This window comes from Papio anubis, chromosome 2 (assembly GCF_008728515.1).
Source record: "Papio anubis isolate 15944 chromosome 2, Panubis1.0, whole genome shotgun sequence".
Classification (NCBI taxonomy): Eukaryota; Metazoa; Chordata; class Mammalia; order Primates; family Cercopithecidae; genus Papio; species Papio anubis.
The window spans coordinates 123,489,892-123,730,633 of record NC_044977.1 but is presented as its reverse complement, the minus strand read 5'-3'; the positions used below and the strand labels follow the sequence as shown (position 1 = coordinate 123,730,633).

The 240,742-nt window shown below is 36.9% G+C and overlaps 2 protein-coding genes across 11 annotated transcripts in view; both read right to left on the bottom strand.

Annotated features, from left to right (window-relative positions):
- Positions 1-2,641: 2,641 nt before the first annotated feature.
- Positions 2,642-196,705, bottom strand: WDR49 (WD repeat domain 49). Of its 5 annotated transcripts, none has more exons than XM_031663599.1 (19): positions 195,695-196,705; positions 191,239-191,476; positions 164,852-165,292; positions 158,176-158,352; positions 157,138-157,312; positions 139,696-139,863; positions 137,517-137,665; positions 100,833-101,066; positions 84,617-84,781; positions 79,372-79,487; positions 64,613-64,743; positions 60,710-60,808; positions 58,953-59,117; positions 56,598-56,785; positions 55,372-55,569; positions 49,868-50,037; positions 28,814-28,923; positions 24,383-24,529; positions 2,642-2,949 (listed from the first exon to the last, which is right to left on the bottom strand). In XM_031663599.1, the coding sequence occupies exons 2-19, from the start codon at positions 191,401-191,403 to the stop codon at positions 2,831-2,833; spliced, it is 3,117 nt and encodes a 1,038-aa protein (XP_031519459.1). In that variant the 5' UTR covers positions 191,404-191,476; positions 195,695-196,705; the 3' UTR covers positions 2,642-2,830. The 5 variants fall into 5 exon arrangements, with proteins under 5 accessions (XP_031519459.1, XP_031519460.1, XP_031519458.1 ...); XM_031663600.1 differs by lacking the exon at positions 195,695-196,705 and adding an exon at positions 191,778-192,105; XM_031663598.1 differs by lacking the exon at positions 195,695-196,705 and adding an exon at positions 191,803-192,105.
- A 24,975-nt stretch (positions 196,706-221,680) lies between these two features.
- Positions 221,681-240,742, bottom strand: part of PDCD10 (programmed cell death 10) — a 51,824-nt gene continuing 32,762 nt past the window's right edge. For 5 of the 6 annotated variants that reach the window (XM_031663593.1, XM_031663594.1, XM_031663592.1 and 2 more), the window contains 5 exons: positions 235,227-235,344; positions 233,827-233,953; positions 225,623-225,701; positions 225,241-225,323; positions 221,681-222,335 (listed from right to left, as the gene is read on the bottom strand). In XM_031663593.1, coding sequence (XP_031519453.1) covers positions 222,254-222,335; positions 225,241-225,323; positions 225,623-225,701; positions 233,827-233,953; positions 235,227-235,344 — 489 coding nt within the window. In that variant the 3' untranslated portion in view covers positions 221,681-222,253. The remainder of the gene's footprint in view (positions 222,336-225,240; positions 225,324-225,622; positions 225,702-233,826; positions 233,954-235,226; positions 235,345-240,742) is intronic. The other variant, XM_031663597.1, reaches the window with a different exon arrangement.

The following is a 240,742-nucleotide window of genomic DNA, read 5'->3' as shown; positions in this document are numbered from 1 at the left end:
GTTGAAGATTATGACATATCCTATTTTAATGTGACCAATTCCTTTTACCATAGAAAAATGGATCATAAGTAATTGAATCTGAATGTTAATTTGAGAAACAGCTTATAATGCCTTCAGTTCTGTTAAGAGTTGATAGGTGAGATCCTGCTACCTGCCTAGAAAATTAGATGCTGTGAGTTACAAAGAAGAGTAAGACATATAAAAAAGATATTGTCTTTTTTCTTCTTTTTGTGTTTTTTCTCCAAATTATTAGAAACAGTTACATTAAAAGAAACTCTCATACCTTTAAAAGTTCCCTTCTCATTGAATATATTTATGAGACAACTCTTCTTAATTCCTTTTACAGAAGCAGCCCTGATGTCAATTAAGGGTGGAATTAGAGTTACAGCATAATACCATGCACATGTAGTAGGCTATAGAAAGAAGGTCTGTCTATATGAACCGCACTATCTCAGGCTATCACATCAAACAAAGCTATCTTCAAGGGTAAAAAGTAACATATGTTGAGCAAAAGAATGTCCAAATTATGCCAGAAAAAAATATGCCAAATGATGAATTTCCAACTTATGCCAGTGGGCTCATTCAGTGTTGGTTTAATAAACCACTATGTTTTATATAGCTTCACTTCAGAACGCTGAGGGTAGAAAAGATGCATTCTATTTATATGTGAATATCTGGTACCTAAAATAGTCTCTTGTACATGCCTTCAATACTTACATGAGGGATGGCTGGATCAGTGGGGAAAAGAGCCTTTGCAAATTATCTGGTACCCGCATTCTACTTCTATAACATCTTAACATTCCATTAAATTTCTGGGAATTGGCTCAGATTTCACTCCATTGTACTATCACCAACCTATGATTCATAAATCATATGCTCTGAGTTTGAAATGATGGATTATCCAATCAAACCTCCTACCCAGTGCAAGAAGTCTTTGCAATATTCCTTTTGAGACAGTTACCCAGTGTCTGCTTGAACATCTCAAATAATCTTTTTGTCCAAAAGCAACTTTTCATATTTTAAAAAAAATTTACCTTGAAATACTTTCAAATTTACATAAAAGTTGCAGATATAGTTCAAAGAACTGCTATCTCCATCTCCACCTCCTCCTGTTTCCCCAATTGTTAGCATTTACTGCATGTGTGTGTTTCATCTATATATCTATCCTCCCAATCAACAAACAGATGTAAATATAGATATGTATATGTGTTACCTGTGTGTGTATATATATACATTTTATATATACATATAATTAGTATTTTCTGAATCATTTTATAGCAAGCTGAAAACATAATTTCTATCATACGTAAACATTCTATTATTATATTTTTCTAAAACAAGGACACTCTCCTACATCATCACACCACCCAACAGACAAACAAACACACATGCACACACACACAGAGACAAATATACTTTTCTCCTACAGTCTTTCCTGTATGTAATTTTCATTCCATGAGGAGGGAAGGTGATATGAATAGCAGTCGTAATGCCTAACTCAGAATGCACTTCAATGTAGTTAGAATAGGCAGCTGTCTTCTGAAAATCTTTCCGTCACTGCCTTCTCCACCAAACAAAAATATTTGTTCCACTGGTGCTGGAAAGTCTATTGTTAGAATTCATTCCAATGGCTTTATACTATTAAGAAGCAAGTGAACCAAATGATAAATGACAAATACCACGGTTTGGGAGTAAAACAGACCTGGGCTCCGATCTCAACTCTGCCATTGATAATTGAGCTCTCTCCAAATAGATTCATATCTCATATTTTAGCTCTAAGCTAATATATTCATATGATTATTGTGTGGTTTAAACACAATGGACATTTGCAGTTGCTATACCAAGTGGTCCCCTACATATTGCAAATTATTTTCCTTTACTACATGTATTATTGAAAAATTCTTCTTAGACTACAGCTTGTTTTGAAAGGACTCTTTAAAATATAAATATACAGTAAGTCATTATAGTTATGTAAATGAATTTACCAATTCTTTCTATAGGACACAATAAATAAAGCAGAATAATAATATTAGTTGCCTGGAACATGATTATATTTATAAATAAAAATGGGTCAACAAACAGAGGCAGTAAGTTGCAGAACCAAATATTTCCCACTTGACTTTCCACATAAAGTGGGTCATTTATATAACCCCAGGCCCTTTGATTTTTTTTCAAGACTATTACCTCTTTGATGTGCTATGATATTCAATTTTTTTTATTATACTTTAAGTTCTAGGGTACATGTGCACAATGTGCAGACATTCAATTTTAAAGTACAGTATAATGAACTATTGAAGTAGATCATATGCAGTAATTTCCCAATAAGCTTATAGAATGAATAAAAGCCAATAGGAACTAACAAGAAGTGGTGCTATTGACAAGGTCTGATTACCATTATGAGAATTATTTAAAAAGCACTAGAAAGTGTAAAAAAGTGGAAACAGTTTTCTTATTCACATTTGTAGATATTTACTGTATCAGTACTTTTCATATATTTCAATGCAGGTTTTACAATGAAAATTGATAAAAAATATTTGTCTATAGGAACAACCAGAAGGGCAACTCGTTAGAACTTTGTTCTGCAATCGTAAATTTTTTATATAAAAATTCTTGAGAATAAATACCAAGATGATGCTCCAACTTTAGCTCAATATTTATTTTATTAAGAATACAGAGAAATTGAAAGATGATGGATAAGAGCAGTACTAAATTATCCCATGAAGACAAAACTTCCTGAAGTTCAAATATAAAATAAAAGGCAGAATTCTTGATGCTTTTTCTGCATTTTATATATGTACTTTACGTGACGATGAAGTTTTTTCTATTATAATTACTTCTTATTTTTCTTCACTTCACAACTTTTTTCTTGGCGTAATTGCTTGGCTTTTCGTTCATGATCCAGAATTTCCTTGGGAAACAGGTTTTTCTCATCAAATACAGCTTTCAAAGCTATAGAATGATGAGGAAAATTAAAAGTAAATTATATTTGTTAAGAGACCTATTTAAATGAAATAGTGGGAAGAAAATTCTCAAATTTTGCTTTTTCTAAAAATCTTTGTAAAACACAGTGTATTTGGGGAAATTTTCTCTAAGCTTCTGCTATACTGTTTACTTCAATTTACATCTAAAAGTTAAATTTTAGTAGAGTTTGTTCTTTTAATGCATATATCTTAATAGAAATCCACCATTCTAAGGGTAGAGGATTATAGAAGTTTGTGTTTTCCGTTTTTGTTTTTTAATCTACTTAACAGCTATCAAGACATAAAGAGCCAGGAAAAAATTATTCTGTATTGAAATAAGACAATTAAAATAATCAAAACACAGTTTTACTGTCTGCATGAATAAAGAAGTGCATCTACAATCACATCCATAGGGGTTGCAGTTTTAGGAAAAAAAAGAACCAAATTATTTCCATGAGTGGTTATATTGTGCATCAGTGAGAAGTAGGAAGAAACTGCGCCATGCATTCTAGAAATATAATTTTGGCATTTTGCATAATTTTATTATTTAAACAAATGCTTATTGAATGTCTATTATACACAATGTTCTATGCTTAGACATAAATGAGGCACAAATACGACTAAGTCATGACCTTTCTTCCAATTGGTGGAAACTAGAAGCAGTAACCAAATAACCAAAATATCATATATAATAAGATATCATTCCAAGAGAATATAAGCAATGCAAATTGTGTATAAATATGTAAGAGATATTATAACAATATATAAAGATTTTTAAAAAAGCTTTAAGAATTAGGTACTTATTTGAGGTAGGTCTTGAATTCCAGATAGGATTTTAATTGATAATAAGAAACATGGAGGTGGGGAAGAATTGGCAAGGGTTGGATAGGAAGTGTCAACTAGAGAAAAAATGGTGAATAAAGAATGGAAAAATAGGCCGGGCATGGTGGCTCATGCCTGTAATCCCAGCACTTTGGGAGGCCAAGGCAGGTGAATCGCCTGAGGTTGGGAGTTCAAGCCCCGTCTGGCCAACTTAGTGAAACCCCATCTCTACTAAAAATACAAACAATTAGCCAGGCGTGGTGTCAGGTGGCTGTAATCCCAGCTACTTGGGAGACTGAGGTAGGAGAATCGCTTGAACCCCAGTGGCAGAGGTTGCAGTGAGCCGAGATCACACTATCACACTCCAGCCTGAGCAACAGAGCGAGACTCTGTCTCAAAAATAAATAAATAAACAAACAGAATGGAAAAATAATAACTACTATTGGAATAACTCTAAATAATTCAGTACAATTTAAAAGAAGCATAAAATATATGAAAGAAAGTAAAGTGGAATAAAGTTGGAGCTGGACCTAGGAACTTTTTAAACACCAACCAAAAAATATGAAGTTTAAAAAGTAAACATCGAATGACTTTACAGTATAGTGGCATCTTTATATATTTGGATTAAACACAAAATAAAACAAAAACTTTCCCCTTCCAGTATACACTATACTGTATATAGGAAGTATATGTAGACCTTGGCTACAGAAGTCAAGATCTTCCCTCTTCTTCTCATGGAAATCATATAAAAGCAACCAAGAAAATGAGAGATAATAACTTTGCAAATAAATTGTACTTTAACAAAACTCAAAGACAGATGTAATCTGTAGCTCACAAAATATAAAGAAGCAAAACAGCTGAGACAGGACAAAAGTTGCTCAAGAAAAAGTGAAAAGTATAGAGAGTATAAGAAGGCCAGCAGCAGCATCTTAGCATGTGCTGGGAAAAGATAGTCACTGTGAGTGACAGGCTCACCGGGAAATACAAATGCTTTATTCCTTATATACATAGATGCTAAAAAGAGGTGAAGGTAGCTGGAAGCAGAAGTTCTCTGGGATCTGGTTTGGATCGGTGAAATAGATGAGGTAGGGCTACCTGTATCACACACATGAGTCATTTTTCACTAAAGCACTCTGTCCCCATGGGATGTAAAACCTGAAGGATACCCTGTTCTCACATCCCAGCCTCTTACTCAAGGATTTACCACGTATTTCAAGTTAAAAAAAAAAAAGAAAAAAATCCACCTCATTCAAGCTAATTAATTAAAAGAGGAAACTTTTAAAACTAACACAGCATGAACACAAACTTATATAAGGAAAAACTAAAACCAATCAAATTGAAAAAAGAGCAGCAAAACTAATCAATACATGAGTTACCACCAGAAAAATCTTGCACAAACATTGTTACCAAGCATTTTGACAAAATTAAATTTTAAAAATTAAAAAACAGTAGTTGCCTCCATGAAGGAAGATCACAGAGCAGAAGTGAAAAAACTCAGGGAAGAGATGAAGACACGAGAGGAAATGATTAAATATGAGGTAGCAAAACTCAGAAATAGAGGCAAAAAAAATCACCAGGGAAAACAGAGTTCCTGGAACACAGTAGGAAACCTAGAATATAGAAATGAGAAAAAATATATAATAAAAGGAAAATTATAAAAAGAATGAATTAGAAAAATAATAAATGTTGAAGACACACAAATAAATAGATCTACAAACATATAATTAGAGTAGGTACTTATATTAGTTCGCCTTCACACTGCTGATAAAGACGTACCCAAAAATGGGAACAAAAAAAGCTTTAATTGGCCTTACAGTTTCACGTGGCTGGGGAGGTCTCAGAATCATGGCAGAAGGCAAAAAGCACTTCTTATATGGCAGCAACAAGACAGAAATGAGGAAGAAACAAAAGTGGAAACCTTTGATAAACCCATCAGATCTCATCAAAGTTATTCACTATCACGAGAATAGCACGAGAAAGACTGGCCCCCATGATTCAATTACCTCCCCCGAGGTCCCTCCTACAGCACGTGGGAATTCTGGGAGATACAATTCAAATTGAGATTCGAATGGGAACACAGCCAAACCGTATCAGTACTTAAGAAAGAAAACCAAAATATAACAAATATTTAAAGGCATCATTTAATAAAGGTTTCTTCAAATAAAAGTCAATCTGACATATGTCGAAAGGACACATTGTGCACTAGGAATAATTGACTTAGAATACTCAAAACCAAGTCATATCCCAGTAATGTTATTAGACTTTAAAGATAAAGAGGAAATCCTCTGGCAACTATACAAAATAATCAAGTGACCTAAAAAGGAGGAAAGTATCTTGCATTAGATATTTTATAGGAATGACCAACACCAGAAAAGAGTAGAGCAATGCCTACAAGATAATCAGGGAAAGAATATGTGAGCTAAGAATATTACATACATTCAAGTTGTCCTTCAAATCCCAAAACTATCAATGGTGTCAATATGTAAGAAATTTAGGGATCATTGTTCTGCAGAGTCCTCTTTGAGGAAATTTCAAAAAGCTAAACTGAGTCCGGGCACGGTGACTCATGCCTGTAATCCCAGCACTTTGGGAGGCTGAGGCAGGTGGATCAAGAGGTCAGGAGATGGAGACCATCCTGGCTAACACAGTAAAACCCGGTCTCTAACAAATACAAAAAAACCCAAAAAAACTAGCCGGGCGTGGTGGCGGGCACCTGTGGTCCCAGCTACTTGGGAGGCTGAGGCAGGATAATGGTTTGAACCCGTGAGGCAGAGGTTGCAGTGAGCCAAGATTGTGCCACTGCACTCCAGTCTGGGTGACAGAAGGAGACTCTATCTTAAAAAAAAGAAAAAAAAAAAAAAAAAAAAAAAAAAGCTAAACTGAGAAATGACTGAGAAATTTTTGAAAAAAATAACTTGGTGGTGATCACTGAATATATTTAAGTGTAGAAGTAAAATTAAAACAATGTGGAGTTAAGGATGACAAAAATAGAAGGTAAAGTCCATGTGCCTGACAATGTATGAATGATACAATTGACAAAAATTATGAGGATAAAGGAGAAAGAAATCTTGTTTATGATAAATCAGAGACAAAGAATAACATTGAAAACTGAAAAATCAACTAATAGCATAGGCAAATTTAACAAAATAAAAGTAAGCATAAAGAAAATCATGTTATGGAATGAAATTGTGTGGTAGAAGGGAGGCAGGAGAATGAGAAAACAAGTTTATTCTATCATCACTGAGCATAGATCTAACAGTGTCTAAGAGAAATGAAGAACTAGAGGAATTACATAATTCCTATGATTATAAAGTTAACCACTAGACTAAACATACACACAAACATAAACAAATAAAAAGCTACAGATGCAGTGAAAAATTTAAAAATATATAAATAGCATAAAACAGTCTGAGAAACAAAGTGTTTAATATATAAATATACAGATACTCTATTTCCCAATTTTTTTAAAAAAATGATTTTTAAAAAATGGATTAAAAGCGAAACAACACATCTGAAATAAAATGATTCAGGAATTTATTAATAAAAGAATGGAAAAAATATATAGACAAATGAAAGAAGTTTCACCCTTGACTGACATACTTGCCAAAGAAAGCAGGGATCATGTTCAAAATCATAAATACATATAGAAACCCTAAAAGTTTACACAGAAACTTGTAATAGCGGCTGCAAGAAATAGATGACAGTGGGAACAATACAGAACATCATCATAGGAGGGAGGGAAACTTCTCAATGAATAATTTTTTGTATGTTCTAATATTTGAATTCTGTGAATATGTTTTTTTTAAGCAATAAGATGAAAATGAATAAATCTGGAACTAGCATTAAGCAGAGATAAAATGAAAGACAATACTTTCTATTTGCCTAATACCAGTGATATGAGATAATGTGGATATCTGTACATCAGCAGCTGGTCCTGTCCCATATGACTGCAGATTAGCACTTTAGAAGCACAAGCAATTCTGACGCCTTTGAGCCCTTCTGAGATATATTGTAAAAGCCAGAATGTTACTTCTGAAATAAATTCTGTTTTACTGAGATTTGTCTCTCAACTAGATGACAAATTTTCATTGTAATTGACTGGGTTTTAAGACCATTAACCCAATAACTGATAAGTCTTTGTAAGATATTGAAAGAGACAAACTCACTTGGATGGTTCATTTTTAATTTTTTTTCTTTTTAGTTAACAAACAGATTATAAAAAGTACATATGCAGGGGTGGATCCCTGTTTCTTGGGCCTGAAAGTTACAATTTTGGGAGCTCTCTTTAGAAAAAAATAATATAAAATTACAAATATAAATTTATTTATAAAAGTGGCTTTTTAGGATAAAATAAATTTCAACAGATTTCTAGTAATTTTTAGAGTTAGGTCCTTTTCTCCTGAGATCTCTTTTTAAAAAGATACCTGAAATGCTTACCTGGAAATGATTGTTGCTTGTAACCTTGCTTCTACTTTTCACCTAGAACACTCTCAAACTCCTAGCAATTTCTAATACTCAAAGGGTCTTTGTAGATGAGGCCCAGAAAACTTAACCTTCATTAGCTTCATTTGTAAATCTATATGTGGCAAAAATGATGTCATTAACTTAACATCTTTTAAATGCATAATGGTAATCAATTCCTCTCACTATTCGCAGTAACGTCTGCTAGGTTAATGGCATAATGATTTTTTATGATGATGTGTTGAGTATGTAGTAGATCATAATACATGTAAGAAATAATCATTTATTGAACTTGCTTACAATAATTTTAAAAATGTTTTTAACCTTACTGTGATGACTTTCTTGATGTATTAAGTTGCGTAGGGTAAAGTTCACAGCTATGAAGTCAAATATTAATATAAGTGTTGCTTTGAAGGGATTTTGCAAATGTAGTTCAAGTCCCTGATCAACGAACTTTAGATAAGGGAGATTATCCTGGAAAATCTGGCAAGCCAGACTTAAACAGATAAAAGGCCTTAAAAGAAGACTGGAGGTTCCCTAAAAGAGTGAAGAAATTCTACCAATGAACGTTTCTGCCTGTGCCTAGCCTGCCCATGATCTTTCCTTCTTGACTTAGTGCTACATATTTTGAACTTGCTCAGCCAACCCAACAAACCCGTAAGTCAACTTCTTGTAATAAATCTCAATATGGAGTCCTGCTGATTTTACTTCCCTGTTTCCCCTCTGACTGATACACTTTCCATGAAGTACACTATCACAGGATGATGGCAACAACAACAACAACAAAAAAGTGATGTGTTCTTATTATAGCAAACAGGCTGATTTGTCAAATTTCCTGTGGTTTGTGTCTGGAGATGGTTGAATACCACTTGTAAAAAAAAAAAAAAATATGAACCAGAAATACCATTTGACCCAACAATCCCATTACTGGGTATATAAAGAATTATAAATCATTCTACCATAAAGACACATGCACACGTATGTTTATTGCAGCACTGTTCACAATAGCAAAGACTTGGAACCAACCAAAATGACCATCAATAATAGACTGGATAAAGAAAATGCAGCACATATACACCATGGAAAGCTATGCAGCCATAAAAAAGAATGAGTTCATGTTCTTAGCAGGAACATGGATGAAGCTGGAGGCCATCATTCTCAGCAAACTAACACAGGAACAGAAAACCAAACACCATATGTTCTCACTCATAAGTGGGAGTTGAACGATGAGAACACATGGACACAGGGAGAACATCACACACCGGGGTCTGTCGGGTGATGGGGGCCAAGGGGAGGGATAGCATTAGGATAAATACCTAATGCATGTGGGGCTTAAAACCTAGATGATAGGTTGATAGGTGCAGCAAACCACCATGGCACATGGATACCTATGTAAAAAACCTTCACGTTCTACACATGTATCCTAGAACTCAAAGTAAAATAAAAATAAAAACAAATAAATAAAAATAAAAGTTGAGAAAACAAGAAAATTTATGTCTACTTGAATACACAACTTAGACATAGAATTCAGCATCTGGATGGCAAGGAAGCACAACAAGATTTAGGACACAGCTGAAACCCAATGTAAGGAACCCAAGGAATCCAGTAAAATGATCCAAGAGCTGAAATATTAAATAGCTATTTTAAGAAAGAACCAAACTGAACTTCTAGAACTTAAAAATTTACTACAAGGATTTTATAATACAACTAGAAGTTTTAACAGCTGAATAGACCAGGCTGAGGAAAAACTTCAGCACTCAAAGACTGGTTCTTCAAATCAACTCAGTCAGACAAAAATAGAATTTATAAAAAATGAACTAAACCTCTGAAAACTATGAGATTATGTAAAGAGACCAAATCTAGGATGCACTGATAATCCTAAGAGGAGACAGAATAAGCAACTTGGAAAATATATTTGAGGATATAGTCCACAAATATTTCCCCAATGTTGCTAGAGTGGTTGACACACAAATACAAGAAATACAAAGAACCCTGGCAAGATACTATACAAGAGGGCCATCCCCAAGGCACATAGTTAGCAGATTCACCAAAGTCAATGCAAAAGAAAAAAAATATCTTAAAGGCAGTTAGTCAAGTCACATACAGAAAGACCACATCAGGCTAGCAGTAGACTTCTCAGAAGAAACCTCACAAGCCAAAAGGGATTGGAGACCTATTTTCAACATACTTAAAGAAAAAAGATTCCATGCAATAATTTCATATCCCTCCATACTAAGCTTCATAAGTAAAAGAGAAATAAAATCTTTCTCAGACAAGCAAATGTTGAGGGAATTTATCTCAATGGGATCAGCCATAATTACAAGAGTCTCTTAAGGGCATCTTAAATACAGAACCAAAAGAACAGCACCTGCTACCACAAAAACACACTTAAGTGCATAGCCCACAGTTCACTATAAAGCAACTATATGATCAAGTCTACATAACAACCAGCTAAGAACATAATGACAGGATCAAAATCTCACATACAAATACTAACCCTGAATGTAAATGGGCTATAAACCTAACTTAAAAGACATAGTGTGGCACACTGGTTACAAAAACAAGACCCAATCATCTGCTATTTTCAAGAGACCCATCTCACATGTAAAAATGCCTACAGGCTCACGGTAAAGAAACAGACAAACTTCTCCCATTAAAACAGAAAACAAAAAAGAGCAGGAGTCCCTATTCTTAAGCCAGATAAAACAGATTTTAAACAAATAAAAATTAAGAAGGGCATATGCATATAATCCAACAAGAAGATTTAACTATCCTAAATATACACATACCCAGCATTGGAACATCTAGATTCATAAAACATGTTCTTGGCCTATGAAAAAACTTAGACAACCACACAATAATACTGAGAGACTTCAACACCCCACTGACAACATTAAACAGGTCATCAAGGCAGAAAACTAACAAAGAAACTCTAGGCTTAAACTCTACACTTTATCAGTTGGACCTAATTGACACCTACAGAACACCCCACCGAACAATCAACAGAATATATATTCTTCTCATCTGCACACAGAACATATTCTAAGATCAACCACATGCTTCCTCACAAAACAATAAATGTCATTCATTTAAGAATTGGAAAAAAACTATTCTACAATTCAAATTGGACCAAAAATAAAGAGCCCAAATAGCTGAAGGAATCATAAGCAAAAAGAACAAAGCTAGAGGCATCATATTACCTGACTTCAAACTATACTATAAGGCCACAGTAACCAAAACAGCATGCTACTGACACAAAAACAAACACATAGACTAATGGAAAAGAATAAAATAACTCAAAAATAACGCTGCCTACCTACAACCATCTGATCTTCAACAAGGCCTACAGAAACAACCAATGGAAAAAGGACTCTCTGTTCAATAAATGGTGCTGAGATAACTGGCTAACCATATGCAGACAATTGAAACTGGACCCTTACCTTTCAACATATATACAAAAATTAACTAAGGATGAATTAAAGATTTAAATATAAGACCCAAAACTAGAAATTTTCTGGAAGAAAATCTAGGATATACCCTTATTGACATCAGTCTCAGCAAAGAATTTTTGGCTAAGCTCCAAAAAGCAATGGTAGCAAGAACAAAAGTTGATAAGTGGAACCTAAATAAATAAAAAAAGCTTCTTCACAGCAAAAGAAACCATCAGCAGAGTAAACAGACAACATACAGAATGGGAGAAAATATTCACAAACTATTCATCTGACAAAGATTCAACGTCCAATTTCTATTAAAAGAAAAACTTAAATCAACAAGCATAAAACAACACTATCAAAAAATGGGCAAAGGACATGAATGGACACTTCTCAAAAGAAGACACACAAGTGGCCAAAAAACATAGGAAAAATATTCATCAGCACTAATTATCAGAGAAATGCAAATCAAAACCACAATAAAATACCTTCTCACACCAGCCAAAATGGCTACTATGAAGTCAAAAAACAACAGATTCTTTCAAGGCTGTGGAGAAAAGGGAAGGCTTATACACCATTGGTAGGAATGTAAATTAGTTCGGCCACTGCAGAAAGCTGTTTGGAGATTTCTAAAATAACTTAAAACAGAGCTACCACTTGACTCAGAAATCTCACTACTGGAAATACACCAAAAGGAAAATAGATCATTATACCAAAAACACACATGCATTCATGTGTTATCACCATGCTATTCACAATAGCAAAGACGTGTCATCAACTTAGGTACTCATCAATGGTGGATTGGATAAAGAAAATGCGAGATACACACACACAGATACATACACACACCACACACACACACACACCATGGAATACTATGCAAGCATAAAAAAGATGAAATCATGTCTTTTGCAGCAATACTGATGAAGCTGGAAGATATAATCTTAAGCAAATTAATGCAGGAACAGAAAGCCAAATACCACATGTTCTCACTTATAAGTAAGAGTTAAACATTGAGCACAAATGGGCATAAATATGATAAAAATAGTCACTATGGACTACTAGGACAGGGATGGAGTAAGGGACATGGTTTGAAAAACTACCTATTGGGTACTATGCTCGTTACCTGGGTGCAATATACCTATATACCAGACCTGCATGTGTGTTCCCTGTATCTAAAATAAAAGCTGACATTTTTAAAAAGTAATAAATAAATAAATATACAGCTTATCTTAAAGCACCCTCAAGTTCCCATATGATCACAAGCTTAGGAACCTCAAGCCTCCAACTTCTTGCCTCCCAGGCCATATAACTTATTTAGAATCCTGGACAGTAGTTTGCTTAGAATAGTGAGCAACAGACACTGTGTCTAGATTCATCAGGTCACATTCCTCTTTAAATCTTCTGAAGGCTTCCCTTTATACTTAAATCAAATTTTTTTCCCAGGCAACATGGTCCCACATGACAAGACCCCTGATCGCCCTCTAATCTCATCTGATACCTGTCTCCTCACTCCATTCTAGCAACAGTGACCGCTTTTCTGTCCCTGGAACATGTCAATTTTGTTCTCAGTGGCTTCATACTTGTTTCCTGTGCTTGGGACATTCTGGCCCAACATCTTTGCAGAACTTTCTATCTAAGGATTTAGCTTAAATGTCAGAGAGACCTTCACTGATGTTCTTCCTAATGTCACCTTATTATATTATCTTGTTTTATTTTCTTCTTAGCTCTTATCAATATCACTCTCCAAACTTATCATCTTTATTTATTTACTTACTTATTACCTATCTCTATTCCTAGACAATAAATTCAGCAGCAGTAGACTTTGTTTGCCTTTGTATACCATATATCTCTAGTATCCAGCATTGTATCTGGTTCATGGAAAGGGATTCAAAAAGTATATTTGTTGAATATATGAGCACATGAATGAAGGAACTTTCAGGCATGCAAAGGCTTTGGCTCACTCCTCACCCTTTGGAATCCCTGCATTCCAGAGACTTGGGGACCCTATAATATTGATAAAAGGGTGATTCTCCACATCATATATATACATATACATCCATTTAACCACAACCAAGTTCTTAAAAATTAACATCTAGTGTTATCAGTAACCACTTACATTCACTATTCCCTTCCTGGGAAAATATGACATTTATATACTCATCACTTCTCTTTATACTTGGCTGCCTGACAAGGTTTGTTATAATGATAGCCAAAAGCTGTTTTCACAGTGATGAAAAGGAAAGATGTGGTGGTCAGGAAAGTATCCAAAACATTTTCTCTATAATAAAATGATTCAAGGATCTCAACACAGAAGAATTGGTTTATATATTATCTTCTGGTCTTTCCCTTGCCTGCTAATTGGCAACTAACTATATCAGCTGAACAACAGCGGCAAAACTCACAAGATACCCTGGCAACAAGGGACTTGGCAGCTATGTAATGTAGTATGCAATGACTACCTGTCTATGAGTGTACGGCATTCTGAAAACTCCTTCCTAATTCACATTCTTCCTCCTGTTCTGTGTCCTATTTTGTGTCTTCTAGACAAATCATCCTTATTTATCAAACTTTTATGTGCATAAGAATCACCTGGGGATCTCGTTAAAATACAAATTCTCATGCAACAGATCTGGGGTAGGTCCTGAGATGCTGCATTTCTAAGGAGCTCCCAGGTGATGCCCATGCTGCTATCCACTGCCCGCATTTGATGTCAAGGTTCTGATTTCTAAATCTAAGCTCTAGGTCAGTATTGTCAAATGTCCTTTTATTTCAGCCACCATCCAGTAACAACCAGGCAACAAAGCAACTGGTTGGTGAGAAAGAGTGGTGATGATTAATCAAAATACTTCAATAGTTTTCATATGACTCTCGAATAATGGTTGCTTGGGACCTGTTGAACCTTTTAAATATGTTGTTCACATATTAATGACTTCTGTTTTATAGACCCCAACTTTTGGTATGTGTGTATTGTATTGGTGAATTTTGAGATAATTTAGTGTTATGTAAACAAAAAGGTAGAGCAATAGGAAGGATTTCTACTTTTAAAATGCCCCTGAGTTTTCTGTTCATTCTAGATGTTCACTATCTAAAAGGTTCTGAGGTAAGCCATGTGTAGCAATCTCTCGTTTATCATATAGTCAATGTATATATCTATGAATGCTTTCTTCCTGCATTTTAATTATTTGTTCAAGTAAGAACTTTTATATAATATCAAAGATTATTTTTCTTTACTGGTGCTAGATTTAAAATAATATTCTAAAAGAAAGATACATTAAACTAGATTTTACTAAAAGCTTACGTGTATATTTTTCACCTGTAGTTTAAGGGGTAATGTGAAACATTGTGTGTTCCAGTGAAACCCTATGTATTATCTCCAGCACACTCTTCTGGGTTGTTAGATTCTGGTTGAGTTCACTGTTTTTGAATTATTTTTGTCCCTCTTTTCAAGTTGCAAGTCTCTGATGGATATGCAAACTTTTCTTATCTACCAGAGATTTGATTTCCTCTTCTCCTTGGAAACACCACTTTTGGGATTTACTTCAAATTGGACTGGAGTCTGTTACCTTGCACAAATTGTCAACTCTCCAAACTTTTCAATCTTATGTGTTTTTTTCCCACATTTAACTACTACTTTCCGAACTAATATTTTCAGTTTTTCTCCCTCCCACCTAAGGACATTACCAAGAACTAAAACCTGACATCCCAGATCCGTATACAGACTTTCGGTTGCCTTGCAGCTATCCCTTTCTCCCAGGATCTTCAGGACTTCAAAACAGCTGACCTTTGCCTCCACCTGGCAATATAAATTCAAGTGGTTTTGTAGGAGCAACACCAACAAGAACCCCTGAGAGACTATTTCTGAGACTCTGCTTTGCCCCACCCAGGAGCTTTAGGATCACTTCTAGGTTGTTCAGCAATGAGTGATACTCATTTTTCTTAAACAAAAGGTGGATGAGACTGACAATGCTGAACTTTACCTCAGTCCAGTGCTCCTGGAAAGTGAAGCCATTTAAGAAATCTCTCTACCCTTTCATGTTCTAGAAACAGCTAACCACAAAGGACTCCTCTCCTCTCATATATTCTAAGACCCTCTCTTTCCTTCCTCATGAGTCCTATAAGAAACATAGATGACTTTCTCATCTACCTATCTCTACAAAAGCTCAGACCTCCTTTCTTGTCTTTGAGATGTTCCTGTTTAATGAACTTTCTCCATACTGCAGTAGGCTGAATAAAACCATCTCTTTGTTTCATACACTTTGTCTTTCACAGAACAACAACAGCTACAACAAAACAATTCACCTGAAGTATCACTCATAGAGCATTTTCTCCACACTGTTTCAAGTTTTAAAGATTTTACAGATACAATGTGAATAGGTCCTGGGGAATTTACTGGCAAAACCTGACCCAGAGCCAGTTCTAAGTAGCTTCCAGGATTTTGAATAAGGCATATCAAAGAGGGGTTTCAAGCTGTTTAACAACCAACTGGGAACAACTTGAAAGCTAAAAGGAAAGTGCGAAGAAAGATGTTTCAAGTTGAAAGGGAAAGAAAGAGAATACCAAAGGACATAAAAAACCCAGCAGGTATGGCTAAAACATCACCTGGGGATTTTAAAGTGTTTGAAAACCGTCCCAAGTTCCAAAGTGATAGTTTAGGACATTGAAAGTGAGACTGGCAAAATGCCTCTCATTGTACAATTGCCAAATAACTTATGCATGAGGTAATTATGGAGATTGCAGCAAGGTGGGTAAAATGCAGTACAAAGACATAAGGTAGATTCTGTAATGATAGTGTGCAGGAGAAATATATTGGTAATTGAGGTTTTTTGAAGTGTTGTTTTATAATAACGATTTTTTAATTCAGCATTATCCTTCTGAAAAGATGAACAATTTTAAATGAAAATAATAAAACGAGGTAATACAGTAAAATGGCTGGTTTTAGAAATAAGAGCACGAATAAGCAACTAGGGAATTTGATTTGAATACTATTTGAACAGGGGAGGCTGCATTTAGAAATATTAATAGCACAAACACCTGAGTCAGTTTTTTAGCATTCCCATCTAGGCTCTAGCTTTACTATCTATGTGAACTTAGGTCAGTTATTTGAATTCTTTATGCCACAATTCTTCATATAAAAAATGTGGGGAATAGTAATTCCTACACTGTAGAACTATTTAGTTGAATAATAATACAGGACATTACCAGTAAATAAAATGTATACAAGTCTTACTAGGTATCAGGCACTTGCTAAGGGCTTCACATGGGTTACATCATTTAATGTTTACAGAAACATTATGATGATAACTAAGATGAAGCCTACCTTCAGTTGAGGAAACTAAGGCACACAGTGTTTACTTGAATTGCTTAAGTTTACAAAGCTAGCAAGTAGTAGAACTTTGTTTTGAAACCAGTCTTACACTTAAAATTTTGTCTTTATACCTTTATCGTTTCCATGGTTTATTCTCTTTATAAATTGCAACTCCCACCCCCACCCCCAAAGACAACCGTTACACCTTATAACTTACTGGGGATAAAACTGTAATTTTAAAGGTCCTAACATGATGTAGAAGGACCAGGAGTGGAGAACAAGCATGAAGGGGCAGATAAGATGAGAATATGCCCAAATGTATTGCCCAAACTTTTTGATGCCTGCTCTGTGATGACAGACTCAAGCCTACAATGTCTCCTTTGCTAGCTGGCATGTTGTTGGCTAAGGGGCAATGGAGAGACACTGGAGGAGAAATGGATTTGTCTTCCAAGTTCCAGTTTCTCTGTGCTCCTCTCCCAAGAATCCTGCCCTGCAGTTTCTCCAGCACTAGGCTCTTATAGGATGACTTCTCCAGTACCAAGCTCTTGCAGTAGCTTTTCCAGCACCAGACTCCGGCAACGCAGGTAAGGCTTCTCCAGAACCCAGAGCTAGCAGTTTCCCCTGTCAGCAAGATGCCACCTATCTGGTACCACTCCATGAATGGTTTTCCATAATATCCTTGACAAGCAAGAGGCCAACTGTGTGACTCTTCCGTGTGAACAGCCTCCCCTGTACCCTCTTAATGGGTTTACAGTAAGTTCTGAGAAACAGCACCTTCCTATGGATAGTTTCTCCTGAAACCCTGGTGGTAGATTTCTGGTAAGTTCCACATACAGCATCTCTGTGGGTTTGCCATTCAGTGAGGCAGCCCTGGGATGGGTGGGACTCTTCCTTGGTCAATATATCTCAGGCCTGGGAAGTAGTGGCTGCTCTTTCATTTTCCTATTCCTATATTCCTTAGAGTTCTGCTTACTTCTTACTAGTCAATTTTCTATAATATGCATGCATCAAATCTAAAATCAGAAGAAAAATATTGAACTTAATTCTAAAAGAGGCCTATCAACTATAGTTTCTTTTCAGTTATCACTTCTTTTTCCTTTCTATGATGGCTAGCTTCTTGGAAAAGTGTCAGCTTTCTTTAGTAAGTGTCCCATAGTCACCTCCATCTCAACATATCTTAGAAACTAATGTCATTTTCTAACTCTATATCATCTTCTTCTGTATTTCCTCTCTCAGTGATAGTCTTTTTACTTCAACATAGTTACTCAAACTAGAAGACTGATCGACATACATGTATTCATCTCTTATTGGGTACATAATCCTTTAAATTCAACCTCCTTAATGTCTCTCAAGCTAGTTATTTCCTTTCTAGGTTTTCCTCATCTTCAAAATCATAATAGATATCATCTAGCGAATGGTTAGTGTGCTAGCTATCGCGCTATAATCAACCCACATAACTCCAAGAGGCAGGCATCATTATCCCAATTTTACAGATGAAAAATAAACTGAGACTTAATAGGGTGAATAATTTATTCAGATATAAACGAATAGTAGAAGGCGAAGTGATGACTCAAAAGCAGAGAGCTGACTGCACACAAGTTCCCATTACTATAATATTGCTGCCTTCAGTCTAGCCCCATTAGACTAATGTATCTACCACAGTTTTCAGAACGCTTTCTAAAATGCAGATCTGGTCATGACACTTTGTTTTAAACATTTCAACAGGAATTTTGTTTCTGGATAGGATTTAATAGGTAGTTGCAGGTTATCTTTCTTACCGCACCAGATAGAAAAAAAAAAAAAAAGATAAATTACAAATGATATGTTTAAAGCCATCAGAAGGCTGTGGAAGCAATAATGACCAAAATAACTAATTCCAGAGATGGTAGGGCCCTTCCTAGATGAGCTAAAATTGCAAGTATTTTCTTCTTTCTGAGGATTTATTATGTTTGGGCATTGCTAAGAAACAGACCTGCATTCGACTGAGAGACTCTATCATGGGAAAGTAAATTTGGAAGTGTTTTGATGGCTATGTGGGTTGGTGTGATGTATTGGAATCTAGAGAAATGTCAGAGTTTGGCCCATCTTTCCCATAGGACATTCTCTGAGCCCTGGGGTGGTGTGCGAGACTGTGGATTGGACTGAAAATGCAGAGTAATGTTTTCTGCAGTTTTGCAGTACGTGGGAGACAATACCCCATTAAAAGGAGAAACCTAAAACAGACATTTGAAATCAGAATTGGACTAAGCCTAACTAAACCTGTACCTCAGCACTGACCCGGCTCAAGTCCTAATTGGATTAAGGTCATCAGCATCTTATTCTCTCTGCTGAATTAAGGAAAGAGTGAACCATTGCTGAGAGAAAATATTAATTTTGGTGTCTATAGATCTTTTAAATTTTCTGTCATGTAATAAAAATTACAGGACTTGCAGAGAAGCAGGAAAAATGAGACTAAAAACCAAGAGGACAAAAACATGTATTAGAAGCAATCCAAGGATTATCCAGATATTGGAGTTAGTCAACCAGGATTTTAAAAATTACCATTATAAACATGTTTCAAAAACAGAGAGAAAAGATGAACAAAATGGATGAAAAAAATTTAACTGAGAACTATAATCTGTATAAAAGAGATTCAAGTGGCATTCCAAAACTGAAAGTATATAAATATGTGTGTATATATATAATTTCAGATATACATAAATGTATAATCTGAAACTGGGAACTGATTAGATGGGTTTAAAAGCAGACTGGTCAATATAAAATATAGAAACTGAAGCCTACCTAAAGAAATAAAATGTTTTTCCATTTTATTTATTCCATTATTTAATTCCACTTATTAAAAGAGCATCAAAAACATTTGTGATATAATTAAACAGTCTAGCATATGTGTAATTGCTATTCCATCACAGAAGAGAGCAGGAATAGAATAAAACATAATTTGGATAAAGATGATGGCTGAGAATTATTCAAAATTGAAGAAAGATGCATTCGATAACTTTCTATGAACCCCAAGTAGCATAAATACACACACACACATACACAAAACAGTACTTAGACTCATCACAGTAAAACATCTGAAAACCAAGGCTAAAGAAAAAGATTTTAAAAGCAGCCAGAATAAGATGATTCAATAATATTAAGAGCAGGATTTTAAACAGAAACTATGGATGCAGGGAAATATGTTAACTTTAAAAAGTTGAAACAACAACAATAACAACAACCCTGACATCTAGAGTTTTAAATCCAATGAAAATATCCTTCTAAAGTCAAAATGAAATAAATGCATTTTTCAGACATCTAAAAGCTGGGAAAATTATTCACAAGCAGGCCCATATTTTAAGAAATTCTGTAGAAGATTCTTCAGACTGAAGGAAAATGGTCTCAGATGAAAGCCTAGTGTCACAAGAAGGAATAAAGAGCACAGGAAAAAGCATTGTAACTTCTAGAACAATCACTTTAAGAATAATACAAATAAATATAAACATTGAAGAGGTAATATAGGATATAAAATGGTAAAATTCAGAATGCTTAAAATATTTCAATAGCTCCCTACTTCTGATTAAATAAATGTCAAAGTCCTTAGTATAGTTTACTAAATGCTCCATTGCCCCCCACCTACCTGTCTAGCCTCATTTTCTTCAAGCTCCTTCTAGAACCCAGCCAGTGGCAACTACATGTAATTCCCTTAGCACACCATATTATTTATACCACCTTAGAGCTGCCTATACCACTCCTCTACCAGAGTATCATCCCTCGCTTTTTTTTTTTTTTTTCAACCTGGCTCATAGCAACTTAACTTTTAACATTTAGTTCGGGTATACTCTGGTTTTCCTGAAAAGTCATCTCTGGATTTTCATGTGTTCCCATAGTATGCAGTATGTATCTCTATCATAGCCCTTGTTGTAGAATATAATTATTTGTCTATTTATCTATTTCTCCACTCCACTTCGATGTCAAGATCTCTGAAGGCTGGGTATCTACATATTATCTCTGCATCTTCAGCATCCAGCACAAATGCTATTATATGCAATGTAGCCTAGGAAAAGCTAAATACAAAAATGAACAAACATTATTTCAGTATCTGCTTGTGAAAGACTATGATATCACAGAGTGTATATACAATCTGCTTCAATCCTCCAGAACTTTATTTGTAAATGGCACACCAGTACCTCTAACTTAACACCTTCCAAACACATTTTACTTTACCTCTACTAACACGTGTAAAACTCAGTTAATGTCTCAATGCCTGAAGTCACTCATTGTAGCCAACTTGGATTCATTTTGACTTCTGCTCTTTCCACAACCTTGATATGTCCTTCCTCACTATTTCCTTGTTTTCTCCCTCATCTTTGACCTACTCATCCTTTAAGTCCCAGCTTGAATGTGACTGAATTCTTTCCCATGCTCCAGCCAGAATGAGTCAAACTTTTTTCCTGGCTTTTTCGTGGAACCTCATTGGTGGTGTCCTATGTCATCAATAATCCGCATCTGTTTCTCTCACAAGTTGGTGAAGCTTTTAAAAGAAAATTATTTTCACTTGCAGAAAAGGCAAGTAAGAGGAAACACTTTCAAAACAGGGAAGTAAAAGAAGAAAAACTGAAGAAAGAAAATAAAAAACCAAAAGGAAGAAAACATATTTTAAAAACCGTGGGGAAGTTACAGGAAATTTTAATAAGAAATCCAGGGAAAAAAATTCTCTTTGAAAATTTATTAGAGTCTTTTAGGTATTTTGGTTATTTCTGCCCAGTCATTAACCCCACCTCTTCACCCACACATCTTCCCTGCCCATATGAAGAATTCATGTGTGGCTTCCTTCTGCCACAGATTACATAAAAGATTCTTCATAGAAGCAGGAACTCTCACCCACTGAAGACAGGTCTTTTCTGCTTTCATTACATGTCTCTCTCGCTTCTTTCCTCCAGCTTTTGCATATTCTCTGTCACCTATTCATCTTACCTCAATTCTGACTCCATTTTCTGTCTTGGTTTCCTCCTGTATGTATACCTGTATCTGGACTATCTTTACAACCTTGTCCTATGTCCGGATCTTTTTTAGTGGTCGTTCCTGTTTCATGTCTATTTGTGGCTCACAAGGACAAGATAAGTACTTCCCATATTCATTATTTTTCCTTCCCCCCCTCCCCGACAGGCTAGTGCAGTGGTGCAATTTTGGCCTCCACCTTCCGAGTTCAAGAGATTCCCGTGCCTCAGCCTCCTGTGTAGCTGGGACAACAGGCGTGCACTACCATGCCCAGCTAATTTTTTGTGTTTTAGTAGAGACAGAGTTTCAACATGTTGGCCAGGATGGCCTCAATCTCCTGACCTCATGATCCGCCCGCCTTGGCCTCCCAGTGTGCTGGGATTACAGGCATAGCCACCATGCCCAGCCCCCATTTCATTCTTAAAAGTGAGTCATCCTGGTGAAAAATGATGGGATGACAGACTGAAATCCTTATCAGCCACACTAAGAGTTATTTAGAGCTGTAGGGGAGTTTCAACCTTCCCTCTGGAGGTTGGGCAATTGAGCTTATTGAAGTAAATTGAAAACACGAAGATTAACAGGTAATAATATACAAATTTATTAATGTACACATGTGCATGAAAACCCCACAAAATATGAGACTCAAAGAAGGGCCAGAGGGTTGAAGTTTAAATACACTATTCACAGAGAAGAGGGAAATGGCAAATGGCAGGGTGGAGGAGGGAGGGTGAGAGGGGTAGCCAATTTTACAGGAAGAGTAAATACTTTTTAGGGGAAATGAATGAGCCCAAGGAACAGAAAATAGCCCAGGACAAAGTTTCTTTGTGCTCTGGCGGAGCTGATGACAAGTTTTAAAAGGTGAGGGGTAGAACTGCACTGTGAACAAAGGTTGTCTTATTATGCAGGTAGTCTTTTAGGTTAAAAAAGAGTTATTTTAGAGCACCCTCCAGAAAAGTAGGCAATAGCCTGTTTGGATGTGGTGATGACTTTTAATTTCTCCTCTGATAAATAACATTAACTGGTTGTTTGATGAGATTCCTAGATAGGGGGTTCAATACAGTTGCATTTCTTTAGGAAGAACCCTCCTCAGTCAGATAGGGGAATTTCAGAGAGAAACCCTCCCTGAACTTTGAAAGGAAAAGCAGGGTAGACAGCAGGAGAAGGTAAGAGAGACTGGTTCTGAGGCCTTTCAATCTACTTCATTCAAAGCACTTAACATGCCAAAGTGGCATATTTTGGGGTATCATTTTCTGAGCCCGCAAAAAAGCCCTAAAGTTCTGGGTTCGTTTTTAAGAGAAATGAGCAGAAACCATAGATTACCCACACAAGAGCAAGCAAAGAGAAATTCTAAGAAAATGTTTTTTTTTTAAAGACAAAGAAAAAAAATACCTGATAATAATTAGACTGTAAACTATGGTAATGAAGTATGACAGCTGTACCTTGCCTATAAGTAGAATTTCAACAACAAAAAAAATGTTGACCAGCTGTTCTCCCTTTCCATAGGCACAAAGCAAAGAGGAGACTCTTAAACTTCCCTAACTGTGGATATAAGGAAACACCTTTCTACTGCAAACATTATTTCTCAAGGATGATGTTGAATCCCAGCTCAGAGGATTTTAACAGTTTTGAAACCACAGATCTCAGATGGCTTAGTTTAATTCTGATTTTTTCTGATTCTTACAAGCTGAAAACTTGAACTTTTTATTAATTATTTTAAATGAGCTTCCCTGCAGTGTCCATATGCTTTCTGAGTGCTTCACTGAGAATCAGGTTGTGTTACCTATTCTCCCACAGGACCCTTCTTTGCTGGAAGAATTTTTCTACAGAATTATTCCTCAAACTTTTAAGAATTCAGAAGACTATAATAGTCCGAAAAATAAAGAATTATTTTGTACATCTTGTTTCTATATCTTTAGACATCATTCACTTATAGTTTCCAACTTAAGCTTTCTTGTCTTCTCATCTCATTAGCCTAGCTCTGCAGCTGGAAGACTTTAAGACAATACATTTTAAGTCGTCTCTATTTAGAGTGTTTCACATGAAAATAAACAAGATTGCCAGACACTGTGTTCTAAAGTGGTCTTATGATGGCTTCCTCCAGCATCGGTTTTGAAAATTAAGGTTATTTGGGGAGAGAGATTCTCATCCATGGAAGATTCATGGATACGTGTTCGTGGCATTCTAACTTCAGAAAAGGAACAAAATAAAAATATTCATTTCATATATCCCAGCCTGTTGGCTGTCCTATCTGAGAGCACAGATCAGCAGCTGAACTATAAATCTTAACAGTCAAACCACACTTTGTTTCACGGCAACCTACAAGGCAAACACTTGTTATTTTCATGCTTTTCTACTCTATTTTTAAATGATTAAGTTTCATGAAAAGGGATAGTAGAGGTGTATGATGGCTGAGAATTTACTTTCAAAAAGTGACGGGGCCTCTGGAATTTGGGGATGCTCCTCCTCTGGCTCTTTCCTAAAGTATTTCTCAGGGTCTAGAAGGAAAGCAGGTTTATTCACTTCCGGCAGCTCTTCCAGGACTCCAATGCTTAATGACCTAAATGCACCTTCACAACAGCAGGTTTTAGAGGTAGACAGGGAGAAAAAGAGTACAATATCATTAATTCCTTGGAAAGAGCTAGCACATTTCCAAGTTAACGTTTATAAATTTAACCTTCCTATTACTCAGCTGGTACAGCTGCAGTGATCTGCAAACCCTATAAACACAGCTGTTCAAAATAAATCCATAGTGCTTTTTATTCAAAGGAACCAAAGGGAACTCAAGGCTTCCCATTCATTTTTTTTTATTTTGTATTTTTCTGCTATTTTCCCTTGAAAATGAATATTCTGCAGTTTTGGAAAAGCTCCAGTTTTTCTTTTATCTACAAGAAAATTGTATCCTTTGTGAAATGGAATCTATTTTTTTCAGTGTTTAGTTTAACAAAACATCTAAAATTTTGAATTGGCAGGTACTTTTTAAATAATGTTATCAAATAAACCAGAGCTGTGTTACTGTATTTATTATGCACACAATGAGATGATAGAAATCTATTTTAATCATGCTCTTAAAAGCAAAGTCTTGAACAAAGTGAAAAGAAATTCTCTGTGCTTTATGTAATAATTGGATAATAGAATGGAAATCTATAAAAGCTCAATTTGAGACATAATTTTATGTTTCTTTGTTAGTTCTGTGAAGGTAGGAACTGGGTTTTTGTCATGATGATGGCTCAGTACCTAAGAAAAGGAAACTAATCCATATTCAGCAGCTGATATGGAACAAGTCTTGTTTTATGTTAGTGGATTTCAAACTATAACAGGCATCAGAATTACCTGGAGGGCTTACTAAAACATAGACTGCTGTGTGACCCCCTTGGCTTCTGACTAATGGAGGAAAGCAGGGATGAGGGTCCCATAATTTACATTTCTAGTAAGTTCCAGTTGATGCTTATGGTGCTAGGCCAGGGACCACTCCTTGAAAACTTAATGTGCTAGGTCAAATTAAAGAAGAAATCTTTACAACATGTAAGGTATCATTGTGCCCTTAAGACAGATGAGGAAACTGAGGCTTATGATGCTTTAGTAGTTTGTCTCAGTTCACGTAACTGTTAAATAGCAGACCATGGACTTAAGCTGAAATATGTTTAATCCCAAAGGTTATGCTCCGAGGTATAACAATAACAACATTACTAATAAGATTGTATTGGTTGCTGTAATATGCCAGGCAGTAGTCAAAGTGCTTTACATATCTATCTCATGTAAACCTAACAAAAATTCTGTGGAGATTACTTGATAAATGGGCATTGAATGTTAACAAATAATTAGGCAGCTTTTTACAGCAAAATTTCATCAGAAATTTAGAAATCAACATATCTGCTCTATGAAAGTGTGACATTCCCTTGGACATAAGTTGAAAAGATTATTTTGTAGTAAGTAACATATTTTTAATATAAAATAAAGCTTCAGGAAGGATTTTCATCTATGTTTCTAAACAATATACCTTAGTATAATAATGATTCATTTGTTTCAGGTTACTGGTCTTATAATTCTTTTCTGGTCAGTCAACAACTAGACTAATGCATTGTTCTGTGTGGCTTCAGGATTTCTGAGAGCAAAAATAGTTTTTATTCATCTTCATTTCTTAAACACTTAAGGGAAAGAATAAAAATTCTGGTGCCATCTCTTTTTTTAGAACTGTATTAGGTACTTCACACATATTTTCTGACTAATACAGTTAGGATATTTGTTCCCTTTAAATCTCACATTGAATTGTAATCCCCAGTGTTGGAGATGGGGCCTGGTAGAAGATGACTGGATCATGGGGATATATTTTTTCATGAATTGTTTAGTGCCATTCCCTTGGTGCTGTCTTTGCAATAGTGAGGGAGTTCTCACAAGATCTGGTGGTTTAACTGTGTGTGGCACTACCCCCAACTTGCTCCTACTTTCACCATGTGATATTGCCTGCTTCCCCTTCACCTTCCACCATCATTGTAAGGTTTCTGAGGCCCTCACCAGAAGGTGGGCAAATGTTGGTGCCATACCTGTACAGCCTGCAGAACGGTGACCCAATTAAATCCCTTTTCTTTATAAATTACCTAGTCTCAGATATTTCTTTACAGCAATGCAAAAATGGCCTGACACAGAAAATTGGTACCAAGAGTGGGGCATTGCTAAAAAGATACCTAAAAATGTGCAAGTGGCTTTGGATCTGGCTAATCGGCAGAGCTTGGAAGAGTCTGGAGAACTCAGAAGACAGGAAGATGAGGGGAATTTTGGAAATTCTTAGAGACTGGTTAAATGGTAGTAGCCAAAATGCTGACAGTGATGTGAGCAGTGAAGTACAGGCCGACAAGGTCTCAGATGGAAATGAAGAACGTACTGGGAACTGGAGCAAAGGTCACCCATATTATGCCTTACCAAAGACTTCAGCTGCATTGTGTTCATGGCCTAGGCATCTGTGGAAGCTTGAACTTAACATTGATAATTTAGGGTATCTAGCAGAAGAAATTTCTACACAGCAGAGCATCAAGATATTCCCTGGCTGCTTCTAATAGCCTAGCTTAGACGTAGGAGCAAAGAAATGATTAAAAGTTGGAAGTTATATTTAAAGAAAAAGCAGAGTATAAATGTTTAGGAAATTTGAAGCCCTGTCATGTGGCAAACAAACAAACAAAAAGCATTATCAGGACAGGAATTCAAGCAGGCTCTGGAGCAACCATTTGCCAAAGAGATCTGTATAACTAAAAGAGAGCCAAGAGCTAATATCCAAGACAACAGGAAAAAGGCCTTGAAGGCCTTCTAGACAGCCCCTCCCATCACAGGCCCACAGGCCTACAAGGACTATAGCACTGTTCTCCTTATCCCTGCTGCTCCAGCTCCAGCTGTGGCTCAAAGAGCCCGATACAACTCAGGCAGCCACTCCAGAGTGAGTAAGCCACAAGCTTTGGTGGCTTCCATGTGATGCTAAGCCTGCAGGTAAATAGAGTGCAAGAGAGAAGGAGGCTTGGCAGCCTCATCTAGATTTCAGAGAATATAAAAAAAAATCCTGGGTGCCCAGCAAGAAACCTGCTGCAGGGCAGACTCCTCACAGAGAACGTCTACTAGCACAGTGCAGATGGGAAATGTAGGGTTGGAGGTCTCATGCAGAGTCCCCACTGGGGCACTGCCTAGTGGAGCTCTGTAAAGAGGGCCACTGTTCTCCGCACTTGAGAATGGTAGATTCACTGGCAGCTGCATCCTATGCCTGAAAAAGCTGCAGGCACTCAACTCTAACCCATGAGAACAACCACAGGGGCTGTACCCTGCAGAGACACAGTGGCAGACCTGTGCAAGACCTTGGGAGCCTACCCTTGGTGCCATTGTGCCCTGGATGTGGGCATGGAATCAAAGGAGATTATTTTGGAGCTTTAAGATGTAATGACTGCCCTGCTGAATTTCAGACTTGCCTGGAGCCTATAGCCCCTGTCTTTTGGCCAATTTCTCCTTTTGGAATGAAAATGTTTACCCAATGCCTATCTCACCCGCCCCGCCCCCCACCACCCCCCCACCACCCATTTTATCTTGGAAGTAAATGACTTGTTTTTTATTTTACAGGCTTGTAGGTGGAAGAAGCTTACCTTGTTTCAAATGAGACTTTGAACGTTGTACTTTTAAGTTATTGCTGGAATGAGTTAAGACTTTGGAGGACTATTGGGAAGGAATGGTTTTATTTTGCAATGGGAGAAGGACATGAGATTTGGAGGTGCCAGGGATGGAATGATATACCCTGGATACTTGTCCCTGCCCAAATCTCATGCTGAAATGTAATCCCTAGTGTTGGAGATGAGGCCAGTTGAGAGGTGTTCGGGTAATGAGGGTGATTCCCTCACGGCTTAGTGCTGTCCTCATGGTAGTGAGTCCTCAGAGATCTGGCTGTTTAAAGTGTGTAGCACCTCCCCCACTCCCTCTTGCTCCTGCTCCCACCCTGTGACGTGCCTGCTATTGCTTCACCTTCCACCAAGCAGATGCCAACATTATGGTTCTTGTACAGTCTGCAGAATGTGAGCCAATTAAACCTCTTTTTTAAAAAATAAATTATATAGTTTCTGGCATTTTTTTATAGCAATACAAGAGTGGTCCAACACACTGACTTCGACCTTACACTTTTTCCGCTAGTATTCTGTGAGGCCTTGGACAGGTGACTTAATGTCTCTGTACCTCAATTTTCTCCTTTGTTAAATGGGGTTCACAGGACATTACGTTCATGTTTATTAAGGAATAGGTACATTCCCAACACACAGAGTAGCCATTTGTATTCACACTAATCTATTAAATAACATTATAAAAATACATTAACAACAGAGACTACTTACTGAATGATTTTTTTATAACTTCACCATAATAAGGTTTTTGTGTTTCTTTCATGCAGGTACTTCTTTCCTTATATTTTATGCCTAAATTTATATCTTCTGATGGTCTGACACTGGAAGAAAATAATTCATGATGAAATACATTATTAACCACTGGGATGAAGAGACTCTTTCTGGCTAGATGTATCTTTGACCGAAAAAAAAACCAATCTATTCCTGTGAACAGAAGTAGTGATATTTGTTTACACTAATCAAGCCATATCTTTTAACAAAATGCCTGCTAGCCAGGTGATAATAGAAAAGAGTGAGAGCCAGAGTGTCCAAGAGTCTAATCAAACAAAGGCCCTGTCCCCATAGCAACAAGGTTAGAGAAAAAATTATTCAGAAGAAAATTTTACAGAAACACATACATTATCCTTGCCTTATTAATAAATTACATAATGAGAAGTAAGCATCAATGCTTTGTGTCAAAGCTTATCTATTCAGTGTTAAGCATGTATCTTTAGTTATGGTTATGGCATCCAAAATGTAAAATAGTTCAGTATTTTTGAGGCTTTCTCATATGAATTTATAAGAAAACTTTAGTGTAACTTGAATCCATAGAAAGAATTTTTATCAATAAAACATGGGAAATAAAATCATTACATAGCTGTATATAATCTTGTGAGAAAACAGAAAATGATCTCAAATCTATTTAAAATTCACTGTCATAGACTTCAACCTTAACAGCTATAAGTTATGTTGCCAAAAATTATTAGTCTCTTCAGAGCACCATGCCAGAAAACACACCCATCATCACAAAATCGTGGAGAGTCCTGGGGATCTTGACTCACCCTCTTCCTTCTGCCTCCCTTCCCCGCATCCCTCAGCCCTTTATAGTTCCTTTCCATTCTTCCACTCCCTGACTTTTATTCTTATATCTTCTATGGATTTTGTAGCTATAAGACCCTGAGTTGTTTCCCATACTTTCAGCCTCAATTTTCTCCTCAATGTAATGGGACTCTTGCTGTAGATTTAAAGGAGATAAGATGGATGAAAGTTCAGAAATGTGCCTAATAAATAATAGCATTCAAGTAATGTTCATTTCCAGCTTTCTTTTTCCTTCACCCTATTCTTACTGTATCTTCCAATTTTAAAAGATTTTAAAATATCAATACAAGTAAAAAGTCTATATATCTCTCTTAAATTTAATATCAGATGCTATTTGCATGACTTTAAGTAGTAATGTATTAATTGCTTTCTCATAAATAAACTTTTCATTTTAGAGGTTTTAGATTTGCAGAAAAGTTAGTAGAGCTCCAGTATACCCCTCAACCAATTTTCCCTATTATAACATCTTACACTACCATTTGTCACAATAAAGAGATCAATATTGGTACATTACTATTCCCAAAAAATGTTATTAGTCTCTTCAGAGCACCATTACTATTAACTGAATTCCATATTTTATTAGAGTTTTACTAGTTTTTTCTTAATGTCATTTTTCTGTAATGTCAACATTATATTTTGTTGTCTAACTCCTTAGTCTCTGGCCTGTGACAATTTTTGAGGCTTTTCTTGTTTATTATGATCTTGACAGTTTTAAGAAATACTTGTCAGATTTTTTTGGTAGAATATCCCTCAGTTTGGGTTTGTCTGATATTCTTCTCACAGTGAGACTGGGGTTATGAGTTGTTGAGAGGAAAGCAACAAAGGTGAACTGCTGCTCTGATCCCATCAAACCAAGTGTGCATGCTACCAACCTGACTTCCATGGTTGATGTTAACTTCAAATACCTGGCCAACATTGTATTTGCCAAGTTTTTAGTAATGTTTACAATAGCTACTATACAGTTATTTTTTCCCTTTTTCCATATACTACTCTTTGGAAGCAAGTTTTCAAGCACAACACACATTTAAGAGGGGATGGGGGGAGGTACTTAATCATGATTTCCTTGAATCAGGAGAGTATCAACATAAATTACTTGGAATTATAGATTTTTTTTTTTCCTTTTAGGAGAGCTTTGTGATTGGGTAAGTGGGCAGTTTTTCCCCAATTGCACTGGAATGGCATCCCTCGCCATATGCCATCTCATGTGAGTAAGAATTAGTATTTAGCCACTATTTAGGCTTTCAAGACAAGAAATAATGATATCCTTAGAGAGGCATTTTGAGATAGTAAGGGGATCTACAAAAATAAGAAGTTGGTATTGGATACTGAAAGCATGGAGTGTAGTACAGTTAGGCCCTGCAGTTATTGGATTAAGAATATACCTTTTTCTAGAAAAGAATTATTCATGTAAACATGTGCAAAAGATTGGGGGAGCACAAGTAAAGAGGTTCCCCTTTAGAGTAGTTAACGACATACCTCGATTTTTTTTCCAAAATACACTAAACTCTTCCCTGTTTTCAGACCATTTGCTTTCTGACTATCTCATCCTGTGGAATCTAAATCAAAGCAAAACATTTTGCTCATTTTCACTAAAGAGTTTTATCCACAGAGGGAGAAAAGTAGGCAGAGGGTAGGAAAGCATCTCTTGGAAATCACAACAAATAAAGTCAACAATCTATTGCTTTCTTTTCACAGGTAGACATCTGACATTTGCAGGAGTGGTTACTCTGAAAATGCACAAGGGACTGGAACAAGGCAAATATTCTCAAGAGGAGAAGTGATGGATGAAGATAAAGCAGAAGAGGGGTGGAGCAAGATGGCCGAATAGGAACAGCTCCAGTCTCCAGCTCCCAGCGCGAGCGACACAGAAGACGGGTGATTTCTGCATTTTCAACTGAGGTACTGGGTTCATCTCACTAGAGAGTGCCAGACAATCGGTGCTGGTCAGCTGCTGCAGCCCAACCAGCGAGGGCTGAAGCAGGGTGAGGCATCACCTCACCTGGGAATCACAAGGGGGAATAGTACCTTTTCTAGCCAGGGGAACTGAGACACACAACACATGGAAAATCGGGTAACTCCCACCCCAATACTGCACTTTACCAAGGATCTTAGCAAACGGGCACACCAGAAGACTATATCCCACACCTGGCCAAGAGGGTCCCACACCCACGGAGCCTCCCTCATTGCTAGCACAGCAGTCTACGATCTAACTGCAAGGCAGCAGCGAGGCTGGGGGAGGGGCACCTGCCATTGCTGAGGCTTAAGTAGATAAGAAAAGCCTCTGGGAAGCTCGAACTGGGTGGAGCCCACAGCAGCTCAAGGAGGCCTGCCTGTGTCTGTAGACTCCACCTCTGGGGATAGGGCACAGCTGAACAAAAAGCAGCAGAAACCTCTGCAGATGCAAATGACCCTGTCTGACAGCTTTGAAGAGAGCAGTGGATCTCCCAACACGGAGGTTGAGATCTGAGAAGGGACAGACTGACTGCTCAAGTGGATCCCTGACCCCTGAGTAGCCTAACTGGGAGACATCCCCCACTAGGTGCAGACCAACACCCCACACCTTACATGGTGGGGTACACCCTGAGACGAAGCTTCCAAAGCAAGAATCAGACAGGTACACTGGCTCTTTAGCAATATTCTATCTTCTGCAGCCTCTGCTGCTGATACCCAGGCAAACACGGTCTGGAGTGGACCTCAAGCAATTTCCAAAAGACCTACAGCTGATGGTCCTGACTGTTAGAAGGAAAACTAACAAACAGGAAGGACACCTACACCAAAACCCCATCAGTACATCACCATCATCAAAGACCAAAGGCAGATAAAACCACAAAGATGGGAAAAAAGCAGGGCAGAAAAGCTGGAAATTCAAAAAATAAGAGCGCATCTCCCCCTCCAAAGGAACGCAGCTCATTGCCAGCAATGGATCAAAGCTGAACGGAGAATGACTTTGATGAGTTGAGAGAAGAAGGCTTCAGTCCATCAAACTTCTCAGAGCTACAGGAGGAATTATGTACCCAGCACAAAGAAACTAAAAATCTTGAAAATGAATGGAAGAATGGACAACTAGAATAATCAATGCAGAGAAGGCCATAAACGAACTGACAGAGATAAAAACCATGACACGAGAAATACATGACAAATGCACAAGCTTCAGTAACCGACTCGATCAACTGGAAGAAAGAGTATCAGTGATTGACGATCAAATGAATGAAATGAAGTGAGAAGAGAAGTCTAAAGAAAAAAGAGGAAAAAGAAATGAACAAAGCCTGCAAGAAGTATGGGATTATGTGAAAAGACCAAATCTACGTCTGATTCGGGTGCCTGAAAGTGAGGGGCAAAATGGAACCAAGTTGGAAAACACTCTTCAGGATATCATCCAGGAGGACTTCCCCAACCTAGTAAGGCAGGCCAACATTCAAATTCAGGAAATACAGAGAACACCACAAAGATACTCCTCAAGAAGAGCAACTCCAAGACACATAATTGTCAGATTCACCAAAGTTGAAATGAAAGAAAAACTCTTAAGGGCAGCCAGAGAGAAAGGTCAGGTTACCCACAAAGGGAAGCTCATCAGACTAACAGCAGATCTCTCAGCAGAAACTCTACAAGCCAGAAGAGAGTGGGGGCCAATATTCAATATTCTTAAAGAAAAGAATTTTCAACCCAGAATTTCATATCTAGCCAAACTAAGTTTCATAAGTGAAGGAGAAATAAAATCCTTTACAGACAAGCAAATGCTTAGAGATTTTGTCACCACCAGGCCTGCCTTACAAGAGACCCTGAAGGAAGCACTAAACATGGAAAGGAACAACCAGTACCAGCCATTGCAAAAACACGCCAAAATATAAAGATCATCGATGCTAGGAAGAAACTGCTTCAACTAACGAGCAAAATAACCAGCTAATATCATAATGACAGGATCAAGTTCACACATAACAATATTGACCTTAAATGTAAATGGACTAAATGCTCCAATTAAAAGACACAGACTGGCAAATTGGATAAAGAGTCAAGACTCATCAGTTTGCTGTATTCAGGAGACCCATCTCACATGCAGAGACACACATAGGCTCAAAATAAAGGGATGGAGGAAGATCTACCAAGCAAATGGAAAACAAAAAAAAGCAGGGGTTGCAATACTAGTCTCTGATAAAACAGACTTTAAACCATCAAAGATCAAAAGAGACAAAGAAGGCCATTACATAGTAGTAAAAGGATCAATTCAACAGGAAGAGCTAACTATCCTAAATATATATGCACCCAATAGAGGAGCACCCAGATTCATAAAGCAAGTCCTTAGAGACTTACAAAGTGACTTAGACTCCCGCACAGTAATAATGGGAGACTTCAACACCCCACTGTCAACATTAGACAGATCAACGAGACAGAAAGTTAACAAGGATATCCAGGGATTGAACTCAGCTCTGCACCAAGCAGACCTAATAGGCATCTATGGAACTCTCCACCCCAAATCAACAGAATATACATTCTTCTCAGCACCACATCGTACTTACTCCAAAATTGACCACATAATTGGAAGTAAAGCACTCCTCAGCAAATGTACAAGAACAGAAATTATAATACACTGTCTCTCAGACCACAGTGCAGAACTCAGGACTAAGAAACTCAAACAAAACCACTCAACTACATGGAAACTGAACAACCTGCTCCTGAATGACTACTGGGTCCATAACAAAATGAAGGCAGAAATAAAGATGTTCTTTGAAACCAATGAGAACAAAGATACGACATACCAGAATCTCTGGGACACATTTAAAGCAGTGTGTAGAGGGAAATTTATAGCACTAAATGCCCACAAGAGAAAGCTGGAAAGATCTAAAATTGACACTCTAACATTACAATTAAAAGAACTAGAGAAGCAAGAGCAAACATATTCAAAAGCTAGCAGAAGGCAAGAAATAACTAAGATCAGAGCAGAACTGAAGGAGATAGAGACACAAAAACCCTCCAAAAAATCAATGAATCCAGGAGTTGCTTTTTTGAAAAGATCAACAAAATTGACAGACTGCTAGCAAGACTAATAAAGAAGAAAAGAGAGAAGAATTAAATAGATGCAATAAAAAATGATAAAGGGGATATCAACACCAACCCCACAGAAATACAAACTACCATCAGAATACTATAAACACCTCTATGCAAATAAACTAGAAAATCTAGAAGAAATGGGTAATTTCCTGGACACTTACACTCTCCCAAGACTAAACCAGGAAGAAGTTGAATCCATGAATAGACCAATAGCAGGCTCTGAAATTGAGGCAATAATTAATAGCCTACCAACCAAAAAAAGTCCAGGACCAGATGAATTCACAGCCAAATTCTACCAGAGGTACAAGGAGGAGCTGGTACCATTCCTTCTGAAACTATTCCAATCAATAGAAAAAGATGGAATCTTTCCTAACTCATTTTGTGAGGCCAACATCATCCTGATACCAAAGCCTGGCAGAGACACAACAAAAAAAGAGAATTTTAGACCAATATCCCTGATGAACATCGATGCAAAAATCCTCAATAAAATACTGGCAAACCGAATCCAGCAGCACATCAAAAAGGTTATCCACCATGATCAAGTGGGCTTCATCCCTGGGATGCAAGGCTGGTTCAACATACACAAATCAATAAATGTAATCCAGCATATAAACAGAACCAAAGACAAAAACCACATGATTATCTCAATAGACGCAGAAAAGGCCTTTGATAAAATTCAACAGCCCTTCATGCTAAAAACTCTCAATAAATTCGGTATTGATGGAACGTATCTCAAAATAATAAGGGCTATTTCTGACAAACCCATAGCCAATATCATACTGAACGGGGAAAAACTGGAAGCATTTCCTTTGAAAACTGGCACAAGACAGGGATGTCCTCTCTCACCACTCCTATTCAACATAGTGTTGGAAGTTCTGGCTAGGGCAATCAGGCAAGAGAAAGAAATCAAGGGTCTTCAGTTAGGAAAAGAAGAATTCAATTGTCCCTGTTTGCAGATGACATGATTGTATATTTAAAAAACCACATCATCTCAGCCCAAAATCTCCTCAAGCTGATAAGCAACTTCAGCAAAGTCTCAGGATACAAAATTAATATGCAAAAATCACAAGCATTCTTATACACCAGTAACAGACAAACAGAGAGCCAAATCATGAATGAAATTCCATTCACAATTGCTTCAAAGAGAATAAAATACCTAGGAATCCAACTTACAAGGGATGTAAGGGACCTCTTCAAGGAGAACTACAAACCACTGCTCAGTGAAATAAAAGAGGACACAAACAAATGGAAGAACATACCATGCTCATGGATAGGAAGAATCAATATCGTGAAAATGGCCATACTGCCCAAGGTAATTTATAGATTCAATGCCATCCCCATCAAGCTACCAATGAGTTTCTTCACAGAATTGGAAAAAACTGCTTTAAAGTTCATATGGAACCAAAAAAGAGCCCATAGTGCCAAGACAATCCTAAGTTAAAAGAACAAAGCTGGAGACATCACACTACCTGACTTCAAACTATACTACAAGGCTACAGTAACCAAAACAGCATGGTACTGGTACCAAAACAAAGGTATAGACCAGTGGAACAGAACAGAGTCCTCAGATACAATGCCACACATCTACAGCCACACATCTATATGACAAACCTGACAAAACATGACAAACCTGAGAAAAACAAAAATGGGGAAAGGATTCCCTATTTAATAAATGGTGCTGGGAAAATTGGCTAGCCATAAGTAGAAAGCTGAAACTGGATCCTTTCCTTACTCCTTATACGAAAGTTAATTCAAGATGGATTAGAGACTTAAATGTTAGACCTAATATCATAAAAACCCTAGAAGAAAACCTAGGGAATACCATTCAGGACATAGGCATGGGCAAGGGCTTCATGTCTAAAACACCAAAAGCAACAGCAACAAAAGCCAAAATTGACGAATGGGATCTAATTAAACTAAAGAGCTTTTGCACAGCAAAAGAAACTACCATCACAGTGAACAGGCAACCTATAGAATGGGAGAAAATTTTTGCAATCTACTCATCTGACAAAGGGCTAATATCCAGAACCTACAAAGAACTCAAACAAATTTACAAGAAAAAAACAAACAACCCCATCAAAAAGTGGGGAAAGGATATGAATAGACATTTCTCAAAAGAAGACATGCATACAGCCAACAGACACATGAAAAAATGCTCATCATCACTGGCCACCAGAGAAATGCAAATCAAAACCACTGTGAGATACCATCTCATACCAGTTAGAATGGCAATCATTAAAAAGTCAGGATACAACAGGTGCTGGAGAGGATGTGGAGAAATAGGAACACTTTTACACTGTTGGTGGGATTGTAAACTCGTTCAACCATAATGGAAAACAGTATGGCGATTCCTCAAGGATCCAGAACTAGAAGTACCATATGACCCAGTCATCCCATTACTGGGTATATACCCAAAGGATTATAAATCATGCTGCTATAAAGACACATGCACACATATGTTTATTGCAGCACTATTCACAATAGCAAAGACTTGGAATCAACCCAAATGTCCATCAGTGACAGACTGGATTAAGAAAATGTGGCACATATACACCATGGAATACTATGCAGCCATAAAAAAGGATGAGTTTGTGTCCTTTGTAGGGACATGGATGCAGCTGGAAACTATCATTCTTAGCAAACTATCACAAGAACAGAAAACCAAACACTGCATGTTCTCACTCATAGGTGGGAACTGAACAATGAGATCACTTGGACTCAGGAAGGGGAACGTCACACACCAGGGCCTATTATGGGGAGAGGGGAGGGATTGCATTGGGAGTTATACCTGATGTAAATGACAAGTTGATGGGTGCTGACAAGTTGATGGGTGCAGCACACCAACATGGCACAATTATACATATGTAAGAAACCTACATGTTGTGCACATGTACCCTAGACCTTAAAGTATAATAATAAAAAAGAAAAAAAAAAAAAGAAGAAGAAGCAGAAGACTGTAGTTCCAGGCTTAAATAGAGTTTTAAAACATTTTGCAAAAATGCCTTAGTAGGTGATGCAGGAAGGTGATCTACTATGGGATCCACTAGCCTTGGCATAAATACTATGAGAAGGAAAGGCTGTAACTGATCTCCCTTCTCTTGGCTCTGGCTGTGGAAGGGAGGTATGACTGTGACAATCACTCGAGTACCCTCCTAGGCATAAAAAAGGGAGTGAAAAATGCTTAGAGTAGTGGCTTATACATAGCAGGTACTTGATAAAATATTTGATGGCTTGACTCACAAACCAATAATTTGTCAGTATTTTCACATGATGCTTGTTAGGTAAAGTACTGACTCTGGAGCCTGAATGCCTGCATTTGTATCCCCGGTTCACCTCTTGGTTGGTTGACCTTGTGCAAATCACTAAATTTCTCCACCTGTTTTTCAAGTTGTGAAACGGGGATGATAATAGTAGCTATCTCCAAGGATTACAGTGAGAATTAAATTAGGTAAACACATAAAGACCTTAGAACGGGCCCTGAAATATAGTCAGGGCTCAGATGGTGTTGGCTACTATCACTTTAAGCAAGAACGAGACAATATTTTTCACTCCAAGCAGGGAGTTCTAACATCCCCCTACAGCAGCTCTAATATTCTTGAGAACTATCAGAAAGATCAGACAAAAAGTAAAAAGATGTGGCACTCCCCCAAATAATAATTTATTGCTCTAGTATTTTTAAAGTTCAAATTTCAAAAATTGAATAGAGCATCGCATGCTTTCATTTGTCATACATGGACATAGGATAGTTATTGCCAGATTGTTGGCGAAAGTAGACTGCCAATTTTTCAAGTATTTACACCACATAAAGCCTAATTTAAAATGGGATTTTAATATTTTGTGTTTTTCTTATAGCTATTTATCTATTTTATAATTTAATTTCTCATGTGAAATCTACTGACAGAATAACTAGGTAATCAAAAGCATGTAAATAATATTAAATATCAGTTCCCTCCTAACAATAACATGGAATTTAAAATATCATAATTATTTTCCATGTTTAAGAAACATTAATTTGAGGTGTGCCTTCTTCCTTATATAAAATTACTGGGAAACTAGCAGAATTTTTGTTTCATTTCTCATCTGACTCTTTATACTCGTTTCTAATAATGAATCCCTTCCAGACAAGCAATTTTTTAAATGGTAACCAGAGAAAAATATGTCAGATAATAAAAATGGAGTAGTTTATGCTCTTTGTTGCTCTAGAATAAGAATGAAGATCTTGATAAGTGAGAGTTCTACAGATGGATTTTACTTAACGTTAGAGACATTAAGAATAGTCCAATAATAGAGAAACGTATCTGTGAGATGTGAGTGTGTCATACAGGAACTATTCAAAAAGGCTGGGATGTGTTTCTCTTAAGGATACCATAGGAGTTAGTCTAGTAGACTTCGAGTATCCCTTTCAAATTTATTATTGAATTACTGAATTACATTTTTCAGGTTTATTCAATAAATTACTTTCACAAATAATCAAAAACTGTAGTTTAAAACAATAAGATATCATAGCAACACTTTTAAGACAGCAATAACATCCATTCTTGGTTCAAAGGCAGGAAAGCAACCATTTGTATTGCTGCTGCAGGGAGAGCTGATATGTCCAGACAGCAAGATGACCTTCAGCAAGATGACCCAAAGGCCTTTATGCCTTTTGACTCAGCAATTCCTCTTCAAAAAATTTATTCTAATTATGAATTCAATAAAATATTCTAATATGTACACATGAAAGTATTTAAAGAAGTGTTTTCCCAGTTAAAATTTGTAAACAATCTATGTATTTGAAATAAAGAAAATGGTTAAAAAGCTACAAGTCATTATAAATGTTGTTGTCCATGGATACTCATATTAACTAATATGAAAATGTGCTTACTGTATATTTTTGAGTGATAAAACAGGTTATAAACTGAGTCTACTAAGCTCCCATTTTTATAAAATGTACATTTTTTCATTGTGGTAAGTATGCCTAAAACAAGGTCTTAAAAGTGAAATGCCTAAAGTTAACAATAGCTTTACCACAGATATTTTCACCTTTTGCTCATTTGTACTTCCAAATTTTCCCATAATAAAAATGTATTATTTTTGGCCAGGCACAGCAGCTCACGCCTATAATCCCAGAACTTTGGGAGGCCAAGGCAGGTGGATCACGAGGTCAGGAGTTCAAGACCAGCCTGGCCAACATGATGTAACCCGTCTCTATTAAAAATACAAAAATGAGCTGGACATAGTGGCACATGCCTGTAATCCCAATATTAATTTTATAATAAGAAATATTCTGAAACTGTATTTTCTAAATTATTCATTTTATCTATAATTTTCCTATTTTAGATAATTTTATGAGTCCAGAAAACAAATATTCCTATAAACTAGGAAAAATATATGTCCACTGTAGTTTTTTTTATGATTTTATCCCTTCCCTTATTTGTTTATTTATTTTTAAAGTTTTTTAAAGCTAGTTTGACTTTTGCAGAATCTAGGAAAAGGATAAATCTATTTCTCCATATCAATTGTTAACTTAGAATTAGGCCTTTCTATTAATCTCTTAAATTCTATATTCATCTCCCCAGGACATAAATTGAAGATAATTCTTTACCATCTACCTACTTCTCACAAATAGTATTATAAAATACTTTCAGCCCTGCAAAAACCCAGGTATGTTTGTATAAGCCAGAAGATAATATACACCCCAATTTTTTAATCTGCAAAGAGACTCTTAGGTGTTAAAATGAGAAAATAGCTTTAAAACACTTAATTTTTTCTTCATGTTTCTTGTTTCTCCCATTTTCTTTAGACTTTTTCTTTTTTCCTTCATCTTTCTTCCTGCGCACACCCCACTCTGTAAACATACCCCCACCTGCATATATACACCAAATGTACTTTTTGCCCTGTAGTCTAAATTCTTTCACACATTTATTTTCCTCTCATATTTTTTCATATGGTTGAGAGCTAGCATGATTCTCTCCTTGAATTTGCCAATCTGATTAGGTAAAGAGGCAGATTCTTCAGAACAATATTTCTTCAAAATAAAATGATTTATAATATTTTCTGTATTAGATGGAAAGCACAAAGGACATTCTACAGCTGATAATTTTATTGTGTTTGTCTGATTTCTGCAAAGGATTCCTGATCATATTCCTGGGAGAACTGAAGGATGTACATGATAATCAATTCTGAGGATATGTTTTTAACCCTTTTTTTATTAGTTTAATTCCTAAATGACATTTTTCTATAATATCTGATTATTACAAAGTCTTAAAATTATATCAATGCAGTCTCATCTGAATTAGATTAAGACAGAAACTTTAAAGATCACAAGTACTTTTTGATGTATTATTTTTCATTTTACAAACTGCTGTACAGTAGAAATAACTTTGCCTCTCACCCCCAGAAGTCTACCAATGCCTGTATAATCTTATAATCAACCTGAGAAGACCTGTTTGCTGTACTCCTATTTAATCTGATAGACAGCAAAGCTCCAGTTTTAAGAGAAATCTGTGAACTACAAAACCTATATATTGGTGAGTGATTGAGCTACCCCCCAGGGAAACCATGCTTTTTCCACGGATCTGTGCAACCCATGAATCAGATCACCTCGTGAGCCCACACCACCAGGGCCTTGGGTTCCAAGCACAGAACTGTGCAGATTCTTGGTGACCGCTTGGGTTGCAGCCAGTGGCAGCATGCTGGAGACTGCCTAAGACAACCAACTACCCAGTGGGAGGGGCGGTCACCATCACTGTGGCTCCAATCAGCCGTTTTCCCCTGCCAGTGCTGGGGAGACTGGGCAGTTTGGCCTGGGAGGAATACCTCACAGGGCAGCACAGTGGCTGTGGCAGATCGTGGCCAACTGCTTCTTTAGATGGGACCTGGATCCATCCCTCCTCTTTGGGTGGGCCCTCCCTGTGGGAACTTCAGTGATTCCAGCCAGGGGTTTACAGACAGAACTCTGATCTCCCTGGAATGGAGCCCCTGGGGGAAAGAGTAGCCATGGTCTCTGGTTTGGTGGACTTAGTCTTTCCTTCTGTTGGCTCTGAGGAATCAGGGCAGTCGAAACAAGTGGAATTCCTGCCAGTGCAGCACACCCATTCCACCAAGGGACAGATAGAGTGCTTCATTAAGAGGGTCCCTGATCCCATGCCTCCTGAGTAGGTGAGACCTCCAAACAGGGGTCACCAGACACCTCATTCAGGAGAGTTCCCAGTGGCGTCAGGTCAGTGCCCCTCTGGGATGGAGCTCCCAGGAGAAAGAGCAGGCAGTCATCTTTGCTCTTCTGCAGCCTCCACTGGTGATACCTCTAGGTGCAGGAGGGACCCAGGTAAATCGAGTCTAGAATGGACCCCCAGCAAACTGCAGAAGAAGGGTCTTACTGTTAAAAAGAAAAACAAACAGAAAGCAACAACAGCATCAACAAAAAAGACCCCACAAAACCTCATCCAAAGGTCAGGAGCCTCAAAGATTGAAGGTAGATAAACCCACAAAGTTGAGAAAAAAATCAACACACAAATGCTGAAAATTCAAAAAGCCAGGGTGCCTCTTCTACTCCAAAAGATTGTAACACCTCTCCAGAAAGGGCACAGAACTGGGCTGAAGCTGGGATGGATGAATTGACAGAAGTAGGCTTTAGAAGGTGGGTAATAACAAACTTCACTGAGGTAAAAGAGTATGTACTAACACAATGCAAAGAAGTTAAGAACCACGATAAAACATTACAGGAGCTGTTAACCAGAATAACCAGTTTAGAAAGGAACAAAGATGACCTGAAAGAGCTGAAAAACACAACAAGAGAACTTCACAATGCAATCACAAGTGTCAATAGCTGAATAGTCCATGCGGAGGACAGAATCTCAGAGCTTGATGACTATCTCATTGAAATAAGACAGACAGAAAAGATTAGAGAAAGAAGAATGAAAAAGAACAAATGAAGCCTCCGAGAACTATGAGATTATATAAACAAACCTATTACTGATGAGGGTACCTGCAAGAGATGGAGAAAATGGAAACGAGTTGGAAAACATACTTCAGGATATCATCCAGGAGAACTTTCTCAACCTAGCAAGACAGGCCAACATTCAAATTCAAGAAATCCAGAGAACCCCAGTAAGATACTACATTAAAAGATCAATCCCAAGACACATAATCATCAGACTTTCCAAGGTTGACATGAAGGAAAAAATTTAAAGGGAAGCCAGAGAGAAAGGCCAGGTCACTTACAAAGGAAGCCCATCAGACTGACAGCAGACCTCTCAGCAGAAACCCTACAAACCAGAAAAGATTGGGGGGGCCAATATTCAACATTCTTAAAAAAAGAATTTCCAATCCAGAATTCCATATCCAGCCAAACTAAGCTTCATAAGCAAAGGAGAAATAAGATTGTTTTCAGACAAGCAAATGCTGAGGGAATTCTTCACCACCAGGCCTGCCTTGCAAGAGCTCCTGAAGGGAGCACTGAATATCAAAAGGAAAAACCATTATCAGTCAATACAAAAACACACTGAAGTACACAGACCAATGACACTATGAAGAAACTACACTAACAAGTCTGCAAAATAACCATCCAGCATCATGGTGACAGAATCAAATTCGCATTTAACAATATGAACCTTAAATATAAATGGGCTAAATGCCCCAGTTAAAAGACACAGAATGGCAAACTGCATAAAGAGTAAAGACCCACTGGTGTGCTGTAGTCAAAAGATGCATCTCACATGCCAAGACACACATAGGCTCAAAATAGAGGAATGGAGGAAATTTTACCAAGCAAATGGAAAGTAGAAAAAATGCAGGAGTTACAATCCTAGTTTCTGACAGAACAGACCTTAAACCAACAAAGATAAAAAAAAAAAAAAAAAGACAAAGAAGGGCATTACATAATGATAAAGTGTTCAATTCAACAAGAAGAGCTAACTCTCCTAAATATATATACACCCAATACAGGAGAACTCAGATTCGTAAAACAAGTTCTTAGAGTCCTACAAAGAGACTTAGCCTCCCACACAATAATAGGGAGACTTTAACATCCCACTGTCAACATTAGACAGATCATCGAGACAGAAAGTGTAAAAGATATTCAGGGATTAAACTCAGCTATAGATCAAGTGGACCTGATAGAGATCTACAGAAATCTCCACTCAAAAACAACAGAATATACATTCTTCTTGGTGCCACATGGCACTTACTCTAAAATTGATTACATAATTGGAAGTAAAACACTCCTCAGCAAATGCAAAAGAACTGAAATCATAACAGTCTCTCAGACCACAGCACAATTAAATTAGAACTCAATATTAAGAAACTCACTAAACACCACACAGCTATATAGAAGTTGAACATCGTGCTCTTGAATGACTCCTGGGTAAGTAATGAAATTAAGACAGAAATTAAGAAGTTCCTTGAAACTAATGAAAACAAAGAGACCACGTGCCAAAATCTCTGGGACACAGTTAAAAAGTGTTAAGAGGGAAATTTACAGCACTAAATGCACATATCAAAAAGCTAGAAAGATCTCAAATCAACATCCTAACATCACAACTAATGAACTAGAGAACCAAGAGCAAACAAATCCCTAACTTAGCAAAAAACAAGAAATAAGCAAGGTCAGAGCAGAACTGAAGGAGATATAGACACACACACAAAAAAAACCCGTCAAAATATCAACAAATCCAGAAACTGGCTTTTTAAAAAATATTAATAAAATAGATTGCTAGCTAAGTTAATAAAGAAGAAAAGACAGAAGAATCAAATAGACACAACAAAAAAAGATAAAGGGGATATCACCACTTGCCCCACAGAAATACAAACAACCATCAAAAAATACTATAAACACCTCTATACAAATAAACTAAAAAATCTAGAAGAAATGGATAAATTCCTGGACACAAACACCCTCTCAAGACTGAAGTTGAATCCCTGAATAGGCCAGTAATGAGTTCTGAAATTGAGGTGGTAATAAATAGCTTACCAACCAAAAAAGCTCAGGACCAGAGTGATTCACAGCTGATTCTACTAGAGATACAAAGAGGAGCTGGTACCATTTCTTCTGAAACTATTACAAACAATTGAAAAGGAGTGACCCTTCCCTAACTCATTTTATGAGCTCAGTATCATCCTGATACAGAAATCAGGCCGAGATAAAACAAAACAACAACAAAAAAAGAACTTCAGGCCGATATCCCTGATGAACATCAATGCAAAAATCCTCAATAAAATACTTGCAAAACAAATCTTGCAGCACATCAAAAAGCGTATCCACCACAATCAAGTTGGCTTCATCCCCAGGATTCAAGGCTGACTCAACGTAGGTAAATCAATAAACGTAATTTATCCCATAAACAAAACTAAGGACAAAAACCACATGATTACCACAATAGGTACAGAAAATGCTTGCGATACAATTCAACATTTCTTCATGTTAAAAATTCTCAATAAAGTAGGTATTGAAGGTACATATCTCAAAATAATGAGTCACTTATGACAAACCCATAGCCAATATCATACTGAATGGGCAAAAGCTGGAGGCATTCCCCTTGAAAACCGGCACAAGACAAGGATGCCCTTTCTCACCACTCCTATTCAGTGTGTAGTATGGGAAGTTCTGGCCAGGGCAATCAGGCAAGAGAAAGAAATAAAGGGTATTCAAATAGGAAGAAAGGAAATCAAATTCTGTTTGCAGATGACATGATACTATATCTAGAAAACCATATCGACTCAGCCCAAAAGCTTCTTAAGCTGATAAACAACTTCAGCAAAGTCTCAGGATACAAAAACAAAGTGCAAAAATCACAAGCACTCCTATACACAAATAACAGATAAGCAGAGAGCCAAATCATAGATGGATTCCCATTCACAATTGCTACAGAGAATAAAATATCTAGGAATACAGCTATCAAGGAAAGTGAAGAACGGTCTTCAAGGAGAACTACAAACCATTGCTCAAGGAAATCAGAGAGGACACAAACAATGGAAAAACTTTTCATGATCATGAACAGAAAGAATCAATATCATGAAAATGGCCATACTGCCCAAAGTTATTTATAGATTCAGTGCTGTTCCCATCAAACTACTCTTGACATTCTTCACAGAATTAGAAAAAAAAAAAAAAACTATTTAAAAACTCATATGGAACCAAAAAAGAGCCTACATAGCCAAAACAATGCTAAGCAAAAAGAACAAAGCTGGAGGCATCATGCTGCCCAACTTCAAACTATACTACAGGGCTACAGTAACCAAAACAGCCCGGTACTGGTACAAAAACAGACACATAGACCCATGGAACAGAATACAGAGCTAAGAAATAAGACCACACATCTACAACCATCTAATCTTCAACAAACCTGATGAAAACAAGCAATGAAGAAAGGATTCCTATTTAATAAATGGTGCCAGGAGAACTGAATAGCCATATGCAGAAAATTGAAACTGGGCCCCTTCCTTACATCTTATACAAAAATTAACTCAAAATGGATTAAAGACTTAAATGTAAAACCCAAAACTATAAAAACTCTAGAAGAAAATCTAGGCAATATAGTTCAGAACATAGGCACAGGCAAAGATTTCATGATGAAAACATCAAAAGTAATTGCAATTAAAGTAAAAATTGACAAATGAGATATTAAACTAAAAAGTTTCTGCACAGCAAAAGAAAGTGTCATCAGAGTGAACAGAAAACCTACAGAATGGGTGAAAATTTTTGCAATCTATCCATCTGACAAAGAGCTAGTATTCAGAGTCCACAAGGAACTTAAATAAATTTACAAGAAAAAAAAACCATTAAAAAGCAGTCAAAGACATAAACCGACACTTCTCAAAATAAGACATTTATGCAACCAACAAACAGATGAAAAAAGGCTTAACATCACTGATCATTAAAGAAATGCAAATCAAATCCACAGTGAGATACCATCTCATGCCAGTCAGAATGGCAATTATTAAAAAGTCAGGAAACAACAGATGCTGGTGAGTCTGCAGAGAGATTCAAATGCTTTTGCACTGCTGGTGGGTATGTAAATTAGTTCACTCATGGTGGAAGACAGTATGGTGATTCCTCAAAGACCTAGAACCAGAAATAGTATTTAAACTACCATTTGACCCAGCAATCTCATTACTGGGTGTATACCCAAAGGAATATAAATCATTCTATTATAAAGATACAAGCACACATATGTTCATTACAGCACTATTCACAATAGCCAATAAATGGAATCAACCCAAATGCCCATCAATGATAGACTGAATAAAGAAAATGGTGGTACACATACACCATGGAATACTATACAGCCACAAAAAGGAATGAGATAATGTCCTCTGCAGGGACATGGATGGAGCTGGAAGCCATTATCCTCTGCAGACTAACTCAGGAACAGAAAACCAAACACCACATATTCACATGTTCTCACTCAAAAGTGGGAGCTGACCAATGAAAACACATGGACACAAGGAGGGGAACAACACACACTGGAACCTGTCCAGGGGTAGGGGATGGGGAGGGAGAGCATCATGAAAAATTGCTAATGCATGCTGGGTTTAATACTCAGGTTATAGGTATATGGGTGCAGCAAACCTCCATGGCATACATTTACCTATGTAACAAACCTGTACATCCTACACATGTACCCCAGAAATTAAAATAATTTTTTTAATAACTGTATATATCAGCACTGATTTGCATAACAAAAAGTTTTCAGGAACAATAGAAAACAAAATTAACTGAAAATGAAGTCAGGAAAGAAGTAAAGAGTTCAAATTGCCAATGTTTGAATCTAGGAAAAGAATGGTTTAAAAAAGTGTTTAGGACGGGAGTGATGGCTCACATCTGTAATCCCAGCACTTTGGGAGGGTGAAGTGGGAGGATCACTTGAACCTAGGAGTTCGAGACCAGCCTGAGCAACATGATGAAACCCCATCTGTACAGAAAAAAAGTGTGCGCGTGTGTGTGTGTGTGTGTGTGTGTGCGCGCAAACTGGGTGTGGTGGCATGCCTGTAGTCCCAGCTACTTGGGAGGCTGAGGTGGGAGGATTGCTTGAGCCAGGGAGGTTGCTGCTGCAGTGAGCTGTGGTTGCACCACTGCATTTCAGCTGGGCGATAAAGCAAGACAGCCTCAAAAAAAAAAATGTTTAAAGGATAACTGAGTTTGTCATAAGGAATGGGAAAGTATTATATTGGCTGAAATACTCTTAAACAGGAATCTGTAACACTTGCCTTCACTCTTCTATGCATGTGATGGAAAGAGAAAAAAAAATGATCTATCTGTGTTATCCTAAGGTAACTTTATTTCTTCATCTGTAAGATTGAGTAGGATAGGTAGGCGGGGACATTTTATCCTATGTAAAGTCTTTCCATTCCCAGCATTCTATGATTGTACAGGATTGCTCATGCTAGATTTCTAAATTGAAAATATCCTTCTGCCTAAATGTAAAATGCCACTTGACATTTCTGCAAGCCATAATTCAAGGAAATGGAAGAACAAATACCAAAGTAATTTAGCATAACAGAATGCTAAAGGGGAATTTTTTTCTTCTATCTATCTGTCAGTAGAGGTTCAAAAAGTTTGAAAGCAAAGTAATCTATTGAGATGTTTAATACAAAAGTATTTCTACATGCCAACATGAGGTGGTTTGACTCCTTATGTGCAGGGTCACTTTGCCAAGAAGGTAGCTCCAAAACTGATCTTGTGACACTTAAGCCAACATCACTGTAAGATATAAACAAAGGATGCGGAAACTATAAGAGATGATTGCATCAGAGAGAGTCTTATGTGCGAATTGTGACCCACTCCCATTGGAGGGGAGGAAAGTTTTTCTCTTTTTCATTTCTAGCCTCTATTCACATAGCCCAAATAGCTTAATGTAGTCTTCTAGGGTAACAATGAGAGGGACACAGCAGACCTTTGTCTCGCTAACATCTGAAGAAGTCTACAGGCAAAAAGCTGTACCTGGAGTTGCAGGGAGCAGTGGGGAAACAGTGGAAAAGTTGGTGTTGCAAAATGTGTTTCCTATAGGCCAAGCAGAAGTTAAACCAGCAGTTGTGCAAGAGAGGAGGCTTGGCAATGTGCAGGACTGTAATAGAAAATACTGTGATGTGTATTACAAGGGGCATGAGCTGGAGGAGGTGAGCCATAAGAAACTAGCCAAAGAGTTTATGAGTTTGGAAATGTGCAATGCAGAGGTCCCTGAGTGGGGTCATCAAAGAACCCTCAACTATATCGCCAGGAAGAAGAGTATGCTGTGCACATCTGCCAAGCCTCAAGAACAGCAATGCTACCTTTTTCCTGCCTCCCAACCCACCTGTAGAGGCTCAATGAAAGGAAAACTGTGACTAGTGAGTTAAAGGGAAGAAGGAAAGACAGTCCTCTCTGGTGTTTCACCTGTTTAACATAGAATGTTACAAAAGCATTGAATTAAAACATGGTGGGAGTTTTATAGAAGAACTATTTTCTTGTCAGCTCTGAGTAAGCTCCATTTCTTTTCTTACATGGAACAGATAATAAATCAAAGGCACCAAAATATTTTTATTATTCTCCAAGTAATAAGCTTGGATATCTATCTCTACAAGAATAAAATAGCCATTTAGCATGAAAGTTAAGTTATGAGAGCATGGTTTGGCAAAAGCATAGAAAACAAAAGAACTAAACTCCTTGACATGAGAGCATAAATGATAAAAATGAACGGGACCCAGCAGATGACATGAAGAGGCTGAAAAGATCTGACAACCTAGAGGCAGCAAGGGTCTCTAAAGAAAATGATGCCCAACTCAAAGCCAAGCCTGGAACTACAAACCCCGTGCACTCTATCAAACCAGGAGTAAAATCTGATACACATTCTAAGATAGATAGATAGATGATAGATAGATAGATAGATAGATAGATAGATAGGATAGATGGGAAGGGAGGAAGTAGGGATGGACAGACAGTAGATAGGTAGGGTAGATAGATAGCTAATGAGAAGGAGATGGAGGATGGACGAGAGACCATTAGAAGAATGACATATAATATAAGTCACTCATCCATACATACCTACCAACACCTCAAATTTTGGAAAAATCTTAAGGTAGTCACTGAACATTCCACAGAGGACAGAAGGAAGTTTGGACCAGTCTTATCTATGTCTTACCTAGACTCCAGTTGACATCTGGCTAATGTTCAAAATTACTTACTTGTATGTTGAGTCATCTTTGTTTTTCTTGTTAAGTAGAGAATGTTCTGTTGGGTCTAAACAAGATTCCTCCTTAGAAAATAAAGAAATTTCCTTTTGAATATCACTTTCCACTAAATTAGTATCTCTTTTAGGAAGGAAAAGGTAGTTTTCAATATGCCAGTGCTTTGCCTGAAAAAAACGAAAACATCTTTTATTTTTATGAAATTTATTTTCTTCAAACATTTACGTGTGTTTACCATGTGCTAGATTACTAATTAAAGTCCTGGGGTGGGACACACAAGAAGATGAAAAAGACGTGACTCTTCTCCACAAGAAGTTTACAGTTTTACAGGGGAAATGAAAGAGATTCATGTACCTTTAATAAAGGTAGAAAATGAGATGTGTCATAAGAAACAATGAAAAGATAATAATGAACTACAAGAAATTTTTTACCATTCCTATTTTAAAATTCTGAATAGCCAGATGTATATTTACTAAAAACAAAACAAAGCTTTTGTTAAAGAATTGCCACAGTTATTTTTTCCCTCAACTACTTTATTTGCATGTTACCTCCTTAAAATGTTTTCAAAAGCTAGTTCAGTTATTAAATATTATTTTCTAAAAATTATGTGTGTTATATAATAATTTTCACAGATTTTGGCTACCCTTCTTAAAATGCATTCATCTAACAAAAGTTTCCCGTTAACAATCTATTTTATGTTTTAAATACAGAGCCGATTTTCTCGTCTTATATTAATTCGCTTCATGCACACAGAATATTCCAAAGAATGCAGCCTGTGAGATACGAGGGGAACCGTAGGCATCCTGCAGATATTTGGCTGGTCTGCAAATTGATCAGCCTTGTCATAAGTGTTTGCAGAATAAAATGCCTACAGGGCCAGTCAAATAATATCAATGAATGAATTGAACCTAATACAAGAAAATAAATGGGTAATAAATAGTAAATAAAACTCACCCTCAGTATTTAAGGCAATAAAAAAATTCAAGGACTACACTGCTACACTGAATTAAAGAGAACTCATTTTACATAAAGGCTATAGTTACTCTTAAGGAATGATGTATGTTCTTTTTTTGTATTTTTTTTTTTTCCACTGTAAGTTCTGGGATACATGTGCTGAATATGCAGGTTTGTTACATAGGTATACATGTGCCATGGTGGTTTGCTGCACCTATCAACCCATCATCTAAGTTTGAAGCCCCACATGCATTAGTTATTCATCCTAATGCTCTACCTCCCCTTTCCCCTCACCCCCCGACAGGCCACAATGAGTGATGTTCCTCTCCCTGTGTCCATGTGTTCTAATTGTTCAACTCCCACTTATGAGTGAGAACATGCGGTGTTCGCTTTTACGTTCCTGTGTTAGTTTGCTAAGGATGATGGTTTCCAGCTTCCTCCATGTCCTTGCAAAGACATGAACTCATCCTGTTTTATGGCTGCATAGTATTCCATGTTGTATGTGCCATATTTTGTTTTTCCAGTCTATCATTGATGGGTATTTGGATTGGTTCCAAGTTTTTGCTATTGTAAATAGTGCTGCAAAAAACATACATGTGCATGTGTCTTTATAGTAGAATGATTTATAACCCTTTGAGTATATACTCAGTAATGGGATTCCTGGGTCAAATGGTATTTCTGGTTCTAGATCCTTGACGAGTTGCTACACTGTCTTCTACAATGATTGAACTAATTTGCACTCCCACCAACAGTGTAAAAGCATTCCTATTTCTCCACATCCTTGCCAACATCTGTTGTTTCCAGACTTTTTAATGATTGCCATTCTAACTAGTGTGGGATGGTATCTCATTATGGTTTTGATATGCATTTCTCTAATGACCAGTGATGATGAGGTTTTTTTCATATGTTTATTGGCCACATAAATGTCTTGTTTTGAGAAGTGTCTGCTCATATCCTTCACACACGTTTCAATGGGGTTGTTTGGTTTCTTTCTCGTAAATTTGTTTAAGTTCCTCGTAGATTCTGCATATTAGACCTTTGGCAGATAGATAGATAGATTGAAAAATTTTTCTCTCATTCTGTAGGGTGCCTGTTCACTCTGATATTTTCTTTTGCTGTGCAGAAGCTTTTTAGTTTAATTAGATTGCATTTGTCAATTTCAGCTTTTGCTGCAATTGCTTTTGGTGTTTTAGTCTTGATATCTTTGCCCATTCCTATGTCCTGTATGGTTTTGAAAGGTTTTCTTCCAGAGTTTTTATTGTTTTAGGATTTACATTTAAGTCTTTAATCCATTTTGAGTTAATTTTTGTATAAGGTGTAAAAAAAGGGTTCAGTTTCTATATTCTGCATAAGGCTAGCCAGTTTTCCCAGCACCATTTATTAAATAGGGAATGATTTCCCCATTGTTTGTTTCTGTAAGGTTTTTCAGAGGTCAGATGGTTGTAGGTGTGTGGTGTTATTTCTGAGGCCTCTGTTCTATTCCATTAGTCTATATATCTGTTTTGGTACCAGTACCATGCTGTTTTGGTTACTGTAGCCTTGTAGTATAGTTTGAAGTCAGGTAGCATGATGTCTCCAGCTTTGTTCTTTTTGCTTAGGATTGTCTTGGCTATAAAGGCTCTTTTTTGGTTCCATATAAAATTTAAAGTAGATTTTTCTAGTTCTGTGAAGAAAGCCAATGGTAGCTTCATGGGAATAGCATTGAATCTATAAATTACCTTGGGCAGTATGGCCATTTTCATGATATTGATTCTTCCTGTTCATGAGCATGGAATGTTTTTCCATTTGTTTGTGTCCTCTCTGATTTTCTTGACCAATGACTTGTAGTTCTCCTTGAAGACGTCCTTCATGTCCCTTGTAAGTTGTATTCCTAGGTATTTTATTTTCTTTGTAGCAATTGTGAATGGGAATTCACTCATGATTCGGCTCTCTGCTTGTCTATTATTGGGGTATAGGAATGCTTGTGATTTTTGCACATTAATTTTGTATCCTGAGACTTTGCTGAATTTGTTTTTCAGCTTAAGGATTTTTTGGGCTGAGACGATGGGGTTTTCTAAATATACAATCATGTCATCTGCAAACAGAGACAATTTGACTTCCTCTCTGCCTATTTGAATACCTTTTGTTTCTTTCTCTTGCCTGATTGCTTTTTTTTAAGAGAAATTAGAAACATGAATCTTTACATGAAATCTATTATTGTTTAAATGTGGGCAACTAAATCAAATTTTAATTATTCACTGGATGAAGAGACACAATCAAAGTCACTGGACATCAAATCAATCAGATGAGGAGAGTTGCCAGTACATAAACTCTGCCTAGCATAACAGTAGTTAGTGCACAAAGAGGGGCACTGAAGAATTTCAAGCATCATTTGAATTTCTTCTTATCCGACAATCACCTGACAGCTTCGTGGGATAAACATGCATTCATGAATAAATCCTCTTCACTCCTATTTCTCCAACTCTAGAAATAGACATACCACACAACTTACTTTTAAAAATCTAACCTGAAAACCAGCCTAAGCCCAATAGCTATGTTATAAAAGGGATTCTAAGTTTTGTTTTGTTTTAAAAAAAAAAAAAAATCCCTTCTCTCCTCTCTCTTTCCTTTCCCTCTTTTCCTTTCCCCTTCCTCTCCTTTCCGTTTCCTCTTCCCCACACTCTTTGCTCTACATCTTGGGACTAATGGCACCTATATTCAAGACAGCTTGGTAAAAGCAAATCCTTTAAAAAAAAAAAAAAGAAGAAGAAGAAGAAGAAGAAGTAGCACAAACAGAAGGAACTAGGAAACCGTTTTCCCCAGCTTTGCTAGCCTTCAATTTTTAAAACTGACCCAGGTCTGATGACTCTTCTCCTGTCTTGAACAGAAAGGAAAAAATAAAATTATTCTCATGAGGGCTTTTTGGGTCTGAAGTCCTTAAACAACGCAAGATTTCACAGAAACAATAAATAATATCAATAACATAAAAATAAGTAGTTTTATAAGCACCCATTTCTGCATTAAAATAAAATTTAGCTACAGATTATGTTTGGTGGGTGAACTTTATATGGCACCTACACCTAGAATGGTGTTATTTCTTGGTTCAACCCCAGATGTCTAAGGAACTTCTTAGGTCACCCACTTGATGATGTTTCGTTTCTTTACCATTGTTCAAACCTCCACCTCATCTTGCCACAGCCTCCGTCAGCAATGCATTGGCTTCTTCAGTGGCCCGAGGCAGGCTTCCACCTTCTTTCCTGTCCAGACTGCCAGCCATGTCACACTCTGTCTCACTCATCACACACCCATATGAGTTCCCACTTAGCCGCTTTTTTTCCTGACTGAGAAAAATCTAGTGCTCGTCTTGTTTACAAAAATACAAGAGATTGATACAGCTCCTGAGTGTTACATTGACACTCTCATTGTCCAGCCAATGTGGGTCCACCTCCTAGATGATTTTCTGATTTGCCAACACCCTCTGCATCCTAAAGGGTTGCTTAGAATTCTTTCCACACAGGTTGGCCTCATCAAACTGACTTTACAAATACAGCAACAACAAACGTTGTCTTCCAACACTAAAAGAATTGCCTACTCTCCAGAGTAAGATTGGCACCTGAGGCTCCTAAATAGAACCAAATCAGCTGGCTGAACAGAAATTGAGGCTTCACCTTAAACTTACACCAGGTTTGAATAGTACTGGTTGAAACCAGTCAAACATATTTTGTCCCCAAAAGCATAAATGGAACACGAAAAGTTCCCAAGAAGGCAAAAGGATAAAAGAACAGAAAATATGAGACTAAATATTTCCTTTATTTCATGCCCCCTACTTCCATTTCATTGCATAGGCAGGGACAAGTCAGATCTTGAGAAAGGGGTTAAAAATATGAGCTCTAAAGTGACCCAACTTGAGTTAAAAACAAAACTCTACCACGATTAGCTTCTGCGAGCTCAGGCGATTAATTCAAACTCTCTGTGCCTCTGTTTGCTCGTTTGTAAAATGGGAATTGTGAGAGCTGCCCCCTCCTGAATTGAGCAATTGTGAAGATTAAATGAGTTAATTCTTGAAAAAAATCTTAGAACAGTGCCCCAGGTACACAAGAAAAACTCAGCAAATATTAACTATTATTATTTGCGGCAATAAACCAGAGAATGAATAGGATGATTGGTTTTTTCCTAAAATTTTCTACATTTGATTATTACGTTCTTAGTTAACAGTCATAATCACCTGTCTTTTTAGTAACACGATCATTTTATCCACGTTGAACTTTTACTAAATTTTGAAATTGAAGGAATTTATTTTAGAGGAGAATTTTTTCTTAGAAATCTTGGAATATTTTGAGCTGCACAGAGCTCCCATCTTTCCGTGTCTCTGGTATCTTCCGCTTGATGAAACTGTCTTGGTTAATGGAAAACAGGACAAAGTTGCCTGGAGCTACTGCTTCAGAAATGTTGTCAGTTCTTTCATGACTAATGAACACTAAACAGCTGATGAGATTCAAATAGAAATCAGCCCAAGTTAATACTAAATGTCAAGTAAATACTAGAATAATAAAGAGCAATATTTCTACCTGACCAAAGATCCAAACAGGAGCATTGCAGACACCAGTCACACAAATGCTGCAGTCTGCAGAGGAGGAGATAATCAGTAACTGACCACCCGGCTCACACATCTCTAAGGAACTTATCCGGTCCTCATGAGGTTGGAATGATCTTATCAGAGTTGGGGCCTTTGTGATTTTGTTCTTACTGGAATTAAGACAGTACTCCTGAATGAAAAGAAATACCAGACCTCTAAAAAATTCAAATATAAAACGATTACAATGACATAACACTTTTTTAAAAAGGCCGATTTTCAAACTTGGGAACAATAACCTGTGATCCAAATGCGAAAGCAAAGTTCATGATAAAAGAGGCTAGAAAATGAAATTACATTAAGAAAAAAAGGTTTCTAACTTATCTGACTACTTGGGAAATACAAAAAGGAACCAGTGGGGAAGGAGGAAGGAAAGAAAAATCTAAATAGTATAGCCAATTATTTGATAGAGATGAACTTTACCACATATATGTGGTCACATATACAACTTTTAAATATTATTGGAAAATCGAGGAGGTGATCAGTGATAAAAAAGAAAAAAATCCCAAACTAACTCAGGGCAACAATAATGTTAGATGAGGGAATAGTCCTCTAGTATTTAAATTACATTTACAGTCTCATTGCAAATAAGGTGTAGCCTCACCTCAGTCAACATAATGAGACCCTGTCTCTACAAAAAATAAAATTAAATTAAATTAAAATAAAATAAAATAATTAGCTAGGCATAGTGGAACATGCCTGTAGTCATAGCTACTCAGGAGGCTGAGGTGGGAGGATGGCTTGAGCCATGAGTTTGAAGTTGCAGAGAGCTATAATCATGCCACTGCACTCCAGTCTAGGTGACAGAGGGAGATCCTGTCTCAAAATAAATAAATAGATAAATAAGTAAATAAATACATTAAAAATAAGGTATATCCTAATTATTTACATTCAAATAATGCTGCAGTGCCTTCCTAACAATATTGCATTTCTAAATTGGATGACTTAACAGAAGGCTGTCAATATTGAAAAAAATATGATTTTCCTCATTAATTATTTAAAAGAAGTCTCTGCACGAAGCTTGTAAATGTTTTATTTAAAACACTTAGACTAAATATTTTTTCCTTTGTTTAGGAGACAGACAAGACTTGATTCATAGTTACTTGCAACAAAGGGTCACCAAAAATCTTAAAGGTAATGTGGTAATGTTTTTCAATTTACCTCTATATTCCAGATTTTCAACCATCCATCAAGATCTCCTGTGGTAAGGTATCGATTCATCTTATCAGTAGACATAATAATCGTTCCAGCTCCACTATGAGCCAAAAATTCAGCCAGAAGTTGCTTCTTATAGATATCCCAAAATCTGACATAACCAGATCCTCCACATGATACCAGGTTAGCTCCTCCTAACATGTAAGGGAAAATCTAATTAGAAAACTGAACAACCCATGCCGGAAATAACTTCTTCAGTGACTTTCCCTGTGGAAAGCATATGATGTTGGGGAGGTGAGTAGCCCTGAGATCAATTCCCAGCATCACTTTAATTTTGTCAAATATAAAATGGAGGTAACACTATGATAACCTCACTGGTTTGTGTTGAGTATTAAATGACATAGGATATTGAAATGTCCCATTACATTTAGTTCCCTTTTCTTCATTCATTATTCTGATGTTTTGGGGGTTTTTATATTTATTTATTTATTTATTTATTTATTTATTTTGTTTGTTTGTTTGTTTGTTTGAGACTCTGTCGCCCAGGCTGGAGTGCAGTGGCCGGATCTCAGCTCACTGCAAGCTCCGCCTCCCGGGTTTACACCATTCTCCTGCCTCAGCCTCCCGAGCAGCTGGGACTACAGGCGCCCGCCACCTCGCCCGGCTAGTTTTTTGTATTTTTTAGTAGAGACGGGGTTTCACCGTGTTAGCCAGGATGGTCTCGATCTCCTGACCTCGTGATCCGCCCGTCTCGGCCTCCCAAAGTGCTGGGATTACAGGCTTGAGCCACCGCGCCCGGCCCGGGGGTTTTTAAAAGTTAGATGGAATTAATTTGTTTCCTCAGATAAACATGAAATATTAATTCCAACATTATGATAATATTCTCATTATATAAAATTCATCTTCCCTAATAACCCATTGGATATATACAGTGAAGTAAAAGTCTGCATGCACAGATTTGGATGGAATATGTAGTGACAGCAGAATAGCTATTGACTTCTCCATTTGGCAGCATGCTTAGAATTCTATTTATGAGCTTTCTTTAAATGTTTTCATCAATAATTCATTGTAAACCCTTATAAAACCCTTTTTTGGTGAATGAGTCTAGAACTAACCTTTTCATTTTCCATTTTTATGTTTTGTTGAAGCACCTTACCTAAGTTATTCTTCTGTGGCAAGGTTCCTATTATTTGATAACTCTCTGAATGACTTCCAGTTTGCCTCACAAATGTACTGCCAATTAACAATCATATTTATTTAAGGTAGAAATAATAACACGTAGCTGCTTCAGTGAAAATCTGGGAATACTGATAACATTAAAATTAGTATTGAGGAAATGAGAGTAATTTCAGGATAATAATTCATATTTTGAGTATAAGCAAGTTCTAGAAAATGGAAAGTTTTAGAATCTAATTGTTTCAAAGTTTATTCTAAACAACCCAGAATGTTTTTAAATTATACCTTTATTGATTCTTAATGATTAAAAATTTTATATGAAAATTATACAGATTTTTCATCTGTAAATTAAATATGGGAAACAATAAACATAATTCAGATATGTTCATTTCCTTTTCAAATCCACAATACATATGTGTCTAGATTTCAAATACACAATACATATGTGCATTATTCTCCAAGGCAGATTTTCATTTCGGAAAGATGCAGCCTGCATCAACACCATGCTAATATTGCCACTGACAACAGGGAAAAAATTAAGCAAATGGTTATTTCATTTACATAATATCAAATAACTACAGTAAATCATAAAATAGCATTAATGTTGGTATACATCTCTAGAATATATAACTAATACTTCAAAAAAGAAAAAAAAAAGATGAGAACAGAGAAGAGAGCAGGCAGCTCTTATCCTGGGATTAGCAATTCTTTCAAATTCTGTTACTGTGCTTAACATCCATGCTCCTCATTATTCTCTTCCAGCCTATTTTGATTAGGTACTCATATAGTCAGTCTCAGACTCAACTCTTCTGCTATATGTGGACTTAAGCTTTGACTCTGGCATACATCTTGCTGTGCCCCTACGGTATTAAAATCTCTTTATGCCATGTCTGGGACAACAATTCTGATTGTTGCCCGTATTCAATAATTTGTCAGAATTGTTCCCTTCCTGATCTTAACATATACAACACTGGATAAATTAGTAGTGGGGTGTAGTCTGCCTCCTGCTCTTGAACCCATCCTCCTCAATTCCAACTTCCTTTGCCATGGTCTGTGACCTCACATGACACACTCCTGACTGGTTAGCTACATGCACTCAAATTCTACAAGATCTAGTAGAAATAGACTGGATTTTCTTTATTGCTCCCTTTCCAACTACATGTAAAATGTAAATATATATTTTACCTGTCACTGCAGTGTTTTTTCTTACTTTGAGGAAGCAAAGCCTCATAACAGCATTTTTGCCCTCAGTGTCAATCTCAAAGTTGCGGACTCCCATGGTAGATTGGTCTGCCACAGGGTGGGTGGAGTGGCTTCTCCCAGCACTAAGAAGTTTTTGAGGTTTTGTATCTGTGATGGAGACAAAGCCAGGTATATTAATGAAGAAAAATATCTGCTTTGAAAACTAGTGCCTATGAAACAGCAGGCCGCCATCTATCACTATCTCCAATGACTCCAAGTCTCACAATAGACTTCCAGTCAACATCTATCAAGCCTTCTGACATTTCTTAACCACAGCTGGAAGAACTGTTTGACTTTATTTTTGTTTTTCATGTTCCATACAAACTTGCTGTGTTTTCCTTGATATGAATTAAATAAGAACTTAATATTGGCATCAATGCTAACATCTTAGGGATCCTAATATGCCCAAGACAAATGTAATTCCGATATTGTGGCATTTTCAACTTATTAATCATTAAAATTAATCTTGGAAATATTATAATGAACATGAGCTCTAATGACTATGTTTAATTAAATGAGGCTTTTTAACAATACTATTTGTTAGTGAGTTACTCTGGAGAAAACATTTCTAAGCATACTTCAATTAGGTAATGACATCATCTCCAGGCCACACTAGTAAAACCTGGGGATATTCATCTCAGAATCTATGAACAGTCCGCCCATAATTATGAAAAATCTATACAGACATATTTTCAAAATTCCCAAATAAGAAATCGATTGCAGTGCCTTTCATGTCTTTCAGAAATTTGACATCTATTCACTTTTCTCCTTAATTATCTCTCTATGTATTCTAAAGCCCAGTGTAGAGGAAGAGGCAGAATTCCAAACCCCTCATGGTATGAGTTCAAATGAATCCTAAAATGATTAGCTCTTAAGACATAAAGCAGGTCAGAGCTTTGTGTTTGCAGCCAAGTATCCCCTAAATCTCTTGTTTGCTTTCCTACTCTTAATAAAATAGCTTCTCAGTTTTCACCCAGAAAGAAAACTGCATCTGATGACCAGTCCATTCCTAAAGTTCAATTCAGCCTCTATGAGTTTATTGAGTTGAGACAACAGAACCTCACTGGGCCATGAGGAATGACATTTTCATTACCAAAATAAATTAGTCTAAAGAAAAACCTTTAGTATCTAAGGAAACTGAAATAAAATGTGAAAGGCAATTGTCAAGACATTTTACTTAAATATAAAATATTCATGTGCTCTGCTAAACTCCCATAAAATACAATATACTCCCATCTAATGTTCCTCATGGGCTTCTAAAGCAAGGAATAATTTAAGATTTCCAGGTGGCATAATATTTATTACAAGCTCTAGATTGAGTCGCAACAGCCTATCGAGTGAACATGAATTTCCATTTTCTTAGCAAAGGGTACCTAACGTTCACTCTTAGGTAATTTGGCAAGGTTTATTGAAAAAAATAAACTAAATAAAAATGAGAGTCTTGCTCCCTGCTATCAGTAGTTCAGAAATGTCAATGTAGCATAAAGAAAAGAAATGGCATGCCATGGAGAATTTGCTAAGCCAAGTAAATCTCAAGATTCTCTTTAGCCACTTTGACAAGACAATGATATCCCTAATCCTTCGTGCTTACAGCCAATCACCTATAATTTAGGAGCGAGTTGCAGCAGGCACATGCATGAACAACAAGGCCTACAGTGATTTGACTAGCCATGTTATTTTAGTTTCAAACTCACGCTTACCTAATTTTGACTTTAGCAACCTCTGGTAATCAGGGTGAAGAACATGGTGAGCACTCTCTGTGCTACTGTTCCATAGAACAATTTCTCCATCATAACTCCCTGCACAAGACAGGATGGAGAATATAAATTGCCAGGAGATTAAGATAGAAAATATGAGCAACAGCAATCAGAAGAAGTTATTAGCAGTATATCTTACACAGAATATGGCACATAGTGGGCACTCTATATTTTTAGAAACATGAATAATAATAATTGGTATTTGTATTAACTTTAGAGCTTACAATCCCCACAGTATAACCTGAGCATATGTGTGTAGAAATTACTGCTGTTTCCTTTTATCTTATGGTAATAAAGCATTCAGAACAAATGCTTTGCAGATAAAAAACTGGAGCTTGAGTCTTGGTTCTCTCACTTACTGTGTGACCTTGGACATGTTATTTAATTCTACTTGATGCTGCAATTTTCTCATCTATAAAAAATAGTTAATAATTGTATTTATCTCCTAGAGTTATTGTAGAGAATGAAAGTACTTACAGTAGCACTGAGCATATTGTAAGTACTGGAGAAAATGTGAATTACCATCATACTTTTTATTATTGGGTAAGGGCAAGTAAATCAAGTCCTCCTATGTTTCTGTTTCACACATCCCTTCTTGTGTGTGTATGTGTGTGGATGGGTGTGTGTGTGTTCTCTTCATTCTTGTCTTCCACAATCCTAAAGTTTTTCCTACAGAAAGTCCTTCAGTACTCCTCTTCACAGAAAACAAAGAAAAGCCCAAATAGCCCAAAAGCCCAAAGTGAGGTGAAGTCTGAGCAACCATATCCTGTGGAGGAACAAAGCAGCAATGTCCAGACCATTGTTCTCAGTGACTTAGTGAGGACAGCTACCCACTGGGCAGAGTGTCTATGGCAAGGAGAGCAAAAGAGTTTGGGTGGGATGTACAAATGGTGACATTTTTGGGAATAGGGGAGAAAAGAGAGAAATGCACACTAAACTGTATTGTCCTAGAAAGAGCAGTCTCTATGGGAGGCCAAGGTGGGCAGATCAGGAGGTCAGGAGTGTGAGACCAGCCTGGCCAATATGGTGAAACCCTGTCTCTACTAAAGATACAAAAAAAAAAAAACTTAGCTGGGCGTGGTGGCATGTGCCTGTAATCCCAGCTACTCGGGAGACTGAGGCAGGAGAAATACTTGAACCCTGGAGGCAGAGGTTGCAGTGAGCCAAGATTGCACAATTGCACTCCAGCCTGGGCAACAGAGCAAGACTCCACTCCATCTCAAAAAAAAAAAAAAAAAAAAAAGAGAACGAAAGAAAGAGCAATCTGTGCAGCTCACAAATTGAACCAGGGGGATGGAGTTCAGCTGTCCATAGAAACATCCATCTTCTCTTATGCTTTACTAGCAGTGATTGACCAAATATTTCCACATAGGATTGATGGGAGGAGAATGAGTGAAGAGACTGTCAACCCACCAATACAATGGTATTTACTAATACTTTCACAATAACAACCACACTGTTTTGCACTTCACTGCCCATCACATTTCAGGATGCGATCCTCCCTGCAGGGGTGGCCTTCCAGTGACTGTAAAGCTAATTTATCTACAGAGTTGGTCTTACTAGAAAGTAATTTGGTTAGTCCTGAAAACAGGGGAACTTTAAATGTAGATAGATCAGTAAACCTCATATTGTAACACTTCATAGATATCCTGGATCTTTTCCTGTAAGTTTTCATTCCTCTTAATTGATGACATTTTTGGTTCTATAAAAAAAAAAAATTCAGCTGTCAAAATATGGACTTGAAAATTTCATGGTGCAATCTGTCTCTATAAATTGTATTCTTTGGCCAGAAATGATACAACAATTTTTCATTCTCTTTAATATGTCACATCAAAGCATGCCTATGAATCATTTTAAGAGCTTGGATTTGTAGACATTTTGTGAGGACAGACTTTTATCAACATTATCTGGGCTAAATTATGCCAAAGAGTTAATATGTTCACATTATGAAACGTCTAAGTGCCACCAATGTGTGATTCGTACCCAACAGCCCTAATGCTGCTCCTGGAAAATGGACAATACAAATAAAAGCTAATATTTATGGATGAGCTTATTGTGTGCTGAGAACTGTGTTAAACCCTTGCACAGATAATCTGAACTATAAACCAAAATATAGATATATTATTATCTTCCAGACAAAATTACAATTCAGAGTTTAAATAACTTGCTCATTATCAAGTTGTGGCAATTGGTAGAACCGTGATGGGAAATCAGACAGCCAGGCATAGGAGCTGATGATCAGAACTACTAATATATTTCCCTAGAAATAAGGCCTAAGAAGAGCAAGCGCTGCTTCTTCAAAAATCTATTCATGTTCAAAGGAAACAATCAACAAAGCAAAGAGACAACCTACAAAATGGGAGAAGATAGCTGCAAACTGTACATCTGATAGTATAAGGGGCTAGTATCCAAAATATATAAGAAAATCAAACAACTCTGTAACAAAGAAAACCTGATTTTAAAATGGACAAAAGACCTGAATAAACATTTCTCAAAAGAAGACATAACAAATGGCCAACAGACATACAAAAAAAAAAAAGTCCAACATCTCTGGTTATCAGGGAAATACAAATCAAAACAACCTGAGCAAGACATCACTTCACTCCAGTCAGAATGGATCCTGTCAAAAAATCAAAAGATAAAAGTATTGGCAAAGATATCGGGCAGAGGGAACACTTACATATGGCTGGTGGGAATGTAAATTAGTATAGCCTTTATGGAAAACAATATGGAGGAATTGAAAATAGAACTACCATATGATCCAGAAATTCCACTACTGGGTAAGGAAATGAAATCAGCATGTGGAAGATATATCTGCACCCTTATGTTTATTGCAGCATTATTCACAATAGTCATGATATAAAATCAACCTAAATGTCCATCAATGAATAAATGAATAACAAAAATGTGCTATATATACACAATGGAATAGTATTCAGTCATAAAAAGAATAAAATCTTGCCATTCGCAGCAACGCGAATGAACCTGGTGGACATTATGTTAGGTGAAATAAGCCAGGCATATAAAGACAAATATCACATGGTATCACTCAGTTGTGGAATCTAAAAAGTTATTCTCATAAAAGTAGAGGGTAGAATAGTGGATACCAGAGGATGGGGAGGGGAGAAGGGAGCAGGTGATGGTGAGAGATTGGTCAACAGGTAAAAAGTTACAGTTAGACGGGAGGAATGAGTTCTGGTGGTCTATTGCATAGTAGGATGACTAGAGTTGACAATAATGTATTGTATACTTCAAAATAGCTAGAAAAAAAAAGACTTTTTAATGTTCTCATCACTAAGATATGATACATGTGTAAGGTTATTAATACACTAATTAACATGATTTGATCATTGCACAATTTATACATGTATTGAAACATCATGTTGTGCCTCACAAATATGTACAATTATTAATGTTATGTGTCAATCATAAGTTAAAAAGAAATATATGGCCGAGCACAGTGGCTCACGCCTGTAATCCTAGCACTTTGGGAGGCTGATGCAGGTGAATTGCTTGAGCTTAGGAGTTTGAGATCAGCCTGGACAACACAGTAAAAACCCATCTCTACTAAAAATACAAAAAATTGGCCAGGCATGGTGGGGCGCGTCTATGGTCCCAGCTACTCAGGAGGCTGAGGTGAGAGGATCACTTGAGCCTGGCAGACGGAGATTGCAATCAGCTGAGATCTGGCCACTGCACTCTAGCCTGGGCAATAGGTAGACACCCCATCTCAAAATACATATATATATAACAACTGAGAAAAGGCTTTTTAAAAAGTGAGTGAGCCAAGACAAACCAAAACAAACCAAACTTCACCAATGATTGTCAAGTGAAAGTTCAATTTACCTGTAACAACAGTTTGTGGAGGTAAAAACGCAGCACATAAGATGTCATGATGGTGCTGTATGCCTCCTTTCCATTCTTCAGGCTGGATGAAAAATTGATTGAAGTTTTGGGGTCGAAACACAGTAATAGCCCTAGCAAAAAGGATATAGAATTTAGCTGTGGATCTAAAATTGATGTAGATATTGAGTAACCACTATCCACTTGAATGATGTGATTAGAGACTTCTAAAAGACTATGCTGCCCAAAATTTATCCCAAATTGACATCCATAATACTGAGTTTCCCACACTAAACATTTTTATTACCTCATTAAATTATCTGGTAAATTATAAATTTTTGACAATAGAAGGTTAAGTATCCTTTCACAATCATTAACAACAAACCATGTAACCATTTATCAGATTAATTATCCATCGCCATGACCCTAAAGCAAAGCTTCCCTGCATGGGTATTATGAGATCACTGAGCTTTATAGTAATAACAATTAAAACAGAGGGCAGGCCTATGAACAAATAATGTTTTGTACTTCAAACAAAATCAATAAGGTTTTTTTTCCATCAAAATTTCTCAGGATATTTAGCACTCCTTGTGGCATTTTCAAGACTTAACTGATCACAGAATCCATTCTCTTGGAATCTACAGCATCTTGAAGAACTATAATTTGTGGAACACACTTAGAAAACGCCACCCCAAAGAAGTGGGACATAGAACAGATACATTTTGAACAGAAAGAACAGTATTAGAGAGGTCAGTATCTGGGGGCACTGCTGATAAATTTGAGAATAGGACAGGATGGGCAAAGAATGAAATGCCTTGTGCCTGGTGGGGAAGGGAGGAGTGTAAAGATTCCATTTTTGGGGCATTAACACCACCCTGTTTTCACTTGCTGATCTGAGCTCTGGCCAGCAGCCTATGCTAAGCCTCTTGTTTCTTCTAGGGCCATCTAGATCTCAAGTTAGCATTTGCAACCATAGTTATGGGGTCTTTCACCATCATTCTCTCTTCACCTTCTTGAGATCTTTTATTCCCACCACTCTAAAGGTTTCCTAGTTGTCCTACCAGTGTTACTCCTCAGCCTCAGAGTTTCCAGTGGCCTGCTTCTCTTCCTGCCTCCTCATCTTTCTTTCCCCACTCTTTATTTTCTATTCCCTTCTTTCTCTCACCCTTTTTAACATGTGGTATATATACACAATGGAACATTCCTTATCTTCATTCCTCCACTTCTGTCTATCCACTCAAACTGGCTTAGAGATCTCATATATCACCATGAGTTCCAATGTCACTGCTATACAAATGGCTCTTAAATTATCTTCATTCATAATCTTTGCCAGAAATAGCTTCCATTTGCCAGTTGACAGTTCCATATAATGCTTCTATCAGCAAAAGATCTCAACATGTCAAAAATCCAAATTTGACATCTTCCCTCCATACCAGCCCTCTGTCTGCAATCCCAAATATGGTTAATAGACTAACATTCCAGCCTCTTTGGATGTCTTTCTCTTCCCCAGTCAAATTAAATACTTAGATTATATCTCTGCAATATGTTACATATTCATTTCTTACTATTTTACTTCAAACAGTCAATGACAGCTTCCTGGTTCTGTGCTAACTACCTCATGGTTGAATGACTGTAATAGCCTACTGATTAATTTTACTGCTTCTAGTTTACCCATCTCTGGCACATTCTTCATCTGGCTACTAGATTAATTATTCTACTCTGGGGCATTTTCATTTATTCTGTAAGAATTTCTTATTTGCCACATGGAAGTCACAGTTCATAGTGATGCAGGGTACAGAGCCATCAGCATAAAATGACTAAATTCAAGGTAAAATGTGGTAAGTGCTAAGAGAGTACTGATCAACTGCCATGAAAGGCCGGCGTAGAAATCAAAGAAGGCTGAGTTGAACACTGATATTTGAACTGGACCATAAAATATGGGTAGAATTTGCAAGATGAAAACACTCTGGATGGAGAAAACAACATGATAAACAATAAGGCTAATGCCCCATTAGAAAACATTTGTTAGTTTTTCATTTCCTACATGATAAAATTCAAATGTGTAAATCTGTTATTTAAGACCCAATAATACATAGATCTAATCTATGTTTTCAGAATTATTTCTCTCTATTCTTCTACCCTTGCTTTTCAGTTATATGTGAATGTCCAATTAAATATTTGACAGAGGCACTGGAAGCCATAGGGTAAATATGGTATACCTTAAGTGTTAATTTTACTCAAAAAGTTTGAGGAAGAATAGTTTTCTAATAAAACAAAGATAGATGAATTAATGCAAGAGAATGCAAAGTTCACCTGAATTTCAAAAAAGGAATTCAAAGTTTTAAATTTATTTTTTGCTTGCAGTAGCTGTTTTGAACTGCTAGGAGCTAAGTTTCTGAAGCACAACTTCTTGTCCAACCCAAACAATATTCTTAGTCTTCTCTAGGTACCTCTGACATTTCTGTCTGTTTTGTTTTGTTTTCATTCATGGTATGCTTTTTCATGCCCTTAGGAATTTCTTTTTACACACAGACTCACATGAACCTAACCACACACCAACTCTTTAAGGCCCATCTAATTCTGGTAGAATTCCTTAATAACTAGGATTAAAAGAAATAGTTCCTCTTCTGACCTCTTAACATCATTCACATTTAACTTACAACATTCAATGTTATATAGTTTCAGCTCCTTGGCTAAATTATAAATTCCTAGAAACCATGCATCTTGTCTTAATCTGTAACCCTACAGTAGCAAGCATAGTGACCTATACATATTGAGTGTTCAATAAATATCTGTCACATAAATGAAGAAAAAATTATCTGCTTAAATGTCACCTCCTCAGGCAAGCCTTCTCTGACCACCCTATCTGAAGACTCTCTGAGTCTCTCATCTCTTACTCTATTTCATTTTTTATAACACTTACCATTGTATGACACTGTGTTCTATATTTATTTGCTTATGTTCTATCTCTCCTACTACAAAGTAAGTTCTAGAGGATCAAGGACTTTGTTTTTTTTCCTTCTACAACAGCAGCATCTAGAATAATACCTACACATGATAGGCATTTAATAAATATATGCCAAATCAATGTATGAATTATTCTATTTTAAATAATCAGATCCTTTGAATGAAGCAACAGGCTCCTGTAAATTCCACGAGACAGGTGAAAAACTGGTACTTTCTCAAAAACGCCACCTCCTGGCTGGAGGCCAACAAACTCAGGACATTACAGCAACTCATGACAGAACAACCCTGCTCCAAGGGAGGAGAAAACAACAGCTAATCCCACTGCCTGTAACATCCTGGCTAACCAGCGGTCCTAAGTCTGTCCATGTGACAACTTCACTGTTAGCATAATGAGCATTCAAGAAAGTCAGCACACTAAATATATCTACAAGGACTCTCACAGAGTCTACTTCACTCTCCTGACACCTCCACCAGAGCAGGTGCTGGAATCTATGGCTGAAACACCTAAAGATGGATCACATCAGAGGACTCTTTGCAGACACTCCCCAGCACCAGCCCAAAGGCTGGTAGTTCCACTGGGTGACTAGACCCAGAAGAGCAGCAACAATCACTCCAGTCTGGCTTGTAGGAAGCCCCATCCCTAGGGGAAGGGACAGTGCACCACAGCAAGGGATCGCCCCATGCCATGAAACAAAAGAATCTGAACAGCAGCCCTTGAATTCCAGATTTTTTCACTGAAATAGTCTACCTGAATGAGAAGAAATCAGAAAAGTAATTCTGGTAATATGACAAAACAAAATTCTATAACACCCCCGAAAGACCACACTAGCTCCCCAGCAATGAATCCAAACCAAGAAGAAATCTCTGAATCATCAAATAAACAATTCAGAAGGTGGATTATTAAGTTACTCCAGGATATACCAGAAAAGAGTGAAAAGCAATGAAAAGAAATTTTTAAAAATATAGGATATGGATGAAAAAAAATGCTCCAGAGAAATAGATACCATAAAGAAAAAAACAATCACAATTTCTGAAAATGAAAGACACACTTAAAGATATACAAAATGCACCGGTAAGTTTCAACAATAGAATCAGACAAGTAGAAGAAAGAACTTCAGAACTCAAAGACAAGGATTTCAAATCAACCCAATCAGAAAAACAAAAAATAATTTTTTAAAAATGAACAAAGCCTCCAAGAAATTTGAGATTATGTTAAATGGACAAACCTAAGAATAATTGGTGGTCCTGAGTAAGAAGAGAAATCTAAAAGTTTAGAAAACTGCTTAGAGGGAATAATTGAGGAAAACTTTCATGACCTTTCTAGAGATCTAGACATTCAAATACAAGAAGCTCAAAGAACACCTGGGAAATTCATCACAAAAAGATCACCGCCCAGGCACATAATCATCAGGTTATCTAAAGTCAAACAAAGGAAAGAATCTTGAGGCCTATGAAGCAAAAGCATCAGCTAATCTATAAAGGAAAACCTGTCAGATAAACAGTAGATTTTTCAACAGAAACCCTACAAGCCAGAAGGGATTGGAGTCCTATCTTTAGCCTCCTCAAACAAAGTAATTGCCAGCCAAGAATTTTGTATCCAGCAAAACTAAGCTTCATAAATGAAGGAGAAAGTCTTTTTCAGACAAAAAAATACTGAGAGTTAACAACTACCAAGCCAGGACTATAAGAAATGCTAGAAGGAGTTCTAAATCTTGAAACAAAACCTCAAAATTCACCAAAGTAGAACCTCCTTAAAGCACAAATCTCACAGAGCCTGTGAAACAATAACACAGTGGAAAAAAAAAAACAATGTATTCAGGCAAAAACTAGCTCAATGAATAAAACAGTACCTCACATCTCAGTACTAACCATTGAATGTAAATGGCCTAAATGCTCTGCTTAAAAGATACAGAATGCCAGAATGGATGAAAATCCACCAATCAAGTATCTGCTATCTGCAAGAGACTCACCTAACATATGAGGACTCATAAACTTAAGGTAAAGGAGTGGAAAAAGATATTCCATGCAAACGGACATGAAAAGCAAGCAGGAGTAGCTATTCTTATATCAGACAAAACAGACTTTGAAGCAACAACAGTTAGAAAAGACAAACAAGAACATTATATAATGATTAGAAAAACAATCCAACAGGAAAATATCACAATCCTAAATACATATGCATCCAACATGAGAGCCCCCAAATTTATGAAACAATTATTACTAGACATAAGAAATGAGATAGATGACAACACAGTAACAGTGGGGGACTTCAATACTGCACTGACACTAATAAACAGGTTGTCCAAGACAGAAAGTCAACAAAGAAATATCGGATTAAACCATACCCTAGAACAAATGGGCTCAACAGATATTTACAGAGCATCCTACCCAACAACTGTAGAATATACATCCTTTTCATCAGCACATGGAACATTCTCCAAGATACAACATATGATAGGTGACAAAACAGGTTTCAATAAATTTTATAAAATGGAAATTATATCAATAAATTTTAGAAAGTTGAAATTATATCAAGTACCCTCTCAAACTACAGTGGAACAAAATTGGAAATTAGCTCCAAAAGGAACCCTGAAAACTATACAAATACATGAAAATTAAGTAATCTTCTCCTCAATGATCTTTGGGTCAACAATGAAATCAAGATGGAACTTTAAAAATTCTTTGAACTGAACAAGAATAGTGACGCAAATTTTTAAAACCTCTGGGATACAGCAAAAGTGGTGCTAAGAGGAAAGTTCATATAAATACCAAATCAAAAAGTCTGAAAGAACACAAATAGACAATATGAGGTCATACATCAAGGAACTAGAGAAACAAGAAAAAATCAAACCCAAACCCAGCAGAAGAAAAAATATAACAAAGATCACAGAAAAATAAATGAAAAGGAAACAACAAAAAAATGCAAAAGATAAATGAAACATAAAGCTGTTTCTTTGAAAAGGTAAACAAAATTGGTAGACCATTAGTGAGATTAACCAAGAAAAGAAGAGAGAAGATCCATATAAGCTCAATTACAAATGAAATGGGAGATATTACAACTGATACCACAGAAATATGAAAGATCATTCAAGGTTACTATGAACACCTTTACACATCTAGAGGATTTGGACGCGAATTATTTCCTGTGCAAAGCCAAGAATGCTCTCAGGCTGAGCCCCAGTTTGGGAGTTTACTTGCATTAAGACAAGTTGCAGAAACTGTAGCATGTCCTTTATTCCTGTGGTGTCTTACTAATATCAGTGTGTCAGTCTTTCCTTATTGTATGTACTGATTTTAAAATCTAGAGGATTTGGACGCATTTCTGGAAATACACAACCCTCCTTGATTAAATTGGGAAGAAATACAAACTCTGAACAGACCAATAACAAGTAGTGAGATTAAGACAGTAATAAAAACGTTGCCAACAAAAAAAAAAAGTCCAGGACTGGATGAATTCACAGCTGAATTCTATCAGATATTCAAAGAATAATTGGTACCAATCTTACTGAAACTATTCCAAAAGATAGAGAAAGAGGATATCCTCCCTAAATCATTCTATGAAGCCAGTATCACCCTGACACCAAGAACAGGAAAGGATATAACAAAAAAAGGAAACTACAGACCAATAACCCCGATGAACATAGATGCGAAAATCCTGAACAAAATACTAGCCAACTAAATCCAACAGCATTTCATAAAGATAATCCAACATGATCAAGTGAGTTTCATACCAGGGATGCAGAAATGGTTTAACATACACAAGTTAATAAATGTAATATATCACATAAACAGAATTTAAAACAAATATCACGATTATCTCAATAGATGCAGAAAAGACATTTGACAAAATCCAGCATCTCTTTACGATTAAAATCCTCAGCAAAATCTGCATCAAAGGAACATACTTCAAAGTAATAAAAGCCACCTATGGCAAACCCACAGCCAACATTATATTGAATGGGGAAATGTTGAAAGCGTTAACCCTGAGAACTGAAACAAGACAAAAATGTCCTCTTTCACCATGTCTATTCAACATAGTACCGGAAGATCTACCAGAGCAATCAGACAAGAGAAAGAAATAAAGGGCATCCAAATCAGTAAAGAGGAAGTCAAACTGTTGCTGTTTGCCAATGATATGATTGTATACCTAGAGAACCCTAATGACTCCTCTAGAAAACCCTAATGACTCCTTCAAATGCTCCTAGATCAGATAAATGAATTCAGTAAAGCTTCAGGACACAAAATCAATGTATACAAATTGGTAGCACTGCTATACACCAACAACCACCAAGCTGAGAATCAAATCAAGAGCTCAACCCTTTTTACAACAACTGCAAAAAAAAATAAAGTAAATAAAGTACTTAGAAATATACCTGACCAAGGAGGTGAAAGATCTCTACAAAGAAAACTATACACTGCTGAAAGAAATCATACCTGACACAAACAAATGGAAACACATCCCATGCTCATGGATGAATAGAATCAATATTGCAAAAATGATCATACTACCAAAAGCAATCTACAAATTCAAGCAATTCCCATCAAAATACCATCATCATTCTTCACAGAATTAGAATAAACAATCCTAAAATTCACATGGAACCTAAAAGTAGTCCATACAGACAAAGTAAGACTAAACAAAAAGAACAAATCTGGAAGCATCACGTTACTTGATTTCAACCTATACTACAAGGCTATAGCTACCAAAACAGGATGGTACATAGACCAGTGGGACATAGACTGGTGGGACATAGGCACAAAAAGGCCCATAAACCAGTGGGACAAAAATAGAGAACCCAGAAATAAAACCAAATACTTAAAGTCAACTGATCTTTGACAAAGCAAACAAAAGCATAAAGTAGATAAAGGATATCCTATTCAACAAATGGTGCTAGGATAATTGGCAAGCCACATGTAGAATGAAGCTGGATCCTTGCCTCTTTCTTACCTTACAGAAAAACCAAGGCAAGATGGATCAAAGACTTAAATCTAAGACCTGAAACCACACAAGTTCTAGAAGAACATAGGAAAAACTCGTGTAGACATTGACTTAGGCAAAGAGTTGATAACCAAGAACCCAAAATCAAATGCAACAAAAGCAAAAAATAGATGGGACCCAATTAAACTAAAATGCTTCTGCACAGCAAAAGACATTATCAGCAGAGTAAACAGACAATCCATAGAGTGGGAGAAAATCTTTGCAAACTATGCTTTCAACAAAGAACTAATATCCAGAATCTGCAAGAACTCAAACAAATCACCAAGGAAAAAAACAACAATTACAAATAATCCCACCAAATGTAGGCAAAGGACATAAACAGAAAATTTTTAAAAGAACATATACAGATGGCCAACGAACATGAAAAAATGCTCAACAACACTAATTATCAGGGAAATGCAAATCAAAACCGCAATGAGATACCGCCTTACTTCTGCAAGAATGGCCATAATCAAAAGCAAAATATAATACATGTTGGCATGGACGTGGTGAAAAGGCAACAATTTTAAACTGCTGGTGGGAACGTAAACTAGAACTACACTATGGAAAACAGTATGAAGACTTCTTAAAGAACTAAAACTAGATCTACAATTTGATCCAGCAACCTCACTATCAGGTATCTCCCCAGACAAAAAGAAGTCATTATATGAAAAAGACACATGCACACGCATGTTTACAGTAGCACAATTAACGACTGCAAAAATATGGAACCAGCCCAAATGTCCGTCAATCAATAAGTGGATAAAGAAAATGTGTATATATATATTCACCCTGGAATACTACTGAAATAGTGACATTCATAGCAACCAGGATGGAGTTAGAGACCATTATTCTAAGTGAAGTAACTCAGGAATGCAAAAATCAAACATTGTATGTTCTCACTTATAAGTGGAAGGTAAGCTATCAGGATGCAAGGGCATAAGAACGATATAATGGACTTTGGGTACTTGCGGGGAAGGGGGGAAGGGGAGTGAGGAATAAAAGACTGCACACTGGAAACAGTGAACACTGCTTGGGTGATGGGTACGCCAAAATCTCAGAAATCACCACTGAATAAGTTTTCCATGCAACCAAACACCACCTGTTCCCGCAAAACTATTGAAATAAAAATAAAAAACAAACAAATAAATAAATAAATGTAATATTAATAGCTATATTATTTTAATATTATTAATAAGGCTTCACAAGATAAGGTAACACAAGGTAACTTGAAGTTCTGAAATTGCAGTTTAATCTCATAGTAGCTTTATGTGTATGTATTTTTGATTTTCTCTTTTCCTCCTGGTAAGTTTGGTTGAAGAGATTACCCTTTGAGGAGGGAGACAGTGAGGTGGCAATGGGAGATAGAAGGTCAATCTTACATATTTTGCATTATCTCTCAAGCAAAATTCAATGACTAATGTCTTTTTGTCAAGATATTCATATCAAATTGACATACTAGGTATAGTCAGAGAATAACACCCAAAAGCACAAAATCCATAAAAAATAGTCTTTCTGATATTTGACCTTGTGTGTCAAAATGTTGACAAACTAGTTAGCTACCACTTTCCCCTTGAAACCGAACCTGAAACTTTCATTTGAAATGACAGTTGTCCTTAAAATAATTTAAGAATCTACACTGCAGCTCTTACTTTTTCTATTTCAAAGATAACGGTTTTTAAGTTTATAGTTTTGCCAAGTAAAATTAAAGTTCAGAATGAGCCAATTTTAAGGCCATTTTAGGAGTCTGAGAGACTTCTTTTTCTGGCATTGAAGGAGTTTACTAGTTCCAGTACACTCTCCACATTTGCCACCCTGAGAGTATCACAAGTACTGCTACTGAATGATTGTATCATCTTGTGAAAATGAATCACATCTCTAATTTAGAATTTTGATATGACGACCAAGTCTGTGAGAACAAAATTAGTTTACCTGTCAAGTGCAAAAAAAAAAAAATACAAAAAGAAAAATGTTTAAAACCATCTTTTTTCTAGGATGAATGAGCTAGGCAAATAACTTTTTATCCCAAACTTATCATGTAAAAATTGTCATGGAGAGAACACAAGAATTCAATTAACTACTTGTTCCCTCAGAAGTTAATTGTTGTTAGTCCTATTGTCATGTCTTTTTAATGCCTGTTTTTCAATTCGTTGCTTTTTAGACTTAAAAAGGGTATCTCAAAGGCAGAGAATTCATTTGCTATAAATCAGCTTATTTTTAGTCATTTTCCAATTTTCCTAAAATTTGTAAAGTCAAATTTTGAATACTAGAATAAGTATAAATTATATGTAAGAATTATTTGTGAATTTCAAAAATACCTGCCCCCTCTTTCCCTCCAATATGGTTATTCTAAAATAAATTACAACTTTGGAATATTCCATGCTGATTCTTATCCTAATAATGGAAACCAATTGAGTCATATAGAGTTATAGTTTCTTAGTAAGGCAATTATTAAGAATGTAATATCTTGGGATATATAAGTTTTATTTTTGAGTAACTTCAAATCTTTAGTCTCGTTTCACTTAAAAATACTTTTAAAAATCAAATTATATCAATAGCTATTTATTGAGTTCCTACTTTCTACAGTGCTCTGTGAAGGATGCTAGTATAAATAAAATTTTCAGAATCATTTAAAATTATATGAAAGATTCTCTTTTTAGTATGTATGTCTAGACTTTTAAGGAGATAAAATCTTCATAAACAAATTTCTCACAAAAGAAAGCAATAAATATATAAGGTGACAGATATGTTAGCTTGATTTAATGATTTCAAAATGTATACAAGTATCAAGACATTACCTGTGTACTGTAAATATATACAATTTTTATTTGTCAATTATACCTGGATAAAGTTGGAGGGAAAACTACAGAGATTTCTCCTTTACAGAAAAGAGAAAATTAAAATGGGGGGAACTAAGAGGTATTTTTTTTTTTAGAGAGCTTTAAATATATTATAAAATCATAGATTTTGGAGGCAGGATAAAATCTTAAATTCTTAAGAGTATTTATTTAATTTTACTAGAACTATACATATTATATGCCTACTTTGAACAAATGCAAACTTAACTGATAATCTAGCCATTTAATTTTAGCAACATAAATATGGCCACAGATTCAACCAGGTATTTTTGAATTGACTCTATGCCAACTCACAACTTAGTTCTAAGTATATTTTGCTTAAAATAATGAGAAACACATTTCTATGGTTCTAAATTTGGGACTTCTTTTTACTGACAGAAAAATTCTCTAGATATGAATGACTGTATTCCTAAATAGCTAACATGTGCTCTCTAGTTCATTTTGCTTAGGCCCAAACATTCATATTTACCATATCCTGCCTTGTATGTATTGACCTGCCATCCATAAAAAAGTGGATGCGTTTGAAACAGGAATCGTGATTCTTTACATTCAGCCTTCTGTAGTTTCTAACTCAGGGCTTTCAACCTAGTGCAATTTAAAAATATATATGGGAAGGAAAGGGAAAAAAGAGAGCAAGCTATATATCTGAGTTGTTCTTAAGTTGCTAACACGTGTTTTTTGTGTGTGTGTTTCTTCATATGTACTGATTCATTAGCTTCAATTAAAATGACAAAATGCTCAATTAATCATTTATTTTAAAATATATAATTGCTGTCTCATGGCGTGATGACTCCATTTGCAATCAGTCCTACACAGGAGTGGTAGAAAGAGTACTGACTTTGGCACAGAATTCCAACTCAGCGACCTACTAAGTTTGTCACCTTGGCTGAGCTACCCAACCTCTTCAAGCCTCGGTAGCCTTCCTTGTAAAAAGGGGTTGCTAATACTTAGACTTCTGATTCATTGTGAAGAGAGAATATAATAGATTTTAATATCTATGCTGCTTGCCTCTCACTAGGAATGTGATTGTGAGTAATTAATCTCTCTAATCCCTAGTTTCCCTGTCTATTCAACTCACATTTATTAAGTCACTCAACGAATATCACCAAGTATCTAGTAAGCTCCAGGAATGCACACATACACAAATATCCCTATTAAAGAAAATACAAGAAACTAGAGAGCACAAAGACAAAATGGGGACATTTTGTCTTCTATACTGAGAGTTAAGAGAAAGGTCCTGGTGGAGAAGATATCTGAACGAGTCTTCAAATAGGAATAAATGTTAGCCAAATGAGCACAGTTTGAGAGGGATTTCTAGATGCGAGGATAAAGGCATAAGGGTGTAAAACAGTATGGTTTGTATGCGAACACCCTAAGGAAGCTGCTATTTGATAGAGTTTAGAATATACAGAAAATGGGAGAAAATGAAACTAGAAAATAAAAGAATAGATCCAGGTCAGAGGGAGCTTAGATTTATTTTGTAGACACTCTGAAAGGTTTTAAGCAAGGACATCACATAGAATTCATTGGAGAAAGAAATCACTGTAGCTAAAGCGAGCAGAATCTATTTAAGAAGTGAGAGGTGGGCATTAGGAGGACAAAGGACAAGTTAGAAGGCTGTGGCATTCATCAAAGTGGAAATTATGCTCGAATTATACCAATACCATAGTACAATTTATAGGAGCAGGTTTAAGAAATATTTAGGGCATAAAATAGATATGACTTAGTGATTTCTTTGTTGTGTGCAAAGAGAGAGAAGCAGAGTGGATGTCTTGGTCTCTGGCAATTAATTGAAGTTCCAAATAAAAGAGAAACAGCAAGTTTTGGAAAGGAGATAAATAATTATTTCAGTTGAGAACATGTTGAATTTGAGATTGCAGTCAGACACATACAGCAAGCAAATGGGTAACTGAGCTTAGAGAGATAAGACCTGAAGACAGACATTTGAGGTATCTATAAAATATTGCCTACCTTCCAAGATGATGCTAAGGATTAAATTAGCTAATGTGTATAAAGTGGCTAATGCTACACAGCACTGTAAATAAAATAAATCGGATGGCTTATTTAAGTACTTTACTCAAAAATGTAATTACCATTCCATCCTGCACATAATTCTTGAACCAATCTCTGAATTTAAATAAAATCTGAAGTAAAAGTTACAACTTAACCTAATAGACTCTAAAACAATGCATTGAAGAAAGCTTAATAAGACGACTGTCAATCTTCTAGTTATTTCTTCTCTAATCACTAAACTATTAAGGAGTTGGCTTAATGGTCCATCCTCCTCTAACTACAACTGAACAGTTCCTGCCCTGTTGCCTCTTTTGTTACATGCCTCCTGGTAAAAAGAATCCTGTCTTAGATCCTGTAAAATCTATCTTAACATAAAGCCTCTGACTTAGAATATATAATTTTTAAATTCACCAATATAAAAGTGAAATAATATAACAGAATGTATTGATTCAATTTTCAATTTCAACTAAGGTATCCAAGTCCTGACAACCTTGAGGATAATGGAAAAGATGAAAGAAGATGGAAAAAGTGGTAAGTTTTCCTACTCTCATCCCAGTTTTTCCAAAGCTTCTTCCCCAAATTATAGAAAGTGACCACCCACCAACATAGATAGAATAATAGATGTTCCTTTAAACCACTTTTAGGTGACTCTACATATAATCTTTCCAATTTTCCCTTGTAAGCAATCAAAAAAACTTACAGTTGATGCTAATTCCTAACTATGGATATCTAAAAATAAATTAAGGAAATGGCATTGCCAAGTTTTGACTTGATTATTTTTTAAAATTCCTTTTTGTTATGTTTAAAACTTAAATTGAATCAGCTGGACATCACACATGGTAGAGAGCTAAACTTATTCATTGCTATTTTCTAATTATAGAGATCATTAGATCATAGACTGTGGAGTGGTTGTGGGTTGATAATGGATCATGAATCCTTTCCGAGATGTGAAGAAGTCTTGTCCTTCATGGATGAGGATGATTGAATTAGTTCTTAATATCAAGTAGAATAATCTGGCTATACTTACTTTCTTACTGTCAAATTACTCCTAAAAATAAGGTAGTGTGTGGCACTATGTTTGCTGGTCTGTATTTGCACATTTGCATTAGAAAAAACTCTTCCCTGTGATTGATAAAAATCCCCATATATATATACTGCTGGTTTTCTAGGTATAAAGTCTGATGTAATCCTAGCTTCAAAGCATTAAGGTCATAATTCTATAGTGAATAACATTGGATGATTACCTATCAGAGCAATATTTTCTAAACTGATGAATTAATGGACAATATATTTTCAAAACATATCACACTTTAATTTTCCTACTGCTTATACAGTGCCACAGAACTGTTTATGATCCTTAGTTCTGTCAGAAAGAAAAGGAAACAGAAGTAATTTTCCTTGTAATGAAATGGATGTAATGCTCCTCGAGAAGAGTAAGTGCCTTTTGAAAAGCCCTTTTCTGCACTGATAGAAAGGAGGAGCTATCACAGGACTCAGTTGGCTATTTCCTTCTTGTGTTGCAATTGAAAATAAGTCATGAGAAAAGAAGTAATGAGTTTCCTTTACAGTTGAAGGAATGTAATTTACAAGTTGAGAATTTATTGACCATAAAATTTGGGAAACTTTTGGAACCTAGGAAGTGGTAATACATCCCCACCTGAAATGGTTAAAGAAAGAAAAATTTCCAAAGCCAGAAGAAATTTCCAAAGCCAGAAGAAAACCTTCTAACAATTCTCAAAGCCACCCAAGCTACGCAATCTTCTAATATTTTATTCACTAAGCATTCAGTCAATTCCAACTAGGGTATCACTCACCTAGGTCACCAGCAAGTTTTAATGACACACAGTCAACCAAGATTTTTATGTTCTTTCTTCTTTTAGATTTTGATTAAAATAAAACATTCTCCTTTTTACCTTCCTATAGTTTTCCATGAGGCATAATCATACCTTTCCCAGCCTGTAACCAGTATTGTCTTCTTAAGAATGAGGATTTGTGAAATATCCACAGCTCCATCTTGCCCAACATTCAGTGTATGGTGACAATATCCATTGAAGTCCCATATCTTTAAGAGAAAAATTAAAACCACCTTTGAGACAGGAAGGTAAACTTTTGTGTTTATATTCTGAACTAGGATTAATTCATTTAGGATATGTAATCATTAAAGAAAATCAACTCATCATTGAATTTTGCCACTATATTACTCTAGTAATATTGTGAAATATCTACTTGGTCTTCATCCCCATTTCTCAGCACAATAACTTTTAAAGCCCTCAGACTCTTTCTCTAATGATAAGATAGTATTTAGTATGCTAATGATATGACTCCAGGCTGGGGATCCCCTAAATAGCTTCAGAGTGGGGGCCGGTCTCAAGAAACACCAAGCCCCACCCCAAAACCCCTAGGGAGCAGAGAGGAGTTTAAAGTTGAGTTCATCTCCAGTGGTCAGTGATGGAATCAATCATGCCTGTGTAATGAAGCCTCCATAAAAACCCAAAAGTATGGGAGTTGAAGAGATTCTAGACAGCTGAACATATGTGGAGGTTGCTGGTGGGTGAAAAGCCCAGTATGGAAGAGCTGTGTCCACATGCCTTGCATTATGCATCTCTTCCATCTGTCTGTTCATCTGTATCCTTTGTAATATCATTTATAATTAATGAATACATGTAAGTCAAGTGTTTCCCCGAGTTCTGTAAGTCACTCTAGCAAATTAATCGCATCCAAGGAGAGGGTCACAAGAATGCTGATTTACAGCCCATCAGTCAGAATCACAAGTTACAACCTATGCTTGTGACTGGCATCTAAAGAAAGAAGCAGACTTATGGGACTGAGCCCTCAACGTATAGGATCTGACTCCAAGTAGCTAGTGTCAGAATAGAATTGAATTGGAGGACACCCAACTGGCGTCCTCTGGAAAATCTACCACAGAATTGGTGTATGGGAAAAATCCCTACACATATTTTGGTGACCAGAGGTGTGTATTGTATTCAGTGTGACGGTAGGAGAAACTGACTTTTTTCCTATATAAAGTCATGCATCACTTAATAACAGGATACATTCTGAGAAATGCATCATTGGGTGATTTTATCATGGTGCCAATATCATACAGTGTACTTATGCAAACCTAAATGGTACAATCTACTACACACCCAGACTATATGGTATAGTCTATTGCTCCTAGGCTAAAAAGCTGTACAGCATGTTACTGTACTGAATACTGTCAACAATTGTAACACAATGGTAAGTATTACTGTACTGAATACTATCAACGATTGTAACACAATGGTAAGTATTTGTGTATCTAAACACAGAAAAGGTACAGTAGAAATATGGTATTATAATCTTAAGGGACCACCATCATATATACAGTCTGTTCTTAACTGAAATGTTGTTAGACAGTTCATGACTGTACATATTTTAGACTCTACTTGTAACTCTATCAATCTATTCCAATAATAGTTCTTCAAATACTGTAAGTTAATATGTATTCTAAATGGAGACACAATATAAAATCATGAAGAAAACCATTGTGGAATCTGTTGACATCCTGAAGTTTTCACTATGTCTAAACTTCTGCTTCCTCATCTGTGACACAGGAACTTTACTCTTCAGGGATGCTTGGAGGATTAAAAGGATTAAACAGCTGATACAGAACCTGAAACAGTCATCATTTATTAGATTTCTCATCCTCTACCAATAAAACCTCCTGTTGATAGTGGGTGCTAGACACAGTCCTCAAGAGGATGCAAGCCGTTCCGGTTTACCTGCTGAGGCAGTGGAGTGAAAACTGAAGCCCAATAGGCATACTTTAAGGAGAGCATCATTAGATTAGTAGCAGTTTAAACTAAGCTCTACTATGAAACCTTGTTGGCACATCATGCACAGAGGTCACATTGGCACTATCGAAATTAAAATGCAGGCCAGGCATCGTGGCTCATGCCTGTAATCACAGCACTTTGGGAGGCTGAGGCAGGCGGATCACCTGAGGTCAGGAGTTTGAGATCAGCCTGGCCAACATGGTGAAACCCTGTCTCCATTAAAATTACAAAAATTAGGTGGGACCAGGCACAGTGGCTCACACCTGTAATCTCAACACTTTGGGAGGCTGAGGTGGGCGGATCACAAGGTCAGGAGTTTGAGACCAGCCTGGCCAACATGGTGAAACCCCTTATCTATTAAAAAAACAAAAATTTGCCAGGCATGGTGGCATGCGCCTGTAGTCCCAGCTACTCAAGAGGCTGAGGCAAGAGAATAGCTTGAACCCAGAAGGCAGAGGTTGCAGTGAGCTAAGATTGTGCCACTGCACTCCAGCCTGAGCGACAGAGTGAGACTCCATCTCAAAAAAAAAAAAAAAAATAGCTGGGCATGGTGGTGCACACCTGTAATCTCAGCTACTCAGGAGGCTGAGAGGAGAATCACTTGAACCTGAGAGGCAGCAGTTGCAGTGAGCCAGGATCGTCCCACTGCACTCCAGCCTGGGCAACAGAGCAAGACTCTGTCTCAAAAAATAATAATAATTACTAAAAGGCCTATACCCTTTAAAAATTTAGCTTCTAGAAAATCATGCCACAGATGATTAAAAATTGGCTTAAATTTTGGCTTAAAAGTTCAGCTTCTAGAAAATCATTCACAGATACATTCATATATGTAAAATGACATATTTTCAAGCCTATTCTTGCAGCATTGTTAAAAAGCAAAAGATTTGAATCAATGTAATTGCTCACTAGTAAGAAAATAGCACAATCAGAATAAGGACTGTCTATGCAGTAGCATATAATGTAGCCGTAAAGAAGAATGAGTCATTTCCATTTTTCATTTTCTTAGACTCTGCCAAAACTCAACCACCTATGGAAGCTTGAGCAAGTTGCCTTAACTCTTTGGGCTTCAGTTTCCTCATTTGTAAAATCAGGATGATAAGAGTACCAACCTTGTAGATATACGTATATGTGTGTGTGAAGTCCTTAGAATAGTGCCTGGTTCATAGTAAGCATGGAATAAATATTAGCTAACATTATTATTATTGTATCCATTTATATGAGTCAATATCCAAGACAGAAAAATGCAAATGCAGAACAGCATGTATAGTAGGCTGCCATCAAGAAACAAATGGCCAGCCACAGCGGCACGTGTTTGTAATCCCAGCTACTCAGGAGGAGGCTGAGACACTAGGATCACTTGAACCCAGGGGTTTGAGACTTACCCAGGAAACACAGTGAGACCGTGTCTCTAAAAACAAACAAACAAGAATGACTGAATGAAAATAAACAAACAAATGGTGCTTATGGCCAGAAGGATGCACAAGAAAACAGTAACAGTGGTAGCCTCAGAGAAGGAGCTGGAAACTGCGATGATATATTTTCACTATACATCCATTTTATATTTCAAAAATTTTATTATATGCCCACATTAATTATTCAAAACATTAATTAATTTAAAAAGAGACCGTTCAAAGCCATGATGAATAAGTTAATAATTTTAAGTCTTTGATTACATAGGTACTGAATTTGGATTCTAAATTATAAATTAGATTGGAAAATGTCATTCATTCTTGTTTCTTCATAGAATACAGCCATAGCAACTCGAACCTGATTTATGTGTCCTACACAGAAGTTGCCAGACTTCAGAATTCTGTTGTGCTCTTGTGATAAAGATAAATGCACCTTCAGAAGCAGTTATTATACTACTAAATTCACATTAACTTCTAAGATGTCAAAGCTTCAGTTGAGACTTGAGGCACACACATACTCTTCATCCATGTCACTATGTTTTCCTCTAAACATAGCTCTTACCAAGTCCACCTTAAATAATTTCCACAAGTAGGTATTGCAAAGATCTGAATGTCCCCAGGTCCTACTAAGTCCCTTAGTTGGGATTATTTTAGCAAACATCTACAAGGTAAGCCTTACCCTAGATTCTATACCCAGTTACTTTCCGAGATAGAGTTAAATAGAACCTAATCCATTCACTCCAATGTTCAATTCATTCTCGCACCCCAGGACTGGTAAGTGAGATATTGGCTTTTCCTATTTGCCTGAACCACTGTCTAATACTCCAATTCCAGTTATTTCTCTTTTATTTCACCTCAATTATTGGGATTATGGTTGTCCCGGTACCTTCACACATCTTATCAGCTCTCCTGTAAACTAGATTACTTTACTTAAACCCAAATCTCATTCCATTAACCTTCTCATAGGCCAACTTCTACTAATTTCCAGAGATTCCCTTTTCAACCCCCCATAGCACCTTCCTCACACTAATAATTGCCAGCCTGTAATCCCATTGAATACTTAAACTTCTAGGATGTTCTACCTACATATCTAGGTAGCTTTCCATCACCCTCCCCTATAGCTTAACTGAGTGCATCATACACTACACCATGGAAGGTAGTCTAATGCCCAGTTTTAGCAGGTTTGAGAAACATTCAAAGTTTATTCAGGAAATTACCTTCTATTGTCTCATAGTGGCACAAGCCATTTCCAATCAAAGACTCGTTACTCTTGGGGCTGAGGGGAGCAGAGAAGATTCACTGGTGGGCATGACTTCAGATATCAAGTAACTAGTTTTTCATGAAAAGTTGATAAGTTTGCAAAAGAAATTAGCACCTTCCTCCCAGAAGAAACAAATGATAAATATAGAATAAGAAACTTAGAAGCATCAAATCATGTTAGTTTAGAATGGATAAGATTATGATTATTCTTTCTACTATCTGAATTTCACATAACAAAAATTAAAATTACAAAATAGTTTACTTTTAACTATTTATTTCTTGAAAAATTTGCATCTATGACATTTTTTAAAGTTTACTTAAGTAGTCCTGATTTGTCATTTAATCAACTTTAAAAAGGGAAAACTACAGACATTAGCCGAAGCACATGAAATTATCCAGGCGTCGTATTCCCCAAAGTAGTCCCCTATTCACTACAATAAAAAAGGGGCTTTCTGAAATGAGTAAGCCAAGTTATATTTTCATTCTAAATAATTTATTCAGAAAAATTATTTATTCATTTTTCCACAGAGGTTTATTTTCCTAGCAGTTTTGTTATTAGATGGTTGGAATTTTCTCGCTCTTATCATGTCTCATTTCTCTTCTTGCAATGCCAAAAAGGCAAAAATGAGAATATCTATAGCCATGTCTTCTGGCATAGTATTTTAATCTCCTCATATCTGGATAGAAAAGCATCATTGTGTTCGCACCTTTACAGTTCCATCTGTGCTGCCAGTCAAAAGCCGAGTCTCATTTGCATCAAGGGCCATGGTGCTGATTTCTGCGTTGCCATGGCAACCAGTAAACTGTTTGATTTTCTGCCCAGTGTCTATCATCCAGAAGGAAACAGTAGACCCTGTATCAGAGCTGATTACCTAAGAGAAAATAACATTTTAAAGAAATTAAATATAGTCTCAGAATCAACCATTTATATTTCAATAAAGATATCCAGCTTGTGCATTTCTAGTCCGAAGATCGCCCAATAGTCAGAGACATTTTTGTAATGGACTTTCTTTCTGTTAAGCCGATAACATTTCAATTTCGACTAGACCTGAGGTAATGAAGTCGTGATCCTCTTTATCAGAGGAGATAGGAATCTGCTTTCCTTACTCACCATTCAGCTTTAGTATCTAGAGGCCATTCCAAAATCAAATTCTGAAAATAAACTTAAGAACCTTTCCCATTTAGATGAGAAAGCTGATTTTACTAGTCATGGTGCTCTGACACTATTTACTATATGAAAAGACATTCCACAATATAGCAGCTTTCATTTAGCATTCAGAAAAGAAGCTCTATCAGCCATTATGGAAAATGTTAATTTCAACGAATTACTAGAACTATGCTTTTAATGCCATTAGTCCTTTGCTTTCTTTTTTCCCAAACTACTGTGTATATTTTTATAGTTAAACGCAATTACTGATAGGTCACTAAAACAAACGAGTACAGGTTAAATATAAATCTACATGCACACTTTGAGAGAAAGGCAACAAGACAAATGCTAGAAGGCAAAGGATTATATACAGTAGTTCAAAAATGAGAAATTTTATGGTGGCAAGTGGACTGCTAATTTCAGTTCAAGATATTTAAGAGATTCATAGGTTAAAACCACCTAGCTAATATGACTTTGAAAACCAAAATAATGAAAGAAAAATAATAAGCACATAAATGCATAGCTAGGAAGTTGTCTAAAGCAATACGTAGATTTTACCCAGCACTTTGGGAGGCCGAGACGGGCGGATCACTAGGTCAGGAGATCGAGACCATCCTGGCTAACATGGTGAAACCCCGTCTCTACTAAAAAATACAAAAAAACTAGCCGGGCGTGGTGGCAGGCGCCTGTAGTCCCAGCTACACGGGAGGCTGAGGCAGGAGAATGGCGTAAACCAGGGAGGCGGAGCTTGCAGTGAGCTGAGATCCGGCCACTGCACTCCAGCCCAGGCGACAGAGCGAGACTCCGTCTCAAAAAAAAAAAAGAAAAAAGAAAGCTTAAAGCATTTCTTTTTCTGTTTAGGTATTGATTACCATTGTATAAATGTAAATGTATTAATAATATGTTAAATTTAAATGCTGCATTTTTTCATAATCAAACGGGTTGAAGTTTATCAAATGCATATTCAGGACTGGCCATCATGCATGCATGCATTCATTCATTCATTCTACAGCCACTTGCATAACATCCAGGCTCCATAATGGCAATGGAACTTCACTGGCAAAATCCTGCTCTCAAGGAGTCCATTGTCTATAGTTTACACCTGTACATTAAAACCACCTGGGGAACTTTAAGAAGCATCACTGCATACCAGACCAGAAACTCTGATTCAATTGGCCAAGGAAATTGATTTTTACAGAGCATCACAGGTGATTTAAATTTACAGGCTGACCTATGACCTGCTGGTCTAGATGAAGAAACAGGCAAGAAACAGATAAATGCTAAACAATGTTTCAAGTTTAGAGGTATCACCTTTGGGTGCTGTGGAAGCACAGAGTGGAAAACCTGAAGTCCACTTGCTGGAGTGGGGGATTGGGTTAGGGAGTGGAGGAGCAAGGGGCAAGTCAGGATTCACAGAGAAGGTGATAACTGATCTGGGATTGAAGATGGAGACATATATTTATTATGAGATGTACCCCAAGCCCTTTCACTTATAATCTCATTGGGTCTTTACGAAAACTCTATGAAATAATGTTAGCACCATTATTTTACCAATGATGAAATTGAGTTTGTAATTAGCTAACAATGTCCCCAAACTTACAGATTTGAATTCTAGACATAGAAAGCCACATCGTAAGGTCTTCCTCTATTCCAGCACAGTATTCCAGACAACTAACAGTTCACTTAGGAAAGCACTTGGAGAATATTCCAAGAATGAGAAACAATGCAAAGCTTCATGGAGCCCGAGTGCAGAGTATTTGAAGTGACAAATATGGTGGGATTTCAAACGAGGAGGCAAGCTGAAGATGAAACTTTAGAAATCTCTGGTAAGCAGCTCCAGAGAATACTGAGTAATGTATAAAGTCAATTTTACTGGGAGAGGGCCCACAGCTTTCATCAATTATCATTGGGGGCCAATGATTAATCTAAAAGGTTAAAAACATTATTATTGTTCTTAATAAGGGAAAGAGTAATATAGTATTTTTTGTTGGTTGACTTGTAAAAATACTTCTTGCAACAGTATGGAGAATAAACTGGAGTTTTGGGAAAACCATTTGGAGGCTGCTGTAAGAGTACAGGTAAGAGATTCTCACCTAATAGAGTAGTTCTGGGGTACAAAGGAGGGGAACAATTGAAAGAAAGGGCCATGATTTAGCAACATTTGTATCTCAACAAAGAAATGAGCCAGGTGCAGTAGCTCATGCCTGTAATCCCAGCACTTTGGGAGGCCGAGGTGGGTGGATCACAAGGTCAGGAGTTCGAGACCAGCCTAACCCACATGGTGAAACCCCATCTCTACTAAAAATACAAAAATTAGCCAGGCGTGGTGATGCACACCTGTAATCCCAGCTACTCGGGAGGCTGAGGCAGGAGAATTGCTTGAACACAGAAGGCGGAGGTTGCAGTGAGCCAAGATCGCACCACTGCACTCCATCCTGGGTGACAAAAAATAACTCCGTCTCAAAAAAAAACAAAAAACAGAAAAAAAACAAAGAACTGACAATGAGCATATGATCCTTTTAGCCCTTCTTTTTCTGAAATTACAACTTTAATGAGACAATTTCTTAAATGAAGTAAACCTGTATTTATGCTACACATTTTCTCTCACTGAAATCAAAGGTACCTTAAATATTTAATTACCATTGTTAAACTACTGTGTAATTTCTAAGACCAAATGATCTGGATCTTTGAAATAATGTAACAACACATTAATTATCATCCCATGTCATTAACTGTTTCTATTTGATTGTGTTTGTGCACTATACACCGTGTTTAGGAGCACTGGATCTGGAGTCAGGATGCCTAAGTTTGAATGTCAGCTGCCTCACTATTTTTCTACCTTGGACATTAAGGTCAAGCACATTACTTACCTTTATGCTTCAACTTCCTTATCTGTAAAGCAGAGTTATTCATAGTAACTACTTCAAACCATTGTTATGAAGTTTAAACAAACTAATATTTTTAAAGCATTTACCACAGTGCATGGCATAGCCATAAATAAGCCATAAAAGTTAAGTAGTGTTACTATGCCATCTAAGCTTTATTTACCTAACCTCTTAGGCTTGTATCACTGTGCATATCCAAATCAATTTAAGAAAAATAGTATCTTGCTTTCCTCCAACTATGACAGTGAATGTAGACAAATTATATTTTAGAAACCAGATTTTAGATGCACATTGAAATTTTGAATTATACTTGTGAATTTCTCACGGAAGTGCTTAGGAAGTTGGATTACATTCATTAAAGATAAAATCATGAAAGTATAATTTGCCAAGCTTACGTGAAAATTTTGATAGTGGTCTTTTAAGAAAAGGTTAAAGATTGTGAAGGATTTTATTATTTCTATTAAAAAGCATTTTTTGGATTTATTTGTTTGTTTTTATTATTTTAAATTGACACATAATAACTACATACTTATGGGGTACCGTGTGGTATTTCAATACATGTACACAATGTATAATGATCAAACAGGGTAATTAGCATATCCATCACCTAAAACATTTACTATTTCTTTATGTTGAAGCATTCAAAATCCACTCTTCTAGCTGTTTGAAAATATACAATAAGTTGTTGTTAACTATAGTCACCTTATAGTGCTATAGAACACTAGAACTTATTCTTCTGATCTAGCTGTACTAAAAAGCATTTTCTGAGCAGCTATTATATGTTAGCCATTTCAGTACCAAAAGATGGTACTTTTTATTTCCCTAACAGAAATAAAAGAGCCATGTTCAAAGAAAAGACTTGATTACCTGTTTGGGGTGGGCATCACCCACATTTCAAAGCATCTAATCATTCACCATTGTTATCTAATGTAGATATTCAATGAGGAATTAGTAATGTTCACTTTTTGCCATTTTATACTCTTTCCCCTGCCCACCTGACTGAGCCCCAACATACTATTCACCAGTTTTCATCACCTTTCTCTACTCGTTTAACAATTTCTCATGAAATCTAAATCAGTCATGATAACAGCATATAGCCAGTCTGATTTCATTTTATGGCAGTCTGCCTCACGGCGCAGTTTGCAGGAAAACAGTGTGTTGAAACTGACTATGTCTCAAACATCCAACCAGTATTAACCAGAATCTCCTCTCACTATGACAATATTGGAATACAAGAATAACAATACAGGTGAAAAGGCGTTCGAAGTTTAGTGAAAGAGGAGTACATTTAACATTACTTGGCAGATGAAGAAAATGGATTCACTTCATGACAGTGGAAACTGTGTTTGGCAAGTTGTTTTCATCAGCAATAAAGCCTAGGAATAAGTCCTGGCGTCACATTTCTATGCCACATTTTAATGATACCAAATCTCTTTAAGTTTGCAATTTATTTCTGATTATCTCTTACCAGGCTAGACCTCAGCTGACGAGGATGGGGCCCTGACACTCTGCAGAGTGAAAATGGTGCTAACAACCACACTCCAGGGCACGTGGGCCTCCTCAGTCGATCGTCGTTCTGATGGGAACAGTCTGCCTCTCATGTACTTCAGTTAGTAACTGTTTAGGAATATGTGTCTCCATTTTGTTTCTCTCATCTGAAGCTGTCACAGCTAATCAGACAATTCTAAGATATGTGAGGTTGTATTCATGTTACCTAATTGTCTTATTGCTATTCCAATAACAGTAGGGACTTTAGTTGTCTTTCATGTGGATTTCAACTCCTAGGTCTAAGAAAAAAAAAAAAACAGGAACCAAAAATTACAGCAGCAAATGCTACGAGCTAACAGAGGGTTGAGATATTTGATTCCATCACTGTTTATGATTTTATTTATTTTAGTTGGTGCTGTTTATGATCCTATAATATAAAATAGGTTACTTCCTTTATTTCCATTTTGTAGAAAATCTCTAGAAGTCACATTTCAATGAATAGGGAGGTGAAGAGAATGATGATGTCTCAGAGTACAGGTACAAATTTTTCAAATATTTTAGGGCAGCCATTCTTTATTTATAAATCTTGCTAATTGGATTTTGTCTCTTCTTAAATTAATTGGTAATCTGCTCTTTCAAATTCATTATTTGAATGTATTGAATACCTGTAATATGCAAGGCCCTAGATCTAGAAACTAGTGATTCAGCAGTGAGTAAGTTCTGTTCTTACATTTTGTCTAGGGAGAGAGGCAACAAGATCAGGGAAAAAAGCACATCTATCTACACACACACACACACAAACACACACACACATATATGTAAAATGCATGTGCATATATGTAATATGTGTGTGTATATGTGTGTGTATATATATATACACACACACACACATGATGTTTGGTGGTAATAAAGGTTATGGAGGAAAATATGGCTGAGAAGGAAGCAGAGGGCTTTTGTTGTAGGTGCTAAATTGGGGAATCTGGGAAGGTCTCCCTGAGGAATCATTTGTGGAAAGACATAACTGAGATGAAGAAGTGAGCCAACCAGATACTTGGGTGAAAAGAGTTGCAGACAAAGGAAACAGCAGTGCAAAGGCCCTGAGGCACAGTGTCCTTGGCACATTCAAGGAATAGCAAGGAAGCCATCAAGGCTTAAGCAGTGTGAGGGAAGGGAGGAGTCATTGCCTGCAGTCGGTGCACAGAGATTCAAAACAATCCAAAACTACCAAACTCCCATAAGAACTAGGGAACAAATTTTTAAAATGGAAAAAAAAAAACAAACTTTCCTCTTTTTGGCTAATATTAATTAAGCATTTACCCTTGCTTTATTTCATGTATCTTTATATATAATATCACTTGTTCTTAATAAAAATTCTGCAAGGGATGTATTATAATTAGTATTTTATAGATAAGAAAGCTGAAACTTGAGGAGTTGAATCAACCAGTCTGTGTAAAGTATTGGGAACTCTGCCTGACTCTAAAACTCCATCAGTTCTCTTATTCTAAAAATCTTCTTCTAAAAACAGTTAAGACTGTGATGATGAGAGAGGCTGAGGAAAGGGTCCTCTCCTATACTGGTTTAGTGTAGCTTTATGGAGAGCATTTGACAACATTTGTCAAGATTACAGATGTGAATATTCCTTGCCCCAATAATTCTAACTATAGGAATTTATCCTATAGGTATTTTCTCATCAGTGCAGAGTTCTGAGCCCAAGGTGAAAAACTGCAACATTATTTGTAACAAAAACTTCTGGAACTAACCTAAATGCTTAAACAAAGTTTGGAATATGCATGCAATGGAATACTATGCCACTGTGAAAATGAACAAGGACACTCTTTAGGTAATGAGATAAGACTATCTTTAGGATGTATTGTTACGTATAAAAGCAATGTACAAAGCAGTTTGTACACATAAAATGCTCTCATTTTTGTAAAAAAAACCTATAAAATAATATATATTCTTAAATATTGAGTTATTAAATATTACATATCTATTTCAAAGAATAAGTTTACCCTGCAACAACACAGGGGTTAGAGATGCCTACCCCCCACACAGTTAAAAATTCATGTATAATGTTGTTCCCCAAAAAACTTAAGTACTAATATTCCACCATTGACCAGAAGCCTTACTGATAACATAAACAGTTGATTAATACACATTTTGTATGTTACATGTACTACATACTGTATTCTTACAACAAAGGAAGCTAGAGAAAAGAAAATGTTATTAAGAAAATTATATGAAAGAGGAAATATACTTACTATTTGTTGAGTGGAAGTCAATTATCATAAGGTCTTCATTTGTGTCTTCTTCACATTGAGAAGGCTGAGGAGGAGGAAGACGGAGGGTTGGACTTACTGTCTCAGGGGTGACAGAGACCAAAGAGGTGGAGGAAGTGGAAGGGGAGGCAGAAGCCAGGAGAGGCAGGTACACTTGATGTAACTTCACAGAAACATCTTGTAATTTCTGTCTGACTTTTTTGCTTTTTCTTTTCTCTAAAAATGTTTTCAAATAGTACCAATCCCTCTTCCAATATGTGCTTTAGTTTCAGTGCCTATATTGTAGAAAGGTCTATGCCATAAGATAAGTCAAAAGCAGTCTTGAATAATCAGAATGCTTCTGCCAGATTGCCTAACGTCCATTATTGTCTAACGTCCATTTGTTTTCTGGCACTGCTTCTTCTATGTCTTCTTTCTCAGTCATTGGTTTGAAAGCACTCCTCTTCATCAAGTCATCTTCTGTTCATTCCTCTGATTTAGTGTTTATCATATCTTGAATTTCCCCAAAATCCATATCTTGAAACCCTTCACCTCACCCCCATTTCCACCGTTTTTGCCATGTTCACCATCTCTTTCATGATTTCCTTGACTGGCTCTGTTGTAGATCCTGTGAAGTCATGTGCAACATGTGGACACAGTTTTCTTCAGCAGGAACTTATTGTTTCGGGTGTGAGGGCTCTCATGACGTTTTCTATAGCAATGATGGCATCTTCAATGGTGTGACCCTGCCAGGCTTTCATGACGTTCTCTCTATTCTGATTCTTTTCCATAGCATTGACGGTCTTTTTCATAAAGTCCCAGTACCATGTGTAATGAGCCTTAAACGTCCTCATGACCCTCCTTGTCTAGAGGTTGATTTAGAGATGTTCTGTTTGGGGGCAAGTAGATCACTTTGATGCCTTTAGTGTTGAAATCATGAGGTTCTGTGGGGCCAGGGGCATTGTCTAATATCAAAAGAACTTTAAAAAGCAGTCTCTAACTGGTAAGGTGCTTCCTGACTTCAAGTGCAAAGTATTGAAGGAACCAGTTCAGAAAAAGCATTCTCATTGTCCAGGCCTTCGCGTTGTACAGCCAAAAGTATAGCAGCTGATGTTTGTCTTTTCCATTCTGGGCTCAGAGGTTAGCAGCTTTGTAGACAAGTGCTGTCCTGATCAAAAACCTGGCTGCATTTGCACAAAATAGCAGAGTTGGCCTATCCCTTCCTGCCTTAAATCCTGATGCTTGCTTCTCTTCCTTATTAGTAAACATCCTTTGTGGCATTTTTCTTTCAGAATAAGGCATTTTCATCTGCTTAAAAAATTTGTTCAGGCAGCAATTCTTTCTTCTCAATGATTTCCTTAATGGTGTCTGGAAACTCATTTGCTGCTTCTTGATTGGCAGAATCTGCTCCTCCTGTTATTTTGATATTTTTTATACCAAACTATTTTCTAAAGTTATCAAACTATCCTTTGCTGGAATTAAATTCTCCAGCTTTAGAATATTTTGCCTTTCTTTTGCTTTAAATTATTGTATAATAACTGCTCATTCTCTAATCATATTAGTCTATAGGTATGTCTTTCTTATAGCAACCTGCACCCACATAAGACCTATACTTTCAATATGAGGTAAAAAGATATTTCACAAAAAATATATATGGTTTTTGCACATGCTGGTGTAACTACAGCAATGGTTTCATTAATTTCTTTTTCTTTTATTATGGTGGTCCTAATGCTGGATTCATTTATATTGAAATGGCAAGCAACCACAACTGCAGACCTCAACCTATGGTACATATCAAGCAACTCAACTTTTCTTGCAATGTCATCAGTTTTCTCTGCTTCTTGGTAGTACTTACAGCATCCCTAGTGACACTTCTTATGAGTTCCATGGTATTATTCAAAGTTTATGGTACTGCAATAAACAAGATGAAAATATGCAAGAAGTTCGAGAGATCACATTTTCCTGAGACAGGTCATTTAATGTAGAGAGCAACTGCTCATTTGGAGATGATTAGTATCACATGGCATTTTAAACAAATGCAACACTTGAGCTCACCACAACAGCAACAAGGGGTAGCTATGAAATCATTGCAGTAGTGCAGTATGTACTACAGTTAATTTGTTTGTTTGTTTGTTTTTGAGACAACGTCTTGCTCCATTGCCCAGGCTGGAGTGCAGTGGTGCTATCTTGGCTCACTGCAACCTCTGGCTCCTGGGTTCAAGCAATTCTCTGCCACCGCCTCCCGAGTAGCTGCGATTACAGGCACCCACCACCACACTCAGCTAATTTTTTTGTATTTTTAGTAGAGACAAGGTTTCACCATGTTGGCCAGGCTGGTCTTGAACTCCTGAACTCACGATCCACCCGCCTCGGCCTCCCAAAGTGCTGAGATTACATGCATAAGCCACTGCACCCAGTCTGTACTACAGTTAATTTTATGCAATTATGATATAATACTATATCTTTTTGTTTGCATTTCTCTTGACTGCAAATGGTGCCATGTACAGTCTGTGTTTGAATATGTAAGTTTTGATAAATTTTAACTTTTTATAATAGATTTTGTATATTTTATGGTGCTAACTAATAAAATAGGCTAGTGTGTATATATATATATATATATCTTTTATGAGTTCATTCTATGTATAATATTTTCTTAATTTTTTTATATTTCTGGGTGATTTATCTGTATTTCTTTTAACTGTTGCAAATATCAAAAAAAAAAGTTCCAATGCATTCATTTTTAAAAATCCATGTGAAGCTAGGCACGGTGGCTATGCCTGTAATCCCAGCTACTCAGGAAGCTGAGGCAGGACAGTCACTTGAGGCCAGGAGTTCGAGGCTGCAGTGAGCCATGATCATGCTACACACTCCAGCCTGGACAACACAGTGAAAAAAAAAAAAAAAAAAAAAAAATCAGATACATATGACCCCTCACAGTTCAAACCAGTGAAGTTGAAGGGTCAACTGTATATATAAAGAAAAATATATATTCACTTGTTTAAGAGTAGAATAGCCCTTAAACATTGCTTGTGGAAGTCATAAAACTGGTTGTCTACAGGAAAGGAAACTGAGTAGGGGGATAAGAGAAAATATTTGCCATATTCCTTTTTGTTGTTTTGAATTTTTCAATATGTAAACATGTTATTTCTTCCAAACTAATCACGTTAAATAAATGTGTATCTGTTCGGACATGTATGTGTGTATGTACGCGTATGTTTTAGTATAACCTCTAAAACTAGGAACTTCTTATCAAGTGACCACAGCACACAGCCTCAGAACTGACATATAACAAATTACAGCTTTAAGCTAGCCAAAACAACAACAACAACAAAAAACACAACTATATTAACAGAACGGATGTCGCTTGGTGCCCAGCAAAGAGGCAGGAAAGGAGAAAATTTTCATTGTGTAAATCCAGTTCTGTTCAAGAAAGAAACTCACGGAGTTTGCACTAAGCGTAAGTCCTAAAAAGGTAGACTGTCTTGTACGATGGAAATAAATTTCCCTCAAGCCTGTCCTCTTTTCTCCGATTTTACAGTTACCAAAGGAACCACCAATTGAATTGTTTGGGTTCTCAAATACCCTCAATTTCCAAAAAAGTATGTGCAGAAAAGAGGACAAAAGATATGCTATCAAGAGAAAATTATACCTCATCCCTTGTTTTTCAAATAATGGAAGGCCACATGTTTATTATAAATTTTGGACATGCATACGTATACATGGAGCTGTTTGGACTGCAATCATCTAAATTAAGATAAGGTAACTATAAATTGTAAATAAGGTTAAGGGTGGAAAAGTTTACTATAAAATTTTGAATATGATGGCATAGATAATAACTTTGTACAGATGCTTTACATGTATACATAATGGAATTTTTTCACAAGAAAGTTTTTTTAGTGTTTACCTTTGATATATTTTTATATTGTGCCACAGTAAAGAAACAAAAAGCTGCAATTAAATGATGATAAAGCCAGGTGCAATGGCTCATGCCTGTAATCCTAGCATTTTGGGAAGCCAAGGCGGGTGGATCACAAGGTCAGGAGTTCGAGACCAGCCTGACCAACATGGTGAAACCCTGTCTCTACTAAAAATGCAAAAATTAGCCAGGCGTGGTGGCACACACCTGTAATCCCAGCTACTCAGGAGGCTGACGCAGGAACCCAGAAGGCAGAGGTTGCAGTGAGCCGAGATAGCACCACTTCACTCTAGCCTGGGCGACAGAGCAAGACTCTGTCTCAAAAAAACAAAGATGATAAATATTTGCTTGTCAGTTAATCTTGAAGCAACCAAAGGTAAGGGCACCACCACTCTATGGCTGTGACCTGGACCAGCCCCCATTTTTAATAAATAATTTGGCAGTTTGTAGATAGTGTAATAATCAAGCCTCAAGAAACAGCATCACGCCAGATAAAGTGAAGAGGGTCTAGTATTGAAATTTGCAAAGCCAGCATGCTTCTGGATTATGAAAACCCCACAGAGAATCTCAGGAGGTCTCTTGGAATAAGCCAGGTGATCACTGTCTGACCTATCTCTTCATGTAACCAAGTATGTGATTAATATATTAGAGGTTAGAAGAGGGATAAAAAAGTAAGATTCTAGGAGGCAATTTGTTTCTCAAATTATCTGATATTCATATCCTTTAGCCTAGAAATTTACTCCTAAGAATTTACCCTAAAGCGATATAGTCATAAGTATCAATGTATTTATCTACAAAAAAAAAATCGTAATAGTAAAGTCTACATCAAGGGAAATGGATCAGTATATTATGATACATATATACAATGGGCTACTATGCTGCCTTTTAAAAATGATAAAGTAGCTCTACATTTCGCCACAAGGAAATATATTCTAATATATTATTGAATAAAAAAGTATGTTACAGAGCCTTGTTTATGTAAAATAGTCTAGGCACAGAAAGATGTTTAGAATACGTTGATATCAGCAATAGTTTTGTATTTGAGTTTTACTGCATTGCTTTAATTTCTTACAATAATCATGTAACATTTTGCAGCAGTTACTAAAAAAAAAAGTTATTTTGATAAGAAAAATTGTAAATACCATTTAGTCTATTGAAATTTGATGACACCTAAATGTCTAGCTTGATTATAAATGTGTTCAAGGTTCCCAAAAAACTGAAACATTATCTATTTTACAAAAATACATAAACCTACATCATTAGGATGAGACTCATTGTGATAACACAAATATTTCATCTATTCTAGTTTATATATCTAGAAATACATGTTTTAAAATTTTCCAAATTCATGAGTGTTTTTTTGTTTTCTTTTGTTTTCTTGTAAAAAGCTTCATAAGAACTGAGTGCAGAGATGGTTCATTAGATCTGCTTCCAGGATATAGGATTGCTTTAATTCTTTCCAAATTGTACATTCCAGAGGAATCCTTCATCCAGTCCCAACTTGTTGTGCTGCTGGCTGTGAGAAAAAACTTGGCCAGGTGAAATAAAGTATATGATTTCTTTTAAAAGGCTTTGCATGGCTTAACACCACTTTCCTAGACGAGGATACAAGGGCCTCAAAAGACAGGAAGATAAATAAAAGTCACGGAAATGTCCCAAGCTGCTTTTATATAGGAATTATATTGGGTCCCCACTGAAGTTCAAATACAAAGAAATAATAAAGTGTAGGCAACATGTTGAAATGACAACAGAAGGGAAGGTTTTCATTAAATTCAAGCAAAGGGAAAATGTTCAAGAAAGACACCAAACCAAATAACCAAAGATCAAGAGACCATGGACTGAAAAAGCATGACTTCCTGTTACGCTTGACATGAAAAATGGCAATAATTTATCAAGTCTAGTAGTTGAGCATTCATTTTGTGATCAGAACAGTGTTGGAGCTGTGGGAAAACACAAATGGAAATAAAGGCTCTTCCCCTCACACCAAAAACATAGGAAGAGAGAGAAATAAGTTTAGTTAAGTGTTTAACTGGGAAAACAACTAAAAAATGTGGCCAATGCTCAGGAAGAGGAGAAGTAAGTGTGGGTTGAGATGGCTCTGGAGACTTCAGGGAGCTAAGGACCAAAGCTGAGGCTTGCAACTAAATGTTTACAAGACGAAACTGCAATGGTGAAGAAGAGAAGGAGGAGGATAAACAACTTTTCCACCTCAAGGGGCATTCCTGAGGAGAAGCAGGGGTAGGGACAAACTGCAGTTCAGGGTGTCCTCACCCTTCTAATTCTTCCTAACATTTGTTAGCACATGCCACAGTGTTAACATAAAGATTAAAGAATCTCAAGAAGTTAATAAGAAAAGGAGATGTCATAATGCAGCGACATTCGCCCTATGTGGTGTGGGGGACCTGAAAGAACCTTTCAGGGCTGGCAGCATGAGAGACAAGAGGACACTTCCAAGATTTCAGTCCTAACAAGGCAATGCCAGGGAGGCACATGTTATTCCCATTACTATTCCTACACCCCCACAGACACACACATTTTAAGAAGCTGGCAAACTAAAGCTCAGACAGGCTAAGCAGTCTGTTCAGAATTTGAACCCACATATTTCCAACCCAGCAGTTCTGAAAACTTTTGGTCTTGGGATTCCTTTACATTCTTAAAAAGTATTGAAGAATCCAAATAGCTTTATGTGAAATACACACACACACACACACACACTCACACACACACACACGTACACATATATAACACAGATAGATCGATCTGTATTTTTATATATGTTTACCATATTAGACATTTATAGGGAGACAGTGATGCACAAAAATATAACAGCACACATTCCCTTAGTCATAAGAGCAATGCTGTTATCACACAACACACATCATGCAGCCTCTAGAAAACTCCACTGTACACTTTTGAGAGAATGAAAGTTTAGAAAGAAAACAATAAATTAATATTATGATGAAAATAGTGTTGACCTCCCAGATTCCCTGAGAGAATCTGAGTCTCCCAGAGGTCCAAGATCACACTGTGAAAAATGTTGTTTTAATCTCAATTCTATGCTTTACTTTTCCAAGACCAGACAGTGATGCATTCAACGAATGGCCATCAATATGCTCCTAAGATCCCTTTACTGCTTTAACTCCCACAATGTCTGTGAAGTATTCCCAAACTTGCCACCCCAAAATAAACCCTCTCTCCAAAAATGCACTGTGAGTGCTCAAGCTTCTTTGCAGGTGCTCACGTTGTATCTTCGGTCTAGAACTACCTCCTCCTCCTTTTAGAGATTTTAGCTTTCAGGGTTCTGCTGAAATGTGACCAACACTGGCCCCAGGCAGAACTGATCGCTCTCCATAAAGGGCACTTCGGTTTTACCTCTACTTCGTTTTACTGCGTTCTACTGTTTCCTTGTTAGTAATATGTCTCCCTTCCCTTCCTTCATTCCACAATCCTGTAAGGAGCACCTGTCCAGCAATTATCAGCACTACGGGTAGGACCCAGATCTTCCCTTAAAGAGCAGAATCTTCCTGAGCTACTGGGGGAGTAAACTAGTTTATTAATCTCTAATTCTTCATCCTTGGCAACTGACACTTGTTCAAAACTGTGTTATTTGCTTTGTCTAATTACTCTAAAATGATAAGTTATCACTGGTTGATGGGAATGTGAGTGATATTTTCTTTGCACTTTTCTGCAATACATTTTTATAATTATAAATATAACACATACAGTGTTCATGTTTCTATAGCTTACCAGCTAATAGGAAATGCTAAGGTATGTGATACACAGCTCTATGTGCTTTACATACATATCAATACTTATCATTATTTATGTTATTCACAGCAAGTAGAGGTGTGAATACTCAACTCAATCATATAGTGATACTTCCTATATCATATACGATATGTACATTGTTCTTTGGTTGTCTATAAGTTGCATGTATGTGAGTTACCTTGGCTTTGTCTTTGTGCCCCAAATAAATCCAGATCTTCTTTGTGTCTAATTTCCTGAATTTCTCAGGGAATATTGCTCATCTTACGGCCAGACAACATAGGATTTTAACATCTACACACAAATTTAGCATTTAACTTTGCAGATCTCAATTAGGAGAATGTTCTCTTGGAAACAAATACATCTTTCAGTGGCCACCAGGGAGTCAAATTAACTGGTTGCCTTCATAAAGTTCAGTAAAACATTTAGCAGGAAATGTTTTCCCACAGATGGAATTCAAAATGAGTTGTTTTCTAAGTGATTTTATTTCCTAGAATAACCAGAAAACAGTGTTTTAAATAGTGACATGGCACACTACTCATTACTAACAAAGAGCTTTCCACCCCTTGCACAAAATCTCCACTAGTCATTTCTGTGTGAATGCAGAAACTTCTGCAGAAGGGAAAAGAAAGAATGGATTGAGTTACTGTTTAATTGGCTGCAAGCTGGAGACTAGCTTCTGTTTGGCTCCTGCTGTGCTGTTACCATCAGGCCTGAGGGAATCGCTGCAGCAGGCTAACCTCTGATGCTGCTTGCTCCCTTCATGGCACCCACAGGCTGCCCCACACTGAGCTCACTGGCTTCACTGGCTGGGCCGCCCTCTCCTCCAAGAAGGGCTGTGGTCTGTGCAGCAACTCTGCTCCAGGGGAGCCCTGCTTCTTCATTGAGATGCAGGTAATGGTCCCCTAAGCCAAGGCTGCGAAGCGTCATTAAAGTGGTGGGGAGACAAACAACACTCGTGCTGCATACCAAGTGGCATCACATTTAACTGAATCATTTTATTATGAATACATTCCAGGCTGCCACTGTGAACCACTGGTGTAAAATATGCTGGCAAAATGGATCTCTGCTAATTATGTTTCATGCATATTTCAGAACTTTCCACAGCGATACAGGAAGATGGTATCTTTATAAAAGGAATTTATAAGCAGGGCTACTTGTATCTGGCCCAAGACTAGCAGATAACAAAGATAAGTTCGATTATCTTACAGGTTGTTTTGTTTTAGCCGGAATGCTGTAATTCCTTATAACTTCATTACTGTTTTGGGGTTTACTATTGAAAATGAAATTCATTCTCTGGGTCTACCTGATTGTATGTTGTAGAAAAGTAGGCTATTAAATCATTTCTTCCCATATTTGCCTTTACTATATTTGTCTTCCATTTTACCTTAAACCGAATGAAGTAAATGAGCCTCTGGACTTGGAGATCTATTAGGAGAGTGAAAGAAAAGAAAGCATCATTACCTGCTTCAGGATAGAATTGTAAAGAACACAAGTGACTGCTTTCTCATGGCTTTTCACCCTCTTGCTGGCATCACTTTTCATTGCCAACAATGCTAGCCGGTTATTAAATGAGATGAAAAGTCGTCCATGGGCTTCATCAAAGTGGAAGAGACATCTGAAGTCCTGACTTTCGGGGAAAGAACAAGCTATCCTCTGGATGGACAGCTGGTGTTGAATATCCCAGAGTCTCAAAACCTGGATGAAAAGTGATAAAATCATTTCAATATGTCAAAGATAATTCTAATTTTGTAGCCAATTTTTTTCCATCTCACCCTCAATACCAGGCAGACAGTTGTTTCCTCCACAGTGTGATAACTGGTTCTCAATTCTGTCATAGCACCTATTATTTTGTATTTCAGTCACCTGTTTAAATATCTCCTAAATTGTAAGCTCCTCCAGGAAAGGGACTGGGTTCTCTTTCAGTCCTTGGTATAAGGCTTGGCATTTAGTATGTGTTTGTGGTGGGCAGAATAATAGTCCCCCAAAGATGTCCATATCCTAATTGCTAGAACCTGTGAACCTTATCTTAGGTGGCAAAAGAGATTCTGCAGATATGACTAAATTAAGGACTTTGAGATGGTGAGATTGTCCTGGATTATTTGGGTGAGTCCAATCACAAAGGTCTTTAAATGTGAAAGAGGGAGGCAGAAAAATGATTAGAGTGGTGCAATATGAGGACTCTTCCTAGTCTTGCTGGCTTTGAAGGCCATGATCCAAGGAAGCTTGAAAAGACAAAGGAATGGTTTCTCCCCCAGAGCCACCAGAAAGGATGAGACTCATGTCAAATTCTAACCTACAGAACACAAAACAAGTTTGTGCTGTTTCAAGCTACTAAGTTTTTGCTCATGTGTTATACTAGCAATAGAAAACTAATACAGTTCTCTCTCCCTCTCTCTCTGTCTATATATATACGTGTGTATACATATATATGTATATATGTGTGTGTAGATATATGTATCTATATATGTGCATATAGCTATATACGCATATATATATGTGTGTGTGTATATATGTATATATGTATTTTTGGTAAAATAAAAGAAGTGGCGTTAAATGAGGTCAAGTTCATATAACCATAGATATTAAATTCTTGTTCAAATACTTTCAAGACACATAAATGACATGCATTTACCAATGGCTAGTAGAAGGCAAACACTGAATCCTTGCTCAAGAAATAGGTTGCTTTAGATTCAACAGACATTAAAAAGTTGTTTTTCCTTTTCTTCTATTTTCTCATGGCTACCTTCATTCCAAAGAAGGTGAGTCTCACTAAGTGTCCCAGGAAGAAAACAGAAAGATAGCTTTGTGGTGCAAGTGTTGGTGCTATCAGTAGTGGTACAGAATTAAGAGAGGCTATTGAGGCAGTAAAAAAACCTCTCCAAAAGGGGATATCAAGCAAGTCATCAAGACCTTGTTTACTTTTAAAAACATGTGTAGAAATGTGGGTCTATACAAAAACCTGGTAAAATTTCTCAATCAAGGGCCTCTTATCTTTAACCACATCTCTGGGTAACCCAGGCCGGGATCCCCAGTCCTAACCCCAGTCCTCATCCTTTACTAATAGGGGATCCAGTAATTTTTTTTCATCTGAGAGCCTTTAATGCAGCTCCCACTCCACCTAATGCTATGAGAATTAAATGAAAGTCTGAGCATCACACCCCAACATGACGACAAGCCCAAATGTGTCCAGTGAATCGTCTTTATTATGTCTATATTCTTTATTTTTCATTGTGTAAATATTAGAACCTAAAGCAGAAACGTTATTTCAAAGAACGGCCTATCCAACTCTGGAAAAATATTTTAAATTATTCAGGGGCTGGAGTAAGATGGGCTGAATAGGGCTCCAGTCTCTAACTCCTGTGCACGGAAAGGACACAGAAGACCCGTGATTCCCTGCATCTCAACTGGAGGCACGGGGTCCATCCTACCGTGAGCTGACTATCGGCGCTGGCCAGCTGCTGCAGCCCGGACCAGCAAGAGTTGAGATACAGGTATCGCTTGATCTGGGAAGCTTAAGGGGAAGGGAATCCTTTCCTAGCCAGGGGAACTGATACGGGCTAACACCTGGAAATCAGGCAACCCCAACCCAAATACCGCACCCAACATGCCACCAACCAAGGAGACTCAAGCATCCCGCCCATCACTGGAGTCCTGGCTCGAGCCCCCAATACAGCACAGCAGTCCGTGATCCACCGCAAGGCAGCAGCAGGCTGGGGAGGGCCCCACCATCTGCTGAGGGGCTTAAGTGAGGTAAACAAAGCTGCTGGGAAGCTCCAACTGGGTGGAGCTCATGCAGCCTAAGGAAACCTGGCCTGTCCTGGGACTCCACCTCTGGGGGCAGGCACAGCCACAACAAATAACAACAAATAACAAATAAATAATAATAAAGCAGAAACCTCTCTTGCAGGATGCAAATGACTTGTCTGATAGCTGAAGAGAGTAGTGGATCTCTAACACGGGAGGTTGAGGATCTGAGGAAGGGATAGACTGCCTTGCCTTGGCGGGTCCCCTGACCCTGAGTAGCCTAACTGGGAGGGACATCCCCACCAGCAGTCTGGACTCCCCATACACCTCACAGGGTGGAGTACACCCCTGAGAGGAAGTTTCCAAAGTAAGAATCAGACAGGCTTACTCTGCTTGTTCAGGAATATTCTATCTTCTGCAGCCCCAAGGCTGGGATACCCAGGCAAACAGGTCTGGAGTGGACCCCAAGCAATCCCAGCAGACGACAGCCGAGGGGTCATCCTGACTCAAGCAGGGAAGGGAAAACGACAAACAGGTTGACGCCTTGGCACTAAAAAACCCTCACTCAGTACATCACCATCAATGCACACTAGAGGCAGATAAAACCACAAAGATGGGGAAAAGCAGGGCAGAAAAGCTTGGAAATTCAAAATAAGAGCATCTCCTAGGCAAGGGAGCGAGGCTCTTATCAGCGAAGTAAATCGGATCAGCTGGATTTGAGGAATGACTTTGATGATGAGAAGGTTTAGTCCATCAAATTTCTAGAGCCAGTGAGGAATTAGCTGACGAAGCGTGAAGAAATCTAAAATCTGAAAAGCAAGAACTGACGGCCAGAGTAATTAATGCAGAGAAGGTCATAAACGAAATGCAGAGATGCGAAAACCATGACACGAAATACGCGGATAAATGCACAAGCCTTAGCAACCAACCCTGGACCAACTCGGGAAGCAGAGTATCAGCGATTGAGGATCAAAGTCGAACGGTCTGTTCGTCCCGCCGTCGCCGTCCAAACGCCGTACCACGACCGTTGACCAAACCCACGCCCAATGGGTGCCTGAAAGTGAGGGGGAAATGGAACTAAGTTGGAAAAATACTCTAGGATATTTCTCATCCAGGAGGAATCTCCCCAACCCAGCAGGGCAAGGGCCAACATCTCAAACCAGGAAACAATAGAGAATACCTACAAAGATACCTTTGAGTAAGATAAACCTCCTAAGATACATAATTGCTGATCTTACTTCAAAGCCTGAAATGAAGGAAAAATCTCACAAGAAGGGCAGCCAGAGAGAAAGGTCGGCTACCACAAAGGGTGCCTTCCATCAGACTAACAGCAGCAGATCCCTTAGCAGAAATTGGCAAGCCAGAAGAGAGAGTGGGGGCTAATATTCACTGATTCTTAAAGAAAAAGAAATTTTAAAACCCAGAATTTCATATCCAGCCAAACTAAGTTTCATAAGTGAAGGAGAAATAAAAATCCTTTTACAGATAAGCAAAATGCTTAGAGATCGGTCACCACCTGCGCCCGCCCTCTGGCCATATTAACCCAAATGCCAACCCAAACAATGGCGTTTGCAAACAACCGCCCGTCCGCCAATCCATCGAGGCTAGGGAAGAAACTGCATCAACTAATGCCAACCACACATCATAATGGCAGGACCGGGTTCACACATAACAATCTTTAACCTTGCTGCAAAACGACCAAATGCCCAACGAAAGACACAAGGACCTCGGGAAAACTGGATAAAGATAGATCGGATTAGTCTGTTGGGACGAGATCATCTCTAATGAGATATATATAGGTTTCAAAATAGTGATGGAGGGAAGATTTCATTAAGTAAAATGGAGAACAAAAGTAGGCTTTCAACCTAGTCTCTGATAAAACAGACTAAAACTATCAAAGATCAAAAGAGATAAAGAAGGCCATTACATAATGGTAGAAGGACTAATTCAACAGGGAAGATTAACTATCCTCACATATGCACCCAATACAGGAGCAATCTAGATTCATAAGCAAGTCCCTAGAGATCATAAAGAGACTTAGACTCCTATATAATAATAATGGGAGACTTCCTACCACCCACTGTCAACATGAGACAGATCAACGAGATAGAAAGTTAATAAGGATATCCAGGGATTGAACCATCTCTGCAGCAAGCAGACTCTAGACATCTATAGAACTCTCCACTCCAACCAACAGGAATATACATTCTTCAGCACTACATCGTAATTCTTCTTACTCCAAAATTGACCATATAATTGGAAGTAAAGCACCTCAGCAAAACGTACAAGAACAGAACACTATAAATGCAAACTGTCTCTCAGACTACAGTGCAACTTCACAAAATCCAGAAACCGTGGACTATGAAACTCAATCAAAACCAGCTCAACCATGGATGGAAAAACCGGAACATCCTGCCCTGAATGACTAATGGGTACACAGAATGAAATGAAGGTAGAAATAAAGATGTTCTTGAAACTAATGAGAAATGCCAAAGGGGCAAAAGATACAAATATACTGTATGAATCTCTGGGGATACATTTAAAGCAGTGTGTAGAGGGAAATTTATAGCACTAAATGCCCACAAGAGAAAGCAGGAAAGATCAAAAATCGACACTCTAACATCGCAGAATTAAAAGAACAAGAGAAGCAGACAAAGAGACTCCCAAAAGCCAGCAGAAGGCAAGAAATAAATTCAAGATCAGATAGAACTGAAGAGATAGAGACACAAAAACTCTCCCAAAAATCAATGAATCCAGGAGTTGGTTTTTGAAAAGATCAACAAAATTGATGGTGACCGCAAGACTCACAAAGAAGAAGGTGAGAAGAATTCAACATGAATTAAATGATAGGGTGGCGACATACTTACTGGATCGGTTATAGGAATATATAAATCTACGCATTGAGAATTATTTTATAGCCATTTCGAAGCAAATAAACTGGAAAACCGAAGAAAATGGATAATTTCGATACTTACACTCCTTCCAAGACTCAAACCAGGAAGTAGTTGAATCTCGAACAGACCTTCAACAGCAGTGGGCCCCGGAAACTGATGCAAATGTTCACACAGCCCAACAACCAAAAAGTCCAAGGACCAGATGGATCTCACAATGAATCCCCACCAGAGGGCATAAGCGATGGAGCCAAGTACCATCCCTCCAGGCCCCATTCCAATTGGCTAGAAAAGAGGGAATCTCCCTCAACTCCAGCCTTTTATGAGCCAAAGAATCATCCTGGATACCGTAAAGCCCGCAGAGACATTAAGAAAAAGAGAATTTTAGGACTAATATCCTGATGGAATATCGATGCAAAATCTCTCATAAAATACTCGGGCAAACCAGATTCAAATAAATACATCAAAAAGCTTATCCCACCATGATCAAGGGCTTCATCCCCGATGCATGGCTGGCCCACATTCAAATCAATAAAATATAATCCAGCATATGCAGAACCAAAGACAAGAACTACATGATTATCTCAATAGATGCAGAAAAGGCTTTGACAAAATTCAACAGCCCTTCATGCTAAAAACGCACAATAAATTTGGTATTGATGGAACGCATCTTCAAACACAGATGATGAGATAAATCACAGCTTAATATACCTGGAATGGCAAAAACTGGAAAAATTCCCTTGAAAAACTGGCACAAGACAGGGCCAACCCAACCACGTCCATTAGGCAATTAGGGTAAAGAGGAAAGGAAACAGGCATTCAGCTAGGAAAAGGCTAGTCAACTTGTCCTGCTAGTTTGCAGGATGATACGATTGTATATTTGTGAAACCCCTACTGTTCCAGCCCCAAAACCCCCTTTAAGCTGATAAGTAACTTCAGAAAGTCTCAGGATACAAAATTAATGTGCAAAATCATAAGCATCTTATACACCAATAAATAGATAAACACAGAGCCAACCAAGGAATGAACTTCCATTCACAATTGGCTTCCAAAGAGAATAAAATATCAGGGAATCCAATTCATATGGATGTAAAGTTGACCTCTTCATGAGAAATCCACAAACCACCGCTCAGTGAAATAAAAAGAGGACACAAACAAAATGGAAGAACATACCATGCCTATGGATAGGCGAACTAATATCGTGGAAATGGCTATACTGCCTACAGTAATTTATAGGATTCAATGCCATCCCTAATTGTTTACCAATGAGTTTCTTCTACAGAATTGAAAATCCGCTTTTAAAGTTCATATAAAACCAAAAAGATTTGTAGCACCGCGAGATAAATCCTTGGCCAAGAACAAAGCCGATGCATCACGTCACCCGACTCCAACCATACCGCCACAGTAACCAAACAAGTACGGCACTTGTACCAAACAGAGATATAGACTAATGGAACAGAACAGAGTCCCCCCTGGGAAATAATACGCTGACCTACAGCCATCCGATCTCTTTGACAAACCTGAGAAAACAAAAATGGGGAAAGGATTCCTATTTGGTCAGAATGAAAGTTGGGGAAAATTATTAGCTTACCAGTAGAAAGCTGAAACTGATCCTTCTTACTCCTTATATGAAAATTAATTCAAGATGGATTAGAGACTTTAAATGTTAGATCATTACTATAAAATCCTAGAGGAAAAACCTAGGTAGTACCTATCTTGTGACATAGGTATGGGCAAAGACTTTGGGCGTCTGGGAAAACACTAAAAAGCAACGGCAGCAGTGCCAAATTCGATGTAAATGGGATCTAATTGTAATCCAAAGAGCTCTCTACAGTAAAGAAATCAATGACTTTATTTTAAACAGCAAACCCAAGAAACGTATAAGCAACCAATTCATCCGACGCGTACCAACATCCAACCCGCTAAACCCCAAACTCACGTGCCGTCGCAAAACAAACTCACCAAAGCGTATGATATGGGAATAGATACTTCTTAAAGGATGATATCCTCACACACAACAAGACACATGGAAAACGCCCAACAACACACCAGAGAAACGCAAAATCAAAACCACAACGAGACACCATCCTCACCACCAGTTAGAATGTATAACAAAAGTTAAAACAACAGGTGCTGGAGAGGATGTGGAGAAATAGAACACTTTATAATTGTTGGTGGGATTGTAAACTAGTTCAACCACTATGGAAAATATATGGCGATTCCTCAAGGATCTAGAAACGATGCACTATATGACGCGCAGCACCGCCACTTTGGGATATAATTTCCAGTGATTACAAATCATGCTGCTATAAAGACATATGCACACGCAGCGCCATTGCAGCACTATTCACAATAGCAAAAAATCCTGAATCAACCCAAATGTCCATGACAGATTGATTAAGAAACGGCACATGTACACCATGGAATACTAGTGCTCAGCCAAAGCGACGAGCCTGCGGCCCTCGTAGGACATGGACAAGCCAAGTTCAATCATCCCAAACCACCGAAATGGTAAAACTAAACACACCGTGATACCTACCTAGCAGTCCAACAATGAATTCACCACCCAGGAAGGGGAACACTGGCACACCATGTATGTGAGATGAGGACCGTACTGAGTTACACCCGATGCAAAATGACGACCTGACAGATTAATATGGTGGCAGGAGAGAGAATAAATTTAGACAGCAGGGGAAATAAAAATTTAAAAAATATATATTATTAAAGAAATTTAAAAATAAAAATAAAAATAAATGGGTTTTGTTTAGATGAATGAGACGGAGAGGGGTAAATGAGAAGTGGACGAGCGGAATTTTATCCCTTTGGCACCTGGCTGAAATGGCTCCCATCTCCCACCCTATCAAATGTGGCATACTCATATACATAAAATTCACAATTTATTTGGGTACATAGACACACCTCACAAATATACCAACAGGTCCTAGGAATCTACAAGATAAGAATCCTTACAGTAATTATTAAATATGTTCATCCAAAGACATCTTCTTTTACCTTTTCATTCTACCTTACCCTCTTCTCACACCTGCATAAGCTTCCTCTTACCCCTTTTCTCCAGGTTAAATGATCCCAATTCCTTTAACCATTTCAATATCAGTTTTCAGATCTCACTACCACCTACCATGGTGCTCATGTATTACCATGATGGCCACTTGATTCTCTCAATGACTTTGTTTCCGCTTTCTCTCTAGGGGAGGGTCGTCATCCAGACTTTGTTTACTTTTAAAAACCATAGTAAGATGTGTCCATTGTATAAAGTCAAATAGCACCAGAAGGCTTTTATCTCAACTCGTATATTCTACTCCAGTCCCAATCCTTAGAGATGGCCTTCTTTTACTCTTTAATTCTTTCTGGGTTATGATTTTTTCTGTAACACTAAATAATATAATTGTGCACACATGTGTGTGTATATATGTGTGTGTAGTGTATATACTTTATATATAACTATATCTAGTGACTCAGAAAGAAGAAGAAAAGTTACTTATACTCCTTTTCTCCCTTTCTCCTCCCATATCTTGCAAGTTAGCATTTTAATTTTTTTTGGCCTGTTGGGGTCATAATTTTAAATATGTTTATACATTAATTATTGACCCATTAATTTAACACTATCTGTAAGCACCCAAAAATCTTTAAGGATCTGCTTTAAGGAAGTCACCCAGAATTGAGCCAATATTTCCACTGTGTTCTAATCATTACAGGTGCTATTATTTCTTTAAGGCAGCCTATTTTTGCGTTAGCTGATTAAGCCTCTCCTTCATGCTTTTCACTTGCCTTGATGTCTTAATTGAGCAAAATTCTACATATTATTCCCATGAACAAATAACCAAGCCAGATGTCTACTCTCCTGTTTCCAAAAATACATTTTTTAATTAAGACTAAAATTTTTCCTATTTTTGATGTAGAGTTTCAAGTGATAATATCATTTTGAATCCTAATTTAATTATATTGACAATTCCTCCCTGATTTCTCCACATATCCCATAGGACATTGATATGGTTAGGCTTTGTGCCATGTGTCACCACTCAAATCTCATCTTGAATTATAATCTCCAGGTGTTGAGGGAGAGACCTGGTGGGAGGCGATTGGACCATGGGGGCAATTTTTCCCATGCTGTTCTCGTGATAGTGCATGAGTTTTTACGAGATCTGATGGTTTTGTAAGCATCTGGCATTTCCCCTGCTTGCAATTCTCTCTCCTACAGCCATGTTAAGAAGGCCCTTGATTCCCTTCACCTTCTGCCATAATTGTATGTTCCTGAGGCCTCCTTAGCCATGTGGAACTGTGAGTCAGTTCCTCATCATTCCTTTATAAATTACCCAGTCTCAGGTAATTCTTTATAGCAGTGTGAGAATGGGCTAATACAGACATAGGCAGTGTTCGATAAATATTTTTTGAATTAAAGATTGTGGCTCACTCTGTCTATACCCAGATCATTGATGAAAAGATCAAACAGGATAGGCCCAAGAATACAACACTCCCACATAAAAAGTCTCCTTCACTTCCACATATTTATTTACCCAATTGCAGATCTCACATAATCCACAATGAAAATTTACAGGACTTTTTAAAATATCTTGCAAAATAATTATGCTTCTAGCATAGGGTAATGTCTCCATTTACTCTAACTACCAGCCCTTATAACAAACTTGAACTAGCCTAGTTAATCTCTACTTAGTAAAGCACATCACCAATCCCTCTGACCCGAAAAATATAGATTCATAGAGAAAATTGGGTTTTCTTGCCAAAGATTTTTATTAAAGAACTCATTTGGGTTTTTAATCATCACTTAAAAAAAAAAAAAAGTTTAAAACATTCTGGCAGCTCTCCAGGAAATGCTTATCTTAAAAAATATATGAATTCTGTTCTAAATATAAATAGAATTGATAAGCTTTTATTTTGAATGTTAGTTATAAAATTAGACATATTTAGATCATTCTCAAATACTTACATTACTAATGATAGTCATGCCTTCATTATTCAAAATCCTGTCTTGTTCAGTACGGACCCTTCTAAGAAACAGAAACTAACTTCATGTCAGAATAATAATATAGGGTATAGTTGAGTACACATTGACAATAACTCCACAGTATTAATGAACTATAATTTCTCCAGAATCATTTTTCATTGTGTTAAGTAATTTATATTGGATTTTATATTTTACTGACATTTAGTAACATAAATTATATGATAAATTAAAAACAGGTGAGTCATAACCTGTCTAGTCTACAACAGGTTACTTCTTGTTGTCAGGAATTAAAACTAGAAATATTTTTATCAGAATGTGCACATTCATTAATTTTTTAAATTAATGTTTACTGTTCTTCTTCCTCTGGGGAACCCTAAACTCTCTCAATTAATGATCCCACTAAGTTTACCTTCCATCTTTAATTCTCTAATTTTGCTTTCTGCTGAGAATTAAGCAACAGCATTGAAGTACAGCCATGAAAGCATAAAATGGGTGACGGTATATGACGTCTCTTATGTTCTTAATTTTTCCTACCAGTGGTTCTTAAACTTGACTTTAGAAACAACTATGATGTTCTAGAAATCTCTTATGCTTTGACCCTTTCCCAGACCGATTAAATCAGAATCTCTGAGGATGGGGCTCAGATATTAGTATTTCTTTTTAATTTTTTCCCAGGCATTTCCTTTGTATTATACCTAACTTCTCTGTTTTGTTTTAAGGTCAATAATAATCTCCTTGAAAAAGAAATCTTTCCCTCAGCTTAATTAGTAATATCGCATAGCTTGGCTTTAAACCAAATAATTGTATTCCCCTTCTTTTTTAATCAGTCTATATCCTTTTAATCATAAAAGCCCTCACATTAATTCAGTTTTATTAATCAAGTCCTTTGACAAAAATGTCATTTAAATATCTAGTCATTATTTGAGAATCCTGCGTTCTCACCTTCTTTTATATTCAAGTTGACTTCTGGATTAGAATTAAACCACAGTTCAGAAAGGAGTATGTTTAATTTCAATTTTCATTTCAGATATCCTAGAAAGGTTTTCTTTATTCTTAGTGGAAAAATAGATTCACAAACCTTTAAGCTTAAAAATTACAATGGAATACTTTTTGTAATTTGTATTATCCACAAAGTTTTATTTAAATTGATCTGTATCTATTTACATCACTATATCTGAGAACTTGTGATATCTGTCTAAACTCAGACTTACTAAATCAAGTCCATGAAAGGGCATGTTTGGGGGCTCTGTATTTCATGTTCACTTTTATATTAGCAAGAATAAGCACCTAAGTTTATGATTTTATATTAAGGCAAATAAATGTTGCCTTAATTAGTAATATCATATAGCTTTTCAAATAATGATGACATTTTCTTGCATAATCTTTATCTTCTTTTAACTGTTAACCTCTTAGCAATGCAATATTACAAGTGAATATTGTATTATTTATATACTATAGATCTAGAAATCAATGGATTGAGACTCCAGACACCCAATCCTAGTTTTCATCCGAGTCAGTTCAGGTATGTGATTTTTATCTTTCCATTTGCTCATCTTTCTGCTGAAGGGGCCTCTACCAGCTCTGGAGTTCTGTCAAATTTGTCTACAATGTAATATCTAAATACTCTAAAATAGCAATATTTCAAACAAATTTAAAAAGGTACATTGTGAGGATTGAATCAAAGAAATGTAGGACATCACCGTGTTTTCAGTCTAGCTTTGCTGAACAATCCCCTACTCCCGCCAGAGATGGGCAGAATCACTATTATTCACATAGGCATCACAGAGCTATAATAAATAAATAAGTAAATAAAGAAATAAAGCGTTTCTTCTGTGGTACAAATATTACATTTATAAATGGATAACTTCATAGATATAGGTAGGGGTATAAATAGATGTGTGAATGGACAGAAAATCTATTTTCAGTGCACTTTTAAATCCAAATCAGTATTATTTACATACTAGCAACATGTTTAATTCAAAGTAGTCAGAAAATAAAACAATTTGTAATTTCCTCATAAAGGCATAAAAGTGAAGGAGAAGTAGAAAACAGACTTAGATGACTCCATTTAAAGGAGACCTGCTTGGCTTTACCAAACATTTACTAACTCCTCTCATCCTGTAAGAGATAGATATAAAATAACAATAAGAAAAAACGGAGAGTGTGTATATGCCTCCGTGTGTGTGTGTGTGTGTGTGTGTGTGTGTGTGTGTGTGTGTGTATTACTAGGAGATTTTTGAGTACAGCAGTACAGCCCAGCTCACCAGGAGCAATCCACACAAATGATAGCCTACTTGCAGATAATAGGATAACAGGAATGGAGGGCATTGCTTTTCCTGAACACACATTTATGTACTAACAATCTATTTTATTTATTTAGAGGTTAAGCCTTTCAGTAATCCACAAAAGCATAATCAGTAAATGCTTAAAGACAATTTTGTTTGACATGATGTATGCTAGCAGAACTATTCTACTGAATACCTTGGCTAACATTTTTATCTTAAAGTCATATAACAGTTCTTCCTTCAAAAAAGATTTTTGCTATTTTTTTTCCCAGGACTGAAATCAAACTTAAAATACTAGTTTGAAATTAAAATCTTCTCCTCTGCCATTTATCTTTAAATTGCTACTATAACTGTTGTCAGGCCTCTGAGCCCAGGCTAAGACATCACATCCCCTGTGACCTGCATGTATACATCTGGAAGTCCTGAAGTAACTGAAGAATCACAAAAGAAGTGAAAATGGCCAGTCCCTGCCTTAACTGATGACACTCCCTTGTGAAACCCCTTCTCCTGGCTCATCCTGGCTCAAAAGCTCCCCCACTGAGCACCCCCTGCCCCTGCCTACCAGAGAAAAACCCCCTTTGACTGTAATTTTCCACTACCCTCCCAAATCTTATAAAACGGTCCCACCCCTATCTCCCTTCGCTGACTGTTTTCGGACTCAGCCCGCCTGCACCCAGGTGATTAAAGAGGTTTATTGCTCACACAAAGCCTGTTGGTGGTCTCTTCACATGGACGCAAGCAAAATTTGGTGCCATGACTCGGACTGGGGGACCTCCCTTGAGAGATCAAGCCCCTGTCCTCTTGCTGTTTGCTCCATAAGAAAGATCCTCCTAAGATCTCTGGTCCTCAGACCAACCAGCCCAAGGAACGTCTCACCAATTTAAAACCAGGTAAGCGGCCTCTTTACTCTCTTCTCCAACCTCTCTCACTATCTCTCAACCTCTTTCTCCTTTCAATCCTGGCACCATCCTTCAATCTCTCCCTTCTCTACATTTCAATTCCTTTCCTTTTCTGGTAGAGACAGAGGAGTAGCGTTTTATCGGTGAACTCAAAACTCCAGCGCGAGTCATGGGCTCGGGAAGACAGTCTTTCTTTGGTGTTAATCAAGGGACGCCTGCTTCATTATTCACCCACATTTCAGAGGTGTCTGATCATGCGGAGACACCTGCGTTGGTCTTTCACCCTTAGCAGCAAGCACCACTTCTCTGGGGGGCAAGCACCTCCCACCCCTTCTGTCTGTGTCTCTACTCTCTCTTTTCTCTGGGCTTGCCTCCTTCACTATGGGCAACCCTCTACCCTCCATTCCTACCTCTTCTCCCTTAGCCTGTGTTCTCAAAACCTTAAAACCTCTTCAACTCTCACTTGACCTAAAACCTAATTGCCATTTTTTCTTCTGCAACACCGCTTGGCCCCAATACAAATTTGACAATGGCTCTAAATGGCCGGAAAATGGCACTTTCGATTTCTCCATCCTAAAAGACCTAGATAATTTTTGTCAAAAAATGGGCAACTGGTCTGAGGTGCCTTACATTCAGGCATTTCCCACACTTCGTTCCCTCCCTAGTCTCTGTTCCCAATGCGATTCCTCCCAAATCCTCCTCCTTTCCCTCCCGCCTGTCCCCTCAGTCCCAATCCCAAGCGTCGCGGAGACTTTCCAATCTTCCTTTTCTACAAACCCATCTGACCTCTACCCTCCTCCCCAGGCTGCTCCTTGCCAGGCCAAGGCAGGTCCCAATTCTTCCTCAGCCTCCGCCCCCCCACCCTATAATCTTTTTATCACCTCCCCTCCTCACACCCCCTCTGTCCCGCTTACAGTTTCCCTCCGCAACTAGCCCTCCCCCACCTGCCCAGCAATTTCCTCTTAAAAAGGTGTCTGGAGCTAAAGGCATAGTCAAGGTTAATGCTCCTTTTTTCTTTATTCGACCTCTCCCAAATCAGTTAGTGTTTAGGCTCTTTTTCGTCAAATATAAAAACTCACCTGGCCAGCAATTTCCTCTTAAAGAGGTGGCTGGAGCTGAAGGCATAGCCAAGGTTAATGCTCCTTTTTCTTTATCAGACCTCTGCCAAATCAGTTAGCGTTTAGGCTCTTTTTCATCAAATATAAAAACTCAACCCAGTTCATGGCCCATTTGGCAACAACACTTAGACGCTTTACCGCCCTAGACCCAGAGAGGCCAGAAGGCCATCTAATCCTCAATATGTATTTTATCACCCAGTCAGCTCCTGACACTAGAAAAAAGCTCCAAAAATTAGATTTCGGCCCTTGAGCCCCACAACAGGACTTAATTAACCCCGCCTTCAAGGTGTACAATAATAGAGTAGAGGCAGCCAGGTAGCAACATATTTCTGAGTTGCAATTCCTTGCCTCCATTGTGAGAGAAATGCCAGGACATCTCCAGCACATAAGAACTTCAACACACCTAAGCCACAGTGGTCAGGTTTTCCTTCAGGACCTCCTCCCCTAGGATCTTACTTCAAGTGCCGGAAATCTGGCCACTAGGTCAAGGAATGCCCAGAGCCCAGGATTCCTCCTAAGCCATGTCCCATCTGTGCGGGACCCCACTGGAAATTAGACTGTCCAACTTGCCCAAGGCTCTGACTGACTCCTTCCCAGATCTTCTAGGCTTAGCAGCTGAAGACTGACTCTGCCCAAATGCCTCAGAAGCTTCCTGGACCATCACAGACTCTTTAGGTAACTCTTACGGTAGAAGGTAAGTCTGTCCCCTTCTTAATCAATATGGAGGCTACCTACTCCACATTACCTTCTTTTCAAGGGCCTGTTTCCCTTGCCTCCATAACTGCTGTGGTATTGATGGCCAGGCTTCTAAACCTCTTAAAACTCCCCAGCTCTCATGCCAACTTGGACAATATTCTTTTATACACTCCTTTTTAGTTGTCCCCACCTGCCCAGCTCCCTTATTAGGTTAAGACATTTTAACATTATCTGCTTCCCTGACTATTCCTGGACTATAGCCACGTCTCATTGCATCCCTTCTTTCCAACCCAAAGTTTCCTTTGCATCTTCCTCTCGTATCCCCCGACCTTAACCTGCAAGTATGGGACATCTCTACACCCTCCCTGGCAACCGATAACATGCCCATTACTATCCCATTAAAACCTAATCACCCTTACCCCGCTCAACCCAAATATCCCATCCCACAACAGGCTTTAAAGGGATTAAAGCCTGTTATCACTCCCCTGCTACAGCATGGGTTTCTAAAACCTATAAACTCTCCTTACAATTACCCCATTTTACCTGTCCAAAAACCAGACAAGTCTTACAGGTTAGTTCAGGATCTGTGCCTTATCAACCAAATTGTTTTCCCTATCTACCCTGTAGTGCCCAACCCGTTCACTCTTTTGTCCTCAATACCTTCCTCCACAACTCACTATTCTGTTCTTGATCTTAAAGATTCTTTTTTCACTATTCCCCTGCACCCCTCATCCCAGCCTCTCTTTGCTTTTACCTGGACTGACCCTGACGCCCATCAGTCCCAGCAACTTACCTGGGCTGTGCTGCTGCAAGCCTTCAGGGACAGCCCTTATTACTTCAGCCAAGCTCTTTCTCATGATTTACTTTCTTTCCACCCCTCCACTTCTCACCTTATTCAATATATTGATGACCTTCTACTTCGTAGCCCCTCCTTTGAATCTTCCCAACAAGACACCCTCCTGCTCCTTCAACATTTATTCTCTAAATGATATTGGGTATCCCTCTCCAAAGCTCAAATTTATTCTCCATCCATTACCTACCTAGGCATAATTCTTCATAAAAACACACATGGTCTCCTTGCTGATCCTGTCCGACTGATCTCTCCAACCCCAACACCTTCTACAAAATGACAAATCCTTTCCTTCCTAGGCACGGTTGGGTACTTTTACCTTTAGATACCTGGTTTTGCCATCCTAACAAAACCATTATATAAACTCACAAAAGGAAATCTAGCTGACCCCATAGATCCTAAATCCTTTCCCCACTCCTCTTTTTGTTCCTTGAAGACAACTTTAGAGACTGCTCCCACACTAGTTGTCCCTGACTCATCTCAACCCTTTTCATTACACACAGCTGAAGTGCAGGGTTGTGCAATCGGAATTCTTATACAAGGACCGGGACCGTGTCCTGTAGCCTTTTCGTCCAAACAACTTGACCTTACTGTTTTAGGCTGGCCATCATGTCTCCGTGCAGCGGCTGCTGCCACCGTAATACCTTTAGAGGCCCTCAAAATCACAAACTATGCTCAACTCACTCTCTACAGCTCTCATAACTTCCAAAATCTATTTTCTTCCTCACACCTGATGCATATGCTTTCTGCTCCCCAGCTCCTTCAGCTATACTCACCCTTTGTTGAGTCTCCCACAGTTACCATTGTTCCTGGCCCGGACTTCAATCTGGCCTCCCACATTATTCCAGATACCACACCCGACCCCCATGACTGTGTCTCTGTGATCCACCTGACATTCACTCCATTTCCCCATATTTCCTTCTTTCCTGATCCTCACCCTGATCACATTTGGTTTATTGATGGCAGTTTCACCAGGCCTAATCACCACTCACCAGCAAAGGCAGGCTATGCTATAGTATCTTCCACACCTATCACTGAGGCTACCAGTCTGCACCACTACCTCTGCTCCACTGCCTCCACCACCTCTCAGCAAGCCCAACTCATTGCCTTAACTCAAACCTTCGCTCTCGCAAATGGACTACATGTCAATATTTAGGATCTACACTCTACATATGCCTTCCATATCCTGCACCACCATGTTGTTGTATTGGCAGAAAGAAATGTCCTCGCTATGCAAGGGTCCTCCATCATTAATGCCTCTTTAATAAAAATGCTTCTCAAGGCCACTTTACTTCCAAAGGAAGCTGGAGTCATTCACTGCAAGGGCAATCAAAAGGCATCAGATGCCATCACTCAGGACAACACTTATGCTGATAAGGTAGCTAAAAAAGCAGCCAGCATTCCAACTTCTATCCCTCACGGCAGTTTTTCTCCTTCTCATCTGGCCACTCCTACTTACTCCCCCACTGAAACTTCCACCTATCAGTCTCTTTCCACACAAGGCAAATGGTTCTTGGACCAACGAAAATATCTCCTTCCAGCCTCACAGGCCCATTCTTTTCTGTCATCATTTCATAACCTCTTCCATGTAGGTTACAAACCTCTAGCCCACCTCTTAGAACTTCTCATTTCCTTTCCATCGTGGAAATCTATCCTTAAGGAAATCATTCTCAGTGTTCCATCTGCTATTCTACTACCCCTCAGGGATTTTTCAGGCCCCCTCCCTTCCCTACGCATCAAGTTCGGGGATTCGCCCATGCCCAGGACTAGCAAATTAATTTTACTCACATGCCCCGAGTCAGGAAACTAAAATACTTCTTGGTCTGGGTAGACACTTTGGATGGGTAGAGGCCTTTCCCAAAGTATCTGAGAAGGCCACCATGGTCATTTCTTCCCTTCTGTCAGACATAATTCCTTGGTTTGGCCTTCCCACCTCTATACAGTCGGATAACGGACTGGCCTTTACTAGTCAAATCACCCAAGCAGTTTCTCAGAGTCTTGGTATTCAGTACCTGGTTTTACCTCAAACTGCCACACTTAAGTCTCTCTTTAAGTGGATAGAAGATCTTAAGTGATAGAGCACACTCCAATACGTTCACCCTGATGAAGTCCTATTCTTTACTTTTATACTTACTCTTATTCTCGTTCCTGTTCTTATGCCAACCTCTACCTCTCCCCAGCTATCTCCACCACACTATCAATCTCAGTCACTCTCTCCTAGCCATTTCTAATCCTTCTTTAACAAACAATTGCTAGCTTGGTATTTCTCTTTCCTCAAAAATTGCCGAGGCCTCAACTTACTCACTGCTTAAAAAAAAAAAAAAAAAAAGGACTCTGCGTATTTTTAAATGAAGAGTGTTGTTTTTACCTAAATCAATCTGGCCTGGTATATGACAACATAAAAAAACTCAAGGATACAGCCTAAACTTGCCAACCAAGCAAGGGTCCTCCCAATTCTTAGTCCTTTAACATCTGTTTTACTCCTTCTCTTATTCAGACCTTGTGTCTTCCGTTTAGTTTCTCAATTCATCCAAAACCATTTCCAGGTCATCACCAATCATTCTATACGACAAATGCTCCTTTTAACAACCCCACAATATCACCTCTTACCACAAAATTCTCCTTCAACTTGACTCCTCCCACTCTAGGTTCCCATGCCGCCCCTAATCCCACTTGAAGCAGCCCTGAGAAACATCGCCCATTATCTTTCCACACCACCCCCCAAAATGTTCACCTTCCCAACACTTCAACACAATTTTGTTTTATTTTTCTTATTAATATAAGAAGACAGGAATGTCAGGCCTCTGAGCCCAAGCTAAGCCATCATATCCCCTGTGACCTGCATGTATACATGTAGATGGCCTGAAGTAATTGAAGAATCACAAAAGAAGTGAAAATGGCATGTTCTTGCCTTAACTGATGACATTCCACCACAAAAGAAGTGAAAATGGCTGGTCTCTGCCTTAACTGATGACACTACCTTGTGAAATCCCTTCTCCTGGCTCATCCTGGCTCAAAAACTCCCCCACTGAGCACCTTGTGACCCCTGCCCCTGCCCACCAGAGAACAACACCCTTTGACTATAATTTTCCACTACCCACCTAAATCTTATAAAACGGCCCTACCCTCATCTCCCTTCACTGTCTCTCTTTTCGGACTCAGTCCGCCTGCACTCAGGTGATTAGAAAGCTTTATTGCTCACACAAAGGCTGTTTTGTGGTCTCTTCACAGGGACACGAGTGAAAACCATTATCTTCTATTTTTTTAGTTCTCTTCAACAGAAATGAGAGAAGACACACAGCTCTAAGACTCGAATTTCCATTATGTGTCTGTTTATTTTTTCATTGACCTTAAAAGAGGCAAAACGTTTTCTAACAACTCTGAATTGTTGGGCAGAAATCTCATTGATTTCCCAGTTCAAATTTGCAATAGGCTGGGCACAGTAGCTCACGCCTGTAATACCAGCACTGTAGGAGGCCGAGGCAGGCAGACCACTTGAGGTCAGGAGTTGACCTTCCTGGCCAACATGATGAAATCACGTCTCTACTAAAACTACAAAAAAGTAGCTGGGCATGGTGGTGCAGGCCTGTAATCCCAGCTACATGGGAGGCTGAGGCAGGAGAATTGCTTGAGCCTGAGAAGCAGAGGTTGAAGTGAGCCAAGGTCACTGCACTCCAGCCTGGGCAGCAAAGTGAGACTTCGTCTCAAAACAAACACACACACACACACACACACACACACACACACACCCCACAGAGAGAGAGAGGGAGAAACAAATTTACAATAAATTTAACTAATGCCAACATTTCATTTAAGGTGTGTTCCTTTTTTAGGACAGAAGTTCATTTGGAGAATTTTTTTTTTTTTTTTTTTTTGAAGTGGAGTCTCACTCTGTCACCCAGGCTGGAGTGCAGTGGCCAGATCTCAGCTCACTGCAAGCTCTGCCTCCCGGGTTTATGCCATTCTCCTGCCTCAGCCTCTGGAGTAGCTGGCACTACAGGTGCCCACCACCTGGCCCGGCTAGTTTTTTGTATTTTTTAGTAGAGACGGGGTTTCACCGGGTTAGCCAGGATGGTCTCAATCTCCTGACCTCGTGATTTGCCCGTCTCGGCCTCCCAAAGTGCTGGGATTACAGGCTTGAGCCACTGTGCCCAGCCCATTTGGAGAATTTATAAATCTCAGGTTGATTCTTTGCAATTATCATTATTCACATAAAATTAAAATCTTAACAGAATTTTTCTTTGCCTTTAAAATGTCTTTTAACTTTCAAAGATGACAGCTCCTCTTTTAATTTACAAATTAAAACACTTTAAATTTTAAAATTCTTTTTTTACTCAATACTTATACTAACAACTTAAAAAAAATCAAAAGCAGCTACAACATGAGAATTCTGATTCAATTATCATTAAAAACTAGGTTTTTGTAAGGGGTCTTCCTGCTTCAAAGAAATAAAGTTCTGAATAAAACATAATTTTTGGCTGGCTGTGGTGGTCACATCTGGAATCAGCACTTTGGGAGACTGAGGTGGGAAAAATCGTTTGATGCCAGGAATTTGAGACCAGCCTGGGCAACATACAAAGACCCTGTCTCTATTTAAAACACACACACACACACACACACACACACACACACACACACAAATAAAACATACTTTCTGTTGCCTTGCTGGACCTTCAGGAAGTAAGAAGCATTTCCATGGGTCCAAAAACAAAACAAGGGAAAAAGAAACAAACTTAAAATGGGGACAGTAACGGTAGACATAAAGGAAAGAACTACAACCAGAAGCCTAAGCCTTGGTCCACCAGCAAGATATAGCCATTGCAGTGAGACTCTTAAACTGGGCAACTGAGATGTAGAATGTAGTAACCTCAAGACAGTAGTTTTGCACATTTATACCCTACAGAAACAAACACAAATCTTCATTGGAAGAAAGCATCTTCAGTTTAGTTCCTCAGAATAACTATACATTAGTAACAGTAAAAAATGAGGGAACAAGAAAGATAACCAAACATAAAAGGAAACAAGTCACTATGAGGAAGAATCACCAGAATAGCAAATATTGAAATTAAGAACACAAAGAACTCCAGATATTCTCATTATAAGCAAGAATGTAAAATAATTAGGTATAACATTAAAGAGTTAAAAGTCAGGATCCCCTAAATGAACAAGCAACAAGAGACTATCCAAAATTACAAGAGAGTTCAAAAAAACCTTTTAGAAAAAAGTTAGTTGAAATTAAAACCCAATGTATGAGTAATATAGAAAGTGGCCTCCTCTCCATTAGAAACAATCTCAAGAAAGTCAAGAATATGATAAGAATGCCTCCTAAAATACAGAGAAACAAATCTGAACATAGAATGGGATGTAAACTAAAGCATGCAATTTTTACGGAATTTAGTGAAGACTGAATAAACAGAGAAATATTGAGAGCTCTTTCTCAATGTTTTAAAGATGTCAAGCATTACCAAACTCAATGAAATTTCAATCCAAATACTGATAGCGCTTTTCATGGGAATGGGACATTGGTATTGATCCTAAAATTTACTTGGAAGGATAGTATGTCAGAGGATAGTTCAAATGGAAAAAGAAAAACAATAAGTAGGAATTACCCTACCCGGCATCAAAATACACAATAAAGATAGAATGGTTAAACCATGGTATATTAGCATAGGAAAAGATAAGTAAATTAATGGAAAGAATAAAGCATATACAAACAAATTCATGTATATATAGTAATTCAGATGATGATAACAATGGCATTTCAAACCAGTAGGAGAGACAGATTATTCAAAAAATAACCTTAGGCAACCATTTGTAGAAAAAAACTACACAAAAATGAACTATAAAGTTAAATGCAAAAAAAAAAAATCAACAATAGAAAAAGTATTAGCAGAAAATAAATAATATTTTTATAATAACTTACAAATAGGAGATGTGGAAGATATTTTGTGTCTAAGCTAGACACAAAATTTAAAGCCATAAAGAAAACCATTCCTTAGACTCATTTTTTAAAAAGTCTTGACTTTTTCTTGATTGAAATAGCTTAAAATTTTTTGTTGTCTTTTCTTTGTTATACACATTGCAAATATTTTGCCTCTTTAAAGCATAAATTTTCAAACTTTGTTTTTTTCATTTAAAAGTTTTAAATATGTATAAAATTGAGTCTAAGAAATAGTTTCTTTAGATAAATGGCATGATCAAATATTGCACAAAAATCAATAAATATAAATGGCCAATAAATATTTGTAAAAGAAATTCACCCTAGTTTTTGCTCATCAGGTTCACACACAAAAATGAACCCATTTTCACTGTTGACAAGAGTATGGGAAAACAAGCACTTTCCTATACCTCTGATGAGCATGCCTATGGGTACATTTCTTCACTGTAATAGGCAATATTTATGGAAAGCCTTTGAGATCTAATAGTAGCATAACTTCTAGAAACTTATTACCAAAAAAAAAAAAAAAACCGTAAGAGGTCTTAAAGGGGTGTGTGTGTGCACGCGTGTGTGTGTGTGTGCGCGTGTGTGTGTGTGTATCATGGCTAACAAAGGTAAAAAACTTAGAAACAATATTTCTTTCAATCAATAAGTGATTAAGTAGTTAAATTATGGCCATCCATACCATGAATTATTATATATCCAAAATATGCAGATATATGTATATCTATGTGTCTATCTATAAAGATCTTCAAGCGATACCATTTAGGAAAAAGCAAATTGTGAAAAATATGTGTCATATGATACCATTTACATAAAAACTAATAAATACTACCCTGTATTTGTTCACACTCATAGGATAATATACAATAACATATTAAAGTTGTATTTTATTATAATGATATTATATATTATTAAGTATAACATATTAAGTATATAGCAAAACAATATAAGAAGATATACATCAAGGGTGGTTAATAGCTATTCCTTGGGAAAGAAATTGATTTGAAGGTGAAATGATCATAAGGAATATTTACTTTTTGCACTACATGCTTCCTCATCATTTGTAATTTTTATAGGATGGCATTAATCCATTTACTGGTGTACTTTAAATGAAAATGCTTGGTTTCTGGATGGATAGATGGAAGTCGGGGTGGGGAACAGTGTGGAAAAAACAAAAGAAGACAAATGGGTAAGATGTAGTCATTCCACACAAAAGTCTGATTATGTTCTTACCAACCATAGGTCTGCAATATAGAAGCCAGGTTCTGAGAAAAAGCAGAACCTCAAACAAAGGATAAAGTCACAGACTGATTTGCTTCCTCTGACCAAATCAGGATTAGTGGCCTGGGGGAGAATAGTTAGGAGTAATGAAAAAACTGAATTAGGCTCACAGGCTGAATGTCAATCTCCAGCAGAGAGGTTTGACATAGGCTTTGAAAATCTTTTTTACTCCGCATGGTGGTTCCTCTCCAAATGACCAAGTTACTTGCCCTCAGCAGGGCCTCAGCGCCAGTGACTGCCATCTCAAGAGAATCAGTTTAGGAGTTCAAAGCAAAATACAACTGAACTCTTTAATCATCACTGGAAAGTAGCAATAGAGAAGATTTCCAAAAAAGAAATGAAATTTCAGATCATTTTTGCAGAAAATTTTGTAGATCTAAATTGCTTTGTCTACAGATCTTCTAATTCAGCAATTCATTGACCAAAACATGTTTCAATCAAAAGCTCTTGAAAACATAAATGTGTTTTCATTTTTTCTAACTTAGCCCCAGTCCTATAAAATATCCACAAGAATTTGATGGCAGTAAAGCAGAGGCTTGCCCTGGTGGCGGAATGCATTGTTGTTTGTTGTAAGGACATAAAGACTGAGATCATGGTGCATTTATTAAAGTGAAATAGGTTTAGACTAACAGAAAGACAGCATGATAAGCTTCATTATAACATAATGCAAACAAAACAAAAATAGAAAGATAAACTGTTTTTAGAAGAGGCCAGGTAGTCTTAGCATTGATGATGGCTGTACATAATCAACTGTGACTCTAAAGACATTTTTTCACTTGCTTTTACATTATAAAACCTCTCATAGAAGTCTGTAATGATAAAATATCTGATACTTGTTTCATATATATATTTGATAAAGATTCTCTTATTTAACTACAAGTTATTGGGGACCTGGTAGATATATGGCATAATTCCAGAAAGACATTGCCCCTAACCTGATGAATCCTATCATTTAGTTGATAATTATATGGTTTCATATATTGTATTCAACATGTATTTAATACATTAATATTTTCTAGGTCTTGGGAAACACAAAAATAAATTCAACAAATAATTTTTACCTTCAAGCAATCAGAATCTAATGAAAAACAAAATATACATATACAATGCTCTGGTATCCAAGTCAGATTGTGTTAAATTCAATAATGGAAATGAAACAAAGTGCTAAAAGATCTCAAAAAGTAGGCCAGCTAAATCTAACTCAGGCATCATAAAAGGTTTCACTCAAGTTTCTTTGGTACTTTAGACTCAAAGTAATATGTCTTCACTTCAAGCTGTCAACATGTAACTATTGAATAAGCACTACAAGGTACCAGGCACTGTGATAAATACCAAGAATACAAGCTGAAAAGACACCGGACTTTTTTTGTTCATTTTTTCTTTTTTGAGACAGGGTCCCTCTCTGTCACCCAGGCTGGAGTGCAATGGTATGATCATGCCTGACTGCAGCCTCAACCTACCAGGCTCAGATGATTGTCTTACCTCAGTCTTTCTGGTAGCTGGGACTACAGGTGTGCACAACTATGCCCACTAATTTTTGTATTTTTTGTAGAGATGGGTTTTTTCCATATTACCCAGGCTGATCTTGAATTCCTGGGCTTGAGTGATCCACCCACCTCGGCTTCCTACAGTGCTGGGATTACAAGCGTGAGGTACCACGGCAGCCCTCTTTTTATTTTTTCTAATTAATTTTATTTTTATTTTGGTGGATACAGAGTAGGTGTATATATTTATTGATTACATGAGATATTCTGATACAGATACGCACTGCATAATAATTACATCAGGGTAAATGGAGTAGCTATCACCTCAAGCATTTATCCTGTGTGTTATAAGCAATCCAGTTATATTATTTTAAATATTGTAAATGTACAATTAAACTATTTTTGACTATAGTCACTCTGTTGTGCTAGCAAACACTAGGTCCTCTTAATTCTTTCTATTTTTTGTACTCATTAACCATACTCACTTCCTCTCCAACCTCCCCCACCACTACCTTTCCCAGCCTCTAATAACCATTCTTCTTCTATCTCCATCAGTTCAATTATTTTAATTTTTAGCTCCCACAAATAAGTGAGAACACTTAAAGTTTTCCTTCTCTAACAGGCTTATTTCACTCAGCATAATGACCTCCAGTTCCAACCATGTTATTGCAAATGACAGGATCTCACTCTTTTTTATGACTGAATAGTACCCTACTGTTTATAAATACCACATTTTCTTAATCCATTTATCTTCTGATGGACATTGGGGTTGCTTTCTAATTTTGGTTATTGTTAACAGTGCTACAGTAAACATGGAAGAGCAGATATCCATACAATATACTGATTTCTTTTCTTTGGAGTATAAACCTAGCAGTGGGAATGCTGGATCATATGGCAGCTCAATTTTTAGGTCTATTATAGTGGTTTTACCAATTTACATTCCTACCAACAGTGCGTGAGAGTACCCTTTTATCCACATCCTCACCAGCATTTGTTATTGCCTGTCTTTTGGATATAAGCCATTTTTAACTGGGGTGACATGATATCTCATTGTAATTTTGATTTGCATTTCTCTGATAATAAATAGTGTTGAGCACCTTTTCATATGCCTGTTTGCCATTTGTGTTCTTTTGAGAAATGTCTGTTCAGGTATTTAACCCACTTTTAATCAGATGATTAGATTTTTTTTCCTAGAGTTGTTTGAGCTCCTTGTACATTCTTGTTATTAATCCCTTGTCGGATGGATAGTTTGTAAATATTTTCTCCCATTCTGTGGGTTGTCTCTTCACTTTACTGATTGTATACTTTGCTGTGCAGAAGCATTTTAACTTAATGTGATCCCACTGGCCCATTTTTTTCTTTGGTTTCCTTTGCTTTTGGGGTATTGCTCAAGAAATTTTTGCCTAGTCCAATATGCTGGAGAGTTTCCCCAATGTTTTTATTTAGCAGATTCATAGTTTGAGGTATCAGTTTTAAATATATAATCAATTTGGATTTAATTTTTGTAAATGACAAGCTTTAGGTGTCTAATTTTATCTTCTGCATATAGATATTCAATTTACCCAGCACTATTTATTGAAGAAACTGTCTTTTCCTCAATATATGTTATTAGCACCACTGTCTAAAATGAATTCACTGTAGATCGATGAATTTATTTCTGGGTTCTCCATTCTATTCCACTGGTCTATGTGTTTGTTTGTATGCCAATGTCATGCATTTTGGTTATTACAGCTCCACAGTATAACTTGAAGTCAGTTAGTGTGATTCCTTCACTTTTGTTCTGTTTGCTTAGGATAGCCTTGGCTATTCTGGGTTTTCTGTGATTCTACATAAATTTTAGGATTGTTTTTTCTATTTCTGTGAAGAATGTCATTGGTATTTTGATAGGGATTGCATTAAATCTGTAGATTGCTTTTGGCAATATGGATATTTTAACAATGTTTATTCTTCTAAACCATGAACATGTAATATCTTTCCATTTTTGTAGCTTCTTCAATGTCTTGCATTAATGTTTTATACTTTTCTTCATACAAATCCTTCACTTTTTTGGTTAAGTTTATTCCTAGACATTTAATTTTATTTGTAGCTATTCTAAGTGGGATTACTTTATTGATTTTCAGATTGTTTGTTGTTGGCATGTAGAAATGCAACTGATTATGTTGATTTTGTATCCTGCAACTTTACTGAATTTGCTTACCATTCTAATGTTCTTTGGTGGAGTAGTTTTTCCAAACACAAGATTTTATTATCTGCAAATAAGGATAATGTGATTTCTTCTTTTCCAATTTGGATGCCCTTTTTATATTTCTCTTGTCTGATTATTCTAGCTAGGACTTACAGTACTATATTGAATAACATAGTGGGCATTCTTGTGTTCCAGATCTTAGGTGGGAGGCTTTCAGCTTTCTCCCATTTCAATATGATACTAGCTGTTGGTCTTTTATATATGGCTTTTATTATGTTGAGTTATGTTTCTTCTAAATTAAAACCTTTTGAGTCTTTTAAATCATGAAGAGATGTTGAATTTTATCAAATGCTTTTTCAGCATCAATTGAAATGATTATTTAGTTTTTGTCCTTCATTCCATTGACATCATGTATCAAATTGATTGATTTGCAAATGTTGAACCATTCTTGCATTCCTGGGATAAATCCCATTTGGCCATAATGAATGATCTTTTAAACATGTTGTTAAATGTTGATTGATAGCATTTTGTTGAGGATTTTTGCATCAATGTTCATGAGGGCTATCGATCTATAGTTTTCTTTTTTGATGTGTCTGTGTCTGGTTTTGGTATCAGGGTAATAATGGCTTTGTAGAATGAGTTTGGAAGTATTCCTTCCTCCCTTATTTAGTGGAATAGGATTGGTACTAGTTCTTCTTTTAATGTTTCGTAAAATTCAGCATCGAAGACCTTAGGTCCTAGGCTTTTCGTTGTTGAGAGGCTTTTTTCTATGGCTTCAGTCTCATTACTTGTTATTGGTCTGTTCAGGTTTTGAAATTTTTTAGGGTTTAATCTTGGTAGTTTGCATACGTCTAGGAATTTATCCATTTCTTCCAGATTTGTCAAATTATTAACATATAGTGGCTCATAGTAGCCATTAATAATCATTTGAATGTCAGTGATGTCAGTAATAATATATCCTTTTTCATCTGTACTTTTATTTATTTTATTTGGGTTTTCTCTCTTTTTTTCTTAGTCTGGCTAAAGGTTTGTCAATTTTGTTTATCTTTTCCAAAACCAATTTTTTATTTCATTGATCTTTGTATTCTTTCTTCATAACGACTTCATTTGTTGCTGCTCTGATCTTTATTTTTTCTTCTACAGATTTGGGGTTTGGTTTGTTCTCGTTTTTTGAATTATTTAACAGGCACCATTGGGTTGTTTATTTGAAGTTTTTTCTCTTTTTTGATGATAGCTATAAACGTCTCTTTTAGTACTCCTCTCACTGTATCCCACAGGTTTTGGTATGCCATGTTTCCATAATCATTTGTTTCAAGTAATTTTTCAATTTCCTTCTTAGTTTCTTTATTGACACACTGGTAATTCAGGAGAATATTGTTTAATTTCCATGTATTTGCAGTTTTCAAAATTACTCTTGTTATTGATTTCTAGTTTTAGTCCCTTGTGATCAGAGAAGATGCTTGCTATTATTTAAATTTTTTGAATGTTTCAAGACTTGTTTCGTGACCTAACATATGGTCTATCTTTGAGAATGATTCATGTAGTCAGAAAAAGATTTTGTATTCTGCAGCAGTTGGATGAAATGTTCTATAAATATCTATTAGGCCCCTTTCTTCTATAGTGTAAAGTCTGATGTTTCTTTGTTGATTTTCAGATCTTCTCAATGCTGAAAAATGGGTGTTGATGTCTCCAGCTATTGTTGTATTGTGGTCTATCTCTCCATTTAACTCTAATAAAATTTGCTTTATATATCTGGCTGCTCCCGTCTTGGGTACACATATATTTACAATTGTTATATTCTCTTGCTGAACTAATTTATTTATCATTATATAATGATTTCTTTGTCCCTTATAGGTTTGGCCTGAAATCTATTTTGTCTGATATGAATATAGCAACTCCTGCTCTTCTTTGTATTCCATTGGCATGCAATATTATTTTTCCTTCCTTTATTTTCAGTCAATGTGTGTCTTTATAGGTAAAGTGTGTTTCTTGTAGGCAATAGATAATTGGGTCTTGTTATTTTTTTATCCAATCACTCTACTATGTCCTTTGATTGGACAGTTTAGTCCATTTACATTCAATGCTATTATTGATAAATAAGGACTTACTATTGTCATTGTGTTGTTTTCTTGTCTTGTGGTCTTCTCTTCCTTCTTTCGTTCCTTCCTGTCTTCCTTACAGTAAAGATGACTGTCACTGGTCATATGATTTAGTTTCTTGTTTTGCATTTTTTTGTGTATTCATTGTATGATTTTTGGTTTGAGGTTACCATGAGGCTTGAAAATACTATCTTATAATCTATTATTTTAAACTGACAGCAACTTAACACTGTTCATAAACAAACCAACAAGCAAAAAGAAAACTAATAAAGACTCTATGCCTTAACTTCATCCTCCCACTTAACTTTCTGTTGTTTCTATTTATATCTTATTGTACTATGTCTTAAAAGTTATTGTAGTTATTTTTGATTAGTTCATCATTTAATCTTTCAATTCAGATAAGAATAGTTTACACAGCACAGTTACAGGGTTATATTCTATGGTTTTTTGGGTACCTACTATTACCACTGACTTTTGTACTGTTAGATGATTTCTTTTTTTTTTTTCTTTTTCTTTTCTTTTCTTTTTTTTTTTTTTTTTTTTTTTAGATGGAGTCTCACTCTGTCGCCAGGCTGGAGTGCAGTAGCACCATCTCCACTCACTGAAACCTCCACCTCTTGGGTTCAAGCGATTCTTCTGCCTCAGCCTCCCGAGTAGCTGGGACTACAGGTGCACACCACCATGCCCAGGTAATTTTTGTATTTTTAGTAGAGACGGGTTTTCACCATGTTGGCCAGGATGGTCTCCATCTTTTGACCTCGCAATCCGCCCATGTCGGCCTCCCAAAGTGCTCGGATTACAAGCGTGAGCGGCTGCTCCCGGCCAGATGATTTCTTATTGCTCATTAACATTCCTTTCTTTCAGATTGAAGAACTCCCCCTAGCACTTCTTGTAGGACAGGTCTGGTATTGATGAAATCCTTCAGCTTTTGTTTGTCTGGGAAGGTCTTTATTTCTTCTTCATGTTTGAAGGATATTTTTGCCAGATATGTTATTTTCCTTCAGAACTTTAAATATGTCATGCATTCTCTCCTGAAAATTTTGCTGCCAGACATATTGAAACTCCATTTTATGTTATTTGTTTCTTTTCTCTTGCTGCTCTTAGGATTATTTCTTTATCCTTGACCTTTGAGAGTTTGATTACTAAATGCCTCGCATTAGTCTTCTTTGGGTTAAATCAGCTTGGTGTTCTATAACCTTCTTGTATTTGGACACTGATATGTTTTGCTAGGTTTAGGAAGTTCTCTGTTATTATCCCTTCGAATAAACTTTCTACCTTGTTTCTCTCTCAACCTCCTCTTTAAGTCCAATAACTCTTAGATTTGCCTTGTTGAGGCTATTTTCTAGATCTTGCAGGTGTGCTCCATTCATTTTTATTCTTTTTCCTTTTGCCTCCTCTGACTGCATTTCTAAATATCCTGTCTTCAAGCTCACTACCTTCTTCTGCTTGATTGATTCTGCTATTAAGAGACTGACACATTCTTCAGTTTGTCAATTCCATTTTTCGACTTTAGAATTTCTGCCTGATTTTTAAAATAATGTTAATCTCTTTGTTAAATTTATCTGATAGAATTCTGAATTCCTTCTCTGTGTTATCTTGAATATCTTTGAGTTTCCTCAACACAGCAATTTTGAATTCTCCGTCTGAATGGTCACATATCTCTGTTTCTCCAGGATGTGTTATTATGCCTTATTTAGTTCATTTAGTGAGGTCATGTTTTCCTGGATGGTGTTGATGTTAGTAGCTGTTCTTTGGTGTCTGGGCATCAAAGAGTTAAGTATTTATTGTAGTCTTCACTGTCTTGGCTTATTTGTAGCTATCTGATATGGTTGGCTCTGTGTTTCTACCCAAATCTCATCTCAAATTGTAATCCCCATGTGCTGAGGGAAGGACCTAGTTGTAGGACCAGCATGTAGGAGGTTCCCCCATGCTGTTCTCATGATAGTGAGAGAGTTGTCACAAGATCTGATGGTTTAAAAGTGTGCAGTGGTCTCCATCTCTCATTCTGCCTCTCCTGCTACCATGTAAGATGTGCCTTGCTTCCCCTTCACCTTCTTCCATGATTTTAGTTTCCTGAAGTCTCCCCAGCCATGGCAACTGTGAGCCAATGAAACCTCTTTTCTTTATAAGTTACCCAATCTCAGGTACTTCCTTGTAGCAATGTGAGAACAAACTAATACAGAAAATTGGCACTGAGATAGTGGGGTGCTGCTATAAAGATACCTGGAAGTGTGGAAGCAACATAGGAACTGGGTAATGGGCAAAGGTTGGAAAAGTTTGAAGGGCTCAGAAGAAGACAGGAAGATGTGGAAACATTTGGGACTTCTTAGAGACTTGTCAAATTGTTTTGACCAAAATGCTGATAGTGATATGGACAATGAAGTTCATGCTGAGGTGGTCTCAGATGGAGATGCGGACCTTATTGGGAACTGGAGCAAAAGTCACTCTTCCTATTCTTTACCAAAGAGACTTGTGGCATTTTGCCCCTGCTCTAGAGATGTGTAGAACTTTGAACTTCAGAGAGATGATTTAGAGTGTCTGGCAGAAGACATTTCAAAGCAGTAAAGCATTCAAGATATGACCTGGCTTTTTCTGAAAGCATACAGTCATATTCATTCCCAAAGAGATGGTCTGAAGTTGGAAATTATGTTTAAAGGGAAGCAGAGCATAAAAGTGTGGAAAATTTGCAACCTAATCATGTGGTAGAAAAGCAAAATCCATTTTTTAGGGAAAAATCAAGCTGGCTGCAGAAATTTACATAAGTAACAAGGAGCCAAATGTTAATAGCCAAGACAATGGGGAAAATGTCTTCAGGGCATTTCAGAGATCTTCGTCACAGGCCCAAAGTCCTAGGAGGGAAAAATGGTTTCATGGACCTGGCCCAGGGTCCTGCTGCCTCTGTGCAGCCTCAAGGAATGGTACCCTGCATCCCAGCTGCTCTAGCTCTAGCCTTGGCTAAAAGGGGCCAAGGTACAGCTAGGGCTGTGACTTCAAAGGGTGCAAGCTCCAAGCATTGGCAGCTTCCACATGGTGTTGAGCCTGTGGGCATACAGAAAACAAGAATTGAGCTTTGGGAGCCTCTGCATAGATTTCAGAGGATGAACAAAAATGCCTGGATGTCCAGGCAAAAGTTGGGTGCAGGGAGCCCTCATAAAAAACCTCCACTAAGGCAGTTCAGAGGAGAAATGTGGGGTTGGAGCTCCCACAGACAGTCCCTCTGGGGCACTGACTAGTAGAGCTGTGAGAAGAGGGTCACCATCCTCTAGACCCCAGAAGGGTGAATGTACCCTTTCAGGTGTGTCATGAACCTGAAAAAGCCACACACACTCAACACCAGCTTGTAAAACAGCCACAAGGACTGTACCCTGCAGAGCCACAGGAGCAAATCTGCCCAAGGTCAGGGAGCCCACCCCTTGCTTTTGCATGTCCTGTATGTGAGACATGGAGTAAAAGGAAATTTTGGAACTTTAAGGTTCAGTGACTGTCTTGTTGGTTTTGGACTTGCATGGGGCCTGTAGCCCCTTTGTTGTGGCCCACTTCTCCCTGTTAGAATGGTAACATTTACTCAATGCCTGTATCCCCATTGTATCTTGGAAGTTGCTAAATTGCTTTAGCTTTTGCAGGTTCATAGGCAGAAAGGACTTGCCTTGTCTCAGATAAGACTTTGGACTTAGGCTTTTCGGTTAATATTGGAATGAGTTAAGACTTTGGGGGACCATTGGAAAGGCATGATTGTGTTTTGAAATGTGAGAAGGTTGGGCTGGGGACAGTGGCTGCCAGCACTTTGGGAGGTGAGGCGGGCAGATCACAAGGTCAGGAGATCGAGACCATCTTGGCTAACATGGTGAACCCCGTCTTTACTAAAAATACAAAAAATTAGCTGGGCATGGTGGCAGGTGCCTGTAGTCCCAGATACTCTGCAGACTGAGGTAGGAGAATTTCTTGAACCTGGGAGGCAGAGTTTGCAGTGAGTCAAGATCACACCACTGCACTCCAGCCTGGTGACAGAGCAAGACTCCATCACCCCCACCAAAAAAAAAAAAAAAAGAAAGAAAAGAAAAAAGAAATGTGAGAAGGACATAAGGTTTGGGAAGAGCCAGGGTGGAATGATGTGATTTGGCTCTGTGTCCCCACCCAAATCTCATCTCAAATTGTAATTCCCATGTGTCAAGGTAGGGAGGTGATTGGATCGTTGGGGTAGTTTCCTCATGCTGTTCTCATGATGTAAGTGAGTTCTCATGAGATCTTATTGTTTAAAAGTGCATGGTGGTTCCCCCACCCCACTCTTTTTCTCCTGCTGCCATGGAAGATGTGCTTGCTTCCCCTTCACCTTCCACCATGATTGTAAGCTTCCTGAGGGCTCCCCAGCCGTGTGGAAACATGAATCAATTAAACTTCTTTTCTTTATAAATTACCCGGTCTCAGGTAGTTCTTTGTAGCAGTGTGAAAATGGACTAATACACCATTCTTTTTTGAGAGGCTTTCCAGATATTGAAAGGACTTGAGTGTTGTGATATATCTGTATCTTCATTAGGGAGCACCCCAAGCCCAGTAATGCTATAGTTCTTGCAGACTCATAAAGGTCCAGTTTGGAATCTTGCATAAAATCCAGAAGTGTCCAGATTACTAGACAGGCTCTTGTTCTCTCACCTTACTTTCTACCAAACTAATAGAGTCTCTCTCTCTCTCTCTATTCTGAGCCACTTTGGGTTGAGGGTGGAGTGACACAGGCACTTATATGGCCATCACCACTGAGACTATGCTGGGTCAGATATGAAGCCAGCACAGCACTGGGTCTTGCCAAAGACCTGCTGTAACCACTACCTGGCTACCACCTATGTTTTCCCAAGGCTTTGGGGCTCTATGGCCACCAGGTGGTTAAGCAGACAGCCTTGTGTCCTTCCCTTCAGGGCAGTTAGTTCCCTCAGGTTCCAGGCAGGTCGAGAGATGCTGTCCAGGAACCAGGGCTATAGTCAAAAACCTAAGAAATCTACTTGGTGTTCTATTTTACTATGGCTGAACTGGCACTCAAACCACAAAATTAAGTTCTTCCCACTCTTCCCTCCCATTTTCACAGGCAGAGGAGCCTCACTTCATGACCATCACCACCACTGTCCCATAGGGAGAACTGCTACGCTACTGCCATTGTTCACTTAAGGCTTAAGGGCTCTTCAGTCAGCTTGTGGTGAAGTCTGCCAAGCCAGAGACTCACCCTTCAGGGCAGTGGGCTCCGCTATGGCTCAGGGCCGTCCAAGGGACGACGCTAGAATCATGGACCTGCTTGGTGTTCTATCTCGCTATGATTGATCTGGTACCTAAGGTGCTAGACAATAATCACCTTTACTTCTGCTTTTCTCAAATAGAAATGGCTCACTGTAGCCACCACAGATAGTAATATTCCATGTCTTACCTGAAGTCAACACATCTCAGTCTCATCCAAGTTCCATGGTGTACTATCTGGGTATCCCTGTTGTGGTTATTTAGAACTCAAGGACTCTTTAGTTAACAAGTGATGGGTCCTTCCAGGACTAGGTCCTTTCCTTACGGTAGCGGGTTCCCTTCTGGCCCAGGATATGTCTAGAAATGTTATCTGGGATCTAGGGCCTGGAAGGGGGCACCTCAAAATTCTAACTAGGGACCTATCTTATTGTGGCTGTGCTGGTGTCCAAGTTGCAAGACAAAAGTCCTCTTTACGAATTACTTTCCTCTCCTCAAGTGGAAGGAAGGGGTCTCTTTTGAAGCTGTGAATTGTGCTGCCTGGGGTTGGGGGAGTGGTGGTACAAGCACTCCTTTAGCTGCCCTGGCTGGTATCTCAGTAAGTCATGTCCCCCCGCCCTTCCCCCAAGTCTACTGACTTTTAGCCCTTCTCAGGCACTACAACTCACCTAGGAGTTGCAGTCCTTGTGGTCCATGTCACACAGAGACTGTGGTGGGAAAAGGGAAGGGGTGGCATTGGTAAATTGAGACTGTATTTCCTACCCTCTTCAGTGATTCTTTGTTAAAACCAGGCACTGTGAGTGCTCACCTGATTTTTTTGGTTCTTATGAAGGTGTTTTTGTGTATGTGGAGATAGTTGTTAAATTCTAAGGGGGGTACCTGTGGTGGGGCTTTCTATTCCATAATCTTGCTCCATCCCTATTTTACATTTTCAATATTGATGCGTCTTAAGAAAGCAAACTAACAATATCAGTACAGCATGATACATGCTGTAATGAGAGACACATAAATGCAACAGGAGCACACAGAAAGAAACACCTATGTCTGCATAAGAGACTTCAAAAAGTCTAAAATGTGGAGGATACATAGGCGTCTGCCAATTAATAGAAGATAGGGAATTGAAGGCAGAAGGAAGAGCACGTTGCAAAGCCATGAAACTGCATGGTGAGAAAAGATAATAATTTGATATGACTGGAGCATTAAATGAATTTGAAAGAGAAAAGTGGGAAGTGAAGTGGGACTAGTAGATGGGGGAGCTTTGTATAAAAGTTTAAGAATTTTGGAGTTCATATTTATATAGAGGGCAGAGATGAAAGACTGAAAAATTGTTCTGCAAGCTTCTTGCAAATTAGCAGAATGGAGGGCAGATTAGAGTCAGATCAGTCTGAAAATAAAGAAATATGTTAGAAAGCCTTTGCAGTATTTTGGGAAAAAGAAGATAAGATTTTGCATTATAGCAGTAGCAGCTGAGATGGAGAGGTGAAACTGATCAACATATTTTGATGATAAAATCAACAGGAATTGGCAGTTGATTGTTGAAGTTCAAGAAAAAGTTTACATGCTAGGTAATACAGTAAAATAAGTAAGTTTGGTAGAATTTATGGTGGTTAATTTTGGTAGAATTTTTGGTAGAATTTATGGGGTGTGGCTAAGGAGTGGAAGATGAATTTCTATGTAATTTATGTTTGCATATATTTTCGAATACACCAAAAATTTATATTCACTCAGAGTCTCAAAGACTATCATCAATCACTTTATATGCACCCTCCTCTTCAAAACCAACTATCTTGAAATCTATCATGTTAACTGGATCTTTAAGTTGGGCATTAAATAAGATTGAAATTTTACCAAGGAACAAAAGTCAAGACTCAGAGAAGGAGAAATTTGCCTAAGTGGATATAAGTGATAAATAGTGTTGTCAGGATTCAACCTGGACTCTATGACTCCAGTGCCATATTTTTTCCACCATATTTAAAATATCCCATCAATATCATAAAACAGAGATGAACTGATATATTTAATTAAAAGGTTCTTAATGTGTTTGATATTCTTCAGATTAACTTCAATTTCTAATTAACTGAGTCTCTTCAATACCAAGCAATAATATCTAATTGACTATGCCTGGCCACTATCTTATCAAAGCAACATTTCATTTTCTGTTTTTTCTATTGAATTTGTGAGAACATTGGAAGCTGTCAAGGTGTGACATATTGAGAGTCCAATAAAGATTAAATCCCTGAGTACATGATTTGAAAAAATTTAATGAAATACTTTGCCCAGTTGTCTAGGACTACTGTTAAGTAACCATCAACCAACACCTTTTCCAAATATAGATTTCCAAAAACATAAGTAGCTAGCCAGTCTATTTTAAAAACTGACACAATCTCTCAGAGAAATTCAGATCCCAGAGTTGATTTGGGTAGGAACCAGGGAAGCAAAACTAAATTAATTAAAAGAACAATGTTACTTACTTTATCCTTGGAGAAGCTGAAAAGTTGTTTTCTTTCCACAAAGAATTGGACGGCTATTACACTGGCTGAGTGGCCCCAAAGGACACCCACTGGTTTAGAGACAACATAGGGATTCCAAAGGCAAACTTTATTGTTAATGCCAGCAGTTGCTAATCAGAATTAGAAAGAAAAAAAAGTTTAGTAGCATAAATAGCCCACAGCATTTTCTTTGTGAAATGAGTTTACCGTATAACTGTAGCTTGATAAATGTCAACTGTAGGTTGACTAATGCACCCTGTTTTGCTGTTGTCTAACTAGACCAGGCTAATAGGGCATGAGTTCTGTCAATAGAAATAGTTGAAATGGAGGGAGTAGGGAAGAAAAAATTCATGAAGGGGAAAAGGCTATGTATGAGGTGAAAGAAAACATATAGTCCCATTTAGAAACCAACCAACAGCCCAACCAGGAGGGGACAGAATCCTTCTTTCTAATCCTGATATTTCCCCTCTCCAGCCAGCTTCACCTAGAAATGTAGGCAGCGTTAAAGTTATCCCAAGTGTAAGAAAGAAAGAAAACAATGTTGAAAGTTCACAAATTAATTAAAAAGTATAAAAAGACAAATTATCAAATAATCAAGTACAGTCATGCATTTCATAACATTTCAGTCAACAGCATACAGCATATACGAATATGGTCCCATGAGACTATAATATGGTATTTTTACTGTACCTTTTATATGTTTAGATACATAAATACCATTGTGTTACAATTGTCTACAGTGTTTAGTAAGTCACATGCTATAGAAGTTTGTAGCCTAGGAGCAATAGGCTATAGCATATAGCTTAGCTGTGTAATAGGCTACACCATCTCTTTGTGTAAGTACACTCTGTGATGTTCACACAATGGAAAATCACCTAATGATGGCTTTCTATCCCCATCATTAAGCAATGCACGACTGTACGTGCAAGCAAACAAGCAGCACAAATATACTTTTGATCTGCTTTATTAATGGAATAAGATATTTTTGAACATCAATCAGTTATATTTAGGGAGCTCTTCAAGAGCAGGAAATGTATCTATTCAATACAACACAATACTCTTTGTTGCTTCCTAGTTTAGGGCCAGTTGTGGAGCTGAACTTAATCATCCTTATTTTTTCCAGCACTATAGCAGGTACAAAGTAATTATTATTCTACAGAGATTGAAATGATTAACCAATCAATGTATTAAATAGTTGCTATTTGAGTCCTTGCCAAAATGAGTCACCAACTCCTCTATCCTTCTCTAATAAATCTACAGTACTCCTTGAAGATTTGATGTTGGCATATTCATGAATTCATATTCAAGGTATCTGTTACTGTGATTGTCAGGTATTATTTTGGGAATTTTATGGACACAGCTCCTTAGCTAATATTAATACTCTTTGTATGAATGACAACTATTGAATGTGAGTTAATATGACCCATTCTGTAGACCATGTGCATGCTCTGTAACTACCCTATTAATTTTTCAATAATACATCTATACTTCATTTTTATGTTTGAACTAATATCAATATGTATATCAAATTATCAGCTTTCAGAATATCTAAATTTTTAATTTAAATAGTTAATGCCTGAGAAACTTTATATTTCCTCAGCTAAAATATACTTCTTTTTTACATCGAAAGAACTCCCCTCTAGTAAACAAAGCTAGGATAATCTGAACATTTTCAAAAATCATTAGAGATTGTATTCTGAAAGGTAATTGAAAAACAGTCTATATTTTGCAGTTCCCTTGTGTATGGATGTGTGTGTGTGTGTGTGTGTGTGTGCATGCGCTGGTAGTGGTAGCTGTAGTAATAGCAATGAAAAAATGCATTTGTTTGGGTGGAGCATTTGGTGGTGTTAGGAAGATGGCAGAATGGCAGATGCTGCACAAACTGTCTTCCTTCTCTGTATCATTTTACACCCTTCACCAATTGTAATAAAAAAGAGTCATTAAAGCATTGGGCACTTTCTCGTATTTTTACCCCAATGTAGTTCATATACACTGCCCATCATAATGCATCATTATCAGACATTCTCAGGCAATAAAATGTGAGCTGCTCAAGATGGTCTCTCTAGCAATAAAACAACAAGGTGGAGAAGGCTCCATGCATACAAATGCACCCCAGACTATTTATGAGGCCCTCATAGTTATCAAGATTTATTTTACCTACCAATTAAATTGAGCCAAGAGTGATAATCAAAAGCATGAATGCCCTGGGCAATGTTGAAGGATGTCATATGAAGATGCTTTTTTGATTTCTCTCTCCAAGCTAGCACCACACTATTTGTATTGCTGGTTGTACTGGAAATGATAGCATCTAAAGATGCATTGTAAGTAACTAATAAAAAATTAAAAAGAGAAAAACAATCTTTAGTTGATTCTTCACAAGATATTAGTAAAATGGAGCTGTTTTAACATGTAAAGTTAAAAATTAAACTCAAACTATGATGATACAAACTGACACTTAAAAAACACCTCACAAACCCCTTCTCCCACCTCCCACAAAACAATTCCATTGAGAAGTTACAGGAAATTCTACATTCTGACTCTGCCCCCAATCTAGAGATATCTTGAAGTTTTAAAAATTGGAACACATGGCACGAAACAATGTTAATCACAATAATCATATGGGGTTCTGCAGCTGTAAGATGAGTAATTGGCCAAATTCCTATGTTCCTCCTCCTGGGTCTGGGACAAGCAGGAGCTTATCAACCATCTGCTGCTCCCCAAAGGTCCAGCTCATGCCTAAACAGTGGTTTATTTAAATTTTGACTGATCTAAACTGTTGGAGAGTGAAATGGCCAGGACTCAACTCCTTGCCAAGATTCACAAACAAAGCTACAGGCTCAGGTCAAAGTGGCTCTTCTGCATTCCTGATGAGCCAGTGCCAGACATTGTGGAGCAAATTCACACTTTCCAAGCAAGGATAAAGATCCTACTACCCTTTGTTAGGAGAACCTTGCCATTACTCTCACACCTACAGGCTCCAGAAGGCCAATGAATAGCCATAGCTGCTCTTTGATCAACTTGAAACCACCATGCCCTCTGTGGTTAGGCAGAAGTTCTTTTTGGCATTGTGTTCAATTATTTGTGTCCCACAGTTGGAGGATTTCTGATTTGACCTCAAGATCAAATTCCTGCCCCACACAAAGAGGAATGCTGTTGCTTTATAAAGCTGAAGGGAAGTTTTTTTTAGTAGAATGGCTCAGAAATATTTGTGATCAATTTATTACGTAGAATCAGGGGTAACGTATTCTGGGGAGTCAATTCTCAATGGATTGCTAGCATTTCTGCACTTCTTGTGAAGCTAAGGACTCACTGCCCTTTGTTCTGGATTATCTTTTCTAAGAGTTTTTATTTGCATAGCAAACGGCCATAGAATGTAAAGATAGCATCTCCCTTTGCCCAGAATAATAAAGATAATGTCTTCCTCTGGAGCAAAAGTTAGGCATGCCTTCTGTCCAACATAAAAGATTCAGATTCCTTAGGTTTGGGGTTCCTTTACTGTAATGGAATACAGTGCCTGTGCAGGGATTTGTCTGGGCCCATCTGCATTGCCTCTGTGGACTTCATGGCCAGGAGAACTGAAATAAATGTGATGATATTTATGCTGTTGCTCTCCTGAGAATAATAGTCTTTTTTTCTCTCTGACATGGAAGTCTTATGTCCTCTGTCATTGTAAGATTTTTAACGTTTCTCTCTCCAAGTAAGCATCACAATATTTGTATTGCTCATTATGCTGGAAATGGTAAGCAAACTTGTTAATAGGTAACTAGAAAATAACATAAAAGTTTAGACCCTTCACAGTTCTTAATGGGCACTGCTATGGTCTGAATGCTTGTATTTCTGGCCTTCTCCCTACCCCCCAACCACCTAATTCATATGTTGAAACCTTCACCCACAAGATGATGATACAAGGAGGTGGAAATTTTGAAAGGTAATTAGGTCAGGAGAGTAGAACATTCAAGAATGGGACGAATGCCCTTATAAAGGAGGTCCAAGGAAGCTTGTCTGCCCCTTCCGCTATGTGAGGGCACAGGTGGAAGGCACTGTCTAGGAAGCAGAAAGTAGGTCCCCACCAGACAGCAAATCTGACGGTGCCTTAATCTTTGACTCCCAGCCTCCAGAACTATGAGAATAAATTTCTGCTTCATAAAAAGAGCATCCCTTATTAAAGAGTTAAAAACAGTATCCAGTTTTACTATTTTGGTATGATAACTTAATTTGCTGTGAGTGTGTGTGTGTGTGTGTGTATACATATACATATAGAGTATATATACACACATATATTTGTAATATGTGTATGTGTGTATATATATATGTACACACACACACATAGGTATTTATACATTTCCAATTACTAAAGGCAAGAAAGTTCTGAGAAGCAGGAAAATAGCTCAATGCATTCCTTTTCCTCTTACCTATTCAATTGGGCTGTCTCTAAATGTAACTAGGATTTATTCATTCAAGAGCTCATATTGATATGTAAACAGCTTGATTTAGAAAATTTCATAGCTATCTCCCTAGGAAATAAATGGCTTAACACAACCAATTTATAACTAAATGAATGAAGTTGAGACTATTCGATGTGTCATTTACAGATATCGTCTCTCAAAACATGGCATTCAATCCTCAAAGATGTATTGGGCATCTACAATGTGTTCTGTGCTATGATAAAGATAACAAGGAAAGAAATAGACTAGATGCAGCCTGGACTTCAATTATATGGCCCCAAACTTGGAAGAAAAAACATGTAAATCAAACAATTAGAGACAATTTTAGCACATCATAAAGTGATAAATTGAATGATACAAAATGTATAACAGAATTTCAAAGAAGAAAGAAATCAATGTGCCTTTCAGCGTTTAAGAGACATTTGGTGAATGTTGACAAAAAGCATTTCAATAGATGAGAGGCCATTACAAATCACCTGTGTGGGAAACAAAAGGTAAACTCCAGAATTGAGAGCTGAAAAAGAGCTAATCTACTTCTATATCTCATAGGTAAAGAAATAGAGATTCATCCACACAGTTTCAATGATTTGCCAAAGTCAGCAAGTAATTGTCAAACTCAGGTCTGAAGTTCTGAGATTAACTCTTAAGTTTGGTGTTATGACATGCAATATTATAAATCGAAGCTTAGGACACTAGTATTTGGCAGAGCCAGAGTACAAATTCAGAATACAGGGCCTGATCTCTTGACTACGGGAACGCGGCTTCTCAAATTTCAACATGCACACAACTCACCATGTGAAAATGCAGATTCTCATTCAATGTAAACCTGAGCCTCTGCATTTCTCATATCCCCAGGTGTTGCTCCTGATGCTCTCTGAGAACCACACAAAGTAGCAAAGCACTAGAATGCAAGTGTTGCCATTATTTTATACTCTAGAGAGTATATGAATCCATAGTTCTTAAAATTTGGGAGGTCGAACATCCCTTTGGGAATCTTATGAAAACTGTAGACCCTCTCCATCAGAAAGGTATACATGCACACAAAATTTTATATAAAATATCATGATCTTGAGAACCTCCTCACTATACTCATAAAGCCCAACCATAATAGTTCTGAGGAACTTAGGTGATAAACCTCCAGCCACAGGTAATTTTGGAGTGAGAAATTATTCTTCACCTGCTTCCTCAAGTGGTTCTTAAAATTTCTATTACTAATGATGTACGTCCTTTGTGTTAGTCAATACCCACTTTAGGCTCCTCTTTTAAGCTTCCACTTCTTTAATGTAAATGAGTGTAACTGGCCCTTGATACTGGCATACTGCTAGTAGCAGATTATTTCTAAGAGGAAAATAAAGAGAGAATGGGATACAAAGGAGACATTCAGAAAGGGGACCAGAGTAGAGCTGGCTTACAGAGCTGGCTCACAGAATAATTCACTGGGAAGTGTGTCATGAAACACAAAAGTGCTGCCAAAGGCCAAAATGGTCTGTTTCTCCACTCCGCCTAGAATTTACCTGGATAGTGTTATAAAGGTAGAGAGGACAGTGACCCCTTTCCTCCTTATGATAAATGTCATGGCCAATACCCCTATAACCAAAGACAGGTTAACAAGAGAAAAGCACAAAAAATTCATTTGATCATAGATTTACATGACACAGGAACCTTCAGAATGAAGACCCAAAGATATACAAGACACTGTCCATTTTTATACTTAGGTTCTATGACACAGGGAGAGCCATGTAGAAACGTGACTGGGAAAAAGGAATATGCGTTAATGGAAATAGACTGGGTGGAAAACCCAGCAAGTTTTGTCTGTTCAGATTCTTCTTGACTTCTCTATACGGCATTCCTTTCTCCTGGGTATGGGGTAGGACCACTCTAGAATGAGGGCTGTCATTTCATTTCTTTATGGTCAGGTGTTACACTAAAAGTAGGGGAATGTTAGAATAATATTTTTAGACTTTATGGCTACCTTTGGGGAAAAGGAGTTCTAGCTTCTATGACCTGGCTCAGGAAAGAATGAGCAGGAGAGACAGACGGGCAGGAGAAGGTCAGAGAGAGACTTTGCTCTGGAGGCTGCTTCTGAGGTTTTCATTTTTGGGTATCATTTTCAGAGCCCCAACAGTACGTTTATTGCTTATCCCCCATATGGAATTTCTCTTTGACCTATGACTACTTTAAATAATTGTTGGATTATTTTTTGAATCGCTCCCATGTACAAGTACCACTCTGGGTGCTCCCACCCTATAATAATCTTTAGTGGGTAAATTATTCCAAGTTTCCTAATGAGAAGATAGCAATCTGAAAGCCAACTTGCTCAAGGGCACAAAGCTAATTGGAGGTGGAGAAGAGATTGAACCCAGTCCCGTTTGGCTGTCAACTCTCCTTTCCTGTGCTATTGCCTCCATCTTTTGTACTAAGCCTCACTGTGATGTGTATCACAGGTCCAGACCTGGGGTTCTTCCTATTACCAACTACCTTTCTGTTCCCATACCCTCAATACCAGACCAAGCTCCTAATTTGTCTTGAGTCTTCCCTTCCCTGATCACTTCACTCTGATCCCCAAGGGAACAGTATTTCTATGTCCTCCTTGGTCTCTCTCATCGTTTTCCCTCCTTTCTTCTTAATAAAAGGAAGGAAGAAAGGAAAAAAGGGAGGGAGGGAGGAAAAAAGAGAAGGAGGGAGGGAAAAAGGGAGGGAGGGAAGAAAAAAGAAATAAGGGAGGAAGGGAGGAAGAGAAAGAAAGGCAAGGATCTGGGAAGTAATTCATTCCTATAAAGGAGAATCCTTTAAGTTTTATTAGAGAGCAATTAATTTCAGGGACATAAAGTCCCATGATTACCTGCTGCACTACTACTACTACTGTACTAGAAGTTCCAATGGTATAAAATCTGATGACAATGATTCTCATTCAGGAAGCAGCCTCACTGAAAATATTCTCTTTGTTTACAAAAAAGGGTTATTATAACCTGACACTCAGTCAAACAATATTATAAGACCTAAACTATACAACATAATACTACAATTATATCTTCAAGTGTATGGAAATCCCATAATATAATTACAATACAATCATAATAAAATATTCCTACCCGGAAAATTACTTCGTCATGTGTTTCCCCATTTCATCCAACTATCATCTTTAGTTTTCAGGTTATAAAGAAATACATAGAAGGAAGTGTATGCTGCTCTGGCATCCGAAGTATTGCTTTATGATTTAAATCTCCAGGTTACAAAACGACATTTATGGGCCTGAAATGTTACATATTGGAGGCTCAACAATTCACACTTAATGTCTAAACCAAGATACAACTTGTTTCTGATTAAATTGTAGAATGCCAGAGTTCTTGAGAATGCCTGAGTAAAAGGTGAGAGAAAAGCCATTTCCTTAAAATCAAATTGTCTGATAAATAAAAATGTTTTTCCCATTTCTTGAATTGAGGTAAGGAAATGATAGGTTATGATGGAAAAGTTTTAAAAACATCAAGCTAAGGAATAGGATAAGCTGGTAAAATAAATGATTTCTTGTTCATATTCTCAGTAAGTTTTGGAATTGGTAGAGGAAAATATTTTAAAATTACTTCTATATAACATCATAGAGAAAAAAACAACTTCATTATATTTGTCCGTTAAGATGCTGACTTTCAACTCTTTAATTCTCTTGCCACACAGTCATAAAAAAAGATATTAAGGAACCCTGCCATTGATCTGTGTCCTCATGTGTGCTGTCAAAATGACCCTCTGTAACAGCAATTAGTTAATGTGGGAAAGTGATTTGAAAATGAAAGGTGATACCTAAAAACTAAGTAAGTAATGCTTAGTAAGTAAGTAACGCTATTAAGTGCACTTAGAGTAAGATAAAATATGGCACTCTATAACGTTTACCAACTGATAGACATTGTGGCAGGGTAGGAAAGAAGACTCCACCAATTCTCCCCTCTACCCAGGCAAGGACAACAAGTTAACAATCTACACAGAAAAAACACTTTTATACAAAACGAAAATTAGGTGAGCCCTCATTGTACCTGGTTTTCACTTCATATCATTGAAAGAAGCACTAAAGAGATAGAAAAAAAAAACAGTCCTGAATCACCAACGCCACCCTTCCCCACCCCTAGCAGCAGCTGCGTGGTGCTGAGAGCTTCTCTGGGAACTGGGGGAGAAAGAGCACAGCAATTGTGTGGCATTGAACTCTGTGCGTCCTGGTAGAGCAGAAAGGAAACCTGGACCAAACTCAACTGATGCCCACCCACAGAGGGAACCTTAGCAGAGGGGAATTGCCCAGCCCAGGGGTCTGACCTTGAGCACCAGTAAACCTCACCACTGAGGGCTACAGAACTCTTTGTCTCCAAATAAACTTGAAATGCCATAAAGTTCTAGGCTATGAAGACTGCAACTCATAAGTGAGTCCTTGTGAGGAACTAGGCCCAGAAACAATGGACTGAGGGGGCACGACATACTGAGACACCAGCTGGGGCAGCCAAGGGAGGGCTGGCATCACCCTCTCTTAACCCTAGGCTGCAGAGCTCACGGCTCCAAAACAGGTGCCTTCCTTTCACTTGAGGAGCAGAGAGGGAAGAGTGGGGAGGGCTTTGCCTTGCATCTAGGATACCAGCTCAGCCATAGCAGGAGAGGGCATTGGTTAGAGTTGTAAGGCCCCCATCCCAGACCCTCATTCCTGGATGACACTTCTACACAACCTGGGCCAGAAGGGAACCCACTACCTTGAAGGAAAGGAGCCATTCCTGGCAGCATTCATCACCTGCTAACTGAAGAGCCCTCGTCCCCTGATGCAATATTCAGGTATTACATCGAGGGCTTTGGATGAGCCTCTGAGACTTGCTGGCTTCAGGTGAGACTTGGCATATTACTAGCTGTGGAGGCTATGGGGGAAAATTCCTCCTGCTTAAGAAAAGCAGAGGGAAAAGTAAAGGGGACTTTCTCTTGCACCTTAGGTACCAGCATGGCCACAGGGGTGTAGAGCACCCAAGCAGGCTCTTAGCGTCCCCAATTCTAAGACTTGACTCTTGGATGGAATTTCTGACCTGCCTTTGTCCAGAGAGGAGTCCACTGCCCTGAAGGGTAAGCCCCGGGTCAGGCAGCATTCAGACAAGCTGACTTAAGAAACAGTGGGCCATTAGGGAACATCAACAGTAGTCTGGAAGTACTCTTCTTGGCCTAGGGGAGCAGTGGCTACAGGGTGAGGCTTCTCTGCCTTTGGAGAAAGGAGTAAAGAGTGGGAAGAACTGCATCTTGTTGTTTGAGTGCCAGCTCAGCTGCAATAAGAGAACACCAGGCAGACTTCTAAAGTTTTTGACTCTAGTCCGTGACTTGCAGATGGCATTTTGGGACCCACCCAGGGGCTGGGGGACCTTGCTGCCCTAAAGGCAAAGACACAGGCCTGGCTGGATTTGCCATTGGTTGATTGCAGAGCCCCAGAGCCTTGAGTGAACATAGGCAGTAGTCAGGGAGTGGTTAAAGCAGGTCTTGAGTGTGACCTAGCGCTGTGCTGGCTTCAGATCTGACCTAGCACAGTCACAGTAGTGGTGGCCACTGGGGTGCTTGTGTCACTCCACCCCCAGCTTTAGGTGGCTCAGAACAGAGAGAGAGAGACTTTGTATGTTTGGGAGAAAATAAGGGAGAGAACAAGAGTCTCTGGTAATCCAGAGAATTTTCCCAGATCAGGTCTGAGGTCTGAAATGCTAAGAATACTTTAATCAGAAAGAAAAGGACATTCATGGGCAATGAATAGTCACCTGAAGGTACAAAACTCGCTGGTGATAGTAAGTGCACAGAAAACCACAGAATATCCTAACACTATAACTGTGCTGTGTAAACTACTCTTATCTGAAATAGAAAGACTAAATGATGAACCAATCAATACTAATAACTATGACTTTTCAAGGCATAGTACAATAAGATATAAATAGAAATAACAAAAGGATAAAAAGCAGAGGGACGAAGTTAAAGTGTAGAGTTTTGATTAGTTTTCTTTGTGTTTCTTTATGCAAATAGTGTTCTCAGCTTAAAATAATGGGTTATACGATAGTATTTGCAAGTCTCATGGTAGCCTCAAACCAAAAAACATATGAATATACAAAGAAAAGCAAGAAACTAAATCATATCACCAGAGACAACCACCTTCATTAGAGGAACATAAGGAGGAAAGAGAGAAGGAAGAGAAAACCAGATAACAAATCACAAAATGGCAGGAGTAAGTTTTTACTCACCATTAATAATATTGAATGTAAATGGATTAAACTCTTTAATCAAAGACACAGACTGGCTGAATAAGCAAAAAAACAACATGCATTGATATGTGATCTTCAAGAAATACACTTCACTTATAAAGGCACACATAGACTGAAACATGGAAGATAAAAGGGATGAAAGAGATATTCCATGTCAATGAAAACCAAAAAAGAGTAGGAGTCACTATACTTTTATCACACAAAATGGATTTCAAGATAAAAACTATAAGAAGATACAAAGAACATCACCATGTAATGATAAAGGGGTCAATTCAGCAAGAGGATATAAAAAACTTTAAACATAAACGCACCCACCATGGGAGCACTTTGATATATAAGGCAAATATTATTAGAGCTGAAGAGAGAGATAGGCCTCGATACAATAATATCTGGAGACCTCAACACCCCACTTTCAGCACTGGACAGAACTTCTGGAAAGAAAATCAACAAACATCACACTTAATCTACACTATGGACCAAATGGATCCAATAGATATTTACACAATATTCCATCCAAGAGCTGCAGAATACACATTCTTTTCCTCAGCACACGAATCATTCTCAAAGATATACCATATGTTAGGTATCAAAAAATATCTTAAGGCATTCAAAAAATTGAAATAATATTGAGTGTTTTCTCTGACCACAATGAATAAAACTAGAAACTAATAACAAGAGTAATTCTGGAAACTATAAAAATACATAGAAATTCAACAATAGTCTCTTGAATGACCAATCAGTGAAGAAATTAAGAAGGAAATTGAAAAATTATTGGAAACAAATGATAATAGAAAAACTACATACCTATAGGATACAGTAAAAGCAGTACTAAGAGGAAAGGTTATAGCTAAAAATGCCTTCATCAAAAAAAAAAAGGAAAAACTTCAAATGAACAATCCAATGATGCGTCTTAAAGAACTAGAAAAGCAAGAATAAAACAAATCCAAAATTAGTAGAAGAAAAGAAATAATAAAGATCAGAGCTGAAATAAATAAAATTGAAAAAAATACAGATTAATGAAACAAAAAGTTTATTTTTGGAAAAGTTAAACAAAAGTGACAAAGCTTTAGCCAGACTAAGAAAAAAAGAGAGCATATCTAAATAAATATAATCAGAAACGGAAAAGGAGACATTATGATTGATACTGCAGAAATTCAAAGGATCGTTAATGGCTACTATGAGCAACTATATGCCAATAACTTGGAAAATCTAGAAGAAATGAAAAAATTCTTAGATACATAAAACCCACCAAGACTGAATTGGGAAGAAATCTTGTTATGTTAAGCAAAATAAGCCAGGCACAAAAAGACAAACATTGCATGTTCTCACTTATTTGTAGGATCTAAATATCAAAACAATTGAACTCATGAACATAGAGAGTGGACGGATAGTTATCAGAGGCTGGGAATCGTAGTGGGGGCCTAGTGGGGAGGTGAGGATTGTTAAAAAAAAAAAAAAATACTTAAAAAGAGTAAGGCTATTGTTTGACAGCACAACAGGGTGACTGTAGTCAATAATAATGTAATTGTATATTTTTAAATAACTCAAAGAGTGTAATTGGATTGTTTGTAACTCAAAGTATAAATGCTTGAGGTGATGGAAACCCCAGTTCCCAGGTTGTACTTATTTCACATTTTATGCCAATATCAAAACATCTCATGTACCACATAAATATATACACCTACTCTGTACCCACAAAAAAATTTAAATTAAAAAATAAAGTATAACTGTCTATTCTATCTTTAAAATAAGAATTCAGCACTGCTAAGCATATTTAAAAATAATAATGCAATTAATTCAATTACTTTTCAAAACGCCAAGTAGGCCCATGTCCATGATACAAATGAATCATATTCTTCTACCATGCTACAGAATAAGCTGTAGGACATAGAGCCCTTTCCTCAAACCAGGGTCACTGCTCACAGCGGATTTCAACTGCTTTAAACATAGTGACAGAACTGGCAGGAAAGGCAGTGTGGTCTAGCTACCTCGGTAGGGTCTGGAAGACTGATTTAGATGCAGGGAAGTAGAGCCATTCACAAGCAAGATATTAAATCTGGCTTCTCTGCCAACTTAGCCCCTATCAATTATAAAGACTCCCTGAGGAGTCTGTATTCTAAATTTTCTGGCACTTGTTCCACTAATTAGTGTAGCAATTAGCGACTGGGTGTGGTGGCTCACACCTGTAATCCCAGCACTTCGGGAAGCCGAGGTGGGGGGATCACCTGAGTTCAGGAGTTTGAGACCAGCCTGGCTAACATGGTGAAACCCCGTCTCTACTAAAAATACAAAAATTAGCCAGGCGTGGTGGCACGTTCCTGTAGTCCCAGGTACTTGGGAGGCTGAGGCAAGAGCATCCCTTGAACCTGGGAGACGGAGGTTGCGGTGAGCCGAGATTGTGCCACTGCAGCCTGGGTGACAGAGCAAGACTGTCTCAAAAAAAAAAAAAAGCAAAAAAAGCAATTAGTGATTTTGTTAACAGTTCAAACTGTTTTGTGTCTTCTTCTAGCCCTGGTCAAATGGGAGAAAACATTTTCAACGCAATAAAATATCAATGACTTTTGTTGCTGGCAATTTCATGTTCATTCTTTCTTTCTTCCCTCCCCAACCCCCGCCGCCCCAGAGATGGAGTCTTGATCTGTCACCCAGGCTGGAGTGCAATGGGCAATGGTGCAATCTCAGCTCACTGCAACCTCTGCCTCCCAGGTTCAAGCAATTCTCCTGCCTCAGCCTCCCAAGTAGCCGGGATTACAGGCGCCCGCCATCACACCTGGCTAATTTTTGTATTTTTAGTAGAGACAGGGTTTCTCCATGTTGGCCAGGCTGGTCTCGAATTCTTGAACTCAGGTGATCTGCCCACCTCAGCCTGCCCAAATGCTGCGATTACAGGCATGAGACAATGCTCATGGCCTCATTCTTTCAATATCTGCATTCCCAGACTATGGTTTCCAAGGTTTCCAATGATACTGTCTATATGAGGAGAAAATTATTAAAAAGGAAAATTCTCTGAAATTCAAGACATTTATATCTTAGCACTATTACACAAAATCTCTATAATTCCTTTACAAGCATTTCAGAATGTAATTATTTTTCCACTAAAATATGACACAGAACCACTCAGAGAAGATGAAAACATTCACTCCTTCAAAGTTTTAAATAAGAAATTTGAACCTTATCTTAAAGCAGTATGCTAATACTCTTATGTCTGAAACTGAGTTTTTCCTGTGACATTTCATTTTTACAGATATTTTATCCTTAGCGTCAATAAAAATTATTAGCATATTTGCTCGTGGGTTTCTTTCTTTTCTCAACTGTATATTCCCTCTTCACACTGAGACAAAAATCACCAAAAATATTTCATGAAGAGTTCTAAGAATATCAAATCATGTTACTGGGGTAAAGAGAATCCCAAATTAAACAGCCATTGGTTGCTCGCTCCTGATACAGCAAATCTTGCAGACAAAGGAGCAGAATCCAAAACAACTACAAATCCCACTCTATTACATTTGAATCCATCCTTCCTTTCCTCCTTCTGCCTTCCTCTTCATTTCAGTCTTCCTCTCTTTTCTTGTATTGAAATAACTGAGCTTCAAACAACAACCAAAAGTCATATTTAAGTTTCTAATCTCTATTACTAAATCTAAGAAAAGGCATTCTTTCGTTGGTTAGGACTGAAGTATATTCACCTTTCAGAGGTACTTGAGGAGTATAGTGCTGATCACGGCTCACTGCAGCCTCAATCTCCTGGGCTGGGTGATCCTTCCAGCCTTGGCCTCCTGGGTAGCTAGGGCTGAAGGCCCATGCCACCACACCCAGCTAATTTTTGTGGTTTTTATAGAGACACGGTTTTGCCTTGTTGTTCAGGCTGGTCTAAAACTCCTAGGCTCAAACAATCTACCCACCTTGGCCTCCTGAAATGCTAGGATTACAGGCATGGACCACCACTCCTGGCTCTCCATTAAAAAAACAAGAAAGAAAGAAAAAGAAAGAAAGAAATTCTACAAATATTAACATAATTTATTTTGGTATTTCTCTTTTCTTGTGAAAATTCACCCAATAATTTATCTAAGACCTTCAAAGTCAAATTGCAAAATGGCTTTTTTTGCTCAAAATCAAAACATAAAATCCCACAGAGGAAACTAATAGGAATTATTAATTAGAGACACAAGTGTAATTCTTTTAAAAAGAAAAAAGGAAGAAGAAAATTAATATAATGCTTTCACAGGACTTCAGATAGTTCATTTTGGCATACACTAATATTAAAATACAGCTCAGTTTCTCAGCATCAATTGATAAGCTTCCAGTTCTTCTCTGCCCTTAACTAATCTCAACAAGACACTCACTCCAGCATCTTTTGATAAATAAATTATCCATTGTTCCCTACAATAATTATCACAGAGCTCCTAGTACACAATACCATGTGCAGAAGGATACTTTGTTAAGTGTTACTGACTGGCTGCTTAGTTTTGAGTGCTTCAAAGTGAACATGATAATAAACAAACCTTGAAGTGATTATTTAAAAGTCTTAGTTAGTCGGATGTTAGAAGTTAAGTTTCTTGGGATGGATCTAGATAACAGAATTCAGCTGAAATATGCTAGTGCTTAGTATGGTGCCTATTACATAGTAATTACCTAGCAAATGTTTTTTGGGTGAATATCACATAGAAGTTCCTATCCTTGCAGCTGGTAAAGGGTGTTAAGGTGACTGAAAGATCTCAACAAAAGAAAGAGACTAACTGATCGACAAATATTTATTGTATATTCACTATTTAAAAAGCATTGTGCTGGATTTCTGCTTCCAGCCATGATGGCATAACAAGCACTGAATTTAATCTCTCACCATAAACAACTGGAAAACTGGACAAATATTAGCAACAATATTTTCAGATTTTGACAGTAGGCAAAGTAGAACTGTGAACCCTGAAGGAAGAGAAACAAATGAAGTGGGCCCTACAATTGCTCTGCCTTTCTTGGAAGAAATTTCCAAACTATCAGCACACAGAGCAGGAAACCACACAGAGCCTAGCAATCTCCAGAGTTGGAGAAACAAAGATTAGAGTTAGAGGACCATGAGGCAGCTAGAAAATATGGGACAGAATTGTGGAAAGGCAAATAATTGGAGTCCTAGAGAAAAAAGAGAGAGAGAGAGAGAAGAAAGAAAATTTTGAAAAACTAACAATAGAAAAATTTCCAAGTTTAATGAAAACTACAGATTCACAAATCTAAGCATTTTAATGAATTTTAACCAGTATAAACACATACACATATACACATACACCCCAAGAAAAACTAAGGTATATCATAATCAAATGGCTTAAAATCAGTGATAAAGAGAAAATCTTATAAAACATTGTATTCCGTGTTATAGTAGATACTAAGGTGAATGAACAATATAGTGCTTGCCCCAAGAAGGATGTTTTCATTTCCATTTATATGTAAATGTAATTTTCATGTGGGGCATTCAAATTTCCTTCTAGGCTTGGGAAGGTAAGAGGCAGGACTCAAATTCTAACGTGGGTACAGAAATTGGTAGGTTTGGTTCACAGGGTGGGCAGCATTGCAAAGCAAGATTTTGAAGAAGAATTCAGGAGCAATGCCAAAATTGAGAACCTTGCAAATAATGCAATGAAGAGTCCATCTGAATTAGACAGAGGAAGAGGCAAAATAAAGAGTTTGATGTAAGGTGAAGTGGCAAAAAATAAAGGACGTTTCAGGAAAAACATTGGCAAGAAAGACTCTTCTGTGGTAGGCCAGACATAGTGGCTGACACCTATAATCCCAGCACTTTGGGAGGCCCAGATGGGCGGATTACTTGAGGTCAGGAGTTCGATACCAGCCTGGTCAACACAGTGAAACCCAGTCTCTACGAAAAATATAAAAATTAGCCGGGCGTGATGGCATGTGCCTGTAATCCCAGCTACTCGGGAGGCTGAGGCATGAGAATCGCTGAACCTGGTAGGCAGAGATTGCAGTGAGCCGAGATCGGACCACTGAACTCCAGCCTGGGCGACACAGTGAGTGAGAGTCCATCTCAAACAAATAAACAAAAGAAACTTCAAAAACATTTTTTAAAAGAAATACTCGTCTTTGGTTGCAGAATCTGGGGTATCTCAGAATGAAGAATCCTCCGGAGGAGGAGAAGATGAGCTGTGAAGAGTCTGTGCATTGGGCCAGGTAGGGATCTGTAATCTTCAAATAAAAAATTCCCTAGCTAGAAGTGGAAAGTTCTATAAGACATCCTAAGATGGTTTATCATTCCACATTTTTAGACCTCAAATCCTGAAGATGGTTGCTTCAGAGAGCTGCCTGTTTCTGTCCTTTCTTTATCATTTCCATTTTCTAATGATCAAAAACCTTCTAACTAGCCAGTCTGATTGCAGTTTCTTTCTCCTCCAATCCATGCTGAACAAACTACCAAGTAAACTTTTCCTAAATGCTGTCTGCATTGGGTCTGTCCAAGTTTCCTCAAAAGCCTTCAATGTTTCACGGCCCATATCTTCCAACATTATGTTCCCATATGACCTATTTGTTTCTATTTCCCTAATATTCAGTGTCTGATCTATTCATGTCTACCTCTCCTTCTGTCATTGTGTCTGCTTGCCTACTTTTGCTCATGTTGCCCATGTTCTCTTTTTCTCTCCCTCATCCATCCTTCAAGTACCACCACTAATCCTTAAGGCTTTTTCTTACGGCTTTTCAGGCTTAAGAACTACTCTAGGAGTCAAAATCTCGTTTATAAGGTTTAGTAGTTAATTTTCAGTACCACTGAACAATGTTCTAATAAGGTGACTTGTATTAGTTTCTATTTCTTTCAGTTATTAAGTTTTCTGAGGGTTGAGTCTATAATTAATCTTTCTTCTATAGTCTCAAATTCCTAAGACCGTTTTAAGACACATAAAAGATAAATAAATAATTGTTGATTGACACTCCAGTCCATAATTCAAATAAACTGTTTAAAGTAAATGTGTTTGTGTGTATTCCTGTTGTTGTCCCAAAAATTATCTACTTGATTATAATGAATTTTTAATCAAAGAACTGAGAAATATGTAATATGAATAAGATAGCAAAGATTCTTAACTATATATGTATGTGTATATATATATCTAATTTGTATTACATACATAGTTCTTTATATATACATAAAACTTCTCTGTAGCCAATTCCTACTTTGCAGTGATTTGACGCCAGACTGTGAAATTGGATTCCTTAGGTCATAAATGTGAATCTCCACTGCTAATACTAAACTAAATTCCCATGTTCGTTTGTCTGTAGAGGAGGGAATCAAAGATCAGAATGCTATGATGGACACATGATAAGTAGCAAATCAGCATTGACCTAGAGAACAATCCTTGTCCTATAACTTAAGAGACAAATGCTCACTGATAGGTTACTTCATTGGTATGGTTGATTTTTTGAGAACCTTAAATAAAATTGAGGCAGAGTCTGCAGTGAGAGCTTTCCCATTCTCTTCCTAAACGTGAGAGTATATAGATATAATGCATCATCGGAAAAGACAATCACAATTTAAGAGCCTTACTTGTTATCTCTCCAACCCTTTCTAAGACAGCTTTCTATAGGCTTCTCTGTATTTACTCATATTAATTTAAGATTATTGACTCAAATAATACATTAAATTTCAGAGAACCTACTGGGAGTAAATTTCAAGAACTATCACTTTATTATTATAATCTAGTCTTTGGCATATGTATCTAAAGAACAAATGAATATGAATACAAATAAAAAAATATAATGTTTTCCAGAAGAAGTTGAAATATCCAGAATGGATATTTTTAAAACTCTGATTCTCATTTTCATGTTATGAAAACTTAACACGTAATTTTCTGCCTGTCACACTTAGTAGATGACCAAAAACTGTCATCTTTTGTTTTTCCTGCAATTAATTTCATGCCAGAATTTAAAAATGTATAGAAGGTACTAAAGGCATGGTATGATTTATATAAAATAAAAAAATGCAGAGCACATAGTTCCTCACATAGGAAATTATTACTGTGGGTATACATTAAAGAATTAGTTTCAACCTTCTGAAACCCAAAGAGGGTGAAATTACCATAAAAGCCAACAGTTGGATCCATGTTGACTGTCTCTTCTTCAAACTATATTAGGAATAGATCAATAACATTAATCTCATCAAATTTCATTGAAGTCAATGAGATTGTTAATTTTCATTCTTTTCAGTGGACATTCTTTAATGCAGCAATTTAGAAGTGAGAAAATTATCATACTCCTTAGTATTTAAACAAAGAAATATTAGTGCAGATATTGCACATTTGAATCTTGAGCCATCAGATAAAATTAAGATATTTTATGAAACTAATTCATTGGTGACTAGGTTTTAAGAAAGTTCTGGTTTTCTATAGACACCGATTTTATAACATAGTCTTATTACACAAAGAACCGCCACTTAAGTACTCTAGATTAGAGAAATTCGGTCATTACATCAAAAAAAGAAAATTAAGACGATTCAATTTTAAAGGCAGTCAAACTAATATGCTTCCCATGAGAACATAAAGAAAACAAAGGAATGTTCTTGAGGGAACTTGTTAATTTCTTTTATTAAACAGCCCTGAATGTAACTAGATGAGATTAGCTAGGATCAGAGTTGAGTTGAAGCTAAATGAATTCTACGACAATGTTTTCCTTTCTCTTAAGATTTCTTGAGCACATTGGTCACCTGAATTAATTGTATGAGGCATAAATTCAGAAGGAAAAAAAAAAGAAAGAATCCCTGCCAGCATTCAAGGGATAGCAGAGTGCAGGCCACAACCTCCAGAGAACAAGTTATTGGTTTCTAGACTTAAACGTTTTGTGTGAAGCATTTTCATCAAATAATATAAATGTATAAGTCAGAGGTGACCATTTACTTTCATTACTGTTCAAATTCAATACCTTGCCTGACCCAGTCTCCTTGATGAAGTTTATGCTCTAATATGTGGCAACATTTGTGACATCCAGAGAGCAGCTCTGCCCAGTTAATGGTCATGGTGGCTTCTCCATCTTCACATACACTAGCAGGCCGTTCAAACAGGGAAATCAAGGCTGCTGTGAAAGCAATTGCTTGAACCTTGATGGAGACATTGAAAGAACAACAGTCATGGACAGGATAATTGTTGCAAGAAGATTCTATGTTATTTTAGTTTAATAAGGAATAGCTCTTAATTTAATAAGAATTTCTTCAATACTATTTAAAGGATGCAGGCTGTTATACTAAAAAACAGAACAATTATTAGTTTGGTGACACAATTACTAAAGGGCAGTCTTTTACTTGTTTTTAAGACACATTCGTCGTTAAAATAGTAAGAATGAAAACCTTTCACAATTACAAAAGGAAATTGTTTAAATTAGCCTACTTCAGAGGTCACAGATATATTCTAGTTTCATTCAGTAAGTAATAATTTTTCATAGGTCGGGTGAAATTTGATAGGAAGACAGAAATATTTGTATCCAATATCTAGGTTTCAGAGCTGCCATCTCTAATCCTTTTGTTATATGATACAGGCAATGGGCACTCACTAGGAAATTGGTACTGAGAAACCCAATACTCTATGTAGGAAAACCAGAACAATAAATTTGAAAGCATTTTGAGGAATAAATGTAATCATTTAATATTAAACATTTATTCATATTGGGATCTAATAAATTAAGCATCCTATGGTGAAAAAGGTTAGGAAGATCTTTTTTTCTAAATGAGAAAAGTGAGACTATAGACAGACCAAAAAACAAACAAACCCACACACACAATTAAGATTTGTTTTTGTAAGCAAGAAGACAAACTGTGACCTAATCCATCTCTTCCATGTCCAATGTGCATATAAGCCATAATGTAATTAAATTTGGAGGTCACACTCATTGCATTTTAACTTCTATTTTAAACTACAGTTTGATGATTAAATCCATAGTATTCAATCTTAATCTACCCTCACTTACCTTTCCAGTTATGTCCCCAAAAGAAAGAATTGATTCATTGGCATCAAGAGGATCATACCAATAATCCATGCAAATTGGTGTTCCTTTCAGGCCCTGGAGTTTGTACTGGCAAGCAAATTCTTCTTTGGACAGCAGATCATAGAAACAAATCTCTTTACTTGTAAAAGCCACTGCTATCTAAAGTAGCAGAGTAGAAAATCAGAAAGTAATTCTGATGGATTTAGCAAAATTAATATGCAAAGCAGACATGCCACTCTAATTGCCAAATCAGACTTTGTTCTCTGAGGATCCTTAACAGTATTACAGAAGCAAAGAACAGTGGCACAAATGTACTTTATCCTAACTGTGGAATCTAGCCAAGAAGAAACTTTTCCTATTAGAGGCATTTGAACATGCTTTATTTCCTATCCCTATTCCACACGCTCACCAACATCCCCATCCATGGGAGACTAGACCTCTAATCATATAGGAGAGACTAAGGCACAAAGATATGGCATTATACAGTCATACCAGAAACTTTACAAACCATGTTTTATGATGCAAATAGAGACTTTCATGGAAATCATTTGATACAGACTCTATAAGTAGCTTTATCCGAAGTCAGAGAAAACCCTAAAGGCTATATGAGAAAGGGGAAAATATTTAACAACATAAAAATAAGTCAATAGAAAATGTCCCTGTGAAGATTCACACATTGGATTTACTAGAAAAAGACTTCAATTCAACATATATATATATACACACACACATACACACACACACGCACACACACACATATATATATATTCAAACAACTAAAGAAAACAAGGTCTAAAGAAGTAAAGGAAAGTATGTGGCTGGGTGTGATGGCTCATGTCTGTAATCTTACCACCTTGAGAGGCCAACACAGGAGGATTGCTTGAGGCCAGGAGTTCAAGAACAGCCTGGGCAACATAGCGAGACTCCTATCTTTAAAAAAGAAAGAAAGAAAGAAGGAAAGAAAGAGAGAGAGAGAGAAATAAACGAGAATGATGTCTCATCAAATAGAGAATTTTAAGAAACATGCATAAATTATTAAAATCACCATTCTGCCAATCTTTGCCCTTTAATTGGAGTGGTTAGTCCATTGATATAATTACTGAAAAGGTAAGATTTACATCTGCCATTTTTCTAACAGTATAGCCCCATAACACATGAAGTGAAAATTAAAATTATTGAAGACAGAGTAGGCATTTCAACAATAACAGTTGGAGATTTCAATACTCTACTTTCAATAACAGATAGAACAACTGAACTGAATTTCGGTAAGAAAATGAAGACTTGACAAACACTATAAACCAACTAGATCTCAGGTATGTCTAAAGAACACTCCATTCCAACCTCAGCAGGATGCATTTCTTCTCAAGTGCACATGGCACATTCTCCAGGGTAAACCATATATTAGGTGATAAAGCAAATCTCAATAAATTTAAAAGATTAGAAATTATATAAATTATATTCTCCAAACACAATGGAATGAAATTAGAAGTATCATTCAACCAAACAAAATTTGGGAAATTCACAGCTACGTGGAAATAAAACAACACACTTCTAAGTAACCAATGGGTCAAAGAAGAAATCACAAAAGACATGAAAAAAAATACACTCAGATGAATGAAAACAAAAACACAACATACAAAAAAGTTATGGAATAGAGTAAAAGCAATGTCTACAGTAAAATTTATATTTACAAACATCAATCTAAAAAAAATCTGAAATCAATAACCTAACTTTCCATCTTAAGAAACCAGAAAAAGAAGAGCAACCTAAATCTAAAGCCAGCAGAAGGAAGAAAAAACTAAAATTAGTACAGAAATAAAGCAAATAGAGAATGAAAAAGCAATAGAGAAAAACAACGAAATCAAATTAGTTCTTTGAAAAGATAAACAAAATTGGCAAAACTTTAGCTAGACTAACCAAGAAAAAAAGAGATGATAGGCCAGGCGCGATGACTCACGCCTGTAATCTCAGCACTTTGGGAGGCCGAGACGGGTGGATCACGAGGTCAGGAGATCGAGACCATCCTGGCTAAGACGGTGAAACCCCATCTCTACTAAAAACACAAAAAATTAGCCACGCATGGTGGCGGGTGCCTGTAGTCCCAGCTGCTCAGGAGGTTGAGGCAGGAGAATGACGTGACTCTGGGAGGCAGAGCTTGCAGTGAGCCGAGATAGTGCCACTGTACTCCAGCCTGGGAGATAGCGTGAGACTCCGTCTCAAAAAACAAAAAAAAAAAAAAGAAAGAAAGAAAGAAAAAAAGAGATGATATAAATTATTAAAATCAGAAATAAAAGAGTGGACAGTACCATCGACATTGCAGAAATAAAAAAGTATTAGTAAGATAATAAAATTATTATATACCAAGAAATTAGTTAACATTTATGAAATGCATAAATTTCAGGAAACAAAAACTATGTAAACCAACTCAATAAGACAGAAAATATCAACAGAACTATGATGAATGAAAGATTAAATTAATAGTCAAAAAAAGTGTCACAAAGAAAATCCTCAACTAGATGGCTTCACTGATAAATTCTACCAAACGTTTTAAGGAAAATAATACCAATACTTCTCAAACTCTTCCAAAAAATTACAGCGAAGGTAACACCTCCCAAATCATTTCATCAGGCCAGGATTACCCTAATACTGAAACCAGAGAAAGACATCACAAGAATAGAAAACTGCAGATCTGCACCTCTTAATATAAATGTAAAATGTATACTGAACTAAATACTAGCAAAGAGAATTTAGCAACATACAAAAAAGTTTACACATCATAGCAAAGTAATATTTATCCCAGGAAAACAAGGTTTGTTTAACATGCAAAAATTAATCAGTGTAATACATCATATTAATAGAATAAAATACAAAAGCTATATAGTAATCTCAGTAGATGCAAACAATGCATTTGACAAAATCCAACACATTTTCATGATAAAAACACTCAATAAACCAGGAATAGAAGAGAATTTCTTCAACCTCATAAACAGCATATACAACAACAACAACAACAACAAAAATCCTACAGCTGACATCACACATATTGGTGAAAAAATACATATATTCCCCATGAGATCAGAAACAAGACAAGGATGTTCACTCTCACCACTTCTATTTAATATGGTATGGAGTTTCTAGCCAGATAAATTAAGCAAGAAAATGAAATTTTAAAATATCAATTTTAAAAATTGATTAGGAGGAAGTTAAACTAGATCTCTATATCTATTTGGAGATAACATGATATTATATATAGGAAATTTTAGAAATGCTCAAAAACACTACAGAACTAACACATGACTTCAGAAAGATGCAGAATATATTATCATTTTTGAAAAATCTATTGTATTTCTATACAATGAACAATCTAAAAATGAAATTACCAAAGGCAATGTTAAGAGAATGTAAAAACTGAGATGCAGGTTTTGCAAAGTATCCATCTGATAAATCTATCTACCCAGAATATATAAAAACTCTCAAAACTCAATAATAAGATAACAACCTTAATAAAAAATTGGAAAAGATTTGGATAGACATTTTACAAAAGAAGATGTACAGGTAGCAAACCAGCATGTGAAAATATGCTTAACATCATTAGTCACTAGGTAAATATGAATTAAAGCCATAATAAGATCTAAATGCAGGCCTTTTAAAATGGCTAAAATTGAGAGAGAAAATAACTGATCATACCAAATGTTTGTGAGGCCATATCCACAAAATGGAATGCTGCAGAGCAATAAAAACTAGTAGTATACCTCAAAACATGGATAATTCTCAAAATAGTTATGCCATGTTAAAAAAAAAAAAAAGAAAGAAAGAAAAAGAAAAAAAGGAGTACACACAGTATGGTGCCAATTATACAAAACTCTAGAAAATCCAAATTAATCTATAGTGACCGAAAGCAGATCAGTGCTTGCTTAACAAAAAAGGGATGGGGGAACTTACAAAACACTGCAAGGAAATTTCTGAGGGTGATTAATATGTTCATTGTCTTCTTCATACTGTTGATTTTTTCACAGGTCATGTATGTGTTAAAATCTATCAACTTGGGACACTTTCATATGTGCAGTGTATTTTGTATAATTATATTTCAATAAATCTGTTTCAAAAAGAATAAAAGCAACATTCTTTAAGATTCTATATTGAGTAAGCACAAAAGAAAGACTAAGATTTTAGTTCAGTGCTGAAAAGAAGATACAGTGCAACAGAAATATCATATAATAATAACAGCACACTGCACACAGATATAAAAAAATCATCTGGGCTATATCTTTTAATTCATACAAGTTAAATATTAGCACTAGATACTTAGCAAAAAGGAATTGGATCTCATGTCAGCAGCCACTATGGAGGCAGCAAAGACTGAAGCCCAGGTCTAAAGTTGGCCTGCCTCAGTTTACAAGTCTTGGCAACCCTGATTACATCCTTTATGACTGAGGGTAAATTATACAACTTCTCTTTGCTCAGTCTCTCATTTGTGAAGTGGGAATAATAACTACTCCATGGTGATTTTGAGAGGATGAATAGATAAGGGCATAGGAAGCTACTGAGGATGAGAATGATTTATGGTTCCAAACAATAGAGCATACATTTTCCCACTAAAAATAACTTGCCTTTTTGGAGAAATGCTGATTTTAGGTCTGGCATAGGAAATATACAAGATGATTCTAGAACATTTTGTCATACCAGGAAACAAAGAAGCTTTCAAGTGCTGTCAGGATTATAAAAAGACTCAGAAGCCAACCTGCATTGTTCCCACTCTCTAAAGAGGGTGCAATTTCTGGTATGGGATAACAACTCAGTAGATTGAAACAAATCAAAAATTTTAAACCCATGATTTTTCAATTATACTGATAATAATAATAATAGTACTCATTGTTTATTTTTAGACAATATTAGAAAACCAGCTCATTATTTTGAAAACTGGCAAAAAACGTGAAAAATTAGGCATTTATTCTGCCTTTAATTTGTACCACATGATGACTAAACAATTAATGGGATTATTTCTTTTTTATAAGGTATTCTAGCTTAAAGGAAAAGGAAATTGTGAAATTAGAATATCATCTTCTGACCCCTAAAAAAATTCATGGATTTAGGAATAGTCAGCAATAACTGCTAACATCTCAAGAAGAGCAAGAACCAGGTATTTAATACCTACTGGCTGAAGAACACATAGCCATCTGTTCTAAACAAACTAACCACTCCAAAACTACACAAGGCTTTACACTTGACTACCAATTCACTAGAAAAATCACGGAATGGCTGGACATATTAAACAACACCATGTAGACACAATCTGTGAAATCCAGACTGTGGAAAATTCTAAAGGACAAACCTTGGTTTCTTTAACAAAAACATCAACAGCAACAGCCAAAATTTGCAAAAAAAAAAAAAGCGGGAAAAAGGAAAAGCATGTGTATCAAAAGAGACATATTAACCATTCACAATATTTGGACCTTATTCAGATCTTCATTGAAACAAACTATTAATAAGACAATCAGGAAAATATGTACATGACTGGATATTTCATGATATTAAGAAAATATTGCTATGGATATTAAGTGTGATAGCGGTATTTTGGCTATGCTAAAATAGAGACATCTTTTAGAAATACAGAAATATTTACAGATGAAATAATATGATGTTTTGGATCTTAAGGGGGAGGTATAGATGAAACAAGATTAGCTGTGAATTGAAAATTATTGAGTGAATACTGAGTACATCAGGTTTCTAATACTACTCTCTCTGCTTGTGCATGCACTTGAAAATTTTCATAGTAAAATCTACCTTCTGCTTAATATAAAATATTAACGTGGATTCTTCAAGATCCAACCTTCCATGTCAAAATTATTTTACTCACAGTATGTTATCTTTCTGAGAAGTATAGGTATATGAAGATGTTTAGGCCGGGCGCGGTGGCTCACGCCTGTAATCCCAGCACTTTGGGAGGCCGAGGCGGGCGGATCCCGAGGTCAGGAGATCGAGACCATCCTGGCTAACACGGTGAAACTCTGTCTCTACTAAAAATGCAAAAAGTTAGCCGAGCGAGGCGGCGGGCGCCTGTAGTCCCAGCTACTCGGGAGGCTGAGGCAGGAGAATGGCGTGAACCTGGGAGGCGGAGCTTGCAGTGAGCCGAGATCGCGCCACTGCACTCCAGCCTGGGCGACTAAGCAAGACTCTGTCTCAAAAAAAAAAAAAAAAAAAAAAAAAAGAAGTATAGGTATATGAAGATGTTTAGACCCAGTAGGCCCTATCTATTAGAATGAAGACACTGACTAGTACAGTGATCAGAATTAGATAAGCAGTTCTCCTTAATTGCACTGAATCCTGCCATGCACAGTAATAGCCTCTCAGTTCTACATATAGATCCATGATCCTGCTGTAAACTATACAGGAGTAAAGTTCTTATAAGCTAATAATGAAGCATGGCCTCATTGAAGACAGAGCCAGGAATCTGAGCCATCAGCCACAGTGTCATTACAAGGCACCCAAGAGAACAGCTTGGGAAATCCTGTAGTTCTGTTGGCACTACCTGTTCTCCCTCCAGGTCAGGAGAAAGCTACCAAGAGTAATATAGCTTTCTGTTACTGCTAGCCAGGAGTCCCACCCCATAACTTTTTCCTCTTTTACAAACAGTAATTTTTTTATAAAGAGTCTGTACCTTGTTTACATTTTCCAGAGAAACCAGGCTTGTCACCCACAGGTGTTTGAGCTTGGTGGCATCTGAAGTGATGGGGAATGTTTCTTGCAGCTTTAAATTCTCTCCCCAGATTGCTAATAAACCTTCTTTACTAATCGTCAGATAATGACTTGAACTTTTTAAGAAAATTACTTTTTGAATGTTGTCCTTGTGTTTTACTGGGAGGAATTCCAGGTCCTTCCACTGGGGCACCACAGTTGCCTTTGCTCGTTCATCTTGCTTGTTAAGCTCTAGCAGTATAAAGGAAGTCAGCTTGTCCCAATTAATGAAGCCGTCTTGGGCCACATCCACTTTGTCAAAGAGCTCCCCGTATTCTTCCTTCGTGCCCCAACCAACAATCTCTGTCATCTTCTGTGTAAAGTCTTCTCTGGACATACAAATGATTTTCCTTGGCTCTGGGGACTAGAAACGGGAATCCAAAAACAATAATGAGACAACAGTGAAAGCATCGTATGCACAAGAGCACTGTGCTACCCACAAAGGTGAATTTAATCAGCAATTCTGCCAACATGAAAAGAAAAATGTCTTTTGCTTGATAACAGTAATATACTCAAGTGAACTTAAGCTGGGGACCAAGTAACTGACAGGACTAGAAGCTGACATTCTCAGTCACAAAGAGTCAATCATGAAAGTCCTTATATTGGGAAGAGTAAGGCAGGAGAAGATGTGATGATGGAAGCATGGAGTGATGTGAGGCTGTGAGCCAAAGAATTCAGGTTACCTCTATTTAAGCTAGAAAAGGCAAGGAAAGGTTTCTCCCCTAGAGTCTGCAGAAGAAAGGCAATCCTGACAACTTGATTTTATCCCTGTAAAATCCCTTTGAGGTTTCTGAACTCCAGAACTGTATATTAATATATTTGTGTGTTTTAAGTCATGGTTTTTGGTAATTAGTTACAGCAGCAACAGGAAATTAATACAGACATATCCCCTTTTGTTGCACTTCGCTTTATTGTACTTTGCTGATACTGTGATTTTTACAAATTGAAGGTTTGTGGCAACCTTGCAAGTCTATCAGTGCCATTTTTTTTCAATAGCATGCCTACTATCCCTGTGTCACATTTTGGTAATTCTTATAATATTTAAAATTTTATTAGTAGTAGTATTATATCTGTTACGGTGATCTGTGATCCGTAATCTTTGATGTTACTACTGTAACTGTTTTGCGGCAGCATGAAGCACGCCCATACAAGACAGCAAACTTAATTCGTAAGTGTTGTGTATGTTCTGATTGCTGCACCAACCAGTCATTCCGCTTTCCCTTTCCCTTTCCTTGGGCCTTCCTATTTTTTCAGACACAAAAATACTGAAATTAAGCCAATTAATAACCCTATAAGAGCCTTGAAATGTTTAAGTAAAGTCAGAGTTTTACATCTCTCACTTTAAATCAAAAGCTAAAAATGATTAGGCTTAATGGGGAATGCATGCCAAAAGATGAGCAAGGTTGAAAACTAGGCCTCTTGCACGAAACAGCCAAGTTGTGAATGTAAAGGAAAAGTTCTTGAAGGAAAAGTGCTATTCCTTTGAACACGAGAATGATAAAAAAGTTAAACAGCCTTATTGCTGCTTTGAAGAAAGTTTTAGTGGTCTGGATAGAAGATCAAACCAGGCACAACATTCCTTTAAGCCAAAACCTAATACAGAGCAAGGCTCTAACTTTCCTTAATTCTATGAAGGCAGAGAGAGGTAAGGAAGTTGCAGATGAAAAGGTGAAAGCTAGCAGAGGTTGATTCATGAGGTTTGAAGGAAAGAAGTCATCTCCACAACATAAAAGTCAACATGAAGCAGAAACTGCTGATGTGGAAGCTGCAGCAAGTTATTCAGAATCTCTAGCTAAGGTAACTGATGAAGGTGGCTACACTAAACAATACATTTTCAATGTAAATGAAACAGCCTTATTTGGAAGAAGATGCCATTTAGGACTTTTCATAGCTAGAGCCATGCTTGGCTTCAAAGCTTCAAATGACAGAATGACTCTCTTGTTAGGGGTTGATGCAACTGGTGAGTTTAAGCTGAAACCAATGCTCATTTTTATTCCCAAAAATCTCTAAGGCCTTAAGATTTATGCTAAATCTGACTGGGCACAGTGACTCATGCCTATAATCCCAGAATTTTGGGAGACTGAAGGGGAGGATTGCTTGAGCCCAGGAGTTTGAGAAAAGACTGAGCAACATAGTGAGACTCCATCTCTACAAAAAATAAAAAAATGAGTTGGGCATGGTGACATGAGCCTATAGTCTTAGTTACTTGGGAGACTGAGGTAGGGGTATCACTCAAGCCTGGGAAGTAGAGGCTGCAGTGAGCCATGATTGCGCCACTGCACTCCAGCCTGGCCAACAGAGAAAGACCCTGTTTCTGTGCTCTATAAGTGAAACAACAAAGCGTGCATTATAGCACACTGTTTACAGCATGGTTTATTGAATATACATGGTTTACTGAATATACAGCACGGTTCACTGAAGCCCACTGCTAAGACATACCGCTTTGAAAAAATATTCCTTTTAAAAAGGTACTGCTCCACCATGTCCCTGGTGGCTCGAGAGCTCCAACAGAGATATACAAGGGGTTTAATATTGTTTTCATGCCTGCTAACACAATGTACATTCTGCAGCCCATAGATTAAGAAATAACTTCAACTTTCAATTCTGATGTTTTGTAGGGTATAGCTGCCATAGACAGTGATTCCTCTGGTGGATGTGAGCAAAATAAATTAAAAACCTTTTGGAAAGGATTCACTAGAATGGCATCATTTTAGATGCCATTAAGAATATTCATAATTCATGAGAGGAGGTCAAAATGTCAAAATTAACAGGAGTTTGGAAAAAAGTTGATTCCAACTCTCATGGAAGGCTTTGAGGGGTTCAAAACTTAGATGAAGAAAGTTAACTGCGGATGTGGTAGAAATGACAAGAGAACTCCAATTAGAAGTGGAACCTGACGATGTGACTGAATTGCTGCAATCTCATGATCAGACTCGAATGGATGTGGAGTTGCTTCTTATAGATGAGCAAAGAAAGTTGTTTCTTGAGATGGAATCTATTCCTGGTGAAGATTCCATAAACATTGTTGAATGACAACAAAGATGTAGACTATTAAATAAACTTAGTTGATAAAGCAGTGACAAGTTTTGAGAGTATTGACTTCAATTTTGAAGGAAATTCTATTGTGAGTAAAACACTGTGAAATAGCATCTCATGCTACAGAGAAATCTTTCATGAGAGGAAGAATCCATCGATGTGGCAAATGTCACTGTTATCTTCCTTACAAAATTGCCATAGCCATCTCAGCCTTCAGTAACCACCACCCTGATCAGTCAGCAGACATCAACATTGAGGCCCTCCACTAACAAGAACATTACCTCTCGCCAAAGGCTCCAATGATTGTTAATTTTTTTAGCAATAAAGTATTTTTTAATTAAGATATGTACAGTTTTTTAGATATAGGCTATTGGACATTTAATACCCCACAGTATAGCTTAAATATATCTTTTATTGCTCTAGGAAACAAAGAAATGTGTGTGACTCACTGTATCCTGATACCCACTTTATTGCAGTGGTCTGGAACCAAATCTGCACTATCTCCAAGGCGTGCCTGTCAAGTGGTTGTTGAAAATTGGGTGAATCCCTGAAGAATGTTTAGTGAAGCCAGCAAAATTACCCCATGGTGAAACTTTAATGAAAGGGCAATAAGTTAACTTCTATACACATGCCATTATAAAGAACAGTGAAGCCACATGCAATTGATTCTTGCTGTTCGTAGCTATATTCTATAAAGTCTCTGAGAACACTAAATTAGTAGATACTGAACCATTGCTCCTAGGGGAAACACAGGGTTAAGTTTCTGCAAGCCTCTGCACAACTGCTCACTACATAATTTTGTTTATGTGTGTTTCTGTTGAAAGACATGTTATTTAATATATTGTTAATTAATCACAATTAAATTCATAGCCAACAGCATCATAACTTGTGCCTGAATGAAGCTAACACATATATTTTCTCGGTGAGACGTATCTCAGCCTTCTCGTGCTTAGGAACACTAGCCAGCACTCCACCACCATACTTGGGGGCCATTTTAAAGTGTGAAATCCCCAACAATAAGCACAACATGTGAAAAACGTGGCACTAAAGAGGTGTTGAAAACAATGAGATCACTTGGACACAGGGTGAGGAACATCACATACTGGGGCCTGTCAGGGGGTGGGGGACTAGGGGAGGGATAGCATTAGGAGAAATACCTAATGTAAATGATGAGTTGATGGGTGCAGCAAACCAACATGGCACACGTATACCTACATATCAAACCTGCACAAGGTGTACATGTACCCTAGAACTTAAAGTATAATAAATAAAGAAAAAAAGAAAAAAAATTGCCGTATGCTAAAAAAAAAAAAAAAAAAGAGAGAGAGAGAGAGAGAGCGAGAGAGAGGTTAAAAAGGACGCTTGCTTACAATATGAGGGCTGAACAAGAAAGCAGACTGTTGCCTTGTTTGATCTCCGCTTGGAATGTACACATTGGGAGACTCATATTTTTTGCCACTCTGCACATGTCCGGGAAAGACCATTAAAGTGCCACGAGTATTGATTTGGGGATTAATCAATTTTAGGAAGTAGGCAAATTTTCAAGTATAAAATTCACAAATAATGAAGATTAACTGTATTTCAAACAAGTATGTAGCTTAAATTGATGGGCTGTTTAGTTCAGTGAGATTCATTATGAGAGAATAAACTTCTCCCACCATGTCAGAGCCAGAGTCAGGCCTGGAAGAAGCACGAGAGGCAGCATACTGTGGAGCAGGTCAAACCAATGTAGGTTTAAGCCTGATTCCACCAGAGATTGTGAGAACTACTGGCAAGGTACTTCACTGCTAATTTCCCATCTGTAAAGTAGGTAAAGCAGTATCAGTTGTAAGAAAATTGTTATGAAGATTAGCTGAGATAATAGAGGTTAGTTTAATGGAGGTTAGTCTAGGCACTTAACTAATTAAAATAACTTTCTGAGAAATAATTGATATCAAGCCCTTTGAACCAGCCAGGAGTTAATTATTCGTATCTTTTTTCAGTTATTTTTAGTCCAAAATGTTTAGATAGCTGGACATTTTTGAGGGACCCAGATTTTAAGGGTAGAGAAAGAAACCTGGTCCTAAAAGTGCTCCATCTGTGTCAAAACTGCAAACTATTTCTGAAAACTAAGGCAATGTTGATTTTTATTTTAAACTATTACATAATGGCATCAATCAGTCTCTTAGATTGTCTCATCAATAAAACAACATTTAAAAGCAGAATATCAGTGTATTTTCTTCCTATAAGCTGGTAGTTTACTTTTTATTTCTGAGAATAAGAAACTACTCTGACAAATATCAAAACAATTTCTTCTTTACATTTAAGAATGTAGAATTAGAAACAAATTGTAAATGACAAATTTTCTTTCCCAAAGTAATATAAGCAATCAACTACATACTTTTCTGCACATTGATAATGCCAATATCCACTGGGGAAAGAGACAAGAAATATGGCTAGGTTATGAAATTTGGCTCAAAAAGTACAATTGTATGATATCCCTGGCAGTTCTGTTATCCATTGTTCACCCATTAGCTTGCTAAGTTTGAAAATGAAACCATGTTTTAGCCATACCTTCAGTTAAAATCTAGTAGTTTATTTTTACTAAAAAATCCTAACTTTTTTGAAGAAGCATGATGCTTTGATTAATATGTTGTTTATTAATTCTATCATATGCCAACTTGAATAAATTAGTTAAATGTACAATTAAGGTAATTGATCTTTTATACAAGCTTAAAAGCACAAATGCATTAACTTTTACCACATAATTAATTCTTGTTTTATCAGTGACTCCCACCCTCTGGGACTAGAATTAATTCATTCATGTCTTCATACTATATATATCATACACTGTGGTTGGGAAATCGTGTGGTTGTGAAGAAGGTGGAGCTCTAAGTCTTAGCCCCAATTATGGCACCTCTAAGTAGGAATAATAATAATGAATTCCTAGTGCTGTTATGAAGATCTATTCATAATTTAATGTACATATAGCACATGGGATAATTTAATGTATGTATAGCACATTTATATTCAATAAATGTTAATGCCCTGCTAAAGGGTTTGGGGAATAGAAAAATTACAAATTGAGTCGTCATGTCAGCAATGATGGTTTTCTGAGAATTTAGTCAAACTCGTGTGTGTGTGTGTGTGTGTGTAAGGCTTTGGAGACGTTCATAATTACTAATATTAGTGATCTCTACCAGGGTGGCTAGTTACTAACTAGATAGTTCTTAAAGATTTGTTAGGGGCCCAGAGAATAGGTGCAGGAGACTGTACCAGCAGAATGGTCTGAAACTCTCTGCTTCTATGACTATTATCATCATAGCAGCAGATCTAATTTTTGTCTTAAAAAGAAACAACCATACACACTGTTTCAGTTGCTCTTCTTTAAAGGCACAAATATAAAGCTGTCCTAAGTGAGCCTGGTGAAAGTAAAGTTTACCTGTTCCCAGGACCATGGCTCTTTCACATATACAAGAGCGACATTTCATCCATGTGAGCAATCCCAGCTTCTGTCTTGTCTTTAGCCACTCATAGTGCTGCTCTGTGAGCCAAATATCCCCATCCTGGACTTACTGGCGGAAAGTAATTCCACAGAAAGAAAGCAAAGATAACCTTTCAATCTAAAAAGGAACTTGCATAGAGCATCATTTAGTTGCTACAAACTCTTAGTTTGCATTGGATTCAATACTGAGTGGCGAAATAATTTACCATTGAGCTGTCTTTAGGGATATACATACACATGCATATACAGACATACATCTTCAAATTAGTGCTAATTTAGTTAATGTCTGGGCTTTATGCCTGGATTTGACACATAACATTTGTATGCCCTTAAGCCAGTCATGACCTCTCTCAGGGTTTGCATGAAGTACCAAAAAGATAATCTGTATGAAGGCCATCTTCTTTACATTAGACAACTCTATTCAAGCATCAATTATTGCTGACGCATCTACAACAGATGAATTCACAAGTATACACTTAATATAGATAGGGAAATATTAGGACTTCAGGAAATTTTACTTCATTATAAAACATAGAGCGTAAAATAATTCTCATTTCCTTCAATGAAAAGTTTAATTACTATGGCTTTAATAAAATCTTTATTATTCCAATAAACAATGTGCTCCCATTCAAATGTAGGCTTTCAAATAAAAACTACTTAATAGTGTTTTAAAGATATGTCCTTTGATTTTTATTAATCTATGTTATCTATATGGTCTTTTTGAGGTAATAATTAGTGCTCATGCCTCTGTTAGAACTCCTCTTCTAATAAAGGTGAAAAGTATATGAGCCATTAGAAAACATAATCTCATTCAGCTCTTCCTAGTACAATGTTTGTACATTTATTTTGCTATATCTATTTAACTACTAAGAAAATAACCAGTTATTAAATTGTCTACACTTGTTGTGGCAAGAGCCAGAAAGCTAATATACTCAGAATGTCCAGCTGATTATATCACTAGACACAACTTTAGACCTTTTGAAAATGTTCCTGCCTTCCTGAATTCTTTTCAAAGAATATTCTGAAAATCATTTCCTTTTGCCTAAAAAGCATGTTTTGCAGTTACAGTCAGTTCTAGTGAGCTGCCTGTCTATTTAGAAAAAGCATAAACTCTAAAATTTCCTTCAGCTCTGAGCTTTATAAGATTTGGATTTAACCATAATTTATATGAAAAGTGAGCTCTAACCATAAGTGCAAAACTTTAAAAAAAAACACCTTGACACTCGACAGGCATTTTTGCCATTAAGAAGAGATCATGTGCCATTGGCAACTTGAGTGTGCCAACATACTTTTACAAATGTTTATTTTTTGCACAAAAGAGTCCACGTGTATTATAGAAAATGAAGATAATTTAAAAATTAAAATCATTTATAATGCCATCAGCCTTTCAGATTTATTTCTAGGCAGAAACAGAAATGACCACTTATTATTTACAAAATAGCATCATGATATACATACATATCTTTCTATGTTGCTTTTTCCACTTATATCATACCATAAAGCTATGCCTCTTACAATATACATTGGTCTTTATTACTATTTTTAATGACTGCACAATATTTTATAGTGAAGACATACAATTATTTATAATCCCATTATTAAAAATTTCAATCGTTCCCAATGCTTTACAATTTTATATAAACAACCCAGCAACATATATATATTCCTACATACACATCATTGCTAAGCTGTCCAATTATTTCCTAAGGGAAATTCTCTAGAAGCATAATTACTGAATCAAAGAATTTACATGTCCTGAAAGTTTTTTAAATATATTTTGCCAAATCCTCTTCTAAAAGGTTGAATACATTTACATTCCCATCAACAAAGTAGGAGGTTGCCTGTACTCAAGACCCTCATAAAGGTGTGGTATTATTCTTCTTAAGACTTATCGATTGGTTGCTAAAGTATAGTTCTATTAAATAAGCCTAAATATTACTTACTTTCTGGAGGAAAAATATATTTCTAAAGCGGACATTTTATCTTTCAAAATCTGCCAACCCTTAGAAATGTTGTTTATATTTTCGTCCCCTCTTTCCAATAGCATATTTCATAATGAAATGAGGAAAGAAATACTTTCTTTTCTCCTACTCTGCAAATAAGAACTTGGCCAAGACAAAAGTCCCAGTTCAACACTATTGAGAAAGCACAATCCAACTTGGTCTGGGTATTTTCTCTTCTGTCAACGGTTGTCAGTGGGTTAGCATTTCACTGACCCAAGGTTTACTGCCCTTAAGTCATTGGTGAGTATTTGTTTCCAGAAACTGAAAATAAATGTCAAATGATAAGTTGTAAGCCACTGGGAGAAATACATCCATCCATCCTTCCACCTATTGATCTATTCATTAATAAATGTATATTAAAGATGTATACCATATAAAGCAGCACAGCATAGGTATACTTATTTGTTCAGTTAACAAATGTTTATTAAGCGTCGGTTCCATGCCAAACATTATTGTTAGTACTCACCACTAAATTTTTTAAAATTTTTTTATTTCCATAGGTTTTTGGGAAAGAGGTGGTATTTAGTTACATGAGTAAGTTTTTTAGTGGTGATCTGTGAGATTTTGGTGCACCCATCACCCGAGCAAAATACACTGAACCCAATTTATAGTCTTATTCCTCAACCCCTTCCCACTCTTTTTCCCTGAGTCCCCCAAGTCCATTGTATCATTCTTATGCCTTTGCATCCTCATAGCTTAGCTTCCACTTGTGAGTGAGAAATACGATGTTTGATTTTCTATTCCTGAGTTACTTCACTTAGAATAATAGTCTCCAGTTAAATTCAGGTTGCTGCAAATATCATTAATTCATTCCTTTTTATGGTTCAGTAGTATTCTATTGTGTGTATGTGTGTGTGTATATATATATATATATATGTATATCACACACATACACACACACATATATGTATATCACAGTTTCTTTATCCACTTGTTGATTGATGGGCGTTTGGGTGGCTTCCACATTTTCACAATTTCAAATTGTGCTGCTGTAAACATGCTTGGGCAATATCTTTTTGGTAAAACAACTTCTTTTCCTCTGGGTATATACCCAGTAGTGAGATTGCTGGATCAAATGCTAGTTCTACTTTTAGTTCTTTAAAGAATCTCCACACTGTTTTTCATAGTGGTTGTACTAGTTTGCATTCCTATCAGCAATGTAGAAGTGTCCCCTCTTCACTACATCCATGCCAACATGTATTAGTTTTTGATTTTTTATTATGGTCATACTTGCAGGAGTAAGGTGGTATCACATTGTGGTTTTGATTTGCATTTCCCTGATCATTAGTAACGCTGAGCACTTTTTCATATGTTTGTTGGCCATTTGTATATCTTCTTTTGAGAATTGTCTATTCATGTCCTTAGCCCACTTTTTGATGGGATTGTTTCTTTTTTTCTTGCTAATTTGTTTGAGTTCATTGTAGATTCTAGACATTAGCCCTTTTTCAGGTGTATAGAGTGTGAAGATTTTCTCCCACCCTGTGAGTTGTCTGTTTACTCTGCTGACTGTTCCTTTTGTTGTGCAAAAGTTCTTTAGTTTAATTATGTCCCAACTATTTATCTTTGTTTTTATTGCATTTGCTTTTGGGTTCTTGGTCATGAAATTCTTGCCTAAACCAACATCTAGAATGGTTTTTCCAATGTTATGTTCTAGAATTTTTATAATTTCAGGTATTAGATCCATCTTGAGTTGATTTTTGTATAAGATGAGACATGAGAATCCAGTTTCATTCTCCTACATGTGACTTGCCAATTACCCTAGCACCATTTGTTGAATAGGGTGTTCTTTCCCCACTTTATGTTTTTGTTTGCTTAGTTGAAAATCAGTTGGCTGTAAGTATTTGGCTTTATTTCTGGGTTCTCTATTCTGTTCTGTTGGTCTATGTGCCTATTTTTATACCAGTACCATGCTATTTTGGTGACTATGGCCATAAAGTATAGTTTGAAATCAGGTAATATGATGCCTCCAGGTTTCTTCTTTTTGCTCAGTCTTACTTTGGCCATGTGGGCTCTTTTTTGGTTCCATATTAATTTTAGGATTGTTTTTCCTAGTTTTGTGAAGAATGATGGTGGCATTTTGATAGGAATTGCTTCGAATTTGCAGATTTCTTTTGGTAGTATGGTCATTTTCACAATGTTACTTCTACCCATCCATGAGCATGGGATGTGTTTCTATTTGTTTGTGTCATCTATGATTTATTTCACCAGAGTTTTGTAATTTTCCTTGTAGAAGTCTTTCACCTCACCTCCTTGGTTAGGTATATTCCTAAGTATTCTATTTTTTCTTTTGCAGCTATTGTAAAAGGAGTTAAGCTCGTGATTTGATTCTCAGCTTGGTTGCTGTTGGTATATAGGAGAGCTACTGATGCGTGTACATTAATTTTGTATCTGGAAACTTTGCTGAATTATTTTATCAGTACCAGGAGCTTTTTGGAGTAGTCTTTAGTGTTTTCTGGGTACAGAGTCATATCAGCAGCAAACAGCAACAGTTTGACTTACTCTTTACCAATTACTTTGAACAAGACGACAAGATCAATGCTCTTTGAATACACACACTTCAATGTAGAGACTAGGTGTGCTGGTTACTAATAACACATGTTTTTAGGTTACCAAAAGTAATAAGATTACAAGCATCACATTAACTATTGCTTTTCCTAATTTTAAATGGCATGTAGCCTTTAAGCATGCTGAAACATTCCATTAAAACGTATTTTGTATGGACTAGATACCTTTCCATAATTTTGAAGTTGTCTGATTTTATTTCAGATCATTAGAATGCTGCAATGCTTTTTTTATCTACACGAAAAATTGCTCATAATAGGATCTCAAAATTTTATTTTCTTCATAAGCTGCTAGTTTTATCAACACTTCACCAAAATTAATATTTCTTTTGTCAGACATTTGGCATGATTTTTCTTTAATGTTCCATGACAGCTGAATGAGTATACGCTATCAATATGCAGCCTTTTCCCCTATAACTATAATTACATTTAAAATTAACATGCTGGTTTCTCATGCTTCATTCTGTTGTACTTGCCTCAATTTCCCTTGGTTACAAAGCATATTGGTTATGAATATGTATTAGGGTTTGCTGTCAAATTCTGTGAACGTCTCCTGGAGGAGAAGATTAGATATGTTATTGCAAAAGAGATGCATCAGTTTATATCATCCCCTGCAATTTTTACCTACTAATGAACATTTATGAGAAAATGAACAACAGAACAGGGGAAATTAGTCTGCTAGTCAAGGTCCATAGCACTCTTTTTTTCTTGCTTCAATAGATTTTAGTAGAATTTAATTTTCATTTTTACTATACTATCAATTATTCAAGAGCCCATCAGTTTGAATAAAGTTAAAGTTTTGTAACTAACAAAGACACAAACCTTGACTGAATTTAAGGTTTGGAACCAAACTCTCACAAGTCAATAATTCAACATTTCGATTTCCTATCTAGCTGGTGAATTAGAAGTGAATCAAAGCTGAAGGAGGAAAAACTCAATAAATCTTTCTCTTTTAAATGAAGATGATCATCACCCCTGAGAAATATAATTGTTCTTAATAATTTTCTCTAAGTCTGTGAAATTCTTCAATATCTGCTATGGATCTAAAGTGTAGTTTATCACTATCATCTTTTGCGCCTAGGGTAGAAACTTGGGGGAATAAGAGTGACCAGTGAAATGGTGCAGCCAACAGAGAGCTGAGCTACATTGATTTTCATTTGGAAATCTCACTGTAGCAATACAAAGACATATTTTTTTAAATTGCTATTCCTTTGTTGGAGACCATGATTATGGCAAAGAAGTTTATGCATCCATAGGATCATAGATTCATACCATGTTGGAGCTAGAAGAAAGTTTAGAGAATCTACACCAAACCCTTCCTTTAAAGGGAAGAAACCGATGTTCAGGCTTATTAAGAAAAGATTTCTCTGAGGTCACATAGTTCACTATTGGCAGAAACAGACCTAGAACCAAGAATTTCCAATTCTTAACCACTTTTATCACACTTCAAATACACTGGCTTCAACAAAATCTGATTTTCTTTAGGATAACACAGTCATGAACAAACCAGAAAAATATGAGGTTTGAATGTATACTCCCAAATAATCTCATACTATTTTGATAAAAGCTATCTATTTAGAAGCCTAAAGCTTTATAATGATATACTTACATTTCACATATAAACTTTGAATCGATAAGATAAGCATAAAAAGTCAGAAAGATTCTAATCCACGTTCTGAGGGGAATCTTTTCACCAAACTATCAGCTCTTTCTTACTGTCACATCCTTCTCAAACCAAAGATCACACTTCAACCAATCTCTGGTAATTATCTTCGTTCTTTGGTTGTGCCATCCTTTCACCCCAGATATCTGGCAAAACACAGCACTGGAAAAGTATCCTCTCTGTGCCTATACCCAGGCTGCTGAACACTAATGGATAGGGCAGAATGATGTCACCACAACAAAATAATGATCTCCAACCTCAAATGTCCCTCTATAATACTAGGAATGCTTCCACGTTTTCTTGCTGAACTCTCACTCTTATTCTCTACTTCTTTTAAACTCCTACTTTATCATTTCCCTTCTCTTCCTAATAAAGAAATTTGACTCCTAACCCACAAGGAAAAGGAGCGAAAGATAGAGAATGAAAAGGGGGAGAAAGAAATGGAGGAATCAATTAGGTCAAAATATCCTTAATGTTTTTACACCCAAATATATAATGACCTGTATCTGCAGCCATCTCCTTCTCCCCTGTGACAGCAGAACTTCTGTGTTCTGGATACATCCTTCTCCTGCCACCTAGAGAATCTCTTCTATTGTTATTCTCTCTTGTTCTCTATTGACTCCTTTTCATCAGCATTTAAACATGATCAAGTCATTCGATTAACCATCTTCCCTTGACATTGCCATCTGCTTTTTGCTACTGTCTCATCCTTCTTTCACCCAACTTGAAATAATCATGTTCTCACATTGTCTCAATTTCTTCACCTCCAGCTTACTCAACCTATTGCAATCTAGCAGCTCCACTGAAGCTGCTCTTAACAAGAAGACCAAAAATCCTGTGGCTAAACATTTCAATACATTTTTTTTCTGGTTCTCATCTGATAAAAGTGAAAATGTACCAAGTTAATGTTTAGTGCCAAAATATCTTTGTTTGGGAAAATAACTTGAGGTTCCCATTTAGTTGGAAAATGAAACCTGAGTTAAGTGCAAGACCCCAATCAAGAAAGAACAGGGATCAAGCTGCTGTAAAAAAAGAGGAAACTAATTTAGTGTTTGTTTTTCTTGATTTCTTTATTCGATTAGACAGAGGGAGAGAGAAGGAAACGGTGGCTGAAATGGGAGGTGGAAAGGATGGGAGACTCCAAGATGGCAGAGGGTTGCATAGTAATAAAGTGCCATTGAGAAAACCCCACAGGCAATATGGCTAAAATTATTTTAATAATGGGAGTATCTGTGTGTTTCTGACATATTTCCCACTCCAACCCACACACCTACTTCCCAAAAACCTTCAGTTGCATCTACTTGACTTGTAAATGCTTTCTGAATGGAAAGTCTTGAATAACTACATAAGGAGCTGAGTCTCAGGCATGTGTCAGTCTGATAGAGAAGAGAGATGGCAGCTGCAACGGAGGGCAGGCAGAGGTGATTTTACATTTGCAGAAATTTGGAAAGGGCTTTGGATTTCCAATATTATGGCATAAGGGTTCGAGCCAATGATTCCATCTCTCTAAGTTTGGAAGACTCTCACCCATGAGTTATGTGTTTTTAATATGTATCTCTGCAGAATTTGCCTCTGTTGACTCTTCCCTACTTCTAAGAACATTTGCTTTCCTTGGTTTACATTACACTATGTTTCTCAGCAACACTTCTGATCACTCCTTCTCAGTATCTCTTGTAAGTACCACTTTTTCTGTGGTACTTACAGAAAGATAAAACAAAGATAAGACAGGATGAGGTATTAGCTTTTGGCCCTATGACCTGTTCCCTTCTCCCATCATATACCCTAGCTGATTTATATGACCCAATTTCTTAGGCTTCAAACATGGTCTAATTGCTGAGAATGCCCAAAGAAATATCTTTATCTAGACCTCTCTTCTGAGCACTAAATATTTATATCCTATTTCCCTTCTGGATATATTAACTTGGAAGTCCTGTATAGATAATTCAAAACAACATGTCTAAATAACAATTCATTTTCCCTCAGAAATAATCTGTTTTTCCTCTTTTCTTTAGATTTAAATATTTTCAGAATTAAACACTGGGGGAAAACACAGCCTACAGGTCCATGAATATGACAGAGGTTGAATGAACCAAACTACATTTAACAAAACAGTATAATACAGCTGTTAAACAAATGAAAATACTCTCTATCAACTTATATGGAGATACATTGTTAATCAAATACAATTAAAATGCCACAGAGAATAAATGTATGCTATGTTTTATGTGAGAGAGAAGGTAAAAAAAAATGCACATAGAGAAACATGTATTTAAAACAACAGAACCACAGAAAAAATTTTCAGAAGTTAATGAAAATCATTATCAATGCAGAATGAGAGGATGGGAAGAAAAGGATAGGAAAGATAATAACATTTTTCTAAATATGCATTTTTATACTGTTTTGTCTTGAGAACCATAAAAATGTTTCATATAGTCAACAAAATAAAATCAAAACAAAGAACTTTTAAATTCTAAAATTTACTATGTATATATACTCACCTAACCATGTAACAAGCTTATACAACCACACAATAAGATAAAATAATTTTAGTATCATCTATAAGCCCAGTTCTCTAACCCATGTGCCCTTAATGCAATATAATGCAAAAAAAAAAAAAAAAAACCTGCAAATAAGTCTTGAATTTTACTTTCATCTTTAGAGTAGTATTGATGTAATAGTTCCAATACTATTTCATGTACATTATAGAATAAAGCATATGAATAAACATTTTAATGCTGCTAGAACAGAGGTTCAAAATGTGAGAGCATGGAAATACAAATGATACAAGTATGGAGTGACAGAGGGAGGGGAAGAACCCTGTGGTATTTGAATTGAATTGGAAGTATTAGTATACGTTCATTAGTTTTAAAAATATGTATAGATCAATAAATATAAAGATTGATTTAGAGAGGTATACATATATCCTAGCTATGTCAACTGAAAGGACCTGGAAGCAATGACACCCCTAATAGCAATGAACACAGTACTACCCAGATCCTGTTACTCTAAATGCCATTCTCCAATAAATGGAACTGGGGATCCTTTGAGAAATAGCTGGTTCCAGGTCTTGGGCAGTGACATCATCTTGTGCCGGAAAGCAAAGCAGTAATAAGAGATTGAAGAAAATATGTCAAAAGGATATAAGAGATGGTTTGAAGGGGTCTCACACTAGCCAAATTTGGGGCATTTTGAGTATCATAAAATAATGACCATAATAGAAAACAGCACATTGAATAGAATAAATGAATCCATAAATCTGTGGTCAGACTCAAGGCAGAGAGAGAGAATGAGAGCGTGAAAGAGAAGAAGGACAGAAGACTTTCTCTTACAGAAAGAGAAATGCCACACTGAAAATGAGGAAGAATCAATAGCATTTAAAAATCACCATTTTTCAACCTTCGGTACAGTCATTGTTTCCAGCAAAGATAATCAATCAGTAGTGAAACCAATGGATGAAATATTGTTGAAGAATACTCACAATATACTATAAAAGTATCAGCCTACAAGTTCCTTTACAATGGATAACTCTGGTGGATCCACTTTAATCAAGGGATCCAGCTTATAACATCACCAGTAATGGGAAAAAGTGACATAATGGGACTCTCCATGCCATACAAGAAGTGGAGATAACTACGCAATATTCTCTCCAAAAATGATGAAGGTGAATCTAACAGTAAAGAATCAATAAGAAAATCCAGATTATGGGATGTTCTAAACAACTGGCATGAATTCTTCAAAAATGTTTATGTCATGAAAGACAAGAAAAAGTAGGGGACTCCTCAAGATTAAAGGAAACTACAGAGATGTGTCAACTAAAGCAAATGTATAATTCTGGATTGGATCTGTGATTTTAAAAAGAACTATATAAAAGACATTACTGGGACAACAAGGGACATTTTAATATCAACTTTTGCATTATGTAATGTATAAAGTTGAATTTCCTGAGTATAAAAATGGCATTATGGTTATCCAGAAGAATGCCTTTGTTCCTAGGGAAGTTTACTTAAAATATAGCCCTCCATAAAGGAAGGCCTGGGTCCAAGCAGCTTTTAACTGCCACAGGGTAGACATTCAATGAATATCTGTTGTAAGAATGAGTAAATGATAAATATATTGTAAACATTCTTTTCTATATTGAGAAAGAGATATTCATCTGTTTTACTGATAATAGCAAGTTTGGGGAGGGGGTCATAATAGTGAATGATGGCCAAGATCATAGAATAATAAGGTATAAAATAACTTTGGGAAATTATAAACAAGTTAAAATAGAATTAAATTGTTCACTAGAGAAAAGAAACAAAAACTGGCTACCAGACCATGTTGGACAATGTTCTGGCTCTGCAAATCACCCAATAGAAAAGGAGAAATCCCACCCCTACCACCTTTGTTTGTTTGTTTTGAAAATAAAGACAGCATAGTGGTGGTTCTCTATGTTCTCTCTCTTAATGCTAAAAGTCAATGGAAGGAAGTTAATGCTCTGAGTAGAAGGACATAGTATCTATAAAAGGCACTACTTTTAAATTCAGTACTCTTAATTTCAGCATTGCTAGACATACATTTAGAAATAGTACCACGGAGTCTTTAGGTTATGAAGATATACCAGCATTTTAAGAATGTTTATGTTTGCATTGAATTATGGTATGGATAAGGTGCCCACAAACCCATTTGCTATAACTTACCCCACTACAATCACAGTTCTCTTTTTCTATAACCTCTACACCACACAAATGTGTACTTTTTTATTTTAGAACATGATTATGCACTATTAAGTGATTTTCTTGTTTTCACTCAACATCAAATCTTGGCAATCTTATGTAAGTCTCCCTTGTTCTTTTTAATAGCTGAGTAATAGGAGTATACCATAATTTATCTATTCATCCAATTGATGAATATTTGGATTGTAAATACTCTAGTTTATAAGTGATATTACAATCATACTTTTGCATGTATTTTCTTCTGTACTTCAGAATGTATTTGGGGTAGCTGGGAGGATTAGAATTGCTGATTAAAAAGTATACATGTGGTACATTTTATATTTGATATATAATGGCAAATTGCCTTCCAGAAAAGTTTTGTCAATTTACAATCTTAGTAAGAGTGCCTATTCCCCTGGTTCTTTGCCATCAGTGAATGTTATTGATCTTTTTAATATTTGCCAATCTGATGATTGTAAAAAGAATGTCTTCTTTCTTGATTAGAGTATCAAATCAAATTCTTAATGGGTTTGGGTACCTTTTCACATGATTAGCTGCTATTTGTATAGCACTGTTTCTTGAATATATAAAATATGATAATGTATGTAAATATATTCTACATAAAACAAAGCTACATGTGATATGTATATGTGTATATATTTGTAAAAATGCATTTAAAATATATCAGAAATTATTAAAAGTAGTTACCCAGGGGAGTATAATGACAGAGGGTGGGCCATGCTAAGGGGGAAATTTCATGTTTAACTTGGATTTTTTACCATGAGAATAATGTGTTACTTATATTTATTTTATTTTATTTTATTTATGTATTTAATTTAGTTATTTTTATTTTTATTTTTAGTTTTGAGATTGAGTCTCGCTCAGTCACCCAGGCTGGAGTGCAATGGCGCAATCTCTGCTCACTGCAACCTTCGCTTTCCAGGGTCAAGCGATTCTCCCGCCTCAGCCTCCCAAGTAATTGGGATTACAGACACCTGCCATCATACCTGGCTAGTTTTCATATTTTTGTAGAGATGAAGTTTTACCATGCTGGCCAAGGTGGTCTTGGCCTCTTAAAGTTCTGCGATTACAGACATGAGCCACCATGCCCAGCTTTATTTATTTTAATAATACAAGGATTGCTAAATAGGAATCATAAAAATAAATGAAATTTTATATGGCTAACTATACCCTCCTTTTTTGTTTGTTTACTTCTTCTCCTTCTACTTCTGGAAAATAACTCAGCTGCTTTATTTCTTGTATCAATCAACTCCAGCTATTTCTCCACAGCCTTGAAGAATTTTGTCAAGTCCAGTCTTAAACAGTCTGTTCTCTTCTCCAGATATCTCATCTCATGGTCTCTCTCCTCCAGAATCTATGTTGCGATTTTCTCACACTCAATTGTCTCTCATAGCCTGCCTGGGACTTCTATTTGACTTTAAACAAATAATGGCATTGCACTAATCAGAGCATCTAAGATGAAAGCAACCAAAGGAACATATAGGAAGTTATAAGAAGAGAAAACAGGGTCAAGGTAGGGTGCTAATCTTGCCTTCATGGTAAGAGAAGGCTTTCCTAAGGCAGTGGTATTTACAAGCATGTGAGTAGGAGTTAGCCAGGAAATTGTTGGGGATGGGAGAGAAATATTCCAGACTGAGGCACCAGCATCTGGTAGGCCCTAAAACAAACGTAAGTAAAATACGATCAGCATGACTGAAACGCTTTGGGTAATGGTCCAGGTCAGATAATTTTGTGGTGGACTTGTTGGAACCATAAATCCAGACTAAACACCTGTGTGTGTGTGTTGGGAGTTGAGAGGAGGGGAGTTGCACCAGAAGGAAGAAGGAAAGATTCCCCTGAAAGGAATAGATCTTCCCATTCTTTACAGTCCTACGAAGGGAACATGGAAAAACAGGTCTTAGACTAGAGTGAAGAAAATATTTTCTGCTACCTCTGGGACAAAGAATCAGTTTGTTCTCTGGGTTCTAAGACATGGGCAGTCTGATGTGTTTACAGGGGGCTTGAGGAGCTGAGAGCAGCTCCTTGGTCACAAATATATGTCCAGAAGTGAGGAAGCAGAACAAGTTATTACGAAGTCATGAGAAAGGGTTGGAAGTAGCATTGTCCAGTGGAACTTTCTGCAATGATGAAAATGTTCTATATTCTTTGCAGTCCAGTATAGTAGCCACTAGCCACATGTGGCTACTGAGTACCTGAAATGGCTGGTGCTTGTGAGGAACTGAAATTTATTTTATGAAATTCTTATTTTATTTAAATAACCAAGTGTGGCACATATTGAAGAGTACACATCTGTAGCAAAACTAGTGTGATAATTTAGCTTTGGGTGTATTGAGAAGATTAGAGAAAGGTGTATGCATGCACACATGGAAAGTGAAGCAGTAGAGGAAAATAATGTCTTTGGTAATGCCTCGACAGAGATGTCGGTGCCTAGAGAACCAGGATTTCATAATAGTCACATCCATAGAATGTTGGTGAGACATGATGAAGGGAGAAAAGACCCCAAGGGACTTTTTTCTGCACAAGTATCAGGCAGAGCCTTGGGAAAAGGTCAGAAATCACTAAAGGACAGTTTAGAGACTTCCTATTTCTAGCAGTAGAGCTGGGGGTGTCTTGTGTCATCATTAATATGTTATACTTGGCAAAATATGATAAAAACGATGCCAAAATGCCACAAATAATGGTTCTTTCATTCTTTTATTCATTTTCCTTGTTTAACTCTCGGGAAAATTTCAAAAGTAGCAGTGCCCTTAGTTCACAGGTCTGGCTAAGCTGATGCACTACACATGAACAGCAATAGACATCTTTGCTTTCATTCTCCCTCCCTCCTGTGTAATAAGTTTTTCTTGGTTGTCCTCACTTCTTCAGTTTTGGCCAAAACTCAAGGTTAAAACACTTGTTTACTAAAAGCACTCTTCATCACACATTGATCCAGATTAATTTTTATAAGTGCCTGTTATAAAAGTACACAGAGAGGGTTGAAAAGGCAGGTAACTGTTAGAACTTGTCACAAAATTCAGCACAAAGGCAGCAGGATTCGGAAAGGCAAATTTTTTGTTTGTAGTGAGATACAACTTCACTTCCTTGGGTTTTGGTGATGATGCCATTTGCTATCATTTTTCGTGAATTTTAAGAAATCAGATAAAACCACCACAGAATTCCTCTGCCATTTTTAACTGTGCCAACTGCAGTGGTATTGGATTTGTCTTCATGCTATCACCTTAATGTTTTCTGCTGCCATTAAAAATAGGTATTTTGATTACACTAAAAGCGATGGGTCAGAAATGCTATGACCTGCTGTCTTTGTTGAACAGATGATGAATTGACTGAGGCAGCAAAATGAACTATTTACTATATACAGGTGAGACTAAGCTTCACCTGTTTACCTTCTCACAAGTCTCCATTGAGATGCCTTTAGAAAGAAAAAAAGTATTTTTTAAAAAAGGAATTGGTTATTATTTTCTTTTCATTCTTCCACCCTTTCTCTACATTGATTTCATTGTAGCTGTTGTTGAGTATTTGCTGATTATACATTAGCTCCAAGTTAGCAAAGCACAGGGCCTGTGCACTATTAATTTAACATGCATTTTGTTTAGGAAATCTTTATCCTATTGGATTCATGCTCCTTAGAGCAACGTGCCAAAGGAAGGTTACCTTGTGGCCAGTGGAAGTCATGCCATATATGGACTCCAAAGTTGACAATCTGCCTCTGAGTTCTGGCTCTGCCCATGGGGGAATTCAGTTGAATATTTTTAGTCCCTCATCTCCTTATTTGTAAATGGGAAGTAAAAATGTATGCCATGCCTATATTTCAGCCTGGTAAAGGAACAAATAACATGATGCCAACATAAGTGCTTTATAAAATCTTACTATACTTGAAAGGTATTAAATTTTTATTCATGATTTTTACCTACACTGATTTTCAGAAAGAATTTTAGTTCAGTTACAACAGAAGATACATAGGCAATAGGACTGACTATTAAAGATAAAAGAACAAGAATCATATAATAAAAATAGCAGATAATTGTCCCAGGAAAACCTAAGTTTGTAACAGTTGAACACTAAATTTAGCTTTGAACTTCCTGGCAGCTAAGACAGAACACAAAATGCAGTTAGACACAAAAGTCTCCATAATTTACAAACTGAAGCATGCTGGTTCATTAGGAGAGAAGAAAGTTTTCCTTGCACAAAATTCTAAGAGGATCACGGGTGAGATCATTATGTGGGCACACAGCTGTCCCTATTTGCCATACAACTTGAAGTAACTTGAAGTTACATGTAGACATATGACTGAGTGCTAGCCAATGGGATGTGAGCTGGACCGCAAAAATTCCCCAGTGCTCCCCACTGCTACCAGCTGATGCATGGCTTGTGTAGAAGGCAGAAGGTGGGAACAACCTGAGACCTGAATCCCTGCTTGCAATTGCTTGCCCATTAGAAATAGCTGCTTTTTACTTTATGTGAACAGGAAATAATACCTCTGTCATGTTGCAGATGTTATATATTTTACACAGTTTGCATACACTATAAAAAAGATTTTCTAATTCTCAACATTGTTGGATAGTATAATATCCAGCTTTACACCTTAACAGTTCTATCTAAGAAAAAATTTTAAATGAACTTTGTGAACCATCTCATTTTGTCAGAGACAAGAACATCTAAAGGTTCTGGGGAAAGGGAATGAAACAAAAATGGGTAATTTTATTTATGTGTTTGGGATGGTGGTGCCTGGGTGGAAAGGAAAGAAGCAAGAGATGAGGATAGTTTTGGAGTATGAGACACGTCTAGGAAGACCTGTTCATTTGGGTACCTTAGTAGTGAAGGTACAATGGACAATGTGAAGGCCTAGAGAAGGACGAGTCCTCCATAAATTTGGAGGAAGCTTGACAGTTCAGAAAGAAGGACAAGTAAAAGAAGATAAGAAAGGGCCCGATCTGACTTTCTATATTCCTATAGAGCCTAACTTTCCTGGCAGGACATCAACATTCTCAGCTTTGTCTTGAAGCAAACAAGCACAGTTCATAGACCCTGCTGTAGAATGCTTTCTAAAATTCCCAAGATACTGTTCAGGTGTTTTGGGAATTTTATAAAGATAATCAAGGATGAGAATATCAAAATTCTTTAAATGTAATTGTATTAAGCACAATTCTAGAACTTGCAGAATTGACTACTGAACTTCTCTGGTCTTTTGAGATTCAGTTTGAATAAGTGCATTGTGTTTAGATCTCATTCACCTCCAAAACACATTTGTTTTAAGAATTCTCACCGAATAGTCTCTGCGGCATTCTTTCTAGGATTTTTACTATGCCTTTCTTACACTAAACTATTTGGCCCTTCCTACTTTAAGGATAAATACCTCACATTTTACATGTGGCTCAGGAGGTTTCACTTCTAGCTATAGTTAAAGCTAAAGATTTAGCAGGACTTGGCCAAATGATAGCACGGAGCTGACAGGGTAGGGCCAGCCCCCAGCTCTCAGCTTACAATCAGGCCAGAACAGATATGCCAGGAGAAGATATAGACACAGTTGCTGATAAAGGCAGTTCAGGACCTAACCCGGAGAGCCCAGGAGCACAGGGCAAACAGGAGCAATTAATCTAGGATCAAGGCCTAATGTTAAACCATTGTTGATATACAGAGATCAACAATGGAAAATGTAAAAAAAAGAAATACTCAGATACCTACATAGCCAGACTCTCTTTACTCTCAGTAAATATTAGGACCCATGGCTTTCCCAAAATTCCATTTTCCTTAGACCAGAATTTCTACTTCTCCCCACTCCTACAAAATCAGCAAACCACAACTACTCTTCCTCAAATAATAGTTGGCTTTTGTAGTTTCAAAGAAAATGTAAGATACGGTTGACATCAAAATCACATGAGCATCCAGAGACCATGTCATTTCTCTAAGTATTGTAAGTGCTACGGGAAAGTTTGAGTAACAACCATTTTACGATTCCATGAATAATGCAAGTTTCTCTCCCTTCAGGCTGATATATGCCTTTTTTGACACCATCACTTAAAGGAAAATGAAATCCACAATTTACTTTTCTGTCCTTCTACCTGGGTAACTTATTTGTTCCAAAGAAAAGAATCAAGACATCAATTAGACTTTTTGCCTGCTAAGAAAATATGAAATGAGAGATAGAACAATTATGTTTTTTACTCTTCTATGTGAATTTATGTCTTTGCAACTCTTTCTACTTCTTTCCACCACTAATAGGAATGAAGACACATAGCAGCAAGTGTCACTTGAAGTTTAATTTCCTTTAAGAAATGTATGAATTAGAATCAAGGTACTGTCAGAGGTCATATGGTTTAACTTCTACTTACTAAATAAGTAATATCTAATGTTAATTGAGCACTTAATCTCTGTGGCATGCACTTTTTAAAGTGCTTTCCATATAGTACCTCTTTTAATCCTCATGAAAACTCTGTTATCCTCATGTTAGAAATAAAAGAAACTGAGGCCCAGAGAGATTAAGTATTTGCACAGAGTCACATTGTAAGTGTCAAAGCTGGGATTTAAGCTCAGGAAATCTGACTCCCGGATCTGAAACACTGCATGATTCTGATCCATTTATATCATTGCACAATGAACATGAGCACTAGTTGCTTTATTCCTAAATGTTACTACTACAATTCATATGGTACGTGATATTTTATTTGGAAAGATATGTAAAACATTTACTGCGTAATTCAAAGGCCCAACTTCCTGTTTTTTCACTTGAGAATTGCCACTGCTATTTAAGGAGATGGACTTCACCTAATATCTAACAACTCTTCAACCCCAAACAAGCAGTCTGTATAAGAAAAAAAAAAATGAAGATAAAGGGAATCTGGTGCCAGAATCTTGACATTTCTGAGAGCATGTCCTTAGTAATTGGACCACAAATAACTGCCTTTAGAGTTTGAAGTTGCAGGAATGCTGTTGAGGGTATTTTATCCTTTTACAAAAATCTATACCTGTGGCCTCTGGGCCTAAAACTCATGACAGATGGACTGAATACCATTAGAACTGTCTAGTGCATCATTCTTATTTAGGTGTCCATGCTGTGTTTGGAAATCATGTTGGCTCAAAGGTCTAACTTTTAGTACTGGCTGCACATTTGCCATGGGATTATTCCATTCACTGGCTGTTGAGTCTGCTAAAATGGATGAACTTAAGTTGTTTTTTTTTTTTTTTTTTTTTTTTGAAGGTACACCTGCAAAGCTCAATTTCTTTTTTTCAAAAAACTGTCTATGTTCATACAAGCTCTGAATTACCTTCTCTTCTCTCCTTGGGTCCATTAGTTTCTGCTTTTCCAACTGGTAATGAAAAAATAAGTGGTCTGGCCTTTGAAATGTTTAACATAAAATAAAATTAAATTAAAACTTGAGGTTGAATTTTCCAGTTTCACTTGGGTTCACTCAAGACTAATCTTTAGTTTGGAAAGAACACCCACCTCTAACCTTCTGTAGCAGTTTCACTAACACATCAACTTTATAATGTAGACTCTCCTAATAGGCCCTAACATTCAAATTCTTTATGTTCTTAGCACCAGAACAAAACTGCCACATTTCTGTTCACTACAGAGTCAAAGCTGTCATAATCTGCTGTTACATTTTACTGAATGTCCTCAAGCTGTCAAAATGTTTGCTATGTCTATCAAAATATGCCAAATTTACTTGGGGCACTGGGCATGAGCAGCAGCAGTGAAATCTTTCAGATAAATGAGGTTGGGTGAACAGCAAATATATGAAAGTTAAAATGAGAAAAGTGTAGGACAGAGCATGTCTTGCTACTAAATATGATAAGTTCTATTATAAAGAAATAATTGACACTATTGGGACATTAATTTATCAATACAGGTGGAACCCAACTTGTTATATTCTTTCGTGGATATCTAAAGATAAAAATGTGTGCCTATTACAGGCCAATATATTGTGAGCTTTTATTATGTTTTATTAATTCCCAGGTGGTATTCCAAAATATTTTCTATTTCAAATTAATATGGATACTCCTAGCAACCACAGACAATCTTAAGAAGCCCCTAGATCATATTTTAGCAAACATAATATAGTAGAAACGTTGGAGGCTCATGACTTCCTAAATTCTACATCATGGAAGAGCACTTCTTTCTATCCATATTTGAAACTAAAAATCACTTTGATGTATGCTGTTCATTATGCGTAGCTGCAGAATTCAAAATTAATTGACTAACAGAGAAAGAAGAAAATTATTCATGTTAGTTAAATTCCTACGGTTTATTTTTTATGTAGAGTTAAAATGAAAAATTCTAATTTTGTTTTTATTGGCATTGTTCCAGGATTTACAAAATGAGTGGGAGACTCATCCCTCATAAGGGATCTTGAGACAACAAAGCGCCGAAATCAGCTTAGAAAAGGAGCTGTGCCACTTAGGGTGAGTGAGACAGGAGGAAATTTTTGCAAACTGTGTATGCGTATTTGCATTTGCTGAGTTCTATGTCCGTATTAAATGCAAGAACAATTATTCCTGGAGGTCACCTTAGAGATCTGGCTTTCCTCACTTACAACCGTAATTTTTTGTTTCCCCAAAATATGTTGAACTCTGAGAAAAAATTTTTTTCCAGGAGTAGATAGTTCTTTCTTGATAGTAATGAAATTCAGTGAAGCAATTTCAAACTAAAGAATATTATTTGGCCCAAAGAACTGGGGGGCAAAGTTACTAAGCATGTTGTGTTAAATCTAGGTCTAACCAATTATGTTTAATTCTGTGCTATAACCATTAAGTATATTTTTTTAATGCTGAAAGAAAAGTATCTCTGTGTTTCATTCTAGGCTCCTTCATGAACAACTCAAACTATCTGGTCAATAAGCTTCACACTTACCTCAAAGGCCTTCTGTATTTTTACAAAGTCACACACGCTGAGTTGGTTTTCAAGCAGGCCTGTGCCATAGTCTTCAAATGCAGTTACATCTTCTGTTCTCTCAGGGCTCTTTGGCCCAGGCTGTGACCCTGTGTTTAACTCAAGTGCAGCTTTCTGGCAACTCATAATGGCTTCACGTTTTCTCAGCTGCCTTCAACTATTTCTAGATGGTTGGATCTTTTTTCCCTTCAACAGGTGCCTTTGAAAAGAAACTCAACTTAGCAATAAAATTCCAAAATGAAAGTACAAACCTTTCAAGGCATGTGATTAGGAGGCAAGCTGAGCTGGGAAATGAAAGCCCTCAACCCCCTCACTTATTTGATTCCAGAGTTTATTTTCAAAATTTACAGTTGAATGGTTTTAAAATGGCATTTTTTACCCCTTCGTTATACTCTGTTTAACCTTGCTTGATTAAAAATGTGTAAAGCTTTCCCCACATTTATAGTAACTGACACAGAAAACAATTTCCAATCTTCATTTTAAATGCATTAGAAAATCACCTTCCCAAAAATCTCTTTGGCTAACCTTGCTGCCATTAACATGTTGTAGTTTTCAACTCCACTTTCTTGTCTGGCAGAGTTAGATGACAAAGCTGCGAAGTTTCCCTACCAATGAAGTACTTGCCTCTGAAGGCCACATTCCCAGCAATGTGGAGTTGTTTGTTTCATCTGTTCTGATCCCTTTGTATGTTTCCTGGCAACCAACACAAAGCCAACTAAAACTTTCCCTTTCACTTCCCCCTCTCCAGCTAATGACTGAACTGAAAGTTTGAATACATAATGTAAATGTTGAATTTTTTTTTAATAAAAGGACAGTTCATTTCACTCATTTTTTATTAATTTTTTGTATTTAATTTATTTGTATTATTTAAGGACTTTTAACATTATATAGGACATATTTTATGAAACAATATGATTAGTCAAAGAAAAAAGCATGACATCCGGGAATTTTATGTTTTATACACAGAAAATGTTTTATTCTTATATAATAGGAATCTGTTTCTTATATTCTTTTTGTTTTAGTTTCTATGTACATAAAATAGAGATAGTTCAAAAAAGCTCCAAACTTGTTGAAAATGTTATAAAAAACACAGCATAACATAATATGATAAATCTAATGATAAAATTGCTTGCAGTGTCATTACTGGTTCAGCTAATAATAATGAAAAGGAGGAGAAAAAGAAGAAACATTAACATTTTTTGAGTATTCACCATGTGCCAGGCACTAAAACTTTACGTTCATTGTCTTGTTTAAGCTTCACAACAATCTTACAAGGCAGATATGATCATTATCCCCATTTTACTGATAAAGAAGCAAAAAGCCGGGCACAGGGGCTCACGCCTGTAATCCCTGCACTTTGGGAGGCTGAGGCGGGTGGATGGCTTCAGTTCAGGAGTTTGAGACCAGCCTGGGCAACATGATGAGACACTGTGTCTTAGTAAAAATACAAAAATAATCAGCCCAGCATGGTGGTGCACACCTGTGATCCCAGCTACTCAGGAGGCTGAGGTAGGAGGATCCCTTGAACCTGGGGGGCAGAGGTTGCAGTAAGCCAAGATTGTGCCACTGCACTCCAGGCTGGGCAACAGAATAAGACCCTGTCTCAAAAAAGGAAAAAAAAAAGAAAAAAAAAAAAGCAAAGAAAATGCCAAAGCTCACACAATTAGTAACACATGGAAGAGAACAGAATGGCTCCCAAACTTCAAAGACTGCATGTATTAGTCTGTTCTCTCACTGCTAATGAAGACATACCTGAGACTGGCTAATTTTTAAAGGAAAGAAGTTTAATTGACTCATAGTTTCACTTGGCTGGGGAGGCCTCAAAATCATGACAGAAAGCAAATGAGGGCAAAGTCACGTCTTACATGGCAGAAGGCAAGATAGCATGTGCAGGGTAACTCCCATTTATAAAACCATCAGATTCCATGAGACTTACTGACTACCAGGAGAACAGTATGGGGAAACTGCCCCACGAGTCAATTATCTCCACCTGGCCACGCCCTTGACACATGGGGATTATTACAATTTAAGGTGAGATTTGGGTGGGGACACTGACAAACCGTATCACTGTACTTTAGATGGATGTCCCTGTCACACTTTATTTTTATTTCTGTAAACTAAAAAGTTGGCATTACATCTTCTCTAGGGTCTCTTCCAGCTCTAACATTCTCTGAGCTGGTATTCACTAGAGGCATCATACAGAACAGAGAGAAGAGCATCCTGTGGGAGTTCCTGTACCCATTATGGAAAAGTTCATTTATGCTTTCATTTATTCATCCATCTATCTATCATTATTCTTTCAAAAAACCATTTATTAATAGCCTAATAGGGAGGGCATGGTGGCTCACGCCGGTAATGCCACACTTCAGGAGGCCGAGACGGGCAGATCACTTGAGGTCAGTAGTTCAAGACCAGCCTGGCCAACATGGAGGAACCCCATCTCTACTAAAAATATAAAAATTAGCTGGATGTGGTCGGGTGCCTGTAATCCCAACTACTGGGGCGGCTGAGGCAGGAGAATCGCTTGAACTTGGGAGGTGGAGGTTGTCAAGTTAGCTGAGATTGTGACCTGTTGCCTGCCGTGAAGGCTTTATAGTCTAGTCAGAGCAATTATCCGTCTAGCTCATCTTTAATGCCAATTCCAACTTCTTGCTCTTTATAGTGCTATGTTCAGAGGATTCTGAAGCCATAGTTAGGCTCGAAGGAAAAGAGTGGAATTAGATAGATAGATAGATAGATAGATAGATAGATAGATAGATAGAGAGAGAGATAGATAGATAGATAGATATAGATATAGATATAGATATGTATCACACACACAGAACAGAGGGTATATTTACCAGATTTGCTTTTCTTAGATAAGCCCTTCTTATAAGTTAGGAAAACAGTTTTAACCCCAATATTATGAGTTCCCCTAAGTTATCTTACATGGGAACACAATTTGTCTACCTACCACCCTAGTTAGTAAGTTAATAATAGTTTAAATCTGTTGGATCAGCCCCATAAATGTTTGTAAAATGTTTTATATGATATTCTAGAGAGTTGGGCTTAGTTCAGCAACAGACACTAATGAGGGAAGGAAGAGGAAATATGAAAAACATTCTGTAAAGATGCACCATGAGAGGTAGGTATCCCACTGGCCGACAATGCAAAATTCTCTAATTATTCTAAGACAGACAAGCTGCCTGGCCTACTTAGCTGCCATAAAGTTGCAGCTCTAAATGTTTTCATTAGTCAAAACAGGAAAGTATAATGAGCAGCTAACAAATTACAGTAGAAGTTAATCAATTGACACAGTTTTCTTGCTATAAAATTATAGCATTAGAAATAATTCTTCATCATAAAGTCTTAAGAGGCTCTAACCTTCTCTGTAACTGTGTGGTTAATTTTCAGCTTAATTTCTGCAGCACTGTAAAATCCATAACTAGTCTCTTGACTGATGAAATTTACCCTCTTGCTTGCCATGCATCTATTATGATATTGTGAAAATCAAGATGGTGACAGTTTAATCACCTTTAGAAGGCCAAAAAGCAGATTGACACTTGCTCCCTTCTCCTATAGGGATCAGCCAACACCTGCCAGCATAGTGGAACCCTAAGTACCCAGAGGGCAGAGTAAGCTAATACATCCACTGGTCTTCGACACTTTGGGACTGAATAATTCTCCCCACTAAATAGACACACCAATCTGTGTCTTTATCACAATTCACAGTCCACACCCAGATCCCTGCTCTCTCCTTCCCCCACAATTTATTGCCACCAACATAAATATAGACCTCCCTTTTATATTATTTAAGGACAATTTTTTACTATTATATTTTCTACAAAGTAGGATACATATTATGAAACAATATGATTAGCCAAAGAAAAGAGCATGAAATTCTGGAATTGTATGTTTTACACACAGAAAATGTTTTATTCTTATAGGATAGGAATCAATTCCTTATATTCTTTTTGTCTTAGTTTCTATGTATATAAAACAGAGATGGTCCAAAAAAGCTTCCAACTCATTGAAAATGTGAGAAAAACACAGTATACCATAATATAATAAATCTAATGATAAAACTGCTTGCAGTGTCATTACTGGTTCAGCTAATAATAATAAAAAGGGCAAGAAAAAGAAGAAAAATTAACTTTTTTTGAGTAGTCGCCATGTGCTAGGCACTAAAACTTTACATTCATTGTCTTGTTTAAGCTTCAAAACAACCCTACAAGGCAGTTATGATCATTATCCCCATTCTCCTTCCCCCCCACAATTTATCCCCACCAACATATAGATCTCCCTTTTCCTTTTCTTCTAACTCCTCTTTCTTTCTTTGCCCACTGTTCACACTGAAGCCTGTTCTTACTCATTAATCTTTGCCTAAATTCTCCCTCCACCTCCTCACTTCAATTGAAATCAGTTTTACTTTACCAACCTCATTTCCATCCAAGCCTTCTCAAGTCCTCACTGCTCCTTGTTCCAGCCCTCATCTCTCCAGGAAGAGAAAGAGAGGATGTTTCTCCCATCAGCTTCTTGCCTCTTGACCTCATGCCTTCTCAGGATAGCCCCAAACACCCGCTGGCTCTGTGTAAAGGGAACTTCCTCTCAAAGCCTCGGGAAAGCTCTGGCCCTGCCCTTGGCACCTTTTAAGCTCTCAACAGATATTAGTTTCTTTCCTTCTTTGTTCCTCATCCTCTCAGTTAGAATTAATTATTCCTTTCACTCTGCAACCACAGCATTTTTTTCAGACTTTAACCACAGCACTTTTTCTTCCTTCTTTGTAATGTAATTAGTTGTCTGTGTATCTCTCTCTCCCACTAGATTAACTCCTAAGAACAGGGATGATACCTCACTAATGCTGTAGCCTTACATTTCCCAACACAGCGTGTTGCATAAATTTCTTGACACTACAGTAATGTATGCTCATTTGTAAACAGGATGGGTAAAGGAGATATTCACCTATAACCTTGAGTTACCAAGCAAGGGTCCTGGGAATAGGTGGCATTGAATCAGAAAGAGCAGCAGAATTCTGGGGAAAAAGAAAATCATATGACTCAAAGTTCATTAAGAAAAAGAGAGAAAGAAAATTAGTGACAGAAATAAAATTTGAGACAGTATCTTGAAGCCACTTAACAAAATTATCAAGTGCTTTTTGAAAAAAATCATTTCTTTTTTTTTCCATACAATTTCTATGTAATGTGCAAATATGTTCTGAGGCTTTACTCTGTCCCAGGTACTGCTTCTAAACACTGGAAAAGCAAAGATAAATGAGATAGGTCTCTGTGCCCATCATTGCTCAGAAACACATATCACAGTAAATGTTGGCTTTGAATTCATCCTATCTTTTGAGAAAGCAGTTTCCATTGTTAATCTTGAGCAACATAACGTTAGCCTTTTCTTTTTTTTGATATGCTGAACAATATTCAAAGTAACAACACTGTAATTTTTTTATTATTTTCTTTCTTTCCTTTTTTTTTTTTTTTTTTTTTTTGAGACAGAGTTTTGCCTTGTCACCCAGGCTGGCATGCAGTGCTGTGATCACAGCTCACTTCACCGTCAACTTCACAGGCCCTTCCACCTCAGCCTCCCAAGTAGCTGGGACTACAGGAATGTGCCACCATGCCTGGCTAATTTTAAAACTTTTGTGCAGAAACAGGATCTTCCTATATTGCCCAGGCTAATCTCGAATTACTGGGCTTAAACCATCCCCCGCCTCAGCCTACCAAAGTGCTGGATTATAGGAATAAGCCACTGTACCCAGACAAAACTGGATTTTCATAACAGCATTTCTCAAACTTTTCAAGTATTTGAACACAGAATTATTAAAATAATGATATCCTAAAACAACTAAATATATAATTTTGTAGTAAATTACACATCATAAAGAAGCAAGCAGCGGTAGCCAAATTTAAAAATAGATGTGGAAGTAGCTTAGAAAATTGAGAAAATTTTTCACTTAAATGTTCTAACTTACTTGAAAAAAGTGCACTAAGACTTTATCAGTAGACACTTAGAATCCGCCAAATTTAATATTGAGATCAGTACTTAAAAGTATTCATGGCTGGGCACAGTGACTCACACCTGTAATCCCAGCACTTTGGGAGGCCGAGGCAGGAGGATCATTTGAGGTCAGAGGTTCAAGACCAGCCTGGCCATCATGGTGAAACCCCATCTCTACAAAAATACAAAAAATAGCTGTGCGTTGTGGCACATGCCTATAATCCCAGCTACTCAGGAGGCTGAGGCAGGAGAATTGATTGAACCCGGGAGGCGGAAGTTGCAGTGAGCCAAGATTGCACCACTGCACTCCAGTCTGGCAACAGAGTGAGACTGTCTCAAAAAAAAAAAAAAAAAAAAAAGTATTCAGAAGGCCAGTCTATTTATGCAAATTCTGATGAGTGTTTCCAACAACAAATCACTTTTGTCCCTCTTTGCTTTAACGTATCTTCCCTTTGAAATCCAGCATCCTTGTTTTCAGTCATATGTGGGTCTCTCAGACACCAGTGGGGCTTTCATAAGGGAGCCACTTACTTGGCAATTGCTCTGAACTACCTAACTACATTTCTTTACATTGCCTCTCTGAGAGAACTGTCTGCTATTCTACTTGGGGCTTTAGAACAGTTTGTCAAAGTCAGCTAAATATCGAACACTTGCAACCATGTTTAGAGCCACTAGAAAACAGTCATAAAATCATTGCATGAAAGAAGTCACTCATAATCCAGTAAGCATTTACTGATTGTCTCCTTGAAGAAAGACAGAAAACAGGTGGGAAATGAACAATTATTGAGTTCCTAGTATATGCCAAACATTGTGTTAAGCACTTTCACAAATGTTATTTTATTTAATCCTTGTGATATCTCTGCAAGGTACCTAATGTTTCCTCTTTTTTTTTTTGACAGATGAGGAAACTAAAACAAAAAATATCTCATCCAACTACTTACAACTTGCAAATTGTATAATGTAGCAATGGCCAATAGAATGACGCTATGCACTTTAAGAACATTACATACATTAGTTCCTTTAATTTTCCTAGAAATCCGATGATATGGGTGCTATTATTGTCACCATTTTTAGATGAAGAAACTGAGGCTTAGGCAGGGCAAATGACGTGTTAGGATCATCCAGCAAGAAGTAGAAAAGCTGGAGTTCAAACCCCAAGTTTCTCCATAGTATAAAGCCCTGTGCAGGGTAGACTGCTAACCACCACAATAAATTCTAACCCAGTTCAGGAGCTAAAATGTGCAAAAAGTAAAGAAATAAGAAAGCTCATACTAGGAAATAAAGTCAAATGGGCTTAAAATTTGGAGTCAAAATACCAGGTTCAAGTCTTGTTTCTCTCATTTTCAGCCCTATCATCTCGGGCAGGTTGAGTCATTTCTCAAAATGAGATAGCAGAATTGTTTATCTCATAGAATAGTCTTAAGGTTAAAAAGAGAAAATACAGTGAAAACTCTATGTAAATTTTAAAACATTATGCACATGAATTAACATTAATATTATTACACAGTTGGAAGAAGGTATATTTCGTGCAACCTTGGAAAAATAAGGTAGGAGTTCACAGAGAGATGGGAATATTAGAATTGTAAAACAGAATGAAGCAAAATTATCTATATCATGACATTTCACATTAAAGCTGAGATTCTGTAATCATTTTCATTGTGTTTAGGAAGGTCTTATGTCTAAATCTATCCCAGAGAGCAATGCTATATCAATATTTCAATGTTAGTTATTAAATGCAATGATTGTGTGTGCACACACATTTGTATGAGTTAGTAGATGTGTGGTTTTATCATTTTGAAAAAATCCTTCCTTCCTTATGATGAGTCAGAGTTAATGTCAACTATAGACATTGTCCCTAAGAGGGCTTGGTCTGTTCGGCACTGTCTGAATCTGTTTTTAACAACAACAGAAATGATATTCAAAGCAGTGTAACTACTGTCTACCATAATGCGACCCTCTTAGACTGTCTGAGTGCCCGAATCCCCAGAATCAGACGTTTTTTTCTTCCTAAAACATTAAACGCTCTATTCTAGAAAGAAAGTCGATTTTAATTTAGCCTCACTGAATGACTTAACCCCAAAGGAAGAGATATATACATATAAACACATGCGCGCACCCGGAGACGGGGACACAGAGGAGACAGAGAGAAGAAGAGAGATAGAGAGAAGGGGAGACACGTCACGGTATAAGACTGGAAGTTTCTTAGATAAGTTGCCTCATAAGGGGAAACTGTGGGCAGTTACAGTACTTTGGGTACACTGACCACTAACTGGGGTGGCAGAAGTATAACATAGCGATAAGAGTATCTCTGAAGGGAATAAAATACAATGAAACAGTAATTCTAAATTTAGAGTCAGGAGACCTGGATTTTGGTGCAGCCTCCACCATGTCCATATGACTCGAAAATTTACACTCATTGGGTGTCAGTTTCCACAGTCCTAAGTGACGATAATGATTCTTACATGCACAGTGCAAATAATTACTTTGAGACTCAAATGAAATCATGTATAGAAAAACATTTTCTAGCCAGAAATAGCTATGTAAATATTTATTTTTTGGTTGGTTCATTCATTCATTTTTTATGTTTATGTGACTTAACGTGTGTAGAGCATTACCCTAGTGATACCCAATAGCTATCAGTTATGAGTCTTAATATTAAGGAGCATAAAGTCCAGAAAATGACATAAGCCATCTATATGAATCAGATAGGTAAAAAAGGGTATAGATGAAATGGTACGGATGTTAAGGAAAACATTGCTTAATTATATACGGTTGAGGAGGCATGGTAGATTGAGTAAAAATGGCTTTGGAATTGGTGACATTTGAATGGGTGTTATGGCTTGAACTGTGTGCCCCAGAATTAATATGTTGAAGTCTCAACTGGGGCTACCCAAGTACCACAGAATGTGACCTTATTTGGAATAGGGTCATTGGAGATGTAATTAGTTAAGATTAGGTTATACCAGAGTAGTGTGGGCTCCAATCCAATATGACTGGTGTCCTTATAAAAATAGAAAATTGTCTATAAACACACACACATACGCAAACACACAGGGAAAGCCATGTGAAGACTGGAGTTTGCTGTCACAAGACAAGGAACTATCAGAAGCTGTAAGTGAAGCCTGGAATAGATCCTTTCCTAGTGCCTTCATAGGGAATATGGCCCTGCCAATGCCTTTATGTCAACTTCTTGTCTCTAGAAACAAGACAGTAAATTTCTGTAATTTAAGCCACTGAGTTAGTGGTATTTTGTTATGGAAGCCCTTGGAAACGAATACATTTGGTTATATGGGAACACAGCAAAGCAAGTTTATGGGTAGAAATGTATGTGGTTGAAGTTTGTTATTATTAGACTAATATTAAGATACAAATAAATAGAATCATTATATTATAATAATATACCTACAATATTAAGCACCCAGCACAGTGCTTGACACATAGTAGGCACCAAATAAATATTGAATGAATGTTTTAACCAACAAAAAGGAGATCACAGAAAGAGGAATGGACTGGCATCAAATATATGTTTTAATCTGTTTCATCCTCTTTTTTTTTTTTTTTTTTTTTTCTGGGCAAAGCCTCTACTTACCACAAAAAAATCAGAAACATCCACATTTCTATGAAAAATGCTACCACTTCACCTTTGTTTACTTTAAGAAATTATGTCTAGGAAAACAAATAAAAGGGAAAAAGGGCAATAGAAAGGAATTTTACACTTGTAAAAATCAAAGTTCTGAAACAAAATGCACTTTGAAAGATTGAAAGCTATAGTCCCAAGAGAGAATACTGGCACAATAAATTTTTCTCACGGAACATAGTGTACCTCCTGAGCATGGTGCCTTTGACTGAAAGCTATGAAGACCAAAGGCCTCTATTTCTCCACAGCAGGAGCAGCAATCATCAAATTAATATCGGAAGTGCACTCCTAAATCAAGTTGTTGCAGGTGTACTCATAAAGAAGACATCTTACAAAAATGCAGATGGAGCTTTTGCAATCATTGCCTAGGCCAAATGCTGTCAGAGAAAATGGATCTCAATTTACTCAACACATTTTGGTTTTGCAATTTTCAAGATTAACTCTTGCCATTGTCTGAACAATATGAGGTTCTTAGGAGAACTTTAAAAACGTATTCTTGTATGTTCAGAGCAAATGGTACAAGTGATAATTGTTGAGTTCAAGTCCACTACACGGGGGGGGTTGGGTGGTGATTAGCTCAGGAAACAGAGCTCATGTACCTATTGGGAAAATACAGTGGAGGAAATCATGGGGCTTACAACTTTACCAAGTGGGACATTAATTTAGGGAAATGAGTTAAGTTTTCAACTAGGAGGAAAATGATACAGATATATGACAATAAACAGCTGCATGACCTTGGGTAAGTTACCTAACTTCTCTGGTTTCAGAATCTTCATCTGTAAAATTAAAAGATTAAATTACATTTTCTTTAAAGTCTCTTCTGGTACTTAATTTAAGAAGGACGGGGAAGGGAAAGTACAAGAATACTGACAGCTCTACAGAAAAATAAAAGACACTATGTCCCAGGTAATATTATTGCATTTATACTGGAAGTACTCAGAACATGACTGTGGACATTGTAAATACTTTTTTGATAATTATAAATGAAATCATCATATGGATAAATAAGTCGACCTGTCAGTCAAGCATCTGTACAACCTGTCACACACTTAGCCCTGCACTACCTGTTTCTCTTATTGGATTACCAGTGAGGATTTTGGAACTTGGTTATGGCAAGTGGGTTCTATCAAAAGAATGCAATTTATTTATTTGTTTATCCACACAGCTATTTATTTCCCCACTCGTTCATTGAGCAGCCACGATGGCCAAGCATGGTGATAGGCACTGATGATGACAGAGACAGGCTGGCCTTTCTCCCATGAAGTTTGTAATCTAGTAGGGTGAGATAAGCAAAAAGCAGAAGGTTACTACACATTTTTATTAAAAGAGTAATAAGGGGGTCCAAGGAAGAACATACGCAGGCTCCTAAACCAGATATGGAAGATCAGGTAAGAAAGATGTGATTAAAATAAGTCATATCTATGATGGCACCCAAATGATTAGATATTAGCCAGATAAAGAATAGGAAAAAGAGGGTTTAAGCAGAAGATACAGTGTGTGCTAAGGTCTGGAGGTGGCCAGGCCCTTGGTATCCCCTTGGATACCTGGGGATAAAAGTAGTTTACTCTGGATGGCTCTTATAGCATAGGTAAGGAAGGTTAGGGAGAAGGGGCACAAGTCTGACTGGAGAAGTAAGCCTAGATCATGGAGCCATAGGGAGGAGTTAGGTGTTCATGCTGAGGACACTGGAAAGCTATCGCAATTTTAGGCTGGGAATGTAATATAATGATATGTTCATTGATGAAAGATCATTGAATTGCCCAGTGGTTTTCATCTAGGTAGTTTCATAAATGATCTAGGCAGTTTTTGTTTATTGGTTTGGTTTTTAAATCCAATAACAGCCCCCTACAGAAGAATTACTTGAAATCCCTGGAGGTGGAATCTAGGCACCAATATATTTTAAAATTCCTTAAAATATTTTATTGTGCAGCCCAGGTTCAAATCACTGGATTGAAAGGGGACAAAACCAGCTAGGAGGCAACAGAGATAATCAAGTTGACAGGTGATGATGGCTTATTTACCCCCCAGAAAAAGATCAGAAATACAAGAAAGAGTATTCAGTGAGTATAGAGGAGAAGAATCAAGAATGGATCAGCATAATTCTGAAATATCTTTTTGCAAAGTTTTGAATTCAGAAAATGTGTAAATATTTTAAACATTAAAAAATAAAAATAAGTCAACAAAAGTGGGGAACAAACTAAAATTGAATGCAAATAGAAACAAATGAACCTAACCAAGTGCATGACATAACCACAAGGGGTGGAGGGAAATCCAAAGGAACTTTAGAGCATGTGCAAAGAAATTTTGACCTCTAACAGATTTCTAGATTGTGGTGGCATGGGAGTAGCAATTTTGTGACTATTATAGAATTGTACAAATAAGTAAACATTGTTTTATTTTAGGAATCAGGGTTTCCATTATAGCAGAAGAGAGATACAAATATGGAAAGGAGAAAGGCAAGGAAGAACTCTGTGCTATTGGATGGGAATGAGTAATATCAGTATAAATTTACACACACACAAACACATTTATTTCCTAGCACTGACTGTTGAGACATCTCAGTTACAAAGTGACACCTGCAGTCCAAGTCTTCATTTCTAAATACGATTCTACTTGTAGAAATGAATGATTCTTGGGTTAGTGTAAGAAATCTGGAATGTTTTCTTGCCTAGGAAGTAATAAAGTGCTTTTAAAATAAGAAAATAAGAGAAACCAAAAAGGAGCTCCCACTGACCAAATCAGGATCATTAAAAAAATACATTTTTCAACTTTTAAATTTTTAAAAAATTTTTATGGGTACATAGTAGGTGCATATATTTATGGGGTACATGAGATATTTTGATACAGGCATGCAATGTAAAATAAGCACATCATGGAGAATGGGGTATCCATCCCCACAAGCATTTATCCTTTGAGTTACAAACAACCCAATTACCTTTCAGTTATTTAAAAATATACATTATCGTTGACTACAGTCACCCTATTATGATATCAAAAAGTAGATCTTATTAATTCTATTTTTATTTGTTTTTACCCACTAACCATCCCTACCTCCTTCCAAACCCCCTCTACACTACCCAGCCTCTGGTAACCATCCTTTTACTCTCTAGTTCACGAGTTCAATTGATTTGACTTTTAGATCCCACAAATAAGTGAAAACATGCAATGTTTGTCTTTCTGTGCCTGGCTTATTTCACTTAACATAATAATCTCCAGTTCCATTCATGTTGTTGCAAATGACTGGATCTCATTCTTTTTACGGCTGGCTGAGTAGTACTCCATTGTGTATAAATACCACATTTTGTTTATACATTCATCTGTTGATGGACACTAAGGTTGTTTCCATATCTTAGCTTAGTAAACTGTGCTGTTACAAAATCTTAGCTTAGTAAACAGTGCTACAAGAAACATAAGAGTGCAGATATCTCTTCGATATACTGATTTTTTTTCCGGTGGGAGATGGGGGTATCTATCCAGCACTGGGATTACTGGATCATATGGAAGCTCAATTTTAGCTTTTTGAGGAATGTCCAAACTGTTCTCCATAGTGGTTGTGCCAATTTACGTTCCCACCAACAGTGTACAAGAGTTCCTTTTTCTCCACATCCTTGCCAGTCTTTGCTATTTCCTGTTGTTTGGGTAAAAGCCATTTGAATTAGAGTGAGACAATCATCTCATTATAGTCTTGATTTGCATTTCTCTGATGATCAGTGATGTTGAGTACCTTTTCAAATCCTTGTTTCCCATTTGTATGTCTTCTTTTGAGAAATGTCTATTTAAATCTCTTACCCATGTTTTGATCTGATTACTAGAATTTTTTCCTATACAGTTGTTTCAGCTCCTTATATATTCTACTGATTAATCCGTTGTCAGAGGGGTAGCTTGGAAATATTTTCTCCCATTTTGTGGGTTGTCTCTTCACTTAGTTTATTGCATCTTTTGCTCTGTGGAATCATTTTAACTTGATGTAGTCCCATTTGTCCATTTTTGCTTTGGTTGCCTGTGCTTATGGGGTATTGCTCAAGAAGTCTTTGCCCAGACCAATGTCCTGGGGATTTTCCCCAATGTTTCCTTGTAGCAGTTTTGTAGGGAGGGAGGGAGAGAGGGAAGGAAGGAAGGAAGGGAGGGAGGGAGGGAGGAAGGGGAGAGGGAGGGGGGGGGGGGGGGGGGAGGGGGGGAGGGAGGGGAGGGGAGAGGGAAGGAGGGAGGGAGGGGAGAGGGAGGAAGGGAGGGAAGTAAGGGAAGAAGGAGGGGAAGAAGGAAGGGAGTAAAGAAATTTTGATAGAGATAGAAATTCATTATTTTACAACAAACTTTAATAATAATTGATTCAGGAAAGGATTATCTATAGATGAAAGTTTCTTAGGAAATAAAATATGTATACAATTTCAAAGCATCTTCTCCATAGATTACTTACAATTACAAAAAGAAAGGGGGTACTCTGGAGCAAGTTATGGAAGTTAACATCACCAATAATGGGACAAACAGACATCATGTGTATGCTGGTAAGATCCACTAAGAGGAACCTACCATAACTTCTGCAATATCCTTGCCAAAATTCATAACTAAATATAATCATAAGTCAATAATCTGACAAACCCAAATTGATGGAATTCTATAAAATGACCAGCTGCTCTCTTAAAAAAAAGTCAATGTTACGAAAAGACAAAGAAAAATTGAAACTGAAGATAGATGGTAACTGAATGCATGTCATAATCCTAGATTGGCTCCTGAATTGGGGTGGGAGGGTGGGGAGCGAACAGTATTGGAAGGATAGACAAAATTGAAATATGACACTATATTAGATAACAGTATTAAATCAATATCAGATTTTCTGAATTTGATTATTGCCCTAAGTTATATAAAAATATATACCTGTTCTTAAGAGATATATGGTCAAGTATTTAGGACAAGGTCATCATGTCTGCAACATTTAAAACGGGTTCAACAATGATGATAATATATATTATATAACAATGATACATACATACATATAGACATATTATTGTACAATTCTTGCAATTCTTCTGTAGCTTTAAATTTTTTTCAAGCTAAAAGAAAAGTGCGAATTTCAGGATTTAGGCTTGAGCTGTTGTAGCACCAACAGATGGCTAGTTGAGTATGAGGACAACCTTACCCAGGTAAGTCCCTGGTTCTGGGCTATGCCCAGGTGTCCATGACTAGTGTTCATTCTCCAGTGCTGTCTGTCTGCATCTCATTCATCTCAAGGTTCACAAATTTCAAGAGAACTTTATTTCTTATAAAGTGTTGCAGCCTGTAGGGAAGTATAGATAGCCTCCAGCAGAGGCCAAAAACAGTCACTTTGGAGGAAAGGTGAGACAGGAATTTATGCTAAGCAGGTTAGCTAGGTATATATATTCAACAGGTTATAGGAGGAACTATGAATATTGACAAAGTGGGGGACATCTGCATGTGTATTAAGCAAACGTGCATGCATGCATCTTTGGCATAGCGACTTAACATTTAAACGTATTTAGGCCCAATATGTCAAAAGGTGAAGCTCAATATGTCAAAAGGTGAAGCAGCAGAGGCAAAGGCACTCAGTGTGCAGCCTCTGTAAACTGGCCAGAACAAGTCCATGGCCAGTAGTCTCTCATTGGCCGAAAGTTACTGAAATCAGTCTCTTGTCAAATCGAAGCTGTACTTATGGCTTGTGGAATAGGGGTGGGAGAGTATCAGTCAGCATCTGGCAGTCAGTGAGCTACAAATGTTTTAATATTGCTTATCTCAAGGCATGGCCTTAGGGGGCTTGTTTATAATTTGGTGTCATAGTGTCACAGAGTCCATTCCATCAGTATTATCATCTCTACTATAACATCTATTACTTGCTAATAGAAACTCCTTTTCCCACAGAAGAACATGGTGCCCAACACCAGTTATTACCCAGTACTTTCCGAGATTCCCTAATAAGCAGAAATGACCATGTGACACAATTCTTAACAATGAAAGCATACATGGAAGACTGTTGGGGACCCTGGAAAGACTTTCACTTTATCTAGTAAGACAAGAGAATCCCTCTTCCCTTTACCCTGCCTGAAATGTGGACATGAATGAGCAACTGAGGAAAAGCCTATGAAAGTCTCCCAAAGTCTATATTTAAGACACTATCAATATCTGCAACTGCATTTTTCTAAATTTCTTTCTACGTTAAAAAAATTATTTAAACATTACTTAGTTTTGTTGCACATAACCTAATACATTCCTAACAAATACAGCAATTAGGAACATGATAGTAGTATTAGGCTTCTGAGAACCAGCTCAATGGGATGTCCAATCAAAAACTGGCTATGTGTGTCAGAGTGTGTTTTCTTAGGTGTTTTGTATTTTGGGAGGATGGAGGGAGGAGGGAGTAGAAGGGAGGACAATATAAGATCAGTATTAAACATTTCAGTTTAAACATTTCGGTACATTTAATAAGTAATTTTTTTTAGAATTGTCATCCAGGACATTTTCCTTCTCCCAATTTCTTCTTTTTATAAAGTGCAGATCAGCATTTTGCTCACTATTCACTGCAGTTATACCTGAAATCATTTGCCTATATTTCTCTGTTTTGTTTTGTTTTGTTTTGTTTTATTGTATTTTGAACACACAAGGAGGCAAAGGAACAGGTAAGTAAGGAATTATGGAACAGCCAAGTTTGATTCTGTTTGGAACTGGGAGGTCATTCTGGAAACAAACCAGGACTGGGGATTGAATTATTTTATCTCAACAGCAGCCAGGTGAACTTTCATCTCCTTGTAACTGAAACAACTCTCCAGCTGTTTCTCTCTTCTATACTCTGCTCTTTCTCTATCAACAGACAACTTAACATTTGATCAATTCTCTCCTCATTCTTACTCATGCTTTCTGCTTTCTCCGAACATTGGCTCTTGTGTGCTTCCTTCTGCTATAAGCCTCTTCGTATCCTTTCAGCTTCCTTTCTCACTGCCAACCAGTACTTCTTAGAATTACCTGGTTTAGAATCTGGAGCAAGAATGTGAAGTGACCCAGCTCATCATGGTTGAGGAAAGCTATCTCCAAGGCCAGAAGTCAGCATTCTTTTTCATTTGGATAAGGATTCTGCTGCTGGTCTAGTTAATCACTGTACCTGGGAACGGTCACATAGGAATAGGCCAGATCTCTTTCTGCATAGGTGAGGCAGCTTCCTTCAGAAGGAGACTTTAGAGAAAACTAAGGTAACTAACTCATTTAGCACTTGTATCATCAAAAAACCAAAAAGCTGGCTGGGCGCAGTGGCTCATGCTTGTAATCCCAGCATTTTGGGAGCCTGAGGCGGATGGATTGCTTGAGTTCAGGAGTTCAAGACCAGCCTGACCAACATGGTGAAACCCCGTTTCTACTAAAAATAAAAAAAAATTAGCCAGGTGTGGTGGCCTGGGCCTGTAATCCCAGCTACTCAGGAGGCTGAGGCAGGAGTCACTTGAACCCAGGAGGCAGAGGTTGCAGTGAGCTGAGATTATGCCACTGCACTCCAATCCAGCCTGGGGGACACAGTGAGACTCTGTCTTAAAAACAAAAGAAAGAGCTAAGAAATAGTGAGTATACTGGCATGCACAGAATAGCTTCCTATGCGCACTTGAAAAACCAGGTATGTAGGATAATTGTAGAATAAAATGAGATAATAAATAGGTGTATGAATAGCTGGTTTGATTTAGAAAGATGACTCCTATTTCCCTGCTGTTGTATCAAATGACTGGGTTTATTTTCTCTAAGACCTTAGTAACACACGCCTGAAAAAGCTTATCACTTTTGCTTGGAATATAAACACTGAACTGTCAAAATCATAAAAACTCTATAAAACAATTTTTGGAGAAGCCTAATAGAAAATAGAAATGTATAAATATGATAAAGAGGTCAAATACAAATGCTAATCAAGAAAGTAGGTGAAATAGACCAGTATTCAGCAATTTTCTCCCATAGTAATCTTAATTTCATTTGGAATTTAGTCCACAAAATTTCTTCTTTTCCATATCCCATTTAGAATAATATCTGCTGATAATTTTCAGCTTTTTAGGCAATGTGCCTGGATGAAAAGACATCTTCTCTGAAGTACTGTTTGCCCTCTTATTTAGCATCTTTACAAAACAATAACAAATATCTCAATTATTTCATGCTGAGTTAACATTTCAGTACATTTATAAGGTAATGTTATTTAGAATAGTTGTTCAGGACATTTTCCTTCTTCTCCTAACTTCTTTTTATAAATCTTATAGCTGAAAGGCATGGTAAACAAATTCACTTTTGCATTCTTGTGTGGTTTCCTACTCCCACCCAGCCCGCCCTGCTCTGCGCCATGGGCCTCCTCTCCTTTCTTTAGTATTAATTTTAGCAAGAGGGACCATCTATCTTAGGTTTCCCTTAAGATGTCTGAAGGTTCATTAGTTTTTATAGCATTCTCTTCCCTGATTATTCTTTTGTTTCTCTACAAGAAAAAACTCTGTTTTAACACCTTTAATCTCTTAACTTTATCTTTCCTACAGATTTTCTGTAAGTAATACATACTTGATATTATTGAAGCAAAAGAAGTCTAAAAGGTCATTCCTTCAATATTTATAAAGTACCTACTAAGTGTTAAGCACTGTGCTGGATGCTCGGCTAGATAATATACTGTCCTTCTTCTGGTCTCTGTATTCTTTTGTGTGTATGTTTTAGGAAGATGACATTCTACAATAGTGAAAGGTCAGTAATCTGACAATTTAGTAGTATTGGGGCTCAGAAAATGACACCCCAAACATGCTGAGTGCTTTGAACAAAGGAGATTAAAATGCTCCAGAAAGAACCAATGTTTTTCTCTGACCTTCTGCTCCTCCCACAACTTCTCTTCTGAAGTGCAGGGAGGGCCTTTCTCTGAAGTTCCCTTATCTGACTGAGTGAAGGAAGTTCTTCCAAAAGAAACAGAATGGTCTGGAATCCTTTTCCTAGGAAACTCATCAAGCAACCAGGAGAGATTAATCACCACAGAGGAGATTACTTCATCACTGCAGGCAGACAGGCTATCACCTATTCTTTCGGATGCAGCTCTAAAACAACTTTTATCTGAATAATAAGACAGCCTTTGCTCATCATTTGGTTCCTCCCCTTTCCCTCCTCTAACTTGTTGCTACCTCCCCCCCCAATGTATCAAGCTCCTATTCCTTTATGCTATTTATGTTTCAGCTATGTGGCCCTTCTCAGAGTCTCACATTTTATTCAGCTCGTGTGCATATTAATAAATCTGTATGCCTTTTCTCCAATTAATCTGTTCATTATCAGTTTATTTCAACAGCCTCAATTGACTTTTCAGGTTAAACTTTTGTAGGCTATTTTCCCCTTAAAATGAACTATATTTCCTCTTTCTTTAGGCCTACTTGTTGGTAAGCTATAGAACAAGCTTGTCCAACTTGTGGCTCATGGACCACATGTAGCCCAAGATGGTTTTGAATGGGGCCCAACACAAATTTGTGAACTTTCTTAAAATATTATTTTTTTTTTGCGATATATATATATATATATATATATATTTAAAGCTCATCTGCTATTGTCATGGCCCAAGAAAATTCTTCTTCCAATGAGGCCCAGGGAAGCCAAAAGACTGGACTCCGCTGCTATAAAGTTTGGCTTTCATGGAGGTAGTGGGGGAGGTGGTCCCAAAATAGACCATTGATTTGCCAATTTTTAAAATTAAGGATTTTCATATTCAGAACCAAAATTACTGTAAAGACTGGCCTCACTGGTGATGTCACAATCACATTTCAAAAACAATAGAATATTTCCTGTGATTTAAATTCTAAATCAAAATTATTTATAATTTTGATTCTAGGTTGTTTTGCTGTTTCCTTTCCCTCTACGGCAAGTCTTGCCAACAGGACGAGACTCCCTTCTTGTCAACTATGACAATTGATTTTACATGCCAATTTGATTAGGCCACAGAGTGCCAAGATACTTAGTCAAACAGTATTCTGGGTATTTCTGTGAAAGTGTTTTAAGGTGAGATTAACATTTAAATCAGCGGCATGGATAGACAGGATTGTTTCCATCATGTGGGTGGGCCTCAGTCAATTAAAGCCTTGATTAGACCAAAAAGGCTGACCTTCCCTTGACTAAGAGAAAATTCTTTTTACCTTCAAACTGAGACATTGCTTTTTTCTTGCCTTCAGACTTGAACTGAAACATTGGCTCTTCCTGGGTCTTGAGCCTACTGGCCTTTGAACTGGAGTTGCAACATTGGCTCTCCTGGTTCTCAGACCTTTGGACTCAGACTGCAACTGAACCATCAGCTTTCTTGGGTCTCCAGCTTGCCAGCTTACCTTGAAGCAGATCTTGGAACTTTATCAGCTTCTGTAATCACGAGCTAATTTCACACATATATTTATATCCTAGTCTCTGGAGAACCCTCATACACAGTTCTACTGCCTATTCTCTATCCCATCTTCTACTAGGAGAATGCAGAGAGGGAACCAAAAACAAAATATAATGAGGATAGTCTCCTTAAAAGAAAGCAAATATTGAGTGGGCTAATATTTTGGGAAGAAAGTCTCATGTGTCCCAAAATTTTATGTGAGGAAATTAAAGCTCAGAAAGTTACGATTTATATAAGAGCACACAGCTAATAAGAATCTGATTAGCTATCCCACCCACAGACAGGTTTTAGGGAAATAAAATTTACAACATAATTTCCATTTATGTATAGCCCTCTGGAAAAGTAGAACATCCCAAAAAGAAGAACTTTCTATGTCTTTATATCTGAGTTGCTGTTTTATCTTCTGGGGTCTTTTCAGGAATATCTAATATATTAATATATGATCTTCATTTCTCACTGATTTCTTTTGCGTTATCCCTGCTATGTTGCAGTTCATTAATAAGCATTCACCATTTCTTTTGGCTGCCATCTCTCGTGTTCTTTCTCAATTCTTTGTGGAACTCATCTCCATTTGATTACGATACTTAGCTAACACTATCAACAATACACTTATTTCTGTTCTTTTCAAGAATGCTATTCTTTTCAACCACCAGTGTCAGACTTTCCTTGCCCTGCTAGAATTCTGAATTCTATACTCCAAGCAGGTACTATCTTGAGGGGCGCTATGGACTGAATTGCATTCCCCCAAAATTCATATGTTGAAACCCTAACTCCATATGTGATGGTATTCGAAGATGGGAATTTTGGGAGATACTTAGGTTTAGATGAGATCTTAAGGGTGGGGCCTTCGTAACAGGATTGATACCCTTATAAAAGATATCAGAGAGCTAGCTTTCTCTCCGTCCCTCTCTCTGCCATGTGAGGACACAGTGAGAAAGCTGTGTGGAAGTCAGAACCCTCACCAGAACTCAACCATACTGGCACCTTGATCTCAGAGAGAAGGAAAAAGGAAAAACTGAGAAGAGCCAATAACTTTCTGCTGAATCTGTCCTCCCAAGAGACAGCACAGGATAGTTAATCTCTAAGGGTCAGTCTTCTAATCCATAGATTTCAGGAATAATAAATTTCACAAACAAAATTACTTTAAAAACTGGAAAAGAATCTTATAGCTCCAAAGAACAATGGTAGCTATGAATGTTCCCCATATCCTACTAAATGAAATGATATATTAACAAAGAGAATAAATTAAACCTTAGATGACCTATGCATTCAGAAAATACTGCAGCCTTCAAGTCACCTCTAAGCAGAGAAGAAAAATTCCAACAGAGAGCTCCTACTGCTCCCCTGATGCTGTAAGCCTCTAAGTGTGAAGAGTAGGCAAGGGGAGTCTTAAGGGATTCTGTGAAAAGGAGTACAGGGGACAGAAGACTTAGACAAAGCAAAGGAAAACTTCTGCCTAGAAAGGGAAAGTGCAATATTAAAGTCTAAAATACCGAACACAGGTAAGTACTTGATAGTTTACAACACTACTTACATATTAAGAAGCAAGACTGGAAGTGGAAGCTTTAGTGAAGCACTGCTTCCAGAGGATAATGAGGCAGTAAAAGGGAAGAATAAAATAAGAAGGAAAGATTAAATCTCTGATGGTATAAAAAGAGCAAGGTATGCTGACGTCCTTCTTTTCTCAACATCAACACAATTCACTTCTGCTGATGAAAATCTCCCTTTATCTAAAAGAAATTAAACAAAAACAAAAATACAAGCCAATGAAAACTGCACCAGCACATTCCAACTAAATATTCTCAAGCATATTTAAAAAACTGGACTGAATCAGAAGTACAAGCATTAAAAACACTGAACAGAATGCACAAAAATAGCAAGAAATAAAATGAGTTGATTAAATGCAAGAAAGAAATAGAAAAATATATGTAACAAAAATACAAATTAAATTAAAAGGTGCTCAGAGAAGATATTTGGATACAAAAGTAATAGAGTCTTAAAGAAAAGTAGAAAAACAACCGTGAACTGTGATCACAAAAATGAGGTAGGCAAGGAGTAAAAGTGGCCAGAGATAAAGTGGTTGAAATGGATGACAGGCAAAGAGGGTCCAACATATATTTAATTGATGACCCAGAAAGACAAAAACAATGGGAAAAAACTAATATTTTAAACTATTAATTTAACAAAACTTTCCAGAAATAAAAGAAGACCTTGGGCCAGGTGCATTGGCTCATGCCTGTAATCTCAGTACCTGGGAGGCTGAGGTAGGCAGATTGCTTGAGCTCAGTTCAAGATCACCCTGGGAAACATGGCAAAACCCTGTCTCTACAACAAATTCAAAAATTAGCCAGGCATGGGGGCATGCACCTGTAGTCCCAGCTACTTGGAGGACTGAGGCAGGAGGACTGCTTGAGCCTGGGAGGTCAAGGCTGCAGTAGGCCATGTTTGTGCCACTGCACTGCAGCTTAGACAATAAAGACCCTGTCTCAAAAAAAAAAAAAAAAAAAAATAGGAGGAGGAGCAAAAAGAAGAGAAAGAAGGAGGAGGAGAAGGAAGAAGAGAAAGGGAAAAAGAAAGGAGAAGAAGAAAAAAGAAAGAAGACAGAAGACAGAAGAAAGTAGGCCACCTCTATTTACACACAGAAAATGTCCATCAAGTAGAGGGAAAACTGACCTGCATTAATCCACAGTGATACATATCCTAACTATTAGACTCTGAAATTAAAGAAAAAGTCTGAATGGCTTCTAGGCAAAAGATGAAACAATTTAAAAGCAAGAGAATTAGACTGACAGCAGACTTACCAAATAACATACAAAGCAGGAAACAGCAGAGCCATGTTTTCAAGAAACTTAAGGAAAGAAGATGTGAACCAAGGATATTATAAACAACCGCAGTATTCTTTAAGTATCAAGACCATAGGAAAATAATGTTGAACACAAAATAACTCAAAGAATACTATATAGATGTGCCTTTCCTGAGGAATCTGCTAAAAGATGAACTTCATCTAACCAATAAATGACTAAGAAAACTTTGGCAAAAGGACTGACAGTGAGCACTGCATATATTTAATTGAAAAGTTTAGACTGAAATAACGATGGGAACACGGGTAAAATAGTAATATATAACATTCGATGTTCTGATGAAGTAGAAAAATGCAATTTAAAATGTAAAGAAAAAGGAGAGAAAAAGAGAAAAGTATGAATGAGAACACTGACTATCACTTAGGTAACAGGTGAGAGTTAAAGGATATGTTCTAAAGACAACATATCTGATAGTAAAAGTTGAAGTAAAAAAAAAGACTATAAAATATTAATTTAAAGACTATAAAATATTAATACATTTAAAAGACTATAAAATATTAATACAAAGCAACCACTGGAACAAAAATGTAAATCTTCCTGTAAAAAAGCAGAAACATACCAAATCTTGAAAGACACAGTAAGTATGGCGTAATACACATGAAAATTATTAAAAAAAAAAAAAATAGAATTAAGCCTAAACATGACAGACATATCAATAAATGTGAATGGGTTTAACTCAAGGTCAAAAGACACATTTCAAAAGTCATTAAATAAAACAAAGAAGGACACTTTTATAATTTTAAAATCCACATTTCACATTTAGGATGTAACACGTATCTAGACAACAATACAGCAACACCTACCTAAAACAGAAACTACAACAGATGCAAAAAGACAAACATACTACTAAAAGGAGACTTTAACACACAGTACAAGAAGACTGGTCAAGCAAACAAAAAACAAAGATACATAAGAACTAAGTAACAATCAACAAGGTAGATGTTTAAATATATACTGAATACTACATCCTAATAATAAGAGAATATACAATCTATACATACATTCACATGTATATTTAAAAGTTTTGAACATATATTAGGGCACAAAGAAAATATCAGCAGGTAGTAGAAGGTAAAATTATTACAAACAATACCAATGATCACAGTGCAATAAAAATAGAAATTAAAAATGAAACCAAAAAGGCCCTTCTACTTGTAAATTAAAGATATTCTGTTAAACTTAGCGCTTGGACAAAATAGGAAATACAAACAAAAATTACAAAATTTCTGAAAAATAATGGTAATAAACATATCTATGAGATACATTCTAAGCAGTAATCAGAAAAAAAAATCATAGCCCTAAATACCTGTATCAATAAGAGCTAAATTCTTAACTTGAAAGAACTAGAACAAAGTAAAATACAAAAAAGTCCAAAGAAGAAAATATTATTAGAACAGAAATTGAGATAGAAAATAGAAAAGCAGGATATCAAATTAATGAGTAAAGTCCTGAAAAAAAAAAAAACAAACAATAAAACAAATGACTTGCTAGTTTAATTTTTTTAAAAAGGGAGAAAGTGCAGATAGAAGAAAAAATAACAAGGGAGAAATAACTATTGATATAGGGAATTTTTTAAAAAGACATAAAAGATTACTTCAGTGGAAATACATTTGAAAACTAAGAGGAAATGGATAATTTCTTAAAAATATACAGTTTAGCAAACTGACCGCTTTAAGCCAAAAAATGTAAAGAAATCAATTTAAATATAAGAAATAAAGTTATCAAGAAACTAATTCCCAAAAAACACCAAACTCAGATGGTTTCACAGGAGAGTTAATCAATTTGACTACCAAAACATAAATCAAAAGTTTTCATGGCAAAGTAACACCATAAACACAGTCACACAATCACAAACTAGAAAAATAGTCCTTGAAGATGTTAACTTCATTTGTAATATGCAAATTAAAGCTATAATGAGATATTACTTTCCACTTAGCAGATTGGCAGAACTTCAAAAGCTTTACAGCATATCATTATTAGTGAAGTTGTGGGAAAACAGTCTCACGCATTGCTGGTAGAATCTGAAATGCCACACCCTTTATGGAAAGGCAATATCCAACAAAACTACACATGCATATATCCTTTGACTTAGTATTCAATGAATGTAGCCTGAAGAAATACCTTAAACAGAAATACACATGTAAGGCGATTCATTGTAGCATTATTTGTATTTTGGTAAAATATTAAAAACTACCTAAATGCCCATAGATAGCAGACTGATTAGAAAAAACTTTGGCATCTATATGTCACGGAATACTACAAAAGAGAAAGTGAGAGCGCGAGAGATCTCTGAATTTACATGGAGTGATTTATGGAAACAGTAAGTGAAAAATGGAATATGTATAAGAGCATGTATGTGAAACAGCTAATAAGCACACACAAAAAAGTTCAGTTATTAGGAAAATGCAAATTAAAACTACAGTGAGAAACCACTTCACACCTACAAGAATGTCTATAATTTTTAAAAGCCATTAACAAATAGTAAGGATGTGGAGAAACAGGAAACCCTAATCCATTGTTGATGTGGATGTAAAACGATACAGCCATTTAGGAAACAGTTTGGTCGTTTCTTAAATAAATATAAATTTACCACACAACCCAGCAACTACAATCCTACATATCTACCCCTAAATGAAAAGCCACTTTCAGAGACTTGCACTTTTATGTTCATAGCAGCATTATGCATCACTGCAAAAAAAAAAAAAAAGGAAGCAGTCCAAAGGTCCATCAACATGTAAATGGATAAAATATGGTATATAATAAAATACCATTCAGCAATAATGACAGAAATGCCTATATATGCTATGACATGGATGAACCTCAAAAACAACATATTATGCAAATGAAGCCAGATTCAAAAGGTATTATTAGATGATTCTGTTTATACGAAATGTCCCGGTAAGAAAAATCTATAGGGACTGAAACTAGATAGAAGTTCCCTGGAGCTGGAAGAGGAAACAAGGATGAACTGTAACTGAGCATATTTTGTAGCAATGATGTCAATCTAGTAAGACCATGGTCAAGTTATACAACTCCGTAAATTTGTCAAATATCACTAAATAGCACAGTCTTAAAATGAGTAAATTTTATGGCATTAAATTATACCTCAATATTTAAAGGGACATATATGTGAATTTTATGGTATGCAAATTATGCATCAACAAAACTGTTTTAACAAAGAATGTGTATGTAACGTGACCTGCCATCCGTTTGCCCGACTGTCCCAGTTTTAGCACTAAAAGTTCTTTGTCCCAAGAAACTTCTCAGTACTAAGCAAACTAAGATGGCTGGTCTCCCTTTAGGTATGCTACCTTTTGTATAAGAAAGAATGGAAAGAAAATATACATTTTTTTGTTTTCCTCCATAAAAAAGAAGCCTCAAAAACCAAAACCAATGAAGCTGGATACTTACAACAGATGGGAATGGGTCAGAACAGATAGAAGAGAAAGTTACGCTTCTGGGTATATGTTTTGGTAAGGTTCTAACTTCTAGAAGCGTGTTATGGCTCCATAAAATTATTATTATTATTATTATTATTATTATTTTTGAGACGGAGTCTCGCTCTGTCGCCCAGGCTGGAGGGCAATGGCCGGATCTGAGCTTACTGCAAGCCCCGCCTCCCGGGTTTATGCCATTCTCCCGCCTCAGCCTCCAGAGTAGCTGGGACTACAGGCGCCCGCCACCTCGCCCAGGTAGTTTTTTATATATTTTTTTAGTACAGACGGGGTTTCACCATGTTAGCCAGGATAGTCTCGATCTCCTGACCTCGTGATCTGCCCATCTCGGCCTTCCAAAGTGCTGGGATTACAGGCTTGAGCCACCGTGCCCGGCCCATAAAATTTTTAAATAAAATTAGATCAACAAGAATGGGAGGAGTTTGGGAGAAAAATTTCAAACCTGAAGGCAAATATGTTATCTTTCAAATAACATAACTACAGTGAAGGACAAAAAAAAAATACAACTAATTTATAAATGCACAATGTAGCCATTATCCTTAACCTTGAGCAGGATATAGGTAAAGAACTGAAAATAAATCTTGTTTTTACAGTGATATAGGCAAAAGCAATTCTAAAATTATTTCAGATATATTATAGAGTGAATAATTGATTTTTGGGGGAATCCAGGACTTCTGAGGAAGGAGTGACATAGAAATACGGAATAGTGACGGTGAGAAAGAATCCTGCGATAATGGATTGAAATTGGAGGCACTAGTATAAATTCATTTCGGAAATCAAACATAACATGTATATAAGTACATGTAAATGCTATCTGGACATGCACATCTGAGTGTTAATGTAGTCATGTCTTGATATCTATGGGGGATTGGTTCTAGGAACCCCGAGGATACCAAAATCTGAGGATGCTCAAATCTGAGGATGCTCATGGCACTTAAAATGACATAGTATGTGCATATAACCTACACACATTCTCCCATATCCTTTAAATCACCTCTAGATTACTTATACCTGATACAAGGTAAATGCTATGTAAGAGCTGTTATACCATATTTTAAAAATTATCATTGTATTATCTTCTATTTTGTGGAATATTTTCGATTCCCAGTTGGTTGAATCCAGGGATGTGGAATCCATATAGGCACAACTCATGGATACAGAGGGTCAACTGTACATACACGACTTTTCTAGTTCTGCCTGCTGAATAGCCTAGAAACAGACACCCAGTAGCAATGAGTACATCCAGCATCCAGATCTAGGTATCTAATATTCCCTAGGGTTCTATGGAGAAATTACTGACTCTAAATCCTGGAATTTCTTTTATATAACCTATGAAGTCCTTTAAACAAACGACGGGATATCCCAAGGACATGGGAGCCAGCTCAATAGTTTCTCCTGGCCAAATCTGAGGCAACTTGAGCATCAAAGTTGTATGGTAAAACATACAAAGTAAGTATGGTAAAATTAATTAAAAAGCACTGGAAAAACATTAAAAAGCATGAGTTTATAACAATAACAGATATAAAAATGAGACGGATATAGATGGATGAATGAATGGATCAGGGGAGAAAGGAGGGCTCCTGCTTACAATAAAATATTAATTGCCAACTAGTACATGTGGAAACAATGCTGAAGTTGGAGACTGAATATCAAGAATCATCAATGCATGCTAAACCCTGGATAAAAACGTTAGCATGGAATTAAAGCATGGAATTAAAAGAGTCTCCCACAGGTTATTAACTGCAAGGTAAAACACAGTAACTATACATTGGAGAAACTGAACACTACCTTGATCAGGTGATCAAAATTAGCATCACCAATAAGATGGACATTGTGTGCCCCCAATATCATACCATGATGACACAGTACCATCAACAGAGTATTCTCACCAAGAATGCATAACTTAAATCTGATTCAATGCTATAAAAGACCAAGGTGGCCATGGAAATGATCCAGAGTAAAGGAAACTTAAGGGAGGATAAATGAACAAGCAAACAATAAAATGAAGAGCGTAAATTCTGAACAATAGTTGAGTCTGGGTAAAGGACATATGGATGTTCCTTGCACTATTCTTATGCTTGCCAATTTCCTGTAAATTTGAAATTATTTCCATATAAAACGTTTAAATCAATTAAGACAGCTCAATAATGAGATGTCAATCTGTTTTGCCTAATAAGGTTTTTAAAAGTCATTTTTAAAAAAATTTGCTGTATCTTTTTTTTAAAGTGTGGACAGTATTTCAAACATCAAAAACAGCAATAATCTCCATGATCCTTTAAAATGAGTAGAGTTAGATCTATGAAAAAACAATCACATTGCTCTAATTTTTCTCATTTTCCTGCGGACCAGGGAGAGGTTTCTCAAAATGGTGTTTGGGAACTAATACCCTAAACAAGACTTATTTTCAGTAATAGAGGGAGTACAGTTCAGTGGAAAGAACATGGAATCTGGACACAAATTTAAACTCTGGCCCTAGCAGTTACCAGCTGTGTACCCTAAGCTCTGTTTCCTCAATTGTAAAACAGCTAAATCATAGGACTGTTAAGAGAATTATGTAAATGTAACTAGCGCTTGACACAGAGAAGGTGCTCAACAAATTTGTGTTTTCCTCCGCTTCCTTTCCTCTGAAGCCACTTTTCTGTTCTCTGGAAATGAATCTAACTGGGGCCACCCTGGCCTCCTTTTAATGCAAACTCAGCCCTGTTGGAAGGATCACGTAAGAAACTAAAGTACTCTAAGAATAAGCCTCCCTTGTGGAGGAATATTTCATGAAAGCAGAAGCCAGATGTAATGGACGGTGGAATGAAAATATGGAAAGCTTATAAAAACAGGTGATTTGAGGTATGTCTGGTAACTGGTTATTTTAAGGAGGGTAAAGACAGCAGAAGGAACGATGTTAGATGATGTTAGAAATGATGTTTAAAAAGTCTGCTGCAAATAAAAGTGTCTTTTTTCTTCACATATACACAAGTCTATTCAGCAAATGATCACCCATCCACTTCAAAGAGTGAATGACAGTTTATGTCAAAAATAAATAAAGATCAACATTCTATTTGTTTTACTGGCTACATATCTTTGAAGAAAAAAAATCAAGTCAGTAAAATGTTCATTAATTAAGAGATTTCATCCAATTGCCTCTTTTTTTTTTTGCTCCTTTCAATATATTTTCCATTTACATTTAACAGGATATTTTACTTTTATGATGCCAATGATAATAATTCTTTAAAAATCTGTTTTTGGCCAGGTGCGGTGGCTCAAGCCTGTAATCCCAGCGCTTTGGGAGGCTGAGACGGGCGGATCACGAGGTCAGGCGATCAAGACCATCCTGGCTAACACGGTGAAACCCCGTCTCTACTAAAAAAAAACCCCAAAAAACTAGCCGGGCGTGGTGGCGGGCGCCTGTAGTCCCAGCTACTGGGGAGGCTGAGGCGGGAGAATGGCGTAAACCCGGGAGGCGGAGCTTGCAGTGAGCTGAGATCCGGCCACTGCACTCCAGCCTGGGCGACAGAGCGAGCCTCCAGCTCAAAAAAAAAAAAAATCTGTTTTTTAAAATGGAGAAAAAATAAAATAACTGAGTTGCATAACAGCAAAAAAATATACTGCCCACAGAAACTTAGTTTAACATCTAAAATCTTTATAAAAGATAAGGAAATTCTGATTTTTCCCTTTATTTTATAATTGAAAAATGAAACCACTTAACATGAACACTTGATACATTATTTCCTTAAAACTTCTCTATGGTGAAATAAAACTGTACCTAGTTGAAGAGTGTATAGAATGTTAACATTCATGACAATTTCAATCCAACCATTGATATAGCTTCAAATTACTATTAATTGTGGCTATTTTTTGGGGGGAAAAATGTGCAAAGCTTATGAGGGCCCAGTATACGAAAGGCTTAATTTTTAAGAGTCAAATCTACATTTGTAACAAGAGTTCAAAAAGTGGCATTATAGTGCAGAAACACTAGAAAATGCCATCTCTTACACATAAGTCTTTTAAAACAGGTTGGAAATCATATAAAAATACTCAGTACCTTATAAGTAATAATTAACAAAAATATTTCCATTGACTACTCTGTGTCCAAAGTGATTAAGGACAAAAATAGAAATTCTTGTTTCTTTATTATTTGATAAACTGCTGATAAGCTCCCGTTAGAAGTTTTTTAGACATTACACCAAGTTGTCTTGGTCTTCTGATCATATATATATATACACACACATATATATATATATGTACACACACATATATATATGCATTTTTTTCAAGTAAAGAAATGTTTAACAGATGTAAACTATTTATTGAATATTTGCCACCAAATATTGTTAAATACATTATCTTGCAGCATATCGCTTTCAAGTTAAAATGTCAGAAACAAACACCAATATTTACAATTCTTTTAAGGAATGTTATATAATGACACATTAAGGCGTAAATTCTTTTGGCTTATAATTCTTAAAAGAATGATAATAGCAAAAGTGATGCAAAATCTTCAGTGTGAGATTATGATTAAGCTACATTTTACAAAAATATGGTGTAAGATGGCAATAATCCCATTCAACATCCTGGATTAGATCCCTTCAGGAGGGACTGATAATTTATACAGTCAAACTTTAAAATTTACAGATAAAGGCAGTTCAATACTGCCACTGAGAAGTACATCTCTTAACATATACAACTTTCAGGCCACAGTTTTGAAGGTCTGAAGTATTAAGTTGGTTTGATGAATTAGTCGGTTGGCACTTATGAACACATTTATTGCCCTGTTTAAAAAGAAAAGAATAAGCATTAATTTCATCCAAAAAATTCACCCTTTTAAGATTTATACTATTAACAGTAGCAATGAAATCAATTTAAGAAAAAAAAAAAAGACAAGTTAGTATTGAGTATTAAAACTTTTATTCCAATTTAGGATTTAATAGTCTTGCATCATTTTAAACTATCTAGTAATTACTGCCCCCTGGTGGTTCTGACTGGCAATAAAATGTTGGAGGACTGGTAATGATAGGTGGTGCCTCAACAACCCAGTTCATTTATAGGTGGAACAAGTTAACTGGCCAAAAGGAGGATTCAGATGTGGTCCCCAGCTGTGGTTTCATAGAAGTTAACAAGTAAAATCTAGCAAAGTATCATAATCTCAAAATCTGTAATTAATGGGCGTAATTAATTAATTGGCATAATACTCAAGAAAAAGTTAGTTACTTCTAATCTGATTCATCCCACTTATCTCCTTAAAAAAGAGGCAGAAATTCTAAACGACAAACTACTACAAACTACTTTTACTATAAACATATTTTTACAACAAAATAATCATGCAGTTTCAAAATCTGGGAGCTGACAACATATAAAAATATATTCTTTAAAATTGGCTTTGAGCTCCATCCCATTCTCCTAATGGCTCATCTTCATGTGGCTGGAATACAGAGCTGACGCCCTAGTCCCATTGTGTGGCCTTAACAGTTTCCTAGTATCATATCTAGCATGTACCTGCATCCTAGACATTTCTCAAAAGAGAATGTCCAGGGACTGGACCCGGTGGCTCACACCTGTAATCCCACCACTTTGGGAGGCCAAGGTGGGTGGATCATGAGGTATCTCAGAGTTTGAGACCAGCCTGGCAAACATGGTGAAACTCTGTCTCTACTAAAAATACAAAAATTAGCCGGGCATAGTGGCATGTGTCTATAATCCCAGCTCAGGAGGCTGAGGCAGGAGAATTGCTTGAATCTGGGAGTCGGAAGTTGCAGTGAGGCCAGATCGTGCCACTGCACTCCAGTCTGGGCAACAGAGCAAGACTCTGTCTCAAAAAAAAAAAAAAAAAAAAAAAGAGAGAAGGGCCAGAAAGAAATGGATGCAAATTCATTTCTGCAAATCCATCCCCCTACTGAAAGATGGCCTAAAGATCAGGCTCTATCAATAATTTTCTGTTTTGAGGAAACAGGTATAAAACTCACAGCACATTACTGATACACAAATAACTGGAATTTTAAAAAGCTGCTGAATGGAGAGAAAGTAGTAGCAAGGAGACTGAATCCATATGCAGAGTGAATAATTTCAATTAATTAATGAAAATTAGGCTTTAAATTAATGTCTACTTTTCATTGTGCTTATTCCGTAACAGTAATTTAAAATCAGAAACAATAATCCCATCATGTAAATTATTATTTTAATGTGTTTTTGGTTATTTGAGCTTAGCATAAATCAAGAAAAAAACAAGTTTATTTTCAAAACACAAATGCCAGCTTATTAAACTAAGTCATCAAGGAGCATTTCCCTTAGACAACCTGTGTACGGAACACCATCACAAAACAAGTAATAAAATTTAGCTCAGTAATCTCTAATTTGTAATATAAATGTAAATACTTCAACCTGGGTGAACGGTTAAAAATGACTCTGAAAATTAACAGAATTCTATCTAATGTATTTTTATCATTTTAAATATTACTACAATAATACTGTAACGATGTGACATGAATATAGAGATCTTAAAACCTGTATAGTAGGATGGGATGATTGAGGTCTCTATTTAGATTACTTTTCTGACTTTAAGCACTGTTAAAAAATAATCTTGTTGAAAAAATTCTCACATTTGACATGAAGTGCAAAAAACTACCTATATGGCCAGACTTTGCATCAGCTTATACATTATACGTATTCATGTATGTATGTTAAAATATATAAAATCTCTTGGTTTTCTATAGTGCATTACAACCAATTATATGTAAATTAAAACCTAATGTATAATTTACATTTTAGTATATTTCCTATTTTATAGAATGATGCTGTGAAAGCCTCTTTCCAGGACAGTGGGTCAAAACCCTTACAGCGCTTTAAAAACATCTGGGGCACTTTTACAAAACATCTAAACCCTGGCTCCACTCCCAGTAACTGAATCAGAATCTCTGCAGGTGGGGCCTAGGCTATGGGAATTTTTAAAAAACTGTCCTCAAGTGACTCTATTGCACAGAAAGGATTGACAACATTGCTTTAACTTTAGTGCAGTAGTTCTCAATAGACCTGTAATGTCAGTATTATCTGAAAATTTCTAAGAAATGCAAATACCTGCTCCATCCTAGACCTGCGAAATCAGAAATTCTAGAAGTGGGACTCTCGAGCAATCTGCAATTTGAGCTGTAACACATCCTCCAGATGACTCTGATGCTACTAATGTTTGAGAACCACTGTTTCAGGAGTGTATAAAGTAGGCCAATGAACTAAAATTGCTTTTACATTTTTAAATGGTAAAAAAAAAAAAAAAAATCAAAAGAAGAATATATGACAGGTAAAAATTATTTCAAGATACTGAAATTTGAATCTTGTATAAAGTTTTAGTAAAAAACAGTCACACCCTCTTGTTTGTATATTGTCTATGGCTTGTTTCTGTACTACAACGGCAGAGATGAGGTGGATAACGGCCAACAGGCCCACCAAATCTAACATATTTACTATCTGGCTCTTTTCAGAAAGCATCTGATAACTCCTGCTGTAGAAAGGAGTTATGGCCAGATTAGCAACCACATTCATTTCCTATTGTTAGTGGAATGCCTTGAATATCAGTTGCCTGGAGTACTAATAAAGTAAAAGGGCTTAATTTATATGGTTTTCATACCATATAAAACCACATAATCTATTTAATTTTAAAAGTAAAGGATAAATTACAGTACTTACTTGCCATCTTTAAAATACGTTTTCAGAGTATCACTGAAACTTTTGGAGTACTTTACAAATTCTTTCTTTTGGTGTTCAAGTGCCTACAGCCACAAAATACAGTAAGAAAAAAAAGTACTAAATAAGAGAAATAATCACAACAGCCAAAGGCAAGGACAGGAGATTACACAGGATATGGGATGCACTTTATATGAATATTACTAATAAGCAATTGTGGAATATTTACTTTTAAATAAAAAGGCATATTTAAATCCAAGAATAAACTCAATGCTTAATGACACAAAACTATTTCCAACAATCAATCCTATTTTCAAGTCAATAAAACAACTAGGCATAAACCAACATCTAGGGTGTCAGCTAGCAAGGCTTCTACTAAACGTACCCTGCGGTTCTGGTATTGATATTTCTTGAAGACGTTATTCACTGTATCAAGAAGTTCTTTTATTGCACTAGCTATATCCCTGTTGGGAAAAGAATAAAGAGTATCAGCTGCATTTGAAAGAAATTTGTGAGAGAAAACATCAGCTACATTTGAAAGAAATTAAGTACACTCTTAATCTAATCACAGTACACTCTTAATTATGGTAAGTGCACTCACTTCATGAATAGCCAGCCTTTTTGGCTAGCTGGTTGGAGTTGGGGTTTTAGCCTGTACCCCTCTGTAATCCTGATTCTCTTGCACTGCTGACCAAAGGTTGCCAACCAAAACCAACTTTCTCAAATCAATCACATTTCATTAAGCATTCCTTACTCAAATTTAGAAAAGGATAAACATTACCTATGTCTGTCTTTCCCCATTTTAAATTTTTTCTCTGCTCTAATGTAGCTAAATTCAAGCTACCACGTTCTCCACTTTTGTTATTTGAACAATGAACAATTTTATGATATTCTGCATGACATATAACTCAATTCTGTATTTAACAACGCTGTATGCTAGATACCTATTAGTTTTGATGTTTAACATAAAATATTTCCTCCTCAGAAAATATTCCTCTCTCCTGAGGAAATACTCCTCCTCCTTTACTCTTTTATAGACACTTTTAGCTTCTATCTAGCAACCAAATATCCTCCTCTTTCAAACACTTGCTGTCAGCCACTATTCCCTTTGGAAAATATAATATTTAAATTACTGGGGGAGACATCACCACAATATTCTTCCACTTTAAGCTTTCTGGCAATCATCCTTTGACTATATATGCATCATCACCTCCCTCCCCTTTCAAAAGAAACAAAAGGAAGAAATCAATAATTCTCATTTGAGTGTTCTTCCTATCCACGCACCATTTTTTTCTGAATTTGTTTTATTTTTGCCTTTCTGTCTAGCCCCTTTTGATTTCCACATTTTAACCTCATAGCAATTTTTTTCTATCAAATTGAACTTTATGTAATTCTGCATTCTCAAACAGTCTCATTCTCTACGACAAACCTTTTTCAAAACCATTCTCTTAGCTGTTAGTCACAACAAAAACTTCAAATGCAATGCAACTGTGAAGAAATGAATAAGATAGAAATCTGCACCATCCTAAACATAACATTTTATTACTAATACTAATTATAAATGCCAGATTTCAGTTATTTCCTATCTAAAACATTTCAACATTCCTATTTCAAGGGGAAAAAATCCTCAGTGTCCAGGTTTCTGTGTGCATGTGGGTGTTTCCCAGCATGTTTTTCAGTAAATAAGCATGTAGAAATTTTAAGAATTAAAAGCATACAGAATTTTGCTATTTAAAAAAAAGTATTTTAGAGTACTCCGAAGTAGTAATTACATTTTCATTAATTATTTCAATAATACTTTACTTATTACCTCTCTCAGGTCAAACACTGGTATTAGGCTGAAACACTGAAATATTACATATTCAAGTAGGACAATAAGTCTTACATAAATGCTATCTAATTTTTTTTTTTTTGCCTCTGGTTTAGTAATAGCAGTTTTTAATTAGATAACTATTCCTTTCATTTATGGCTTAAACAAGTTGAATCTTTGTATACTGGTGTGATGGACATAAACCCACCATTGTTTAATAAAATGCTGTCATAGCACTATTCTGTGAGAAAAATTACAATTTCAATAAACAAAAAATGTCAAATCTCCAAATATGCAAGCTTCTCCAAATCCACGATGGAGTTACTTAAAATGGAATATAATGGAGCAAATTACATAGTGATCAGACAGAAGTTTATACAGTCTCACTTTGTAGTGTATTTCAATATTCCACTGAAGAGGAATAAAACGTGTTTCCAGGGCTAGTCATCAAGATGAACATAAGTTTGATATGCAACGACAATGCCTGGATTCTACAAGTCAAAAGAGTGGGTCTGAAAAATGCTGCCTCATGCACCTAGGGAGACAGAAAGACGAGAGGAGAAGGGAGGGTTTTGCTGGACAAAAAAAGACAGACATGCTGATAAATACTGGAAATCTCTACTTTAAAAGGGGGTGTGAGGAGGCGCAACTCCTCAGGTGACTGCTGATGAGGCAGGTTTGAAAACTTGCAGCTAAGGTTTAATGCCTTATTGGAACACAGCTCTCTGTCAGCCAAGGCTGTTTATTCCTAAGCCTGGCCTTCTGTTTGGACATGAGGCAAAAGACTGTTAAATGCCTACCAAATTGTAGAAAAAATGTTCTCTAGAAACAATCTGCAGAATGTATGTCAAATATTATGTTATCCATATGTACACAGAAAACTATTTTCATTTATGGCACCAAGGTGTGCACATAAGGAAGCTAAATTATCTTAGTAATTACCAGAGAGTTTGTTTCCTATAAGAGAAAATACTGTCACAAAAAAACCACTACAGACAATTAACCAGATAAAGAACTGAGAAAAAACTTGAGGGTAAAATAAATATCACATAACTAATGAATGCGGCTTGGTGCAGATGAATTCTGGCAGATAGTATGAGCAGGAGGAACTTAGCACCAACCTAATAGTTAGGGCAGCTGTGCAAAACATACACTGAAAGACAAAGCCTTCAGATGAAACGTAAACAGACATCTTATCAAAAAACTGCATGGAAAAGTAGTTTCTAATCATGCCACCCAAATGTGCATGATACGTGTTTATGCAAATCCGCTAATGAAAGGGAATCCCTGTGCTTTGAGTTGAGTTTGGTTTAGACTGGAAAACTCTGAAAAAATCTATTCTGGACCCTTCATGAAAATCCTAACTTAAAACAAATAAACCTTACTGAATTTTCACCTAAGAATACGCAAATGTAGATTACAAACAGTAAATAAATGCCTGGCTTTTTTATTTTGGTCTGTTAAATTACGAGTCTCCACTAGTTTTCCATTAGTTCAGATGTACTGGATTTCAAATTAATTTAACAAAACATTTGCATAGCTCAAATGTACTCAGGCACACACATTCACTGATCAAAAGGCCTTTTAAAATCCCAGCACTTTGGGAGGCCGAGATGGGCAGATCACGAGGTCAGGAGATCGAGACTATCCTGGCTAACACGGTGAAACCCCGTCTCTACTAAAAAATACAAAAAACTAGCCGGGCGTGGTGGCGGGCGCCTGTAGTCCCAGCTACTCAGGAGGCTGAGGCAGGAGAATGGCGTAAACCCGGGAGGCGGCGCTTGCAGTGAGCTGAGATCTGGCCACTGCACTCCAGCCTGGGCGACAGAGCGAGACTCCGTCTCTAAAAAAAAAAAAAAAAAAAAAGGCCTTTTAAAATATTTGCTGGATCATTTTTCCTAATCAACTCTGTTGAGAAAAGGGAGGAAAATTCTCATTTCACAACGCTATTATAGCATGTACTGTTGAATGTATGCTAGGTTCTGTGCTAGGCACTTCATGTACATCATTTCTTTCAATTCTCACAAGTCATTACCCTTACTTTCAGAGGCACAAACTAAAATGACAGAAGTTAAGCAACTTATATCTAAGGTTACATGGCTAAATGTTGGAATGGAGATTCAAATCTAGGTCTGCTAATATATTCAAAACTGCCTGAATATTTATTAGGTGTCAGGAATCTTTTTTACTTGTACTTTGATACAATCTACAGCATCACCTATAGTACTTGGTGTAATATGTGTATGACATATGCTTACTGAAAAATGTTGCTAAAGTGAATAAAGGGGATAACTACCTTGTATAGAAGAAAGTAAAATATTTGAGAAATGCCTGAAGGAGAAATAATTTTCTATTTTGGTGCAATTTTATCCACTAATTTGTCAATTAATAGTGGTAAGAACATATATGAAAATGTACCAATATATGACAGTATACAAATAATTATACCTTAGCCTATCTATGCTATTCATATGTGGTTGAATTTTAGTCTCAGAAATAACATACATATCAACAAACTTGCCAGGGTAAATTATCCCTCCTCAAATGGTTAGGAAGTAAATTTTCATTGCCACCATTACCCTTAATTCAATCATGCTAAATGAGTACACTCTAGACAACAGAACTGAAGTATTATTACTCCCTCATAAATGAAACAACATCCTAAAGAAAGTCTCTGTCAATGATTATGGACAAGACTCTTAAGCTCAATTTCCTTATGACTAAAATGTGCTGTTAATAATGTGGTTTTCAAACGGCAGCTCCCTAGAGTCACAGACAGTTTAGCAGAGATGTCTCAGGGACTCTGTAGGGGGAAAGAGGATGTCAAAGTGACAGGATGAGGGCTCTGGGCCTACATTTCTATCTCAGCTTCAACCACAACACCGTTATCTCTTTCATGTACTGGCATCCTATGTTAAAATATCCTTTATCACATTTCTTTCAAATGGCAGAAACTTTATTTTTCAATCTCCAAATTAGATCAACATTGTAAATCGATGATTGGGAAACAGCAGTGAACCTGGCGTTAGGTTGCCTGGGTTCAAATCCAGCTCTACCACTTAATAGGTAAGGTCTGTGGCCTTACCTAATTTTCTGTGCCTGCTTCAATTTCCTCACTTGTTACTGGGTTGTTGTGATAAGTAAATATATGTAAAGTGATTAAAATAGTGCTTAGCATATAATAAGTACTATATAAGTGATTGCTATTAAGATGACATTGATTATATAAATGTACTTTGATGATGTGAAGCAAAATCTGCTGCAAATATTATTTTAAATGTCAAATCTTCATAGAAATGTATCATGGCTCATCAACAAGTCCATGATTATCAAAGCAAATGAAAACTTACCAAATTATTTGAAAACTTTAGAAATAAATAGTCTAAACAATCAACTTTGGGATCATTGACTTTATCCTTTTACAGGCCAAACATATTTACTTTATACAGAGCGAGTACCCCTTAAATGAAATGCTTGAGACCAGAAGTCTTTAGACTTGGGGATGAGGCCCAAGTATAAACATGAAATTCATTATGTTTTATAAAGTGCATCCATATATGCATATATGTTGTGCATAAAATAAAGTTTTGATTGTGTTTTGCCTACAATCCATCCATCACATGAGGTCAGACGTGGAATTTTCCACTTATGGTGTCATGTCACGGTGCTCAGAAAGTTTCGGATTTTGGAGCATTTAGAATTTCTGATATTCAAATTAGGGATGCTCAACTTGTACCAGATTAAAAATAAAACTCCATAAACAGTGGATTACCTTCCCCCTTCACATATTAAAAGTAGAAAAGGAAGCTGGGGCTTTCCTATAGGAAAGGTAGAATACAAAAAAACACCATAGGCTGGGTGCGGTGGTTCATGCCTGTAATCCCAGCACTTTAGGAGGCCGAGGTGGGTGGCTCACAAAGTCAGGAGATTGAGACCATCCTGGCTAACACGGTGAAACCCCGTCTCTACTAAAAATACAAAATATTAGCCGAGCATGGTGGCGGGCACCTGTAGTCCCAGCTACTTGGGAGGCTGAAGTAGGAGAATGGTGTGAACCTAGCAGGTGGAGCTTGCAGTGAACCAAGATAGCGCCACTGCACTCCAGCCTGGGCGACAGAGCAAGACTCGGTCTCGAAAAAACAAAAACAAAAACAAAAACCCAACAAACAAATAAAAAAACCCTTAGGGTTTGTCCCTTGTGACACAGATTTTGGCTATTCAATTAAAAGCCTTTTTCACATTCCTGGTCCTTAATTATTGTCAAAGAGTAGGGTCATTCCTTGATAGCTGGGTGGCATACCTATCACACACCATTATTTTCTAGGGGACATATTCCTCTCTTTATGTGACTCAAAAGATAGTATCCAAACTAGCTAGGTATCCAAACAAGTTAAAATAGCATTTCTCAATGTGAACGACAAAGAATACTATTTTCAAAAGATGAATGTTTTCTTTTTCTTTCATAATTGAGATTTTATCTGTTGTGTTGAGGATCAGTACACAGACATTTCAACTTGTACACAATTCTGAACATACATACTACAAAATCTAAAAAGCCACGTATCCTTATTATTCTTTAAAGTTATTCCAGTGACTTTCTAGCTTACAACTGAGGCAAAATTTCCTTCAGAGGCTATCAAGTACCAGTACCTTCAAATGTTGATAAGCTGTCACATACATCCCACCAATTCACAATTGAATAGCATATACACTATATACTTTAATCTTTCACAGCGCATTAACAAAATTATTAGAAAAACAGGACTACCATGACCAAAGATGTTACAGAGTGCACACAATTCTGAAAGGGAGAGCCAGGCTCAAGGAGTGGTTTGCCCAAGGAAATAATTCCACTAAAAAACAACAGGAAGAAGTAATTTAAGGTCAGGTGTTGTGGCTCACTCCTGTAATCCCAACACTTTAGGAGGCCAAGGCAGGAGGATCACTTGAGCTTTGAGGCTAGAGACCAGCTAGGGAAATGTAGGGAGACGTGGTATCTATTAAATATCAAAAAAAAAAATAGCCTAGTGTGGTGGGGTACACTAGTAGTCCTAGCTACTCAGGAGGCTGAGGTGGAAGGATTGCTTGAGCCCAGGAGGTTGAGGGTGCAGTAGGTTATGATCACGCCACTGCAGTTCAGCCTGGGTGGCAGAGTGAATAATTAAAAATGTTCAAGACATTAAACGCAGCACTGCGACTCCACTTTGCCATTTAGTATGCTTTGTATTATGGGATATAAAAACTAACCACCCATTTATGGAATGTTAAGCTGACACTCATAACAATCAAGGCTTCCCATAATTCAATATCCAACATTATTTTCTCATTGTACCAAAAAATAACCACAAATTACATTATTTCACCTCTTAAAAAAAAAAAGCATTTACACCGAAAAAATGGGATGAGGTGGAATTTACTCCTTAAATGTTTCTAGAGTTACTAAAAAACTTGCATTTACAACATAGTTGATAAAAATATTCCTCTGGATTATGTAAGAAGAGAGACGGGGAACCACCGATAAGACATGGTATGCGATATTAATCAGACTGGGCTTCTTTCTCTCCTGCTTCAGAGGCTGGACTCTCTTCAGTTTTAGTTTTTCTGTTTTCCGCAGGTAAATATTCTTGGTTAGCCACTTTGGCCTGTTTTCACTTTGCTATTCTTTTCTTTTGTTTGCGCTTTTTTACCTGAAGATTTATCCTATCCTGCTACCCTTTGGGGATTCATTTCCACTACTGAAAGAGCAGGTTTAGCTGACAACCATATCCATCTCCTTTTGGGCTTTTCCTTCACTGTCCTGTCAGCTGAGCTGATAGTCCTCTTGGGCATCCTGGAAGTGGGGAAGGCACATATCGGATGCATGTGGGCCAAGGCATGCTGAGGGCCTTCATGAAGCTGGGGTGCCTGGCTGCTGCCACTCCTCCCACTGCCCAATCTCCAAAAGATGAATGTTACTATTTATTCCAAATGAGTCACCTTAGGTTCTTCAAAGTTACCAAATATGTCAGAGCCTCTTCCAGAAAAAGACCTGTGCTAAATCTCTTCTTCCCAGTAATATCCACCTATGGTTTCACCAAAACCATGCATTGATAGTGACACTGCAAGTATTTCCAGCTTTGTTTTCTATTCACTGAGGCTGAAGAAAATTATCATACTCTCTAGTTTAAAGATACTTATGTAGGGATTATGTTTTCACTCAATCCCCTACCCTCTCACCCCTCACTGTACTCCAGAAGAGTGTCCCTGATCTGAGAACTACTTCTCTTGGATGACCCTTCTGGCTGCTGCTCACCAGCCAGCCTCCTGGCCCCATGCATATTCTTGCTCTTATTTAACCTATATCCCCCAAAGGCAAGGATTTAGAGGCTACTTGGTCAGTCTTAGAAAATGCTACTCATGCCTAAGAGTACATTACTTACGTTAATGACTGCTGCCATTTCTGAAATAGAAACAATTTTGGTATCTCTTACTACCAACCTCTAGGATATATCCAGTTTCTCTATTCATTTATCTGACATTTATATTTTCCCATCATTTATGTAGTTCAAACTACATTCCAGTTTACGCACATTTCATTACTGTTTTAAAATTAAACACTCTAAAAAATGTTGTACTCTGAAACCAAATGCCATAAAGTTAATAAAATGCAGTATTTAACAATTCGAGATTTTATTTCAAATTAGCATTTCAAGTTAATGTCATACCAAAATTAAAAAATGTAGATGAATAGTTCCTTGGAAGTACTTTTAAGAAAAGAAACAAAACAAAAAATTGCTTACTTGATTGTCTGCAGAAACCTCACTCTGTCATTGATCTCATCTGGGATCTTACTGAGAATTTGTTTAAGTGCTCGTGCCTTTTCGTTTAGGTCTTGGAATTCTGGCTCTGGTCGCTCAATCATATACTCTGATAAAATAAATACATAATAAAAAACATCCTGCGACTCTGCCAAATTCACTTCTAAGAATTCCCAATGTTGGTCAAAGGCAGGTGGGGGAGGTGAAAGGCCAGATAAATAGGAAAGACAAGGTTGCAAAGTAGAATTCATTAACATTCGACTTAGTCCAGTAATAACAGCAGGGCTCCCTTCAAGTAAAGTATCAGAAAAAGAAAATATTTTCAATTTGGGATAAAAGGAAATCCCATGAAATCTTAAAAAAAAAAAAAAAGCAAACAAACAAACAAAAAAACAGATTGAAAAGGCAGGCTTTACATTTCCCAAGGAAACCTTAAATTAAATAATGAGTGTCATAACTAGCGCAAAGGTAATATCTACTTTCCAATTAGAAAGATTAAAAATTTTAAACCCCTATATTGAATATACATTGCTTCATTATATTAAAACCCCAAATAATCTAATAAAATCTTCTACATTTTCTTGAAATCTCACTTAAAAACAAAAACATTAGCACAAATCCAACACACGGGCTGGGATCACAGAACAGCAATTTTGGAAAGGAGGTTCAATCAGACTTTACCAGATTCATTGCAGACTTGGAAGCATTACAAATCTACCAATTCATCAATATATAATGGCCTAATGGGCTGCAAATGCTCAACTCTAAATAATGATAAGGGCTTTTTTATAATCATGGAATCAGTTAAAATACCTGCTTTTTGTTCTCCCTTAATAATTATGGGAAATTGTGTGTCCACGTTTTTCTAAATTAGTGTGAAAACTTCTACTAAAGTAAAACCAATGTCTAAATAATTTGAAGTAAAAAAATAAGAAAAGCATGATTATATTGTTCCCTTAAATCTGTGCTTAAAAAAAGATGCTGTACTAAAGCTAAAAAAACAAGCAAACAAAAACCTCATTACTTCCAAACTGTTGTTTGCTTAAAGTCAACACATTCCAAATAGCTTACCTTTTAGTAAAACTGAAACTCACCAAACATAAAGGGGGGAAAAATTAAAGAATGCGGTATAAACAAAGTTCAAGTAATTAAATCTCACAAATATAAAAAGCAAGAAAAACAATTTTTCTATTTTATCTAGATTAGCTTCTACTATTACCACCACCACCACCACCACCACCAGCATCATCATAAGTAAAGGCAGGCGGGGGGTCAGCGGGGGGAACAGTAGGGAAGGAAGTTCCTTTAGTCAAATAATAATGATTTAGAGGAAGTGCTATTCAACAATTGTATAATTTAAGCAAGGTTCTTCTTTCTGATACCTTCTACATCATCAGCTGCCATACGAAGAAGGGATTCCGTGAAGTTAACTTCTACACTTTTTTTCTCTAAAATTTTCATAATGATGTCTTGTGTGAGACCTGGATTTTCCTTTTCAGCCTATAATAAAGAGAAAACTAGTTTTGAAATACAGATAAGGAACCAACATTTTAAAGCCAAAGTTTAACTGTTTAGAATCTTTTGGGAACGTCTTACACTGATAAGTTTTAAGGGCAGAAATCTTTGTAAAGCAGGTGTCATGATGGCATTCACTAAGGCTTTGTTAGAGCTTGTGCACTCGACTCTTTATTATGACTGAGGTTCCATTTTCCATTTGAATAGAAAGAACTTAGTATTTTCTATACATTCTTTACACTCTCTTGCAATTGAATTAATAAAGATATATGGATTAGACATGTTTTAGTAATCTATCAATTACTATTCTCATTACTTTAAATATCTTGAGAATTTTTTAAGCTTTTTTTTTTTTTTTGAGACGGAGTCTCGCTCTGTCGCCCAGGCTGGAGTGCAGTGGCCAGATCTCAGCTCACTGCAAGCTCCGCCTCCCGGGTTTACACCATTCTCCTGCCTCAGCCACCCGAGTAGCTGGGACTACAGGCGCCCGCCACCTCGCCCGGCTAGTTTTTTGTATTTTTTAGTAGAGATGGGGTTTCACTGTGTCAGCCAGGATGGTCTTGATCTCCTGACCTCGTGGTCCGCCCGTCTTGGCCTAATGCACTAATATTGCAATTCAAGGATCAAGCAATAACCCATCTGACTAGCATTTTGCATATTCTTTTCATTTATATTAAGAGAATGCCAGGAAAAACAAAAAAGGATTTACTTCAAAGGTTTTACTGAACCTATATAATAATATCTTAACTATTTTCCCACACAATGATTTTCATTTCCTAGTTTATTTTTGTAGCAAGAATATTTCCTTCACTGGTTTCTAGAACATCATCAAACTTTTACTACCTTTTGAGCTTGTTTCATTGAGTTTGCATTGGTTCTATGTTACTTAGACTTAGACTCCCCAGGACACTAAAATTTTGTAGCCATTTCAAGACTCTGCATAGAGTTCTCAGTTTACCAAAGCCAGAGTTAATTTTCAGATTTCAGTTTTTCCCAGCAAATTCTGTAATCACATTTGATGTTTGTTTCCTTTAGGAAGCCTGCCAATTTTAATCATTATGCTGATGAATTTCCTTTTTGCCCTAATATTAAACAACAAAATAGAAACACAATTTACGATTTTAATCAGATGACAATCTTTTTGTTTCCTTATGTGTCAAGCACACTTAACCTCTGCCTCTTCAATTCCACTGATTATCACTGCAGATACAGTTTTCTTCTCTTCCTACTGCTCTTTCCATTATAACATCTTGCTTCTCATTAGATCTCAAGTATCAAAAACTGAAGGGTCGTGGGATGAAATGAGAAAAGACAATACAAGCATTCATCTCAATCTCAATCCTGGGATCATTTTAAATGCTGTCAAATACTATTCAGGAAAATCATTTTGATTTTGATAAATGATTAATAACAATAAACTGTGTCTGACTGAACCCTGTTTCTTTTATAGCCTATGATGACTTTTCCTTCCACGTATATTTCAAAAAGAATCTATTTTTTAGCCAGGCATGGTGGGGTGTGGCTGTGGTCCCAGCTACTTGGGAGGTTGAGCCCACGAGTTCGTGGCTCCAGTGAGCTATGATCATGCCACTGCACTCCAGCCTGTGATACAAAAAAAGACCTGGTCTTAAAAAAAACCAAAAAACAAAAAACAAACAAACAAAAACTATGTTTTTTTTAAAAAAAGGAGTTTCCTTTACAAGATGTCCAAATATGGCTTAAGATGTGTTGTTATAGCATTAATGTGGTGAACTGCCACAAAATTACATCTAATGTAGCATTTGGTAACAATACTTTATCTTATCTAGCAATAAATCTACCTACATAATGAATTACCTTGGGGAGAGGAGGACCATTCTCTATGTGCTTGTAGAACGAAAAAAGAAAAGCATTATTTCTGATTAAGTTATAATGAAGTACTGAAAGGTTTAAATGCTGAAAGTCTGAGAATAAAGTTTTCAATACCAAGTTGCTTTGGAACCCCAAAATGCTAAAGCTAGATCATTACCAAAGTCTCGCAGAGGTCCCTAACTTTCTCAGTTTTCAGCAGCCTTAGCGCCAAAAGATATACCTCACAGTGCTGTTTATTAAATACTTAGCTCCAAATAATAAGTATAATGTCCTAACTACTTGGCCTTTAAAAAAAAAATACACATGAATTGAAAAAAAACTTTTTACTTCGTTCTTAAATAACTACCACCACTTATTACTGGGATGTGTGTGCCTACTGGGCACTTCACAATTTCTCAAACACTGGTCTTAGATCGGACCTTGCCACTCTCATTTCCTCTTGCAGATGTATTTTTTTTTCTGGTACTTCTGTTAGATCACAGCACAGGCCAAAAAAACTCCAGCTTCTCAACGATCTAACACCAATGAAAGCAGGGTAGGACAATCCAATATGCTGAACTGCAAACTATCTCAAGCTAGGAGTCCATACAATGTCAAACAGATGTTGAATACCACCGCACCCCTTCAAAATTTTAAAATACTTCATGGCACCCCTCTGAATTTGCTATGGGCCACCAGGTACCTCAGTACATAGTTTGGAAGGAGTAGTCTTAGTACCTCCTGGCTAAAAACCTGGTTAAGCTAATTCTTATTTTAAAAGCTTGAATTTACCAAATGCCTCTGATTGACAAAATGAGTAAATATGCTCTCATATCAGAGAGACAATCTATGCCTCTAGGTTTTCCCTCAGAATACAATATGAACCCTGTAGGGTGTCTAATCTTTGTAAAGAATCCAGCTGTAACAAAAAAATAAACCGTAGGGCAGTAACATACACTCTTTTGGATCAGTGATTCTCAACCTGGAAGATGGACAACCTATCGGAACCTCTCAGAGAGGATAAGGGGGAGAGGAAATCCAGTAGAATATAGCTGACCCTTGAAGAACTGGTTTTAACTGCTCAGGTCCACTTACATGCAGATACTTTTCAATAAATATACAGGAAAAATTTTTGGAGATCAGCAACAATTTGAAAAAACTTACAAACTGAGTAGCCTATAGTGAAAAAAATAATAAAAACATGTTATGAATGTATAAAATATAGGTATGTACTAGTCTGTTTGTTTACTATCATAAAATAGATACAAATTATTAAAAAGTTAAAACTGATCAAAACTCATATGCAAACCCAGACTATATGGTGTTATTTGCAGTTAAAAGAAATATAAATATACAGACAAAATATTAAATCATAACTGACAAAATTAACTGTAGTACATATGTATATGTAGTAATTTAGAAGCTACCTCCTGTTGCTATTGCAGTGAGTTCAAGTATTAGTAAGTATATGATTAAAACGCTGTGTGACTCTAATCATCTCCATGTGAACAGTTGATCTCTTCAGCAAACTGCACATCCCAGTACAAAGTAATACCTCCCAGGCCTCACAAATTTTTTTCATCGTGTTTGCTGCAATACTCTAAACATGGAATAATACCATGGGACCCAACAAAGTGCCAGTAGTGATGCTGGAAGTGTGCTCAAGAAACAAAGTCACGACATAACAAGAAGGTGAAATGCATAATACTGAATTGCTTGAATCCAGCCTAAGACTCACTGTAAGAAAAAAAAAAAAAAAAAAGGAAATTCATGAAACAAAGTCATTGCTGCAGCTTCATCAGCAGGTTCAAAAACCTTGCATGTTTTGTGAAATACCTTTTTGTCTCCTGTTGAAAATGCAGCTTTTATGTGGGTGCAGGATATCTATAAGAAAGGCATACCTATAGACCTTAATATGACTCAAGAAAAAGCAAACTCATTCTATGACAACTTAAAGCAAAAGTAAAGTCTAAAGCTGAAAAATTTAATGCCAGCCAAGGATAGTTTGATAATTTTAGAAAGAGGTTTTGCTTAAAAAATGTCAAGATAACAGGACACACAGATTCTGCTGACCAAGAGGCAGAAAGTAAGTGGCCACACACCAGTAAGAACATCTTTGAGGAAAAAAAATACCTGCCTGAAAAGGTTTTTAATACAGATCAAAGCACCCCATTCTGAAGGAAAAGACAGCCACAAAGAGTATTTATTAGTAAAGCAGAGAAGTGAGCACCAGAATTTAAGGCAGGAAGGGACAGGACAACGCTACTGTTCTGTGCAAATGAAGTTCAGTTTATGATCGGGACTGCCCTTATTTATAATGCTGCTAGACCCTCGAGCCTTGAAGGGAAAAGAAAAACACCAGCTTGCAGTCTTGTGGTCGTACAAGAAGACCTAGACAAAGAGAACTCTTGTTCTAGGCTGGTGCCATCAATGCTTTGTTCCTGAAGTTAGAAAGCATTTTGGCAGTAAGGGATGGTCTTTTAAAGTTCTTCTGATTGTGTATATATATCTATAGGGATACCTATATATCTCTAGATAGATTGATATCAGATATATATTAGAGCTATCATATAGCTATCAGAGATATCTACATATACTTACACATATATATGTATATGTATATGCATATATATATGAATATGTATATTTAATTAGAGACAAGGTCTTTCTATGTTGCCTAGGCTGGTCTTGAACTTCTGGCCTCTAACCTCACACTTTGGCCTACCAAAGTGCTAGGATTACAATGCACGGGCCTCGGCGCCTAACCTTTCTTTTACTATTATTGTTGTTTAAAAAATTTCTTCTGATACTGGATGATGTCCCTTGCCTCGCGGAACCCCACGAGTTCAACACTGAAAGGTGTCAAAGTGGCCTACTTGTCCCAAAACACCACACCTCTAAATCAGCCTCTACATCAGGGGATCAAGAACCTTTAAGGCTCATTAGACATGGAACCATAAGGCCTCTATGGAAAGGGCTGTCAACAATCCTTGGTAGAAAGAACGCCATGAAAGTCTGGAAGAATTACACCATTGATGCTATCGCTGTTATAGAAAAACCCATCGAGCCTAAAACAATAAATTTCTGCTGGAGAAAACTGTGTCCACACGTTCTGCACGACTCCATAGGGCTTACAACAGGGACATGGAAATCATGAAAGAGATTGTAGATATGGTAAAAATGGTAGAGGATGAAGGGTTTCAAGATACGGATATCAGAGAAATTTAAGAACTAACAGACGATGAGGAAGAAGACAAAGAAGGAGTGCCAGAAAACGAATGGACATTAGACAATCCAGCAGAAAAGTTCTATTTATTCAAGGCTGCTTTATGACATGGACCATTCTATGATATGAGCACTGAAACCAAAGCAAATGTTGGAAGATTGGTACTGTACAGAAACATTTTTAGAGAAATGACATAGCATATAAGTCAGAAATTAAACATATTTCTGTAAAGTTACACTAAGCTTGCCTGCCTCTCTTGCCTCCCCATCCACCTTCTCTACTTCTGCCATCCCTGAACTAGCAAGACCAACCCCTTCTCTTCTTCCT

What these genes read in the sequence shown, in the direction of transcription:
- WDR49 (XM_031663599.1), bottom strand. Translation starts at nt 191,403, where the DNA reads ATGAGTTGCCAGAAAGCTGCACTTGAGTTAAACACAGGGTCACAGCCT. An exon ending in TTGGGGACATAACTGGAAAG is followed by an intron (nt 157,313 to 158,175) that starts GTAAGTGAGGGT and finishes GTCTCCATCAAG; the next exon opens with GTTCAAGCAATTGCTTTCAC. An exon ending in CTGGTTACAGGCTGGGAAAG is followed by an intron (nt 64,744 to 79,371) that starts GTATGATTATGC and finishes CCTTTTTGCTAG; the next exon opens with GGCTATTACTGTGTTTCGAC.